General features: G+C 44.5%; 3 protein-coding genes across 3 annotated transcripts; all 3 read right to left on the bottom strand.

Annotated features, from left to right (window-relative positions):
- Positions 1-4,720: 4,720 nt before the first annotated feature.
- On the bottom strand, positions 4,721-18,080 carry LOC147688654 (uncharacterized). The gene is made up of 11 exons (XM_086939958.1): positions 17,972-18,080; positions 16,647-16,756; positions 15,320-15,430; positions 13,996-14,105; positions 12,671-12,779; positions 11,347-11,454; positions 10,020-10,130; positions 8,695-8,803; positions 7,370-7,478; positions 6,046-6,154; positions 4,721-4,829 (listed from the first exon to the last, which is right to left on the bottom strand). Exons 5-9 carry the CDS (start codon positions 12,767-12,769, stop codon positions 7,465-7,467), a joined length of 441 nt encoding a protein of 146 aa, XP_086796084.1. The 5' UTR covers positions 12,770-12,779; positions 13,996-14,105; positions 15,320-15,430; positions 16,647-16,756; positions 17,972-18,080; the 3' UTR covers positions 4,721-4,829; positions 6,046-6,154; positions 7,370-7,464.
- Positions 18,081-19,296: 1,216 nt separating this feature from the next.
- LOC147688655 (uncharacterized) lies at positions 19,297-55,411 on the bottom strand. The gene is made up of 20 exons (XM_086939959.1): positions 55,303-55,411; positions 53,979-54,088; positions 52,655-52,765; positions 51,331-51,440; positions 50,009-50,117; positions 48,684-48,794; positions 47,359-47,467; positions 46,037-46,144; positions 44,714-44,821; positions 43,390-43,498; positions 31,231-31,340; positions 29,904-30,014; positions 28,579-28,687; positions 27,253-27,363; positions 25,928-26,036; positions 24,602-24,712; positions 23,274-23,385; positions 21,949-22,057; positions 20,623-20,733; positions 19,297-19,406 (listed from the first exon to the last, which is right to left on the bottom strand). The coding sequence occupies exons 7-11, from the start codon at positions 47,455-47,457 to the stop codon at positions 31,327-31,329; spliced, it is 438 nt and encodes a 145-aa protein (XP_086796085.1). The 5' UTR covers positions 47,458-47,467; positions 48,684-48,794; positions 50,009-50,117; positions 51,331-51,440; positions 52,655-52,765; positions 53,979-54,088; positions 55,303-55,411; the 3' UTR covers positions 19,297-19,406; positions 20,623-20,733; positions 21,949-22,057; positions 23,274-23,385; positions 24,602-24,712; positions 25,928-26,036; positions 27,253-27,363; positions 28,579-28,687; positions 29,904-30,014; positions 31,231-31,326.
- Positions 55,412-57,945: 2,534 nt separating this feature from the next.
- LOC147688656 (uncharacterized) lies at positions 57,946-146,530 on the bottom strand. The gene is made up of 27 exons (XM_086939960.1): positions 146,446-146,530; positions 107,264-107,372; positions 105,203-105,270; positions 94,114-94,226; positions 92,789-92,897; positions 91,461-91,570; positions 90,133-90,242; positions 83,087-83,196; positions 81,762-81,871; positions 80,445-80,554; positions 79,129-79,237; positions 77,807-77,915; positions 76,481-76,589; positions 75,158-75,266; positions 73,832-73,942; positions 72,508-72,616; positions 71,185-71,293; positions 69,861-69,970; positions 68,535-68,644; positions 67,210-67,318; positions 65,886-65,995; positions 64,564-64,672; positions 63,239-63,349; positions 61,914-62,022; positions 60,591-60,699; positions 59,270-59,378; positions 57,946-58,055 (listed from the first exon to the last, which is right to left on the bottom strand). Exons 22-25 carry the CDS (start codon positions 64,660-64,662, stop codon positions 60,686-60,688), a joined length of 333 nt encoding a protein of 110 aa, XP_086796086.1. The 5' UTR covers positions 64,663-64,672; positions 65,886-65,995; positions 67,210-67,318; positions 68,535-68,644; positions 69,861-69,970; positions 71,185-71,293; positions 72,508-72,616; positions 73,832-73,942; positions 75,158-75,266; positions 76,481-76,589; positions 77,807-77,915; positions 79,129-79,237; positions 80,445-80,554; positions 81,762-81,871; positions 83,087-83,196; positions 90,133-90,242; positions 91,461-91,570; positions 92,789-92,897; positions 94,114-94,226; positions 105,203-105,270; positions 107,264-107,372; positions 146,446-146,530; the 3' UTR covers positions 57,946-58,055; positions 59,270-59,378; positions 60,591-60,685.
- Positions 146,531-288,358: the final 141,828 nt, after the last annotated feature.

Genomic DNA, 288,358 nt, shown 5'->3' on the forward strand with positions numbered 1-288,358 from the left:
AACTTGAATATTACCAAACTAATGCACCACAACAACAATCAGTTTTTGGTAAATGGTTATCAATCAGTACTATGATGTCTGTAACATGGTGAAAATACATAGCTCAAAAAGAATTCAAATCTCAATTTTATTTTCAACCTAGCATACCTTTCCATCCTAAGTCTCCGTTGCTACCACTCTTTATACAACTTTAGCATCTATATTAGGGTACACAGTCAAAATATCGAGTTGTAAATATCGACCTACCATAATATCGAGTCTGAAATATCGAAGGTGCATAATATCGAAGGCAAGAATATCGTAGGACAGAATATCGACCCAAGGTAAGTAATATCGAAATACTTAATATCGATGTAAGTAATATCGAAGTAAGTAATATCGATAGCATATATTTCGATGTTACTAATTTCGATGACACTAATATCGATATTTGTATTATTGTATAGTTTTTTATTATGTATGTGTTATATGTTTAATTTAACTATTTAAAATATTTACTATTATATGTGTATAAATTTTATTTAATAATAAATAATTTTATAAGTAACTTTTATGTTTTTGTACCGGAGCGGGTTGTGGGTTTATAGGGGAATAGGGTGGGAAGTAATTTAATTATGGTAAATTGTTTATTAATTAGTAGGATTTATTAATAAATTATAATTAATTGGTAATTATGTGAAAATAATAGGAAAATAATTTTAATTAATTTATTAATTGATATATATGTTCTGTAGCGGGTTGTGGGTTTATAGGGGAATAGGGTGGGAAGTAATTTAATTATGGTAAGTTAATTAATAATTAGTAGGATTAATGAATTAATTATAATTAATTGCTAATTAATATTGATTAATTGCGAAAAAAATTAATTGATTAATTGATATATATTTTCTGTAGCGGGATGTGGGTTTATAGGGGAATGGGGTGGGGAGTATATTAATAATAATTAATTAATTAATATATGTTTTTATAAATTTATATTTAATTTATTGGAAAATGATTAATATTAATTAGTTAATTAATTATTATTTTGTACATATTTTACATTATTAATTAATTGGTAATTAAATAATATTAATAAGTTACATTAATTAGAGTTATTTATTGATATAATTTTTTATTACTGTTAATTAATTAATTGGGAAAAAATAATATTAATTATTACATTATAATAATTACAGCTTATGTGATAATATATTTACTTTATTTGTCATTGTTTATTATTAATTAATTGCTAATTAAATAATAATAATTAATTTGGGGTAAAGGAGTATTTTTAGTGTTTAGGGTCAGTTTTCAGTTTTTGGGTAAGGGGGTATTTTTTGGTTCAGGGTCAGTTTTCAGTTCTTGGGTAAAGGGGTATTTTTTGGTTTCAGGGTTAGTTTTCAGTTTATGGGTAAAGGGGTATTTTTAGGGTTCAGGGTCAGTTTTCAGTTTATGGGTAAAGGGGTATTTTTTTGGGTTCAGGGTCAGTTTTCAGTTTATGGTTGAGGGGGTCTTTTTTGGTTCAGTGTCAGTTTTCAGTTCGTGGGTAAAGGGGTATTTTTTGGGTTCAGGGTCAGTTTTCAGTTCTTGGGTAAAGGGGTATTTTTTGGGTTCAGGGTCAGTTTTCAGTTCTTGGGTAAAGGGGTATTTTTAGGGTTCAGGGTCAGTTTTCAGTTCTTGGGTAAATGGGTATTTTTAGGGTTCAGGGTCAGTTTTCAGTTTTTGGGTAAGGGGGTATTTTTGGGGTTCAGGGTCAGTTTTCAGTTCTTGGGTAAAGGGGTATTTTTTGGGTTCAGGGTCAGTTTTCAGTTTTTGGATAAAGGGGTATTTTTAGGGTTCAGGGTCAGTTTCAGTTCTTGGGTAAAGGGGTGTTTTTTGAGTTCAGGGTCAGTTTTCCCTACTGTTGTACTCTCTGGAGTAGGAATAGAAATTTTTACCCTTACGCTATGCAACGTTTTATTTAATTAATTGTTAATATATCAAATATTTATTTTATTTTTTATATTACTTACATTTTATTTATGTTATTTTTATGTTTGTAAATGTGTTAGTAAATTAGAATATATTTTATTAATTTATAAATTCGTAAAATAATTATTAATACTTATTGTTCAGTGTATATATATTACATATTTACTGTATATATTTAATTAATGTATTCTTAATATATGTATTATTTATTACTTTTAAATATTATTAGATACTTTTAAATATGTTTCTTTTATTTATTAGTCTTATAGACTTAATTTTACATTTATATATTAAAAAAAACGATATATTTAACATCGATATTTTTAACATCGATATTTTTTTTTCGATATTTTTGTACTTACCATGTTGTAGATAGGATGTCGATATTTTGGCCCTCGATATTGTTGACTCGATATTCTTGTAGGTCGATATTTTTGAAGTCGAAATTCTGTCAGTGATTCCTATATTAGAATGTAGATAAAAATATCTAATTGCTATCCAAGTGACAGCGTACCCTGCTCACTGCAATTCTTTTAGGTTAGAGTACACCAATGACCATTAAGGGATCTGATAAGTTTATGGAGGAAGGTTTATGCTACAGTTAGTGGTAATGAGAAAAACTATGAACCACAGATTCGGACATCTTCATTCTTGCACATCCCTATCAGTTAACCTATAGAGAACCTGAGAATATTGTGATCACCGACACCTTCAAACAAATAATTAAGTCTCAAATAATGCCCTTCTTTTGCTCGTCTCGCCATCTTTGCCTTTCTGCTGGCAGTCCTGGCTACCCTGCTACCCATTTCAATAGCATGATACATTTATCCTATTGCTGGCCCTCATGTCAGATGACATCCTGCTGTAGCTTTATGATGTCAGGGCACCATTTGACAAATCCTCATGGGTGACAATTACACAGAACAAGGAGGCATCAGGAATTCCGCACTAGGTAACGCTCTGAAATGATGACTGCAGGCCAAGTAGGAGGTGTAATGGGAAAGGACTCTTCGACATTGAAGAAATTGGGCTCCCCATTTGAAAGGGGGCTGGAGGTACAAGAACACAGAGTATCCTAAAGAGCAACCCTTCTTGAGTATAAGAGTCCCTCTTTCAGTGTGAAGGGAGGAAGGTTAAAATAGCTTCTCCCCATGTGAGAGAAAGTCAATTGCTCTAATATAGGACACCTCATTCCAGCCTCAAAGACATTAATTTAATCTGATGACCTATTACTAGCACAAGTAATGAAAGTATGATTGTCAGCCTTGTAGACAGTAAACGTCTTTGAAAAGCTATCATGATGCCCTTAGCGCCATCTATATGGCTTCAATCTTGATAAATAATTTTCATGCGGAAGACGCCACTAAAAGGAGCAGCGAGCCGTCACATGCTATGCACTTTTTTTAAGGACCAGCAAAATGATAAATTTAGAGTTTGACTCACCATGTAAATTGTTAAATGAAGCAGAGGGCTGCTGAAGTTTTTTTTTTCTCTCAGCAACTCTGAGAAATGTTCTTCTGCAACACTCCCTCTGCTGGTCATTCAATATAGTCTGCAAATGGAAAAGTCCAAAGTTAGTCTATTAACAGAACTTGAATATTACCAAACTAATGCACCACAACCACAATCAGTTTTTGGTAAATGGTTATCAATCAGTACTATGACGTCTGTAACATGGTGAAAATACATAGCTCAGAAAGAATTCAAATCTCTATTTTATTTTCAACCTAGCATACCTTTCTCTCCTAAGCCTCCGTTGTTACCACTCTTTATACAACTTTAGCATCTATATTAGAATGTAGATAAAAATATCTAATTGCTATCCAAGTGACAGCGTACCCTGCTCACTGCAATTCTTTTAGGTTAGAGTACGCCAATGACCATTAAGGGATCTGATAAGTTTATGGAGGAAGGTTTATGCTACAGTTGGTGGTAATGAGAAAAACTATGAACCACAGATTCGGACATCTTCATTCTTGCAGATACCTATCAGTTAACCTATAGAGAACCTGAGAATATTGTGATCACCGACACCTTCAAACAAATAATTAAGTCTCAAATAATGCCCTTCTTTTGCTCGTCTCGCCATCTTTGCCTTTCTGCTGGCAGTCCTGGCTACCCTGCTACCCATTTCAATAACATGATAAATGTATCCTATTGCTGGCCCTTATGTCAGATGACATCCTGCTGTAGCTTTATGATGTCAGGGCACCATTTGACCAATCGTCATGGGTGACAATTACACAGAACCTGGAGGCATTAGGAATTCCGCACTAGGTAACGCTCTGAAATTATGACTGCAGGCCAAGTAGGAGGTGTAATGGGAAAGGACTCTTCAACATTGAAGAAATTGGGCTCCCCATTTGAAAGGGGGCTGGAGGTATAAGAACACAGAGTATCCTAAAGAGCAACCCTTCTTGAGTATAAGAGTCCCACTTTCAGTGTGAAGGGAGGAAGGTTAAAATAGCTTCTCCCCATGTGAGAGAAAGTCAATTGCTCTAATATAGGACACCTCATTCCAGCCTCAAAGACATTAATTTAATCTGATGACCTATTACTAGCACAAGTAATGAAAGTATGATTGTCAGCCTTGTAGACAGTAAACGTCTTTGAATAGCTATCATGATGCCCTTAGCGCCATCTATATGGCTTCAGTCTTCATTAATAATTTTCATGCGAAGACGCCACTAAAAGGAGCAGAGAGCCGTCACATGCTATGCACTTTTTGTAAGGACCAGCAAAATGATAAATTTAGAGTTTGACTCACCTTGTAAATTGTTAAATGAAGCAGAGGGCTGCTGAAGTTTTTTTTCTCTCTCAGCAACTCTGATAAATTTTCTTCTGCAACACTCCCTCTGCTGGTCATTCAATATAGTCTGCAAATGGAAAAGTCCACTGTTAGTCTATTAACAGAACTTGAATATTACCAAACTAATGCACCACAACAACAATCAGTTTTTGGTAAATGGTTATCAATCAGTACTATGACGTCTGTAACATGGTGAAAATACATAGCTCAGAAAGAATTCAAATCTCTATTTTATTTTCAACCTAGCATACCTTTCCCTCCTAAGCCTCCGTTGCTACCACTCTTTATACAACTTTAGCATCTATATTAGAATGTAGATAAAAATATCTAATTGCTATCCAAGTGACAGCGTACCCTGCTCACTGCAATTCTTTTAGGTTAGAGTACGCCAATGACCATTAAGGGATCTGATATGTTTATGGATGAAGGTTTATGCTACAGTTAGTGGTAATGAGAAAAACTATGAACCACAGATTCGGACATCTTCATTCTTGCACATCCCTATCAGTTAACCTATAGAGAACCTGAGAATATTGTGATCACCGACACCTTCAAACAAATAATTAAGTCTAAAATAATGCCCTTCTTTTGCTCGTCTCGCCATCTTTGCCTTTCTGCTGGCAGTCCTGGCTACCCTGCTACCCATTTCAATAACATGATAAATGTATCCTATTGCTTGCCCTCATGTCAGATGACATCCTGCTGTAGCTTTATGATGTCAGGGCACCATTTGACCAATCGTCATGGGTGACAATTACACAGAACAAGGAGGCATTAGGAATTCCGCACTAGGTAACGCTCTGAAATTATGACTGCAGGCCAAGTAGGAGGTGTAATGGGAAAGGACTCTTCAACATTGAAGAAATTGGGCTCCCCATTTGAAAGGGGGCTGGAGGTACAAGAACACAGAGTATCCTAAAGAGCAACCCTTCTTGAGTATAAGAGTCCCACTTTCAGTGTGAAGGGAGGAAGGTTAAAATAGCTTCTCCCCATGTGAGAGAAAGTCAATTGCTCTAATATAGGGCACCTCATTCCAGCCTCAAAGACATTAATTTAATCTGATGACCTATTACTAGCACAAGTAATGAAAGTATGATTGTCAGCCTTGTAGACAGTAAAAGTCTTTGAATAGCTATCATGATGCCCTTAGCGCCATCTATATGGCTTCAGTCTTGATAAATAATTTTCATGCGGAAGACGCCACTAAAAGGAGCAGAGAGCCGTCACATGCTATGCACTTTTTGTAAGGACCAGCAAAATTATAAATTTAGAGTTTGACTCACCTTGTAAATTGTTAAATGAAGCAGAGGGCTGCTGAAGTTTTTTTTTTCTCTCAGCAACTCTGATAAATTTTCTTCTGCAACACTCCCTCTGCTGGTCATTCAATATAGTCTGCAAATGGAAAAGTCCACTGTTAGTCTATTAACAGAACTTGAATATTACCAAACTAATGCACCACAACAACAATCAGTTTTTGGTAAATGGTTATCAATCAGTACTATGACGTCTGTAACATGGTGAAAATACATAGCTCAGAAAGAATTCAAATCTCTATTTTATTTTCAACCTAGCATACCTTTCCCTCCTAAGCCTCCATTGCTACCACTCTTTATACAACTTTAGCATCTATATTAGAATGTAGATAAAAATATCTAATTGCTATCCAAGTGACAGCGTACCCTGCTCACTGCAATTCTTTTAGGATAGAGAACGCCAATGACCATTAAGGGATCTGATATGATTATGGAGGAAGGTTTATGCTACAGTTAGTGGTAATGAGAAAAACTATGAACCACAGATTCGGACATCTTCATTCTTGCACATCCCTATCAGTTAAACTATAGAGAACCTGAGAATATTGTGATCACCGACACCTTCAAACAAATAATTAAGTCTCAAATAATGCCCTTCTTTTGCTCGTCTCGCCATCTTTGCCTTTCTGCTGGCAGTCCTGGCTACCCTGCTACCCATTTCAATAACATGATAAATGTATCCTATTGCTGGCCCTCATGTCAGATGACATCCTGCTGTAGCTTTATGATGTCAGGGCACCATTTGACCAATCGTCATGGGTGACAATTACACAGAACATGGAGGCATTAGGAATTCCGCACTAGGTAACGCTCTGAAATTATGACTGCAGGCCAAGTAGGAGGTGTAATGGGAAAGGACTCTTCAACATTGAAGAAATTGGGCTCCCCATTTGAAAGGGGGCTGGAGGTATAAGAACACAGAGTATCCTAAAGAGCAACCCTTCTTGAGTATAAGAGTCCCACTTTCAGTGTGAAGGGAGGAAGGTTAAAATAGCTTCTCCCCATGTGAGAGAAAGTCAATTGCTCTAATATAGGACACCTCATTCCAGCCTCAAAGACATTAATTTAATCTGATGACCTATTACTAGCACAAGTAATGAAAGTATGATTGTCAGCCTTGTAGACAGTAAACGTCTTTGAATAGCTATCATGATGCCCTTAGCGCCATCTATATGGCTTCAGTCTTCATAAATAATTTTCATGCGAAGACGCCACTAAAAGGAGCAGAGAGCCGTCACATGCTATGCACTTTTTGTAAGGACCAGCAAAATGATAAATTTAGAGTTTGACTCACCTTGTAAATTGTTAAATGAAGCAGAGGGCTGCTGAAGTTTTTTTTCTCTCTCAGCAACTCTGATAAATTTTCTTCTGCAACACTCCCTCTGCTGGTCATTCAATATAGTCTGCAAATGGAAAAGTCCACTGTTAGTCTATTAACAGAACTTGAATATTACCAAACTAATGCACCACAACAACAATCAGTTTTTGGTAAATGGTTATCAATCAGTACTATGACGTCTGTAACATGGTGAAAATACATAGCTCAGAAAGAATTCAAATCTCTATTTTATTTTCAACCTAGCATACCTTTCCCTCCTAAGCCTCCGTTGCTACCACTCTTTATACAACTTTAGCATCTATATTAGAATGTAGATAAAAATATCTAATTGCTATCCAAGTGACAGCGTACCCTGCTCACTGCAATTCTTTTAGGTTAGAGTACGCCAATGACCATTAAGGGATCTGATATGTTTATGGATGAAGGTTTATGCTACAGTTAGTGGTAATGAGAAAAACTATGAACCACAGATTCGGACATCTTCATTCTTGCACATCCCTATCAGTTAACCTATAGAGAACCTGAGAATATTGTGATCACCGACACCTTCAAACAAATAATTAAGTCTAAAATAATGCCCTTCTTTTGCTCGTCTCGCCATCTTTGCCTTTCTGCTGGCAGTCCTGGCTACCCTGCTACCCATTTCAATAACATGATAAATGTATCCTATTGCTTGCCCTCATGTCAGATGACATCCTGCTGTAGCTTTATGATGTCAGGGCACCATTTGACCAATCGTCATGGGTGACAATTACACAGAACAAGGAGGCATTAGGAATTCCGCACTAGGTAACGCTCTGAAATTATGACTGCAGGCCAAGTAGGAGGTGTAATGGGAAAGGACTCTTCAACATTGAAGAAATTGGGCTCCCCATTTGAAAGGGGGCTGGAGGTACAAGAACACAGAGTATCCTAAAGAGCAACCCTTCTTGAGTATAAGAGTCCCACTTTCAGTGTGAAGGGAGGAAGGTTAAAATAGCTTCTCCCCATGTGAGAGAAAGTCAATTGCTCTAATATAGGGCACCTCATTCCAGCCTCAAAGACATTAATTTAATCTGATGACCTATTACTAGCACAAGTAATGAAAGTATGATTGTCAGCCTTGTAGACAGTAAAAGTCTTTGAATAGCTATCATGATGCCCTTAGCGCCATCTATATGGCTTCAGTCTTGATAAATAATTTTCATGCGGAAGACGCCACTAAAAGGAGCAGAGAGCCGTCACATGCTATGCACTTTTTGTAAGGACCAGCAAAATGATAAATTTAGAGTTTGACTCACCTTGTAAATTGTTAAATGAAGCAGAGGGCTGCTGAAGTTTTTTTTTTCTCTCAGCAACTCTGATAAATTTTCTTCTGCAACACTCCCTCTGCTGGTCATTCAATATAGTCTGCAAATGGAAAAGTCCACTGTTAGTCTATTAACAGAACTTGAATATTACCAAACTAATGCACCACAACAACAATCAGTTTTTGGTAAATGGTTATCAATCAGTACTACGACGTCTGTAACATGGTGAAAATACATAGCTCAGAAAGAATTCAAATCTCTATTTTATTTTCAACCTAGCATACCTTTCCCTCCTAAGCCTCCATTGCTACCACTCTTTATACAACTTTAGCATCTATATTAGAATGTAGATAAAAATATCTAATTGCTATCCAAGTGACAGCGTACCCTGCTCACTGCAATTCTTTTAGGATAGAGAACGCCAATGACCATTAAGGGATCTGATATGATTATGGAGGAAGGTTTATGCTACAGTTAGTGGTAATGAGAAAAACTATGAACCACAGATTCGGACATCTTCATTCTTGCACATCCCTATCAGTTAACCTATAGAGAACCTGAGAATATTGTGATCACCGACACCTTCAAACAAATAATTAAGTCTCAAATAATGCCCTTCTTTTGCTCGTCTCGCCATCTTTGCCTTTCTGCTGGCAGTCCTGGCTACCCTGCAACCCATTTCAATAACATGATAAATGTATCCTATTGCTGGCCCTCATGTCAGATGACATCCTGCTGTAGCTTTATGATGTCAGGGCACCATTTGACCAATCGTCATGGGTGACAATTACACAGAACATGGAGGCATTAGGAATTCCGCACTAGGTAACGCTCTGAAATTATGACTGCAGGCCAAGTAGGAGGTGTAATGGGAAAGGACTCTTCAACATTGAAGAAATTGGGCTCCCCATTTGAAAGGGGGCTGGAGGTACAAGAACACAGAGTATCCTAAAGAGCAACCCTTCTTGAGTAGAAGAGTCCCACTTTCAGTGTGAAGGGAGGAAGGTTAAAATAGCTTCTCCCCATGTGAGAGAAAGTCAATTGCTCTAATATAGGGCACCTCATTCCAGCCTCAAAGACATTAATTTAATCTGATGACCTATTACTAGCACAAGTAATGAAAGTATGATTGTCAGCTTTGTAGACAGTAAACGTCTTTGAATAGCTATCATGATGCCCTTAGCGCCATCTATATGGCTTCAGTCTTGATAAATAATTTTCATGCGGACGACGCCACTAAAAGGAGCAGAGAGCCGTCACATACTATGCACTTTTTTTAAGGACCAGCAAAATGATAAATTTAGAGTTTGACTCACCATGTAAATTGTTAAATGAAGCAGAGGGCTGCCGAAGTTTTTTTTTTCTCTCTCAGCAACTCTGAGAAATGTTCTTCTGCAACACTCCCTCTGCTGGTCATTCAATATAGTCTGCAAATGGAAAAGTCCACTGTTAGTCTATTAACAGAACTTGAATATTACCAAACTAATGCACCACAACCACAATCAGTTTTTGGTAAATGGTTATCAATCAGTACTTTGACGTCTGTAACATGGTAAAAATACATAGCTCAAAAAGAATTCAAATCTCTATTTTATTTTCAACCTAGCATACCTTTCCATCCTAAGCCTCCGTTGCTACCACTCTTTATACAACTTTAGCATCTTTATTAGAATGTAGATAAAAATATCTAATTGCTATCCAAGTGACAGCGTACCCTGCTCACTGCAATTCTTTTAGGTTAGAGTACCCCAATGACCTTTAAGGGATCTGATAAGTTTATGGAGGAAGGTTTATGCTACAGTTAGTGGTAATGAGAAAAACTATGAACCACAGATTCGGACATCTTCATTCTTGCACATCCCTATCAGTTAACCTATAGAGAACCTGAGAATATTGTGATCACCGACACCTTCAAACAAATAATTAAGTCTCAAATAATGCCCTTCTTTTGCTCGTCTCGCCATCTTTGCCTTTCTGCTGGCAGTCCTGGCTACCCTGCTACCCATTTCAATAACATGATAAATGTATCCTATTGCTTGCCCTCATGTCAGATGACATCCTGCTGTAGCTTTATGATGTCAGGGCACCATTTGACCAATCGTCATGGGTGACAATTACACAGAACAAGGAGGCATTAGGAATTCCGCACTAGGTAAAGCTCTGAAATTATGACTGCAGGCCAAGTAGGATGTGTAATGGGAAAGGACTCTTCAACATTGAAGAAATTGGGCTCCCCATTTGAAAGGGGGCTGGAGGTACAAGAACACAGAGTATCCTAAAGAGCAACCCTTCTTGAGTATAAGAGTCCCACTTTCAGTGTGAAGGGAGGAAGGTTAAAATAGCTTCTCCCCATGTGAGAGAAAGTCAATTGCTCTAATATAGGGCACCTCATTCCAGCCTCAAAGACATTAATTTAATCTGATGACCTATTACTAGCACAAGTAATGAAAGTATGATTGTCAGCCTTGTAGACAGTAAACGTCTTTGAATAGCTATCATGATGCCCTTAGCGCCATCTATATGGCTTCAGTCTTGATAAATAATTTTCATGCGGAAGACGCCACTAAAAGGAGCAGAGAGCCGTCACATGCTATGCACTTTTTGTAAGGACCAGCAAAATGATAAATTTAGAGTTTGACTCACCATGTAAATTGTTAAATGAAGCAGAGGGCTGCTGAAGTTTTTTTTTCTCTCAGCAACTCTGATAAATTTTCTTCTGCAACACTCCCTCTGCTGGTCATTCAATATAGTCTGCAAATGGAAAAGTCCACTGTTAGTCTATTAACAGAACTTGAATATTACCAAACTAATGCACCACAACAACAATCAGTTTTTGGTAAATGGTTATCAATCAGTACTATGACGTCTGTAACATGGTGAAAATACATAGCTCAGAAAGAATTCAAATCTCTATTTTATTTTCAACCTAGCATACCTTTCCCTCCTAAGCCTCCGTTGCTACCACTCTTTATACAACTTTAGCATCTATATTAGAATGTAGATAAAAATATCTAATTGCTATCCAAGTGACAGCGTACCCTGCTCACTGCAATTCTTTTAGGATAGAGTACGCCAATGACCATTAAGGGATCTGATATGATTATGGAGGAAGGTTTATGCTGCAGTTAGTGGTAATGAGAAAAACTATGAGCCACAGATTTGGACATCTTCATTCTTGCAGATACCTATCAGTTAACCAATAGAGAACCTGAGAATATTGTGATCACCGACACCTTCAAACAAATAATTAAGTCTCAAATAATGCCCTTCTTTTGCTCGTCTCGCCATCTTTGCCTTTCTGCTGGCAGTCCTGGCTACCCTGCTACCCATTTCAATAACATGATAAATGTATCCTATTGCTGGCCCTTATGTCAGATGACATCCTGCTGTAGCTTTTTCATGTCAGGGCACCATTTGACCAATCGTCATGGGTGACAATTACACAGAACAAGGAGGCATTAGGAATTCCGCACTAGGTAACACTCTGAAATTATGACTGCAGGCCAAGTAGGAGGTGTAATGGGAAAGGACTCTTCAACATTGAAGAAATTGGGCTCCCCATTTGAAAGGGGGCTGGAGGTATAAGAACACAGAGTATCCTAAAGAGCAACCCTTCTTGAGTATAAGAGTCCCACTTTCAGTGTGAAGGGAGGAAGGTTAAAATAGCTTCTCCCCATGTGAGAGAAAGTCAATTGCTCTAATATAGGACACCTCATTCCAGCCTCAAAGACATTCATTTAATCTGATGACCTATTACTAGCACAAGTAATGAAAGTAGGATTGTCAGCCTTGTAGACAGTAAACGTCTTTGAATAGCTATCATGATGCCCTTAGCGCCATCTATATGGCTTCAGTCTTGATAAATAATTTTCATGCGGAAGACGCCACTAAAAGGAGCAGAGAGCCGTCACATGCTATGCACTTTTTGTAAGGACCAGCAAAATGATAAATTTAGAGTTTGACTCACCATGTAAATTGTTAAATGAAGCAGAGGGCTGCTGAAGTTTTTTTTTTCTCTCAGCAACTCTGATAAATTTTCTTCTGCAACACTCCCTCTGCTGGTCATTCAATATAGTCTGCAAATGGAAAAGTCCACTGTTAGTCTATTAACAGAACTTGAATATTACCAAACTAATGCACCACAACAACAATCAGTTTTTGGTAAATGGTTATCAATCAGTACTATGACGTCTGTAACATGGTGAAAATACATAGCTCAGAAAGAATTCAAATCTCTATTTTATTTTCAACCTAGCATACCTTTCCCTCCTAAGCCTCCGTTGCTACCACTCTTTATACAACTTTAGCATCTATATTAGAATGTAGATAAAAATATCTAATTGCTATCCAAGTGACAGCGTACCCTGCTCACTGCAATTCTTTTAGGTTAGAGTACGCCAATGACCTTTAAGGGATCTGATAAGTTTATGGAGGAAGGTTTATGCTACAGTTAGTGGTAATGAGAAAAACTATAAACCACAGATTCGGACATCTTCATTCTTGCACATCCCTATCAGTTAACCTATAGAGAACCTGAGAATATTGTGATCACCGACACCTTCAAACAAATAATTAAGTCTCAAATAATGCCCTTCTTTTGCTCGTCTCGCCATCTTTGCCTTTCTGCTGGCAGTCCTGGCTACCCTGCTACCCATTTCAATAACATGATAAATGTATCCTATTGCTGGCCCTTATGTCAGATGACATCCTGCTGTAGCTTTTTCATGTCAGGGCACCATTTGACCAATCGTCATGGGTGACAATTACACAGAACAAGGAGGCATTAGGAATTCCGCACTAGGTAACACTCTGACATTATGACTGCAGGCCAAGTAGGAGGTGTAATGGGAAAGGACTCTTCAACATTGAAGAAATTGGGCTCCCCATTTGAAAGGGGGCTGGAGGTATAAGAACACAGAGTATCCTAAAGAGCAACCCTTCTTGAGTATAAGAGTCCCACTTTCAGTGTGAAGGGAGGAAGGTTAAAATAGCTTCTCCCCATGTGAGAGAAAGTCAATTGCTCTAATATAGGACACCTCATTCCAGCCTCAAAGACATTCATTTAATCTGATGACCTATTACTAGCACAAGTAATGAAAGTATGATTGTCAGCCTTGTAGACAGTAAACGTCTTTGAATAGCTATCATGATGCCCTTAGCGCCATCTATATGGCTTCAGTCTTGATAAATAATTTTCATGCGGAAGACGCCACTAAAAGGAGCAGAGAGCTGTCACATGCTATGCACTTTTTGTAAGGACCAGCAAAATGATAAATTTAGAGTTTGACTCACCATGTAAATTGTTAAATGAAGCAGAGGGCTGCTGAAGTTTTTTTTTTTCTCTCAGCAACTCTGATAAATTTTCTTCTGCAACACTCCCTCTGCTGGTCATTCAATATAGTCTGCAAATGGAAAAGTCCACTGTTAGTCTATTAACAGAACTTGAATATTACCAAACTAATGCACCACAACAACAATCAGTTTTTGGTAAATGGTTATCAATCAGTACTATGACGTCTTTAACATGGTGAAAATACATAGCTCAGAAAGAATTCAAATCTCCATTTTATTTTCAACCTAGCATACCTTTCCCTCCTAAGCCTCCGTTGCTACCACTCTTTATACAACTTTAGCATCTATATTAGAATGTAGATAAAAATATCTAATTGCTATCCAAGTGACAGCGTACCCTGCTCACTGCAATTCTTTTAGGTTAGAGTACGCCAATGACCTTTAAGGGATCTGATAAGTTTATGGAGGAAGGTTTATGCTACAGTTAGTGGTAATGAGAAAAACTATAAACCACAGCTTCGGACATCTTCATTCTTGCACATCCCTATCAGTTAACCTATAGAGAACCTGAGAATATTGTGATCACCGACACCTTCAAACAAATAATTAAGTCTCAAATAATGCCCTTCTTTTGCTCGTCTCGCCATCTTTGCCTTTCTGCTGGCAGTCCTGGCTACCCTGCTACCCATTTCAATAACATGATAAATGTATCCTATTGCTTGCCCTCATGTCAGATGACATCCTGCTGTAGCTTTATGATGTCAGGGCACCATTTGACCAATCGTCATGGGTGACAATTACACAGAACAAGGAGGCATTAGGAATTCTGCACTAGGTAACGCTCTGAAATTATGACTGCAGGCCAAGTAGGAGGTGTAATGGGAAAGGACTCTTCAACATTGAAGAAATTGGGCTCCCCATTTGAAAGGGGGCTGGAGGTACAAGAACACAGTATCCTAAAGAGCAACCCTTCTTGAGTATAAGAGTCCCACTTTCAGTGTGAAGGGAGGAAGGTTAAAATAGCTTCTCCCTATGTGAGAGAAAGTCAATTGCTCTAATATAGGGCACCTCATTCCAGCCTCAAAGACATTAATTTAATCTGATGACCTATTACTAGCACAAGTAATGAAAGTATGATTGTCAGCCTTGTAGACAGTAAACGTCTTTGAATAGCTATCATGATGCCCTTAGCGCCATCTATATGTCTTCAGTCTTGATAAATAATTTTCATGCGGAAGACGCCACTAAAAGGAGCAGAGAGCCGTCACATGCTATGCACTTTTTGTAAGGACCAGCAAAATGATAAATTTAGAGTTTGACTCACCATGTAAATTGTTAAATGAAGCAGAGGGCTGCTGAAGTTTTTTTTTTTTCTCTCAGCAACTCTGATAAATTTTCTTCTGCAACACTCCCTCTGCTGGTCATTCAATATAGTCTGCAAATGGAAAAGTCCACTGTTAGTCTATTAACAGAACTTGAATATTACCAAACTAATGCACCACAACCACAATCAGTTTTTGGTAAATGGTTATCAATCAGTACTTTGACGTCTGTAACATGGTAAAAATACATAGCTCAAAAAGAATTCAAATCTCTATTTTATTTTCAACCTAGCATACCTTTCCATCCTAAGCCTCCGTTGCTACCACTCTTTATACAACTTTAGCATCTATATTAGAATGTAGATAAAAATATCTAATTGCTATCCAAGTGACAGCGTACCCTGCTCACTGCAATTCTTTTAGGTTAGAGTACGCCAATGACCTTTAAGGGATCTGATAAGTTTATGGAGGAAGGTTTATGCTACAGTTAGTGGTAATGAGAAAAACTATGAACCACAGATTCGGACATCTTCATTCTTGCACATCCCTATCAGTTAACCTATAGAGAACCTGAGAATATTGTGATCACCGACACCTTCAAACAAATAATTAAGTCTCAAATAATGCCCTTCTTTTGCTCGTCTCGCCATCTTTGCCTTTCTGCTGGCAGTCCTGGCTACCCTGCTACCCATTTCAATAACATGATAAATGTATCCTATTGCTGGCCCTCATGTCAGATGACATCCTGCTGTAGCTTTATGATGTCAGGGCACCATTTGACCAATCGTCATGGGTGACAATTACACAGAACATGGAGGCATTAGGAATTCCGCACTAGGTAACGCTCTGAAATTATGACTGCAGGCCAAGTAGGAGGTGTAATGGGAAAGGACTCTTCAACATTGAAGAAATTGGGCTCCCCATTTGAAAGGGGGCTGGAGGTACAAGAACACAGAGTATCCTAAAGAGCAACCCTTCTTGAGTAGAAGAGTCCCACTTTCAGTGTGAAGGGAGGAAGGTTAAAATAGCTTCTCCCCATGTGAGAGAAAGTCAATTGCTCTAATATAGGGCACCTCATTCCAGCCTCAAAGACATTAATTTAATCTGATGACCTATTACTAGCACAAGTAATGAAAGTATGATTGTCAGCTTTGTAGACAGTAAAGGTCTTTGAATAGCTATCATGATGCCCTTAGCGCCATCTATATGGCTTCAGTCTTGATAAATAATTTTCATGCGGACGACGCCACTAAAAGGAGCAGAGAGCCGTCACATACTATGCACTTTTTTTAAGGACCAGCAAAATGATAAATTTAGAGTTTGACTCACCATGTAAATTGTTAAATGAAGCAGAGGGCTGCCGAAGTTTTTTTTTTTCTCTCAGCAACTCTGAGAAATGTTCTTCCGCAACACTCCCTCTGCTGGTCATTCAATATAGTCTGCAAATGGAAAAGTCCAAAGTTAGTCTATTAACAGAACTTGAATATTACCAAACTAATGCACCACAACCACAATCAGTTTTTTGTAAATGGTTATCAATCAGTACTATGACGTCTGTAACATGGTGAAAATACATAGCTCAGAAAGAATTCAAATCTCTATTTTATTTTCAACCTAGCATACCTTTCCCTCCTAAGCCTCCGTTGTTACCACTCTTTATACAACTTTAGCATCTATATTAGAATGTAGATAAAAATATCTAATTGCTATCCAAGTGACAGCGTACCCTGCTCACTGCAATTCTTTTAGGTTAGAGTACGCCAATGACCATTAAGGGATCTGATAAGTTTATGGAGGAAGGTTTATGCTACAGTTGGTGGTAATGAGAAAAACTATGAACCACAGATTCGGACATCTTCATTCTTGCAGATACCTATCAGTTAACCTATAGAGAACCTGAGAATATTGTGATCACCGACACCTTCAAACAAATAGATAAGTCTCAAATAATGCCCTTCTTTTGCTCGTCTCGCCATCTTTGCCTTTCTGCTGGCAGTCCTGGCTACCCTGCTACCCATTTCAATAACATGATAAATGTATCCTATTGCTGGCCCTTATGTCAGATGACATCCTGCTGTAGCTTTTTCATGTCAGGGCACCATTTGACCAATCGTCATGGGTGACAATTACACAGAACAAGGAGGCATTAGGAATTCCACACTAGGTAACGCTCTGAAATTATGACTGCAGGCCAAGTAGGAGGTGTAATGGGAAAGGACTCTTCAACATTGAAGAAATTGGGCTCCCCATTTGAAAGGGGGCTGGAGGTATAAGAACACAGAGTATCCTAAAGAGCAACCCTTCTTGAGTATAAGAGTCCCACTTTCAGTGTGAAGGGAGGAAGGTTAAAATAGCTTCTCCCCATGTGAGAGAAAGTCAATTGCTCTAATATAGGACACCTCATTCCAGCCTCAAAGACATTAATTTAATCTGATGACCTATTACTAACACAAGTAATGAAAGTATGATTGTCAGCCTTGTAGACAGTAAACGTCTTTGAATAGCTATCATGATGCCCTTAGCGCCATCTATATGGCTTCAGTCTTCATAAATAATTTTCATGCGAAGACGCCACTAAAAGGAGCAGAGAGCCGTCACATGCTATGCACTTTTTGTAAGGACCAGCAAAATGATAAATTTAGAGTTTGACTCACCTTGTAAATTGTTAAATAAAGCAGAGGGCTGCTGAAGTTTTTTTTCTCTCTCAGCAACTCTGATAAATTTTCTTCTGCAACACTCCCTCTGCTGGTCATTCAATATAGTCTGCAAATGGAAAAGTCCACTGTTAGTCTATTAACAGAACTTGAATATTACCAAACTAATGCACCACAACAACAATCAGTTTTTGGTAAATGGTTATCAATCAGTACTATGACGTCTGTAACATGGTGAAAATACATAGCTCAGAAAGAATTCAAATCTCTATTTTATTTTCAACCTAGCATACCTTTCCCTCCTAAGCCTCCGTTGCTACCACTCTTTATACAACTTTAGCATCTATATTAGAATGTAGATAAAAATATCTAATTGCTATCCAAGTGACAGCGTACCCTGCTCACTGCAATTCTTTTAGGTTAGAGTACGCCAATGACCATTAAGGGATCTGATAAGTTTATGGAGGAAGGTTTATGCTACAGTTGGTGGTAATGAGAAAAACTATGAACCACAGATTCGGACATCTTCATTCTTGCAGATACCTATCAGTTAACCTATAGAGAACCTGAGAATATTGTGATCACCGACACCTTCAAACAAATAATTAAGTCTCAAATAATGCCCTTCTTTTGCTCGTCTCGCCATCTTTGCCTTTCTGCTGGCAGTCCTGGCTACCCTGCTACCCATTTCAATAACATGATAAATGTATCCTATTGCTGGCCCTTATGTCAGATGACATCCTGCTGTAGCTTTTTCATGTCAGGGCACCATTTGACCAATCGTCATGGGTGACAATTACACAGAACAAGGAGGCATTAGGAATTCCGCACTAGGTAACGCTCTGAAATTATGACTGCAGGCCAAGTAGGAGGTGTAATGGGAAAGGACTCTTCAACATTGAAGAAATTGGGCTCCCCATTTGAAAGGGGGCTGGAGGTATAAGAACACAGAGTATCCTAAAGAGCAACCCTTCTTGAGTAGAAGAGTCCCACTTTCAGTGTGAAGGGAGGAAGGTTAAAATAGCTTCTCCCCATGTGAGAGAAAGTCAATTGCTCTAATATAGGGCACCTCATTCCAGCCTCAAAGACATTAATTTAATCTGATGACCTATTACTAGCACAAGTAATGAAAGTATGATTGTCAGCTTTGTAGACAGTAAACGTCTTTGAATAGCTATCATGATGCCCTTAGCGCCATCTATATGGCTTCAGTCTTGATAAATAATTTTCATGCGGACGACGCCACTAAAAGGAGCAGAGAGCCGTCACATACTATGCACTTTTTTTAAGGACCAGCAAAATGATAAATTTAGAGTTTGACTCACCATGTAAATTGTTAAATGAAGCAGAGGGCTGCCGAAGTTTTTTTTTTTCTCTCAGCAACTCTGAGAAATGTTCTTCCGCAACACTCCCTCTGCTGGTCATTCAATATAGTCTGCAAATGGAAAAGTCCACTGTTAGTCTATTAACAGAACTTGAATATTACCAAACTAATGCACCACAACAACAATCAGTTTTTGGTAAATGGTTATCAATCAGTACTATGACGTCTTTAACATGGTGAAAATACATAGCTCAGAAAGAATTCAAATCTCTATTTTATTTTCAACCTAGCATACCTTTCCCTCCTAAGCCTCCGTTGCTACCACTCTTTATACAACTTTAGCATCTATATTAGAATGTAGATAAAAATATCTAAGCGCTATCCAAGTGACAGCGTACCCTGCTCACTGCAATTCTTTTAGGTTAGAGTACGCCAATGACCATTAAGGGATCTGATATGTTTATGGAGGAAGGTTTATGCCACAGTTAGTGGTAATGAGAAAAACTATGAACCACAGATTCGGACATCTTCATTCTTGCACATCCCTATCAGTTAACCTATAGAGAACCTGAGAATATTGTGATCACCGACACCTTCAAACAAATAATTAAGTCTCAAATAATGCCCTTCTTTTGCTCGTCTCGGCATCTTTGCCTTTCTGCTGGCAGTCCTGGCTACCCTGCTACCCATTTCAATAACATGATAAATGTATCCTATTGCTGGCCCTCATGTCAGATGACATCCTGCTGTAGCTTTATGATGTCAGGGCACCATTTGACCAATCGTCATGGGTGACGATTACACAGAACATGGAGGCATTAGGAATTCCGCACTAGGTAACGCTCTGAAATTATGACTGCAGGCCAAGTAGGAGGTGTAATGGGAAAGGACTCTTCAACATTGAAGAAATTGGGCTCCCCATTTGAAAGGGGGCTGGAGGTACAAGAACACAGAGTATCCTAAAGAGCAACCCTTCTTGAGTAGAAGAGTCCCACTTTCAGTGTGAAGGGAGGAAGGTTAAAATAGCTTCTCCCCATGTGAGAGAAAGTCAATTGCTCTAATATAGGGCACCTCATTCCAGCCTCAAAGACATTAATTTAATCTGATGACCTATTACTAGCACAAGTAATGAAAGTATGATTGTCAGCTTTGTAGACAGTAAACGTCTTTGAATAGCTATCATGATGCCCTTAGCGCCATCTATATGGCTTCAGTCTTGATAAATAATTTTCATGCGGACGACGCCACTAAAAGGAGCAGAGAGCCGTCACATACTATGCACTTTTTTTAAGGACCAGCAAAATGATAAATTTAGAGTTTGACTCACCATGTAAATTGTTAAATGAAGCAGAGGGCTGCCGAAGTTTTTTTTTTTTCTCTCAGCAACTCTGAGAAATGTTCTTCTGCAACACTCCCTCTGCTGGTCATTCAATATAGTCTGCAAATGGAAAAGTCCACTGTTAGTCTATTAACAGAACTTGAATATTACCAAACTAATGCACCACAACCACAATCAGTTTTTGGTAAATGGTTATCAATCAGTACTTTGACGTCTGTAACATGGTAAAAATACATAGCTCAAAAAGAATTCAAATCTCTATTTTATTTTCAACCTAGCATACCTTTCCATCCTAAGCCTCCGTTGCTACCACTCTTTATACAACTTTAGCATCTATATTAGAATGTAGATAAAAATATCTAATTGCTATCCAAGTGACAGCGTACCCTGCTCACTGCAATTCTTTTAGGTTAGAGTACGCCAATGACCTTTAAGGGATCTGATAAGTTTATGGAGGAAGGTTTATGCTACAGTTAGTGGTAATGAGAAAAACTATGAACCACAGATTCGGACATCTTCATTCTTGCACATCCCTATCAGTTAACCTATAGAGAACCTGAGAATATTGCGATCACCGACACCTTCAAACAAATAATTAAGTCTCAAATAATGCCCTTCTTTTGCTCGTCTCGCCATCTTTGCCTTTCTGCTGGCAGTCCTGGCTACCCTGCTACCCATTTCAATAACATGATAAATGTATCCTATTGCTGGCCCTCATGTCAGATGACATCCTGCTGTAGCTTTATGATGTCAGGGCACCATTTGACCAATCGTCATGGGTGACAATTACACAGAACAAGGAGGCATTAGGAATTCCGCACTAGGTAACGCTCTGAAATTATGACTGCAGGCCAAGTAGGAGGTGTAATGGGAAAGGACTCTTCAACATTGAAGAAATTGGGCTCCCCATTTGAAAGGGGGCTGGAGGTATAAGAACACAGAGTATCCTAAAGAGCAACCCTTCTTGAGTATAAGAGTCCCACTTTCAGTGTGAAGGGAGGAAGGTTAAAATAGCTTCTCCCCATGTGAGAGAAAGTCAATTGCTCTAATATAGGACACCTCATTCCAGCCTTAAAGACATTAATTTAATCTGATGACCTATTACTAGCACAAGTAATGAAAGTATGATTGTCAGCCTTGTAGACAGTAAACGTCTTTGAATAGCTATCATGATGCCCTTAGCGCCATCTATATGGCTTCAGTCTTCATAAATAATTTTCATGCGAAGACGCCACTAAAAGGAGCAGAGAGCCGTCACATGCTATGCACTTTTTGTAAGGACCAGCAAAATGATAAATTTAGAGTTTGACTCACCTTGTAAATTGTTAAATGAAGCAGAGGGCTGCTGAAGTTTTTTTTCTCTCTCAGCAACTCGGATAAATTTTCTTCTGCAACACTCCCTCTGCTGGTCATTCAATATAGTCTGCAAATGGAAAAGTCCACTGTTAGTCTATTAACAGAACTTGAATATTACCAAACTAATGCACCACAACAACAATCAGTTTTTGGTAAATGGTTATCAATCAGTACTATGACGTCTGTAACATGGTGAAAATACATAGCTCAGAAAGAATTCAAATCTCTATTTTATTTTCAACCTAGCATACCTTTCCCTCCTAAGCCTCCGTTGCTACCACTCTTTATACAACTTTAGCATCTATATTAGAATGTAGATAAAAATATCTAATTGCTATCCAAGTGACATCGTACCCTGCTCACTGCAATTCTGTTAGGTTAGAGTACGCCAATGACCATTAAGGGATCTGATATGTTTATGGAGGAAGGTTTATGCTACAGTTAGTTGTAATGAGAAAAAGTATGAACCACAGATTCGGACATCTTCATTCTTGCACATCCCTATCAGTTAACCTATAGAGAACCTGAGAATATTGTGATCACCGACACCTTCAAACAAATAATTAAGTCTCAAATAATGCCCTTCTTTTGCTCGTCTCGCCATCTTTGCCTTTCTGCTGGCAGTCCTGGCTACCCTGCTACCCATTTCAATAACATGATAAATGTATCCTATTGCTGGCCCTCATGTCAGATGACATCCTGCTGTAGCTTTATGATGTCAGGGCACCATTTGACCAATCGTCATGGGTGACTATTACACAGAACATGGAGGCATTAGGAATTCCGCACTAGGTAACGCTCTGAAATTATGACTGCAGGCCAAGTAGGAGGTGTAATGGGAAAGGACTCTTCAACATTGAAGAAATTGGGCTCCCCATTTGAAAGGGGGCTGGAGGTACAAGAACACAGAGTATCCTAAAGAGCAACCCTTCTTGAGTAGAAGATTCCCACTTTCAGTGTGAAGGGAGGAAGGTTAAAATAGCTTCTCCCCATGTGAGAGAAAGTCAATTGCTCTAATATAGGGCACCTCATTCCAGCCTCAAAGACATTACTTTAATCTGATGACCTATTACTAGCACAAGTAATGAAAGTATGATTGTCAGCTTTGTAGACAGTAAACGTCTTTGAATAGCTATCATGATGCCCTTAGCGCCATCTATATGGCTTCAGTCTTGATAAATAATTTTCATGCGGACGACGCCACTAAAAGGAGCAGAGAGCCGTCACATACTATGCACTTTTTTTAAGGACCAGCAAAATGATAAATTTAGAGTTTGACTCACCATGTAAATTGTTAAATGAAGCAGAGGGCTGCCGAAGTTTTTTTATTTTTCTCTCAGCAACTCTGAGAAATGTTCTTCCGCAACACTCCCTCTGCTGGTCATTCAATATAGTCTGCAAATGGAAAAGTCCAAAGTTAGTCTATTAACAGAACTTGAATATTACCAAACTAATGCACCACAACCACAATCAGTTTTTGGTAAATGGTTATCAATCAGTACTATGACGTCTGTAACATGGTGAAAATACATAGCTCAGAAAGAATTCAAATCTCTATTTTATTTTCAACCTAGCATACCTTTCCCTCCTAAGCCTCCGTTGCTACCACTCTTTATACAACTTTAGCATCTATATTAGAATGTAGATAAAAATATCTAAGCGCTATCCAAGTGACAGCGTACCCTGCTCACTGCAATTCTTTTAGGTTAGAGTACGCCAATGACCATTGAGGGATCTGATATGTTTATGGAGGAAGGTTTATGCCACAGTTAGTGGTAATGAGAAAAACTATGAACCACAGATTCGGACATCTTCATTCTTGCACATCCCTATCAGTTAACCTATAGAGAACCTGAGAATATTGTGATCACCGACACCTTCAAACAAATAATTAAGTCTCAAATAATGCCCTTCTTTTGCTCGTCTCGCCATCTTTGCCTTTCTGCTGGCAGTCCTGGCTACCCTGCTACCCATTTCAATAACATGATAAATGTATCCTATTGCTGGCCCTCATGTCAGATGACATCCTGCTGTAGCTTTATGATGTCAGGGCACCATTTGACCAATCGTCATGGGTGACAATTACACAGAACAAGGAGGCATTAGGAATTCCGCACTAGGTAACGCTCTGAAATTATGACTGCAGGCCAAGTAGGAGGTGTAATGGGAAAGGACTCTTCAACATTGAAGAAATTGGGCTTCCCATTTGAAAGGGGGCTGGAGGTATAAGAACACAGAGTATCCTAAAGAGCAACCCTTCTTGAGTAGAAGAGTCCCACTTTCAGTGTGAAGGGAGGAAGGTTAAAATAGCTTCTCCCCATGTGAGAGAAAGTCAATTGCTCTAATATAGGGCACCTCATTCCAGCCTCAAAGACATTAATTTAATCTGATGACCTATTACTAGCACAAGTATTGAAAGTATGATTGTCAGCTTTGTAGACAGTAAACGTCTTTGAATAGCTATCATGATGCCCTTAGCGCCATCTATATGGCTTCAGTCTTGATAAATAATTTTCATGCGGACGACGCCACTAAAAGGAGCAGAGAGCCGTCGCATACTATGCACTTTTTTTAAGGACCAGCAAAATGATAAATTTAGAGTTTGACTCACCATGTAAATTGTTAAATGAAGCAGAGGGCTGCCGAAGTTTTTTTTTTTTCTCTCAGCAACTCTGAGAAATGTTCTTCTGCAACACTCCCTCTGCTGGTCATTCAATATAGTCTGCAAATGGAAAAGTCCACTGTTAGTCTATTAACAGAACTTGAATATTACCAAACTAATGCACCACAACCACAATCAGTTTTTGGTTTATGGTTATCAATCAGTACTTTGACGTCTGTAACATGGTAAAAATACATAGCTCAAAAAGAATTCAAATCTCTATTTTATTTTCAACCTAGCATACCTTTCCATCCTAAGCCTCCGTTGCTACCACTCTTTATACAACTTTAGCATCTATATTAGAATGTAGATAAAAATATCTAATTGCTATCCAAGTGACAGCGTACCCTGCTCACTGCAATTCTTTTAGGTTAGAGTACGCCAATGACCTTTAAGGGATCTGATAAGTTTATGGAGGAAGGTTTATGCTACAGTTAGTGGTAATGAGAAAAACTATGAACCACAGATTCGGACATCTTCATTCTTGCACATCCCTATCAGTTAACCTATAGAGAACCTGAGAATATTGCGATCACCGACACCTTCAAACAAATAATTAAGTCTCAAATAATGCCCTTCTTTTGCTCGTCTCGCCATCTTTGCCTTTCTGCTGGCAGTCCTGGCTACCCTGCTACCCATTTCAATAACATGATAAATGTATCCTATTGCTGGCCCTCATGTCAGATGACATCCTGCTGTAGCTTTATGATGTCAGGGCACCATTTGACCAATCGTCATGGGTGACAATTACACAGAACAAGGAGGCATTAGGAATTCCGCACTAGGTAACGCTCTGAAATTATGACTGCAGGCCAAGTAGGAGGTGTAATGGGAAAGGACTCTTCAACATTGAAGAAATTGGGCTCCCCATTTGAAAGGGGGCTGGAGGTATAAGAACACAGAGTATCCTAAAGAGCAACCCTTCTTGAGTATAAGAGTCCCACTTTCAGTGTGAAGGGAGGAAGGTTAAAATAGCTTCTCCCCATGTGAGAGAAAGTCAATTGCTCTAATATAGGACACCTCATTCCAGCCTCAAAGACATTAATTTAATCTGATGACCTATTACTAGCACAAGTAATGAAAGTATGATTGTCAGCCTTGTAGACAGTAAACGTCTTTGAATAGCTATCATGATGCCCTTAGCGCCATCTATATGGCTTCAGTCTTCATAAATAATTTTCATGCGAAGACGCCACTAAAAGGAGCAGAGAGCCGTCACATGCTATGCACTTTTTGTAAGGACCAGCAAAATGATAAATTTAGAGTTTGACTCACCTTGTAAATTGTTAAATGAAGCAGAGGACTGCTGAAGTTTTTTTTCTCTCTCAGCAACTCGGATAAATTTTCTTCTGCAACACTCCCTCTGCTGGTCATTCAATATAGTCTGCAAATGGAAAAGTCCACTGTTAGTCTACTAACAGAACTTGAATATTACCAAACTAATGCACCACAACAACAATCAGTTTTTGGTAAATGGTTATCAATCAGTACTATGACGTCTGTAACATGGTGAAAATACATAGCTCAGAAAGAATTCAAATCTCTATTTTATTTTCAACCTAGCATACCTTTCCCTCCTAAGCCTCCGTTGCTACCACTCTTTATACAACTTTAGCATCTATATTAGAATGTAGATAAAAATATCTAATTGCTATCCAAGTGACAGCGTACCCTGCTCACTGCAATTCTTTTAGGTTAGAGTACGCCAATGACCATTAAGGGATCTGATATGTTTATGGAGGAAGGTTTATGCTACAGTTAGTTGTAATGAGAAAAAGTATGAACCACAGATTCGGACATCTTCATTCTTGCACATCCCTATCAGTTAACCTATAGAGAACCTGAGAATATTGTGATCACCGACACCTTCAAACAAATAATTAAGTCTCAAATAATGCCCTTCTTTTGCTCGTCTCGCCATCTTTGCCTTTCTGCTGGCAGTCCTGGCTACCCTGCTACCCATTTCAATAACATGATAAATGTATCCTATTGCTGGCCCTCATGTCAGATGACATCCTGCTGTAGCTTTATGATGTCAGGGCACCATTTGACCAATCGTCATGGGTGACAATTACACAGAACATGGAGGCATTAGGAATTCCGCACTAGGTAACGCTCTGAAATTATGACTGCAGGCCAAGTAGGAGGTGTAATGGGAAAGGACTCTTCAACATTGAAGAAATTGGGCTCCCCATTTGAAAGGGGGCTGGAGGTACAAGAACACAGAGTATCCTAAAGAGCAACCCTTCTTGAGTAGAAGAGTCCCACTTTCAGTGTGAAGGGAGGAAGGTTAAAATAGCTTCTCCCCATGTGAGAGAAAGTCAATTGCTCTAATATAGGGCACCTCATTCCAGCCTCAAAGACATTAATTTAATCTGATGACCTATTACTAGCACAAGTAATGAAAGTATGATTGTCAGCTTTGTAGACAGTAAACGTCTTTGAATAGCTATCATGATGCCCTTAGCGCCATCTATATGGCTTCAGTCTTGATAAATAATTTTCATGCGGACGACGCCACTAAAAGGAGCAGAGAGCTGTCACATACTATGCACTTTTTTTAAGGACCAGCAAAATGATAAATTTAGAGTTTGACTCACCATGTAAATTGTTAAATGAAGCAGAGGGCTGCCGAAGTTTTTTTTTTTTCTCTCAGCAACTCTGAGAAATGTTCTTCTGCAACACTCCCTCTGCTGGTCATTCAATATAGTCTGCAAATGGAACAGTCCACTGTTAGTCTATTAATAGAACTTGAATATTACCAAACTAATGCACCACAACCACAATCAGTTTTTGGTAAATGGTTATCAATCAGTACTTTGACGTCTGTAACATGATAAAAATACATAGCTCAAAAAGAATTCAAATCTCTATTTTATTTTCAACCTAGCATACCTTTCCATCCTAAGCCTCCGTTGCTACCACTCTTTATACAACTTTAGCATCTATATTAGAATGTAGATAAAAATATCTAATTGCTATCCAAGTGACAGCGTACCCTGCTCACTGCAATTCTTTTAGGTTAGAGTACGCCAATGACCTTTAAGGGATCTGATAAGTTTATGGAGGAAGGTTTATGCTACAGTTAGTGGTAATGAGAAAAACTATGAACCACAGATTCGGACATCTTCATTCTTGCACATCCCTATCAGTTAACCTATAGAGAACCTGAGAATATTGCGATCACCGACACCTTCAAACAAATAATTAAGTCTCAAATAATGCCCTTCTTTTGCTCGTCTCGCCATCTTTGCCTTTCTGCTGGCAGTCCTGGCTACCCTGCTACCCATTTCAATAACATGATAAATGTATCCTATTGCTGGCCCTCATGTCAGATGACATCCTGCTGTAGCTTTATGATGTCAGGGCACCATTTGACCAATCGTCATGGGTGACAATTACACAGAACAAGGAGGCATTAGGAATTCCGCACTAGGTAACGCTCTGAAATTATGACTGCAGGCCAAGTAGGAGGTGTAATGGGAAAGGACTCTTCAACATTGAAGAAATTGGGCTCCCCATTTGAAAGGGGGCTGGAGGTATAAGAACACAGAGTATCCTAAAGAGCAACCCTTCTTGAGTATAAGAGTCCCACTTTCAGTGTGAAGGGAGGAAGGTTAAAATAGCTTCTCCCCATGTGAGAGAAAGTCAATTGCTCTAATATAGGACACCTCATTCCAGCCTCAAAGACATTAATTTAATCTGATGACCTATTACTAGCACAAGTAATGAAAGTATGATTGTCAGCCTTGTAGACAGTAAACGTCTTTGAATAGCTATCATGATGCCCTTAGCGCCATCTATATGGCTTCAGTCTTCATAAATAATTTTCATGCGAAGACGCCACTAAAAGGAGCAGAGAGCCGTCACATGCTATGCACTTTTTGTAAGGACCAGCAAAATGATAAATTTAGAGTTTGACTCACCTTGTAAATTGTTAAATGAAGCAGAGGACTGCTGAAGTTTTTTTTCTCTCTCAGCAACTCGGATAAATTTTCTTCTGCAACACTCCCTCTGCTGGTCATTCAATATAGTCTGCAAATGGAAAAGTCCACTGTTAGTCTATTAACAGAACTTGAATATTACCAAACTAATGCACCACAACAACAATCAGTTTTTGGTAAATGGTTATCAATCAGTACTATGACGTCTGTAACATGGTGAAAATACATAGCTCAGAAAGAATTCAAATCTCTATTTTATTTTCAACCTAGCATACCTTTCCCTCCTAAGCCTCCGTTGCTACCACTCTTTATACAACTTTAGCATCTATATTAGAATGTAGATAAAAATATCTAATTGCTATCCAAGTGACAGCGTACCCTGCTCACTGCAATTCTTTTAGGTTAGAGTACGCCAATGACCATTAAGGGATCTGATATGTTTATGGAGGAAGGTTTATGCTACAGTTAGTTGTAATGAGAAAAAGTATGAACCACAGATTCGGACATCTTCATTCTTGCACATCCCTATCAGTTAACCTATAGAGAACCTGAGAATATTGTGATCACCGACACCTTCAAACAAATAATTAAGTCTCAAATAATGCCCTTCTTTTGCTCGTCTCGCCATCTTTGCCTTTCTGCTGGCAGTCCTGGCTACCCTGCTACCCATTTCAATAACATGATAAATGTATCCTATTGCTGGCCCTCATGTCAGATGACATCCTGCTGTAGCTTTATGATGTCAGGGCACCATTTGACCAATCGTCATGGGTGACAATTACACAGAACATGGAGGCATTAGGAATTCCGCACTAGGTAACGCTCTGAAATTATGACTGCAGGCCAAGTAGGAGGTGTAATGGGAAAGGACTCTTCAACATTGAAGAAATTGGGCTCCCCATTTGAAAGGGGGCTGGAGGTACAAGAACACAGAGTATCCTAAAGAGCAACCCTTCTTGAGTAGAAGAGTCCCACTTTCAGTGTGAAGGGAGGAAGGTTAAAATAGCTTCTCCCCATGTGAGAGAAAGTCAATTGCTCTAATATAGGGCACCTCATTCCAGCCTCAAAGACATTAATTTAATCTGATGACCTATTACTAGCACAAGTAATGAAAGTATGATTGTCAGCTTTGTAGACAGTAAACGTCTTTGAATAGCTATCATGATGCCCTTAGCGCCATCTATATGGCTTCAGTCTTGATAAATAATTTTCATGCGGACGACGCCACTAAAAGGAGCAGAGAGCTGTCACATACTATGCACTTTTTTTAAGGACCAGCAAAATGATAAATTTAGAGTTTGACTCACCATGTAAATTGTTAAATGAAGCAGAGGGCTGCCGAAGTTTTTTTTTTTTCTCTCAGCAACTCTGAGAAATGTTCTTCTGCAACACTCCCTCTGCTGGTCATTCAATATAGTCTGCAAATGGAAAAGTCCACTGTTAGTCTATTAATAGAACTTGAATATTACCAAACTAATGCACCACAACCACAATCAGTTTTTGGTAAATGGTTATCAATCAGTACTTTGACGTCTGTAACATGATAAAAATACATAGCTCAAAAAGAATTCAAATCTCTATTTTATTTTCAACCTAGCATACCTTTCCATCCTAAGCCTCCGTTGCTACCACTCTTTATACAACTTTAGCATCTATATTAGAATGTAGATAAAAATATCTAATTGCTATCCAAGTGACAGCGTACCCTGCTCACTGCAATTCTTTTAGGTTAGAGTACGCCAATGACCTTTAAGGGATCTGATAAGTTTATGGAGGAAGGTTTATGCTACAGTTAGTGGTAATGAGAAAAACTATGAACCACAGATTCGGACATCTTCATTCTTGCACATCCCTATCAGTTAACCTATAGAGAACCTGAGAATATTGCGATCACCGACACCTTCAAACAAATAATTAAGTCTCAAATAATGCCCTTCTTTTGCTCGTCTCGCCATCTTTGCCTTTCTGCTGGCAGTCCTGGCTACCCTGCTACCCATTTCAATAACATGATAAATGTATCCTATTGCTGGCCCTCATGTCAGATGACATCCTGCTGTAGCTTTATGATGTCAGGGCACCATTTGACCAATCGTCATGGGTGACAATTACACAGAACATGGAGGCATTAGGAATTCCGCACTAGGTAACGCTCTGAAATTATGACTGCAGGCCAAGTAGGAGGTGTAATGGGAAAGGACTCTTCAACTTTGAAGAAATTGGGCTCCCCATTTGAAAGGGGGCTGGAGGTACAAGAACACAGAGTATCCTAAAGAGCAACCCTTCTTGAGTAGAAGAGTCCCACTTTCAGTGTGAAGGGAGGAAGGTTAAAATAGCTTCTCCCCATGTGAGAGAAAGTCAATTGCTCTAATATAGGGCACCTCATTCCAGCCTCAAAGACATTAATTTAATCTGATGACCTATTACTAGCACAAGTAATGAAAGTATGATTGTCAGCTTTGTAGACAGTAAACGTCTTTGAATAGCTATCATGATGCCCTTAGCGCCATCTATATGGCTTCAGTCTTGATAAATAATTTTCATGCGGACGACGCCACTAAAAGGAGCAGAGAGCCGTCACATACTATGCACTTTTTTTAAGGACCAGCAAAATGATAAATTTAGAGTTTGACTCACCATGTAAATTGTTAAATGAAGCAGAGGGCTGCCGAAGTTTTTTTTTTTCTCTCAGCAACTCTGAGAAATGTTCTTCCGCAACACTCCCTCTGCTGGTCATTCAATATAGTCTGCAAATGGAAAAGTCCAAAGTTAGTCTATTAACAGAACTTGAATATTACCAAACTAATGCACCACAACAACAATCAGTTTTTGGTAAATGGTTATCAGTCAGTACTATGACGTCTTTAACATGGTGAAAATACATAGCTCAGAAAGAATTCAAATCTCTATTTTATTTTCAACCTAGCATACCTTTCCCTCCTAAGCCTCCGTTGCTACCACTCTTTATACAACTTTAGCATCTATATTAGAATGTAGATAAAAATATCTAAGCGCTATCCAAGTGACAGCGTACCCTGCTCACTGCAATTCTTTTAGGTTAGAGTACGCCAATGACCATTAAGGGATCTGATATGATTATGGAGGAAGGTTTATGCCACAGTTAGTGGTAATGAGAAAAACTATGAACCACAGATTCGGACATCTTCATTCTTGCACATCCCTATCAGTTAACCTATAGAGAACCTGAGAATATTGCGATCACCGACACCTTCAAACAAATAATTAAGTCTCAAATAATGCCCTTCTTTTGCTCGTCTCGCCATCTTTGCCTTTCTGCTGGCAGTCCTGGCTACCCTGCTACCCATTTCAATAACATGATAAATGTATCCTATTGCTGGCCCTCATGTCAGATGACATCCTGCTGTAGCTTTATGATGTCAGGGCACCATTTGACCAATCGTCATGGGTGACAATTACACAGAACAAGGAGGCATTAGGAATTCCGCACTAGGTAACGCTCTGAAATTATGACTGCAGGCCAAGTAGGAGGTGTAATGGGAAAGGACTTGTGAGAAGTTGGCCTGGTATATAATGCTCACTAGTTCTAGTGATCACTTTGTACCATGCCAAGCAACCCCTATGATGATGGTTGTAATTCAACCTTGTAGACCAGTTATCCTAGTGGTAACGTGGACAAAGCAGTCTTAGGCTAAACTCTGAAAGGCATGTGAAGCCAGCTGTTATACCATACACAACCCCCTTGAATACCAAATGAAAGGGACACCACACAGATATATATTGAAAATATATATTGATTTATTAACTATTAAAATCCCCTGGACTCTTTATGAGCACAGAAGCACAAGCGTTAAATCACAAGACAGTTTAAAATACACAAAAGTTGCACAATATGGATGAGCCCTAGGGGCCACCTAAACCATATACTAAATAAGTGGTATAAGGGATACCAGGAGGAAAGTGAAGAGGCCTAGGGCCTGGGGAATCGCTGGAGCTATTCGAGACTGGAAATAACTAAGTCGGGAAAGGCCCACGGGACTCGGGTGCAGTGTTCAAAGTGCACGCACTTCTCAATACAAAGTCTATGGTGCGTAAAAAGCACAAAGTTAGAAAGTTAGGAACCTTCCGAGTGACCTACGGAGCTGAAACTTAAAACACAGGCCCTTGGGATGTGTACCAGTGCAGGAGCACCGGCGGAGCTGAGTTACCTCACCCACAGGAAGCGGGTGCACAGGGTCGAAGATGTGTCGGGTTTCGTCACGCTGGTCGATGGTGCTTGGAGCAGGAGATGCTGCAGGCGGCTCGATGAGAAGAGTTCCGGTGGATCCAAGGGTGGATCTGAAGAGTTGAAGACCTGAAAGCAGAGGGGACAGTGTTCAAAGTCACTAGCCAGTGACTACCGTGGAACCAGATTGGAACCAGGCGATGTCGGGTGCAAACAGGCGTTGTCGGGTAGCTTCTTTCTGCAGCCACGTGGATACCCGGGGTCGAGGACGTCCAGGAGTCGGTCACGAGCTGTCCCACGTAGGCTTCTCGCTGTTGGCGGTGTCGGCGACCTGATCGGAGCAAACAGGCCTTGGCAAATGCAAGCCACGCAGAAGTTGAAAGATGCTGTTCACTCGGACCAGCAAGGTCAGAGCGAGTGCTCCTTTTCACAGGAGCTTGGGTAGGTCTGGAGCAACCAGACCTGCTGTTTAAATCTTCGGGTTCGTCGCCAAGATGGCCGCTGGCCGCGTGGCTAGTGGCCGGGATGGCGCGTCGAGTGGCACAGTGCAAAAGGGCCCCACGCAGATCGTGGAGATGCTGGGGGGCTGATCTTCGGTGCAAGGGCTGCTCGGTGGTGGGGGTTCTCAGTCCCCAAAGCACAACGTCGAGGATGCCTCAGAAGCTGCGCAGTCAGCTTTACGAGTGTCTTCCAAGAGGTCCGGTCCCACGTCACTCGGTGCCTCCACGGGTCCCTTCTTTGCAGGGACTGTGGATCGGGCTCTGAGAGGTCTGGGAATCTGGTTCTTGTCGGGCTCTGGGCTCGGGCTCCGGCGGGAGGCGGCGGCAAAGCAGACGTCGAGTTGCTGGTTGGTACCTGTGTTCACAGGGTGGTCACTCCTTGGCCACAAGGGAGATTCTTCTTCAGTCTTCTGTGCAGCAGAATGTCGAAGTCCAGTCTTCTTCTTAGTTTAAGTTGATTTCGGGATGATCTGCTGTGCAATGGCACTGCTCCCCCTCTTATTCCCAAACTGGGGGTGGATCACCTACTAGGTCCCTCCTCTGGGTGGAACCAGGAAGGGGGGCGGTTACACCCCCTTTCCTTTGTCCAGCTCCGCGCCAGGACTGGGGCTGGAAGGCCCCAGAACCGGTTTGGACTGGCCTATGCACGGGGACACCTTGTGTGCCCCGGGCATGTCTGATTCTTTTCAGCCCTGTCCTACCTAATACACAAAATCCTGTCTGGGGTGGTGCTCGCACCTCCCAAGGCAGGAAACCCTTTGTCCAGGCCACCATCTGCCGAGTTTCGGTCAGCAGCAGGAGGCCAGACTTGTGTCTGTGGTGGCAGCGTCCATTTTGTGAAGCTGAGGCTCTGTTTAACTTTAACCGGGGTTAAGGCTACGCACATGTCGTGTCCCTCTAGAAGGGTGGAATGCTATCCCCGTCGCCAGAATTGGCGAGGGGATAGTATTCCAATTCGTATGACACCTTACTCGACATGTTTTGATAAAGCCAAACCAAAGATAGCATTTAACCGCGAGGATTATAATGCACTTAAGAGTATATGGTATGGCAATATCCCGGAACGGCTTAGGGAGTTGTTCCCGACAGCTGCAGACAGGCTCAGCTCATGCCAGAGCACCATCTCACATATTTCCAAGCACTCTGCCTCCAGGATTGATGAGGCCTTCCATAGGAGTGGCTGATAGGAACATATGTGTCCAGTTTAGGGTTAGGCACAGACATACTGTACCTAAGTAAGAGGTGGTTACACCGACTTACCCCAGCTGAGTGATCAGCCAGTTGTGTCAAATATGGAGGCCAGGCCAGGGGTGGCACAATACGTGCTGCAGCCCCTGGTAGGCCTTGGATACACCTATGCCCTGGGCACCTAGGGTGCACTAGTACAGGGGCTCATAAGGTGAACCAGTTCCAATTCGTAATGCACCTAAAGTGCATTGGCATTAATTTAGAGAGAGAACAGCAGGCTGTGGGTCTGATTAGCAGGCCCACAGCCACATTAAGTCAGAAACCAGTGAAGCAAAAAGCAAAAATTTGGGGTGACCATAGGATAGCAGACCCTACTCTCCTACATAACCCCCCCCCAAACGCAGGGACATTAGACTAACCTTGACCAGTTGTGTCTTCATGTTCTAAGTGGAAGTACCTGGAGAGACCATCTGCGTTGCCATGGTCAGTCCCTGGGCGGTGCTCCACTGTAAAGTCCATCCCCTGTAGGGAAATGGACCACCTGAGTAGTTTGGGGTTTTCACCCTTCATCTGATTAAGCCATAGGAGGGGCTTATGGTCGGTCTGAATCTTGAAGTGAGTGCCAAATAAGTATGGTCTCAACTTCTTCAGGGCCCACACCACAGCAAAGGCCTCCCTCTCTATAGCTGACCAACGTTTCTCTCTGGGGGTCAGCCTTCTGCTAATGAAAGCAATGGGCTGGTCCTGGCCATCTACATTAAGCTGTGAAAGCACTGCTCCCACTCCCAACTCAGAAGCATCTGTTTGGACAATGAACTCTCTTGAGTAGTCAGGACTCTTCAGGATAGGTGCAGAGCACATGGCCTTCTTCAGGTCATCAAATGCCTTTTGACAGATTTCTGTCCACTGAACCTTTTTGGGCATCTTCTTGGATGTCAGATCATTAAGAGGAGTCACAATGGACCCATAGTTCTTAACAAACTTCCTGTAGTACCCAGTCAGGCCCAAGAAAGCTCTGACCTGAGTCTGGGTAGTTGGAGGGGACCAGTCCTTGATGGTCTGGATCTTACTCTCCAGTGGTTGAACTTGGCCTCCACCTACAAGGTGGCCCAGGTATACAACCTTGCTCTGCCCTATCTGGCACTTTGTTGCCTTGATAGTGAGGCCTGCCTTCTGCAGAGCCTCAAGCACTTCCTTCAGGTGGATCAGGTGATCCTCCCAGGTGGAGCTAAAGACAGCAATATCGTCCAGATAAGCTGCACAAAAGTCATCCAACCCAGTGAGGACTTGGTTCACCAACCTTTGGAAGGTGGCAGGTGCATTTTTCAAACCAAAGGGCATCACCACAAACTGATAATGCCCACTAGGGGTAGAAAATGCTGTCTTGGCTTTAGACTCCTCAGCTAACCTGATTTGCCAGTAGCCAGCTGTCAAGTCAAAGGTGCTCAAATATTTGGCAGAAGCCAACTTGTCAATGAGCTCATCTGCCCTTGGAATAGGGTGTGCATCTGTCCTGGTGACAGCATTGAGTCCTCTGTAATCCACACAGAACCTCATCTCTCTCTTGCCATCTTTGGTGTGAGGTTTGGGGACCAGAACCACTGGGCTAGCCCAGGGGCTCTCTGAAGGCTCAATGACACCTAATTCCAGCATCTTTTGCACCTCAGTCTTTATACAGTCCCTGACGTGGTCAGGTTGCCTGTAAATTTTGCTCTTTACAGGAAGACTGTCACCAGTGTCCACCACATGTGTACACCAGTTAGTCTGACTGGGTGTCAATGAGAACATATGCCTGTATGCCTGTAGAACTTGTCTGCAGTCATGTTGCTGATGTTCAGTGAGGCTGCCACCTAAGGCCACACCATCAACTGAGCCATCCTCAGGGTTCTGAGTGAGCAGGTCTGGGAGAGGGTCACTCTCTTCCTCCTGTCCCTCATCTGTAGCCATGAGCAAGCCCATGTCTGCCCTGCTGACATATGCCTTCAATCTGTTCACATGGAGCACCCTGTGGGGGCTCCTGGGAGTTCCTAGGTCCACCAAGTAGGTAACCTCTCCCTCCTTTTCCAGAATTGTATGGGGTCCAGACCATTTGTCTTGGAGTGCTGCTGGGGCCACTGGCTCCAACACCCATACCTTCTGTCCAGGCTGAAATTCAACAAGGACAGCCTTTTGGTCATGCCAAGCTTTTTGTAATTCTTGGCTAGCCTCAAGGTTTTTGGATGCCTTTTCCATGTACTCTGCCATCCTGGAGCGGAGACCAAGTACATAGTCCACTATGTCCTGTTTAGGCTTTTTGAGAGGTAACTCCCATCCTTCCTTCACAAGACACAGGGGTCCTCTTACAGGGTGCCCAAACAACAATTCAAAGGGGCTGAAGCCAACCCCCTTTTGAGGGACCTCTCTGTAAGCGAACAAAAGGCAGGGCAGAAGGATGTCCCATCTTCGCCTGAGCTTTTCAGGTAATCCTTTAATCATGCCCTTTAGGGTCTTGTTAAATCTCTCAACAAGCCCATTGCATTGTGGGTGATAAGGAGTGGTGAACTTGTAGTTTACACCACATTCCTTCCACATAGCTGTCAAATATCCAGACATGAAGTTGGTACCTCTATCTGATATTACCTCCTTAGGAAACCCCACTCTGGAGAAAACTCCAAGTAAGGCCCTGGCCACAACAGGAGCTGTTGTGGTCCTAAGGGGAATTGCCTCTGGGTACCTGGTGGCATGATCCACTACCACCAGTATGAATCTGTGCCCAGATGCTGTAGGGGGATCCATTGGACCAACAATATCAATCCCCACTCTCTCAAAGGGAACCCCCACCACAGGTAGTGGTATCAGGGGGGCCTTTGTTGTTCCACCTGCTTTACCACTGGCTTGGCAGGTTTCACAGGAGCGACAAAACTCCTTGGTGTCTTCAGACATGTGAGGCCAGTGAAAGTGAGGGACAAGCCTGTCCCAAGTCTTGTTCTGGCCTAGGTGTCCTGCTAAAGGAATATCATGGGCCAAGGTGAGTAGGAAGCCCCTAAATTGCAGAGGTATAACCAACCTCCTGGTAGCACCAGGCTTGGGGTCTCTAGCCTCTGAATAAAGGAGTCCATCGTCCCAATATACTTTATGGGCACCTTGAGCATTCCCAGCAGCCTCAGCAGCAGCCTGCTGTCTGAGGGGTTCAAGAGAAGGACAGGTTAACTGAGCCTGCCCCAAGTCTGCCCTAGAAGGTCCCCCTGTCCCCAGAAACTCAACCTGATCAGGTTCAAGTTCTTCAGGGACAGTTCCTTCAGGGGTCTCTAGATCAGTTTCCTGTGAAGCCTGATCCTCACTTGTAGGCAGTTGGGAAGGCACAGCCTTAACCCTCCTGTTCTTCTTCTTGGGAGGTACTTGGTCCATTGTTCCAGGATCCAAGACCTGAGGTTCAGAGAGGCACTTTTTGGCCTGTGACCTGGTCACAGCAAGGACATGTGATGATATCCCTAACATCTCTGCATGAGTCCTGTACTCAACTTCTGACCATAGAGAGTTCTCCAGGTCATTGCCCAACAAACATTCTACTGGGAGATCAGCACTAACCACAACTTTCTTTAGGCCAGTTACCCCTCCCCAGGAAAAGTTAACAAGTGCCACACTATGTGTAGTAGTGACATTGCTGGCATTGGTCACCAGGTAATCATCGCCTGGCATGTATTGTCCAGGGTCCACAAAGTTAGGTGTCACCATAGTGACACTGGCACATGTGTCCCTGTAAGCTTGAGCCACTTTGTTGTTAATCAAAGGTGTCTGTCTGTATTTGCCCAGGTTACTGGGACTTATGTCAGGGGTCAAATCTATGTCCCCTTCACAAACCAGAACAGCCTGTGTAAGGGTTCTGACTAGGTCAGAATCTCCTTCAGTTCCCAAAGTGATTCCCACTAAACCCTTGGCTTGAGGACCAACACTGCTAACTGTACTAGTGGGTGCAGGTGCCTTAGGGGCTGCAGTGTTGGGGGCTCCACCCTTTTTACACTCACTTGTCCAGTGAGAGGTGTTCTTACAAGTTTTACACCAGGGTTTCTTCTGACCTTCTTTCTTCTTCTTCTTGGAAGTTTGGGACCCACCCTCTGTCTCAGTTTGGGGCCCTGTTGAAGACTTCTGGTCTTTAGCTTTCTGCTCCCCACCCTTCTGGTCTGTTTTCTTCTGGTCACCACCCTGGTTCTGGTTCTGGTTCTTTTGCTTAACTCTGGTTCTTACCCATTTATCTGCCCTCTTTCCCAATTCTTGGGGAGAGGTCAAATCTGAGTCAACCAAATGTTGATGCAACTGCTGGTTCTGACAATTATTTAAAATTTGTTCTCTCATCAGCAAATTGTACAATCCTTCATAGTCTGTAACCTTGCTTCCCAGCAACCATCCCTCCAGAGCCTTAGTGGCACACTCAACAAATTCAGACCAGTCCTGAGTCTGTGTCTTCTGGGTATCTCTGAACATTAACCTGTACTGTTCAGTGGTTAAGCCTAACCCATCAATCAGAGCACTCTTCAGGACCAGGTAGTTTCTAGAATCCCCATCACTAACTGTGAGGAGTCTGTCTCGGCCTCTACCTTCAAAGGAGAGCCACAAGATTGCTGCCCACTGCTCCTGAGGGATCTGCTGTACTCTGCAGGCTCTCTCCATTGCAGTGATCCATTTATGGATGTCATCCCCAGCTTTGTAGGGGGGCACAATCTTACTCAGGTTTCTATTATCAAAAGACCTGTCTTTATCCTTGTGGATATTGCTGCCACCAGTGGGTTCTATTACCCCACTCTCTCTAGGCTGTCTTGCTCTAGCAAGTTTCTCCTTAGCCAGGGCAACCTCTAACTCTTGCCTCTGGATCCTAAGCTCAGCCTCTCTCATCTTGGCCTCATGTTCCCTTCTCTGAGGGCTAGTCATCTCCTTTCTGGAGTGACCATGAGAGCCTCTAGAGACATGGGAGGTGTTGGATTCACCTGAGTGATGCCTTCTCCTCCTATGGCCCTGGTTAAGTCCACCTGGGGGTCTGAATGGGTTGTTACCTGATTCATTCCCAAGTTGACTTAAGTTAGCCTGGTTCAGTCTACTGACCAGCACCTGACTATCTCTGTCATCATCTGACTCACTGCTTTCCACCTCCTCCTCCTCTTCTTCTTCTTCCTCTTCATCTACCTGAGGAGCTCCAGTGGTGGAGGCTTCCTCATCTACTAGGATGATAGGGGTAGGGGTGTCTACAGTGTCATCCTCTGAAGGATGGCCTCCTTCAGCATTCCCTGTGGGGTTTGCTTTAGAGGTCTTTAGAGCCTCAGACTGATCCAAGAGCTCTCTTAGGTGGTCTGTAGTAGGGGTAGGCCCTGTCTTCAGACCCCTTAAGACACAAAGCTGTCTTAATTCCTTAAAAGGAAAAATAGCAAACTGGGATGGTGCCCTTGGAGGGTCACTCTCAACAGGAGTAAGTCCACTGGACCCCTCTGTTCCAGACATTGCTCTAGTGTGGGTGGATGTGTTGCAATCTACCTACACTGGTGTTTACCTACTAAACCTATCTAGTAGTTGTAGCTAGGGTGTGCTACTCCCTTTGCTCTACAACAACTAAGTTCAGTAGAACTTAAGTATACTAGTCTTGTTTTATATGTACCTAGCAGGTACCTGTATGATCTTTCAAATGATAATCTCAAAGATTGTAATGGTAAAACAACAGCAAGCTCAGATCCCAATCCGCTGCTCACCAATGTGAGAAGTTGGCCTGGTATATAATGCTCACTAGTTCTAGTGATCACTTTGTACCATGCCAAGCAACCCCTATGATGATGGTTGTAATTCAACCTTGTAGACCAGTTATCCTAGTGGTAACGTGGACAAAGCAGTCTTAGGCTAAACTCTGAAAGGCATGTGAAGCCAGCTGTTATACCATACACAACCCCCTTGAATACCAAATGAAAGGGACACCACACAGATATATATTGAAAATATATATTGATTTATTAACTATTAAAATCCCCTGGACTCTTTATGAGCACAGAAGCACAAGCGTTAAATCACAAGACAGTTTAAAATACACAAAAGTTGCACAATATGGATGAGCCCTAGGGGCCACCTAAACCATATACTAAATAAGTGGTATAAGGGATACCAGGAGGAAAGTGAAGAGGCCTAGGGCCTGGGGAATCGCTGGAGCTATTCGAGACTGGAAATAACTAAGTCGGGAAAGGCCCACGGGACTCGGGTGCAGTGTTCAAAGTGCACGCACTTCTCAATACAAAGTCTATGGTGCGTAAAAAGCACAAAGTTAGAAAGTTAGGAACCTTCCGAGTGACCTACGGAGCTGAAACTTAAAACACAGGCCCTTGGGATGTGTACCAGTGCAGGAGCACCGGCGGAGCTGAGTTACCTCACCCACAGGAAGCGGGTGCACAGGGTCGAAGATGTGTCGGGTTTCGTCACGCTGGTCGATGGTGCTTGGAGCAGGAGATGCTGCAGGCGGCTCGATGAGAAGAGTTCCGGTGGATCCAAGGGTGGATCTGAAGAGTTGAAGACCTGAAAGCAGAGGGGACAGTGTTCAAAGTCACTAGCCAGTGACTACCGTGGAACCAGATTGGAACCAGGCGATGTCGGGTGCAAACAGGCGTTGTCGGGTAGCTTCTTTCTGCAGCCACGTGGATACCCGGGGTCGAGGACGTCCAGGAGTCGGTCACGAGCTGTCCCACGTAGGCTTCTCGCTGTTGGCGGTGTCGGCGACCTGATCGGAGCAAACAGGCCTTGGCAAATGCAAGCCACGCAGAAGTTGAAAGATGCTGTTCACTCGGACCAGCAAGGTCAGAGCGAGTGCTCCTTTTCACAGGAGCTTGGGTAGGTCTGGAGCAACCAGACCTGCTGTTTAAATCTTCGGGTTCGTCGCCAAGATGGCCGCTGGCCGCGTGGCTAGTGGCCGGGATGGCGCGTCGAGTGGCACAGTGCAAAAGGGCCCCACGCAGATCGTGGAGATGCTGGGGGGCTGATCTTCGGTGCAAGGGCTGCTCGGTGGTGGGGGTTCTCAGTCCCCAAAGCACAACGTCGAGGATGCCTCAGAAGCTGCGCAGTCAGCTTTACGAGTGTCTTCCAAGAGGTCCGGTCCCACGTCACTCGGTGCCTCCACGGGTCCCTTCTTTGCAGGGACTGTGGATCGGGCTCTGAGAGGTCTGGGAATCTGGTTCTTGTCGGGCTCTGGGCTCGGGCTCCGGCGGGAGGCGGCGGCAAAGCAGACGTCGAGTTGCTGGTTGGTACCTGTGTTCACAGGGTGGTCACTCCTTGGCCACAAGGGAGATTCTTCTTCAGTCTTCTGTGCAGCAGAATGTCGAAGTCCAGTCTTCTTCTTAGTTTAAGTTGATTTCGGGATGATCTGCTGTGCAATGGCACTGCTCCCCCTCTTATTCCCAAACTGGGGGTGGATCACCTACTAGGTCCCTCCTCTGGGTGGAACCAGGAAGGGGGGCGGTTACACCCCCTTTCCTTTGTCCAGCTCCGCGCCAGGACTGGGGCTGGAAGGCCCCAGAACCGGTTTGGACTGGCCTATGCACGGGGACACCTTGTGTGCCCCGGGCATGTCTGATTCTTTTCAGCCCTGTCCTACCTAATACACAAAATCCTGTCTGGGGTGGTGCTCGCACCTCCCAAGGCAGGAAACCCTTTGTCCAGGCCACCATCTGCCGAGTTTCGGTCAGCAGCAGGAGGCCAGACTTGTGTCTGTGGTGGCAGCGTCCATTTTGTGAAGCTGAGGCTCTGTTTAACTTTAACCGGGGTTAAGGCTACGCACATGTCGTGTCCCTCTAGAAGGGTGGAATGCTATCCCCGTCGCCAGAATTGGCGAGGGGATAGTATTCCAATTCGTATGACACCTTACTCGACATGTTTTGATAAAGCCAAACCAAAGATAGCATTTAACCGCGAGGATTATAATGCACTTAAGAGTATATGGTATGGCAATATCCCGGAACGGCTTAGGGAGTTGTTCCCGACAGCTGCAGACAGGCTCAGCTCATGCCAGAGCACCATCTCACATATTTCCAAGCACTCTGCCTCCAGGATTGATGAGGCCTTCCATAGGAGTGGCTGATAGGAACATATGTGTCCAGTTTAGGGTTAGGCACAGACATACTGTACCTAAGTAAGAGGTGGTTACACCGACTTACCCCAGCTGAGTGATCAGCCAGTTGTGTCAAATATGGAGGCCAGGCCAGGGGTGGCACAATACGTGCTGCAGCCCCTGGTAGGCCTTGGATACACCTATGCCCTGGGCACCTAGGGTGCACTAGTACAGGGGCTCATAAGGTGAACCAGTTCCAATTCGTAATGCACCTAAAGTGCATTGGCATTAATTTAGAGAGAGAACAGCAGGCTGTGGGTCTGATTAGCAGGCCCACAGCCACATTAAGTCAGAAACCAGTGAAGCAAAAAGCAAAAATTTGGGGTGACCATAGGATAGCAGACCCTACTCTCCTACAGGACTCTTCAACATTGAAGAAATTGGGCTCCCCATTTGAAAGGGGGCTGGAGGTATAAGAACACAGAGTATCCTAAAGAGCAACCCTTCTTGAGTATAAGAGTCCCACTTTCAGTGTGAAGGGAGGAAGGTTAAAATAGCTTCTCCCCATGTGAGAGAAAGTCAATTGCTCTAATATAGGACACCTCATTCCAGCCTCAAAGACATTAATTTAATCTGATGACCTATTACTAGCACAAGTAATGAAAGTATGATTGTCAGCCTTGTAGACAGTAAACGTCTTTGAATAGCTATCATGATGCCCTTAGCGCCATCTATATGGCTTCAGTCTTCATAAATAATTTTCATGCGAAGACGCCACTAAAAGGAGCAGAGAGCCGTCACATGCTATGCACTTTTTGTAAGGACCAGCAAAATGATAAATTTAGAGTTTGACTCACCTTGTAAATTGTTAAATGAAGCAGAGGGCTGCTGAAGTTTTTTTTCTCTCTCAGCAACTCTGATAAATTTTCTTCTGCAACACTCCCTCTGCTGGTCATTCAATATAGTCTGCAAATGGAAAAGTCCACTGTTAGTCTATTAACAGAACTTGAATATTACCAGACTAATGCACCACAACAACAATCAGTTTTTGGTAAATGGTTATCAATCAGTACTATGACGTCTGTAACATGGTGAAAATACATAGCTCAGAAAGAATTCAAATCTCTATTTTATTTTCAACCTAGCACACCTTTCCCTCCTAAGCCTCCGTTGCTACCACTCTTTATACAACTTTAGCATCTATATTAGAATGTAGATAAAAATATCTAACTGCTATCCAAGTGGCAGCGTACCCTGCTCACTGCAATTCTTTTAGGTTAGAGTACGCCAATGACCATTAAGGGATCTGATATGTTTATGGAGGAAGGTTTATGCTACAGTTAGTGGTAATGAGAAAAACTATGAACCACAGATTCGGACATCTTCATTCTTGCACATCCCTATCAGTTAACCTATAGAGAACCTGAGAATATTGTGATCACCGACACCTTCAAACAAATAATTAAGTCTCAAATAATGCCCTTCTTTTGCTCGTCTCGCCATCTTTGCCTTTCTGCTGGCAGTCCTGGCTACCCTGCTACCCATTTCAATAACATGATAAATGTATCCTATTGCTGGCCCTCATGTCAGATGACATCCTGCTGTAGCTTTATAATGTCAGGGCACCATTTGACCAATCGTCATGGGTGACAATTACACAGAACATGGAGGCATTAGGAATTCCGCACTAGGTAACGCTCTGAAATTATGACTGCAGGCCAAGTAGGAGGTGTAATGGGAAAGGACTCTTCAACATTGAAGAAATTGGGCTCCCCATTTGAAAGGGGGCTGGAGGTACAAGAACACAGAGTATCCTAAAGAGCAACCCTTCTTGAGTAGAAGAGTCCCACTTTCAGTGTGAAGGGAGGAAGGTTAAAATAGCTTCTCCCCATGTGAGAGAAAGTCAATTGCTCTAATATAGGGCACCTCATTCCAGCCTCAAAGACATTAATTTAATCTGATGACCTATTACTAGCACAAGTAATGAAAGTAGGATTGTCAGCCTTGTAGACAGTAAACGTCTTTGAATAGCTATCATGATGCCCTTAGCGCCATCTATATGGCTTCAGTCTTCATAAATAATTTTCATGCGAAGACGCCACTAAAAGGAGCAGAGAGCCGTCACATGCTATGCACTTTTTGTAAGGACCAGCAAAATGATAAATTTAGAGTTTGACTCACCTTGTAAATTGTTAAATGAAGCAGAGGGCTGCTGAAGTTTTTTTCTCTCTCAGCAACTCTGATAAATTTTCTTCTGCAACACTCCCTCTGCTGGTCATTCAATATAGTCTGCAAATGGAAAAGTCCACTGTTAGTCTATTAACAGAACTTGAATATTACCAAACTAATGCACCACAACAACAATCAGTTTTTGGTAAATGGTTATCAATCAGTACTATGACGTCTGTAACATGGTGAAAATACATAGCTCAGAAAGAATTCAAATCTCTATTTTATTTTCAACCTAGCACACCTTTCCCTCCTAAGCCTCCGTTGCTACCACTCTTTATACAACTTTAGCATCTATATTAGAATGTAGATAAAAATATCTAACTGCTATCCAAGTGGCAGCGTACCCTGCTCACTGCAATTCTTTTAGGTTAGAGTACGCCAATGACCATTAAGGGATCTGATATGTTTATGGAGGAAGGTTTATGCTACAGTTAGTGGTAATGAGAAAAACTATGAACCACAGATTCGGACATCTTCATTCTTGCACATCCCTATCAGTTAACCTATAGAGAACCTGAGAATATTGTGATCACCGACACCTTCAAACAAATAATTAAGTCTCAAATAATGCCCTTCTTTTGCTCGTCTCGCCATCTTTGCCTTTCTGCTGGCAGTCCTGGCTACCCTGCTACCCATTTCAATAACATGATAAATGTATCCTATTGCTGGCCCTCATGTCAGATGACATCCTGCTGTAGCTTTATAATGTCAGGGCACCATTTGACCAATCGTCATGGGTGACAATTACACAGAACATGGAGGCATTAGGAATTCCGCACTAGGTAACGCTCTGAAATTATGACTGCAGGCCAAGTAGGAGGTGTAATGGGAAAGGACTCTTCAACATTGAAGAAATTGGGCTCCCCATTTGAAAGGGGGCTGGAGGTACAAGAACACAGAGTATCCTAAAGAGCAACCCTTCTTGAGTAGAAGAGTCCCACTTTCAGTGTGAAGGGAGGAAGGTTAAAATAGCTTCTCCCCATGTGAGAGAAAGTCAATTGCTCTAATATAGGGCACCTCATTCCAGCCTCAAAGACATTAATTTAATCTGATGACCTATTACTAGCACAAGTAATGAAAGTAGGATTGTCAGCCTTGTAGACAGTAAACGTCTTTGAATAGCTATCATGATGCCCTTAGCGCCATCTATATGGCTTCAGTCTTCATAAATAATTTTCATGCGAAGACGCCACTAAAAGGAGCAGAGAGCCGTCACATGCTATGCACTTTTTGTAAGGACCAGCAAAATGATAAATTTAGAGTTTGACTCACCTTGTAAATTGTTAAATGAAGCAGAGGGCTGCTGAAGTTTTTTTCTCTCTCAGCAACTCTGATAAATTTTCTTCTGCAACACTCCCTCTGCTGGTCATTCAATATAGTCTGCAAATGGAAAAGTCCACTGTTAGTCTATTAACAGAACTTGAATATTACCAAACTAATGCACCACAACAACAATCAGTTTTTGGTAAATGGTTATCAATCAGTACTATGACGTCTGTAACATGGTGAAAATACATAGCTCAGAAAGAATTCAAATCTCTATTTTATTTTCAACCTAGCATACCTTTCCCTCCTAAGCCTCCGTTGCTACCACTCTTTATACAACTTTAGCATCTATATTAGAATGTAGATAAAAATATCTAATTGCTATCCAAGTGACGGCGTACCCTGCTCACTGCAATTCTTTTAGGTTAGAGTACGCCAATGACCATTAAGGGATCTGATATGTTTATGGAGGAAGGTTTATGCTACAGTTAGTGGTAATGAGAAAAACTATGAACCACAGATTCGGACATCTTCATTCTTGCACATCCCTATCAGTTAACCTATAGAGAACCTGAGAATATTGCGATCACCGACACCTTGAAACAAATAATTAAGTCTCAAATAATGCCCTTCTTTTGCTCGTCTAGCCATCTTTGCCTTTCTGCTGGCAGTCCTGGCTACCCTGCTACCCATTTCAATAACATGATAAATGTATCCTATTGCTGGCCCTCATGTCAGATGACATCCTGCTGTAGCTTTATGATGTCAGGGCACCATTTGACCAATCGTCATGGGTGACAATTACACAGAACAAGGAGGCATTAGGAATTCCGCACTAGGGAACGCTCTGAAATTATGACTGCAGGCCAAGTAGGAGGTGTAATGGGAAAGGACTCTTCAACATTGAAGAAATTGGGCTCCCCATTTGAAAGGGGGCTGGAGGTACAAGAACACAGTATCCTAAAGAGCAACCCTTCTTGAGTATAAGAGTCCCACTTTCAGTGTGAAGTGAGGAAGGTTCAAATAGCTTCTCCCTATGTGAGAGAAAGTCAATTGCTCTAATATAGGGCACTTCATTCCAGCCTCAAAGACATTAATTTAATCTGATGACCTATTACTAGCACAAGTAATGAAAGTATGATTGTCAGCCTTGGAGACAGTAAACGTCTTTGAATAGCTATCATGATGCCCTTAGCGCCATCTATATGGCTTCAGTCTTGATAAATAATTTTCATGCGGAAGACGCCACTAAAAGGAGCAGAGAGCCGTCACATGCTATGCACTTTTTGTAAGGACCAGCAAAATGATAAATTTAGAGTTTGACTCACCATGTAAATTGTTAAATGAAGCAGAGGGCTGCTGAAGTTTTTTTTTTCTCTCAGCAACTCTGATAAATTTTCTTCTGCAACACTCCCTCTGCTGGTCATTCAATATAGTCTGCAAATGGAAAAGTCCACTGTTAGTCTATTAACAGAACTTGAATATTACCAAACTAATGCACCACAACAACAATCAGTTTTTGGTAAATGGTTATCAATCAGTACTATGACGTCTGTAACATGGTGAAAATACATAGCTCAGAAAGAATTCAAATCTCTATTTTATTTTCAACCTAGCATACCTTTCCCTCCTAAGCCTCCGTTGCTACCACTCTTTATACAACTTTACCATCTATATTAGAATGTAGATAAAAATATCTAATTGCTATCCAAGTGACAGCGTACCCTGCTCACTGCAATTCTTTTAGGTTAGAGTACGCCAATGACCATTAAGGGATCTGATATGTTTATGGAGGAAGGTTTATGCTACAGTTAGTGGTAATGAGAAAAACTATGAACCACAGATTTGGACATCTTCATTCTTGCACATCCCAATCAGTTAACCTATAGAGAACCTGAGAATATTGTGATCACCGACACCTTCAAACAAATAATTAAGTCTCAAATAATGCCCTTCTTTTGCTCGTCTCGCCATCTTTGCCTTTCTGCTGGCAGTCCTGGCTACCCTGCTACCCATTTCAATACCATGATAAATGTATCCTATTGCTGGCCCTCATGTCAGATGACATCCTGCTGTAGCTTTATAATGTCAGGGCACCATTTGACCAATCGTCATGGGTGACAATTACACAGAACATGGAGGCATTAGGAATTCCGCACTAGGTAACGCTCTGAAATTATGACTGCAGGCCAAGTAGGAGGTGTAATAGGAAAGGACTCTTCAACATTGAAGAAATTGGGCTCCCCATTTGAAAGGGGGCTGGAGGTACAAGAACACAGAGTATCCTAAAGAGCAACCCTTCTTGAGTAGAAGAGTCCCACTTTCAGTGTGAAGGGAGGAAGGTTAAAATAGCTTCTCCCCATGTGAGAGAAAGTCAATTGCTCTAATATAGGGCACCTCATTCCAGCCTCAAAGACATTAATTTAATCTGATGACCTATTACTAGCACAAGTAATAAAAGTATGATTGTCAGCCTTGTAGACAGTAAACGTCTTTGAATAGCTATCATGATGCCCTTAGCGCCATCTATATGGCTTCAGTATTGATAAATAATTTCCATGCGGAACACCCCACTAAAAGGAGCAGAGAGCCGTCACATGCTATGCACTTTTTTTAAGGACCAGCAAAATTATAAATTTAGAGTTTGACTTACCATGTAAATTGTTAAATGAAGCAGAGGGCTGCTGAAGTTTTTTTTTTTTCTCTCAGCAACTCTGAGAAATTTTCTCCTGCAACACTCCCTCTGCTGGTCATTCAATATAGTCTGCAAATGGAAAAGTCTACTGTTAGTCTATTAACAGAACTTGAATATTACCAAACTAATGCACCACAACCACAATCAGTTTTTGGTAAATGGTTATCAATCAGTACTATGACGTCTGTAACATGGTGAAAATACATAGCTCAGAAAGAATTCAAATCTCTATTTTATTTTCAACCTAGCATACCTTTCCCTCCTAAGCCTCCGTTGTTACCACTCTTTATACAACTTTAGCATCTATATTAGAATGTAGATAAAAATATCTAATTGCTATCCAAGTGACAGCGTACCCTGCTCACTGCAATTCTTTTAGGTTAGAGTACGCCAATGACCATTAAGGGATCTGATAAGTTTATGGAGGAAGGTTTATGCTACAGTTGGTGGTAATGAGAAAAACTATGAACCACAGATTCGGACATCTTCATTCTTGCACATCCCTATCAGTTAACCTATAGAGAACCTGAGAATATTGTGATCACCGACACCTTCAAACAAATAATTAAGTCTCAAATAATGTCCTTCTTTTGCTCGTCTCGCCAGGTTTGCCTTTCTGCTGGCAGTCCTGGCTACCCTGCTACCCATTTCAATAACATGATAAATGTATCCTATTGCTGGCCCTTATGTCAGATGACATCCTGCTGTAGCTTTTTCATGTCAGGGCACCATTTGACCAATCGTCATGGGTGACAATTACACAGAACAAGGAGGCATTAGGAATTCCGCACTAGGTAACGCTCTGAAATTATGACTGCAGGCCAAGTAGGAGGTGTAATGGGAAAGGACTCTTCAACATTGAAGAAATTGGGCTCCCCATTTGAAAGGGGGCTGGAGGTACAAGAACACAGTATCCTAAAGAGCAACCTTTCTTGAGTATAAGAGTCCCACTTTCAGTGTGAAGGGAGGAAGGTTAAAATAGCTTCTCCCTATGTGAGAGAAAGTCAATTGCTCTAATATAGGGCACCTGATTCCAGCCTCAAAGTCATTAATTTAATCTGATGAACTATTACTAGCACAAGTAATGAAAGTATGATTGGCAGCCTTGTAGACAGTAAACGTCTTTGAATAGCTATCATGATGCCCTTAGCGCCATCTATATGGCTTCAGTCTTGATAAATAATTTTCATGAGGAAGACGCCACTAAAAGGTGCAGAGAGCCGTCACATGCTATGCACTTTTTGTAAGGACCAGCAAAATGATAAATTTAGAGTTTGACTCACCATGTAAATTGTTAAATGAAGCAGAGGGCTGCTGAAGTTTTTTTTTTCTCTCAGCAACTTTGATAAATTTTCTTCTGCAACACTCCCTCTGCTGGTCATTCAATATAGTCTGCAAATGGAAAAGTCCACTGTTAGTCTATTAACAGAACTTGAATATTACCAAACTAATGCACCACAACACCAATCAGTTTTTGGTAAATGGTTATCAATCAGTACTATGACGTCTTTAACATGGTGAAAATACATAGCTCAGAAAGAATTCAAATCTCTATTTTATTTTCAACCTAGCATACCTTTCCCTCCTAAGCCTCCGTTGCTACCACTCTTTATACAACTTTAGCATCTATATTAGAATGTAGATAAAAATATCTAAGCGCTATCCAAGTGACAGCGTACCCTGCTCACTGCAATTCTTTTAGGTTAGAGTACGCCAATGACCATTAAGGGATCTGATATGTTTATGGAGGAAGGTTTATGCTACAGTTATTGGTAATGAGAAAAACTATGAACCACAGATTCGGACATCTTCATTCTTGCACATCCCTATCAGTTAACCTATAGAGAACCTGAGAATATTGTGATCACCGACACCTTCAAACAAATAATTAAGTCTCAAATAATGCCCTTCTTTTGCTCGTCTCGCCATCTTTGCCTTTCTGCTGGCAGTCCTGGCTACCCTGCTACCCATTTCAATAACATGATAAATGTATCCTATTGCTTGCCCTCATGTCAGATGACATCCTGCTGTAGCTTTATGATGTCAGGGCACCATTTGACCAATCGTCATGGGTGACAATTACACAGAACAAGGAGGCATTAGGAATTCCGCACTAGGTAACGCTCTGAAATTATGACTGCAGGCCAAGTAGGAGGTGTAATGGGAAAGGACTCTTCAACATTGAAGAAATTGGGCTCCCCATTTGAAAGGGGGCTGGAGGTACAAGAACACAGTATCCTAAAGAGCAACCCTTCTTGAGTATAAGAGTCCCACTTTCAGTGTGAAGTGAGGAAGGTTAAAATAGCTTCTCCCTATGTGAGAGAAAGTCAATTGCTCTAATATAGGGCACCTCATTCCAGCCTCAAAGACATTAATTTAATCTGATGACCTATTACTAGCACAAGTAATGAAAGTATGATTGTCAGCCTTGTAGACAGTAAACGTCTTTGAATAGCTATCATGATGCCCTTAGCGCCATCTATATGGCTTCAGTCTTCATAAATAATTTTCATGCGAAGACGCCACTAAAAGGAGCAGGGAGCCGTCACATGCTATGCACTTTTTGTAAGGACCAGCAAAATGATAAATTTAGAGTTTGACTCACCTTGTAAATTGTTAAATGAAGCAGAGGGCTGCTGAAGTTTTTTTTCCTCTCTCAGCAACTCTGATAAATTTTCTTCTGCAACACTCCCTCTGCTGGTCATTCAATATAGTCTGCAAATGGAAAAGTCCACTGTTAGTCTATTAACAGAACTTGAATATTACCAAACTAATGCACCACAACAACAATCAGTTTTTGGTAAATGGTTATCAATCAGTACTATGACGTCTGTAACATGGTGAAAATACATAGCTCAGAAAGAATTCAAATCTCTATTTTATTTTCAACCTAGCATACCTTTCCCTCCTAAGCCTCCGTTGCTACCACTCTTTATACAACTTTACCATCTATATTAGAATGTAGATAAAAATATCTAATTGCTATCCAAGTGACAGCGTACCCTGCTCACTGCAATTCTTTTAGGTTAGAGTACGCCAATGACCATTAAGGGATCTGATATGTTTATGGAGGAAGGTTTATGCTACAGTTAGTGGTAATGAGAAAAACTATGAACCACAGATTTGGACATCTTCATTCTTGCACATCCCAATCAGTTAACCTATAGAGAACCTGAGAATATTGTGATCACCGACACCTTCAAACAAATAATTAAGTCTCAAATAATGCCCTTCTTTTGCTCGTCTCGCCATCTTTGCCTTTCTGCTGGCAGTCCTGGCTACCCTGCTACCCATTTCAATAACATGATAAATGTATCCTATTGCTGGCCCTCATGTCAGATGACATCCTGCTGTAGCTTTATAATGTCAGGGCACCATTTGACCAATCGTCATGGGTGACAATTACACAGAACATGGAGGCATTAGGAATTCCGCACTAGGTAACGCTCTGAAATTATGACTGCAGGCCAAGTAGGAGGTGTAATGGGAAAGGACTCTTCAACATTGAAGAAATTGGGCTCCCCATTTGAAAGGGGGCTGGAGGTACAAGAACACAGTATCCTAAAGAGCAACCCTTCTTGAGTATAAGAGTCCCACTTTCAGTGTGAAGTGAGGAAGGTTCAAATAGCTTCTCCCTATGTGAGAGAAAGTCAATTGCTCTAATATAGGGCACCTCATTCCAGCCTCAAAGACATTAATTTAATCTGATGACCTATTACTAGCACAAGTAATGAAAGTATGATTGTCAGCCTTGTAGACAGTAAACGTCTTTGAATAGCTATCATGATGCCCTTAGCGCCATCTATATGGCTTCAGTCTTGATAAATAATTTTCATGCGGAAGACGCCACTAAAAGGAGCAGAGAGCCGTCACATGCTATGCACTTTTTGTAAGGACCAGCAAAATGATAAATTTAGAGTTTGACTCACCATGTAAATTGTTAAATGAAGCAGAGGGCTGCCGAAGTTTTTTTTTTTTCTCTCAGCAACTCTGATAAATTTTCTTCTGCAACACTCCCTCTGCTGGTCATTCAATATAGTCTGCAAATGGAAAAGTCCACTGTTAGTCTATTAACAGAACTTGAATATTACCAAACTAATGCACCACAACCACAATCAGTTTTTGGTAAATGGTTATCAATCAGTACTATGACGTCTGTAACATGGTGAAAATACATAGCTCAGAAAGAATTCAAATCTCTATTTTATTTTCAACCTAGCATACCTTTCCCTCCTAAGCCTCCGTTGTTACCACTCTTTATACAACTTTAGCATCTATATTAGAATGTAGATAAAAATATCTAATTGCTATCCAAGTGACAGCGTACCCTGCTCACTGCAATTCTTTTAGGTTAGAGTACGCCAATGACCATTAAGGGATCTGATAAGTTTATGGAGGAAGGTTTATGCTACAGTTGGTGGTAATGAGAAAAACTATGAACCACAGATTCGGACATCTTCATTCTTGCACATCCCTATCAGTTAACCTATAGAGAACCTGAGAATATTGTGATCACCGACACCTTCAAACAAATAATTAAGTCTCAAATAATGTCCTTCTTTTGCTCGTCTCGCCATGTTTGCCTTTCTGCTGGCAGTCCTGGCTACCCTGCTACCCATTTCAATAACATGATAAATGTATCCTATTGCTGGCCCTTATGTCAGATGACATCCTGCTGTAGCTTTTTCATGTCAGGGCACCATTTGACCAATCGTCATGGGTGACAATTACACAGAACAAGGAGGCATTAGGAATTCCGCACTAGGTAACGCTCTGAAATTATGACTGCAGGCCAAGTAGGAGGTGTAATGGGAAAGGACTCTTTAACATTGAAGAAATTGGGCTCCCCATTTGAAAGGGGGCTGGAGGTACAAGAACACAGTATCCTAAAGAGCAACCTTTCTTGAGTATAAGAGTCCCACTTTCAGTGTGAAGGGAGGAAGGTTAAAATAGCTTCTCCCTATGTGAGAGAAAGTCAATTGCTCTAATATAGGGCACCTCATTCCAGCCTCAAAGACATTAATTTAATCTGATGAACTATTACTAGCACAAGTAATGAAAGTATGATCGGCAGCCTTGTAGACAGTAAACGTCTTTGAATAGCTATCATGATGCCCTTAGCGCCATCTATATGGCTTCAGTCTTCATAAATAATTTTCATGAGGAAGACGCCACTAAAAGGTGCAGAGAGCCGTCACATGCTATGCACTTTTTGTAAGGACCACAAAATGATAAATTTAGAGTTTGACTCACCATGTAAATTGTTAAATGAAGCAGAGGGCTGCTGAAGTTTTTTTTTTTCTCTCAGCAACTCTGATAAATTTTCTTCTGCAACACTCCCTCTGCTGGTCATTCAATATAGTCTGCAAATGGAAAAGTCCACTGTTAGTCTATTAACAGAACTTGAATATTACCAAACTAATGCACCACAACAACAATCAGTTTTTGGTAAATGGTTATCAATCAGTACTATGACGTCTTTAACATGGTGAAAATACATAGCTCAGAAAGAATTCAAATCTCTATTTTATTTTCAACCTAGCATACCTTTCCCTCCTAAGCCTCCGTTGCTACCACTCTTTATACAACTTTAGCATCTATATTAGAATGTAGATAAAAATATCTAAGCGCTATCCAAGTGACAGCGTACCCTGCTCACTGCAATTCTTTTAGGTTAGAGTACGCCAATGACCATTAAGGGATCTGATATGTTTATGGAGGAAGGTTTATGCTACAGTTATTGGTAATGAGAAAAACTATGAACCACAGATTCGGACATCTTCATTCTTGCACATCCCTATCAGTTAACCTATAGAGAACCTGAGAATATTGTGATCACCGACACCTTCAAACAAATAATTAAGTCTCAAATAATGCCCTTCTTTTGCTCGTCTCGCCATCTTTGCCTTTCTGCTGGCAGTCCTGGCTACCCTGCTACCCATTTCAATAACATGATAAATGTATCCTATTGCTTGCCCTCATGTCAGATGACATCCTGCTGTAGCTTTATGATGTCAGGGCACCATTTGACCAATCGTCATGGGTGACAATTACACAGAACAAGGAGGCATTAGGAATTCCGCACTAGGTAACGCTCTGAAATTATGACTGCAGGCCAAGTAGGAGGTGTAATGGGAAAGGACTCTTCAACATTGAAGAAATTGGGCTCCCCATTTGAAAGGGGGCTGGAGGTACAAGAACACAGTATCCTAAAGAGCAACCCTTCTTGAGTATAAGAGTCCCACTTTCAGTGTGAAGTGAGGAAGGTTAAAATAGCTTCTCCCTATGTGAGAGAAAGTCAATTGCTCTAATATAGGGCACCTCATTCCAGCCTCAAAGACATTAATTTAATCTGATGACCTATTACTAGCACAAGTAATGAAAGTATGATTGTCAGCCTTGTAGACAGTAAACGTCTTTGAATAGCTATCATGATGCCCTTAGCGCCATCTATATGGCTTCAGTCTTGATAAATAATTTTCATGCGGAAGACGCCACTAAAAGGAGCAGAGAGCCGTCACATGCTATGCACTTTTTGTAAGGACCAGCAAAATGATAAATTTAGAGTTTGACTCACCATGTAAATTGTTAAATGAAGCAGAGGGCTGCTGAAGTTTTTTTTTTCTCTCAGCAACTCTGATAAATTTTCTTCTGCAACACTCCCTCTGCTGGTCATTCAATATAGTCTGCAAATGGAAAAGTCCACTGTTAGTCTATTAACAGAACTTGAATATTACCAAACTAATGCACCACAACAACAATCAGTTTTTGGTAAATGGTTATCAATCAGTACTATGACGTCTGTAACATGGTGAAAATACATAGCTCAGAAAGAATTCAAATCTCTATTTTATTTTCAACCTAGCATACCTTTCCCTCCTAAGCCTCCGTTGCTACCACTCTTTATACAACTTTACCATCTATATTAGAATGTAGATAAAAATATCTAATTGCTATCCAAGTGACAGCGTACCCTGCTCACTGCAATTCTTTTAGGTTAGAGTACGCCAATGACCATTAAGGGATCTGATATGTTTATGGAGGAAGGTTTATGCTACAGTTAGTGGTAATGGGAAAAACTATGAACCACAGATTCGAACAACTTCATTCTTGCACATCCCTATCAGTTAACCTATAGAGAACATTAGAATATTGTGATCACCGACACCTTCAAGGAAATAATTAAGTCTCAAATAATGCCCTTCTTTTGCTCGTCTCGCCATCTTTGCCTTTCTGCTGGCAGTCCTGGCTACCCTGCTACCCATTTCAATAACATGATAAATGTATCCTATTGCTGGCCCTCATGTCAGATGAAATCCTGCTGTAGCTTTATGATGTCAGGGCACCATTTGACCAATCGTCATGGGTGACAATTACACAGAACAAGGAGGCATTAGGAATTCCGCACTAGGTAACGCTCTGAAATTATGACTGCAGGCCAAGTAGGAAGTGTAATGGGAAAGGACTCTTCAACATTTAAGACATTGGAACCCCATTTGAAAGGGGGCTGGAGGTACAAGAACACAGAGTATCCTAAAGAGCAACCCTTCTTGAGTATAAGAGTCCCACTTTCAGTGTGAAGGGAGGAAGGTTAAAATAGCTTCTCCCCATGTTAGAGAAAGTCAATTGCTCTAATATAGGGCACCTCATTCCAGCCTCAAAGACATTCATTTAATCTGACCTATTACTAGCACAAGTAATAAAAGTATGATTGTCAGCCTTGTAGACAGTAAACGTCTTTGAATAGCTATCATGATGCCCTTAGCGCCATCTATATGGCTTCAGTCTTGATAAATAATTTTCATTCGGAAGACGCCACTAAAAGGAGCAGAGATCCGTCACATGCTATGCACTTTTTTTAAGGACCAGCAAAATGATAAATTTAGAGTTTGACTCACCATGTAAATTGTTAAATGAAGCAGAGGGCTGCTGAAGTTTTTTTTTTCTCTCAGCAAATCTGATAAATTTTCTTCTGCAACACTCCCTCTTCTGGTCATTCAATATAGTCTGCAAATGGAAAAGTCCACTGTTAGTCTATTAACAGAACTTGAATATTACCAAACTAATGCACCACAACAACAATCAGTTTTTGGTAAATGGTTATCAATCAGTACTATGACGTCTGTAACATGGTGAAAATACATAGCTCAGAAAGAATTCAAATCTCTATTTTATTTTCAACCTAGCATACCTTTCCCTCCTAAGCCTCCGTTGCTACCACTCTTTATACAACTTTACCATCTATATTAGAATGTAGATAAAAATATCTAATTGCTATCCAAGTGACAGCGTACCCTGCTCACTGCAATTCTTTTAGGTTAGAGTACGCCAATGACCATTAAGGGATCTGATATGTTTATGGAGGAAGGTTTATGCTACAGTTAGTGGTAATGAGAAAAACTATGAACCACAGATTTGGACATCTTCATTCTTGCACATCCCAATCAGTTAACCTATAGAGAACCTGAGAATATTGTGATCACCGACACCTTCAAACAAATAATTAAGTCTCAAATAATGCCCTTCTTTTGCTCGTCTCGCCATCTTTGCCTTTCTGCTGGCAGTCCTGGCTACCCTGCTACCCATTTCAATAACATGATAAATGTATCCTATTGCTGGCCCTCATGTCAGATGACATCCTGCTGTAGCTTTATGATGCCAGTGCACCATTTGACCAATCGTCATGGGTGACAATTACACAGAACAAGGAGGCATTAGGAATTCCGCACTAGGTAACGCTCTGAAATTATGACTGCAGGCCAAGTAGGAGGTGTAATGGGAAAGGACTCTTTAACATTGAAGAAATTGGGCTCCCCATTTGAAAGGGGGCTGGAGGTACAAGAACACAGTATCCTAAAGAGCAACCTTTCTTGAGTATAAGAGTCCCACTTTCAGTGTGAAGGGAGGAAGGTTAAAATAGCTTCTCCCTATGTGAGAGAAAGTCAATTGCTCTAATATAGGGCACCTCATTCCAGCCTCAAAGACATTAATTTAATCTGATGAACTATTACTAGCACAAGTAATGAAAGTATGATCGGCAGCCTTGTAGACAGTAAACGTCTTTGAATAGCTATCATGATGCCCTTAGCGCCATCTATATGGCTTCAGTCTTCATAAATAATTTTCATGAGGAAGACGCCACTAAAAGGTGCAGAGAGCCGTCACATGCTATGCACTTTTTGTAAGGACCACAAAATGATAAATTTAGAGTTTGACTCACCATGTAAATTGTTAAATGAAGCAGAGGGCTGCTGAAGTTTTTTTTTTTCTCTCAGCAACTCTGATAAATTTTCTTCTGCAACACTCCCTCTGCTGGTCATTCAATATAGTCTGCAAATGGAAAAGTCCACTGTTAGTCTATTAACAGAACTTGAATATTACCAAACTAATGCACCACAACAACAATCAGTTTTTGGTAAATGGTTATCAATCAGTACTATGACGTCTTTAACATGGTGAAAATACATAGCTCAGAAAGAATTCAAATCTCTATTTTATTTTCAACCTAGCATACCTTTCCCTCCTAAGCCTCCGTTGCTACCACTCTTTATACAACTTTAGCATCTATATTAGAATGTAGATAAAAATATCTAAGCGCTATCCAAGTGACAGCGTACCCTGCTCACTGCAATTCTTTTAGGTTAGAGTACGCCAATGACCATTAAGGGATCTGATATGTTTATGGAGGAAGGTTTATGCTACAGTTATTGGTAATGAGAAAAACTATGAACCACAGATTCGGACATCTTCATTCTTGCACATCCCTATCAGTTAACCTATAGAGAACCTGAGAATATTGTGATCACCGACACCTTCAAACAAATAATTAAGTCTCAAATAATGCCCTTCTTTTGCTCGTCTCGCCATCTTTGCCTTTCTGCTGGCAGTCCTGGCTACCCTGCTACCCATTTCAATAACATGATAAATGTATCCTATTGCTTGCCCTCATGTCAGATGACATCCTGCTGTAGCTTTATGATGTCAGGGCACCATTTGACCAATCGTCATGGGTGACAATTACACAGAACAAGGAGGCATTAGGAATTCCGCACTAGGTAACGCTCTGAAATTATGACTGCAGGCCAAGTAGGAGGTGTAATGGGAAAGGACTCTTCAACATTGAAGAAATTGGGCTCCCCATTTGAAAGGGGGCTGGAGGTACAAGAACACAGTATCCTAAAGAGCAACCCTTCTTGAGTATAAGAGTCCCACTTTCAGTGTGAAGTGAGGAAGGTTAAAATAGCTTCTCCCTATGTGAGAGAAAGTCAATTGCTCTAATATAGGGCACCTCATTCCAGCCTCAAAGACATTAATTTAATCTGATGACCTATTACTAGCACAAGTAATGAAAGTATGATTGTCAGCCTTGTAGACAGTAAACGTCTTTGAATAGCTATCATGATGCCCTTAGCGCCATCTATATGGCTTCAGTCTTGATAAATAATTTTCATGCGGAAGACGCCACTAAAAGGAGCAGAGAGCCGTCACATGCTATGCACTTTTTGTAAGGACCAGCAAAATGATAAATTTAGAGTTTGACTCACCATGTAAATTGTTAAATGAAGCAGAGGGCTGCTGAAGTTTTTTTTTTCTCTCAGCAACTCTGATAAATTTTCTTCTGCAACACTCCCTCTGCTGGTCATTCAATATAGTCTGCAAATGGAAAAGTCCACTGTTAGTCTATTAACAGAACTTGAATATTACCAAACTAATGCACCACAACAACAATCAGTTTTTGGTAAATGGTTATCAATCAGTACTATGACGTCTGTAACATGGTGAAAATACATAGCTCAGAAAGAATTCAAATCTCTATTTTATTTTCAACCTAGCATACCTTTCCCTCCTAAGCCTCCGTTGCTACCACTCTTTATACAACTTTACCATCTATATTAGAATGTAGATAAAAATATCTAATTGCTATCCAAGTGACAGCGTACCCTGCTCACTGCAATTCTTTTAGGTTAGAGTACGCCAATGACCATTAAGGGATCTGATATGTTTATGGAGGAAGGTTTATGCTACAGTTAGTGGTAATGGGAAAAACTATGAACCACAGATTCGAACAACTTCATTCTTGCACATCCCTATCAGTTAACCTATAGAGAACATTAGAATATTGTGATCACCGACACCTTCAAGGAAATAATTAAGTCTCAAATAATGCCCTTCTTTTGCTCGTCTCGCCATCTTTGCCTTTCTGCTGGCAGTCCTGGCTACCCTGCTACCCATTTCAATAACATGATAAATGTATCCTATTGCTGGCCCTCATGTCAGATGAAATCCTGCTGTAGCTTTATGATGTCAGGGCACCATTTGACCAATCGTCATGGGTGACAATTACACAGAACAAGGAGGCATTAGGAATTCCGCACTAGGTAACGCTCTGAAATTATGACTGCAGGCCAAGTAGGAAGTGTAATGGGAAAGGACTCTTCAACATTTAAGACATTGGAACCCCATTTGAAAGGGGGCTGGAGGTACAAGAACACAGAGTATCCTAAAGAGCAACCCTTCTTGAGTATAAGAGTCCCACTTTCAGTGTGAAGGGAGGAAGGTTAAAATAGCTTCTCCCCATGTTAGAGAAAGTCAATTGCTCTAATATAGGGCACCTCATTCCAGCCTCAAAGACATTCATTTAATCTGACCTATTACTAGCACAAGTAATAAAAGTATGATTGTCAGCCTTGTAGACAGTAAACGTCTTTGAATAGCTATCATGATGCCCTTAGCGCCATCTATATGGCTTCAGTCTTGATAAATAATTTTCATTCGGAAGACGCCACTAAAAGGAGCAGAGATCCGTCACATGCTATGCACTTTTTTTAAGGACCAGCAAAATGATAAATTTAGAGTTTGACTCACCATGTAAATTGTTAAATGAAGCAGAGGGCTGCTGAAGTTTTTTTTTTCTCTCAGCAAATCTGATAAATTTTCTTCTGCAACACTCCCTCTTCTGGTCATTCAATATAGTCTGCAAATGGAAAAGTCCACTGTTAGTCTATTAACAGAACTTGAATATTACCAAACTAATGCACCACAACAACAATCAGTTTTTGGTAAATGGTTATCAATCAGTACTATGACGTCTGTAACATGGTGAAAATACATAGCTCAGAAAGAATTCAAATCTCTATTTTATTTTCAACCTAGCATACCTTTCCCTCCTAAGCCTCCGTTGCTACCACTCTTTATACAACTTTACCATCTATATTAGAATGTAGATAAAAATATCTAATTGCTATCCAAGTGACAGCGTACCCTGCTCACTGCAATTCTTTTAGGTTAGAGTACGCCAATGACCATTAAGGGATCTGATATGTTTATGGAGGAAGGTTTATGCTACAGTTAGTGGTAATGAGAAAAACTATGAACCACAGATTTGGACATCTTCATTCTTGCACATCCCAATCAGTTAACCTATAGAGAACCTGAGAATATTGTGATCACCGACACCTTCAAACAAATAATTAAGTCTCAAATAATGCCCTTCTTTTGCTCGTCTCGCCATCTTTGCCTTTCTGCTGGCAGTCCTGGCTACCCTGCTACCCATTTCAATAACATGATAAATGTATCCTATTGCTGGCCCTCATGTCAGATGACATCCTGCTGTAGCTTTATGATGCCAGTGCACCATTTGACCAATCGTCATGGGTGACAATTACACAGAACAAGGAGGCATTAGGAATTCCGCACTAGGGAACGCTCTGAAATTATGACTGCAGGCCAAGTAGGAGGTGTAATGGGAAAGGACTCTTCAACATTGAAGAAATTGGGCTCCCCATTTGAAAGGGGGCTGGAGGTACAAGAACACAGTATCCTAAAGAGCAACCCTTCTTGAGTATAAGAGTCCCACTTTCAGTGTGAAGTGAGGAAGGTTCAAATAGCTTCTCCCTATGTGAGAGAAAGTCAATTGCTCTAATATAGGGCACCTCATTCCAGCCTCAAAGACATTAATTTAATCTGATGACCTATTACTAGCACAAGTAATGAAAGTATGATTGTCAGCCTTGGAGACAGTAAACGTCTTTGAATAGCTATCATGATGCCCTTAGCGCCATCTATATGGCTTCAGTCTTGATAAATAATTTTCATGCGGAAGACGCCACTAAAAGGAGCAGAGAGCCGTCACATGCTATGCACTTTTTGTAAGGACCAGCAAAATGATAAATTTAGAGTTTGACTCACCATGTAAATTGTTAAATGAAGCAGAGGGCTGCTGAAGTTTTTTTTTTCTCTCAGCAACTCTGATAAATTTTCTTCTGCAACACTCCCTCTGCTGGTCATTCAATATAGTCTGCAAATGGAAAAGTCCACTGTTAGTCTATTAACAGAACTTGAATATTACCAAACTAATGCACCACAACAACAATCAGTTTTTGGTAAATGGTTATCAATCAGTACTATGACGTCTGTAACATGGTGAAAATACATAGCTCAGAAAGAATTCAAATCTCTATTTTATTTTCAACCTAGCATACCTTTCCCTCCTAAGCCTCCGTTGCTACCACTCTTTATACAACTTTACCATCTATATTAGAATGTAGATAAAAATATCTAATTGCTATCCAAGTGACAGCGTACCCTGCTCACTGCAATTCTTTTAGGTTAGAGTACGCCAATGACCATTAAGGGATCTGATATGTTTATGGAGGAAGGTTTATGCTACAGTTAGTGGTAATGAGAAAAACTATGAACCACAGATTTGGACATCTTCATTCTTGCACATCCCAATCAGTTAACCTATAGAGAACCTGAGAATATTGTGATCACCGACACCTTCAAACAAATAATTAAGTCTCAAATAATGCCCTTCTTTTGCTCGTCTCGCCATCTTTGCCTTTCTGCTGGCAGTCCTGGCTACCCTGCTACCCATTTCAATACCATGATAAATGTATCCTATTGCTGGCCCTCATGTCAGATGACATCCTGCTGTAGCTTTATAATGTCAGGGCACCATTTGACCAATCGTCATGGGTGACAATTACACAGAACATGGAGGCATTAGGAATTCCGCACTAGGTAACGCTCTGAAATTATGACTGCAGGCCAAGTAGGAGGTGTAATAGGAAAGGACTCTTCAACATTGAAGAAATTGGGCTCCCCATTTGAAAGGGGGCTGGAGGTACAAGAACACAGAGTATCCTAAAGAGCAACCCTTCTTGAGTAGAAGAGTCCCACTTTCAGTGTGAAGGGAGGAAGGTTAAAATAGCTTCTCCCCATGTGAGAGAAAGTCAATTGCTCTAATATAGGGCACCTCATTCCAGCCTCAAAGACATTAATTTAATCTGATGACCTATTACTAGCACAAGTAATAAAAGTATGATTGTCAGCCTTGTAGACAGTAAACGTCTTTGAATAGCTATCATGATGCCCTTAGCGCCATCTATATGGCTTCAGTATTGATAAATAATTTCCATGCGGAACACCCCACTAAAAGGAGCAGAGAGCCGTCACATGCTATGCACTTTTTTTAAGGACCAGCAAAATTATAAATTTAGAGTTTGACTTACCATGTAAATTGTTAAATGAAGCAGAGGGCTGCTGAAGTTTTTTTTTTTTCTCTCAGCAACTCTGAGAAATTTTCTCCTGCAACACTCCCTCTGCTGGTCATTCAATATAGTCTGCAAATGGAAAAGTCTACTGTTAGTCTATTAACAGAACTTGAATATTACCAAACTAATGCACCACAACCACAATCAGTTTTTGGTAAATGGTTATCAATCAGTACTATGACGTCTGTAACATGGTGAAAATACATAGCTCAGAAAGAATTCAAATCTCTATTTTATTTTCAACCTAGCATACCTTTCCCTCCTAAGCCTCCGTTGTTACCACTCTTTATACAACTTTAGCATCTATATTAGAATGTAGATAAAAATATCTAATTGCTATCCAAGTGACAGCGTACCCTGCTCACTGCAATTCTTTTAGGTTAGAGTACGCCAATGACCATTAAGGGATCTGATAAGTTTATGGAGGAAGGTTTATGCTACAGTTGGTGGTAATGAGAAAAACTATGAACCACAGATTCGGACATCTTCATTCTTGCACATCCCTATCAGTTAACCTATAGAGAACCTGAGAATATTGTGATCACCGACACCTTCAAACAAATAATTAAGTCTCAAATAATGTCCTTCTTTTGCTCGTCTCGCCAGGTTTGCCTTTCTGCTGGCAGTCCTGGCTACCCTGCTACCCATTTCAATAACATGATAAATGTATCCTATTGCTGGCCCTTATGTCAGATGACATCCTGCTGTAGCTTTTTCATGTCAGGGCACCATTTGACCAATCGTCATGGGTGACAATTACACAGAACAAGGAGGCATTAGGAATTCCGCACTAGGTAACGCTCTGAAATTATGACTGCAGGCCAAGTAGGAGGTGTAATGGGAAAGGACTCTTCAACATTGAAGAAATTGGGCTCCCCATTTGAAAGGGGGCTGGAGGTACAAGAACACAGTATCCTAAAGAGCAACCTTTCTTGAGTATAAGAGTCCCACTTTCAGTGTGAAGGGAGGAAGGTTAAAATAGCTTCTCCCTATGTGAGAGAAAGTCAATTGCTCTAATATAGGGCACCTGATTCCAGCCTCAAAGTCATTAATTTAATCTGATGAACTATTACTAGCACAAGTAATGAAAGTATGATTGGCAGCCTTGTAGACAGTAAACGTCTTTGAATAGCTATCATGATGCCCTTAGCGCCATCTATATGGCTTCAGTCTTGATAAATAATTTTCATGAGGAAGACGCCACTAAAAGGTGCAGAGAGCCGTCACATGCTATGCACTTTTTGTAAGGACCAGCAAAATGATAAATTTAGAGTTTGACTCACCATGTAAATTGTTAAATGAAGCAGAGGGCTGCTGAAGTTTTTTTTTTCTCTCAGCAACTTTGATAAATTTTCTTCTGCAACACTCCCTCTGCTGGTCATTCAATATAGTCTGCAAATGGAAAAGTCCACTGTTAGTCTATTAACAGAACTTGAATATTACCAAACTAATGCACCACAACACCAATCAGTTTTTGGTAAATGGTTATCAATCAGTACTATGACGTCTTTAACATGGTGAAAATACATAGCTCAGAAAGAATTCAAATCTCTATTTTATTTTCAACCTAGCATACCTTTCCCTCCTAAGCCTCCGTTGCTACCACTCTTTATACAACTTTAGCATCTATATTAGAATGTAGATAAAAATATCTAAGCGCTATCCAAGTGACAGCGTACCCTGCTCACTGCAATTCTTTTAGGTTAGAGTACGCCAATGACCATTAAGGGATCTGATATGTTTATTGAGGAAGGTTTATGCTACAGTTATTGGTAATGAGAAAAACTATGAACCACAGATTCGGACATCTTCATTCTTGCACATCCCTATCAGTTAACCTATAGAGAACCTGAGAATATTGTGATCACCGACACCTTCAAACAAATAATTAAGTCTCAAATAATGCCCTTCTTTTGCTCGTCTCGCCATCTTTGCCTTTCTGCTGGCAGTCCTGGCTACCCTGCTACCCATTTCAATAACATGATAAATGTATCCTATTGCTTGCCCTCATGTCAGATGACATCCTGCTGTAGCTTTATGATGTCAGGGCACCATTTGACCAATCGTCATGGGTGACAATTACACAGAACAAGGAGGCATTAGGAATTCCGCACTAGGTAACGCTCTGAAATTATGACTGCAGGCCAAGTAGGAGGTGTAATGGGAAAGGACTCTTCAACATTGAAGAAATTGGGCTCCCCATTTGAAAGGGGGCTGGAGGTACAAGAACACAGTATCCTAAAGAGCAACCCTTCTTGAGTATAAGAGTCCCACTTTCAGTGTGAAGTGAGGAAGGTTAAAATAGCTTCTCCCTATGTGAGAGAAAGTCAATTGCTCTAATATAGGGCACCTCATTCCAGCCTCAAAGACATTAATTTAATCTGATGACCTATTACTAGCACAAGTAATGAAAGTATGATTGTCAGCCTTGTAGACAGTAAACGTCTTTGAATAGCTATCATGATGCCCTTAGCGCCATCTATATGGCTTCAGTCTTCATAAATAATTTTCATGCGAAGACGCCACTAAAAGGAGCAGGGAGCCGTCACATGCTATGCACTTTTTGTAAGGACCAGCAAAATGATAAATTTAGAGTTTGACTCACCTTGTAAATTGTTAAATGAAGCAGAGGGCTGCTGAAGTTTTTTTTCCTCTCTCAGCAACTCTGATAAATTTTCTTCTGCAACACTCCCTCTGCTGGTCATTCAATATAGTCTGCAAATGGAAAAGTCCACTGTTAGTCTATTAACAGAACTTGAATATTACCAAACTAATGCACCACAACAACAATCAGTTTTTGGTAAATGGTTATCAATCAGTACTATGACGTCTGTAACATGGTGAAAATACATAGCTCAGAAAGAATTCAAATCTCTATTTTATTTTCAACCTAGCATACCTTTCCCTCCTAAGCCTCCGTTGCTACCACTCTTTATACAACTTTACCATCTATATTAGAATGTAGATAAAAATATCTAATTGCTATCCAAGTGACAGCGTACCCTGCTCACTGCAATTCTTTTAGGTTAGAGTACGCCAATGACCATTAAGGGATCTGATATGTTTATGGAGGAAGGTTTATGCTACAGTTAGTGGTAATGAGAAAAACTATGAACCACAGATTTGGACATCTTCATTCTTGCACATCCCAATCAGTTAACCTATAGAGAACCTGAGAATATTGTGATCACCGACACCTTCAAACAAATAATTAAGTCTCAAATAATGCCCTTCTTTTGCTCGTCTCGCCATCTTTGCCTTTCTGCTGGCAGTCCTGGCTACCCTGCTACCCATTTCAATAACATGATAAATGTATCCTATTGCTGGCCCTCATGTCAGATGACATCCTGCTGTAGCTTTATAATGTCAGGGCACCATTTGACCAATCGTCATGGGTGACAATTACACAGAACATGGAGGCATTAGGAATTCCGCACTAGGTAACGCTCTGAAATTATGACTGCAGGCCAAGTAGGAGGTGTAATGGGAAAGGACTCTTCAACATTGAAGAAATTGGGCTCCCCATTTGAAAGGGGGCTGGAGGTACAAGAACACAGTATCCTAAAGAGCAACCCTTCTTGAGTATAAGAGTCCCACTTTCAGTGTGAAGTGAGGAAGGTTCAAATAGCTTCTCCCTATGTGAGAGAAAGTCAATTGCTCTAATATAGGGCACCTCATTCCAGCCTCAAAGACATTAATTTAATCTGATGACCTATTACTAGCACAAGTAATAAAAGTATGATTGTCAGCCTTGTAGACAGTAAACGTCTTTGAATAGCTATCATGATGCCCTTAGCGCCATCTATATGGCTTCAGTCTTGATAAATAATTTTCATGCGGAAGACGCCACTAAAAGGAGCAGAGAGCCGTCACATGCTATGCACTTTTTGTAAGGACCAGCAAAATGATAAATTTAGAGTTTGACTCACCATGTAAATTGTTAAATGAAGCAGAGGGCTGCTGAAGTTTTTTTTTTCTCTCAGCAACTCTGATAAATTTTCTTCTGCAACACTCCCTCTTCTGGTCATTCAATATAGTCTGCAAATGGAAAAGTCCACTGTTAGTCTATTAACAGAACTTGAATATTACCAAACTAATGCACCACAACAACAATCAGTTTTTGGTAAATGGTTATCAATCAGTACTATGACGTCTGTAACATGGTGAAAATACATAGCTCAGAAAGAATTCAAATCTCTATTTTATTTTCAACCTAGCATACCTTTCCCTCCTAAGCCTCCGTTGCTACCACTCTTTATACAACTTTACCATCTATATTAGAATGTAGATAAAAATATCTAATTGCTATCCAAGTGACAGCGTACCCTGCTCACTGCAATTCTTTTAGGTTAGAGTACGCCAATGACCATTAAGGGATCTGATATGTTTATGGAGGAAGGTTTATGCTACAGTTAGTGGTAATGAGAAAAACTATGAACCACAGATTTGGACATCTTCATTCTTGCACATCCCAATCAGTTAACCTATAGAGAACCTGAGAATATTGTGATCACCGACACCTTCAAACAAATAATTAAGTCTCAAATAATGCCCTTCTTTTGCTCGTCTCGCCATCTTTGCCTTTCTGCTGGCAGTCCTGGCTACCCTGCTACCCATTTCAATAACATGATAAATGTATCCTATTGCTGGCCCTCATGTCAGATGACATCCTGCTGTAGCTTTATGATGCCAGTGCACCATTTGACCAATCGTCATGGGTGACAATTACACAGAACAAGGAGGCATTAGGAATTCCGCACTAGGTAACCCTCTTAAATTATGACTGCTGGCCAAGTAGGAGGTGTAATGGGAAAGGACTCTTCAACATTGAAGACATTGGGCTCCCCATTTCAAAGGGGGCTGGAGGAACAAGAACACAGAGTTTCCTAAAGAGCAACCCTTCTTGAGTATAAGAGTCCCACTTTCAGTGTGAAGGGAGGAAGGTTAAAATAGCTTCTCCCCATGTGAGAGAAAGTCAATTGCTCTAATATAGGACACCTAATTCCAGCCTCAAAGACATTAATTTACTCTGATGACCTATTACTAGCACAAGTAGTGAAAGTATGATTGTCAGCCTTATAGACAGTAAATGTCTTTGAATAGCTATCATGATGCCCTTAGCACCATCTATATGACTTCAGTCTTGATAAATAATTTTCATGCGGAAGACGCCACTAAAAGGAGCAAAGAGCCGTCACATGCTATGCACTTTTTTTAAGGACCAGCAAAATGATAAATTTAGAGTTTGACTCACCATGTAAATTGTTAAATGAAGCAGAGGGCTGCTGAAGTTTTTTTTTTTCTCTCAGCAACTCTGAGAAATTTTCTTCTGCAACACTCCCTCTGCTGGTCATTCAATATAGTCTGCAAATGGAAAAGTCCACTGTTAGTCTATTAACAGAACTTGAATATTACCAAACTAATGCACCACAACAACAATCAGTTTTTGGTAAATGGTTATCAATCAGTACTATGACGTCTGTAACATGGTGAAAATACATAGCTCAAAAAGAATTCAAATCTCTATTTTATTTTCAACCAAGCATACCTTTCCATCCTAAGCCTCCGTTGCTACCACTCTTTATACAACTTTAGCATCTATATTAGAATGTAGATAAAAATATCTAATTGCTATCCAAGTGACAGCGTACCCTGCTCATTGCAATTCTGTTAGGTTAGAGTACACCAATGACCATTAAGGGAACTGATAAGTTTATGGAGGAAGGTTTATGCTACAGTTAGTGGTAATGAGAAAAACTATGAACCACAGATTCGGACATCTTCATTCTTGCACATCCCAATCAGTTAACCTATAGAGAACCTGAGAATATTGTGATCACCAACACCTTCAAACAAATAATTAAGTCTCAAATAATGCCCTTCTTTTGCTCGTCTCGCCATCTTTGCCTTTCTGCTGGCAGTCCTGGCTACCCTGCTACCCATTTCAATAACATGATAAATGTATCCTATTGCTGACCCTCATGTCAGATGACATCCTGCTGTAGCTTTATGATGTCAGGGCACCATTTGACCAATCGTCATGGGTGACAATTACACAGAACATGGAGGCATTAGGAATTCCGCACTAGGTAACGCTCTGAAATTATGACTGCAGGCCAAGTAGGAGGTGTAATGGGAAAGGACTCTTCAACATTGAAGAAATTGGGCTCCCCATTTGAAAGGGGGCTGGAGGTACAAGAACACAGAGTATCCTAAAGAGCAACCCTTCTTGAGTAGAAGAGTCCCACTTTCAGTGTGAAGGGAGGAAGGTTAAAATAGCTTCTCCCCATGTGAGAGAAAGTCAATTGCTCTAATATAGGGCACCTCATTCCAGCCTCAAAGACATTAATTTAATCTGATGACCTATTACTAGCACAAGTAATGAAAGTATGATTGTCAGCTTTGTAGACAGTAAACGTCTTTGAATAGCTATCATGATGCCCTTAGCGCCATCTATATGGCTTCAGTCTTGATAAATAATTTTCATGCGGACGACGCCACTAAAAGGAGCAGAGAGCCGTCACATACTATGCACTTTTTTTAAGGACCAGCAAAATGATAAATTTAGAGTTTGACTCACCATGTAAATTGTTAAATGAAGCAGAGGGCTGCCGAAGTTTTTATTTTTCTCTCAGCAACTCTGAGAAATGTTCTTCCGCAACACTCCCTCTGCTGGTCATTCAATATAGTCTGCAAATGGAAAAGTCCACTGTTAGTCTATTAACAGAACTTGAATATTACCAAACTAATGCACCACAACCACAATCAGTTTTTGGTAAATGGTTATCAATCAGTACTATGACGTCTGTAACATGGTGAAAATACATAGCTCAGAAAGAATTCAAATCTCTATTTTATTTTCAACCTAGCATACCTTTCCCTCCTAAGCCTCCGTTGTCACCACTCTTTATACAACTTTAGCATCTATATTAGAATGTAGATAAAAATATCTAATTGCTATTTAAGTGACAGCGTACCCTGCTCACTGCAATTCTTTTAGGTTAGAGTACGCCAATGACCATTAAGGGATCTGATAAGTTTATGGAGGAAGGTTTATGCTACAGTTGGTGGTAATGAGAAAAACTATGAACCACAGATTCGGACATCTTCATTCTTGCACATCCCTATCAGTTAACCTATAGAGAACCTGAGAATATTGTGATCACCGACACCTTCAAACAAATAATTAAGTCTCAAATAATGCCCTTCTTTTGCTCGTCTCGCCATCTTTGCCTTTCTGCTGGCAGTCCTGGCTACCCTGCTACCCATTTCAATAACATGATAAATGTATCCTATTGCTGGCCCTCATGTCAGATGACATCCTGCTGTAGCTTTATGATGTCAGGGCACCATTTGACCAATCGTCATGGGTGACAATTACACAGAACAAGGAGGCATTAGGAAATCCGCACTAGGTAACGCTCTGAAATTATGACTGCAGGCCAAGTAGGAGGTGTAATGGGAAAGGACTCTTCAACATTGAAGAAATTGGGCTCCCCATTTGAAAGGGGGCTGGAGGTACAAGAACACAGTATCCTAAAGAGCAACCCTTCTTGAGTATAAGAGTCCCACTTTCAGTGTGAAGGGAGGAAGGTTAAAATAGCTTCTCCCTATGTGAGAGAAAGTCAATTGCTCTAATATAGGGCACCTCATTCCAGCCTCAAAGACATTAATTTAATCTGATGACCTATTACTAGCACAACTAATGAAAGTATGATTGTCAGCCTTGTAGACAGTAAACGTCTTTGAATAGCTATCATGATGCCCTTAGCGCCATCTATATGGCTTCAGTCTTGATAAATAATTTTCATACGGAAGACGCCACTAAAAGGAGCAGAGAGCCGTCACATGCTATGCACTTTTTGTAAGGACCAGCAAAATGATAAATTTAGAGTTTGACTCACCATGTAAATTGTTAAATGAAGCAGAGGGCTGCTGAAGTTTTTTTTTTCTCTCAGCAACTCTGATAAATTTTCTTCTGCAACACTCCCTCTGCTGGTCATTCAATATAGTCTGCAAATGGAAAAGTCCCCTGTTAGTCTATTAACAAACTTGAATATTACCAAACTAATGCACCACAACAACAATCAGTTGTTGGTAAATGGTGATCAATCAGTACTATGAAGTCTGTAACATGGTGAAAATACATAGCTCAAAAAGAATTCAAATCTCAATTTTATTTTCAACCTAGCATACCTTTCCATCCTAAGCCTGCGTTGCTACCACTCTTTATATAACTTTAGCATCTATATTAGAATGCAGATAAAAATATCTAATTGCTATCCAAGTGGCAGCGTACCCTGCTCACTGCAATTCTGTTAGGTTAGAGTACACCAATGACCATTAAGGGATCTGATATGTTTATGGAGGAAGGTTTATGCTACAGTTAGTGGTAATGAGAAAAACTATGAACCACAGATTCGGACATCTTCATTCTTGCACATCCCTATCAGTTAACCTATAGAGAACCTGAGAATATTGTGATCACCGACACCTTCAAACAAATAATTAAGTCTCAAATAATGCCCTTCTTTTGCTCGTCTCGCCATCTTTGCCTTTCTGCTGGCAGTCCTGGCTACCCTGCTACCCATTTCAATAACATGATAAATGTATCCTATTGCTGGCCCTCATGTCAGATGACATCCTGCTGTAGCTTTATGATGTCAGGGCACCATTTGACCAATCGTCATGGGTGACAATTACACAGAACAAGGAGGCATTAGGAATTCCGCACTAGGTAACGCTCTGAAATTATGACTGCAGGCCAAGTAGGAGGTGTAATGGGAAAGGACTCTTCAACATTTAAGACATTGGAACCCCAATTGAAAAGGGGCTGGAGGTACAAGAACACAGAGTATCCTAAAGAGCAACCCTTCTTGAGTATAAGAGTCCCACTTTCAGTGTGAAGGGAGGAAGGTTAAAATAGCTTCTCCCCATGTGAGAGAAAGTCAATTGCTCTAATATAGGGCACCTCATTCCAGCCTCAAATACATTAATTTAATCTGATGACCTATTACTAGCACAAGTAATGAAAGTATGATTGGCAGCCTTGTAGACAGTAAACGTCTTTGAATAGCTATCATGATGCCCTTAGCGCCATCTATATGGCTTCAGTCTTAATAAATAATTTTCATGAGGAAGACGCCACTAAAAGGAGCAGAGAGCCGTCACATGCTATGCACTTTTTGTAAGGACCAGCAAAATGATAAATTGATAGTTTGACTCACCATGTAAATTGTTAAATGAAGCAGAGGGCTGCTGAAGTTTTTTTTTTCTCTCAGCAACTCTGATAAATTTTCTTCTGCAACACTCCCTCTGCTGGTCATTCAATATAGTCTGCAAATGGAAAAGTCCACTGTTAGTCTATTAACAGAACTTGAATATTACCAAACTAATGCACCACAACAACAATCAGTTTTTGGTAAATGGTTATCAATCAGTACTATGACGTCTGTAACATGGTGAAAATACATAGCTCAGAAAGAATTCAAATCTTTATTTTATTTTCAACCTAGCATACCTTTCCCTCCTAAGCCTCCGTTGTTACCACTCTTTATACAACTTTAGCATCTATATTAGAATGTAGATAAAAATATCTAATTGCTATCCAAGTGACAGCGTACCCTGCTCACTGCAATTCTTTTAGGATAGAGTACGCCAATGACCATTAAGGGATCTGATATGATTATGGAGGAAGGTTTATGCTACAGTTAGTGGTAATGAGAAAAACTATGATCCACAGATTCGGACATCTTCATTCTTGCACATCCCTATCAGTTAACCTATAGAGAACCTGAGAATATTGTGATCACCGACACCTTCAAACAAATAATTAAGTCTCAAATAATGCCCTTCTTTTGCTCGTCTCGCCATCTTTGCCTTTCTGCTGGCAGTCCTGGCTACCCTGCTACCCATTTCAATAACATGATAAATGTATCCTATTGCTGGCCCTCATGTCAGATGACATCCTGCTGTAGCTTTATGATGTCAGGGCACCATTTGACCAATCGTCATGGGTGACAATTACACAGAACAAGGAGGCATTAGGAATTCCGCACTAGGTAACGCTCTGAAATTATGACTGCAGGCCAAGTAGGAGGTGTAATGGGAAAGGACTCTTCAACATTTAAGACATTGGAACCCCATTTGAAAGGGGGCTGGAGGTACAAGAACACAGAGTATCCTAAAGAGCAACCCTTCTTGAGTATAAGAGTCCCACTTTCAGTGTGAAGGGAGGAAGGTTAAAATAGCTTCTCCCCATGTGAGAGAAAGTCAATTGCTCTAATATAGGACACCTAATTCCAGCCTCAAAGACATTAATTTACTCTGATGACCTATTACTAGCACAAGTAGTGAAAGTATGATTGTCAGCCTTATAGACAGTAAATGTCTTTGATTAGCTATCATGATGCCCTTAGCGCCATCTATATGGCTTCAGTCTTGATAAATAATTTTCATGCGGACGACGCCACTAAAAGGAGCAGAGAGCCGTCACATACTATGCACTTTTTTTAAGGACCAGCAAAAAGATAAATTTAGAGTTTGACTCACCATGTAAATTGTTAAATGAAGCAGAGGGCTGCCGAAGTTTTTTTTTTTTCTCTCAGCAACTCTGAGAAATGTTCTTCCGCAACACTCCCTCTGCTGGTCATTCAATATAGTCTGCAAATGGAAAAGTCCACTGTTAGTCTATTAACAGAACTTGAATATTACCAAACTAATGCACCACAACCACAATCAGTTTTTGGTAAATGGTTATCAATCAGTACTATGACGTCTGTAACATGGTGAAAATACATAGCTCAGAAAGAATTCAAATCTCTATTTTATTTTCAACCTAGCATACCTTTCCCTCCTAGGCCTCCGTTGTTACCACTCTTTATACAACTTTAGCATCTATATTAGAATGTAGATAAAAATATCTAATTGCTATCCAAGTGACAGCGTACCCTGCTCACTGCAATTCTTTTAGGTTAGAGTACGCCAATGACCATTAAGGGATCTGATAAGTTTATGGAGGAAGGTTTATGCTACAGTTGGTGGTAATGAGAAAAACTATGAACCACAGATTCGGACATCTTCATTCTTGCACATCCCTATCAGTTAACCTATAGAGAACCTGAGAATATTGTGATCACCGACACCTTCAAACAAATAATTAAGTCTCAAATAATGTCCTTCTTTTGCTCGTCTCGCCATGTTTGCCTTTCTGCTGGCAGTCCTGGCTACCCTGCTACCCATTTCAATAACATGATAAATGTATCCTATTGCTGGCCCTTATGTCAGATGACATCCTGCTGTAGCTTTTTCATGTCAGGGCACCATTTGACCAATCGTCATGGGTGACAATTACACAGAACAAGGAGGCATTAGGAATTCCGCACTAGGTAACGCTCTGAAATTATGACTGCAGGCCAAGTAGGAGGTGTAATGGGAAAGGACTCTTCAACATTGAAGAAATTGGGCTCCCCATTTGAAAGGGGGCTGGAGGTATAAGAACACAGAGTATCCTAAAGAGCAACCCTTCTTGAGTATAAGAGTCCCACTTTCAGTGTGAAGGGAGGAAGGTTAAAATAGCTTCTCCCCATGTGAGAGAAAGTCAATTGCTCTAATATAGGACACCTCATTCCAGCCTCAAAGACATTAATTTAATCTGATGACCTATTACTAGCACAAGTAATGAAAGTAGGATTGTCAGCCTTGTAGACAGTAAACGTCTTTGAATAGCTATCATGATGCCCTTAGCGCCATCTATATGGCTTCAGTCTTCATAAATAATTTTCATGCGAAGACGCCACTAAAAGGAGCAGAGAGCCGTCACATGCTATGCACTTTTTGTAAGGACCAGCAAAATGATAAATTTAGAGTTTGACTCACCTTGTAAATTGTTAAATGAAGCAGAGGGCTGCTGAAGTTTTTTTTCTCTCTCAGCTACTCTGATAAATTTTCTTCTGCAACACTCCCTCTGCTGGTCATTCAATATAGTCTGCAAATGGAAAAGTCCACTGTTAGTCTATTAACAGAACTTGAATATTACCAAACTAATGCACCACAACAACAATCAGTTTTTGGTAAATGGTTATCAATCAGTACTATGACGTCTGTAACATGGTGAAAATACATAGCTCAGAAAGAATTCAAATCTCTATTTTATTTTCAACCTAGCATACCTTTCCCTCCTAAGCCTCCGTTGCTACCACTCTTTATACAACTTTAGCATCTATATTAGAATGTAGATAAAAATATCTAATTGCTATCCAAGTGACGGCGTACCCTGCTCACTGCAATTCTTTTAGGTTAGAGTACGCCAATGACCATTAAGGGATCTGATATGTTTATGGAGGAAGGTTTATGCTACAGTTAGTGGTAATGAGAAAAACTATGAACCACAGATTCGGACATCTTCATTCTTGCACATCCCTATCAGTTAACCTATAGAGAACCTGAGAATATTGTGATCACCGACACCTTCAAACAAATAATTAAGTCTCAAATAATGCCCTTCTTTTGCTCGTCTCGCCATCTTTGCCTTTCTGCTGGCAGTCCTGGCTACCCTGCTACCCATTTCAATAACATGATAAATGTATCCTATTGCTTGCCCTCATGTCAGATGACATCCTGCTGTAGCTTTATGATGTCAGGGCACCATTTGACCAATCGTCATGGGTGACAATTACACAGAACAAGGAGGCATTAGGAATTCCGCACTAGGTAACGCTCTGAAATTATGACTGCAGGCCAAGTAGGAGGTGTAATGGGAAAGGACTCTTCAACATTGAAGAAATTGGGCTCCCCATTTGAAAGGGGGCTGGAGGTACAAGAACACAGTATCCTAAAGAGCAACCCTTCTTGAGTATAAGAGTCCCACTTTCAGTGTGAAGTGAGGAAGGTTAAAATAGCTTCTCCCTATGTGAGAGAAAGTCAATTGCTCTAATATAGGGCACCTCATTCCAGCCTCAAAGACATTAATTTAATCTGATGACCTATTCCTAGAACAAGTAATGAAAGTATGATTGTCAGCCTTGTAGACAGTAAACGTCTTTGAATAGCTATCATGATGCCCTTAGCACCATCTATATGACTTCAGTCTTGATAAATAATTTTCATGCGGAAGACGCCACTAAAAGGAGCAAAGAGCTGTCACATGCTATGCACTTTTTGTAAGGACCAGCAAAATGATAAATTTAGAGTTTGACTCACCATGTAAATTGTTAAATGAAGCAGAGGGCTGCTGAAGTTTATTTTTTCTCTCAGCAACTCTGATAAATTTTCTTCTGCAACACTCCCTCTGCTGGTCATTCAATATAGTCTGCAAATGGAAAAGTCCACTGTTAGTCTATTAACAGAACTTGAATATTACCAAACTAATGCACCACAACCACAATCAGTTTTTGGTAAATGGTTATCAATCAGTACTTTGACGTCTGTAACATGGTAAAAATACATAGCTCAAAAAGAATTCAAATCTCTATTTTATTTTCAACCTAGCATACCTTTCCATCCTAAGCCTCCGTTGCTACCACTCTTTATACAACTTTAGCATCTATATTAGAATGTAGATAAAAATATCTAATTGCTATCCAAGTGACAGCGTACCCTGCTCACTGCAATTCTTTTAGGTTAGAGTACGCCAATGACCTTTAAGGGATCTGATAAGTTTATGGAGGAAGGTTTATGCTACAGTTAGTGGTAATGAGAAAAACTATGAACCACAGATTCGGACATCTTCATTCTTGCACATCCCTATCAGTTAACCTATAGAGAACCTGAGAATATTGTGATCACCGACACCTTCAAACAAATAATGAAGTCTCAAATAATGCCCTTCTTTTGCTCGTCTCGCCATCTTTGCCTTTCTGCTGGCAGTCCTGGCTACCCTGCTACCCATTTCAATAACATGATAAATGTATCCTATTGCTTGCCCTCATGTCAGATGACATCCTGCTGTAGCTTTATGATGTCAGGGCACCATTTGACCAATCGTCATGGGTGACAATTACACAGAACAAGGAGGCATTAGGAATTCCGCACTAGGTAACGCTCTGAAATTATGACTGCAGGCCAAGTAGGAGGTGTAATGGGAAAGGACTCTTCAACATTGAAGAAATTGGGCTCCCCATTTGAAAGGGGGCTGGAGGTACAAGAACACAGAGTATCCTAAAGAGCAACCCTTCTTGAGTATAAGAGTCCCACTTTCAGTGTGAAGGGAGGAAGGTTAAAATAGCTTCTCCCCATGTGAGAGAAAGTCAATTGCTCTAATATAGGGCACCTCATTCCAGCCTCAAAGACATTAATTTAATCTGATGACCTATTACTAGCACAAGTAATGAAAGTATGATTGGCAGCCTTGTAGACAGTAAACGTCTTTGAATAGCTATCATGATGCCCTTAGCGCCATCTATATGGCTTCAGTCTTGATAAATAATTTTCATGCGGAAGACGCCACTAAAAAGGAGCAGAGAGCCGTCACATGCTATGCACTTTTTGTAAGGACCAGCAAAATGATAAATTTAGAGTTTGACTCACCATGTAAATTGTTAAATGAAGCAGAGGGCTGCTGAAGTTTATTTTTTCTCTCAGCAACTCTGATAAATTTTCTTCTGCAACACTCCCTCTGCTGGTCATTCAATATAGTCTGCAAATGGAAAAGTCCACTGTTAGTCTATTAACAGAACTTGAATATTACCAAACTAATGCACCACAACAACAATCAGTTTTTGGTAAATGGTTATCAATCAGTACTATGACGTCTGTAACATGGTGAAAATACATAGCTCAGAAAGAATTCAAATCTCTATTTTATTTTCAACCTAGCATACCTTTCCCTCCTAAGCCTCCGTTGCTACCACTCTTTATACAACTTTAGCATCTATATTAGAATGTAGATAAAAATATCTAATTGCTATCCAAGTGACAGCGTACCCTGCTCACTGCAATTCTTTTAGGTTAGAGTACGCCAATGACCATTAAGGGATCTGATATGTTTATGGAGGAAGGTTTATGCTACAGTTAGTGGTAATGAGAAAACTATGAACCACAGATTCGGACATCTTCATTCTTGCACATCCCTATCAGTTAACCTATAGAGAACCTGAGAATATTGTGATCACCGACACCTTCAAACAAATAATTAAGTCTCAAATAATGCCCTTCTTTTGCTCGTCTCGCCATCTTTGCCTTTCTGCTGGCAGTCCTGGCTACCCTGCTACCCATTTCAATAACATGATAAATGTATCCTATTGCTGGCCCTCATGTCAGATGACATCCTGCTGTAGCTTTATGATGTCAGGGCACCATTTGACCAATCGTCATGGGTGACAATTACACAGAACAAGGAGGCATTAGGAATTCCGCACTAGGTAACGCTCTGAAATTATGACTGCAGGCCAAGTAGGAGGTGTAATGGGAAAGGACTCTTCAACATTGAAGAAATTGGGCTCCCCATTTGAAAGGGGGCTGGAGGTACAAGAACACAGTATCCTAAAGAGCAACCCTTCTTGAGTATAAGAGTCCCACTTTCAGTGTGAAGTGAGGAAGGTTAAAATAGCTTCTCCCTATGTGAGAGAAAGTCAATTGCTCTAATATAGGGCACCTCATTCCAGCCTCAAAGACATTCATTTAATCTGATGACCTATTACTAGCACAACTAATGAAAGTATGATTGTCAGCCTTGTAGACAGTAAACGTCTTTGAATAGCTATCATGATGCCCTTAGCGCCATCTATATGGCTTCAGTCTTGATAAATAATTTTCATGCGGAAGACGCCACTAAATGGAGCAGAGAGCCGTCACATGCTATGCACTTTTTGTAAGGACCAGCAAAATGATAAATTGATAGTTTGACTCACCATGTAAATTGTTAAATGAAGCAGAGGGCTGCTGAAGTTTTTTTTTTCTCTCAGCAACTCTGATAAATGTTCTTCTGCAACACTCCCTCTGCTGGTCATTCAATATAGTCTGCAAATGGAAAAGTCCACTGTTAGTCTATTAACAGAACTTGAATATTACCAAACTAATGCACCACAACAACAATCAGTTTTTAGTAAATGGTTATCAATCAGTACTATGACGTCTGTAACATGGTGAAAATACATAGCTCAAAAAGAATTCAAATCTCAATTTTATTTTCAACCTAGCATACCTTTCCATCCTAAGCCTGCGTTGCTACCACTCTTTATACAACTTTAGCATCTATATTAGAATGCAGATAAAAATATCTAATTGCTATCCAAGTGACAGCGTACCCTGCTCATTGCACTTCTGTTAGGTTAGAGTACACCAATGACCATTAAGGGAACTGATAAGTTTATGGAGGAAGGTTTATGCTACAGTTAGTGGTAATGAGAAAAACTATGAACCACAGATTCGGACATCTCCATTCTTGCACATCCCTATCAGTTAACCTATAGAGAACCTGAGAATATTGTGATCACCAACGCCTTCAAACAAATATTTAAGTGTCAAATATTGCCCTTCTTTTGCTCGTCTCTCCATCTTTGCCTTTCTGCTGGCAGTCCTGGCTACCCATTTCAATAACATGATAAATGTATCCTATTGCTGGCCCTCATGTCAGATGACATCCTGCTGTAGCTTTATGATGTCAGGGCACCATTTGACCAATCGTCATGGGTGACAATTACACAGAACAAGGAGGCATTAGGAATTCCGCACTAGGTAACGCTCTGAAATTATGACTGCAGGCCAAGTAGGAGGTGTAATGGGAAAGGACTCTTCAACATTTAAGACATTGGAACCCCATTTGAAAGGGGGCTGGAGGTACAAGAACACAGAGTATCCTAAAGAGCAACCCTTCTTGAGTATAAGAGTCCCACTTTCAGTGTGAAGGGAGGAAGGTTAAAATAGCTTCTCCCCATGTGAGAGAAAGTCAATTGCTCTAATATAGGGCACCTCATTCCAGCCTCAAAGACATTCATTTAATCTGATGACCTATTACTAGCACAAGTAATGAAAGTATGATGGTCAGCCTTGCAGACAGTAAATGTCTTTGAATAGCTATCATGATGCCCTTAGCGCCCTCTATATGGCTTCAGTCTTGATAAATAATTTTCATGCGGAAGACGCCACTAAAAGGAGCAGAGAGCCGTCACATGCTATGCACTTTTTTTAAGGACCAGCAAAATGATAAATTTAGAGTTTGACTCACCATGTAAATTGTTAAATGAAGCAGAGGGCTGCTGAAGTTTTTTTTTTTCACTCAGCAACTCTGAGAAATTTTCTTCTGCAACACTCCCTCTGCTGGTCATTCAATATAGTCTGCAAATGGAAAAGTCCACTGTTAGTCTATTAACAGAACTTGAATATTACCAAACTAATGCACCACAACAACAATCAGTTTTTGGTACATGGTTATCAATCAGTACTATAACGTCTGTAACATGGTGAAAATACATAGCTCAAAAAGAATTCAAATCTCTATTTTATTTTCAACCTAGCAAACCTTTCCATCCTAAGCCTCCGTTGCCTCCACTCTTTATACAACTTTAGCATCTATATTAGAATGCAGATAAAAATATCTAATTGCTATCCAAGTGACAGCGTACCCTGCTCACTGCAATTCTGTTAGGTTAGAGTACACCAATGACCATTAAGGGATCTGATAAGTTTATGGAGGAAGGTTTATGCTACAGTTAGTGGTAATGGGAAAAACTATGAACCACAGATTCGAACAACTTCATTCTTGCACATCCCTATCAGTTAACCTATAGAGAACATTAGAATATTGTGATCACCGACACCTTCAAGGAAATAATTAAGTCTCAAATAATGCCCTTCTTTTGCTCGTCTCGCCATCTTTGCCTTTCTGCTGGCAGTCCTGGCTACCCATTTCAATAACATGATAAATATATCCTATTGCTGGCCCTTATGTCAGATGACATCCTGCTGTAGCTTTATGATGTCAGGGCACCATTTGACCAATCGTCATGGGTGACAATTACACAGAACAAGGAGGCATTAGGAATTCCGCACTAGGTAACGCTCTGAAATTATGACTGCAGGCCAAGTAGGAGGTGTAATGGGAAAGGACTCTTCAACATTTAAGACATTGGAACCCCATTTGAAAGGGGGCTGGAGGTACAAGAACACAGAGTATCCTAAAGAGCAACCCTTCTTGAGTATAAGAGTCCCACTTTCAGTGTGAAGGGAGGAAGGTTAAAATAGCTTTTCCCCATATGAGAGAAAATCAATTGCTCTAATATAGGGCACCTCATTCCAGCCTCAAAGACATTAATTTAATCTGATGACCTATTACTAGCACAAGTAATGAAAGTGTGATTGTCAGCCTTGTAGACAGTAAACGTCTTTGAATAGCTATCATTATGCCCTTAGCACCATCTATATGGCTTCAGTCTTGATAAATAATTTTCATGTGAAAGACGCCACTAAAAGGAGCAGAGAGCCGTCACATGCTATGCACTTTTTTTAAGGACCAGCAAAATGATAAATTTAGAGTTTGACTCACCATGTAAATTGTTAAATGAAGCAGAGGGCTGCTGAAGTTTTTTTTTTTCTCTCAGCAACTCTGAGAAATTTTCTTCTGCAACACTCCCTCTGCTGGTCATTCAATATAGTCTGCAAATGGAAAAGTCCACTGTTAGTCTATTAACAGAACTTGAATATTACCAAACTAATGGACCACAACAACAATCAGTTTTTGGTACATGGTTATCAATCAGTACTATAACGTCTGTAACATGGTGAAAATACATAGCTCAAAAAGAATTCAAATCTCTATTTTATTTTCAACCTAGCAAACCTTTCCATCCTAAGCCTCCGTTGCCTCCACTCTTTATACAACTTTAGCATCTATATTAGAATGTAGATAAAAATATCTAATTGCTATCCAAGTGACAGCGTACCCTGCTCATTGCAATTCTGTTAGGTTAGAGTACACCAATGACCATTAAAGGGAACTGATAAGTTTATGGAGGAAGGTTTATGCTACAGTTAGTGGTAATGAGAAAAACTATGAACCACAGATTCGGACATCTTCATTCTTGCACATCCCTATCAGTTAACCTATAGAGAACCTGAGAATATTGTGATCACCGACACCTTCAAACAAATAATTAAGTCTCAAATAATGCCCTTCTTTTGCTCGTCTCGCCATCTTTGCCTTTCTGCTGGCAGTCCTGGCTACCCTGCTACCCATTTCAATAACATGATAAATGTATCCTATTGCTGGCCCTCATGTCAGATGACATCCTGCTGTAGCTTTATGATGTCAGGGCACCATTTGACCAATCGTCATGGGTGACAATTACACAGAACAAGGAGGCATTAAGAATTCCGCACTAGGTAACGCTCTGAAATTATGACTGCAGGCCAAGTAGGAGGTGTAATGGGAAAGGACTCTTCAACATTGAAGAAATTGGTCTCCCCATTTGAAAGGGGGCTGGAGGTACAAGAACACAGAGTATCCTAAAGAGCAACCCTTCTTGAGTATGAGTCCCACTTTCAGTGTGAAGGGAGGAAGGTTAAAATAGCTTCTCCCCATGTGAGAGAAAGTCAATTGCTCTAATATAGGGGACCTCATTCCAGCCTCAAAGACATTCATTTAATCTGATGACCTATTACTAGCACAAGTAATGAAAGTATGATTGTCAGCCTTGTAGACAGTAAATGTCTTTGAATAGCTATCATGATGCCCTTAGCGCCATCCATATGGCTTCAGTCTTGATAAATAATTTTCATTCGGAAGACGCCACTAAAAGGAGCAGAGATCCGTCACATGCTATGCACTTTTTTTTAGGACCAGCAAAATGATAAATTTAGAGTTTGACTCACCATGTACATTGTTAAATGAAGCAGAGGGCTGCTGAAGTTTTTTTTTTTCTCTCAGCAACTCTGAGAAATTTTCTTCTGCAACACTCCCTCTGCTGGTCATTCAATATAGTCTGCAAATGGAAAAGTCCACTGTTAGTCTATTAACAGAACTTGAATATTACCAAACTAATGCACCACAACAACAATCAGTTTTTGGTAAATGGTTATCAATCAGTACTATGACGTCTGTAACATGGTGAAAATACATAGCTCAAAAAGAATTCAAATCTCTATTTTATTTTCAACCTAGCATACCTTTCCATCAAAAAGCCTCCGTTGCTACCACTCTTTATACAACTTTAGCATCTATATTAGAACGTAGATAATAATATATCTAATTGCTATCCAAGTGACAGCGTACCCTGCTCATTGCAATTCTGTTAGGTTAGAGTACACCAATGACCATTAAGGGATCTGATCAGTTTATGGAGGAAGGTTTATGCTACAGTTAGTGGTAATGAGAAAAACTATGAACCACAGATTTGGACATCTCTGCATTCTTGCACATCCCTATCAGTTATATAGAGAACCTGAGAATATTGTGATCACCGACACCTTCAAACAAATAATTAAGTGTCAAATGATGCCCTTCTTTTGCTCGTCTCTCCATCTTTGCCTTTCTGCTGGCAGTCCTGGCTACCCATTTCAATAACATGATAAATGTATCCTATTGCTGGCCCTCATGTCAGATGACATCCTGCTGTAGCTTTATGATGTCAGGGCACCATTTGACCAATCGTCATGGGTGACAATTACACAGAACAAGGAGGCATTAGGAATTCCGCACTAGGTAACGCTCTGAAATTATGACTGCAGGCCATGTAGGAGGTGTAATGGGAAAGCACTCTTCAACATTGAAGACATTGGGCTCCCCATTTGAAAGGGGGCTGGAGGTACAAGAACACAGAGTATCCTAAAGAGCAACCCTTCTTAAGCATAAGAGTCCTGTGGTGACGGCTTCAATAAACAGGCGCAGCCGTCACTTATAAGAACAGAAGTATTTATTCAGCTCAAGAATCACACCTGCGACCTCAGCCACAGCCTTTCCGTAGCGCTCTCTCCCTCAGAGTCCCCGGTGCTCGCCTTGGAACGCTGGTCGCGGTGACATTCTAAAGGATGTCACCGCGAGCAGCACCATCACACGCGGAGCAGCCGGGGGGGGGCAAAAGAGGGAGATACCACACATCCCCCTTCCCTGCGGAAATAGAAAAACATTAGATAAAACAATGTGTAGAAACCAGAGGAAGATTAAGACCTAAACATTAGGTAGAATGGCAACAGTTACATCATCACATATTGATCAAAGCGCTTGGGAGGTCTGGTCACTCTCCTGTCAGGCCTGTGGCCTGGATGAGAAACACCTGACGGTCTCCTGACAGTGAAACCGCTAACCTTCCTAGGGCCACACTCCCCCCCCCCCCCCCTTGCACCTTCTGGGACCTCTACAGGAGGGTGGTACTTTACAACTCTCCCTAGGTTCCATATTTTCCCTTCTTGGGGTTTGACTGCATTCTTGAAGAGCTTAGTGATTTTCGTGGGGCTGCTGTACTCTGACCAGCTTGCCTTCCCTGTGGGAGCTTTGATCTTGATATTGTCACCTACTTTGAACTCAACCTCCCGTGTGGCCTTGCGTTGGTCGTAACCTTCCTTCCTCGCCTTCATGGCTTGTTCATGTTTCTTCAAGCTTTCCTTTTCTTTGGTTCGGTCCGACCACCCCTTATGCCATTCCATCCACCCCGGGGCAAGCTTAGTGTTGGGTGTCCTTGCGCGGAGCAATTCGAACGGGGTGACGCCCGTCGTCTGATGCGGCGTGAATCTGTATGCTTCCAGACGCCTCCACAACTCTTCTTTCCAGCTTATTCCACTTGCTTTGGCCAGCTGGATGCTCTCCTTGATGGTTTTGTTAAAGCGTTCGACCATGCCGTTGGTTTCTGGGTGGTATAACGCGCATCGCTTGTGCCTGATGCCTCTTTCTTCCAGGAAGTCTTCCATCTCTTTTGAGCATAGCTGCACTCCGTTGTCGGTGAGGATGTTGCTTGGGAGCCCCTCTCGGATGAATACTTCCTGTAAGAATCCGATGACAGTTTTGGTTGTGACTTCACTGACGAGTTTTATCTCTGGCCACCGGGAATACAGATCTACGAGCACAAGAATGTAAGGCGTTCGCAGCTCTCCGGTCATGGGGCCCACGATGTCCAAAGCCAGCTCGTCCCAAGGTCCTGACGGGGGCGGCCTACATACCATGGGTGGTGACTGTTGCTTCAAAACCTTGTCACTGTTACAGCACAGTATGCACTCTCTGATTCTCCTTTCGGTGACCAGGTCCATGTTCGGCCACCAGTAGCTTTCCCTGAGCCTTTGCTTGGTTTTAGTGATACCTAAGTGCCCTTCGTGAGCTATCTCGACCAGGTTGTCTCTCACCGTTGCTGGTGGTACGAGTCTTGTTCCCCTGAACAGGCATCCGTCAACAATGGTTAACTCGTCCTTAACAGCCTGGAAAGGCCGCAGGTCTTCATCACGTTTGTCCCCGTGCTTCCATCCATCTCTCACTCTTCTGCAAACTTCTTCCATGGTCTTGTCCTCTTCTTGTGCCTTTCTCTACGTTTCTTCACCCAACGCCTTCTGGATGGTGCAGACATTCTCACCCATGAATCCTTCTTCATCTTCATCTGTTCTGTCTCGCATTTCACTTGCTTCTACTTCGCTGACAAGCCTGGACAGGCAGTCAGCTGCAAGGTTTTGTGTTCCCGGGACATACTCGACATTGAATGTGTACTCCTGGAGACTGACCACCCAACGCCTTATCCTGCTGGAGATGGCATCTAAACCCTTCTTGCTGAACACTTCTACCAGCGGTTTGTGGTCGGTTCGGAGGGTGAACTGCGTACCCCACAGGAAGTCTCTGAATTTGCCTACTGCCCAGGACACCGCCAATGCCTCCTTTTCAATGACTGAGTAGTTGTTCTCAGATTTTTGGAGTGACCTTGAGGCGAAGGCCACGGTTTCTTCTCCTTCCACACCTTTCTGGGTAAGGACCGCTCCCAACCACTTTGCACTAGCATCAGTGGTGAGGATGGTTGCCCGGCCGGGCATGTAAGACCTCAAACTAGGGGCTTCCGCAAGAGCTCTCCTTACATCCTCGAACTCGCTCTGGCATTCATGGCTCCATCTGAATTCGCTTTCTTTCTTCAGCAACAGCCTGATGGCATACGTCCTGCCTGCCAAGTTTCTGATGAACTTTCCATAAAACTCCAGCATCCCCATGAATGATTTGATCTCGTCTTTGTTCTTGGGGGGTGGCAGATTCACAATGGTGTCCTGGAGCTCGACCTTGGGACGTATGCCTTCTGCTGTAATCTTGTGTCCCAGGAAATCCAACTCGGCACAGCTAAAGACACATTTGTTCTTCTTCACGGTGAGACCCTGGGACAAAAACCTCCTCAGTACACATCTCAGTCTCTGATCATGCTCAACTTGGTTCTTTGCAAACACCAGCACGTCATCCTGGTAACACAAGACGCCAGGGATGCCTTTCAGGAGGGTGCCCATGATTCTTTGGAAAACGGCTGCCGCCGAGACTAGGCCGAAAGGCATCCTTTTGAACTTGTAAGCACCCATGGGTGTCACAAAAGCGGTGAGTTCTTGAGACTCCTCGTGAAGTTTTATCTGGAAATAGGCCGAGGTGAGATCGAGGGTGGAAAACACCTTGGCACCCTCTAACATGCTCATCATTTGGGTGATGTTCGGCAAGGGGTATCGGTCAACGACGACCTCTTTGTTGAGTGCCCTCAAATCAATGCAGAGCCGGACTGACCCGTCCTTTTTCTTCGCTGCCACAATGGGCGCCAACCATTCGGTCGCCTCCACTGGTTCGATGACTCCAGCCTCGCACAGTTTCTCCAGTTCAGTTCTGACCTCCTCCTGAATGGCTATGGGTAGTCTTCTGACTTTCGCCACAACGGGCTTGGCATCCTTTTTCAATTTGATTTTGTGACAGTAGTTTTTCAAACATCCAAGCCCTTCCCTAAACACTTCCTCAAATTCTCTTGTGATGTCAGCTTCACCTTCCTGTATCTCTTGTATCAAAATCTGGGGATTGCTGTTGGGATTGAGGTACACTCCTAACCCCTTTTGAGCACGCCACCCCAAAATGTTGTCCCCCACAGTGGATACATATACTTTGGAGACAGTAGACCTGTTTCTGTACTCAATTTTACTCAGGAAGTACCCTTTCATGGAGATGGGGCGCCCCGCATACCCTCCTGGTCTCAGGTCTAACCTCCTCAAGATTATCTTGCCTTTGGATACACGTGAGAACTCTTTGGCATTAATGATGGTTATTCGAGAACAAGAGTCAAACAATGCATCTAGATCAACATTCCCAACTTTTATGGTGTCTTTAGGACTATCAACTTGTTCCTCATCAACCTGTGCTGTAACTTCCTTACACAAAAGGTTTCTGGGACCTGGTGCCTTCAACTCTTTAAATTGCACAACAAATTCGTCACTCACCACATTCGTTCTGTCTCTACTCTGTCTACTGGCCCCCTGCCCACTCTTGCAAAATTGCCTGAAGTGGCCCTTCTTGCCACACTTGTTACATGTGAACCTGAGGGCGGGACACTCCTTGTCGTTGGCTAGGTGCCCTTGTTTCCCACACCTATAGCAGGCACCTTTGTATGACCCACCCGGTCTGCTTTCCTTCTGCTCCTTGCTCACTGCCTTCTGACCCTGCAGGTCAACACGAATTGGTCCCTAATTCTCTCCTCGCTCGCTCCCCCAAACTTGCACGTTGCAGCCAACTTCCTCAACTCAGACACAAAATCTTCTATGGATTCCCCATCTTTTTGAGCCCTCTTACCAAAATGGTACCTCTCCATAATTGTGCTAGTCTTGGGTAGGTAGTGCAAATCCAATTTCTTTAGACTAATTTCAAACTCATTCAGCCCTCTTGCCTCCTGTGCCCCTAAATCCGGGAGATGGTCTAGAACTTCCTCTCCTTCTGCGCCCAAGTAATAGGCCAGCAGTGCAACTTTTCTTTCAAGCCCCAGGTTGGGCCCACACACAGTAGCATAATTTAAAAAGACTTTTTTCCATTTTTTCCATAGGATGGTGGGGTCACCTGGGTTGGTTAGGAAGAAGGGTGGAGGGGTTACACTTTGCATGTTAAAACCACAATGGTCTAAGAGAGAGCTTAGGACCTGGCAGCCCGCACCAACCCTCTTGTAAGGCTAACGGGGAGCAAGGTGACCACAACGAGCCTGTGCTAAAGAGGTGTGTAAAGGGATACCAATAAAGGCCACTAACTAGCTACGGCAAAGTATCCCTCAGGGTCGAGGATACAGAACTTACAATTGGTGAATAATCAAGTTACAGCAGTATTCAAGAGTCTACATCCACGTGAGTAGTTGGAAAGGACATAGAATGTGTACTGATAACTTATTCAACCAGTAATATAATGGCACAATTGTTTAAACTTTCTTGCACGGCCCGTGCACCAAGGAGCTGAGACCAACTATAGGCAGAGGCAACGAGAGTCACCACCAGTTCAAACGCGAAGATTTCTCCTACTGCCAGCACAGTTCCAAAAGAGGTGGCAAAGACTCCTTCATTCACAACCACTGCCTAGTGCTGTAACCACCAACCAGTTCTTGATGAAACCTTAAGAAGACTCAGTCCAGTCGCATGTATTGCAACAATAACGTGTGGTGGAAATTCGCCTCGCCTGCCGTGCTGGTTCTAACACTCATTCAGAGGTGATCGGGGAGCTGCCACACATCCCCTCGCCTGCTACGTGGGCTTCCTCTGCAGAAGAGACTTCCCTGAAGGAGAGGTGGGGCACACGGGTCTCTTGCCAGTAAACGTTTCTTGAGCCTCAAAGCTTGCCGATGAATGACCATAAACTAGGCAGCTAATTATGCGCCAGATCCCTTTGCGCGTTGCTTGCGCTGAGCGTGCCCTCTCCAGGTGAAATGCCTACTCCTCGGCTAACTTTCACACATTTCCTGAGGTGGTGAAGTGAGTCACTTGCTTTGATTTCGCCTTCCTTCGCTACCATGCGGCGCTTAATTCAAATGCTAATGAGGCTCGGCTTTCAAGTGTAATGACACACGCTCTTCAGTCTGCAGCTTTAATTTCACGCTACACAGAGCAGTCAGGAAGGTCCTTTGAGCATGCAGGGAAGGCACACACGCGTTACCTTACTTCAGAGGGACGAAGTTAAGAGCTGACCCGTGGTCGCTCCTTCAAATACTCCGCTGGGCTCCGTTCCTGCCGCCTCTCTCCTTTTTCTCGTCCTATCCCTTCTCTGCGCTGCCGTCAGGGTTTCCACAGCAACACGATGCTCTTCATTAACAGCCGGCTGCAGACTCGAGTCAGCTGTTTACACCAGCGTGTTGAGGTCACAGGAGGTCACCCTCGTCGCCAGTGTGGTGACGGCTTCAATAAACAGGCGCAGCCGTCACTTATAAGAACAGAAGTATTTATTCAGCTCAAGAATCACACCTGCGACCTCAGCCACAGCCTTTCCGTAGCGCTCTCTCCCTCAGAGTCCCCGGCGCTCGCCTTGGAACACTGGTCGCGGTGACATTCTAAATGATGTCACCGCGAGCAGCACCATCACACGCGGAGCAGCCGGGGGGGGGGGCAAAAGAGGGAGATACCACAAGTCCCACTTTCAGTGTGAAGGGAGGTAGGTTAAAATAGCTTCTCCCCATGAGAGAGAAAGTCAATTGCTCTAATATAGGGCACCTCATTCCAGCCTCAAAGACATTCATTTAATCTGATGACCTATTACTAGCACAAGTAATGAAAGTATGATTGTCAGCCTTGTAGACAGTAAATGTCTTTGAATAGCTATCATGATGCCCTTAGCGCCATCTATATGGCTTCAGTCTTGATAAATAATTTTCATGCGGAAGACGCCACTAAAAGGAGGAGAGAGCCGTCACATGCTATGCACTTTTTTTTAAAGACCAGCAAAATGATAAATTTAGAGTTTGACTCACCATGTAAATTGTTAAATGAAGCAGAGGGCTGCTGAAGTTTTTTTTTTTCTCTCAGCAACTCTGAGAAATTTTCTCCTGCAACACTCCCTCTGCTGGTCATTCAATATAGTCTGCAAATGGAAAAGTCCACTGTTAGTCTATTAACAGAACTTGAATATTACCAAACTAATGCACCACAACAACAATCAGTTTTTGGTAAATGCTTATCAATCAGTACTATGACGTCTGTAACATGGTGAAAATACATAGCTCAAAAAGAATTCAAATCTCTATTTTATTTTCAACCAAGCATACCTTTCCATCCTAAGCCTCCGTTGCTACCACTCTTTATACAACTTTAGCATCTATATTAGAATGTAGATAAAAATATCTAATTGCTATCCAAGTGACAGCGTACCCTGCTCATTGCAATTCTGTTAGGTTAGAGTACACCAATGACCATTAAGGGAACTGATAAGTTTATGGAGGAAGGTTTATGCTACAGTTAGTGGTAATGAGAAAAACTATGAACCACAGATTTGGACATCTCTGCATTCTTGCACATCCCTATCAGTTAACCTATAGAGAACCTGAGAATATTGTGATCACCGACACCTTCAAACAAATAATTAAGTCTCAAATAATGCCCTTCTTTTGCTCGTCTCGCCATCTTTGCCTTTCTGCTGGAAGTCCTGGCTACCCTGCTACCCATTTCAATAACATGATAAATGTATCCTATTGCTGGCCCTCATGTCAGATGACATCCTGCTGTAGCTTTATGATGTCAGGGAACCATTTGACCAATCGTCATGGGTGACATTTACACAGAACAAGGAGGCATTAAGAATTCCGCACTATGTAACGCTCTGAAATTATGACTGCAGGCCAAGTAGGAGGTGTAATGGGAAAGGACTCTTGAACATTGAAGAAATTGGGCTCCCCATTTGAAAGGGGGCTGGAGGTACAAGAACACAGAGTATCCTAAAGAGCAACCCTTCTTGAGTATAAGAGTCCCACTTTCAGTGTGAAGGGAGGAAGGTTAAAATAGCTTCTCCCCATGTGAGAGAAAGTCAATTGCTCTAATATAGGGCACCTCATTCCAGCCTCAAAGACATTCATTTAATCTGATGACCTATTACTAGCACAAGTAATGAAAGTATGATTGTCAGCCTTGTAGACAGTAAATGTCTTTGAATAGCTATCATGATGCCCTTAGCGCCATCTATATGGCTTCAGTCTTGATAAATAATTTTCATGCGGAAGACGCCACTAAAAGGAGCAGAGAGCCGTCACATGCTATGCACTTTTTTTAAGGACCAGCAAAATGATAAATTTAGAGTTTGACTCACCATGTAAATTGTTAAATGAAGCAGAGGGCTGCTGAAGTTTATTTTTTTCTCTCAGCAACTCTGAGAAATTTTCTTCTGCAACACTCCCTCTGCTGGTCATTCAATATAGTCTGCAAATGGAAAAATCCACTGTTAGTCTATTAACAGAACTTGAATATTACCAAACTAATGCACCACAACAACAATCAGTTTTTGGTAAATGGTTATCAATCAGTACTATGACGTCTGTAACATCGTGAAAATACATAGCTCAAATAGAATTCAAATCTCTATTTTATTTTCAACCAAGCATACCTTTCCATCCTAAGCCTCCGTTGCTACCACTCTTTATACAACTTTAGCATCTATATTAGAACGTAGATAATAATATATCTAATTGCTATCCAAGTGACAGCGTACCCTGCTCATTGCAATTCTGTTAGGTTAGAGTACACCAATGACCATTAAGGGATCTGATAAGTTTATGGAGGAAGGTTTATGCTACAGTTAGTGGTAATGAGAAAAACTATGAACCACAGATTTGGACATCTTCATTCTTGCACATCCCTATCAGTTAACCTATAGAGAACCTGAGAATATTGTGATCACCGGCACCTTCAAACAAATAATTAAGTCTCAAATAATGCCCTTCTTTTGCTCGTCTCGCCATCTTTGACTTTCTGCTGGCAGTCCTGGCTACCCTGCTACCCATTTCAATAACATGATAAATGTATCCTATTGCTGGTCCTCATGTCAGATGACATCCTGCTGTAGCTTTATGATGTCAGGGAACCATTTGACCAATCGTCATGGGTGACAATTACACAGAACAAGGAGGCATTAAGAATTCCACACTAGGTAAGGCTCTGAAATTATGACTGCAGGCCAAGTAGGAGGTGTAATGGGAAAAGACTCTTCAACATTGAAGACATTGGGCTCCCCATTTGAAAGGGGGCTGGAGGTACAAGAACACAGAGTACCCTAAAGAGCAACCCTTCTTGAGTAGAAGAGTCCCACTTTCAGTGTGAAGAGTGGAAGGTTAAAATAGCTTCTCCCCATTTGAGAGAAAGTCAATTGCTCTAATATAGGGCACCTCATTCCAGCCTCAAAGACATTCATTTAATCTGATGACCTATTACTAGCACAAGTAATGAAAGTATGATTGTCAGCCTTGTAGACAGTAAATGTCTTTGAATAGCTATCATGATGCCCTTAGCGCCATCCATATGGCTTCAGTCTTGATAAATAATTTTTATGCGGAAGACGCCACTAAAAGGAGCAGAGAGCCTTCACATGCTATGCACTTTTTTTAAGGACCAACAAAATGATAAATTTAGAGTTTGACTCACCATGTAAATTGTTAAATGAAGCAGAGGGCTGCTGAAGTTTTTTTTTTCTCTCAGCAACTCTGAGAAATTTTCTTCTGCAACACCCCCTCTGCTGGTCATTCAATATAGTCTGCAAATGGAAAAATCCACTGTTAGTCTATTAACAGAACTTGAATATTACCAAACTAATGCACCACAACAACAATCAGTTTTTGGTAAATGGTTATCAATCAGTACTATGACGTCTGTAACATTGTGAAAATACATAGCTCAAAAAGAATTCAAATCTCAATTTTATTTTCAACCTAGCATACCTTTCCATCCTCAGCCTCCGTTGCTACCACTCTTTACACAACTTTAGCATCTATATTAGAATGTAGATAAAAATATCTAATTGCTATCCAAGTGACAGCGTACCCTGCTCACTGCAATTCTGTTAGGTTAGAGTACACCAATGACCATTAAGGGATCTGATAAGTTTATGGAGGAAGGTTTATGCTACAGTTAGTGGTAATGAGAAAAACTATGAACCACAGATTCGGACAACTTCATTCTTGCACATCCCTATCAGTTAACCTATAGAGAACCTGAGAATATTGTGATCACCGACACCTTCAAACAAATAATTAAGTCTCAAATAATGCCCTTCTTTTGCTCGTCTCGCCATCTTTGCCTTTCTGCTGGCAGTCCTGGCTACCCTGCTACCCATTTCAATAACATGATAAATGGATCCTATTGCTGACCCTCATGTCAGATGACACCCTGCTGTAGCTTTATGATGCCGGGGCACCATTTGACCAATCGTCATGGGTGACAATTACACAGAACAAGGAGGCATTAGGAATTCCGCACTAGGTAACATTCTGAAATTATGACTGCAGGCCAAGTAGGAGGTGAAAAGGGAAAGGACTCTTCAACATTGAAGACATTGGGCTCCCCATTTGAAAGGGGGTTGGAGGTACAAGAACACAGAGTATCCTAAAGAGCAACCCTTCTTGAGTATAAGAGTCCCACTTTCAGTGTGAAGGGTGGAAGGTTAAAATAGCTTCTCCCCATGTGAGAGAAAGTCAATTGCTATAATATAGGACACCTCATTCGAGCCTCAAAGACATTAATTTACTCTGATGACCTATTACTAGCACAAGTAATGAAAGTATGATTGTCAGCCTTGTAGACAGTAAATGTCTTTGAATAGCTATCATGATGCCCTTAGCGCCATCCATATGGCTTCAGTCTTGATAAATAATTTTCATGCGGAAGACGCCACTAAAAGGAGCAGAGAGCCGTCACATGCTATGCACTTTTTTTAAGGACCAGCAAAATGATAAATTTAGAGTTTGACTCACCATGTAAATTGCTAAATGAAGCAGAGGGCTGCTGAAGTTTTGTCTTTTTTTCTCTCAGCAACTCTGAGAAATTTTCTTCTGCAACACTCCCTCTGCTGGTCATTCAATATAGTCTGCAAATGGAAAAGTCCACTGTTAGTCTATTAACAGAACTTGAATATTACCAAACTAATGCACCACAACAAGAATCAGTTCTTGGTAAATGGTTATCAATCAGTACTATGACGTCTGTAACATGGTCAAAATACATAGCTCAAAAAGAATTCAAATCTCAATTTTATTTTCAACCTAGCATACCTTTCCATTCTAAGCCTCCGTTGCTACCACTCTTTATACAACTTTAGCATCTATATTAGAATGTAGATAAAAATATCTAATTGCTATCCAAGTGACAGCGTACCCTGCTCATTGCAATTCTGTTAGGTTAGAGTACACCAATGACCATTAAGGGAACTGATAAGTTTATGGAGGAAGGTTTATGCTACAGTTAGTGGTAATGAGAAAAACTATGAACCACAGATTCGGACATCTTCATTCTTGCACATCCCTATCAGTTAACCCATAGAGAACCTGAGAATATTGTGATCACCGATGTGAGAAGTTGGCCTGGTATGTGATGCTCACTAATTCTAGTGATCACCCTGTACCATGCCAAGCAACCCTTATGATGATCGGTTGTAAGTCAACCTTATAGACCAGTTATCCTAGTGGTAACGTGGACAAAGCAGCCTTAGGCTAAACTCTGAAAGGCATGTGAAGCCAGCTGTATTACCATACACAACCCCCTTGAATACCAAATGAAAGGACACCACACAGATATATATTGAAAATATATATATATATTTATTAACTATAAAATCCCCTGGACTCTTTATGAGCACAGAAGCACAAGCGTTAAACAAAACACAGTTTAAAATACACAAAAGTTGAACAATATGGATGAGCCCTAGGGGCCACCTAAACCATATACTAGGAAAGTGGTATAAGAGATACCAATCGATAGGGAAACAGGCCTAGGGCCTTGGAAATCGCTGGAGCTGTTCGGGACTAGCAGTGACTAAGTCAGGAAAGGCCCACGGGACTCGGGTGCAGTGTTTAAAGTGCACGCACTCACCAATGCAAAGTCTATGGTGCGTAAAAGTTAGAAAGTTAGTTAGGAACCTTCCCAGTGACCTAGAAAGATGAAACTTGAGACACAGGCCCTAGAGGTGTGTACCAGTGTGGGAACACCGGCGTTGCTGAGTTACCCCACCCACAGGAAGCAGGTGCATAGGGTCGAAGTCGTGTTGTGTTTCGTCACGCTGGTCGATGGTGCTTGAAACTAAAGATGCTGCAGGCGGCTCGATGTGAAGAGTTCCGGTGGATCCAAGGATGGATCTGAAGTTCTGAAGACCTGAAAGCAGAGGGGACAATGTTCAAAGTCAGTAGCCAGTGACTACCGTGGAACCAGATTGGAACCAGGAGATGTCGGGTGCAAACAGGCGTTGAGGTGTAGCTTCTCTCTGCAGCCACGTGGACACTGGGGGTCGAGGAAGTCCAGGAGTCGGTCACGAGCTGTCCCACGCAGGCTTCTCGCTGTTGGCGTTGTCGGCAACTTGATTGAAGCAAACAGGCCTTGGCTAATGCAACCCACGCAGGAGTCAAAAAAGGCTAATCACTCGGACCAGCAAGGTCAGAGCGGGTGCTCCTTTTTACAGAAGCGAGGGCAAGTCTGGCGCAACCAGACCCGCAGTGTAGTTCTTCGGTTTTGTTGCCAAGATGGCCGCTGACCACGTGGCTAGTGGCCGGGATGGCGCGTCAAGTGGCACAATGCAAAAGGGCCCCACGCAGATCGTGGAGATGCTGGGGGGCTGATCTTCGGTGCAAGGGCTGCACGGTGGTGGTGGTTCTCAGTTCTGAAAGCACAACATCGAGGATGCCTCTGATGCTGCGCAGTCAGCTTTTCGAGTGTCTTCCAAGAGGTCCGGTCCCAGGTCTCTCGGTGCCTCCACGGGTCCCTTCTTTGCAGGGACTGTGGATCGGGCTGTGAGAAGTCTGGGAGTTTGGGTCTTGTCAGGCTCTGGGCTCAGGCTCCGGCGGGAGGCGGCAGCAAAGCAGACGTCGAGTTGCTGGTTGGTGCTTGTGTTCACAGGGTGTCCACTCCTAGGCCACAAGGGAGATGCTCTTCAGTCTTCTGTGCAGCAGAATGTCGAAGTCCAGTCGTCTTCTTAGTTTAAAGTTGATTCAGAATGATCTGAGGTGCTAGGGCACTGCTCCTACTCTTATTCCCAATCTGAGGGGTGGATCACCTGCTAGGTCCCTCCTCTGGGTGGGACCAGAAAGGGTTCGGTTACAGCCCCTTTCCTTTGTCCAGCTCCTCGCCAGGCCTGGGTCTGGAATGTCCCAGGACCGGTTTGGACTGGCTTATGCACGGGGACACCTTGTGTGCCCCGGGCATGTCTCAATCTATTCAGCCCTGTCCTACCCAATACACAAAATCCTGTCTGGGGTGGTGCTCGCACCTCCCCAGGCAGGAAACCCTTTGTCCAGGCCCTCCTCGCTGGAAGGACTCCCAGCAGCAGGAGGTCAGACTTGTGTCTGTGGTGGCAGCGTCCATTTTGTGATGCTGAGGCTCTGGTTAACTTTAACCGGGGTTAAGGCTACACACATGTTGTGTCCCTGTAGAAGGGGGGGAATGCTATCCCCGTCGACAGAACTGTCGAGGGGATAGTATTTCAAATCGTAAGACACCTTACTCGACATGTTTTGATACAGCCAAACCGAAGTTAGCATATAACCGCGAGGATTATAATGCATTTAAGAGTATATGGTATGGCAATATCCCGGAACAGCTAAGGGAGCTGTTCCCGACAGCTGCAGACAGGCTCAGCTCATGCTAGAGCACCATCTCACATGTAACCACGCACTCTGCACCCAGGATTACAGGGGCCTTCCATAGGAATGGCTTACAGATTAACATGTGTCCAGTTAAGGTTAAATATAGGGATACTATATCCAAGTAAGAAGTGATTACACCAACTTACCCCAGCTGAGTGATCAGCCAGTTGTGTCAAATATGGAGGCCAGGCCAGGGGTGGCACAATACATGCTGCAGCCCCTGGTAGGCCTTCGAAACACCTATGCCCTGGGTACCTAGGGTACACTGTTACAGGGGTCAATAAGGTGAACCAGTTCCAAGTCGTAATGCACCTAGGGTGCATTGGCTGTAATTTAGAGAGAGAACAGCAGGCTGTGGGTCTTATTAGCAGGCCCACAGCCACATTAAGTCATAAACCAGTGAAGCAAAAAGCAAAAATTTGGGGTGACCATAGGATAGCAGACCCAACTCTCCTACACAACCCCCCCCCCCCCAAACGTAGGGACATTAGACTAACCTTGACCAGTTGTATCTTCATGTTCTAAGTGGAAGTACCTGGAGAGATCATCTGCGTTGCCATGGTCAGTCCCTGGGCGGTGCTCCACTGTAAAGTCCATCCCCTGTAGGGAAATGGACCACCTGAGTAGTTTGGGGTTTTCACCCTTCATCTGATTAAGCCATAAGAGGGGCTTATGGTCGGTCTGAATCTTGAAGTGAGTGGCACACAAGTATGGTCTCAACTTCTTCAGGGCCCACACCACAGCAAAGGCCTCCCTCTCAATGGCTGACCAACGTTTTTCTCTGGGGGTCAGCCTTCTGCTAATAAAAGCAATGGACACCTCAATTTTGCAGTTAAAAATTGACTCTTATGTCAAAGTGCCTAGCTGTAGTGTTTGCACCCTAGCTCCGCCAGCACCTAGGGAAACCTAGCAAACCTATACATTTTTAAAAACTACACACCCAGGGGAATTCAGGATGGGGTGACTCACTTGCCTCCCACCAGGTTCTGTTACCCAGAATCCCTTGCAAAAACAAATGTATTTTCCTCACATTTCTGTGGTGGAAAATTCTGGAATCTGCATGGATCAACAAATTTCCACCCACCCAGCGTTTTCCCAGGTCTCCCGATAAAAATGGTACCTCACTTGCGTGGGTAGGCCTAGTGGCTGCAAGAGTAAAAGGCCCAAATCGTATGGTGGAGACTTAAATTTTACCTTTAGCAAAACTACCTTGTTTTTGGGGGGGGGGGGGCCTGAGTTTTTGGCCATGGGCTCGGCGGCCATCTTTGGAAACTACCAAACCCAAACAGTTTTGCAAAGTAGACATCCAGGGGAGTCCAGGGAGGTATAGCATGTGGGGATGCCCCAACGTTTTCCTACCCAGAATTCCTTGCAAATCTTAAAATTAGGTAAAAAAACACTTTTCCATATATTTTTTCGGGGGATCTCCGTTCCAACACAAATATCCTACCACCATGCGTTCCCCTTGTTCCCTAGAGTAAAATGATAACTCACTTGTGAGGGTGGGCCAAGCGGAACAGGCCAAAAATGTAGTTTTAAGAAATTGTAGTTTTTGGGGATGTCAAATTAAGCACATAGAATTCTACTGTTTTAGGGTCATCCTAGTCACAGGATATTTGGCCCACCCACACAAGTGAGGTATCATTTTACTCGGGAGAACAAGGGGAACGCTGGGTGGTAGGTAATTTGTGCCGGCACGGAGATCCCACGAACAAATGTATGGAAAAGTGTTTTTTTTAACACAAGTTTAAGGTTCGCATGGAATTCTGGTTAGGAAAACGTTGGGGGACCCACACATGCCATACCTCCCTGGACTCCCCCGGGTGTCTAGTTTTCAGAACTGTTTGGGTTTGGTAGTTTCCAAAGATGGCCGCCGAGCCCTGGGCCAAAAACTCCGGTTCCCCCCCCCAAAAAAGAAAATAGTTTTGCTAAAGGTATTTTTTAAGTCTCCACCGTACAATTTGGCCCTTTTCCTTTTGCAGCCACTATGCCTAGCCACGCAAGTGAGGTACCATTGTTATCGGGAGACCTGGGGGAACGCTGGGTGGGAGGAAATTTGTGTGTGCCCAGTGATGCCACGCTTTCCCACAACGAAATGTGTGAAAAATTGGATTTTTTTTAGATATAGTTGAGGTTTGCAAGGGATTCTGGGTAAAGGGATGTTGAAGGATCCACGCAAGCCATACCTCCTTGGAAGCCCCCGGGTGTCTACTTTTCAAAAATGTGTGGGTTTGGTAGGTTTCCCAAGATCGCCGCCTAGCACGGGGCCAAAATCGCAGGTAAACCCACTTGCAAAAGCTGTTGGTTTTCCCATAGGCAAATTGCCTATGTCAAAACCATCCAACTTTTGCAAGGGGTGTTACCTGGGTTTTTGGCCCCGTCCTAGACAGCCATCTAGGTAAACACTGTAGGTTGCCTATGTGAAAACCAACAGCTTTTGCAAGTAGGGTTACCTGCATTTTTGGCCCCGTGCTAGGCGGCCATCTAGGGAAACCTACCAAACCCACACATTTTTGAAAAGTAGACACCCGGGGGCTTCCAAGGAGGTATGGCTTGCGTGAATCCTCCAACGTCCCTTTACCCAGAATCCCTTGCAAACCTCAACTATATCTAAAGAAAATCAGATTTTCACACATTTCTGTGTGGGAAAGCGTGGCATCACTGGGCACACACAAATTTCCTCCCACCCAGCATTGCCCCAGGTCTCCTGATAAAAATGTTACCTCAATTGCGTGGGTAGGCATAGTGGCTGCAAAAGGAAAAGGGCCAAATCGTACGGTGGAGACTTAAAAAATACCTTTAGCAAAACTATTTTCTTTTTTGGGAGAGGGGTACCTGAGTTTTTGGCCCAGGGCTCGGCGGCCATCTTTGGAAAATACCAAACCCAAACAGTTCTGAAAACTAGACATCCGGGGGAGTCCAGGGAGGTATGGCATGCGTGGGTCCCCCAACGGTTTCCTACCCAGAATTCCATGCAAACCTTAAACTTATGTTAAAAAAACGACCTTTCCATACATTTGTTCGTGGGATCTCCATGCCGGTACAAATTGCCTACCACCCAGCATTCCCCTTGTTCTCCCGAGTAAAATGATACCTCACTTGTGTGGGTGGGCCAAAGGCCTCTGACTAGGATGACCCTAAAACAGTAGAATTCTATGTGGTTAATTTGACAGCCCCAAAAACTACAATTTCTTAAAACTATATTTTTGGCCTGTTCCGCTTTGGCCCACCCACACAAGTGAGGTATCATTTTACTCAGGGGAACAAGGGGAACGCATGGTGGTAGGATATTTGTGTCCGCACAGAGATCCCACTAACAAATGTATGGAAAAGTGTTTTTTTTACTTAATTTAAAGGTTTGCAAGGAATTCTGGGTAGGAAAACATTGGGGCATCCACACATGCTATACCTCCCTGGACTCCCCCGGGTGTCTACTTTGCAAAACTGTTTGGGTTGGTTAGTTTCCAAAGATGGCCGCCGAGCACCGGGCCAAAAACTCAGGTCCCCCCCCAAAAAACAAGGTAGTTTGGCTAAAGTTAAAATTTAAGTCTCCACCATATGATTTGGGTCTTTTCCTCTTGAAGCCACTATGCCTACCCACGCAAGTGAGGTACCATTTCTTTTGGGAGACCTGGGGGATTGCTTTGTGGGTGGAAATTTGTTGATCCATGCAGATTCCAGAACTTTCCAACACAGAAATGTGAGGAAAATGCGTTCTTTTTGTAAATATTTTAGCTTTGCAAGGGATTCTGGGTAACAGAACCTGTTGGGAGGCAGTCGAGTCACTCCATCATGAATTACCCTGGGTGTCTAGTTTTCAAAAATGTATAGGTTTGCTAAGTTTCACTAGGTGCCGGCAGAGCTAGGGTTCAAAAACGAAAGGTAGGCTCTTTGCCAAAAAAGGTCACATTTTCACTGCGAAATTGAGGTGCCACCACGTTGCGTTTTGTGCTGTTTCCTGTCGCATGCACTAGGCAGACCCAGGAAAGTGAGGTACCATTTTTTTTGGGAGACCTGGGGGAACGCTAGGTGGCTGGAAATTTGTTGATCCACGCAGATTCCAGAACTTTCCACCACAGAAATATGAGGAAAATGCATTTTTTTGATGAATTTTTTAGCTTTGCAAGGGATTCTGGGTAACAGAACCTAGTGGTAGGCAGTCTAGTCACCCCATCCTGAATTCCCCTGGGTGTGCAGTTTTCAAAAATGTATAGGATTGCTAGGTTTCCCTAGGTGCTGGCAGAGCTAGGGTTCAAAAACGAAAGTTAGGCTCTTTGCCAAAAAAGGGCACATTTTCACTGCGAAATGGAGGTGCGACCATGTTGCGTTTTGCGCTGTTTCCTGTCAGACCCAGGCAAGTGAGGTACCATTTTTTCAGGGAGACCTGGGGGAACGCTGGGTGGGTGGAAATGTGTGTGAGCCCAGTGATGCCACACTTCCAAACACAAATGTTCCCCTTGAAAGCTCCCGGATGTCTACTTTCCAAAAATGTGTGGGTATGCTAGGTTTCCCTAGATGGCAACCAAGGAAGGAGTGAAAAACCCTTGTGACCCCCCCCTAGCTAAACCAATTAGGTTTGACAAAATTAGTGGTTTACTTGTGCAGCTTGACAATTTGTGCGCAATATTGCAAGGAAAATATGACGGACATTGTGAGTTTTGCAGGATATTATGGATACAACTAATTACTAGATTTTACCAGAGAGACACCACCATGTTGTCCCTTGGGTTTTCAAAAATATCTACAATTGGCAGGTTATTCGTAAGCGGAATGTACTCCTTGGCACAGAGACTAAGAAAAACAAGATCCCTACACAGCCATCTATTCCTCAAACACACACACATACTGGTTGGATTTGGCACGAGGGTGAGTGATGGTTCAGTATATACCAATGTATTAGCAAGTGATTTCACAAAAAATGAAATACACTGTTAATAATGGAAAGGACAAGAAACTGAACCATTGACTCACAGCTCGTGAGTTGTAAAGCCACGACAAGGCACCAACCGCTTTACAGGCCATTCATACACCTTTCATACAAGTGACACATACAAAACATTCACACTGCCAGCCGCGGACCCATCACATTACTACACTTCCACCAGCAGACAACGCCAATCAAGGGCCCATCACTTTCACACGCCCACATTCCTGACACAGCACCTACACAAACTCATGGATTACATGGAGTGGCGCTCAACCAGCACTGTGTGTAGTAACCAGCATTAAGTCACTTCCCACACACCGCCAGCCAAGCACCAGTCCACGCACACCACCAGCGAAGCACCAGACCACATACACCGCCAGTCAAGCACCAGATGACGCACACCACCAGCCAAGTACCAGTCCACACACACACCGCCAGGATAGCACCAGTCCGCAGACACCGCCAGCCAAGCACCAATCCAGGCACAACACCAGCCAAGCACCAATCCAAACACAACGCCAGGCAAGCGCAAGAGCACGCACACCGCCAACCAAACACCAGACCACGCACACCACCAGCCAAGCACCAATCCAAACACACCAACAGGCAAGTGCAAGACCATGCACACCACCAGCCAAACACCAGTCCAGGCACACCACCAGCCAAGCACCAGTCCACGGACACCGCCAGACAAGCACCAGTCCACAGACACCGCCAGCCAAGTGCCAAACCATGCACACCGTCAGACAATGGACACTACACGCAAACCAACATCATACTTTATTTTATTTTTTTTAAATAAAATTGCAAATTGATACAAATCTACTAACACAACAACTACATTTAAAAACACTACACAAATGCCAACTTTGAAACTGAACAATAAGTTTTAAAGAATAAAGACCAACCAGTTCACTTTAACACTCATGGATGCTCCAAAAATTATTTTGCGAGTGGTACAATCTAAAACAAGCAGGTACACAGAGCCCAGGGTTTGAAGGGCAGTCGGGGCAATACATACGAACTTCCTTCCGCAAACCTCTACGCCAACAGACTCTACATCTCCGACTGGGAAAGTCTTTTGAGGTTGTAGGAGGAATTTGATCAGGAAAGTGGCGATCTTTCAATCTGGCAACATCCTCCACCACTCCAAATCTAGGAACACTTGCCTGTTCCACTAAAACAAGGCTGCCTTATACAGACTCCTGAAACTTTACAAAAGTCATCTTTGTCTGGGGACAAGATTTCTGGAACACAACAAAAGCATTAAAGGTTGCCAAGTGGAAAAGATGGATAGCCAACTTCTTGTACCAAATGTAAGCCTTACGAAGAACAGCATACGGTTCCAACCTCTGATCTACTCTGTCAACACCACCCATGTGCTTATTATAGTCAAAAATGCACACAGGTTTGCGCGCTTCTGCAACCTGACCTTAACCTCATAGCTGCTATTACACATTCCTCCCCAGTGCTGCGCTGTCCATTAGAACTAGTGCTGAATGGACGTTCAATGGTCGTGCGCAGCACTGGGGAGGTAGCGCTGCTGACGACCATTGGCCGTCAGCAGCACTTAAGGGGTTAAACAGTCACCGGTTCAGTGCTTTCATCATGTATGGAAGTCGACATGGAGACATCTCTCCTGTCTGAAAACTTTACAGCTAGAAGCTCCTCACAACGCAATACACTGCACTGTCCCCGAGCCAGTTTTTGACAAACCAGTTCTTTTGGGAAACCTTTACGGTTTGAGCGGATTGTGCCACAAGCAACAGTGTCCACTTTGGCCAATTCCCTGAACAACCGCACACCAGTGTAGAAGTTATCTACATATAAATGATGGCCTTTGTTAAAAAATCCTCGACCAAGTTCCCACACAATTTTCTCAGTCACTCCAAAAGTCGACGGACAACCAAGGGGGGTTAATCCTGGATTCCTTACCGGTGTACACCCTGAAATTAGAGACATATCCAGTCCGACTGTCACACAGCATATAAAGCTTAATTCCATAGCGTGCCCTCTTACTAGGAATGTATTGCCGAAATACCAAGCGGCCCTTGAACAACAGCAAAGACTCATCCACTGCAATTTCTTTCCTAGGATAAAAGATCTCAGGAAATCGATCAACGAAATGATCAATGACAGGTCGAATCTTGAAAAGACGGTCCTAATCAGGGTGATCTCGTACCAAAGCAGAACTATTGTCAATAAAATGCATCATCCGAAGCAGAAGCAAATACCTATCACGACTCATGACTGCCGGAAATATAGCTGTTGCCATCAAGGGACTAGTAGTCTAATATGAAGCCATTGATGGTTTCCTAAGCAAGCCCATCAAAAAAAGTTAAACCCAAAAACTTTTTCATCTCATCCAAATTTGTGGGAGTCCACCGGGTAGCTCTAGCGTGGGGCTTAAGGCTGGCACTGTTCACCCACAAAAAAAAATATGCATACAAATGAGTCTGCTCTACAATCTCTGCCAAAAACACATCCATAAACAACTTGAAAAAATCAATTGGCAAAAAGTTTTCAGTGTTCACCCTACATCCTGGAACACCAGTAAATTCAGGCAATGCCGGCTGCACAATGCCTGGTGCAACCCAGAGATCAGAACTTTCAACGTCAAGTCTTGCAGCCGCAGGCTGCCGCCTAGCTGCCTCTTGTCTCACTACACCAACTGGAAGTCTAGCAGCCCCAGGCTGCAGCCCAGATGCCTCTTGCTGCACTATTGGCACAGCAATGTCCTCCGCAACCACAGGCCCTTCATCCACACCAAAAGTATCATCATCATCAGATGAAGCCATGTGTAGAGAAAACTCACTACCTGAATCTTCACCTCCCACCTCTGGCTCAGAATCAGAGTCAGTCTCTGGACCATGTTCAGAGGAAGAAACAAAAAGCATTCCAATAACTTGCTGAGCAGTAATCCGGCGGCTAGCCATTATCCTTACAAATAAAGGAGTCTGCAGAAACAACTCAACAACCCCAACACTGTGCAAAGTGAGTAAAAAAAGTAAGCCTTTATCACAAATATCTATATATTGAAAAAATATACAATTCACTTACAAGAGACAGCTACACTCACCAGCACCTACTCTGCAAAGACACTGCAAATAGGCAACAATATCCCACTAGAAAGAAGAAAAAAAACTTACATCTACAGAAGTACACATCAAGAACAAATGCTAAACATGTTTTACAATCACAAAAAACAGAAACCAAACATACTCTTATTATTACACACTTTGCAAAAAAAATTACATTACAATTGAACAAAAAAAGGTCTCTTACCAAACACATGCAACTACACAAACAGCAGAACAGAACCACCAGTAGCGGAAACCGCACACTGCAACAATCTAAAGAGAAAATAAAACAATACACATTAGAAGAAACAAAAACAACAAACATTACAACAGGCTATGTCACAGGGTATGTCACAAATGGGGTGTCTGTCCCCATGGGGGGCAGAATATAAATCATTATAAACGTGGGCCCCCTTGAAGCAACCCTACTGAGGGCAGAGAGGCCAAATAAAGACACAGCAGAACATACTTTTGAAAACAAACGGGCCCAAGGAAGCGACCCTTGGCCAAGGGGTCGCTTCCTATAAAAAAAAAAAAAAATAATCCCTGGAGTCTAGTGGGCTTTTCTATCCCCCTGGGTCCAGACACGGTATAAAAAACAGCTGATCTGCCCCGAGGGGGGGGCAGAACAGTCAAAAAAAATGTTTGGGCCCTAGGAAGCGCCCCTTACCCAAGGGGTCGCTTCCTTCATAAATTAAATAACATCCCTGGTGTCTAGTGGGCTTTTCTGCCTCCCCCCCCCCTGGTCCAGATTAGGCACAAAAAATGACCAAACTGTCCCCAGGGGGGGCAGAAAAGTCTAAAAAAATTGTGGGCCACTAGGAAGCGACACTTACCCGAGGGGTCGCTTCCTTTATAAATTAAATAACATCCGAGGTGTCTAGTGGGCTTTTCTGCCCCATCTGGGTGCAGATCGGCCAAAAAAACAGCCAATCTGCCCCAGGGGGGGGCAGAAAAGTCTGTAAAGTAATTTGGCCCCCTAAGGAAGAGACTCTTGCCCAAGGGTTCGCTTCCTGCACAAAAAAATACACAAGCAATCCTTGGTGTCTAGTGGGGCATTCCTGGTGCACGATCGGGACGCTGTGCGCGATCGTGCACCAGGAATGCCGTGCATTGGGACATCAGGGGAGAGGAAACACGGTTACCTCCCCCCCCCCGATGCCTAAAGGCACCAAGAAACGGGCCCCCCGCCTCACCGGAGCAACAAAGACTCACCCTTCCCGCTGGACGCGTTGGAAACAAATGGCTTCCAGCGCATCCAGCGCTTTCTGAATACGTCGGCGCACGCTGTGCGCTGTGCTGATGACGGAGCGGTTCAGTCATCAGCACACCCCAACCGATGCAGATGACGGAACCACTCCGTCATCAGCGTCGAAGGGGTTAAGGGATCGGATAAGTTTATGGAGGAAGGTTTATACTACAGTTTATGGTAATGAGAAAAACTATGAACCACAGATTCGGACATCTTCATTCTTGCACATCCCTATCAGTTAACCTATAGAGAGCCTGAAAATATTGTGATCATCGACACCTTCAAACAAATGAATAAGTCTCAAATAATGCACTTGCACTTCTTTTGATCATCACACCATCTTTGCCTTTCATCTGGGAGTCCTGGCTACCCTGCTACCCATTTCAATAACGTGATACATGTATCCTATTGCTAGCCCTCATGTCAGATGCCATCCTGCTGTACCTTTATGTTAGGGGACCATTTGACCAATCGTCATGGTGACAATTACACAGAACAATGAAGCATTAGGAATTCCGCATTAGGTAACGCTCTGCAATTATGACTGCAGGCCAAGTAGGAGGTGTAATGGGAAAGGATTCTGCAACATTGAAGACATTGGGCTCCCCATTTGAAAGGGAGCCCTAGGTACAAGAACACAGAGTATCCTAAAGAGCAATTTTCTTGAGTATAAGAGTCCCACTTTCAGTGTGAAGGGAGGAAGGATAAAATAGCTTCTTTCCATGTGAGAGTAAGTCAATTGCTCTAATATAGGACACCTCATTCCAGCCTCAAAGACATTAATTTACTCTGAGGACCTATTACTAGCACAAATATTTAAAGTAGGATGGTCAGCCTTGTAGACAGTAAACGTCTTTGAAAAGCTATCATGATGCCCTTAACTCCATCCATATCGCTTCAGTCTTGATAAATAATATTCATGCGGAAGACTCCACTAAAAGGAGCAGAGAGCCGTCACATGCTATTAACTTTTTTTAAGGACAAGCAAAATAATAAATTGAGAGTTTGACTCACCATGTAAATTGGTAAATGAAGCAGAGGGCTAATGAAATTTTTTTTTGTCCCAAGCAACTCTGAGAAATGTTCTTCCGCAACACTGCCTCTGCTGGTAATTCAATATATTCTGCAAATGGAAAAGTCCACTGTTAGTCTATTAACAGAACTTGAATATTACCAAACTAATGCAACACAACAACAATCAGTTTTTGGTAAAGGGTTATCAATCGGTACTATGACGTCTGTAACATGGTGAAAATACATAGCTCAAAGAATTCAAATCTCAATTTTATTTTCAACCTAGAATACCTTTCCATCCTAAGCCTCCGTTGCTACCACTCTCTATACAACTTTAGCATCTATATTAGAACGTAGATAAAAATATCTAATTGCTATCCAAGTGACAGCGTACCCTGCTCACTGCAATTCTTTTAGGTTAATGTGATAGAGCGCGCAGGTCACCCGACTAATTTTCTTACCAAATATGCACACTTGGGCCCATAAAAATATTGTACACTTTAATCAGGTAACCTACACACTACTACCAGCAATTCAGTTCCTTTCTGATTATTTCCGTGTACCTGACTTACCAATCCTCGTCACAGGTACCCAAGATCACAATGGATCAAGGAGCTAGCTGTGGAGTAAGTAGACAACACAATACAATATACAGTTTCAATATTGTTTGTACTCTTTATAATAACCACAAACTCAGGAAGTTTTGAAAATCTTTATCTAATCATCATCATCATATGCCATGAGCCTAAGATTGACACAGATCAAACTGTCTATAACTAGAATTAGAAATATCGTATAGCTATGAATGAGGCAAAGAATCATTTAGAAATCGGAAATTAAAGGGAAGAAGAAAATAAGGAACACGCTATTTTAGATCAACAGACTTTCACAACTTCACTAAAGGCGGGTAAGGAAAGGGTACATGCTAATCAAAGTAGACTTTCAAAATTCCCTAACGGTTCAAAGGAATCGCAACTTATGCAATTTGATTTATCCAGAACTGCTTATTCTCTATAGGGAGGGTAAGAATGGAACCTAAACTATATAAGAAAACAATGTGCATTTGACTAAAGGTAGGTAGAAAAGTGAAACATGCTAATAGACAAATATTACATGAAAATCTCATTCATAGAGACAGGGAGGAAAAGGAACGTATGCAATTATGCTTTATTCGAGATGAGAGGAAAGAAAGTTTAGATAAACAAACCCCCACACAGACTTATATTTACCTAGGATAGAATGAAGACCAACCCAGGCCACGGGTCAGTTTGGAAAGACGGGAAAGCACCCTCAAGGACTTAGGTTGCCAGTAGGCGAGCAGGTACAGCTCATGGACAGTCGGGACAGGATAACCCCAGAATTTGGATGAGGACCGGGTTCACCAAAGGGTATGACCAACACCCGCAGCTTCGGTTGCAACGCCTGTGCTACTCCCTCTCTGCAAGGAATCTCCCAGTAACCCCGATTGGATTTTCGAATCTCCCAGCAAAGTGCTTCGCCAGCACTTAAGGTTCCCCAAAACCCCATCGGAGTCTGTGGAAAATACGGACAGAGTGCTCCACAGCTCTCTGAGTTCAGTCACCTATAGAGTGCGTTGGGTCAGTGACAGGTCAGCTATTCAGAAAAGTCGGGAAAATTCTCTAGCTAAACCTAGGCTAGTTATACTGTTTTTCGGGTCAGTGTACCACCCCCCAATGTTGCAAGTGTAAGGATCCCCAAATTCTGATTGGACAAAGGAGGAGGTTAAGTCATCACACCACCTACATTTTAGACTTTCTCAGGCTTAATATTCAGTTTTCGTACCCACCCCTTACATTTTAGTTTCCCATGGCATATGTCTTACAGAGAACAATAGAGTACACAGCAGTTTATTACAAGTGTAGCAATTTCAGACACAGTTCAGCTTCGTCCTGCTGGGTTACAGGTCGGTTCCCAGGAGCATCTTGGGAGAGGCTGCCAGCTGGCTGGGTTCCACTGCTGCATGGCTTTCTTTTCCCCCCCCATCACATGACTGGTACCATACGGACTTCAAAGATGGGTTAGTAAGCACCTCCCAGGCCCAAAGAATATAATACATGAAAAGCAAGCGAAAACAATGTAGAAACACAGAATAAAAGATTACACTGTATACCATGAAATGGCTATACTATATCCATTACTTTATAATAACTATTGCATTAGGGTAAGTGCAGAACAAACGGCTTTGCTAAAGCAGCAATGCAAGCTCAGAGCATGTGAGAACACAAAGCAGCCATTTTAAGTGCATTGCGCATGAGCAATAAATTCCCACCAGAACTGCGAGTGCCTCACCATCACATGGGTATGACCGACGCATGCGCAGGCTAATATCCCACGTAGCAGCGGCTATTTTAATGAACAAGCATATTAGGATTCATATTTACATAAGCAAGCTACTCTGGGACCCCCGTGTAGTGAAAAATTTGCAATATTAGTAACACCCAAACAGGTTGATTACATAGTTAAAGTTATTCGAGGTTCATGAATACAAGCAAGTCGCTAATTGTGCAAAACCTTGCTCCATCAATCCCCTCTTTGATGATATTTACTATCATTACTATTAATGGAACCAGATGCCAACTTTTCACAGTTCACCCAATTCAATTTCTTCAAACTTTTTATTCAGCCTTTTCTCTGCATCTTTATTAGGATGAGAATTTTTCAGCCTTTTATAAATCTGATTATTCAGCTCTTCTTATTCAAGTTCATCAACATTGTGTTTCATTCCTCTCTTATTCACAGCATACTTCTTTTTGTGATTTCGACATTTGCAGCAAATTATTATGATGAGCACAAATAAGCCTATTCCCGCTATTGGCATCAGTATTTTACTCACAAGACTTTTACCTATGTTAGAAAACCGATTACCTACATAGGAGAGACCATCAGTTAGTCTCTTCCAGGCACTATCAACCTCCAGTGGTTTGAGCTCTTTTTCCAAATTAGTTATGTTTCTCACATATTTCTTAATTTTAACACTTTTGTCAGGAATGTAAGTGCAACAATGTTGCGCTTTCAACATTCCACAGACTCCGCCCTCTTTTGCCAATAGAATGTCAAGAGCAAGTCTATTCTGTAAAACCATAGATCTGATCGCAACCATTTCGGTATTGACCAACAGGAAACCTGCAGCAGTGTCAGTTGATAACCGATCTACTACTGTAGACAATTTGCAAATTCTGTGTGTATTCAGAGTCACTCCCACTGCAGGTATCAATGCACTAAGTATATCACCTAATATTTCTCCTACATTTTCTCTTTTACTACGCACTAATCCATTAGTGTTTTCATTGCTTCCAGCGACTTCATTCACATGGTATATTTTTGGGAAGACAATTCCAAAATAACAGCTTCCATGCCAGTGATCCGGCAATTTGAAATAAGCCTCGTTTCCACATATATAATAAATTCCAGGAAACACAGGTTCTGACCCATTTTTGAAACCCCAACCTCCAATTACCTTGCAATTGTGTTCGCATTCACTGGAACCAATGAATATGTTATTATAATAACTAGTCTTTTCTCTATGAAGACAAAGTTTCCCTTTCTTTTCGAAATCCAGTAACAACGCAGGATTAGCTCCACCATTTGAGGTGCTCCCCATGTTTTCAGCTCAATTAGGAGTTTTCTGCCTTTTATCATTTGCTTTTCTTTGGAAACTTTCTCTTCTTTTCTCTGCCATATTTAGAAACATTTTCTCTTGTTCATGTAATGAACATGTTAAGTTATCTCTATGTGCTTCACCTAAATCTATTGTACCTATGGTTAGAAAGTATTCTCCCATATAACGTGTTACATCACTCCTAGTATGTACAGGATTCAGATTTCCACGTATAGGAAGTTCAGAAAATATCATGTCTGAGTTAGAATAATAGTACTGAAACGGTCCTCTGTTATAGAATAAACTAGCTAAAAAACTACAGGAAATTCCATATGTTAGTGGTAAATGATGGTAGGTCACACCCTCAGCTACTGAAGTAGGTAGCTTCATACAGACGTAACAGTCTACGATTTCCATTGCTTCTACGTAGTGTACTAACAAGTTTGCAAATACATTTAAATGAGTTCTGTTCTTTATTCTGTGATAATGTAGTCCTTCCTCATCTGATGCATCTAAGTCCATTCCAGTTTGTCTAAGGAGAAGTGTTTTCCCTTGTTTTTCTATTCTTTTGTGATGTATCTTTCGTTTGCAGCTCTTCTGGGTCTTTTGTCACTGATTTAGTAGGGTACAAATTAGTATCTTTACCCATCATGTAAGGAATAGTTATGGTTAGTCCTATCCGTAATATAAGTACTATTGCTATACTACACAAACATACTTTGCAGCAAGTTTTACAATGATTTCGTCTTGGCCTTCCATTCACAGTGGAATTGGACGATTTGCATTTGACTAAAGGTAGGTAGAAAAGTGGAACATAATAGACAAATACATGAAAATCTCATTTATAGACTAAGGGAGGAGACGGAACGTATGCAATTATGCTTTATTCGAGACTAGAGGAAAGAAAGTTTAGATAAACAAACACCCACACAGACTTATATTTACCTAGGATAGAATGAAGACCAACCCTGGCCACGGGTCAGTTCGGAAAGACGGGAAAGGACCCTCAAGGACTTAGGTTACCAGTAGGCGAGCAGGTACAGCTCATGGACAGTCAGGACAGGATAGCCCCAGAATTTGGATCAGGACCGGGTTCACCAAAGGGTATGACCAATACCCGCAGCTTCGGTTGCAATGCCTGCGCTACTCCCTCTCTGCAAGGAATCTGCCAGTAACCCCGATTGGATTTTCGAATCTCCCAGCAAAGTGCTTCACCAGCACTTAAGGTTCCCCAAAACCCCGACTGGGTCTGTGGAAAATACGGACAGAGTGCTCCGCAGCTCTCTGTATCAGTCACCTACAGAGTGCGTTGGGTCAGTGACAGGTCAGCTATTCGGACAAGTCTGACAAATTCTCTAGCTAAACCTAGGCTAGTTAAACTTTTTTGGGTCAGTGTACCACCCCCCAATGTTACAAGTGTAAGGATCCCCAAATTCTGATTGGACAAAGGAGGAGGTTAAGTCATCACACCACCTAAATTTTAGACTTTCTCAGGCTTAAAATTCAGTTTTCGTACCCACCCCTTACATTCTAGTTTCCCATGGCATGTCTTACAGAGAACAATCGAGTACACAGCAGTTTATTACAAATGTAGCAATTTCAGGTACAGTTCAGCTTTGTCTTGCTGGGTTACAGATCGGTTCCCAGGAGCATCTTGGGCGAGGCTGCCAGCTGGCTGGGTTCCACTGCTGCATGGCTTTCTTTTCCCCCATCACATGACCGGTACCATACGGGCTTCAAAGATGGGGTAGTAAGCACCACCCAGGTCCAAAGAATATGATACATGAAAAGCAAGCGAAAACAATTTAGAAACACAGAATAAAAGATTACACTGTATACCATGAAATGGCTATACTATATCCCTTACTTTATAATAACTATTGCATTAGGGTAAGTGCAGAACAAACGGTTTTGCAAAACCAGCAATGCAAACTCAGAGCATGTGAAAACACAAAGCAGCCATTTTAAGTGCATTTCGCATGAGCAATAAATTCCCACCAGAACGGCGAGTGCGTCATCATCACATGAGTATGACCGACACATGTGCAGACTAATTTCCCATGTAGCAGCGACCATTTTAATGAAAAAGCGTATTAGGATTAATAAATTCATAAGCAAGCTTCTCTGGCACACCACTTGTAGTGTAAAATGCGCAATATTAGTAACAAAAAACAGGTTGATTACATAGTTAAAGTTATTTGAGGTTCATGAATACAAGCAAGTCGCTAATTGTGAGAAACCTTGCTCCATCAATAGTACACCAATGACCATTAAGGGATCTGATAAGTTTATGGAGGAAGGTTTATGCTACAGTTAGTGGTAATGAAAAAAACTATGAACCACAGATTCTGACATCTTCATTCTTGCACATCCCTATAAGTTAACCTATAGAGAGCCTGAGAATATTGTGATCACCGACACCTTCAAATAATTAAGTCTCAAATATTGACCTTCCTTTGCTCCTCTCGCCATCCTTGCCTTTCATCTGGGAGTCCTGGCTACCCTGCTACCCATTTCAATAACATGATACATGTATCCTATTGCTTGCCCTCATGTCAGATGACATCCTGCTTTAGCTTTATGATGTCAGGGCACCATTTGACCAATCATCATGGGTGACAATTCCACAGAACAATGAGGCATTAGGAATTCCGCCATAGGTAACGCTCTGCAATTATGACTGCAGGCCAAGTAGGAGGTGTAATGGGAAAGGACTCTGCAACATTGAAAACATTGGGCTCCCCATTTGAAAGGGTGCTGGAGGTACAAGAACCCCATTTTTAAAAAGCAGTCCATCTTCACAGGCAACTGATTTGCCATCATGTCAAATTACATCCTGCTGTAGCTTTATGATGTAAGGGCACCACTTGACCCATCGCCCTGGATGAGAATTGTACAGGACGAGGAGACATCAGCAATGACCTACTAGGTAACTTTCTGTCATTATGACTGCAGGCAAGTAGGAGATACAATGGGACAAAACTCTGCACCATTGAAAGCATTGCACTCCTATTTAAAGTGGGCTAGCATTAGAAGAACAGTCTTTAAACAGCAGTCCATCTGGACTATAAGACTTCCATACTCAGAATACAGGGAAACAGGTTAAATAGCTTTCATCCATGTGTAAGTTAATTGCTCTAACTTAAGACAACTCATTCCAGCCTGAAAGAAGGTAATTAACTCTGAGGACATACTGCCAGCGCAAGTATCTAAAAAAGGTTTTGTCAGGCACGTAGACAGTCAAAGTTTTTGATAAACTATCATGATTACCATAGCGTCATGTCTTTTGCTACCATCTTGAAAAGTTCTATTTATGTGGAAGACCCCACTAAAAGGTACTGAGAGCCATCAGATGCAATGAACTTCTTTCAATAACAGCAAAATGATTAAATGAGAGTTTGACTTAGCATATAAATTGATAGAGGCATGCCGAAGCTGATGGAGTTTTTTTGTATTTTTTTTTGTCTCTGCAACTCAGAGAAATTCTCCTCTGCAACCCTGCCTCTGATGGCCATTCAGTATAATCCGTAGATTGAAAAGTCCCCTAGTAGAACTTGAATATTTCCAAGCTAATGCAACACTACAAAATAAATGTTTTATCAAGCGTTAATAATTATTTTATGGCTGGGATATTGTGAAAATTCAAAGATCACTAAAAATTCAAACCTCAATTTTAATCTCAACCTGGCATTCTTCTCTCAATCCTAGGCCTCATTTTCTTCCAACCTCGACACAACTCTAGCACCTATATGAGGGCGTATACAGACAGATCTCTTTGGCAGCCAAGTGACAGTGCACCTTTCTCACTGGAATTCTTTTAGATCATGGTACACTAATAGCAATCAGTGATCTGATCATTTAAGGGGTGAAGGTTTATGCTACAGTTATTGGGAATGTTAAAAACTAGGACTAACAGATTCTAACATCTTCGTGTTAGCCCATCCCTATCAGTAAACCTATAGAGAACTCCAGAATGTTAGGATCAACCGCACCTTCAAATAAATGTGTACGTCTCAATAATGGCCTCGTTTCTTTCATATCACCATATTTGTCCTCAGCTGGGCGCCCTGCTGCCCTGCTACCCATTTCAATACCATGATAAACTTTTTATTTTATTTGTCTTAGCAACGCAGAGAAATGTTCTTGTGAAACCCTGCCACTGCCGGAAAAGTCCACTGTTGCATCTACCATTGTTAGGACTTGAATAATTTCAAACTAGTAGAATACAACAAAAAACTGATTTTTATAAGGCATTAACTGATATGTTTGATGGGGTCTGAAATCTTGTGAGAAATCAACAGCTTACTTAAAATTCAAATCTCAATTTGAGTTTTCCACCTAGCACACGCCTCTCAATGCCTTGCCTCATTTACTAGCACTCTCTACCCAACTCTACCCTCTAAGTTAGGAGATGGATATGATAATATTGCCAGGCAAGTGAAATTGTACCCCTCTCACTGTAATTCATAGCAATTAAGTCAGATAATTTGAGAGGAAGGTTTATGCTACACTTATTGGGAGTTACAAAAATGATGAATAACGCATTGGAACATGTTAATTCTCTCAAATTCCTTTGCAGCAAAGAAAAGTTGAGAATATTATGATCAACCACAGCTTCATACGAATATATATGCCTCAAATAGTCCTCATTTCTTTCATCTCACCATATCAAGGTTCAGTTGGGCATCCAGTCTACACTGCTACACATTTCAATACCAAGATAAATTAAATTAAATGAAATTAAATGAAATGAAAAGACCATTTGTCGAGCGCGGTAGTTACCCTCAGGCGTCCTAGCGCTGCAGACAAAACGCATATGGATACACAGTTGAAAGCTATTCTGGTATGTTAAAAAGCCGGGTTTTTAGGTATTTGTGGAAGGAAAGTAGTTTGGGCATTGATCGCAGCTGGAGGGGAAGGGAGTTCCAAAGCCTAGTCGTGTTGTGGGAGAACGAGCAACCCCCACATCTGGCTCTCTTTATCCTGGGCACCACGGCGAGGAACGAAGATGCAGATCTGAGCTGTCTGTTTGGGTGGTAGGCGGTAATCAGAGATTGGTTGATGACAGCGCCTGTTCCCCAGAAGGCTCTATGGACGATGCACAGTGCCATAAATTCGACTCTTTCCCTTATTGAGAGCCAATGGAGGTCCTTCAACCTGGGTTTAACCACGAATTGGCGGGGGATCTGAAGGAGGGTTCTGGCTGCGCAATTTTGAATGATCTGGAGTTTGTTCAGGGTGGCCCGTGGGTCTCCTAAGTAAAGGGCGTTCCCAAAATCCAGACGAGACAGAATGAGACCCCGGACCATTCATCATCTGTCTTGCATGGAAGGGCAGCAAGGGGAGGATTTTACACAGAAGCCTTAGTAGGCCAATGCAGGTAGCTGAAAGTTTAACTGTTTGGCAGTTAAAATTAAGGGACTTATCTAACTAAATGCCCAGTCTTTTGATTGTGTCTTTAGGCATGGGGGCAGGTCCCAGGCAGGTAGGCCTGCGGGTGTTGTTGGCAGGGGGCATACGGAGGGGGCATGTAGATGACTGGGGGACCTAGTAGTAACTCATCGTTCGCCCGCTATTTGGAGGGCAATTCAGGGTAGAGCGCAGAGGGGGTCCTAACAGGACATTGGCCTGTCGACCCTGATTCTTGGTTTTGTGTAGCTTCCTTTCTTTCTTTTATTTCCTCTTCTAGTTGCTTTGCGGCCAGGTGGGCTGCCTTTCGTAATTCTTTCCCTATTTTTGCTTCTTCTCTTTTCTTTCGTTGTTCCGTTTCTTTGCGCCACATGCCGATACTGTCGAGCATAGTGGGCGTAGTCCTATTTTTCTGGAGCGCTATTTCTAATGCTTTTATTTTATGATCATCGAAGGAACCTATCAGTGGCCACTGACTTTCAGGGTTCTTCTTTGTATATTTATGCCATAACTTAGTATAAGCTATAGCGACTAGTCCATGCTTGGTGAGCATGTCCTTATTAGGGGTGCCCTCCAGTGGAGCTGGATGGTTCATCTCTAATAAGCGGTCCGGGCTAAACAGGCTACCAACCAGTGGGGAGAAGATAGGCATGACGGATTACAACGGGGACAAAAGTCTGCGTTACCTATCCTTCACTGCTTGCAAAGAGAGCCTGTTGTTTTCTCCGTTTGCAGACAGTGAATCTCCAGAGGTTTCAACAAAGCGTAATACTAGTATTATCCAAACAAAACAATCTTTTCTCAATTCGTCGTGTTTACACGACCTTACCCGGACCGCATGGACGGTTTCCTGTCTCCTGGATCCAGCGCCCGATCGTCCTCTCTCCTTCGTGATGCCCGTGGCACTCCTGATGGTTCCCAGTCAGGACCGTAGATCACTCAGAGGTCTGTTCGGAACTAGTGAAGGTCGGATGATCGGCTGTCAGATGAGGGTCTATCGGACACGAGCTCTTCCCGATCGTTGCAGTCGTTCACTCGGTCGTCGGGACCTCTCCCACTGGATCCACGTGTCGCTGATGGGCCCCACGCCTTGGGACGCCAATTGTAGGAAAAGTTAGGGCTAGGACCTTTCTCAAGATTTGCCCGGCGCTAACCGCCCTTGTACCATTCAAATTACCAAGCAATGAGGCAGGCGCCGGAGACCAGAAGGCAGGAAACAGAAGTTTATTCCGACGGAGCAGAACACATCAGATCAGACAACAAGGTATCGTCTCGAGGTGCTCTAACAGCCTCTCGGAGGCCTGGCCTCTTATACACTGGTTTATGGCATGTGACCTTTCTTTATTACAAACAGAACATTGTGGAGTAAGGAAAAAGACATCCCCATAATCCTCGTGTCAATCCCACCCCCATATACCTTCACAATATAGGTCCTCAACCTGCTGATAAGAGGAGGGGGTCATCACGCAGCTGAGTGTTTCGCCAAGTCTTAGGATGTGTGTGCCGATCATACCCCGGGGGGGGTGGGGAGGCCCTGGTCAACAGTGTGGCTATTGAAGAGGGACGACTCCATACAATGAGGGGCAGTAAATGGTATCTCCTGGCTTGGGCGATGGCCTCGGACCTGTGTGGACAGTTGGACACGGGGTAGGGGTCATCAAAGGAGTGGTATTCATGCCGCGTGGACAATCGCGCGCGGAGGGAAGGTTTATCGACAGAGGGGCATTCATGGGAGGAGAGGAGATGCTGGTCAGGCGCTGGCATGACTCCCAAGGACAGGGTCGTGCAGAAGGGTCATGCTCATGAGGGGGAGGGAGGGGGAGCCAGGGTACGCGGAGGATGCTTGCTGGGTGAGAGGGGCGCGCTGGCGATTGATGGCGGACAGGGAGACCATGATGCCTGAAATGGCGATCGTGCATGTTGTGCGTGGGTGACAAGCTGGCGCAGATGATGTTCAGTTCGTAAACTAAAATTCCACAGTCCTCCCTTTTAACATGTCTCGCCAACTTGTCAGTTCGGATTTATCCCCATAAGGCCACGTATTTCTACTTCATAGAGGGGACTCATGTGCTCATTTCGGAAGTCCAAAGTCTTTGGGCACATACAGTTAGAAACAAGGCCACACAAAGATGGCAGACATTGGATACCTAAACAACACCCACATAATATCACAACAGGTATCAGCACGAAGGAAAACAACCTCCAACCCCAGTTCTTCAAAGTGTCCCAAAACCAGCTCCCAAGCGACCATCCTTCCTGCTCTTGGTGAACCTCCGAGGAAAGTGTGTGGAGGTGTTCAATGGCTTTGTAGACTGAAGGCGAGTTATCTGGCACGTATGTGCAGCAGCTGGATCCGATGATGCGGCATGCTCCTCCTCGGTCGGCTAGGACCACGTCTAGGACAAGGAGATTTTGAAGGGTCACAAGGCGGACCGCCTGAAGCTCCGCCGTGTTGTTGGCGAGGATGCCAGCCGTGATGTTGATCGTTGTTTCTACTGCCTGGGTCAGGTGTCGGATAGCGCGGCTGTTTGCCATTGGGCCCCACAGAGGGACAAGTCCCTTTGCCGCATCTAGGAACTGTGCTCCGGTGGAGTCGGCTTGTCCAATGTCATCTGCACGCCTCTGCCGGTGATGGTTGGCAGGGGCTACATATGTGGGTGGAAGAACGAAGGCAATGTAACAGGCGCCCTTCCAACCTCTCGGGAGCCAGGTGTAAGCTTTGGTGCCGCACACAAAGTACATATTCGGAGAAGCAACAAAGGAAGGGGGTCAGCTGAGTCCAATGTTCTGGTGATTCGGCAGGGGCTGTGACCCACCAGCTGCGTTCCATGGCCTTCGAGACACACAAGACCCGTGACATTGATAACAGACAGGGCCACAGTCAGAGTAGCGGTAGTTTGTTTTTGCAGATGAGAGAAGGTGGTCCTGGCTGGATTGTGGAGCACCTGTACTTCGACTCGTTCTTTGGCAGGAATGTCTTTAAGGAAGGTGGCGCTCGTGAGCGCAGGACACAGAGCAGCAGAGGTCTTTTCGGTTTTGTTCAGCCAGAACCCAGAGTAGAAGTGCGACACTGTCCGGCTGGAGGTGACGTTGTCCTTGTGGCTCTCTTGCATGAGTATCAACCAGGCGAGGCAAGAGCCGTGAACTGAGAAAGGTGAAGGGATGAAGGGGAAGGAGTGTCCAGTGGCATGCGGGAGCAACCCGCAGATCCAACAGTTCGTAGCATTTGCAGCGAGGTTGTGTTGGTGCAACAGTTGCACGAAGGAATTGTTCCAAAATTCCCTGCGCCTTTCTTGGAGCTGAGGCGACAGAGAGATTAGGTGATGCTCTTTCAGGGGTGTCGGTTGTGCAGTAGGTAGCAGTGCCTCATGGGCCGGTGTGCTTTCCTCCAGAATCCAGAAGGAGGCCATGAGGAGGAGGCAGAAGAGGAGGACAATGAAGAGTACGATTATCTTTGATTTGTGCAAGTTGTCAGTCTTTGGATTTCTATACTGGGTATTTCCTGTTGCTTCCATCATCTTCTTATCTGGCGCTTCCATCATCTTCTTATCTGGCGCTTCCATCACCTTCAAGGGGCTCGGTAGTGGGCAGAACCACAGACTTCGCTTAGCTTCTCTCCCGGTAACCCTTGATTGTGATTAGGTCACCGTTCTGAGATTCAACTTAGTCCGTGGCCTACTTAGCCGAAACTCCCTCCTTTCGTCGCAGGAAATACCCTTCTCTGGATGGCACAGTGGGATCAGAGAATTTTGCAATTTCGAGTGCCTCAGTATCGGGATAACAGTCCAATATCGGTCGATCTTTGCTCAGGAGCTCTTCTTGGGTGCTGACACTTTCTGTCGTGGCCAGGTTCGCAGAGACCTTCCGGCAATGATGCGCGTGCAGCCAGTGCTTCTTCCCCTCCACTCGAAGCGCCGTTCGGGTGGTAATCAGCACTTGCCAGGGGCCCGTCCACCGAGGTTCCAGACTTTTGGTTCGCTGGAAATTTCGCACTAGGACGAAATCTCCCGGTTGGATGTCGTGGCCGGGGCCCCTGGAAGCATCGGGGATGGCCTGCTGCACCTGTTGATGAATGACAGACAACGTTTTAGTTAACTTGCACAAATAATCAGATAGTAGGACGTCTGGGACGTCATGAATGGAGGTCGGTTTGGGAGCAGTCCAGAGATTCATCGGTCGCCCAAACACGACCTCGTAGGGGGTCAAATGGTGCTTGGTGGGAGTGGAGCGCATCGATAACAAGGCCAGTGGGAGGGCATCCGGCCAGTTAAGTCCAGTGGTGGCCACTATTTTTGACAATTTCAGCTTCAGTGTGGCATTATGGCGTTCCACCAGACCGGCGGATTGGGGGTGGAAGACCGCATGGAACCTTTGCTTCACCCCCAACCCCTTTAGGATTAGTTGGATAACCTCAGCTATGAAGTGGGGACCATTGTCGCTCCATAAAATTCGACAAAGGCCATAGCGAGGGAAGAATTCCTTCAGTAGTACTTTGGCAGTAGTCATGGCAGTGTTGTCACGGGTTGGATAGGCCTCTACCCATTTGCTGAAGGCACATACGATGACTAGTACATACTTCAAGCTTTGGCATCTCTCTAGCTGGATGTAGTCCATCTGAAGGACCTCAAAGGGGTGATTGGGGGTCCCAAACCCTCCCCGGGGTACCACAGTTCCTTTCCCGGGGTTGTGTTGCAGACAGATAAGGCACTGCTGAACTAGGCGTCTGGCTGAGTCGGGGATTTTGTCGTTGTGCCAGACGTTGGAAATGAGTTCGATCATGGGTGCAGATCCTATGTGTGCGGGGGAATGTGCCATTGTCAGTATGGGGATCAGATATGAGTCGGGTAGCAGCCACTTGTTTGCATCCTTCGTTCGCCAGCAGCCCTCTTCATCCTTCAAACCCACCCTTGCCCACTTAGTCAGCTCGTGAGGAGTGCTAGCCGACTGTATGTCTCTGATCATTACCCTTGTGTCACTCCATTTTTCTGCTTGTGACCTGGTCACATACATGCGTGTCACCGTCCTATTCTCAGCTGTGGTTCGTGCAGTGATGTCGGCCAATGCATTCCCTTGTCCGACTAAGTCTGTCACTCTTTTGTGTGCCTGACATTTGATCACCGCTAATCGTTTGGGGAGGAGAACTGCTTCAATCAGAGCGGAGACTAGATCTCCGTGGAGGATCGGGATGCCGTGGGACGTCAGGAATCCCCTCTCCCTCCACAGGAGTCCAAAATGGTGGACCACCCCGAAGGCATACTGGCTGTCGGTGTATATGTTCGCGGTAGTCCCTGTGGCTATGATGCAGGCTCGAGTGAGGGCTATCAGTTCTGCTGCCTGGGCAGATCGTTGTGTGATGCGGGCTGTCTCAACTACTGTTCGGGCTGTCGTTACTGCATAGGCAGCTGAAGTGGTGCCATCTGGGAGTTTGATGCATGAGCCGTCTACCCATAGCTCTCCATCGGGGTCAGTAAAAGCAGTGTCTCGGAGGTCAACCCTACTCCTAGTTTGTTCGTCCGTGAGGGTCACACAGTCGTGGATGGGAGGAACGTCGGGGTCATTTTCAGGCAGGGGCAACAATGTGGCAGCATTCAAAGTCGTGCATCTCTTTAGTGTGATGTGGGGTGCAAGTAGCGTCAGTTCGTACCCCGTCAGTCGTGCGCTAGTCAGGTGTTGAGTCTTGGTTTGGTTCAGGAGGGTGTCGACAGCATGGGGTACTAGCACGGTGAGGGAGTTGGAAAGTACTATTCCCTCGCTCTGACGGATAGAGACAGCAGCGGCAGCTACTGCTCGAAGGCAGGCAGGTAAGGCTCTGGCTACAGGATCAAGAGTGGCGGAGAAGTAGGCACAAGGGCGCTGCTTAGGACCAATTGATTGCGTTAGGACAGACAATGCACACCCCTCCCTTTCGTGAGTGAAGAGGGAGAAAGGTTTGGAGTAATCCGGGGTTCCTAGAACGGGTGCTGAACAGAGTGCATTTCGCAATTCCTTAAAGGATGCTTGACACTCAGGGGTCCAAGGGAGCGGGAAGGAGGCATCTTTGGTTAATAGGGCAAGCAGGGGTTTTACAATGAGGCTGAAGTTAGGTAACCACTGTCTGCAAAAAGAGGTTAGGCCAACCAAAGAGCGGACTTGTTTTTGTGTTTTTGGGATGGGGGTGTCTAGGATGGTTTGGATTCGGTCGGGTGTAAGTTTCCTCCCTTCTTTGGACAGGAGATGGCCTAGGTAAGTCACTTGTGGCTGGCAGAACTGTAACTTCTTTTTGGAGACCTTATGGCCATTTTCTGCAAGAAAGTGTAGGAGTTGGACGGTGGCTGTCGTTGCAAGCGGTGTGAGCCAGACAAGGGTGCCCTTGGAATCAGTCGTTTTGATAACACACTACGTGTCGCCCCAGTGTCTACCAGGAATGGAGACTCTGTACCCAGGACCTTAGCGGTGACATAAGGACCTTGCTGGTCAACACAGAGCTCGACTGGATCCCTCCCTTGCCCCTGGCAGTCCTATGCAAAGTCGGGGGCATTTTCACCTTCGGACAGCTGATATTGGTTCTGTCGGGGACGGTCAAATGTGTTCAGTCTCCCTGATCTGTCATTGTTGGTGTCGTTGGTGTGCCCTCGTCCTTGTACTCTATTTTTCGGACCACCTGCCACATCCCTGGAGTCCCTATTTCTATTCACTTCTAGCAGAACCGGACACTGGTATTTCCAATGGCCGAACCCTTTGCAGAAGGCGCATTGGTCATTGCTAATGTCTCTACGTCCAGTGTGGGGTGTTGGGGTGTGATCTTTAGGAGGTAGATCTCTGGGGGTGGTCGATTGGTAGTTCCCCCTTTGGTGTTCCCGTCCTACCGTTATACCTTGTATCTGGGCTATCATTACCCTTTCTTTTAAATCTTTCTTCTTTTTCTCGGACGCCCTATCATTCTCATTCTTTTGGTGCTCGTAATACTGAGCCATCTGAAGGATAGCTGCGGGTTTGGAGGCCCCCCAACTACTCTCACTCGTCTGCAGCTTTTGGGAGACCTCTTGTGTTAGGCCTTTTACGTAATTTTGTACGAATAGATGCTGTCCGGTTGCGGTGGTCATGTCTTGGCCACTGTAGTCAGAGAACACTGTCTCGAATCGGGAGAAGTATTCGGACACATCTTCCTGCGGTTTCTGTCGACAGGCCGTGACTATCGACCAATCTACCTTTCTTTCTGGGATCAGTGTCTTTAATTTCTGGACTAGTTTGTCTGGGAGTTCCAGTATGTCTTTTACTGGTTTCCTTCCAGGCTCTCGTTGTCTATCTAGTTTACCGAGTTGGTCCCAGGTATGTCCAAACAGATCCGTGTGGTCAGCCTTCCGGATTTGCTTCCACACGTCAGCTGGCAGGCATAACCCAAAGAACAAGTCAATGTCCGCTAAAGTCATTATTGTCGAACCCAAGGCTGTGCCTAATTCAGTATAAAATGCTGTCGGGTTCTTTCTTAAATCGGGCAGGGTTTATTTGAAGGTTAGGATATCTTGTCGATCCCATGGTTGGTAAACCCAATTGTACACAACCCTCCCTTTTGCATCTGCATTATTAATATCATCGCTTGTTCCCTGGCCACGTGGCGGGATCCAGTAAGGGGCCGCCTCTCTAATGGGCATCATAGTATTGGCTACTTCTACTGAGGTCGTTTCAGGGACTGTAACCTTGGTTTCTGGTTTTTGTTCCGTGAGGTGGCGGAAGACCTCAAGCATCTGCATGAAGAGCTCCGTCGCCTCACATTCAGTCCCATCTCCAACATCAATCTTCCTATACAGCTTTGTTAGTTTAGCGGGGCCCTTACTTTGATACCTATCTTCATATGCGTTCAGGGTGTGGTAGCTGAATCGCAAAATGAAATGCCGCCTGTGGCTATCGGCATGTGAATTATATATGTTCATTGTGTATTCTTCGCTCTCCCTTCGTTCTACTAAGGTCTTTGCTATTTTGTCGATCCCATCCCGCTCATCTTTGCTCAACCTATTTGGTCTGGCTGGTGGTTGCTTGCTAGCCTCGGGATCGTCTGACGATGTGGTTAATGCGGCTGGTGCGGAGGCCGCGAGGGCCGGTGCACTAGCGCTGAGGTCGTTCTCGTTTGCACTTAGGGCCTGCGGGTGTTGTTGGCAGGGGGCATACGGAGGGGGCATGTAGATGACTGGGGGACCTAGTAGTAACTCATCGTTCGCCCGCTGTTTGGAGGGCAATTCAGGGTAGAGCGCAGAGGGGGTCCTAACAGGATATTGGCCTGTCGACCCTGATTCTTGGTTTTGTGTAGCTTCCTTTCTTTCTTTTATTTCCTCTTCTAGTTGCTTTGCGGCCAGGTGGGCTGCCTTTCGTAATTCTTTCCCTATTTTTGCTTCTTCTCTTTTCTTTCGTTGTTCCGTTTCTTTGCGCCACATGCCGATACTGTCGAGCATAGTGGGCGTAGTCCTATTTTTCTGGAGCGCTATTTCTAATGCTTTTATTTTATGATCATCGAAGGAACCTATCAGTGGCCACTGACTTTCAGGGTTCTTCTTTGTATATTTATGCCATAACTTAGTATAAGCTATAGCGACTAGTCCATGCTTGGTGAACATGTCCTTATTAGGGGTGCCCTCCAGTGGAGCTGGATGGTTCATCTCTAATAAGCGGTCCGGGCTAAACAGGCTACCAACCAGTGGGGAGAAGATAGGCATGACGGATTACAACGGGGACAAAAGTCTGCACTACCTATCTTATCACGGCGGGCAAAGATTAGACAGAATATTTCTATTCTCCGTTGTTTGCCGGCGGTGAATACCTCAAACGAACCAATACCGAACAATCGGTCAATCAAACAATTCAGTGGGGAGAATAAGTGGGCACGAAAAGTTATCGTTACCCACTCTTTCTCTACCTGCAAAGAGAGACCTTGTTCTTCCCTGTTTGTAGACAAAGAATCTCCAGACAATAATCCATGAACGGCAGTTCGGGAAACAGTGGGGGAGGAAGATAGGCACGACGGATTACAACGGGGACAAAAGTCTGCGTTATCTATCCTTCACTGCTTGCAAAGAGAGAGCCTGTTGTTTTCTCCGTTTGCAGACAGTGAATCTCCAGAGGTTTCAACAAAGCGTAATACTAGTATTATCCAAACAAAACAATCTTTTCTCAATTCATCGTGTTTACAAGACCTTACCCGGACCGCATGGACGGTTTCCTGTCTCCTGGATCCAGCGCCCGATCGTCCTCTCTCCTTCGTGATGCCCGTGGCACTCCTGATGGTTCCCAGTCAGGACCGTAGATCACTCGAGAGAGGTCTGTTCGGAACTAGTGAAGGTCGGATGATCGGTTGTCAGACGAGGGTCTATCGGACACGAGCTCTTCCCGATCGTTGCAGTCGTTCACTCTGTCGTCGGGACCTCTCCCACTGGATCCACGTGTCGCTGATGGGCCCCACGCTTTGGGACGCCAATTGTAGGAAAAGGTAGGGCTAGGACCTTTCTCAAGATTTGCCCGGCGCTAACCGCCCTTGTACCATTCAAATTACCAAGCAATGAGGCAGGCGCCGGAGACCAGAAGGCAGGAAACAGAAGTTTATTCCGACGGAGCAGAACACATCAGATCAGACAACAAGGTATCGTCTCGAGGTGCTCTAACAGCCTCTCAGAGGCCTGGCCTCTTATACACTGGTTTATGGCATGTGACCTTTCTTTATTACAAACAGAACATTGTGGAGTAAGGAAAAAGACATCCCCATAATCCTCGTGTCAATCCCATCCCCATATACCTTCACAATAGAGGTCCTCAACCTGCTGATAAGAGGAGGGGGTCATCACGCAGCTGAGTGTTTCGCCAAGTCTTAGGATGTGTGTGCCGATCATACCCCGGGGGGGGTGGGGAGGCCCTGGTCAACAGTGTGGCTATTGAAGAGGGACGACTCCATACAATGAGGGGCAGTAAATGGTATCTCCTGGCTTGGGCGATGGCCTCGGACCTGTGTGGACAGTCGGACACGGGGTAGGGGTCATCAAAGGAGTGGTATTCATGCCGCGTGGACAATCGCGCGCGGAGGGAAGGTTTATCGACAGAGGGGCATTCATGGGAGGAGAGGAGATGCTGGTCAGGCGCTGGCGTGACTCCCAAGGACAGGGTCATGCAGAAGGGTCATGCTCATGAGGGGGAGGGAGGGGGAGCCAGGGTACGCGGAGGATGCTTGCTGGGTGAGAGGGGCGCGCTGGCGATTGATGGCGGACAGGGAGACCATGATGCCTGAAATGGCGATCGTGCATGTTGTGCGTGGGTGACAAGCTGGCGCAGATGATGTTCAGTTCGTAAACTAAAATTCCACAGGGGGTGTTACCTAGGAGCATGAGCTCCGCTTTGTCAACGTTCAATTTGTTATCCACTCGGTAACTGATTTTAAGCAGATCTTCAGGCAATTGGAGGTGGCAAGCGGTGGATTGAGAGCCAGCACTAGTTGAGTATTGTCCGCGTAGGTGATCATTTTTACCCAGAAGGGGTGGACGATCTTGGCTAGAGGGCTCATGTATATGTTAAAAAGTGTAGGGCTTAAGGAAGAGCCCTGTGATACACTGTAGCCAGGAGACTTGCTGGGGAGGTGCAGTCGCCTTCAAAAACCTGGAAGGAGCGGTCGGAGAGGAAGGATTTGAGCCAAGTGATTGCCCTTCCTGAGATTCCCAAACTGCTAAGTCAAAGTAGTAAGATGTTGTGGCTCAGTGTCGAAGGCGACACTTAGGTCAATGAGGATGATAGCTGCAGAGCCTCCTTGGGCTAAAATCCTCATGGCCTCCTCTGTCACTGCGACTAAGGAGGTTTCAGTCCCATGGAGGGGGAAGAAACCCGTCTGGGTGGGGTCCAGTAAGTGGTTGGATTTTAGGAAGTCTGCCAGAACCATGTTGGCATGTTTCTCTAGGATCTTACTTAGCCAAGGTAGCAGGGAGATTGGTCGGTAATTGGTAGGGCTGTTTTAATCCAGATTTGGTTTTTTGAGGAGGGCTCTGACCATGGCTCACTTCCAAGGAAGCGGGACAGTGCCGGCAGATAGGGATGCATTAAGTAGATCAAGGATAGTGGGTAGATGTGGCCAGTGACAGAGTAAGGTACGTGGGGGTGCTGGGTTATTGGGGAGCCAGATTTTACCTGGTGCATGATAGATTCTAGTTTGGTGGGGTCCAAAAAAGGAAAGTGATAGAGTGAGGCCCTGGTTCGGAAGGATTGGTGAGCGGGGTCTGGGGTGGGGGAAAGGAGGTGTAGATTGCTTCTATTTTGTGGAAGAAGAACTCTGCTAAGTTGGTACAGTGAGTTTGTGCATTCAGGGGTTTATGGGGCTTTTCTGGGAGCTTAAGTAGGGTTTTCGCAATGCAGTATATTCCCTTGGGCCTTGAGGCAGCTGCGTCAATCTTCTTTTTGAAACAGTTCGACTGCGAAAGTTTAATTTCGGACATGTGGATTTTAATCGCTGCTCTATATGCGATTTTTCTGGAAGGAGAGTTGTACAGACGCCATTTCCTTTCCAGATTTTTGCAGATACGTTTCCTATCATGTAGTTCCGAGGAGTACCAAGGGGCGGTCCCAGTGCTGAGTTTAGGTTCAGTGCATTTGATGGAGAGTACAGAGTCTAGTGAGTCGGAGATCCAATTGTTATAGTTCTCGTTGGCTAGAGTGGGGTCAGAAATGCTGGGTGGTTTAGATTTTTCAAGACCTGGCAGCCATTCAGCTTGGGGGAGTTTTGACCAGTTTTGATCTTTACGAATTACTGTGGAGGTGGGGGGGTGGGGATCTGGAGTGAGCCAGGAGAGGGGGTTAAGGAAGTGGCAGGTCCATGGAAGGGGAGAGGGATTTCCTACTCGGAGATCTGGACTGTTGCTAAAGACGGGATCAAGGAGATGGCCTTTAGTATGGGTAGGTTTAGGCACTAGTCGTTGAAATTTGAGCGCTGAGAGACTTCATGGGCAGTGTGGTCTGTGGAGTCATCAAAATGGATGTTAAAGTCCCCTAGGAGGGTGAAATTAGATGGGCTGTAGGCTAGGTTCGCTATGGTGGATGGAAGGGTGTTAAAGAATTGCCCCAGGGTTCCAGGTGGGTGTTATAAAAGCATCCCCGATTATGGGCTGGTGGGGGAGAAGTCTATGGTGAATGGAAGACTTTCACAGTCTGGTATGGGGTTGGGGGTGCTGCGACACCCATAATAGTCTTTATAGATGACTGCTAAACCACCTCCCCTTCCCGTTGTGCGGTCTCCACGTAGTATTTGATACCCATGGGGAAGGGCTTGGATGATGTGAGGTTCTGACTCTGCATGGAGCCACGTCTGTCAGAAATAAAACGTCTGGGTTTAACTCTTCTAAAAACATGGAGATTTCTAAGGAATGTTTAGGGAATGACCTTCAATTTAGAAGGTACATGCTTTGCTGTGTTTTTTTGGCTGAAGCAGTGGGGTGGAGTTGAAACCCGCAATGTGAGCAGGTGGTATGTTGGTCTGCTAGGTTCCAGGAAGAGTCGCAAGAAGCGAGAGCGCGAGAGCAGTTACCCTTAACTTGAGTAAAGAGTTGGGGCTGTACCTCAATGTGGGAAGGGAGACGGATAGGAGTCGTGGCCTCTGGCCCCGACCGGCCGCAGACGGGCTTGCCTTTGGCGTGCCCACTGCACGGGTCCGCTGCACGAAGCGTATGGCATCTGGTGTCTATGTGGCGCTTAGCAGTATGGTCAGCCAATCCCCTCTAGCCCAGAAGTGCTTTGATGTGCCGCGCCTCCCACCACGTCATCCTCAAATACATCCTATTGATTGCTAGGGAATTGATTTGCCCTCATGTCAGATGACATCTATCTGTAGCTTTATGATGTCAGAGCACGACTTGATGAATTGTCCTGGGAGAGGAGGACAAACAGGAGGATGAGATATCAGCAGTCAATTACTTGGTTACTATTTGTAGTTATGAGTGGAAGGTAAGTAGAAGGTGTAATGGGAATGTTCACTGAACTAGTCAGAACATTTGGACCTTTTTCAATGTAGGTTGTTGATGCAAAATACCAGAGTATCCTCAACAAAACTATCTGGATTATCAGAGTTTCACATACAGAGTACAGTAGAACAGGTTAAATGAGCTTCTCTCCATGAAGTACCCTAATTACGAACTTAAGACAAAAAAAATCCAGCCTCAAAGGCAGCAATTTCTTCTGATGACAAATTCCTGGCACAACTATCTAAAGCAGGCTTTGTCAGCCTTGAAGGGAGTCAAAGTCTAGGGTGAACTGGCATGAGCATTATAAAGTGATTCATTAAACTATCATATGGAAAGAAATTCTCTTCACACGGAGGACTCCACAATAAAGTATTGAGGACCTACAAGTGCTATGAACCTCTTTTACTGACAAACATGATTGAATGTGAATTTGACTTACCATATAAATTGATGAATAGAATGCAGAATGCTTATAAACTTTTTTTCTCAGCAATGCAGAGAATGTTCTTGTGCAACACTGCCAGTCATTCAAAAGAAAATGCTTTATAGTTCAATTAATAATCTTTACAACAGAGAAACACTCATAATAAAATACTATATAAAAGGAAAATATTGCAAAAGTTACAATATTTAATGGTACATAGTTACATGAAGCCTACAGGATACTGGATTTAATTTTTCCTAATGGGATGCGTCTTCTGTATGAAATGTTTGCAGAGAAACACAGGAAAGCTTCATTAATAAAATGGAGATCCTTTCCATTTAAAACACAGTAATAAATGAACGAAGCACCAGTCCAAAAAAAGAAGGCTGACTATCAGTTCTGCTCACTTTGGAGTTCTGTTTGATAGAAGGATAGTCCCTGCATAGAGAAAAAAACCTAAAATCACGACAGAATTCCGAGCCATGAAATTAAGTGAGCAGTCAATATGCTGCTCATGGCTGCTAGCAAATTGATCCAGAAAGAAGAGTACAACTAACTGCACATTGAGTAGGGGGCAACCCGGTGGATTTGGTTACTGACACTCCCACTGCTTTAGACTTTTTGCTGCTCATGTGACAAACTTAGTGAACCGGATGTTGAGCATTGGGTTCATAGCTGCTAGAATGGCTTGATGGCAAGAGCGAACACAAAGTTTGTTTCATTCACCCTGTAGCAGCATCTTTCGGTCATTGAGTAGGGCAGGGCAGACACACGCCACATGGTCAATCGACTATGGGATGCACCTGTACCATCTGCACATTGTATTCTTGTTTGAGCGGCGCCAGTCTGGTAGGTGGTTCAGAGAAGGCCATTCACCAAGCCAGAGTGCAAAAAATCTTTTCCCCCCATACTACTGCATTAGTGCATGATAGATATAGCAATGAGGTCCCTGGCTTAAACCCAGATATATCTGTCCAGGCAGGTTTGCTTTTTGCCAGTTGTGCCCTATCATAGTGAAAAGACCAGGACCGGATTTATTTTTTTTAATGAAAATTTTGAGCCTACTGGGATGGGTTAATTCTCCAGATTTCTTTTGCATCCAGCATTTGCAGTTCGAGTTCTAGGTGGCGGCAGTGTTTTTGTCCCAGTTGGCTGGTGGATATTTCTTGCCACAGCATAGCCTCTAGGCTTCCTTAACTTGAGATACAGTGTTTATTGCACAGCTTGATAAAAGCAGCACCCCCAACCCCTAGATGGTCTAAAAGGCAGACCTTAAGTCTTATTTGAGCTGGTGAAGAAGCTTTTTTAGTAAACTCCATTCTCGCTTAAAGATTCTTGTTATCTTGTTCACCAGGCAGGAGTCTTTCCACAGCATAATCTCCTGGACATAACATAAATAATTGAAGGTTTTTAGCTTTCATAACTTTTAGTAGAGGAGACAAACCTGGTCTGGATAACTGCCTTGCAAGCTTTGTTGGTGCTACCTCTATTGACAGAGCCTTTACACCAATCACTTCCTTCTGTTTAGAAATAGTACCCCTCCAGTCCATATTAACTCCCAGATATTTGTAAATGTCTGTGTTCTCAATGGTTTTACCTTTGAATTGTCAACCTCCACCCTGCAGCTTTCTTTTTCTGAAAGCAATGGTCTTAGTCTATGATGGATTTAATTCCAGCTCGTTGGAGGTTGTGTAGAAGATCAGGTGGTCAAGGAACCTCTGAAAGCCGACCCTTGTATGTCTAAGCAAGATGAGGTAGTCTACATATAGCAGGTCACGGACACGGGTACCGCCAAGTTTGGGAGGGTGGGAATCATCATCAAGTAACTGTGGTAGATCGGAGATGAAAAGATTAAAAAGAAGGGGTGCCAGCATGTACCCTGGTTTTACACCACAGGACCTTTATATTTTCCAGTTTTATATGGATCCAGGTGTTGGAGTGAAGCTAGATTATGGCCTTCAGGAAAAGAGGGCAGGAGGCATCCCCCATTTCTGCAATTTAAACCATAGAAGATTCCTGGGCTTGCGGTCGAACGCCGCCTTGAGGTGGACAAAGTGGCAGTGCAGTGGCAGTCTTGAAACCGATGCTTTCTCTGTCAATATTGATGAGGCGAGCAGGTTTGTTGTGGTTCCTGATTTTGCCACAAAGTTAGTATGATTGAAAAGTAAAAGGTGATTTTCTGTGGCTCATGACGACAGGTCTTCAAGCAACAGGCTAGCAGAATATCTGGATTCAATGTCCCAAACAGCAATCATCGTGTAATTTTTGGGGTCAGATCTCATGCCCCCTTTGAAGATTGGATGGATGATGGCTTCACGCCAGGACTCTGGAATATGGATGACTGGACTAACAATAGAGATGTTTGGCCCACAACTCGATATCCACCTTGTACAGAGCCTGAGGCAGGCTGTTTGGCCCAGTGGTTCCATCAGACTGGCCATTGGTTATAATTCGTGCCAGTCAAGTCATCAGTACTTCAGGTGTCTGATGCCTGAAACAGAAGCTCTTCTTGCTGAAATGGAGTTTCTCTATTGGATGCGACTTGTGTCTGGGTGGCCTTCTATTAGTTGCTCTGATGTGCCAGAGCTCGTTGTGCCCAAGGGGAGCTGCGTATGGTTTGTGGTGGGCGAAAGGGCGGATGGAATAAGTTTAGCAGCTCTCTTCATTTTGGTCACTTTGAAATGATTTGTTAACAATACCAATTCATTTTCGCAAATGTTAGCGCTGCTTTGCCTTCTTGAGCCTTGAGACCAGAATACCTTTGGATTGGGTGTTTTGCTTGAGTAAACTAATTTTGTCCAAAACCGGTCAGAACCTTTTTGTTTATCTTGGAATATTGCTTGCCTGAATGGTTTCTGGGCTTGCTTGTAGTTGGAGTACAGCTGTACATCCCCCGGGCGCTTCCGAGGATGCCTTATAGCCAAGTTATGTAAGGTTTATAGTTGCTTGGTCTCTGCAAAGATGAATAATTGATTCCAGTTTGTAGTTTTTCGTGTCATGAACAGGAATTTATTGAGTAGTTGACTTGAGACCCCCCCCATGCTACAGTGGGCAAAATATCAACAGGCCTCCTTGCACCTACCAGGCCTCTACACTTTGACAGATTCCTCCATACGGACGATCATGATAATTTTAACCTTTTCAGGTTCTCTGTATTCATTCCACTATTTGTTAAACTTGTTGTGTGTTGAGCAAAGCTGGACAGGGTAAATACTTGGGGGAAATGGTCACTCTCTCCTCGTGCCACAATAGTATAATTTTCTATCAAGGCGAACATTTTGTTGTTGTTACATAAGGTGTAGTGTAAGAACGATGGAGTGTATCCATTTGTTCTTGTCCAGGTTGGGGGATTAGCTAGGGAGAAACGGCCATTCAGCGTTGTATAACCCAAATTGCTAAATTGCAGGACCATGTATTCTCCTAGTTTGCTATTTCGGTTAGCGGTGGACTTTATCTGATCCATAATATATCGTTTATCCCCCGGGTCAAAATCGTTGAGCTCTCCTGGGGCATCTTGAAAGAGGTGTGTGTTGAATTCACCTGTAATTAAACAAGGTATGCTTCCATGTACACTTGTTAAGCTAGTATAAACAAAGGGAGAGCGAGGAAATAGCAGGGTACGTTCTTTTCTCTGAAGTAAATAACCAAACAATAGGGACAAACCCTGCAGGGAAACCAGACTCACAGCATCAGAGTGCCAGGAAGTCAGGCAAAAGCCATTAGGTTATTAAAAAGAACCCTCACCCACAAACCTAGTTGGTGGCATGCTTCATCATCGGGTTCCCAGCTAGGCTGCCGAGTGCAACACAGGTGGGCTTTGACACCGGATTACATCAGAGCGGTGGATTTTGTGAAGGGAGTGAGATTGATGTGCAAGTAAAATTGCCTCTAGGATCCTCCTTCAAAGTAGTTCTGCTTTATCACTGAGGTCCAAGCGCAAGATAAAAAAGGCAAAATGGATATTGTTAAGACTAACTTGATCGGGAATATCCTAGTGGTGGTCTGCATTGTTTCACCCGGTCAATGACACTTAATAGGCTTTCTTCAGGACCAAAGGGGGAAGAGAGGCAAGTGACCGGCCTCGTGAGATATCAGCACATACACTAAAATGTGCTGTGAGTGCGGGGGTAATGCCATACTTTCGGTTCACACAGACACGTTTAAATCTGTAAAACAAAGCAAAATATAAAAACGTTCATAGTAAGTGTGCCATAAGTAGGTGCTAGAACTTTAACTGGTCAGCAGGCTTCTAGACCTCAATAGCTTTGTTTCATCATTCCTATAACTCCATGGCAAAGTATAGTGCACTGTGTGGTCAAAGGACCATTCAAGTGGATTCCTAATAACAAGCTCTAAAGCGAGCAAGTGTAATCATTTGTCACTGCAAATATATATACACAAAGTTTATAGAAGACCTATTAAAAACAAAGTGAATCACATGCACAGGTAAAATGACATTGTGTGCCTTTTAAAGGCAATAAAGCAAGCCACCGCTTCCAGTTCCCAGGATGCTTGTTTCCGGTCCAGGGAGGACCTGGCTTGGCAGTTCAGTCTGGACTGTTCCCATGAGGCACAGGGTCAAGACTGATTTGCTGGGCTGGCATGGTGAGCAAAGGAACAATGGATTTAACTCAGATCTCTTGACAGGGGTGAATGTATGATTTATTCAGCATTCCGTCCATCATTTGTTTGCGTAGCGCCTTTCACCCTCAGTGGGAAGGGTATGACCAGACATGGGTCCCTTGCTCACTGTGCCACTGGATTCAAGCTAGCCTGGCTGATGAAGGGTAATACCCAGAACCCGGTCCCAGAATGCTTGTTTCCGGTCCAGGTGGGACCTGGCTTGGCAGTTCGGTCTGGACTGTTCCCATGAGGCACAGGGTCAAGACTGATTTGCATATGGCTGGGTCTAAACTGGGGTGGCATGGTGAGCAAAAGAACGATGAATTTAACCCAGATCTCGACTGGGGGTGAATGTATGATTTATTCAGCATTCCATCCAATATTTGCTTGTGTAGCACTTGTTATAACTGAGCACAAGAATTTAAGAAAACACACAGAGTGGGGGTTATGAGACAAGATTGCTACATCAGCTGAGATGTAGAAAGTCCATCTGTGTATGCGAATGTATGGGGTCCACTACTAATCTCAGATCTTTGATATATAATCATTTAGTTTTGGTAAAAGGGGAGGGTGGGTTTAGGCTACCCTGTCTTTTAACATGAAATAGCTTTTTAGGATATATGGTTTTTTTGACCCTGCCAAAAGTATTTTTGGTATGCATTTGTATTCTAATTTTGTATAAATACTACAGTTTAAGGCACAATAGTTTAAATAAATATTCTAAGCTTCCTTTGTTTCTTATTGCGGATGGACAAGAGTGAGAGAGGGAAAGTGTGTCCCCTATTACTGCGATCCCTGAGAGGGTCGAGAGGGTTGTGTTCTGGGGTGCCAATTCCCTTGGTTCTCTGTTAAGGTTAAGAGGGCAAGTGAGGTACTGAAGCTTGTAGGACTCAGGCTCATGGACACTGAGCTGGTATGGTGACTTAGTCCCTACGTGCCGATGTTCTATGTCCCAAGCATAGTTCTGTTCCCAAGCAGAATTCCTGCAACACTGTGCCACCAACGTTTTGGTCAAGTTCTTGCTTGCGGGACCCCCCCCCCCCCCGAGTAGTAGTTGTCCACAATACCTTTGTATTGGAGACATCCGTGGTGTTGGGGATCCTCCACAGATTTTAAGAAGCTCCTACTTCTGTTGATTTTTGACGCTTTAATATTAAAAGCTTTTATACCCGGTTTGTGCTAAGCTTTGAATCCGTTAAATTTGCTTATGGCTCAACCTATTGAGATTGCGGGCAACTACCAACCAGCAGTATATGCCCATTTACAACGATATGGAGTCGCTAATGAGGGGGCTTCTGTAATTATTGTAGTTTAAGCAGATGCATCCTTCCGCTTTGAAGTTTCTTATTCTTGGGTCACATGTCCGGCTGTGGACACTAACACTTTTCATGTATTCTTAATACCCACGCACCTGCAGCATAACAACCTTAATCTCTTGTGGAAATTCCTCTTACAGTATGGGAGCACCGGACTTGATTTAAATGGCACCCTTCCCCATGTGGCTGGACCAGTTCGAACGAGTCCTCTCATTAAGGATGGCTGGATATAAACCATATCTAGTTTCATGTAATTTGAATCTGGTACAAATCCATGCTTTGTAGAATTGTTCTTGTCGTCCTATGCAAGCTTAATCCCAGTTGACCGCAGCACCTGTAATAGGTCCTGTAATTGTATCTTTAGTTATGGGTAAACAGTCCACTAATCATGAGGAAATACCATTTTGGATAACCCCCCCGCCCCCCAAAAAAACCACAAAAAATACCTGATCAACTTGAAGCTGTATTTCCTCTTGCGGGGTCACAGGAAAAGCACATCATTTTAGCTATGTGCTTACCCACTGGACTGGTACCCACTATAGCTGACCACAACACCTACAGGACTATTTTTGCCACATTCTAAACTCTTTACTAAGGAACTCCCTCTTTGGAAGTTCTACCTAATGTCCTTAAATACAGAATGAGCATGGCTCAGGTCCTGCTGTTGATTTGGGGATAAAACTTAAGGGTAATTTTCTCATCGTCTCTGAAATTATTCTTTCCAATGTTAGGTGAATCAGAGTCTTTCACTATATAACAACGACTTGCTGCTTTGGCAGTAGCTGACCGCGAGTTGCCAGTTCACCATTGCTAATGTATATACACATTTACGGTGCAATAGTTCATCAGACCTTCAGTTCCACCACTTGGCAAGCCTACCTCAGAAAAGGATGCCAGGCCGCCCAGTGAGTTTGCTAAACAAAACTATGGGAAAATACTTAACAGAATGGTAGACAACATAGAGGTTCTCCACCCCAGAGTCCTTTGAAAGAAATTTTGAGTTTTTATGATAGCACTAAAATAAAGACACCAGACAGGTATCGGGCATCTGATACACAGTCTCCTCTTCCCTTTCAGAAATCTTCTGATCAACAACACGACAGAGAAGGGCGAGCTGACTGCAGAGAAGAAGACTATGTGAAACCAAAAGGAGAGAGACAATGCTCATCTGACGTGAGAATAAAGAAAGACAAGCCTCCTCCATAGAAGAAAGTTGCAGCTCTAACTGCTAAATATGCCACTGACAGTGAAAACCCTCCTCCTGAACAGAAGTTGGGCAGTGACTCTCCAAAACAGTGCGGCAGTAGTCACCTTAGTATGCCAGACACTCTGCCAGTTTCTGGTAGTGAAAGCTACTAACACTTATTATGGTTAAAACCGCAGACAGCCACGTAGTCCCTCAGGACAGACTATATCACTTGGATATTCAAATTAAAAGTGATGTTAAATGCACTATTAAAGTGGTATTTTGGGGCAACTTGACTAAGTCTTATGACATACTTTAGTGGAGGTTGATTGGTCCCCACCTTTTATTCTTGCATCCCCCCAGAGTGAGGATGTTATTCTAAGAATCAAGAAAGGGCTAACGTCCCTAATAAAAAAGGAGAGGTAGGGTCTCTCAAGTGGTGGAGAGTGCCTGGACTGGAGTTATGGATGGGGACAGTCAACAGGACTGCTTTATGTTGCCCTGACACATCCCCTGGAAGAGGTCATTGTAATATCTTTCTATCTCTCATTTTCCCTTCTCCCTCCTTTCTCTCTACTGCCCTTTGCCTTTCTTCTCTTTCTATTCTTTCCCTCTCATGATATCTTCTAGAACCCTTCTATGCTCTGACTATTCTGTCTTTGACTTGGGGCTGTACTGATGTCTTCGCTGTGGGTCCTATTACATTTGAATCCTGTTTGATTCCTGAAACTGAATAAAGAAATAACAAGACTTCAACTTCAGTCTGGCTCACGTTCTGTTCTGGGGTAAAGAGAGAGGAAAGAGTTTCGTCTTCCAACTGCCATCTGCCACCCAGCTGCAATTCCTGTGACACCAGCGATTTTACACCCTATCGATTTTCCAGACTTTGCCACATGTTTCCATAAGAACTCACGCACTCAGGTGTGTTTATTTATTTTTTTTTATTTATACGTCTTCCTTCACAAGTGGAGAAGTGTGGCTCACTGGTTAGAGGAGGCATACCCTGAAGCAGAGGGTCAGCCTGGGACCAGGGTTCAATTCCCGACTCGGCAGGGTCTTGAGTCAATATGTCCATGGACTCGATAATTCTCGCTTCGGTGCCTACTTGAATCATGAGTTCACACTCTGCAGCTCTGGGCAATAGCTTGCTTAATCTCCACGACGGCCCCTCGCGGCAGGATGCCTGGCTTTCACCCTGCTGGATGCACTGTTGGGTTATCTCGCAGGGGAATACCAGGACGGGTTCCCTAAGCAAGCGCCGAGATGCCTCCGGGTAGTCGTGCGCTATATAAGCACGTAATTTACAAGTCTCTACCGTTTTTTCCTGCTTGCTCAAGCCAGAGCATTTTTCAATATCCTGCTCCTGAGTTACTTATGACGCTTCAGTCTTTGTCGTCAGCATCTCATAGGCAACCAAGGCAGCCATACATCTCCAAGACTGGCATCCAGCACAGTGCCTCTCCTTGACAACCAGAGTGGAAGATCGTATAGAGAGTGACCACTACCCCTTCTGTCTGACGCTTTGTGCTTCCCTTCTTAAGTTAATAGCCCTAGCAGAAAATAGCTCCACATATACCATGACTGAACCTGTGGTGCCAAAAACCCGCAGAGCACTCAAATGGCCGGTAGTATTGGGGAATAAAGCCACAGTTATGAAGATCTACGAGACATACTTAGAAATAGTTTCCCCATACACGTACTTACCAGAAAATGAGATCCCAATCATGCGGATGCATGAAATATGGTAGAGGGGCTTGGACAAATACTAACCAAAGCTTCTAAGCCATATAAAAAGGGGACATTACATCCATTGATAAATGCCCATTCATGGTATAATAAAGAGTGTCGTAATGCTAAGAAAGAATTAATAGAGGCAGTAAAAAGCAATGATATTGTAAATCTAAGGGAGAAAAGAAGGTGTTACAAGGAGGTAGTACTCAAAACAAAGAAATGTTGGGACGAGAACATCTGGTCTGAGTATTCCGCTCCTACAAATGAGACTACTCTCGACAGTGATGATTTAATCCCTAACCCAAGTGAGGCATTTCTTTCGTTTAGCATGTCAGAAACCATGGAGGCAATAAAGGCAATAAAACCTGGTAAGGCACCTGGACCAGACAGGATGCCTGGTGACCCATGGAGACATGAAAAAGAGATATGGGCACCGTACATGAATCTTTTGTGTAATGCTATTGCAATGGGTGCTCCTGTCCCTGAATCATGGCGAGGTGCCGAGATCGTGGCTATTTTTAAGAAAGGGGACCGCATAAATCCTGTACACTATAGACCAATTAGTCTAATCGACGTCTTACAAAAGGTTTTTGCAAGACAAATTTTAAGCAAACTGAACTCTTGGATTTTGGAAAATAGTATTTTAACCAAGTACCAGGCAGGTTTTAGGGGAAAAAATCAGCACACTATCAGGTGTTTAGATTCCTTTGTATTATCTGGAAGTATATCAAAATAAAAAAGGCGCATCTGTACATTGCATTTGTTGACCTCAGGGCAGCTTTTGACCTGGTTCCCAGAAATGCATTGTGGAAAACACTAAGGGACCAGGGCGTCCCGTGGGAAATCTTATTGCAGATTATTAGACTTCACAAGGCTAATTTTGCCAGGGTCAGATGGGGTCCAAGTGGAAAATGGACAGATCGTTTTTATATAAATAGGGGTGTAAGGCAAGGGTGCGTGCTTGCCCCCATACTTTTTTCTTTGTATGTGAATGACATCCCAGAATCCCTCTTGGGCTGCAAACACGATTCTCCCAAGTGGGGGGGGGGGCGGGGTGGGGGGGGGTCCTATGTACCTGCACTCTTGTTTGCAGATGATACGATTTTATTATTCAGACACCCAAAGGCCTTCAAAACTTACTTAATACTTTCAGAACTTACTGTGAAATCAAAGGATTGGAGATTAATTCAGCTAAAACCAAATATATGGCAGTCAATCCACACAAAACTTTTAAGAAAACTTCAACTGTTCTTACAGAAAGGATCGAATATGTGCACAATTTTAATTATTTAGGCATTACTTTAGATACTAAATTAGAGTGGAAACCGCAGTTGGACAAGAGCAACACAGCTCTTATCCAGAATTTAGCTCTGATAGCGAGGACACATAAGATCAGTCAATCAAAAGCTGTTTCCCCAGAATTGGAGTTACATAAACATAAGGCACAATCTGCTTCCCTTTATGGGGCAGAATTATGGGTTACGCGGTGAAACACACATTTATGGCACAAGAGAATATTTTCTTTAGGAAATTATTAAGTATTCCAAAGCGTACCCCTTTACTTCCTGTTCTAATGTACCTACACATCCATCGTACTGATGACCACAGGGCTATGCAGCCACTACTGTTTTTGGTCCGCTTGTGGTCAACAGATGAACTTGCCGATTACAGAGAAGGTTTGCAGAGAATCTTATGAATAAAAAACATCACGAGGCTAGCATGGTTGACTCATAACGAGGAGTGGTTTACCAAGTTGGGGCTGAGACACTTTTGGGAGAACCCAGAAAGCTTGACTTAGAGATCTAAAAAAGTGTTAAAGTTTAGCTACTGGGTGTTTATTCAAACCTCCCGGTTACATAACCCCAAACTAGGCACCCTATCCTTGAGGTATCTTTCTATTAAACCGAACAGTAAATTTGAGTCTTTTATGGATGAAATCCTACCAGGTCCGTCCAAATCTCTATCTAAAATTTCGTTTTGGCATTTTCCAAATTAATGCAAATACTGCAAACTGGGTGGGTAACACAGGAAAGTAAAATGATGGTAGCTTTGAACTTTGTAATGTAGGTGCCAAAGAGAACGAAGTACACATACTATTTTTCTGTTCTGCCTACATCTATGCAAGGAGAAAATGGATTAAACCAATTTGCCACCTTTTGGGGTTTAGACGCAGCAGTGAGGCTGAGAGAATACTGCAAATAGATACTACGCAATCCATTGTCTTCAGCATACGCAGATATCTTTTCAGTGTAGACTTGATTAGAAGGAGAAGGGGTTTCAAATTTTAGTCGCTTTTGTGAACAATCTTGTGTAAAGAGAAGAATAGTAGTTCTTATCTATGTAATGCCAATAGTTTTAAATATATTTTAAAAATGAAATATCAGGAAAATGAAATTGCGTTTAAATGAAATGGTAATGTCGTAATTGTGTTAAAATTATGACTTTTAATGTTGTTTCAATGTTCCTAGACTTTCAAATTGTATTGTTTTAATTATTAGGAAAACGTTTATTGAGACTTCGATTAGTACTTTTAACTACGTTGTAGTGAATAACCGCAGGATTGAAAGATCTGTTTTTTATGATTGTTTTACATTGTATGAAATAGTTTATGGTTTTTATAATTGAAATAAAGATTAATGACGATTATGACGACCAGAGCAGCAAGGCTTTGCTTTCAGAGCAACATTCTAACTTGCCCCTCATTGGGACTCTCCTCTATTATGATGCTGGCTACATTCCTAGCATCCTAAGGAATCTAAGTAATCTCCTTTGAGCATTGTGACACACTCGTTGTTTCACTTTTCCTGGAGCCTGGCTGTGCTATTCATTAATCTACTTTATGTGGCATAAAGTAAATTAACACTCGGCTCTACAGACAGGATTTCCTAGTTTTCTTCAGGCATTTTACACTTATTTTTTGCTAAAGCAGCCTTTGCAGCATTTTCTACTTGCAGTTTCGTACCAATATTATATATATTTTTATATTTTAAGTAGTGTGGGAGTTCCCCTCCAACTATTTTATTTTACTTGTACAACCTTAGTACGGAGGTCAACTTTGTTTTTAGGTGATTGTGGGAGCTCCGCTCCAATCACACTTTCATTTCCTCCTGCTTCTTTTTGCAAGAGCGTCTCTACATTTGTATTCATGTCGTCTACCAACAATGCTTTACATCCTGCTCCATTCCTGCCTAAACCAGGCAAGCTAGAGATTCTTTGGAAACAAGGGATCCATATTTTTGAAAACTCTCTTATTGGTATTGATGGTTTAGAATATTCTCCAGCAAGAAAGAATGCTCTTCAATCATCTTGGTGTTGCTGCACAACATGTTTTTGATAACTTACCTACTTTTTCACAACCTGCTGATGATGGCACTTGGAATGTTTATCTTGAAGCTAAGCTAAGACCTAAAAAACAATTCTCTGAAGAACCAAACGTGCTTTTGGAAAGACAGTTTCTCCAAACGCAAACAAGGCAGCGACGAATCAGTCAAGGAATATGTTGCCGCTCTACGTGACCTTGCTTCTACCTTCAATATTTTGGATTCCACAGACATTTGCTGACAAAGCCTGCTTCCCTCTAAAGCGGGCTTTGTCAGCTTTGGAGGGAGTCAATGTCTATGATTAACTATTATGAACAACATAATGTAATGCATTATTCTAATACTGTGATAAAAAATAATTCACACGGAGACCCCCTATAATTTAGCGAGGATCTTAAGATGCTGTAAACTGATTCTACTTATAAATAACGTGATTGAATGGGAGTTGACTTACCATATAAATTGATAAAAAAAGAATGCTTGTGAACTTTATTTTTTAGGCTCCGCAATGCATAGATACTCTTTTGTGCAACACCGGCACTGCTGGTTATTCAGTATATAGTGCAGATGTAAAAGCCCATTGTTAGTATATCTACTAAAATCAGGAATTGGAATGTTTTCAAACAAACGCAATACAATCAAAAACTGTATTTCAATACATTTTTAACATAATTACTATGTTGTCTGAAATATTGCGATTGCCAACCGCTTATTAGAAATTTAAATATCAGTTTGTGTTTTCCACCTATCGTACATCTCATCTCTTAATCCCATGCCTTATTTGCTAGCACTCTTTACTCAACTCGACCACTGCGCCTCCAGCCTGGTCGCCCCCTCTGCCTACCTGCTGCCCGCTGCCTACCTGTATTTACTGCCGATGCCCCAGCCGCCGCAGGGCCGCCCACCAAGCCTCTGCCTACCTGTATTTACTGCCGCTGCCCCAGCCGCCGCAGGGCCGCCCACCAAGCCCGACATCCATTTTCCCGCCGCTGCCAGCCCACGGCCCGCCCCCCCGCCAGCCGATTGGTCAGCCCGCTCCCGCCTCCCCGCAGACCCTCCCTACCGGCTCCCTTCTTAAAGGGGACCCAGACCCTTCCAAGGAAGCGACCACTGCGCCTCCGGCCTGGTCGCCCCCTCTGCCTACCTGCTGCCCCTGACGTCGCCTTCCTCACGGAAACCTGGATGAACGACTCCTCAGCGCCCGACATCGCCATCGCCATCCCAGAGGGCTACAAGATCACCCGAAGAGACCGCGACAACCAGACTGGAGGAGGCATCGCCATCATCTACAGGGACACCATCCGCATCAAGACCAACACCGATGACACCCTGACAACCGCCGAACACCTGCACTTCCAGATCCACACGGACCCCAAAACCACCCTCAGAGGCACCCTGATCTACCGACCCCCGGGACCACGCACACAATTCAGCGAGGACATCGCCGACTTAATCAGCCCGCATGCCCTCCCCTCCGCTGACTACATCCTCCTGGGGGACATCAACTTCCATCTGGAGAACAACAACGACCGCAACACCATCACCCTGCTCGACAACCTCGCCAACCTCGGTCTCAAGCAGCTGGTGTCCACCCCCACCCACCTCGCCGGACACACACTAGACGCCGTCTTCTCATCCAGCGAAGACATCGCCTTCAGCCACGCCACCAGACTCCACTGGACTGACCACAGCTGCGTCCACTTCACCTTCAAAAGAACGACGATCCACCACCACCAGCAACAGGTTGCTCGAAGAAGCTGGAACAAGATCACAGCCGACCAGCTCGCCGCTTCCCTGAGCCAGCACCCTCCCGCCAGCTCAGCGAACCCCAGCCAGGCCGCCGACAACCTCACGAAGTAGATCAGCAACTGCGCAGACGAACTCGCCCCACTGAGGACCCCGCCCAGCAGACCCGGCAGCAAGAAGGCCCCATGGTTCACCGACGAACTCAAGAGCTCCAAGAAAAACTGCAGAGCCCTCGAGAAAGCCTGGAGAAGGGAACCAACACCGGACAACATGACCACCCTCAAGCTTGCCACCCGGAAGCACCACCAACTGATCCGTGCCACCAAGAAAACTGCATTCAAGGACCGGCTGGACAACAACGCACACAACTGCAAGGAACTCTTCAACATCGTGAAAGAGCTCTCCAACCCCAACGCTGGAAACAACGACATCACCCCATCGCAAGACCTCTGCAACTCCCTCGCCTCCTACTTCCACAACAAGATCGCGGACATACACAACAGCTTCAGCACTCAACCGACGCACGCCACGACCGAACCACCGCCCCCCACCACCACCCTCCGCGCCTGGACTCCGATCAGCACCGAAGACACCGTCCGCATGATGAACTCCATCCACTCCGGATCTCCAACCGACCCCTGCCCTCACCACGTCTTCAACAAGGCCGACGCTGTCATCGCACCCCACCTGCGGGACATCATCAACACCTCCTTCGACACCGCCACCTTCCCGGAGAGCTGGAAGCACGCCGATCTCAGCGCCCTACTCAAGAAACCTACAGCGGACCCCACCGAACTCAAGAATTACCGCCCCATCTCGCTCCTTCCGTTTCCAGCCAAAGTCATCGAGAAGACCGTCAACAAACAGCTGGCCGCCTTCCTCGAGACGAATGGATCCCTCGACCCCTCACAGTCTGGCTTCCGAGCCAACCACAGCACCGAGACCGCCCTCATCGCTGCCACCGATGACATCCGAGCCCTGATGGACAACGGAGAAACAGCAGCCCTCATCCTCCTAGACCTCTCCGCGGCATTCGACACTGTCTGCCACCGCACCCTAGTGCAGCGCCTCAGCAACGTTGGAATCCAGGAGAAGGCACTGGAATGGATCATCTCCTTCCTCGACGGAAGAACACAGAGAGTCCGTCTACCACCGTACAAGTCAGAGGCCACCGAAGTCATCTGCGGCGTCCCTCAAGGATCCTCGCTGAGCCCCACCCTCTTCAACGTCTACATGAGCCCCCTCGCGGCCATCGCACGCCAACACAACCTCAACATCTCCTACGCTGACGACACCCAGCTGATCCTCTCCCTGACCAACGACCCCGCCGCCGCCAGAGCCGACCTTCACGAAGGGATGAAAGACGTAGCCGAGTGGATGACAACCAGCCGCCTGAAACTGAACTCAGACAAGACGGAAGTCCTCATCCTGGGCTCCTCGTCCTCCGCCTGGGACGACTCCTGGTGTCCCCCCGCCCTGGGCACCGCACCCAAACCGACAGACTACGCACGCAACCTGGGCTTCATCCTGGACTCCTCCCTCGCCATGACCAGACAAGTCAACGCCGTCTCCGCGTCCTGCTTTAACATCCTGCGCATGCTACGGAAGATCTTCCGGTGGATCCCCACCGAGACCAGGAAGACTGTCACCCAGGCCCTCGTCACCAGCCGACTGGACTACGGCAACGCCCTCTACGCCGGAACCACCGCCAAGCTCCAGAAGAGACTCCAGCGGATCCAGAAAGCCTCAGCCAGACTCATCCTCGACATCCCCTGACGCAGCCACATCTCCGGACATCTGAGAGACCTGCACTGGCTCCCCGTCAACAAGAGAATCATCTTCCGTCTCCTCATCCACGCACACAAAGCCCTACACGACCAAGGCCCGAGCTACCTCAACAACCGCCTCAACTTCTACGCTCCCAAACGCCACCTCCGATCGACCAACCACGCCCTCGCCGCCGTCCCACGCATCCAAAGAGCGACAACAGGAGGAAGGTCCTTCTCCTACCTGGCCGCCAGGACCTGGAACTCCCTCCCGACCGACCTGCGCCTGACCCAAGACCACCTCTCCTTCAGGAAGAAGCTCAAGACCTGGCTGTTCGAGCAGTAGCAGCACCCCTCCCCCCCCCCCCCCCCCCCCCAAGCGCCTTGAGACCCTCCGGGTAAGTAGTGCGCTCTACAAATGTCTTTGATTGATTGATTGAACTCTATCATCTCAATTAGGAGATAGATTATAAGATCTTATTGCCAGCCAAGTGAAAGTGTATGCTTTTCACTGTAATTCTTTTGGCATATGGTACACAAATAGCAATAAATCAGAGGATAAGTTGAGAGAGGAAGGTTATACTGCACTTAGTGGGAATAATCAAGATTATGAATAACACAGTCTAACATCTTCATTTTTACAAATTCCTAGCATTTAAACAAATATTAAGTCAAGAGCATTATGATCAACCACACCTTCATACAAATGTATAATTCTCAAATAATACCCAAATTTGTTTGATCTCACCACCCTAGTCTTCAGTTGGGCATTCCGTCTACACTGCTACTCATTCCAATACCAAGATAAATATTTCCTATTGCTTGTTAGGCAATTGATTGGCCCTCATGTCAGATGACATGCTACTGCTACTATAGAATTATAATGGCACCACTTGGCTAATTGTCCTGAGTGAAGATGACACACAGGAGGATGAGCTACAAGTAATTAAGTACTAGTGTACTATCTGTAATTATGTCAAGACGCGGAGGACAGTTTTGTTCAGTAAATCCTGTATTGCCACTACTGAGCATCATCTTCAAAGGTTATAGAACTTATAATTGTTAAACATTCCCAACAGAATTTACCTCCGAGCAACCAATCCTCCTCCTCCTTTTAATGCTGCTGCTCACTCAAATAAGTTCATACGTGCTGTGTGCTCATTTGTGTTTGAATGCACACGTTTAATGAATTATGTTTCTGTGTGCTATGACTGGAACGAATTATTGTTTTTAGGGTCTGTATTTCGTTCGAACAGAATTTTACAGGTATGTGTTTAATAAAGAGAAGTTAAAAACTGCTGGGTTTTCTGCCTCTTTGGTAAGGCTAATTCCTATCAGATTTTTGGTTTGGTGTGCGTCTTAAGCAGGAATACGCTAGCTTTGTTGCTGAACAAGAGTTCAGACAGGCTTTGTGCTTTTGCCATCTGGGCACAAAGATAGTAACCACGTTTGGCTAATGCCAGGATTTTTGGTGGAAGGTCAAAAATGTAGGGTTTCTGTGAGCATTTAGTCTGTTTTTTCAAATTCATGTAGTTCTTTGAAAAGGTTACTTGCACGCAAGCCATTCAGCAAGGCTCTGGTAGTGAGTTATCAGTGTGCATCGCGTGGGGCTCCGTGCAATGCACGCACATGGTGTTTTCCTTCAAATGTATTATCCTCGTGCTGTTCACGTTCATGTTGTTTCTTAAATGCATTGTTCTCGTGCGGTGTGCGCACTCAGCGGTAGGCCTTCAACGTCTGTTCAGTCACCATTAGGCTTTCTGCTGGCTGGACGCATCGCAACCTGGGTGGAGATATTTATCGTAATAAACTTTACATTGGATATACTACTTCTGCTTTATGGACTTTCTTTCTTCATGTAACATCTGGCGACATTAATAATTTTCACCATTTTCACTTCGTGAAGACGTACCTGCCTCCGGTCTCTCTCAAGTTGTCTCCTTTTTAAAGAGCATTCCGGTAGGATTATCTAAGGTACGTACGTTCAAATGGTTGAAGAGGCGTGATAGGTCCGGCATAAAAACCTATTTAAAAGACTTTTGGTCTTATTCTCCCGATTGGCCGTTGGTTTCTTACAGACTATTGGCCGTCAGAATTTTCTTGTGACTCAAACCGTATTTAATTGGATATTGGCTGGTGGCTTTACAGTTTGGATCTAAGAGTTTAATTAACCAACCCGAGTAAAAGTGGATTTCAAATAGTCATTTCAATTGGATGTTGGTTTATGACTGAATTGGTTCCAAGTAATCGTTCTCTCATCTACGTCAATTTGTGTCTTAGACCATTTTTGAAGCAACTCCAGCGGTATATACGCTCACTCTAACTGTGTGCCCCACACTAATCCTTACCGAGGTAATTCTGCGATTTGAAGGTCACAAGCGCGTTACTACAGCGACGCGCACACTTTCATTTTTATTAATATCAGCCGCTCTAGACTTTACCGAGGTGGTTCTTCAATTCAAGTTTCACAAGCGCGTTGCTACAGCGACGCGCACGCTTTCATGTGACCAGCATTCTTCTACACGTTACTACAGTGACGCACTCGTTTGGATTGACTTTATGGAGATTTCATTGCGCATCTATGCAGCGATGCGCACGCTTTAGTTATTTACTAATTACACTTTATTGTGAATTCTAACAGAAACGTTTATGTCTAAGTAAATATCTCAAATTGTTTTATCTGTTTATTTTAAAGTTTTACAACATACAACACAATACAGGTACAGCAAGTTGTTTTAATGTACATTTTTTTAGCAGTGCATATTGATTTTCATAATGTCTATAACTTGTGTTGATACTGTGTCAGCTTGCCTATATAACTCTTGTTCTACATTTCCAGTGATAATTGTGTCATTAGAATTGAGGTGTTTTATTTACACATTGAACTTCACTTCAATTTGTTGATTATGGCTAACATGCAGTTACAACAAATTACACAGCCACCACCATTTTTAAGTAAACCTGGTAGCCCTGACATAATCTGGAAAGAATGGCTTGCACTTTTTGAAAATCATCTTGTAGCTATTGACGCTGCTGCTTACTCTCCTGAATGTAAGTTCGCAATTTTATTTGGGTGTCTTGGTCAAGCTGCTCAAAGGATTTTTAAGAGTGTTACTCCTATTCCCCCTCCTACTTCTCAGTCCGGGGATCAACGTTGGAATGTCTATCAAGAAGCAGTCGCACGTTTAAAAAAGCAGTTCTCAGAGGACCCAAACATTATGTTGGAACGTCACAATTTTTACACTAGGAAGCAGAGAGAGGAGGAGAAAGTTGAAGAGTATATCTCTGCCCTTAGAGTTTTGGCCACAACATGTGATTTTGGTTCATTGTCTGATAACTATATTAGAGACCAGTTTGTTTTTAATTGTTCTTCTAGAAAGATCAAAGAACGTATTTTGGGATGCAAGAATTCTATGTCAGTCCACGGAGGCTCAGATTATGCTTCTCTTCACTTTACTGACATAAACAGCAGCCAATAAGAAACTTTAAACTGGCATGACCCCGGAAGGACAACCCCCTCCAACAGTATGCACCAATCACTATCAAGTCCACTGTATATCTGTCCATGTTTATCAATACGACCTCCTCTTTCTTTGCTGCTGCAGCAGCGAGTTAAGTGCCCTTCTATATTACTTCTTTTCTTGGGGGTAATGTGTGTCGGGGCGGTGATTGTTGACGGCGCGCGCGCGCGCCTGTGATTTGTTGTTACGGAGCGGACCCTCGCTCGTGATTTGTTTTGTATGGTGTATTTTGTAATTGCGCCTTATTTTACAGGGCTTGACCCGTTGCATTGTTTGTGCCCGTGCGGGTGTTTTCTGTCTTCCGCGCGCGATCCGAGGCATGCTGTGCGCTCGGTAGGGGGCGGTGGAGCAGGAGGAGGCAGACGCGAGACGCTCGCGCTCAGGAGGCAGTCGAGCCCGGCCCCACACGCAACGCGCATGCGCGAAGAGCCGGCTTTCGTTTTCCTCACATTACCGGCTCCTCACGCAGCGCGCGTTTGTAGACTGCATAAGTCCTGGCCTCATCAGAACGCTAAACGGAGCGTATCCGTATTAGAGCTCTGCTCTAGGGGAGCTTGGTGTGCAAAAAGGGGGTCTCCTTCCACCTCGATCTTAGCCTCACAGAGTGGTGATTATTTCCGACTACAGTGTGTGTGTGTGTATTTGAGGCACCCCTGGGCTGCTCCCCCCCTGTTGAAGTTCCTCCACACCTCCCTGCTTTAGCGCTATGGCGTACTACGCCGAGGAGGATACCCAATGGGCAGATTATAATGAATACGATGAGTATGAGCCACAGGAAGAGCAATTGGAGGAAAATTTGGTTGAGGCTCTGGATACCCATGTCCAGGGGTCGGTGAATAAGGCATTGATCAAGGCTCTCAAGCCTTTTACTCACACCCTTCAGAAGTATGGCAAGAGGAAGTTTAAGTCAGCCCGGCAGAGTGATACCTCTCCTCAAGCCTCGGCCCAGGTGTTAGCACAGATGGCCAGGAATGTGATGAAGGATCATGGCTCAATGGTTATGGATACGTCTGGGGATTCGTCCCCCTCCCCACCTGTCACTTCTGATTCTGAGGTGGACTCGGTGATGTCCAGAAAGAGATCGAAGAAGGTGAAACGCACCGCCTATAAGGCTGATGATAGTCAGGCGCCGAAGAATCTTCTGTTTGATCCAAACAACATTGTACACCCTAGATCCACGGAATGGGTGCCGTGCCCGGAGGTGGCGCATTATGTGGGTAATAACCTGCGACAGGGTTTCGACAATAGTGTCAGGGCCACGCTCAGATCTGAATGTCCCAGGCCATCCTTGACAGGGAAGGTGGCTGATACACCGGACTTGGACCCCACAATGGCGGCCTTTATGAGAAAGTTTGCGAAAGATCCGAAAAAAGGATTAGATAGGGCCTGGCGAGGGTGTCAGGACAAAATGTTGGACGTAGCTGGACCCCTCACAAAGATTCTGGACGCAGCTGTCAAGGCAAAGGATAGGAAGGTGCCACTGGATGTGTCAGAGATCCTTGAATGGGCACAACGTGCCATGTGCTTTTTAGGGAACGCAAATGTGGCCTTGTCTACGGAGCGGCGACGCTCCTTTCTTATGAGAATCGACTCCCAGCTGGCGGAAATGGCCCCTACCGAACCTGGTTCCCTCGCCAATGGTATGCTCTTTGGAGACAAATTTGTTAGAGAAATGGGCAAGTACGTTGCCACCTTCTCCGCGCTGGACCGGGCGCAATCAAATATCAAGAAGGTTTTCCACACTGGTGTTTTTGATAGGGCCGGACGCCCACGAGGTCGAGGGTCCGGCCGAGGTTATGCACAGACCTCACGTGGAGCAGATCAGAGAGGCAGAGGCAACAGACGCTCCAACTTCTACCCCTCCCGCGATAGAGGAGGCAGGGGCAAAGGACAGAGAGGATCCTATCGTGGCCAGCAGAATGGTTCTGGAGACAACTCCTACTCAGGTACGACTTTTGTGTCCGTCGGAACATATGGTGGGAGGCAGACTGTCTCTTTTTCTCCACAGGTGGCGCACGCTCACGAGCGACCCTTGGGTGTTGCAGACAGTACAGGGGTTTCACATAGAGTTCTATGCCTCCCCGAGCCAACGGCGGAGACCAAATGCCCTGCATTTTTCCCAGACAGAGCAGAGTTTCATCGACGCAGAGATATGCTCCTTACTCCAGAAGGGCGCGATTGTGGAAGCCATTCCACACGACCTGGGCTTCGTGAGCACTGTCTTCGTGGTCCCCAAAAAGGACCAGGGGTATCGGCTAGTGTTGAACCTCAGGGAATTCAACGGCTGGGTGGTGTATCGACACTTCAAAATGGAAGGTATACACCTGCTACGCGACATCCTCCTAGAGCAAGATTGGATGGTACGCCTGGACTTAAAAGACGCCTACCTGGCGGTGTCCATTTATCCCCCTCACCGGCGTTTTCTACAGTTTCAGTGGCGCGACCAGTGGTTCGAGTTTTCGGCCATGCCCTTTGGGCTGTCGTCCGCCCCATGGTGTTTCACCAAGTTGATGAGACCCGTGGTACAGAACTTGAGGGAACGGGGCGTTCGCCTCATCATTTACCTCGACGACATACTGATTTTAGGTCGGTCGCCGGAGATGGTATCTCTCCATCTGTCCTGGACGATTCAACTTCTTCAGGACTTGGGTTTCCTTCTGAATTTGCAGAAGTCCATCTTGCAACCTTCTCAGGTGATGGAATTCCTGGGTTTCCAGGTCGACTCTGTGGAAGCTCAACTACTCTTGCCCCTCAAGAAGAGGGTGGCTATCAGGAAGGAGTTGAGGAGAGCGCTTGCCTCTCCGACAATCTCCTTGAGGATTTTGGCGCGTCTGGTCGGACTTCTAGCGTCATCGATCCAGGCGATATTTCCGGGCCCTTTACATTACAGGGCCTTGCAGCGTTTGAAGGCATTGCACTTGCGCAAGGGTCTGACTTACGCTCAACACGTTTCCCTTTCGCCAGAGGCTCGTACGGAGATGAACTGGTGGTTAGAGCATATGGATGCGTGGAATGGCAGAGCCATTTTCGCGGCCACCCCGGAAGTGGTGATAGAGTCGGATGCCAGCCGCTGGGGCTGGGGAGCCCGTTGCGGCTCGGTGGAGACGGGGGGCCGATGGTCCAGCGACGAGCTGAGTCTCCACATCAATTGCCTGGAACTTCTGGCGGGTTCCTTTGCGATTCGCACCCTGTCCCCTCAGAAAGTGTCATGCTGCATTCTCCTACGCATGGACAATGTGTCCGCGGTGCGATACATAAATCGCCTGGGAGGGACCAGGTCTCGCCTCCTGGCGGAGATAGCGAAGGATTTCTGGCACTATTGCCTGGCCCATCAAATTTCGGTGACGGCGGAATATATTCCGGGGTCTGCCAACGTAGCGGCGGATTGGAACTCTCGATACTTGAGAGATGCGAGCGATTGGAGACTGCACCCTCGAATCTTCGGGGCATTGAACCACAAATGGGGTCCGTGTGTGGTAGACCTTTTTGCCTCTCGGCTCAACAGGCAACTTCCCCAGTTTTACAGCTGGCGCCCGGATCCCTTGGCGATCAGCTCGGACGCCTTCCTTCAATCGTGGACGACGGGCATTCTGTATGCGTTTCCTCCTTTTATCATGATCCCGAGAGTTCTAGCTCAGGTTCGGAGGCAGAAAGCGGAATTGGTCTTGGTCTCACCGTGCTGGAAAGCACAAGCGTGGTTCCCGGTGGCAATGAGTCTCACCTGTGCAGCGCCGGTGCAAATTTCGACGTTCCCGGATCTTCTCACGGACCCGGTGGGTCTTCCCCACCCGCTGGTCCTTCAGAATCAGTTGTCCCTCATGGCGTGGAGACTTTCCGGCGACGTTGGCAAATGCCGGGAGTTTCAGAGGACACTCTCTTTTTCCTATCTCAGGCATGGGCACCTTCCACCCACAAGCGATATGAGTCAGCTTGGAGACGATGGGTTGGTTGGTGTAACGAACGGCAGGGGGATCCGATGGGATCCGATATTACTGTCATAGCGAATTTTTTATCGGAACTGGCGCGGTCTGGTCTGGCTTATCGCACAGTGAATAACTTCCGATCGGCGATCTCCGCGGGGCACCCGCATGTTGACGGTAAGCCCGTTGGGGAACACCCTTTGGTGTGCAGGGTGGTCAGGGGGGTCCGCTTAGTGAAGCCCCCTCAACCCAGGTATACTGAACTCTGGGACGTGTCAGTGGTCCTACGTTTTTTGACGGCCTGGCCGGCTAATGAGGGTCTGTCTCGCAAACAGCTCTCGGCTAAACTTACACTTCTCCTCTGCCTGGTTTCATGCAGGCGAGTGTCGGATATTCGGGCCTTGGATTTATCAGGTAGAGTATTCACTCCCACGGGAGTTTCTTTTACGATCTCTAGGCGTACAAAAACGCATACCAAATGTATTGCATATCCTGCATTTCCTCATCACAGTAAATTATGTGTGGTCAAATGTTTGAAGGTATATGAGGATTGTACTAGGGAATTTAGAACTGGTTTTGGTCAACTGTTGATTTCATTACAGAAACCTTTCCGCCCAGTCACCAGTGCAACTCTGGCCAGGTGGGTTACCTGGTTGTTGGGCCTGGCGGGTATTGATACCTCTATATTTGGGGCTCATTCTGTGAGAGGGGCTATGGCCTCAAAATCCTTTGGTGCCGGCTCCCGGCTTCAAGATATCATGACTGCGGCAGATTGGTCTTCTGATTCCACCTTTAAAGTGTTTTATCATAAGCCTATTGTGGATGTGGCCTCGGTGGTGGTGGATAAACTTTAAACTAGCATAATCTGAGCCTCCGTGGACTGACATAGAATGAAAAATTGTCTAGCAGACGCGACAAAGAATTTTCAATTCTATTAAGGACACGGAGGCGAGGATTATCCCACCCGGGCTTGCAGGATTGTATTTCATGCAATGTTATATGGTCGATGTATTCTTGTACCCACCCGAATGATTGTTATTGGCTTGTTGTATTTCCAAGTTTGGGAATGGCCATTACGACTTATGTTCTTGTTTCAGGAGATCAGCACAAGCAGACATGAGGTGAACAGTCTATGCTCTGGAAATCTGTGACGTGTGCAGGAGGTGCCTTCCTCGACGATGGATGCGATGGTTGCCACGTTGGCCTCCGGTCTTGTTGGACTGATGATGTGTCGCAAAGAAAGAGGAGGTCGTATTGATAAACATGGACAGATATACAGTGGACTTGATAGTGATTGGTGCATACTGTTGGAGGGGGTTGTCCTTCCGGGGTCATGCCAGTTTAAAGTTTCTTATTGGCTGCTGTTTATGTCAGTAAAGTGAAGAGAAGCATAATCCTCGCCTCCGTGTCCTTAATAGAATTGAAAATTCTTTGTCGCGTCTGCTAGACAATTTTTCATCCTTCATTAAATGAAGTTCTTGATCTAGCCTTGAGTATTGAGCGTTCAACACTCAGCAGCAGGGTAATGTCTGATTCCGTGAAAAGCGGAGTTAATTTAGTTAACGCTAATGACTGTTGTCATGAAAACCCGGTTTGTTCAGTAAGTGTTAAGAACAAGAATGTAAAGTTTACTCAAAAGAAGCAAAATACATTCTGTTATAGGTGTGGATCTAAAACTCATATCGGGAATTTCCAAGGTTGTCCTGCAATTATTAAGCGATGTGTTATTTGTAAAAAAAAGTAGGGCATTCTCAAGGGGTGTGTAGAAATGTTAAAAAACCACCTAATATAAATTGTATTGACGCAGAAGTGGAGTATTGCAATAACTATCAGCAATATAGTGGTTACCCTAGACTGTGATGGTGAAATTGATGATATCAAAGGTCCACTGTGTTCAGCTATAATTGATAATGTTCCTTTACAGGTTATGGCTGATTCGGGATCACCTTTGACAATTTTGAGGGACTCCACTTTTTATGAATTGTGGAAAAGGAAGGTTGATTTATTACAGTCTGATATTAATCCAAAAACCATTGGTGAAAAGGGCATTAACATGATTGGTTATTTTACAAACGTTGTTCAATGTCTAGGTAGAGAAACCACAACAAAGATTAACGTTGGAGAAAAGGGGAAAAATATAGTTTGGTGGAAAGATCTTAGTGTTTCTAGTATTGATTGTGAATCAGATCCTCTGGCTTTAAAAAAAATTATTGATGATTTCAAACCTGTTTTCAGTAACAACGTTGGCAGCGTGAGAGGTTTTGAGCATAAGATCAGGTTAGTTCCAGGCGCGCAACCCGCTCTATCAATAATCTATCAGTGCCAACTTAGCTAACCGACAACTATTGTCGAACCAATAATGCTTGGCCTTTTTTTGCCACCAAAAAAAACCTGTTGGAAAAATAACTTCTGTAGTTATAAACTTGTTCACTTCCAATAGGATCGGGATGATAGTCTCATATAAAGAAGCCAAACTACCAGGAGATTGTAGTATTACTGGCCACCGTATTCTTCTCCTGTTGCTAGTTATAATTAATTATCATCTGGCAGCATTTTTTATAGAGTTTTTCCGGGGAATCGACAGCTCCACCTCCATAATAAGAGTGCATTGATCACGGCCAAGCCAAGGCAGGACCGCAAAATCGACAGCCCTATGCCACATCCTGGTTTCTACAAGGATGTAATCTAAAATAGAGGATTGGCTGACTTTTAAATGTGTGCTTCCCTGGAGAATCAGATTGTGTGCGTCCATTGCATGCTCTTAGTGAATAGTTCAGTGTGAGGGATTTAATCTGGAGAGTCAGTGGGTTCTAGGCCCAAAAAGGAGGATTGTTTGGCTCATCGATTACCAAAAGCAGATCTTCAAATGGGGTTGCTCCGTTGGGATCAATCAGGGGCTTGAATTGGCAATTAAATCGCCACCTATAACCATCACGGCATCTTCCATGATCGTAGAAATAAAAAGGGACAGTGAAACACCATTGACTGTTTTTAATCTTGTTTTGTACTTAAAATTTTAATTTTCACAAATTCCTTTGCAGTTAAGCAAAATTAATGTGGAGATTATGATCAACCACACCTTCATACAAATTTATAAGCCTCAAATTGTGCTCTAATTTCTTTCATCTTGCCATCCTAGTCTTCAGTTGGGTGTCCTGTCTACACTGCTATCCATTTCAATACCAAGATAAATGCATTCTACTGTTTGTTAGGCAACATAGTTGCCCTCATGTCAGATAACATCCAGCTGTAGCTTTAGGATGTCAGCACATCACGGATCAATTGGCCTGGGGGAAGAAGACACAGAGGATGATGGGATATCAGCAGTCATGTACTAGGTTACTATTTGTAGTTATGACTAGAAGGTAAGTAGGGGCATGTCACGAAGCCCCCCTTACCGATGATCATACTGGGATAAAACTGAAATGGCGGCATAGTCGTAGAAACCACAATCCTCTCCTTTTTCATTCACAGACTGAGGATTCCCCAGACTGCTTCCTTCCACAGGTTCAAAAGTCATCCACAGACATGAGAGGCCCCACATGAGAGGAGCAAGTTCCAACAAACCACGCCCCCTGGCCTGGCGTCATTAGCCTTAATCCAATGAGGACGAGTGGTTCGAGGCAAAGAAGGACTGGAAGAGACAGTGGAAGCAGGAAGATGCTGAGTATCAGATTCAGAGGGAGACGTCTAGGATGGAGGAGGATACCGTGTGCAGAGTCCAGGAAGAGAAGCCGGGAAAGGAAAAAGGCACCTCGATTCCAGTCCTGACTGCCGAGCGAGGGACCTCCAGAGCATGCCATTGAAACGGAGCCCGGTAAAGTTTGCACACGCCGGATCTTAATAAAAGTCTGTTTGGAAACCAAGATCTCTTCGGACCATCCTTGATAAAATTTAAAAGCGCCACTGGCCTCACTGTAAGCAAGAGTTTGCCGAAGAGCCCATCTTCATGTTATAGATAGCCGTCATCATCAACCTTGAAATCACTGACGGTGCTCCAATTTTTGGACCCACCCTCCAGCCTGCACTGACAAATTTTTCCGCTGAATTAGCTTCTCCAGAAAGCGACAGAATAACTGTGCCCTGATGAGAATCCTGATATTTAACCCCTGGATTCGAAACGCGTCGGCCAATTAGAAAAGGACAATTTATTTTCCAGCAATCGCTGGCGACAAAAAGAATCCCGAATTCACCTTCGCGCTCCTTTCCTAATTTCCCTTTTTCTATTTTACTCTTCTTTGCTTTAATCAAATCTTTAATCAAATGCCAAAATGTGTTTACCATTTATTGCCATGTATGTTTAATGTCACTGTCTGTTTCACATTGATTTTTGTTCGATTAATGACTACACTCAGTTTGATCACATTTAGTTTTGACATTTTGTTGTGTATAAAAGCCTAACTTTGTCTAAATTCACGGTATGTACAGGTTTTGTCTGCTTATAATATGTTGTGTTTGACAAACAAAGTATAACTAAAAAAGTAATTGGTATAAATAAAAGTACCTTGTTGAAAACGACAAATAGCGTATTCAACGTTCCATAAATTTGGCTGTAATTGAATAGTGGTGAGGCACTCTTGTTTGATTGTGAAACGATCCCTGGCAAGTTCATCAAACAACAACCCTACCACATTCCTGCTGCCAGGAGGACGGCTGTACAAAATGAGATCCAAGCCATGCTAGAAATGGCTCTCATCCGTCCCTCCAAGAGCAATTGGGCCTCTCCTATCGTCTTACTACCAAAACCGGATGGCTCCATCCGCTTCTGTATAGACTTCAGGGCAGTAAACGGCATTTCCCAGTTTGACTCATACCCCCCACCGAGGGTAGATGAATTGATAGAGAGGTTGGGGGATGCCCAGTACATGACCCTGGATTTAACAAAAGGATACTGGCAGGTCCCCCTAAGAGAACAAGACGGAGCAAAAACCGCCTTTGTTACTCCAGATGGGCTCTATGAGTTTATAGTTCTACCATTCGATCTTCATGGAGCACCTGCTTTCTTTCAGCGTTTAATGAAAACCATGATTCATGAACACCAAGGGTTTTCGTCAGCCTGTCTTGACGATATTGTTATCTTTAGTCCTACCTGGGAACAACATTTGACCCACTGTAAGAATGTACTCCTGGCCTTAACCCAAGCAGGCCTACACATTAACGCAAAGAAGTTGAAAGTGGCCTTTCAAAAAGCCAAATACCTAGGCTTTGTCCTAGGGAACAGAATAATAGAACCCCAGACCAAGAAAGTAAGAGCGATCTTGGACACCCCTTTTCCAACCACCAAACGGGAAGTCCGGGCCTGTCTTGGGTTGTTGGACTACTACAGGAGATTAATTTCCCACTACTCAGAAATAGCAGGGCCCCTCACAGACCTCTTAAAAAACCACCTAAACAGCCGACCTCTTACACCCCACCAATGAAGTCAAAAAAGCTTTTCTCCTACTTAAAAAAGCCATCACAAGCAGCCCTGTCCTATCCTCACCCGATTTCTCCAAACCCTTTGTCCTTCATACAGATGTTTCTGACTCTGGGGTGGGGGCGGTTCTCTCTCAGTTTTCTCTACAAGGCATAGAACATTCTATACTAGTCATAAGCAGGAAGCTTTTTCCCCGGGAGAAAAACTATCCCACCACAGAAAAGGAATGCCTCGCCATAAAATGGGCAGTGGAAAAGCTAAGTTATTACCTTGATGGTAATCGCTTTTTTTTATATATCGACCAAGCACCTCTGCAATGGAGGAGTCGGAATTCTGGAAACATACTCAGGTGGTTCCTCTACCTCCAACTCTATAATTTTGAGGTACGGCACCATAAAGGAACAGAGAACAGTAGTGCTGATTTTCTTTCCCGCATACTCCCTCTCCCCAAAAGGGACAGGTCCAGGGGTGGGGTATGTCACGAAGCCCCCCTTACCGATGATCATACTGGGATAAAACAGGAATGGCGGCATAGTCGTAGAAACCACAATCCTCTCTTTTTTCATTCACAGACGAAGGATTACCCAGACTGCTTCATTCCACAGGTTCGAAAGTCATCCACAGACTTGAGCGGCCCCTTTAACTGGGAGCGAGTTCCAACAAACCACGACCCCTGGCCTGGCATCATTATCCCTAATCCAATTGAGGATGAGTAGTTCGAGGCAAAGACGGACTGGGAGAGACAGTGGAAGCAGGAAGATGCGGAGTATTGGATTCAGAGGGATACATCAAGGGAGGAGGATACCGTGTGCAGAGTCCAGGAAGAGAAGCCAGGAAAGGAAGAAGACACCCTGATTCCAGTCCTGACTGCCGAGCAAGGGACCTCCAGAATGACGGAAGAACCAGGAGACTAATGGATCCGTGCAACATCCAGCCACACTCCAGGAGGCGTGTGGCTCTCCCAGGTGTGTGCCCGAATTACAGGGTGGGCTGGGAGGTGGGCGAATATCGGCGGGGAGAAGCCAGGCTAAACCCCATAGCGCTACCACCAACCCGATAACCCCCTGACAGCGTTCCCCAGCGAAAGAGCACCGGGTGTCTCCTCACTCCTTTTCACCTATGGTGATGGTGTGAAAGAAAAGGCAAATTCTCACACCATTTCCTATCGTTCTTTTTTCTTTTATTTTGATGTTTTGAGGAAGAGTCTGAAGAAAGAAGACATTCTTGCAACAGTACCAAGATTTGTGGGAAGTATAAAGGCCCAAGTAGTGGCTAACAAAGACGTTAATTACGATAGACAATCCGGACATGACCAATTGAAAATGTATATAAAATAAAACCCATTGAAATCTCTTGTGGACCCCACTAATTAATCCCGCTTACAGAGATGTAATGGAAGAGTTCACTAATCCAGTCAGAACATTTGGGACTTTTTCAAAGTAGGATGTTAAGTATCCTCAACTAAACTCCATCTGGTCTATCAGAGTTCCACAAACATAGTGCAGTAGAACAGGTTACATGAGCTTCCCTCCATGAAGGAGTACCTTAATCACTAACTTAAGACAATACATTCCAGCTCAAAAGGCAGCAATTTCTTCTGACAGCAAATACCTAGCACAACTATCTGAAGCAGACTTTGTCAGTCTTGGAGGGAGTCAAAGTCTATGATTAACTGGCATGAGCATTATAAAGTAATGCATGATATCATATGTAAATTAATTATCTGCACACAGAGGACCCCACTATAACGTAGTGAGGACCTACAGGTGCTATGAACCTCTTTTACTGACAAAAGACGTGAGTGAATGTGAATTTGAGTTACTATATAACTTGATTAATAAAATGCAGAATGCTTGTGAAATGAAAGATTATATTTGTATAGCGCGTAACAACCCAGAGGCCTCGCATCGCTTTAACCGATTACTGTGGCGAGGTACAGGGTGGGTTAACATGCCTTTGCAAATAGGTGGGTTTTCAAAGCTTTCCTGAATGCCATCCGGTTGTTATTCTCTCTGAGATCCAGGGGGAGAGAATTCCAAATTCTCGCAGCAGTGTGCGAGAATGAACGGCCGCCCCATCCGGCTTTGTTGATTTTAGTTGTGGTGGCTATATGCAATGCACTGGAGCGGAGGGCTCTGGAAGGAGTATAGGGCACCACTAAGGGGAACAAGATGGCAGGACCTGTTCGGTGAAAGGATTTATGCACAATGCGCATGGCCTTAAATTGTACTCTTGCAGCCACTGGGAGCCAGTGTAGTTCTTTTAGGGCCTTCTTGGCTGACTGCCAACGAGGAATGTTAAATAGTAATCGAGCAGCACAGTTTTGAGTGACCTGGAGTCTGTTGGTCACTGCTGCCGGGGCTCCCAGATATAAAGCATTTCCGTAATCCAGGCGGGAGAGTATCGGGGCCTGAACCATAATTCTCCTGGCCTGGAATGGAAGCAAAGGGAGCACCTTCCCGAGCATTCTCATTAGCCCGACACACGTGGATGCCGTTCTGGTGGCCTGGACAGAGAAGTTTAGCACTTTATCGAGCCAAATTCCAAGGCTCTTTATCTGAGGTTTAGGGGGAGGAGGAGAGCCTAGACATGTGGGCCAGATGGAAGCCAGAGTGGTCGGTGCAGGGTTGCCCAGTAGCATAATCTCAGTCTTCTCCCCGTTTAGTCTGAGACAAGAGGATTGCATCCACTTGGCTACTGCCTCTAGACAGGGGCCCAGTGTGTTGGACGACCCCTCAGTGTGGTCCAAAGAGACCACCAATTGGGTGTCGTCCGCGTAGGTTACAATACGCACACCGAAGGGATGGACTAACTCTGCTAGGGGTCTCATGTAGACACTAAAAAGTGTGGGGCTGGGGGCGTGTCCAAGATGGCGACTGAGTAGGACGTGCTTTCAGTCCCTCCGCCGCCGCAATCTCAACGCCTTGTACAGCGCCTTCCCCGAGGCTTTCTGAACGCCCACCAGCCCTTCCGCGACTCCGCCGAGCCCATCTGCGGAGTTTTGCAGTCTCCCGCGGCTCCGGTGGTGACGGAGGAGCCCCGCTGCCGCGGCCTATGGCGTGGCGGAGCCGGGACTTGCGTAGAGCGCCGCCGGAGTGGCTGCGGCCGGCCGCACGGCTGAGACGTCGGCCACCTGAGGAGCTGACCGGAGACCTGCGCACGGTGGTGCAGCCCGGTCCCACGGTGAGCGGAGGTGCAGCGGAGCCTTGGGAGAGGAGGCGGTGAGCGGGGGGAGCCCGGTGCCTAGCGGGCACTTCGAGCACTTGAGGCCGGGGCTCGAGGGCCTACACCCGAGCATTACGCAGTGACCGTCCTGAGAAGCGGCGGCCGGAGGCGGAGGAGGCTGGTCCGCCTTTAAGCGAACGGACCCTACCTGGGGATTCCCCTGGACCGAGCTGTGGCCTGCAGGCACCAATGGACAGTGAGATCGGAGGTGAGCTGTTGAGGGTGTGCCTTGGCTCCTGAGGACCGCCACTCTCCCAGTTGGGCCCAGGCAGTCGGAGGGGCCTTGGGGGATGGTGGAACGACGAGGGAGCTGCTCTGTGGCTGGCGAGTCCTGCAGCCCTAGTGTGGTGCGAGGTTTGGGCTGCGCACACGCCCGACGCGGCCTGGTGGGACCCCCTGGAGTGCCCTCGGACCACTGGCAGTGGGGCACGGTGTGGTGGGGACATTACTTCCGAGAGGTGGAAGGCTGGTGCCTGGGGCCCGGACCGACGGCGGAGCGGAAGAGGGGCTGACCTCTGTAGAAGCACGCTTTGGGACAGCGCACCCTTGATTGTAGAGCCTGTGGAGGAGGTGTGGGGCAAGTCTAGATGGCTCAACGGAATCGCAAAGACAAGCCGGGCAAGGAAGGGCCCGCAAGGGGGACGCAGGCGTCGGGATCCCCTGGCACTAGCTCGTCTCCCCGGCTGCGGGATGATGAAGCACCAGCCACCAAGGCTTTCATGCTAGAGCTTTTCACCGCCATCAAGGAGGACATCTCAGAGCTCCGATCCCAACTCACCTCCGACCTTAGAGAGGTTAGGAGAGATGTGAACAGCATTGGCGAAAGAGTCGCGACATTGGGAGGAACACGACCTGGGCCTAGTGGAGGATGTGCACCAGCTTCAGCAGGATGTGCTAAGGCTGACAGAGCAGAACCTGGATCTTCAGACGCACGCAGAAGACCTAGAAAACCACTCTCGGCGGAATAACATTCGCATTCGCGCGGTGCCGTGGGGCGGAGATGCAGGCGACCTGCGTGGGTATGTGGAAGCGCTCTTTCTACAGGTCCTGGAGGAGGAAGGCCTTCATGAAGTCAGAATGGATAGGGTGCACAGGGTCGGGCTGCCGAGAGGAAGGGGGAGTCCTCCACCAGACATTTTGGTTTGCGTCCACGATTTTCAACTCAAGGAGCGTATCCTTCGGAAGGCGAGAGGTATCCCGGATCTGCAATTTAGAGAACACCGACCCAGCTTTTCCAGGACCTGGCTGCATCGACGCTGCAGAAGAGACGCAATTTCAAACCGGTGACATCATTTCTACGAGAACGTGGGGTGGCGTACTCTTGGGGGCATCCTTTCCGCCTCATCTTTAGGTGGCAGAATAGACTGGTCCAGGTCCGCTCTTTGCAGGCTGCCAAAGAACTTCTGGACATGGATGACGCGGCCTTCCCCCCTGGTGCTGAGCACTCTCCAACGCGTGGACGGCGGCGGTCTTCCTCTTGGCATAGAGTGGGACGTCCGTTGACGCAGAGTAGACCGGACCCTTCGGCCAGCCAACAGGAGAGGAATGGAGCTGTGGCCTCGGTGGCGAGCGCGACGGAGTCGCAAAGTCCAGAGAGTTCCGGTGCGGCGTGATTGTGAGGGGAAGGCTGATAGGCGGCGGGGGGGACCGCCCCCCTCCGCTCAGGTACTGTGGTTCCTATGTACTTTTGGAGAAGACGACCCAATCCAGGGAACGTGCGGGTCACCACCTTGACCCTCACCTGCCGTTCCCCAGGGGTTCCTGTGAACTCCTCTATGGTGACTCGTTATTTTCTTCTTTTTCTGCTATGTTTTCTTTCTTTGTTGTTGAGGGCGGGGAAGGCACTCCGGTTGAGGCTCTCCAGTCCTGGGGGAAAGACGGGGGGGCCGGGAGAAGGGGGTTGAGGGAGGGGGGGCAGGGGATGGGTGGTGGAGGTGTGAATGCGTGTGGCGGTGCATTGTGATTTCAGTACTCTACTCTGGGTGGGTTCGATATTCCCTGGGAGGATGGCCGCAATGTTCTGTGACTGGTGTGGGTGCTAGGAGTTCTGCGGTTGAAGGGGTGGGGGTGTGCTGGGGTGACGGGCGGGACTCTTGGGACGTGGGGGGCCCGCTGGCAGGTCCTGAGAGAGAGCCGGAGGGGATTGGGGTTTCGGATTGTTGGATGAATTGGTACTTAATGCTCTGGAGTTGGGGGGTTGCTGAGACGGGTGGGGTATTCTACATACAATGCCGATTACTGTGGGTACTTGGAATGTGAAGGAGTTAAACTCCCCTCAAAAGAGACAAAAAGTGTGGAAATATATTGTAGACCATAGCTTGGATGTGGTGGGTCTCCAGGAGACACATTTAGCGAGGAAGGACGAGTCACGCCTTAAGCATAGGAATTATCCGCTTATTTACAGGTCCTCTGCCCTTACTAAACGTAGGGGAGTGGCCCTTCTGTTCAGCTCTGCAGTACGGTTTCAACCATTGGGGCTCAGAAGTGATAAGGAGGGTAGGTGGGTCCTGGTTAAGGGCATGCTCCGCGGCAAACTGTGCACCTTTCTGGTATTGTACGCCCCAAATGCGGGACAAAATAGGTTCCTCCAGGACCTGCTGTCTACTGTGGAGGACTTTGTTGAGGGGGCGCTCTTCGTGCTAGGGGACTTCAACCTGGTGTGGGATCGCGATCTTGACTGCTCTCGCTCCCAGAGGGCTGACGCTGGACTCTTCTTGGCTGAGACCCGTAGGAGATTCACCGACCTAGGACTGATCGATGGGTGGCGGGCCTTGCATCCTCTTGTGAAAGACTACACCTATTACTCCCATGTCCACCATACCTATTCCCGTTTAGACTACGGATTCCTGGGCCAGTCCCTTCAGGGTTCAATAAGTGATCTTCCCCCTGTCAGTCTCTGATCACAGCCTGCTGACCCTTTGTATAAACTGGGCCCCGGACTCCTCTGGGACTCGTAAGTGGTATTCCCGGCCTCACTGATCAGAGATGACCCATCCTGTAAGGCTCTGCGGGCGGACTTTTTTGACCTTAACCCTGTAGAGGACACCTCGATCTTTGTTACCTGGGATGCCTTTAAGGCGTCGATCAGGGGTAGCTGCCTAGCCCTCTTAATAAATTACGGCGTGAGGAAAGGGAAGGACTGGAGGCTGAGTTGGGCCGTTTGGAACAGACTCATAAACAAAATCCCACTAGACAAACGCTTCGCGAGTTGACGGCAGTCCGGGGTAAGCTCAGGAACCACTATAGCAACAGAGCGGAATTCACTCTTCTTAAACTACGTCGGCTTTCTTACTCGCAAGGCAACAAGATTGGTAGGCATCTGGCGCGACATTTGAGAGCTAAGCGGGAGAAGGAATACATCGGGGGCATTCGGGACTCCGGAGGGTTTCTGAAGCATCGCGATGAGGACAAGGCAGAACTCTTTGGGGCGTTTTACGCGGCACTATACGCGGGGGACAATCTGGACCCGGGGGCCCAACGTGACTATCTTCATGTGCTCCCGCTACCTCGCGTCTCCCCTGAGTGGAATGGGTTACTCGAGGCTCCTATCACTAGGGAGGAAGTCCTGACTGCAATTAAGAACTTGAAGCCCAACAAGGCACCCGGAGCAGACTGCTACACGGCACTCTTTTACCAGACCTTTGCTGCGGAGGTTAGTGATTCTTTAGTACACCTCTTCAACGCCATGGCGGAGTCAGGTACACCCATGGGCTCCATGGCAGAGGCAGTTATCTAATCCTCCCTAAGCCGGGGAAAGACCCCACCCGATGTGCCTCATATAGACCTATAGCCCTGCTGAATCTCGATGCCAAGCTCTACTCCACTATACTGGCGTCCCGGCTACAGGACCTCATGCCTGCCCTCATCCACCCAGACCAATCTGGTTTCATTAAGGGGCGCCAGACCCACGATAACCCGCGCCGGGTAGTCCACCTCATTGAAAAGGCTAACCGCTTTCGCATTCCTGCGGTCCTAGTGGGGTTGGATGCAGAGAAAGCCTTTGACCGGGTGGACTGGGGATTTTTGTTCCAGTCCCTGGCAGCCTTTGGCTTCTCCCCCGATTCCTCTCCATGATTGGAGCGAACTACAGCTGTCCCCGTTCCAGGGCCTCGGTCAACGGGCATTTGTCTGCCTTCTTCCCCACTCTCGCGGCACGAGGCAGGGGTGCCCACTCTCTTCCCTGCTCTTCACCCTTAGTATTGAACTACTGGCGATCGCGATACGGGAACAACCAGGCATCCAGGGCCTCCCATTCACGCGCGAGCAACACAAAATCGCTCTATTCGCAGACGATGTCCTGCTTTCCCTTTCGGACCCCACGACTTCCATCCCCCAGGTTCAGATCGAGCTGGCACGCTTTGAGGCAGTGGTGGGCTTTAAGGTCAACTACGATAAGTCTGTTATTCTGAATCTCACGCTCCCCCTGGCTGAAGTGGACCGCTTTCGCCCGCTGTCCCCCTTGCAGTGGACCAGGTCTTCCCTTCTATATCTGGGAGTCCACCTTACTCCTACAGTGGGGAAGTTGTACGCTGCCAATTTCCCCCCCCTGCTGGCGTCTATCCGCTCAGATCTGAGGCGCTGGTTGCCACTGTACATCTCGTGGTTGGGAAGGATACACACGATCAAAATGACCCTCCTCCTCAAGCTGCTTTATCTCTTCCAGGCACTTCCTATCGTCGTGGACGCGGATTTCTTTCGTAAGGTTAAGTCGCTTATGCTCCGCTTTATCTGGCAAAGTGGTCGAGCTCTTTTTTCCTTCACCGCTCTACGACGGCCGAGGGGGGGGGGCGGGGGGGGGGTGGTTGGCCTTCCGGATGTCCTTCTCTATTACAAGGCTGCGCAGCTCAGGGTGATGGTGGAATGGTCTCAGCCCATGTCGGAAAAGCATTGGCTGCATATGGACAGGAGTGTGGCGGGGGGGTCGATATGGGATTTGGCTTGGAAGCCCAGGGGAGACAGACCAAAGAATGCGTATATTAGCACCCCCACCAGCACCACCCTAAAGGTGTGGGACTCGATTGCCGGGGATGAGAGATGGACGACGTTTCCCTCTCCCTTCACGCCAATCCATTTCAACCCGGTTTTTCCTCATGCCTTACTTGAGGGTCCCTTTGATGAGTGAAGGAAAGGAGGTTGCTTCGCCCTTACCCACTTGTTTCATGGAGATGCACCTCTCACATTTGCTAATTGCCAACGGGACAATGGGGTCCTGCCTACGGAGCTATATCATCATGCCCAGCTCCTACACTAGGTACTCTCCCCCGCAGTTCGCGATGTAGCTACTACAGCGCTTATCCCTTTCGAGACCTTCATTTCCCGGGCCACTGGTATGCGAGGAGCCATTTCCTTCTTATACCGTCACCTGTTAGCAACAGTGATCGCCCCCAGACCGCGATACATGGGCCTCTGGGAAGAATTATTGGACAGCGAGATATCGGATGTCGAATGGTCGCAACTGTGGAGAGACTTGGCGAAGCACAACCACTCCATTGAACTTCGCGAGGCCCATCTCAAGACGATGATGGACTGGTACCTCACTCCCGCTAAATTACGTTGCGTGTTTCCGGACACATCCGACAGATGTTGGCGAGGTTGTGGCTTGTTGGGTGACTTTCGCCACATCTGGTGGGACTTCCCCGCTATCCGCCTCTACTGGGAGGAGATTCTTTCCCACATTAAAGACATTCTGGGCTACCCCGTGGCCGACTCAATGGCGCACGTGCTACTAGGACTTCGTGATCCCTTGCTGGAACACCAGACTCTGGCGGATAAGAAAATCCTTTGGTTGTGCCTTGGGGCGGCGAAAACCACCCTAGCGGCGGCATGGAAAAAGAAGGAGGCCCCGGCAATTTCATTGTGGCATGCTCGGCTTTGGAGACTGTTAAGCTTGGAACACATGGCTGAGGTCTTTCTAGGCGACTTTAAAAACTTTGCCTTTCGTTGGGGTCCGCTGGTTCGGTTCCTATCTAGGGGACTGCCATCGGCGGTATGCCCACCTACGTTGCGGAGCTTACACATCTTCCAGGTATGAAGGCTGACATCTGAATGAGTGTGAATGCGGAGGGACGCCATCACCGGGTGGGGGAGTGGGGGTGGGTGGGGGACGTTTCATGTTATAAGTTTGTTTGAGACATAATTGCCTTGCCTGTGGTGGGAGGCTCCTGGCTACTAGCCTAAAAAGACTTCCGCTGGCTATAGTTTTTGGCAGCTGAAAGAGACTCTACGGCCCCCTGTGACATTGTCAGATCGCACCGAGCCTGGGCTGCATCTGTGGTGCCTGCATACTCGAAGCGCCCTACTGGACCAGTTGCTCGGACGGCCCGCGGCTTTCAGAGCCTCCCACCTGCTTTGCTTATCCCTCTGCGAGGGACGCTGTGCGAGATTGTCGCAATTTTCTGTGTTCTTTTCTCAATAAAATAACCTTTGACAAAAAAAAAAGTGTGGGGCTTAGGGCAAAGCCCTGGGGAACCCCATAACTGAGTGGTTGCTTGGAGGAGACTACCTCACCCTCGAACACCTGGAAGAAGCGCTCATCCAGGAAGGAGGTCAGCCATGCCAGGGTCGCGCCAGACACGCCCATGCCCTTCAGATGATGTAATAGTGTGGCATGGTTAACCGTGTCGAACGCAGCGCTGAGGTCTAATAATATGATGGCTGCTTTCCCTCCCTGGTCCAGCACAGATCTTGTTTCTTCCGTCACTGCCAGCAGAGCAGTTTCGGTTCCGTGTTGAGGGCGGAATCCCGTCTGAGAGGCACATAGCAGATTGTTGGATTCTAAATAATCTACTAGGATGTTATTAATGTGCCTCTCAAGCAACTTGCTCATCCAGGGGAGTAGGGAGATTGGGCGGAAGTTGGCCAAGTTGTTTTGATCTAAGGTAGGCTTTTTCAAAAGGGCTTTAACCATCGCACATTTCCAATGAGCTGGAACAGAGCTAGAGGTGATGGAGGAGTTGAGGACATCTAGGATGACCGGGCGAATGGCATCAATGACCTTGGTAGGGGCCTGCGGGGGTGCTGGATCATTGGGAGATCCCGAGGTGACTTTAGGGATCATTCTGTCTAATGAGATGGTGTCTAAGAGAGGGAACTCATCAAGCGAACAGGGAACTGAAAGGTCAGAACTTGTGACGGCGGTAGTCTCCGAATCACTTCTACCAGTGGCGAAGGAGGAGTAGATGGCCTGGATCTTCTGGGAGAAGAAGGTGGCTAGGTTATTACAACGGGCTTGCACGCCGTCAGATGACAGATGCTCGGGGGAGGGGGAAATTAGTGACTTGTCAATTTTAAAAATTTCTTTAGGGGAATTTACAGCTAGGTTGATTTTAGATTCATTAAATTGGGCTTGTGCGGATTTCAATTCATTTTTATATAGCTTAATTGCAGCTCTATACTCTGCTTTCTTAGGTTGTGAGTGTTCTTGTCTCCAAGCTCTCTCCAATTTACGACAGGATTGTTTCATAGTTCTCAAGGCGGGGGAGTACCAGGAGGCTACTTTTAGACCTTTTTATCGAATGGGAGAACTTGATCAAGGGAATTAAGAATCCAATTGTCAAAACTGGCAGTGGCTGTGTTGGGGTTTGTCACCTTCTGAGGTAAATGTTCGGCAAGAGACAATTTCCACTTGGAAAAGGGGAGCGAGACCCATTTCCTCCCCCAGTGTTTCTTATGGTTTTGTAGGATGGGGGGTGTGCTTGTGGACCATATAAAGGGTATTAAGTAGTGGTCGGTATAGGTGACTCAACATTTAGGCTGTCCAGATTACTGTAGATGTGATCTTAGTATGTGTCGAGTGAAAACCTTTCTGGAGCAGATCAATGGCTTGGAGATTCAGCCGAAGACTGTTGGCTGCTGAATAAAGTGGATCGTCCAGATGCAGATTCAGGTCGTCCAACAAAGTAAGATTTGCCGAGGTGAGCACTAGGTTGACAGCTACATCCGTCATATTCGTGACAAAGTCGCTATGGGTATCAGGCGGTCGATAGACTAAAATGCCTGAAAAGGTGGTGGTGGGGGTGAATTCGAGAGTGAAGTATAGGCCCTCACAGACTGGCGTGTTGGAGGGAGTGACACGGCATCTATAGTTGTCTCTGTAGATGATGGCCAGCCCTCCCCCTCTGCCTGTCTTGCGATCCAGTCGCTTTAAGAGTGTAGCCCTGGGGGGTGGCCCATACCGTTGCAGGATCAGTTTCCAGCTGGAGCCACGTCTCTGTTAGACAGAGGACGTCAGGGTTGAGCTCCTCTATCAGCATGGCCAGTTCAGCACAATGCTTCGGCAACGATTGACAATTAAGAAGGAACATCCTCCAATTGTGCATGGGGGGGGGTGTTTCCCTGTACTTGGAGTGGACAATCCCCAATTACATGTTTTAAAACGGGCCTTAGTGTTTATAGGGAGGACCGAGTGTAAACATAGAGGGTTAACGGTGGGTCTTAATGCGAGCAGGGAAGAGGCGCTGTATACGAGTTGATTTCCTTCCATAGTGCCGGGCTGGGACTGGGATCTTGGCGCGTCTGGACGCGGACTGGCGCGGACTGACGCAGACTGGCTTCTCTTAGGCTTCTCTTAGGTGCCTGTTCGGCGCATCTACGGCGCTCCCGCTGCACGTGCCGCTGCGCAAGAAACAGGAGTCTTATGTAGATTGGGCTCGAGAAAGACTGGAGCGTCAACCTAATAAGATGGCCGCCGAGTATTGGCACCACCAGGAAGTATGAGCGCTCTGTTCTCCCTCCACAACAAACAGCCTAAATCGCTGCGGTGGACCGGGGAGTCAGCAATATTCTTTTCACTATTTCCACTAGCTTGCACTGGTCCCGAAGAAAGTCCACTGACCTACATAGGCGCACAGGGCTGAAACATGTCGACCTATTTTTAATCTCACATTGAAGTGCGCTTGAATCCTCAATCGTTCTATAGCAGCACATAAGTATTCAAATTGAATCTACCTGAATTCAGACTAATTAAAGTTTCAGTCTAGCTGTTCTGGTATTTTAAAAACTCACCTTGAGCACTTTACACCCACTATTCACGATCACTACTGTTTTTAACCAAGGGTAAAAACCTCCTGGCGGAGGGTGCAAAATATACTGACCCTATGATTATGCACACACGTGTTTATTAAAAGCGGGGAGACAACATATACCGCTACGAGAATCTTAACTACACGTGCATGAGGGTCTTTTACTTGGGAGACACCCCACACCTACCTGCATACCCTGGTAATGCAGGACAAGTGATCCTTCCCTTCTTGATCTAAAAAGCAATATATACCTACATTGTGAATAAACAACAATGTACGTCAATTGATTGTTTTTTACCATTATTGCTATTTATTTTGATTATTCTGGTTTCTATTGCTGGGACCCCTCTTGTCAGTACCATGAAGGAGACTATCACTTGGTGGATTTTGCCTGGATATTGCTGGCCTGCAGCTAATGGCTAACTCATGTCCTGGGTGTGAGAGGTTGGCCTGGCATATGCTGTCCACTATTCTAGTGGGCACCTTGCTCCAGTCCAACGCCCCTTATTGATGGTAGGTTTAATATAGAAAGCTATCCTAGTGGTAGCTGTGGAGAGCAGCATTCAGGCTAAGTCTTGGAGGAATGTAAAGCAGCTTGTTATACCAGTCTATAATCTTGTGAATGACCAAATGAAAGGAGAACCACACCAGTTATATGTATAAAATATATGTATTTATTTTAAACACATCCCTCTAGTCTCTTTTAGAGGCTAGAGGCAAAAGTACATTCAATAAACTTATTTAGCACACAGCAAATCAGCACAATATAAGTTGAGCCCCAGGGGCGGACCAAACCATATATTAGGTAAGTGGTATACGTACTGACATAGATACAAGGCTTAGAGCCTTCAGAACCGCTGCGGCCACCAGGAATCACCCAAGGCAGTGACACAGGGGACCCACCGGGGACGCGCGCAGTGTCTGAACATAGTCGCGAATCACCAACAACTTCTATGGGGAAAGTCACTGTTGGAATTTTATAGAAAGAGGACACTTAAAAGAGGACTTGGTGCAGACCTCTTTAGAACTAGGAGGTTCTAGAGTTAACACCCATGGGAGCACCGGAGTACTCAAGTTACCTCACCCCGTCAAGCCGGGTGCATAGGTGTCTTTTTGTGTCTGGTTTTATCATCTATTTCAATGGAGAGCTGCTGCAAAATGCTGCTGGCATCAAAGTGGAAAGTGTCCGGGTTGGCTACAAGCCTGGATCGGAGATGAAGAACCTGAAAGCAGAGGGGACAGAGTCTGGGTCACTAGCCAGTGACCAGGAAGGCGATGAGTGGATGCCAACCGATGTCGGGTGCTTGTAGGTGAAGAAGGTGAAGCTTGACTCTTCAGCCACAAGGACCAGGCGCCGTCAATGACAACCAGGTGGTGGATTTGCACTGTCCCACAAAGGTTGTTGAGTGCTGCTGTGTCTGATTCCGGATGGGACCCAACAAGCCTTGTTAACAGCAACCCGCACAGAAAGCAAAGATAGACTTCGGTGCAGACCAGCAGGGTCGGAGGGACCCACCCTTTGGAAAGCAGTCAGGGCACATCTGGAGCAAGCAGAAAGGCCCAAAGGAAAGCAGAGTTACCTTCGCTGGGACCCACCAGTCTAGGGACCAGGGATCAGGAAAGGGCCTCAAGCAGAAATGCTAGAAGCGGGCTGACGGAACACTCGTGGAGTGTAGGCCCACAATCTTTGGTGCACCTGGTACTCGGGCCTTGGACTAAGAGTAGACCAATGCACAACTTTGGGAAAACTTGAGAAGTGGATGCACTAGCAAATGTGCATGGTGTCCAGGAGTTCCGGTCCCACCTCTCTCATGAGGGCTGCAGGCCTCAGTTTTGCTGAAGACTTGTGTCGGCCTTAGAGAAGTCTGGAAATCCTCTTTCTGGGCTGCAGGCACTTCAGGATCTGGCGGGAGCATCGAAGATGCAGCCCGGCGATTGCTTCACTGATGCCTGTTTGAACAGGGGAGTCACTTCTTGACCTCAAGGGAGATTCTTCTGTCGTCTAGTTGAAATAGAATTTCAAAGTTTCAGGATATATGTTGCAGAGTTTCGTCCAGGTGTAATCTAAAGTCCTAAGGACTGGGTTCCTATACTTATACTATGTTTAGGGGTTGGACTTACTCTAGGGTCCCACCTATGGGAGGACCCAGGGAGGGGGTTGGTTACACCCCTTTCCCTTTGTTCAGTTTCTTGCCAAAGCAGGGGCTGAGTGTCCCTGCAACCGGTTTGAACTGGGGTATGCACAGGGACACCAAGTGTGCCCCCAGCACCGTATGAAAAGCATTGTATGAATGCACTCACCCCCAATACACTAAAGCCTGTCTGGGAGGCTGTTACACCTCCCTGTGACAGGAAACCTATTTTCGAGGCCTCCCCTGCCTGAGTTTCGTCCAGCAGTAGGTGGTCAGACTCATGTCTGTGGCTGCAGCATCCATTTTGTGATGCTGGGGCTTTTTTAAACTATTACCGGTCAGGTTAGTGCGTCATGTCTTCTCTCTCTAGAAGGATGGAATTCTACCCCCACCGCCAGGACTGGCGGGGGTTAGGATTCCAAAGTGTTTGACACCAAACATGTTTCGATGCAGCCATTCCAAAGTTAGCATTTACTGCGAGGATATAATGCACTTAAGAGTATATGGTCTGGCTGCATTACAGAACAGCCTCAGAGAATGGATTCTGAAAGCTTCAGAGGGGTCCTGTTCATGCATGGGTACCCTCTCACACAAAACCAAGCACTCTGCCTTCAGGATTGATAAGGCCTGCCATAGGAGTGACATAGGTTTATATGTGTCAGTGATTAAAGGTAGAAATAGGTGACCTATAACTTAATAAGGGGTGCATGCACCACCTTACCCAGGCTGCAGTAGCAGACCTGTGGTGCCATTTTGGAAGGCTTCCCGGGGGGCACAGTACATGCTTCAGCCCCTGGTAGGCCTCTGGGGTACCTATGCCCTTAGTATCCAAGGTACCATATACTAGGGACTCACAAGGGCAACTAAGTAACCAATCTGGAGTGTACCTAAATTACTTGCAATCAATTTAGAGAGGAAGCAGCTAGGCTGGGGTCCTGAATGGCAGGGGTCCAGCCAGACTAAAGTCGAGAAACCGTGAAACACCAGCAAAAAGTGGGGCTAACCATAATAAGCAGAAACTACTCTCCTACACTGGGTCCCTAGACAGTCTCCAATGGCGGGTTTGCTGGACTCCTGTCCACAAGATGCCAGGGAGAGAAAGATCTCCCTGCTTCCACAAGATCATAAGGGCTGCTCAGTATACTGCGGGAACAGGTAGGAGTGATTGAAAGTTGGGTCAAGGACCGTCCTGACATATGCTGAAATCATACTGTGCAGAGGAGTATGGTCATACAGATCAGTTTCCCACCTGAAGTGGCAGGATGTGAGGAGGTAGAGGAGTGCTGGGGAAGTTAGCAGATTCTGATGACTCATGCTTGCAACAAGAAACCTGTGCTAGCTCAAACTCTGTAGTGTGTGGTGTCTGAGGGGTGTTGGGGGACATTTGAAGAATCTTTGCAAGCCTAGATTGTGGCCTCTGCCCGAGGTCACCGACTCACTCTCCCCAGACCCACACCACAAGGTAATCGGTTGTTGAAACTATTGCGACTGGACCCGAGCGGTCTCATTGTGCCTGGTGTCCACCCATGGCTGGCTACCTGGAGCAACTGCAGCTCGCACCTCCACCTGAAGGGGACACATTTTTCCACTTTAGAAGCGCACCAGCTTCCAGTGTCAGTCTTTTGCCTATGGACTCATGAAGGTGTCACTGGGTGCCTGAAGGCATAATCTGGAAGGATGAAACCAAGTAGCTGTATCCTTCCGCTTACTGTGGTACCGACTATCTACTCAAAGTGACACCAGCAGGTGCAATGTTTAACATTAGCTGGTGTAGTTTGAGTGGTTGAGGGCCTAGTCAAAACCTTTGATTTCTTGACCATTACAACCGTACTTAGGATGTGATATTGGGAAAGTCGCGTTTTAAGCAAATGTGTTGGCAGGAATGTGGAATACCTCTAAATAGCCTGCATATAGGTGTCTGTTGCTTTTGAGGTTGGAGGAATTGTTTGAATCGTGAACACCTTGGGGAAGCAAGCACATGGGTTTTTGTTGCTTAGGAGGCTGATGAGATAATAGGGCAAGCAAATACCTATGACTGGTACATATATGTTCATACCTTTTTGCTAATGGGATGGATTGACAATTGCATATAGCTAAAAGTATTTATCCAAAGTGTATGTCGTTTTGATTTCAATGTGTGTGTAATACAAAGGCCAGTGTTCTACACATAAGTTGTGGAGTGTTATTGTAGTGTACTCAGTGTGTTACGAGGATGCGTGTACTCAGTGTGTTACTTCCAATGCGACAACGAGCCATTTTTAAACTGTTGTGTATTTCGCACAAAGTACTCCACGATACAGGCCCCATCGTCCTACATGACATGATCAGATTCCATAAACCCTCTAGAAACCTACGATCTGTGACGTCAGGAAGAGCATCCATCACCCGAGCTCGTACTGTCAGGATGGGAGAACGGGCCTTCTCTCACATTACCGCAACAAAGTGGAATGAGTTACCCCCCAAACTCAGAACAACTGACTGCTTCCTCTCATTTAGGAAACAACTAAAAACATTCCTCTTCCCCAGGTCAGATCAATAATTCTCAACTAGTGCTGCCATCAAATCACCTGCAACTTTTCCTCAGCGCCGTGATGTCCTTTCAGGATTAATGTTTGCGCTTTACAAATAAAATAAATACAAATAAATACAAATGGTGTTGTGCCAGTCCTTTACAATTTGACCCAGTGGATAAGCATTACTGCTCTGTGCCAAGCTACCCAAGGGTGAGCATGGGTTATCCGACAAGTGTAGAATACTCATCCCATCTAGGACGGTGGATTCTGTCTGGCTTCAATACGTCTCAGCCAGTCAGAATTCGCTGGGTCTAACACCTTCTCAAATCAATTCTTTTTTGGTTATGGTACCCCAAATAGCAATAAAGTCAGCTGCTAGAGGACGCTATTTGCTCCACTAAGTGGGAATAATAGAAATTATGAATAACCCACTCTAGCATCCTCATTTCCACAAATTTCTAGCATTTAAGCAAAAGAGAAGTTGAGAATATTATCGTGTCCACCCTGCCACCCATTTCAGTACCTAGATAAATGTATCCTATTGCTTGCTGATCATTTGATCGGCCCTCATGTCAACGTCATCCTGCTGTAGCTTAATGATATCAGGGCACCCCTTGACCAATTTTCCTGGGTGAAGAAGGCACCGGAGGATGTGATATTAGCATTTATGCAGTAGGTTACTATCTGGAATTAGGACTGGGAGGCAATTAGAACGTGCAAAAGGAAAGTACTCTGAACCATTCAAAGCATTGGGACCTTTTTCAAAGTGGAATGGAGTTACAAAAACTCAGTGTATCCTCAACAAGAATCCCTCTTGAGTACCATAGTACTATATATAAGGGGGGCAAACATTGTTCTCTGGTCTCAGCAGGGCTATAAAGCAGAAGCCTTTGGCCAAATAAGTGATTGATCTTGTCATGTACGTACCAACGCTGCCAACCTGAAATCAACATACCAGACATACTACAATAAACAGTCTGGATGGCGCAAAAGGGATTTAATTTGTGAAGACGAATGGAAATATTTGAAAAAAGACAATTCAACCATACAGTCGATATACTTTTATCCCTAAAGTACAGAGGGACGCCAAGAAACCACCAGGCCCGTCCCATCATTACAGCGAGAGACGGTCTGTTGGAGAATACCTCCATTTATGTTGATTCTTTCTTACAGGGTTTCGTGAGAGAGTTACCTTCGTATGTGCGGGATACCAGCAATTTTATCAACAAAATCAAAGACACTGAATGGGGCACAGATCTTTTACTGATTGCACTTGATGTCACATCATTATATACCAGTATCCAACATGAAGATGGTATAAATGCTATACAATTTTATTTGTCCCAGAGATCCACACTACATCGTCCACACAATGAAATGTTAATTGCCATGATAGATTTTTGTCTCCGCAACAATATATTCATGTTGAACAACCTCCTTTTTCAACAGATACAAGGAGTAGCGATGGGGGCCAGCTTCTCCCCCAGCTATGCCTGTCTTCACATGGGCTGGTGGGAGGAGCTGGTCCTTAGGGTGGAGCATACTCTGATTATGCAACACAACATCAAAGTTTGACTCTGTTTCATCCAAGACTTATTCATAGTGAGGCAGGGAACCAAAGATCAGGCTGAACAATTTATGATCAACATCAACCAAAACACTCCGAACCTTACAGCCACTATTAGTGACACTAGTGTTAATTTTTTAGATACACAAGTGTTTGTGCAGAACAACAAGTTGGAAACCCGCCTACATCGTAAAGAGATGGCCGGTAATTCCGTTCTGCATGCTTCAAGTGCCCACCCACGGCACTTAGTTAACAGAATCCCCTATGGGAAAATACTGAGGCTGAAATGTATATGTAGTACAGAGAATGACCTGAGAATACCATAGGAACAGTGCAGACAGCGGTTCTTGGAGAGAGGCTATTCGCCCAAAACACTTGAGCAGGCAATCGCTAATACCAAGATTCTTGACCACGTTGACCTACTCAGAGACAAGAAACCCATAACTACCACTGTCAGCACAAACTCAGGTCTAGAAACAGACACTACACCAGAGTTCCACCTAATCTTGGGATATAACAGACAGCACAAAGAGATCAACAAAATAGAGCAAACCAGCTGGCCACTTGTTTTAAATGATCCAGTAATTGGACCCCTGCCACCGCGGAGGGTGTCCATTACCCACAGCAGAGCCCCATCTATGAGTGACTGTCTGGTCTCCACTAGCACTGAAATTATTGAAAATACATCTTGGTTGCAGACACATAAAGGGTTCATAAGATGTAAGACATGCATTTGAGATGTCATCAGTGATGTCATCAGTGATGTCACTGACCATGTCATGAATGATGTAATATGTGACATCATTAGCAGTGGATTGCGGGTGTGCGATATATAGTTAGTGGAACTAACTATATATGCGAATTTCAATGGTTTTGTGCGAGTAAAATAAGGTTTTGTAAATGCTAATCCCGAACTATATATGGTCTATAACCTATGGTTTTTTCAGTGAATTTCAATGGTTGTTTAATAGCAAATATCAAAAGCTGTAAAATGTATTCTTATTTTAATGCAAAAATATATTTTATATGTTTTAAATAAAAAAAATGTATGCATCTGCCAAACCCTGACCTCTTAATAGTGCACTGTGGTGGAAATGATTTGGGCACTATGACTGGGGTTGGTCTTGTCATTTGATGACACTTTTTCCCCAAACTGCCTTGGTATATTCCAATATATGTCAAAGACAGAAATGTAAGTGGTCCAACCAATTTTTTCCACAATTTGAGAAAGCACGGAAACAGGTGAATAAATCTGTTTCTGCTTACATGAGAGACTATGGAATGGGTTTAATATACAACAATAACTTGCGTTCCAACATTCAAGACATCTACAGAAGAGATGGTGTGCACTTCTCCGATGAAGGTAATAGAATATGCGTTCTTTATTTAAAAGTGTGCATTGGAACCTACTTGTAGGTACCTAAATTAGCCACAGAACCCAATAGCTCTTTTCAGAGCTACCCTACCTCTGATCATTCAAAACGTTTATCTTTTTCTAATTTTTTTTTTTCACCAAAGTACGCTCCCCGGTTCGCTTTCTGGTGCGCGTACCGGGCGCTCCCACCGTGAAATTTTCAAAAATGTTATTTTTTTATTTTTGCATATAACAACAATAGCCCCCAAGCTCCAGGGGGCCTCCCCGAGCACTGTGCACAGGTGGTGGGGTCCCTGGCCTTAAAGCTCCTGACTGGAGCATGCCCCGGGCCCCCCTTCATGAGCTTTGCAGGGGGGCCTCCTCAAGTTTTGTTACACCACCTCTTCCTATGCTTTACCCCACTCTTCCTATTCAACCCGGTCGTTCCTCTCACCGCTCATGTGCGCCTCATTCAAATGCTTTTGCCTTGGTTGTGCCTTGAGAGGGTAGCGCAGATTCACTGAATGCTGAGAAAGTGCAAAGCCTCCCAATCACTTGCTGAACGCTTTCACCTGAGTCCTAGGTGCCTCAGCTGCAAGATTAGCGCGTTGACGCCGCATTACACTTCTAAGCACGAACAGATAGCAGAATGACAGATATTGAAATGTAAAATGAAAGGCAAAATTAAAGGGGAACCTTGATACAAAGAGGGAGAGTGACAAAGCTATTTTCACTATAGCAGGCTTAACTTTTCCACTAGATAGCATGGAGATAGAATATTATATTTAATAATTTTATCTCTGGCTAGGAAGCTGCTGCAGATTCCATTCTTGGGCTTTGTGAAATCTTTATTACAAGTGCAATTCACTGATGAAGTCAGATGTTAAATAAATATTTTGAAAAAGGTACTTTTACAAAGTTATCTTTCCCCTTCTTAAAGCCTATCGAAGCCCGTTTGCAATAGCTCCAACTGTCACACAATAGCTAAATAGCCTTCCTGATGAAGTATGAACTTGCTCTCAGAGCAGAGACAAAAGGGCTTGGGTGTGGGGAGGATTTCTGTTCCTCTGGCAGGATGGGCATCTGGGCAGTGCCCAGGAACTTGAATAACCATAAAAAGTCATACCCTATCACAGGTAAATGTTAGCAGACACCTGGGAAGGGCAGATCTTTGTTCCCCCAGTCAGGAAGGTGGCAATCAAAGTGTTTCATCAATTTGGATAAAGGCAGAGATGGGCCCTGTGGATTTGTTTGCAGTGGAGCACAGAACGGCTGCAAAAATTGGATAGGGTTACCCATGGTAACTTTTTCCATATTGGTAAGAGAGGAATCAGGAGTCACCCACAGGCTAGTGCCAGATTTAAATGTGCCCCCTTGTGCTCCCTCTCCAGAATTCTACTGGACCTGTGGAAGAAGGAAGGACCGCACCTACTATTAAGCCCTGTGAAGAGACCCGAGAAGTTCGACCGACTCCTACTTGTACCCAGGACAAAGAAGTGGACTTCAAGGGTCAGCTGGCCGACCACCTGTTAAGCTACAGGTACACAAGCTGCAGAAAGCCTTTTCACTGAAGAGCCTAGATGACTAGTTCCAACTGGACAACCCTAGGGCCCTGATGGGGGGCATCTGTTGGAGTTTGTCTTGACCCCAGAGTGCTTTTCCTGAAGCCTGCAGCTGCAAAGGCTGCTGTTCATAGCTTGATTGCCCCAGTTCTTCAGATTGTAACAGGCAGGTTGAGGCATATTTTTAACAGCATTCTACTAGATTCGAAGTCTGACACAATGTTCAGTTCTTGCTCAGGTCCAGAGTAGGTAACTTATAGCAACCAGAGTGCTTACAATCTTCTTCACTACATTAGTGCTTAATTTGAGATGGTAGTTGCCGGTGGGGTCATAAGCACTCATTTTTGAGGAATTGCACTTATTTCATCTCATAAGATATGGACAGTGAGCAAGAAAAAGAAAAACGCTCAAAGGGGAAAGAAGAGAAAGACAGTAAAACTATCACAAAAGGAGAAAGCAGGAACCTGCACGAGCGAGATAAAGGGGCAGTGAGTATTTAGAGGATGTGAGAGCCAGGAGGTTGATTCAAAACTACAGAGCCATGGTATTTGGTGCCCTGACATTTAGAATATCAGGCCAGTGGTTTCTAAGCAGTTTTGGGAATATGCACTACTACAATTGCACATTTAGCCTGCTTTAACCACTTGGATGCTAATGACAAGGGTAACTCGTCTTGCACTGCCCATTCATTTCAATGGAAATCTCATGAAAGGAGCTGAATTCCCTTAGCGTCCAAGTGGTTAAATACATGTTGTCTCTAGCAACAGACATTGGCCATTCAATTTTAATTAATCCGATAACAGGCCCACAGTTTTTGAACTTCTTAATTACCTGCATTACAAATTAGGGATGCACATAAGTGTTAGGTCATAAAAACAAATCTTCACAATAGTTGTGTTATGGTTTACAGAAGAACATTGGAGCCAAGAGATCCACAATGTCTTTGACAGACATGAGCTGAGTTCTAGTGGCAAGGGTTCCTTTACTGAGCTCACTGGAAAATAAAGAGCTTAATTTCAGCACTTTACTGGTGGATAAGAGTAGTTCAAATTGGAATTGAGCATTATGACGCAGTAGCTCCATAAGACTATAGGGCTATATTGCTAGACTTATGAGCGGAACTACTTCATAGGCCTCCATAAAGGTGATTACATCCTGCCATTACAGAGCTTCCTTTAGTTTGTGTCAGGTCACAAATTACCACCCAGGACACGTTGTTTATATGCAGCATTCCCAACTACTGGTACAGGGAAGTTGTCTTTCCTCACCACCCTTAAGGCTGCAGTATGACCTTATTTATTTTTCCCCATATAGACTACGACTTAGGTCTCAATGTTAGTTTTCCATGTGTTGGCTTTGCAGTAATATAGAAAAGGTACCTTGAGGAATTATTTCACTGTTAATTAATATTTCTCACATGCCATCAATATGTGCATTCAATTAAATAAACATCGGAACCATGGTGTCAATCATTTTTCAGCTTTATATCATATGTTACATACGAAACAGTGAATAATTTGCAACCAAATAGAAAAAGGCAACACAAACCACACTATTACAATCAATATCCTTCCGATAGTGTGTTATACTGTTGGTACTGTATGTATTATATACATATATACATATCGTGCTCCTGAAGCCTCAGTCAGCTCATGCAACAGTCTATAAACATGAATGTTATGGTTATTATTTGTAACCAAACAGTATACAGGCGTGTACTGTTTGGTTACAAATAATAACCATAACATTCATGTTTATAGACTGTTGCATGAGCTGACTGAGGCTTCAGGAGCACGATATGTATATATGTATATAATACATACAGTACCAACAGTATAACACACTATCGGAAGGATATTGATTGTAATAGTGTGGTTTGTGTTGCCTTTTTCTATTTGGTTGCAAATTATTCACTGTTTCGTATGTAACATATGATATAAAGCTGAAAAATGATTGACACCATGGTTCCGATGTTTATTTAATTGAATGCACATATTGATGGCATGTGAGAAATATTAATTAACAGTGAAATAATTCCTCAAGGTACCTTTTCTATATTGCATATTTACCCAGTTCCTTGGGGATTATTGGGTTGCCCTGTCTTTATTTACTGGCTTTGCAGTAATGCACCATGACCGCTAAGTCATCTGCCTAAGGCATTATTTTAATGAAATAATTAAGAATCTAAAGGGAACAGCTTCTGGTAACAGACAGGGCTGATTGGAGATGAATAGTGAGAAAAGCAGAAGTGGAAGCAAGCATGCATGTGTTATGCCATTTGAAAATTGCATCTTTGCAATCCGGTGGACTTTATGGCCCAATGCAATATTGATCCAAGATTGTGTGTTTAGTTTTTGTATGAATAATAATAGGGCAAAGGAAAGATCCAAATACTTCCATTTCTACCATAAAAGAGAGTAGTCAATGCTATGTGAAGTACCATGTGAGTGCACATCCTTCTACAATGCTGCCATTACTGCCTACTCTGAACCTCTTGCCAAATATCGCCCATTGCTAGAAGAAAGGAGAACCGGTTCGTATCGATTGACCTGGTAAAACCACACCATGTGGCCGATAATAAGTAGAAGGTCCAGTGGACTCCAAAGGTGTAGCAGACAACCAAATCTTGCTACCATCCAGGAGGTTCAAACTGAAAGACTCATCACCTTTGAAGAATCTGCAGTGAGAAAAGAAGGACTATGCAACAAAGCAATGGAACTTGTACCGCGAGACCCAAATAACAGTTTGTCAAGGAACTGGTCTACAATAACATAGCATCTGACTATACTAATATGTCAAAGGAACAAAAAGCTCCAGCGATTTCAAATAATCCGGATGCAATACCAACAATTGACAGAACTGCCTCTGGCTATTTCATCAACTTTGATACCTTTTCAGAGGATCCCAGTGAGCCTGAAACAACGCCAGCAAATAAAACTTTCAAGGAATAAGTAACAACTTTTTCCACCAGCTTGCAAATACATATCTGGTTTCACCATGGGTTGAATTTTGGATGGTGTTAGGTGTACTTTTTCTCCTATTACGGCTCATTCTTGTTTTAAGTTTTGGAAAACTGATAGATGGAAAATATAGTAAAATGGACACAGCAAGTAAGATCAACTTGCTCCTTAAATCACACAAATCATCTCATCGTGAGCAAAGAGACCGGTCGTCGGTAAACCTCACAGCCGTTCCTCTACCTAGTGGTATAGCATGGGACAGAACTGACTATGACATTTATGGTCCAGTGGCGCTGTTGAAGATTCCACACCATTTTAAGGTTTCCTTGAATGATTGTCTTTCACCCAGTACATGTTCTGATGATTGGGACTTTGAGACTGTTAATAATATGATGGCAGACTTAGAAATGTCAGCAAAATTTACAAAACATGAATACTTAGAAGGTTCATTAGATTATGAACAAATGTATTGTTTTAACCATTATGGTTACCACTATTTGCACAAATCTACAAACCCTAGAAATATTTTAACTTTTAATCAATGGGAACATTGTCCACCACCACCAAAAGGCAGCTCTAAAACATTTTATGAAAAATGTCCATACTTCTCAGGCTTCAATGTCACAAATCCAAAAACACTTTACTTAAACAAGCATTGGAAATGCAATAGGTCTCGCAGTAGGAAAGTTTGAGCTATAGGTGTTAATTATTTTTTTGTTTTTATTTATGTGTTGTTTTTTCTAAATAGCTAAATTAATAGCTTTCTTCTTTACAAAGCCAATAGTTATAATTTTTCTAAATGTGACACCTCTAGCATTTGTAAAGCAACATGTTTTGTATTAACGGGACTTATATGTGACTTATATGTATTGATATAAAAAAATCAATGGCTTTAAAAAACAATAATTAATACGTAAATAAAATGGATTTTATTTTATATTGCCAATAGCTTAAAGTGTATTAAATATATTTAGTGAAGATGCTGTGGTTGCGCTGAGTGAGGGTGAGGGGTTGAGGGTGAGGGGTTGAGGGTGGGTGAGGGGTTGAGGGTGGGTGAGGGGTTGAGGGTGAGTGAGGGTGAGTGAGGGTGAGTGAGGGTGAGTGAGGGTGAGTGAGGGTGAGTGAGGGTGAGTGAGGGTGAGTGAGGGTGAGTGAGGGTGAGTGAGGGTGAGTGAGGGTGAGTGAGGGTGAGTGAGGGTGAGTGAGGGTGAGTGAGGGTGAGTGAGGGTGAGTGGGGGTGAGAGGGGGTGAGGGTGAGGGTGGGTGAGGGGTTGAGGGTGAGTGAGGGTGAGTGAGGGTGAGTGAGGGTGAGTGAGGGTGAGTGAGGGTGAGTGAGGGTGAGTGAGGGTGAGTGAGGGTGAGTGAGGGTGAGTGAGGGTGAGTGAGGGTGAGTGAGGGTGAGTGAGGGTGAGTGAGGGTGAGTGAGGGTGAGGGGGTGAGGGGTTGAGGGTGAGGGGGTGAGGGGTTGAGGGTGAGTGAGGGTGAGTGAGGGTGAGGGGTTGAGGGTGAGTGAGGGTTAGTGAGGGTGAGGTGTTGAGGGTGAGTGAGGGTGAGTGAGAGTGAGTGAGGGTGAGTGAGAGTGAGGGTGAGTGAGGGTGAGGGGTTGAGGGTGAGTGAGGGTGAGGGGGTGAGGATGAGTGAGGGTGAGGGTGGGTGAGGGTGGGGGGTTGAGGGTGAGTGAGGGTGAGGGGTTGAGGGTGAGGGTGGGTGAGGGTGAGTGAGGGTGAGTGAGGGTGAGTGAGGGTGAGTGAGGGTGGGTGAGGGTGGGTGAGGGTGGGTGAGGGGTTGAGGGTGAGGGGTTGAGGGTGAGGGGTTGAGGGTGAGGGGTTGAGGGTGAGGGGTTGAGGGTGAGGGGTTGAGGGTGAGTGAGGGTGAGGGGTTGAGGGTGAGTGAGGGTGAGGGGGTGAGTGAGGGTGAGGGGTTGAGGGTGGGTGAGGGTGAGTGAGGGTGAGGGGTTGAGGGTGGGTGAGGGTGAGTGAGGATGAGTGAGGGTGAGGATGGGTGAGGGTGAGTGAGGGTGAGGGTGAGTGAGGGTGAGGGTGGGTGAGGGTGAGTGAGGGTGAGTGAGGGTGAGGGGTTGAGGTTGAGGGGTTGAGGGTGAGTGAGGGTGAGGGGTTGAGGGTGAGTGAGGGTGAGGGGTTGAGGGTGAGGGTGAGTGAGGGTGAGTGAGGGTGGGTGAGGGGGTGAGGGGTTGAGGGTGAGGGGGTGAGGGGTTGAGGGTGAGTGAGGGTGAGGGGTTGAGGGTGAGTGAGGGTTAGTGAGGGTGAGGTGTTGAGGGTGAGTGAGGGTGAGGGTGAGGCGTTGAGGGTGAGGGTGGGTGAGGGGTTGAGGGTGAGTGAGGGTGAGGGGTTGAGGGTGAGTGAGGGTGAGGGTGAGTGAGGGTGAGGGTGAGTGAGGGTGAGGCTGAGGGGTTGAGGGTGAGTGAGGGTGAGTGAGAGTGAGGGTGAGGCTGAGGGGTTGAGGGTGAGTGAGGGTGAGTGAGGGGTTGAGGGTGAGGGGTTGAGGGTGAGGGGTTGAGGGTGAGTGAGGGTGAGGGGTTGAGGGTGAGTGAGGGTGGGTGAGGGTTGAGGGTGAGTGAGTGAGGATGAGGGTGAGGGGGTGAGGGTGAGTGAGGGTGAGTGAGGGTGAGGGGTTGAGGGTGAGTGAGGGTGAGAGGTTGAGGGTGAGAGGTTGAGGGTGAGTGAGGGTGAGTGAGGGTGAGGGGTTGAGAGTGAGGGGTTGAGGGTGAGTGAGGGTGAGGGTGAGGGGTTGAGGTTGAGTGAGGGTGAGGGTGAGGGGTTGAGGGTGAGTGAGGGTGAGGGTGAGTGAGGGTGAGGGTGAGTGAGGGTGAGAGAGTGAGGGTGAGTGAGGGTGAGAGAGTGAGGGTGAGGCTGAGGGGTTGAGGGTGAGTGAGGGTGAGTGAGGGTGAGTGAGGGTGAGTGAGGGGTTGAGGTTGAGGGGTTGAGGGTGAGTGAGGGTGAGGGGTTGAGGGTGAGTGAGGGTGAGGGGTTGAGGGTGAGTGAGGGTGAGGGGTTGAGGGTGAGTGAGGGTGAGTGAGGGTGAGGGGTTGAGGGTGAGTGAGGGTAAGGGGTTGAGGGTGAGTGAGGGTGAGGGGTTGAGGGTGAGTGAGGGTGAGGGGTTGAGGGTGAGTGAGGGTGAGTGAGGGTGAGGGGTTGAGGGTGAGTGAGGGTGAGGGGTTGAGGGTGAGTGAGGGTGAGGGGTTGAGGGTGAGTGAGGGTGAGTGAGGTTGAGGGTGAGGGTGAGTGAGGGTGAGTGAGAGTGAGTGAGAGTGAGGGTGAGGCTGAGGGGTTGAGGGTGAGTGAGGGTGAGTGAGAGTGAGGGTGAGGCTGAGGGGTTGAGGGTGAGTGAGGGTGAGTGAGGGGTTGAGGGTGAGGGGTTGAGGGTGAGTGAGGGTGAGTGAGGGTGAGGGTGAGGGGTTGAGGGAGACTAGAGCAAAGAAGCGGGGTGGGGCTACAGGCAGCATAGTTAAGGACTACAGCGCCCGGCAAGCCGTTCGTATCTGTGACGTGGTTACGTCATCCAGACTGTAACTGCATAGTCAATAAGAGACGGCAATGGGAAGTAAACTAACTGAATGTCCGTCACTCGAAAAAAACGGATACGCTACTGTAGTATGGCGGAAGAAGCTGAACATAATGGCCATATTGAAATGTTTACGTGTTTCGCTATTTTAAAAAAGCGATACACTCAGAAATAAGTAAAAAAAGATGATTCTGTACATACAAGATTAGAAAAAGAACAAATACATACTTTGAACGAACAGAGTATTGAGGGACGAAGCAAAACCGTACTGCTTTTAAAAAAATGAAAACAACGAAATCCCAAATTGTTTCACTGTTGTCAAGGCGTTTGAAAATGGAAGTTAGAAGGACCCTGGGTAATTATCCGCAGTATCAAAACTAAAAGTTAAGGCAGCAGAGGCTGTTGCTGGAGACGGGTCTAGATCGAAAGCAAAACAAGACGAAGAGAGCGAGAGTGAGCTGGCCCTGGAAACGCCTCCCCTCCCTGCTGTTTGTTTCAACAGAAAGAGGAGAGGAAGCAGCGCTGCTTGCCAGCACAGCCGCCCATAGGCAACAAGACGGAGGGAAGAGAGGGGAGGGGGGAGGAGAAATGCGACACGGCGGGAAGGGGAGGGGGCGGAGCGGGTAAAATAAACAAGACGGAGGGAAGAGAGGGGAGGGGGGAGGAGAAATGCGACACGGCGGGAAGGGGAGGGGGCGGAGCGGGTAAAATAAACAAGACGGAGGGAAGAGAGGGGAGGGGGAGGAGAAATGCGACACGGCGGGAAGGGGAGGGGGCGGAGCGGGTAAAACAAGACGGACGTGCACACGCTTTTAAGCTCAATGCGCATGCGCATTGAGCTTAAAAGTCACGGGCACTGCAAGGAATCGCCACGATTCCTTGCAGTGTGGATAAAGAGTGGATAAGCCCCCATAGTCTCGCTTGCTCGATGCGCATGCGCATCGACAGGCGAGACCTAAAAATGTCAAGACAGACATGAAAAGTATGTGGACTAATACTAAGCAAATTTATTCTGTGGCCTTTTATGCTCGATTGTCCACATTAGGTTTGGACTTTTGGAAAGACAACATTATGACAAAAACTGTCTGGGGCACAAAAGGCTGGCAGGTGCAAGGTTTAGAAGCTCATTTTAGAGCCTGCATCATCCCAGAACAAATAATGTTTTTAAATGAAACTGTTCAGACAATTTGTCTTGGCCTGGCTAAGATAAAAGACTTAAACAAACTGTCCATACCTAAGCCTACACCTGATAGTAATGGAGCTACAGATGAGGAGGTAGACGTAAATTATATTTTACAACAAAACAGAACTAATCCTAAATAGAAAAAATGGTTAATCTGGCCCACAGACACGAATAAGTGTCAAGATAGATTCCTGAACAAGACACAAGGGTTTACAGTAACTAGGCCAGATCCAAGATATATCCAGAGACAACATCCAGGGATGATAATAACTTACATTGTAGGAAAACTGTGCCTTGAGTGGCTACAAAAATTTGCACTCCCAGATATAAAACACTTAACTTTACTTAAAGATGGCATTGATTTGAGAGAATTCTTACTAGGACCTCACAAACAACGTCATAAAATTTTCATATACGCAGGTATTTACGCTGCTTATAATGAAGCATGGAAAGTCACGCAAATGGAAACTGCAGAACGAATACAAGAAATTGATTGTATTAATTCAGAGAAAGCACTCTCTGTAGTTGACAATGGGTTAACACCTGTCATCCAGAATTTATTCTTTGGACAGCAATGTATCCTCTGCCATAGACATAAAGGAACAGGACTTGCTCATGTTAAACATGGACAGTCTCAATTGCGTTCTATAATGCTGCTAGGCTGGACGTTACAAAACCTTCGTTCAATCTATGTGCCTTGGCGTCTAATCAACACCACGTCATTTGTTTACTGGATTTAACCCTACAGATAAACAAATCTCTTTGGCACAGAGGGGAGCAGACTATATGCTGCTGAGCATAGGAAAACTGGAGAGATTACCATTGACCGGTTCTGAGAAACCAGCCGTTGAATGGATAATACATGGCACCATTACGGTACCAGTGATGATTTTCCAGTTTCAGTATTGCTTAAAACACATACCAGTATGCCTGTATGAAAGGTTGGGTAAAGAATACATAAAGTCGACTTGGGATTTACCATACACACACAAATGTTGGAGTGGGGAAAAGGAAATATTTCTTAGTGGTAAAAATTGCAAAAGCACACTGAGCTGTACACTTCTGTGTCAGGGTATTAATTTACATGGAGCCTGCGAATGTTCTTCGACCAACTTATCCAGCCACCTGCAGGGTTCCCCTGCAGCAGTGATAGATCCAATTTTTAGGCAGCTTTCCAATGGGGGCTACATAATGTTGAATGATCACAGCTGTTGTGGAATGATGCCAGGAACAGCCTATCTCGTTAGTGTGTCAGCAAGGGTCACTTGTATGCAAGTATTGTTTCCTAAAACTAAGACAGATGGTGAGTCGCCGCTACGGCCTTCACTGAACATCTCTTCTATACCAATTGATACTTTAAGCAGAATGATAGCCATTCTTTTACAAAAAACTGTGCCACTGACCTCGTCCAGAGAGACATATGATCCGCAAGTTGCAAGGTCCTCTGCGGAGATTCATGCCTTATTATCAACAAACTGCCCCATACATTTCACAGAAATGTTAGGTCGTATGTTAAACATGTCTGATACCAGTGGTATTGTACATGTATTTAAGACGATTTTTTGGGGACTGTTAGCACCCTTTGAAGCAGTCCTAGGCATTTTTCCTAACTTTGTGCACTCTGTGTTCGGCGGCCTGCCTCTCATCTTGGGACTCGTTGCAGGGGTACTATTTTTGTTCCTTCTGCTCCAATATGGCAAGTCCAGTCACCAGCGATACCCAGATTACAATGGAGAACACTCTTCTGGCAATGCAGTATCGTGAGAGTACAACACAGATTCTTGGCTTGGCTCGTTTGAGAGATCTGAATACCACATGGTTCCTATCATGCAGACCAATCTGGCAAGATTGCATCTTACCTGTTCTACGATGCCTGCTTTGTGGAGAGGAATGAGTGTTGGATATTTGTCTGACACTTCCATCAGCACTGCCAACGGACGTTAACGCTTTGCTTGGTTCAGTAACTGCTCATGCATTGTGTTGTCCTCAGCGGCTACCAATCCTGATGACGGCATTCATTGGAGGTCTCACCAGCAATTCCAGATGAGGGTGAGATACTTGGGCCAACAGGCACACAGGTACCATCTACTGCGAACATTGCTAATGCGACTGACACGGACGGCGATGCTTCTCATCTGTGTACGATTGATCTACCTAATTAAGTGGTTCAACTTTCACCTGCTGTGGTAGACTATTTCCTTGCCAGCTTAGAAGATTTCATGTTTTCTCCTGACACCGAGAATAATTTTTGAAATTAGCACACAACGTTCTATCAACTTTGAATTCGACCTTCGTTTTTCAAAACAAACAAAAAGCTTCTAACTTTGGTACTCTATTTTTCTACGATTTGATTTTTTCCAAAACTACACCTTGGCACAAAGTAATCTGCTTAAAGTATAACTATTCTTAGAGAACAAGAATTCTTCGAGTACTTCCTAGAAACAATATTGACCTTATCATCAAACCAAAAACAGCTTACATATTCTGCTATGGGATGGTCTCGACCTTTCTCTTCTGTATTTAGAGCCATTTAAAACAACGTCTATACCTCACTTTTGTCGACTTATCGTCGGCTTTTGATTGTGTGTCCCATAATAAGTTGTGGGTAATAATGGCTGAACTGGGGGTAGATAAAGCTATTATATGCTTTGAGAGATTTATAATCTGGGGCCACTGCAACAGTACGGTAAAGAAGGTGAATGTAGCAGACACTTTGGGATAGGCCGTGGTGTACGCCAAGGGTGCGTTTTAGCGCCATTTTTATTCTTAGTTTACATAAATGGCCTGGAGCATCGCCTTGTGCAGGAGGGCAGGGATATGCCTATGGTGGGAAGGAGACCTGTCCCTGCACTACTGTATGCGGACGACGCAGTACTGATGGCACGCACCCCGATGGCACTTCAAACTTTGGTTAAATCTTTTGATAGCTTCATGCTTAGCTTGGAATTGAAAATCAACTGCTCCAAGACATTCTCTATGTATTGTGGGACAAGAACACGCAGGCATTTGAAGCCTATTTTTATAAGTTCCAAACCTCTAGAGCAGACCTCCACTTTCCCGTATTTGGGTATCTTGTTTCATGAAAGTGGCTCATGGACTAGTGCTATTAGTGCCAGAACCCTGTGTTTTCTAAAACTGTTATGGCTTTACAGTGTTTCTAAAAAAGTTGGGGAAAAAACCCATAAGGGAAATTTTAACCATTTACAATGCCACCTGTATAGCGGTAGCTACATACGGTTCTGGATTATGGGGTTACTCAAATGTCAGTACGATTCAAACCGTGGAAAATAAGTTTACACAGCATATTTTGTCCATCCCAGAAAGTACTGCAACTTTTATATGTCACGCTGAATTAGGTTTGGTGTATATTACTGACACAATTAAGATCCAGCCGATTCTTCTTTGGCACAGGGTTTGGACAAGCGATGACCGTGTGGTCAACCGGGCTATTTTAAAGGACGTACTAGCACTCGATAATATAAATAACTTTAAATGGCTATGTTATGTTAGAAATTTTCTTGAAGATCTGAGCTGTATTCAATACTTTGAGGATCCATTATCTATGGTACACATTTCAAGACGTGGATTAAAAAACTTGTGTATCGATCATCTCAAGGAACAAAGACGACTTGAGGAGGTGAAAAAAAAGACTGTCCTTGCCCACCAGTCGATTATAACTGGAGAGAAATTACAGCCATACTTCTCTTTATACATGTCCAACCATGAACGTTTCCTTTTAAGCCGGTTCAGACTTAACATTGTTTTCAGGTTACTATCTTTCCATGAGATGAATTGTTGGCTGAAAGACTTGTGTCCTTGCCCATGTGATGATGTGTCCCCGCAATCAGATATTCATATTTTATTCTTTTGTAAATTTTATACTTATTATCGTAGGAAACTTATCATTCCAATACTTAAAGATCTAAATGTATATAGATGTCGCCTAGCGTTTTTAGAGTTTCAAAAAATGGAAACTGTTTTTATGGTAGCGTCACTCTTCGAATTTCTTAAATTGGTTTTTAACTGTCGTAAAACCCTTCGTATGAACGAATTCTTATGCTGTATTTATGTTTTTTTAATATGTCTTTTTTGCTGTGATTTTAAATAATGGTCATTTGATATATTGTAAACTGTATTTTTCATGCTACTTTCATGGTTACTTTCTGTTTTTAACCGAATAAAGTACTTTTGAACCTTGAGCCATTTAATAAATGTACTTTTTATGATTTATTCAATTAGCATTTCCAATATATTACATGCTTACAATGAAATCATTGCTTTTATATGCGTACAGTATTAATGCTCATTTTCATGTGCAACCATTTCAAATGCATTTTAATGTATTTTTTGGTGGGATTGTAAACACATGCTTTAAATAGGTTTTAGTGCTTCATTTTAGTAATGTCGAACATAATAAATTGGAGTGGGTGTTATTTAGCATTTTTGGACCTTTATATAGGTATAAATCACCATATCCTTATATAGGCATAGAAATCCTAACCATATTTAGACATAGCTCATGCAGTCCAAATACGGCATGGCTACTTCCACTAGTTCCGAAAATCCACAACGATTTCTTGGAAAACTGCTTCAGCAATTAGTGACTTCCCTTTGCTTAAATATTGATTTGTCCAAGAACTCATGGAGTTTTCAAAGAACTGAGACTCTTTGATGACATTATGTCCACCTTTATGTCAAACTCGGACCTTCAAGGTATAAATATGCCCACACTTGCCCAAGCAAACAAACTGTGGTTCGGAGCAGTTAGACTATTTACTTGCCCGACGCATCCTGCTACAGCAAGTGCCGAAGGAAGCCGAACCTCCAGCAGACGCACTGAGAGAGACGCTGTCTTTTCTCCTGCAGAAAAATCAAGCTCCAGTGTTTCCAAGCTCCCCTTGCGGGGTGTTGGGAAATTGACTCCAGAGACAGAGAGATACCAGACGTTCATTCTAAACCAAGGTACGGAGCAGATTAGACCCCAAGAGAAATATTGGATAGATTCTTGGCAAAAGAATACTAAACTTTTGCTACACCACACTTACTTCTTTCCTCGTACTAGACTTAGTTAGGTACATTGGGGTAGGCGTATTTTAGAAGCACCATTTGAGTACTTTTAGTCTTTATTTATTTATGTATGTATTTTATGGCTTGGAAACCAAACCATGCTTTTACAGTATTATTTTATAATACTCTTCTTGCTGTACGCATTATACTTCACAGCCAGTATTATGATTGTAGCAGTTCATTTCTTTTGCATAAGAAAGAAGACTGTTCAATAAATACTTTTTATTGAAAACGCCTGTCTCTCTATTTTCTCTGCACCTCTAGTGAAACGAAGCATGCACGAATGACTGAGTAAAATATCTATCTATTGTTCCACAACTCTGAAGAGCAGTTTTATCTTGGGAAAACAAAGTTGTCATGTTTATGCGGTTGTCAGAAACTAATCCCTTCTTGTAAATTCGAGAAAGTTTCTAGTGACCTCTGAGCTAGCTGGCACTCACAATTAAGTCTAATATGTTCGATAGAGACCTAGTAGACATAAGTCCTGCGTCACATCTATAGGATATATTATTCCAATGCGCCGAGCCTATTGGGAATATAGGAACTACACTACACTTGTGGAATGAATGAACATTTTGCCAGGGTTTTTAGAGGGAAGAAACAGCAGGAGGTTAGGAGATTGATCTGGCTTGAAAGATTACGCTGATCACTGAACAAAATTCCTACATTTCTGACCTTAGCAATGGGACCAGGCCAACGTTCTGCCTCTGCTGGCCACCACTGATGGTTCCAGAGTGATGGTCTCTTTCCAAACTCAAGCACCTCGGTTTTATCTGTGTTACGTTTAAAATAATTATGATGCATCCACCCAATGATATGCTTTAATAAGCTTAGCCAGAGGGGTGACAGATGTTGAACAGGGTTGATGAGAGTGCTGAGCCTTGAGGAAATACACAGGGGAGTCAAAAGCATCAGATGTTAGATTACCCAGCAAAGACTGTTCCTTTAACGCAAGGAAAGAGGTGAGCAGGGTTAGGGCCGTCCCTTTAATTCTCACTGAGTCCAGCCTTTGCGTTCGTACGAGATGGTTAACAGTATCAAACACTGCTGAGAGGTCAAGCAGGATGAGGACGGCCCTTTCCCCCACTCCCAAGCCGTTTACCTACTTCCTCGGTGGCCATGACTAAAACTGATTCTGTTGAGGGGTTAGGTCTAAAGCCATGTTGTGTCCAGGAGATTATTGCCTTCTAAATAGCATGCTAACTCATGATTAATTGCCTTTTCCAAGATTTTGGCTCGGAGAGGTAGTCTTGATATGGGCAGTCAGTTTTGACCATGGAGGGATCCAGTGAGGCTTTAAAATGAATACAGAGTAGGCTGTATGTAAGCGATGGGGAACATTTCTAACACGAGAATGTTCAGGAGCAGGGCAAACATGTACTAATCCTGTCCGAAGCAATATGAAATATTGAGGGAGGACATGGATTGGAGAGAGACAGATTTAAGGGTAATAATAAATCATTTACTCTCTTAGGGGTTAGAGAGGAGAAGCTTAGCAACGGACATGTAGTTGGGATTCCAGAGGCACCGTCTTCTATTAGCACCTTGTTGGCAGCGTCTGGAGCATGCCCAGAGATCCTTGTGGACTGCTTGTACTTTAGTCTGGAAAACGTTGGCCACTTTATTGCAAAAGGCTTGAATAGGAGAGAATTAATTATCCCTCTTAATTTTGGACAGAGAAGTGAGTTTTAAAAAGCTCTCTAGTCAAGCTTTTTGCTGCCTTTATTTTAGAGGAGAAGCAATTCATTTTAGCAGTTATGATTGCTTCTTTATATTCTACTAGGACTAGTATACAACTTAGTTTGCCCTGCTCATTGTAGTCTAGCCTCAAGGTGCATTCGAAAATATGCACTTAGAATTTATGTTTTCAAGTTATGCATTGTACCATGGGGCTGAAGTTTGGTTCCTGCAGTGTTTAGTCAATTTCTCTGGGGCCAGGAGATCCATTGATTATCTAATCCAGATATCAACATTATCAGCAGCCTTATGGTTGTCTAGGTCTAGCGAGGGAAGTCAGTTTTATTAATTTTGTGCCACAGTGGGGTCTTATTAATAGGCAATCTGTTGTGTAAGGGCACTATTTTCTCCAGAAGAATGAGTTTGAAAAGATGGCCCTGCAATCGGTCCAGATTAGCAATAGTATTTTTTCCAAAATAATGTTACTAGTGAAAATCCAATCTAATGTGTGACAGGCCTTGTGTGAGAGAAAAATAAATAAATAAATAAATAAATGAGCCCGGATGGGTCAAATTAAGTTCCACTTGATCCTCTATTCCGATGACTGCGCTATTTTTAACCAGACTGCATAAATCACAATTTTCCACAACATGTTGGTAACTTGCCTCTTCTGCTGATCCCTTCTCATCACTGCTAATTCTTTAACCAATAGCATTTCAATATCTTTTCATTTGTCAAATACAGAATCAAATGGATCTTTAGCCAAAGGTTCCAGGTTATTCCAACAGTTAGGCATCAAGATTGAGCATTGCTCTGTTTAAAGCATCAAGTGTATCTGGTAATACTGCGCTTATCGCCATACACAATTGTTCACCTGGACTTCTGCAACTCTATCTCCTTTTGAAATAGAGGTAGATAGACTAGGAGTAGGCAGTTCCAAGGTGGAAGGATTTACTGTATCCAGTTTTTCTTCAACCATATGTGTTAAGCCTGGCATTCTTAGAGTGGTTTCCACTAACTTGTTGCCTTCTGACACCCTGCTTTCCTGACTTCACCGTTTCTGGTTTTTGGATTCTGGGCACTTTACCACTGCTAACTAGTGCTAAAGTGCATTTGTTCTGGACTCTAAGCATGCTAACATTGGCTTATCCCCAATTGGCATATTTGATTTACTAATAAATCCCTAGTAAAGTGCACAACAGGTCCCCAGGGCATAGAAAGCGGGCCTGCAGACAATCTGAGCAAGATGGAGCCAGCGTGAGCCCGTGTTCAGGGCTGCCAAGCCAGCCACCGGACTTCGAGGTGATCGGCTACCTGCCCTGCGCGCCCATCAGTGATGCCAGGATCCCAGGTGCACAGAATCTCGGCAGCTTTGAGGCACCGGAGGATGCAGCGGGACCTGCTAGGAGCTACGGTGCTGCTCAGGGCGCTTTACAAGGCGGTGGAGTGGCGTTTCAGGAAAGAGGATTATCCCACTGACTTGCTGGCTTTGTCTGCGGCTAAACTGGAACCTTTTCCATCACACAACGCGTTTGCGTGTATAACAGACGCGAGAGACATGCACCCTGCGAGTGTTTGGTTAAACGGGCGGAGAAGTGCTGTGCTGAGCTACAGGCAGTGTGTCTTCAAAGCCCGAGCTTTCTGCTTCTGGCGACAACGGTACTGGCAACATTGTTCGGATTTTGGGGGCACTGCAGAGCATTGGAGAGTCTCAGACGTAACGAGTGCAGTAGAGTAAAAAAGATGAGTTACCGTGGAACCAAGAAAGGATTTAAAGCAAAGACACCCATCGCAGGGAAGGATCCCTCTGCAGGAGACGACACCGGCAAGAACAAGCCTAAGCAGGTCAGTGAGAGCAGCGGGGCAAAAAAAAACACTGGTCAGACAGGGGCAGGGGCTCATAGTAAAGACAGCAAAGACGCTGGCCTAACACACCCACTTCCGGCTAAGATCTTTTTAGTGGCTAAAAACCAGGCAGCTATTACTAAAAGGAGCACAGGAAAAACGCAATGCTCTAACATAGCTGATGCCTCTTCTCAGCAGGACAGTGCTAGCGGCGACAGCAGTCAAACCCTTTCTGACAGCTTGGACACCAGTAATGCCCCCCCCAGTCTGCCAGTCAATCAGCTTGGTTCAGCGGAGCCACTTCTTTTACTGCATACTCCAACTGAAGAACATGACCATGCACTTGGCCCCTCTAAGCCCCTCTAAGCCCCCTAACCCTCTTTTAACCCCAATTCCCACTGAGGATGAACATCTGGAATCAGACGAAGGAAACACTGGCAATGCTCTATGTGCACCTTTTGAGAATCTCAATGCCAGGGACCTGCCCATAGAGACGGAAGCAGCCATTCGAAACCTGGAGGTTTCTCCTGGCACCACTGCCCCTTGGACCCCAGAAATTGGGTACGAGGATTTCTACTCTGTCTCGGACAGTACCCCAAGTTCATCAGGGGAGGGTGAGACTGAAGATGAAGACAATACTAGCAGTGCTAGCGAAGAGGAAAATGACAATCCTGGCACGGTTGTCCGCCCTAAAATAATCAAGGGATAAGACCAAGCTGGGAAGCCAGCTTAAATGGGACTATTCGGATTCACAGATGTCCTACCATCTAGAAGAAGATGAACCAACCCAATCACAGTCACACAGCCCAAGAAAGTTATAAACTAAAATTACCGAGACAACGGAGCCATCACTTACAGCCATACTCAACTCAATTAAAGACTTCCAGGAGGAAGTGAGAGGCGAAAACCGGGCAGCTAAGAACGCAGCAAAGAAATTACAGGGCGGTCTCAGACGGCTTAATAAAACTTGTACAGACATCAGCGAGCGAGTGGACATGGTCGAGGCCAGGACGGAACACCTGGAGACTGAAGCAGTGGCAACCAAGCAGGCCACTGAATCCAACTCTGCTTGCCTTACAGATCTTATGGCAAAAATGGAAGAGCAAGAAAACCGGCAGCGCCGGAACAACCTTCGCCTGTTTGGAATTCCGGAAGGAAAGGAGGGCAAAGACCCCAGACAGTTCATAGTCAAGCTACTGCAAGACTCTTTCCCAGAGCACTCTGACTGGGACTGGAACCGCGAAGTGCAGAGAGCTCACCGGTTCCCCTTTTTTCCGAAACGGCAATATAACAATGGCAATGTAACTGAAGGTCAGCCTCGGGTCTTCCTTGTATACTTTGGCAACTTTCTCATGAGACAACTGGTGTGTAACAAGGCTCGCCCCAACTCCAAAAAAGGAGGCTCATGGAATCACCTTTTTCTCCAAACCGGACTTTTGCCATCAGACTGTGGAGCGTAGATGGCATCTGCGGCAGCTGATTTCTCCCTTACAACAACTAGGCGCGGAGGTGTACCTCATGAACCTGGCTAGGCTGAAGGTTATTCTGCATGGTACTACCAAGGTCTTTACATCCGAAAATTAAAGCCAAAGAATAATTGGAAGAAATTAAACTCAAGAAAGGACACAAAGGGACATAATGATTGACTGGTTACTCTGACATTATCTTTTTCTGTTAATTGGGGGGGGGGGGGGAGGGGAGAGAAATCACCGACAGATGTAGTCTTTAGTGTGTATACGTATACCCTTTTGGGTATACTCTCTCTCGCCCTCCCTTTTTCATCTTCTTCTCCTCTTAGAACTTTGACTCGTCTGGTAGGGAAGGGGAAGGGGGGTGAAAGGAATAGGGGGAAGATTGTAACATTAAATAAATTATGCATCTATTCATTTAAGTTGAGCACCTGATTAAAACACGGAAGGCACAAGGGCACGAAGGGCACGAAAGGTAGGTCTAATGGCTGATCACATGAATATGGTCATGTACTCTGATTTCTTTCTGCGACTGGCGTGGCCAGTGGCCGTGGCTCATGACTTACAACCATCATTCAGGCTCGGCCTGATTGCTCACACAAGGGGAGGGTGGTGGGGGGGGTTGGGGGGAGGGTTGGGCAGGGTCACAGGAGGTACACACAGGTACTAAATACACACACGCACCTTCATGATTAGCTCTGTTTCACTTTTACAAATTTGTTCAGGAAACTTAAAAAGGGCAGTGGTATATCCTTTAGATGGCTAGGTTAGATCCATTACGAATTGTCTCAGTCAACGTCTGCGGCTTGAATGACGCATTAAAAAGACAAAAGGTGGCCATGGGCTTGCGAACACTTGGGGGTAACATCATATGCTTACAGGAAACCCATGTAGAACAGTCCCAAAAACATCTACTAAATACATTGGGGTTTAGAGTAGTGGGTGCTACCACACAAGGATCCTAAACAAAGGGAGTAGGAATTTTAACTGACAGAAGACTCGCTATCAGTAATCCACGTACCAAATCAGATTCACTAGGGAGGTGGGCCATTACCCAGATTCAACTCCCTAATAAATTTTCCTTCACCCTTTGTTCATTATACGGGAGCAATGCTGACGATCCTGGGGTCATCAACCAAGTCTCCAGCGAATTAGCACACTGGTCCACCCCGATAGTGCTATGTGGGGACTTTAACATACACCTACCCGGCGATTGGGCTACTAATACTACCTGGAGATACAAGGGAAGGAAACCCCAAGTCTTTCAAACCCTAACTAACCTTATTCAGACTCATGGACTGATAGCTGGGCGAGTAAAAACCCTGTGCAACCCGGGTATACATTCTACTTGGCCCGCATCAAGTTCTGGTTAGACTGGATTATTTTTTTGTATCTGCACCACTGGCAAACAGCTTTACTATAGACATTGCAATCTACTTTATGTCCGACCATAACCCTCTCATTTTCACTATACTGGAGTTTGGGAAACCTAGAGAGGCTTGTAGATGGAGCTTTGAGAAAGCTTTATAGTACGACTCTAGCTATGTCAATCATATGCAAGGATGGATCCAGGAGTTCCTGGAGATAAACTGCTTCCCAAATGATAGTCTGGGACACCTTAAGGGCAGGGATTAGAGGCGAGACCTTCAGGTTCTCCGTCCAGAAAAATAAAGCAGAAAAAAATCAGGTCAAGGACCTCCAAGAAAAATTAAGAAATATAGAAACAAAACTAACTCGAGCAATCCATGCAGGACTAGACTGTCAGCCAGTCCAACAAGAAGCAGTTTTGGCCAAGACGGAAATAGGGGCAGTGTTTATGGAAAAAAATCATGGCTAAGTGGGCAGCGGCAAGGGAAAAGACCTATGAGTGTAGTGACAACATTGGGCATCATTTAGCCTTCAGGACGAGACAACAAACTACCTCCGGTGAAATTCATACAATCAGACTTTCCTCAGGTATAGAGGTTACTGATCCTAGCCTTATTCAGCATGGGTTTCAGGAGTTCTATGCCAAACTATATAAGGAAGAAAGCTGCTTCACAGCCGAGGTATTAGACAGAGATCCTTAGTTATCTCAGTGGGATCGAACTAAGCCAGCTTAGCTTAGGAGATAGCAAGCTTCTGGACCTTACCCCTACATGGGAAGAAATCTTGGATGCTCTTTCTAGTCTCCCTGATGGGAAGGCTTCTGGCCCCGACGGCATCCCTGTTGATTTTTTAAAAATCTTTGCCAATCAAATCAATGTCATATTTACAGAGGTAATTACATCCATTTTCAGCGGAGCCTCTCCCCCAGCCTCCTGGTCCAGTGCTAGAATTTCCATCTTTCCAAAAAAAGGATAAATCTCCACTAGACATGAGTTCTTATAGACCAATAACACTCATCAACTGCAACTCTAAAGTATTCTCTAAGGTATTAGCCTCCAGAATATCCCGAGTAGTTGAACCCCTTGTCTCAGAGTGGCAACACGGCTTCATACCCAAGAAGGGGACCACCGAACAAGTCAGGAAAGTTATTACTCTGTTTGATGCTGCCCAAGTAGCCGGAGACCCGATGTCACTTCTATTACTTGATGCCGAAAAGGCTTTTGATCGGGTCTCATGGCGATTCCTTTGGAGGGTAATGGACAGTATGGAGTTCGGGGGCAGGCGATACAGGCACTCTATTACAATCCAACTGCTAAAGTTACCATAAATGGACAGCTGATGGAGCCCTTTAAAATCTTACGAGGCACCAGACAGGGCTGCCCATGTTCCCCATTACTGTTCGCTCTCTATTTAGATCCCCTGATCATGCAAATAGAGAAAAATCATAACATCTCTCCAGTAACATATTTCCAAAACAGCTGTAAAATCTTGGCTTACGCTGACGATCTTGCCATCACCACTTTAGATCCTGCCAATTCCATACTGGCACTAGAAGGTGAGGGCCACAAGTTTGGGAGACTGTCTGGCTATGCCCTTAATAAGAATAAAACACATATCCTAGTAAATAATAAAATCATCTGGACTGACGTCAGATTGGTGCCAAAGGCCAAATACCTGGGCGTACTGGTCTCACCTAGGCTGGAGGAAATAGTCACAGCTAATTTGGTTCCCCTTGCTGTCCAACGGTGGTCGGCAGGTGTAATGTCATCAAAATGACTTATTTTCCTAAGTTATTGTATTTCGTTCGCTGTATACCCCTTGAGTTCAGCAAAAAAGATCTTCTTAAATTTCAACAAATCTTCACACAATTTATTTGAGTGTATGCTCTGCCCAGACGTGCACTAAAGCATCTAACGTTGCCGAAAGACAGAGGGGGATGGGCTTTTCCCAACATCACCATATACTACTGGGCGGCAGTCCTACAATATAGTTCAGTTCTACTAAGAGAACCCACCTATGGAGCTGGACCGTCTTTACCCTCACCCTATCGGTCCTTACTAGGGGATCAAAACTGGGGCTGCTTAATCCGTGAAACAACTTATGGATACTACAATCGAGTAAAATTTAAGACGCTAATGAACTCCTATAAAGTTTTTCGCCATGTCCGGAGAATCCTGGGAATCGGTAGATTTAACTTCTACTCCCCTATAACCAACAACAACTTACCGGCTATATTTAGCTCATCCTACATGTCTGAATGGTATAGCAGGGATAGTAAAATTAGGGGACCTCATAACAGTTAGGGGGATCGAACCCTTCTCGACTTCAGACCAAATTCAAACTAAAGAGTCAAGATCTATTTAAATACATGGCCATTCATGACTACCTCTCTAGGAAAGTGGGAGGAGTCAGTGGGTTTTCTGAGGTTGAACTTATGAACACTCTCCGTAAGAACACTACTCCTCGCATTGGAGGCATCTATCAAATATTAAATAAGGAAACCCCAGACGACTGAGAATCTATTGCTACTAAGTGGCATACTAAACTTGATTCCCCTCAAAGTGTTTTTTTTACAACTCCTTGCAGTTATCACAACAAATACTAATTTCTGCCAAATTACAGGCACAACATTTTAAAACTATCTTTTTTCTTTATAGGGCTCCTAGCAAAATCATCAAATGGGGATCCGAGAGAGGCACATTATGCCCTTGTTGTTCTGAGTTAGGGGCGGATTTGATACACATATTTGCAACATGCCCAACTATTGACTCCACCCTACTTAGAATACAGAACTTACTTTGTGAAATAACAAACCAACCTATCCTCTTAAACCCTACGACCATTCTTCTGGGAACACAATCTGACTCTCCAAGAATAAAGGAGGAAGGGTTGATTTTTATAGAATGGCAGTTTGGAGGATCTGTGTCTCCTCCGGATGGCTAGATTCTGGGTCTCCCTCCTACGCACAATGGTTGGCTAGATTAGTTGCTATATATCATCTAGACAAATCTGTATATTCCAAGAAATGACGAAGAAAAAGGAGGATTAGGCTTGAGGTATGGGGGCATGCTTCAAGTGGATTGAGCAACAGGGGCAGGGGGACCAAGAAACATAGTAGGGTCACAAGAATCCCACAATACCTTCTATCAATTAGGTACATCTTCTCTGTTACTATATTCTTTATTTGGGCTTCTCTTTGTCTTTAGGTACCTGTGCAACTGGTTTTTAATGGATGTGAAGGGTGGGGGGAGGGTGGGGGGGTCTTGAATTCTCATTCTTTCTTTGACTTTGTCGAGATATTGTTTTTGTGAAAAACTAATAAAAAAAAAATTTTACATTAAAAAAAGGAAACCAGACAATCTGATGATGAAAAATAAAATATGCTTCACAACTGCGCAACTAAAATGTTTGTTTCAAACAAATAGCCACTGTAGGTATGAAGTATCAAAGGAAAAAAAAAAAAAGAAAGTGGGCCTGCAGTACTGATTGTGCCACCCACAAAAATAGCCTTTTAAAAATGGCTCAGGCCTGCCATCGAAGAGCCTATGTGTGCAGTCTTAAACAGCCATTTAGATCTGGCAAGATAACCCACTGGTCAGGCCGAAACCTTCCTTTTTATTACATATCACCCCTAAGGCAGGCCCAAGACAGCATTAAGGGCAGGGTGCAGTTTACTTCAAATAATCCATTGGTACAGATTTTATTGTAGGGAGCTTTGAGGACATGACATGTGACAGTGGATAAGGCATAGCCTACAGAAGCAGCAGTCGCAAGGCCGTTGGATAGGAGGCTGTAGGTGTAAAAGGTGGGGGTGAGTATTGCAAAAGAGGTCCCCTATAAGTCCTCAGACCCAACAGGTTCCACAATTTTACCCTCTGCTCTGTGGATGGGGAGTGCACCCAATAGACCCATCGGCTCACATTAAGTCTCCCGAGCCAGTCAGACCTGCAGAGGTCAGAAGATTGGGCCTGAATTGGGGGCTGATGCTCTAGTGGTACTTCGAGGCAATCTGCCTTTCTGCTCCGTCCCACTTCTGGCCAGCGAGTGCAGAGGACGCTCTAGGTAGCTGGGGGCGTCCGGTGGTACATGGAGGCAGCCGTCAAAGGGATAATAGCCTACTTCAAAATAACAAACGAGGGCTTAAACCTAGAGGCAAGCTTGAGCAGCTGGGCTCCCTTGTACTCTTATTAACACCCAAATGGACAGCAGCAGGCCACAGAAAGTAGGGCAGATACTCTTGGGGAAGAAAGAAGTCCAGCTCCTACCCAAATCTAGGTGACTAGTAGGATAACCTCCATTATTGAACTATCCTCAACTACAATCGACCCCCATTCACCACTGCAGAAGGACAGACTCAGTGCTCTTTCTGGCCTCTTAGAGCACCCAAGCAACTTAGATGGCGCAGGGAGCTAATCTTGGCACAAGTCCATCACATGCTCTTGGGTTACACAGATTAGGTTGGCAAGAAGCTGCCAGTATTTTCAGTTGCGGAGAACCTCAGCCTCCGAAAATTAAAACAAGTGGGGCTACACAAACAGCTAAGTCTTTAAACATAGGCGCTCAACTAAGACTTAAAACCCATCCCCGGTCACAATTAAATGATTATCTACAAATCTTACCAGTCCTTACGTGCTTTGAACTCCCTGGCATGCAGGACAACATGCTTGGGTCTATAAATATCTCCTTAACAGCTACAAATGCCCTTAACGTGGCAATCAGTCAATGAATAATATCCACTTTATTTAGTTAATAAAAACCATAAAAGTACACTACAAACATCTTAATCAACATCTTATACAACAACACAAACCTATACATGGGTCATATTGAGGTAATCTTAGGCCCCATAAAAATTTAGCAAGAAAACAGTCCTCAGCCTGTTGGCTGTTTTGATATAAGCATATACAAAAATTAATTTTAAAAAATTCTCTAAGGCACAGAGGGCAATCAATCTAAAAAACATTTCATCACAAAATTCATAAAGAAAGTACTCTTCAGTAAACAAGACATCCAATTTGAAACAACTCATCGCAGTTATAAAAGAACTACAACATTACATGTCACAGCGGCCCTTCTTTTCCTTTGCCCAACGGCTGCAACTAAACAACTGGCAATATTAAACTCTACTATGTATTGTTCAGCATCTGTAGATAAACTAATGCAGGCCTTACCTGAATATAACCTTTTATCCTTTTAAATAGGCACTATGAAACGTTTACGAATTTCATGAAAGTGTTTGCAAAACATAATAAAGTGCAAGGTATCTTGGGTACAAAAATGATCACATGAACAAGGGCCCAGATCTTTCACCTTTCTCCAACCCGGAGGTTCAACCAATATACAGTGCAAAATATTGAATCTAAATCTGGTGAAAAGAAAGCAGTGATAAGGCTTTGTTACTTCATTTAGATGTGGTTTTATTATTGGGTCTGTTTTCAGCAAAAGATAGGCTCGTTCGATGGGTTTCATTAGCAAGTCAAGTTTCAAAGCTTTGACAGCATGTCATAAAAGCAAAACATACAACCCATCACAAACATTATAGCAAATACAATGGTTAAAAAGTTATTAGATCTAGATTGCTGTCGTTTACAGAATAAAAAAAGTTTAAGAAAACAGTTTGGATCAGCTAAAATAATACATAAAATGAAGATCATTCTTGCATTTTTAGATGTCTTGGAGTACTTTAGCTAGCTTCTAAAGACTGTAAAGTGCGAGTGCGTATGGTCCAAGCCCACCTTAAAAATTTAGCTACAGCAATCGCTATACAAGGTGAACAGTCTGACTCTAGTATCCTCATGGCCTCAATGTACCTCCGGGTGCCCAAGTTGGTACATGTTGGTTTAAGCCACTTGCGACGAGGGCTTATATAAATGGGGCATACAAACAATATATGGGATATGTTCTCAGTCAAATCTTTACCGTTGTGGCATTTATCATCCTGAGTTACTGACCATTTATAGGTGAAAAATTTTACAGGGAGAGTCCCCATTCTAAACTGAAAATATAATTTACGGTCAAACGGACCCTCTATGATATCCCAATAAGCCTCACAAAGTGGGCGAGGTTTAAATTTAAGGAAACGGCCTGTTAGATTAGTATTTACACTAGTACTATGAGATGACATCCCGATCATTTCCCAATACATTTTTTTTCAGAGTTGTTTTTGACGGAAACCTTGAAATGTCAGTCTTCCCATAGGTGGCCAAGTTCCAGCTTTGTTAATAAACCCCTTATCTCTTTAAGCCATGGGATAGAATGAAAAGGATCTGCCCTAATAATATCCTTTAATGCATGGGCATAGTGGGCTAGTTCTGGGGTTGTCCAGATTAGTCTCCAATATAATAGAGGCCGTAACCGTGCTATATCCTCAATATTTTTCCTGCCAAGGTCATATATAAGCGGAACAGTGGGAGTGCTTTGGGGGACCCCAACTAAGCAGCGTAGAAATGTATTCTCCGCCTTTGTTAGTTGGTTCAAATAATTAAATCCCCAAAGTTCTGAACCATACAAAGTGGCACTTATAACTTTCGTATTATAGATCTCTAAGGCAGGTGTGATTGGCTTGGTAAAAAAAAGCTTTATGCTAGGTGGATAAGGCACCCGCAAGCTGGTGAAATTTTCAAACAGCCATGTGTCACGAGGAACGGTCCCCGACACGGACGGACGGGGTGTACCTGCTAACGTTTGTCCATTTCCGCCCCGTCCGCAGGATCCCTTGGACGTTTCCTGGATTTCCTCAGCTCTGCCTTTGCTGACCCAGTCACTGGGCCTGCCTTCCTTGACGATAGGAGGGAGTTCCCCGGCATTCCCGACATTCAACCAATCAGGAATGCGTTCGTCATTTGACCCAAACCAATCAGATGAGCCAGGGGCGTTTAAGGAAGCCCCGTTTCTATCTGCCGGCGCGGAACCTCCAGGTGAGAAGCTGACCCGCAAGGAGAACGCCAAAGAAGAAGAAGACGGAAGTACCTAAGAGCCGCTTCAAGGACTGCCGGAGCAGAGACTCGACAAGCCAGGAGGCCAACGGAACCACGAGCTACCCTGCCACGCTTCAGTGCATCAGTGGGGGAATGGCTAAGATGGTCCACTATGCCGTTGATGTATAATGAAAACAGCAAGGGCCAGAACACACCCCTGCCGAACACCACACTCGGCAGGGAATGAGTCGGTCACCTCGCCCTGTGCCCCCAATCTGATTCTGGCGTAGTTGTTCTCATGCAGGCGGACTAGGAGAGTCTATAGTTCCGGAGACATCCCTGCTTCAGCGAGAACCCTCCAAAGTTTGGAGCGGGGGACTAAATCGAAAGCAGATTTCAGGTCTACAAAGACCGCATAGAGTGTCCCGTTGGTTAAGGCCACATTCCTCCAATAGAGTGCTATAAAGTAAAAGACCTGGTCAATTGAACTAGTGCAGGGACGAAAACCAGCTTGATATGGGGGACAAAATATTGTATTCTTCTATCCATATTTGCAATTTATTTTGCACTAAACGACCTATAGGTTTTTGGGCTGAGTCTAGAAGACTGATGGGTCTATAATTGCTGGGTAGAGATTTGTCACCTTTTTTAAAAACCGGAATTATTTCAGCGCCTTTCCATGAAGATGGAATTGATGCACCCCTAGCCACAGAGTTTGCTAAAATCTCAAAATACTGGCACCAAGACGATCTATCACTTAAAAACACATCTGCTGGGATACCGTCCATGCCTGGAGCTCTTCCCCCAGTCACACAGTCTAACGCTATGCTGACATCTTTGATTGTAAAAAGCTGACTTTGATAAAAAATAGTTGGGGGTAGGTGGCACTCTTCTTCAACTGGGTTATGGGCATATTGTGGAATAAAACATTCTACCCATTGTTGTTTGGCAACATTGTTTTGGGGGGTTCAGCTACACCTCCTCTATCCCACTTGATAATGGCCCAAGATTGTTTTGAGTCCTTCGCTTCGCAGGCTGATTTCAGATCACGCCAATGATCCTCATCCCACTGCTTTTTTGCTGCTTTCTGAACTTGCTTATATGTCTCCCTTGCCTTTCTCACTCCTGAAGGATTCCTAGATCTTATTTCTGTGCTCAGGTTTTGGCGGGCTAATTTACAAGCATTGTTATACCACCCCACCTTGGGTTGCTTTTTGTTTCCCTTGTCTGGTTTTATAGTCTTCTAAAGATCAATTGGAGTTTTGTAAAAAAGTCGGTATGTGCCTCAAGCATTATTTGGGGAAAATCATGCTTGCTAATGTGAGGGTTTAGGTTAGCCACTTCTTTGACGACCATGTTTTTAAGAATCTCCAATATCTCAGGGTTCTCAATGAATCTGCCCCATTTAATGTGGCGCATATCATTAGAGGCAATAATATCTAAAGTAACTTTCCTTTGCCTCGGGGTCAGTTCGCTAGTCCCCTTATGAACTTGAAATACCATACAAAGTGGATTGTGATCGCTTTCCATCCCAGATTTAACAATCATGTCTATCAGACAGTGCCATCCTCTTATATCCACCAGGAAGTAATCTATGCGACTGGAGTACCTGCCAATATCAAATGTATATTCTCCCTGTCGGTCAGGCAAGGTTCGCCCATTTGCTGCTCTCAGCCCTCTCGCTAAGCATAAGGCCTTAAGCTGTATGGCTACAGCTGACCATCTTCTTACGGCAGGTATTTCAAGCTGAGGGACTCCCCATTTACTGTCCTCATCAGCAGCAAGAAACTGGTCCTCTTGGCCAAGAGGTTCAAAGGTTGTATTAAAATCTCCACCTACAATAATAGACCGCTTTATTGGGAGGGCCTCAAGCTGGTGATCAAGAGCAGTGATTACCTCGGATGTTTGTCCCCCTGCCGTCCCCCTTGCATAGATGTTGTAAATAGCCACCCCATGACCATTTGCCCATATAATTTTGACTGACAAAATGTCATTCGATGGGGAACTAATTTGTTGCACCTTGCAACATAAGGATTGGCGGACCCAAATTATCAAACCCCTGTTGGTCGACCTTTAGATTTCTTAGTAGCAGGAGCTTGAAAGCTAAGGAACCCCAGGCGAAAACTGGAACCATCGACAAGGATTCCTGGAAAAGGATGTCATGCTGGTCAATGAACCTACATAATTCTGGGGATGTTATTTTGTTACCAATTCCAGGGAGGTTCCATGAAAGAAAAGCCAGCCCTGCCTCACCTTGTGAGATACAGGATAGATCCTGCGAGATTTTAGTTCCTAGGGTCACGCCCTCAATCACTGGTTGATGTTCTATACTAGTGGTCATATGGCAGTGCATCTTTGGGGAGAACCTATCTATTCCAGGGTAATCACGTTCCCCGGTTGGGTTTAAGCAAGTTACTTGTCCAAGATCCCTGGACTCTAAGGGCAACCCTATAAGGTGGGATCTTTTCATTAGCTCTTTAGCCTCTCTCTCTGTATGCATCATATTTAAAAAAAGGTTTTTAACCAAAGGCAAGTCCTTTTTCCTAAGGTTATCCGGAGATTGGGTGCCCCAGTTTCTTTGTTAAGTTAATCACATACCCTAGCCACAGGGCGCTACTTGCTCTGGCCAGAGAGAAGCAATCTCTGGCAATCTAACGGTTCACCACCAGCTCTGGATTGATCCAGATAGTTATCCAGCTCAGTGAGTGGTGCCAATCCTATGAGGTTGAGAACAAAGACTATACCTAGTTCTTGATGAATAATATAAGAGGGAGTGGATTGCGGGACCAAGAGCAGATTTCTAAGAAACTTGTTTTCCACTATTTGTGGTTCCTCAGCCTCCTTGTAGCCCTAGATTTCCAAACCATACTTCGAGATGGAAATGCATTTAGCTCTGTAAATCTTCAGTACAGCTTCAATTGGCTTAGCCCCAAACCTGCATGCAAAACCAAGGGCTGCTACTGTGATCTTGCATGCCTTTTTGCTCTCTTTTGCGGTACCAATGAGCACCTCTCATCAAACAATACCCCTAAGCATGTGAAAGTTGTCAACCTTGTCATTTTGATCCATTCGCAGAAATACTTTTTTAGCTTTTTCGGTCTAAGGGCCATGGTCATAGTATGGGGTTATGAAAAGTTGACACTTCAATCCAAAGATCTCAAACACAGCAAAGGAATCCAGGAGACTCTGGAGCCCCACCTCTGTGTGCGCTGGTAAAACCGCATCATCTGTGTATTAAAGAGCAGGGATTAACTAATCCCCCGCTCTAGAGATCTTTTCAGACTGTACACAAAGATTATTTATATGTAGAGTAAAAAGAAGGGGAGCTAAAATAGAGCCCTGTCTCACTCCTCTTCCAATGTGAATTTGCTTGGTACGATTACCCCTCTGATCGGATCTCACCATGGCAGAGAGGTCCCTGTGCTGACAGAAAATATACTGTACACTGGTTCATTCCCATTTCAATTAATAAAACCCATAATTTCGATCTGTTAACTCTGTCAAAGGCCTAGGACAGGTCCATAAAGGCCAGATGTAGTGTCCCGGTCTTAGCAGCTGTACATTTACCAACTAACAGCTACAGATTTAGGCACTGGTCCATTGTACTCCTGCCCTTCCTGAATTCATACTGCAGACTTGATAGTACATGACTCTTCTGGCCAGTCTGTTAATTTTTTTAAGGATCACTCTCCCCAATATTTCCACAGCGGAATCAATCAAGGATATGGGCCTGTAACATTGCAGATCTCCTCTCTGCTTCTTCAAAAAAACAGGTATAATAGATTGAGACCAGGACCCTGGGAAACCATGCGGACTTGCCACATTAAAAACAGAAGTTAAGATTTTAGACCAAAGTGCCACGTTGAGCTTATAAAGGTCTCCCATCCGGACCAAGAGCTTTATTACTTGTCATCTGCATTATTGCCACCCCTACTTCATCTTCGTTAAAAATCAGACTGTGTGCACTCTTATTCAAAATGGGGGTTACATGGGGTTCCCACATCTTCCAGATCATATATTAGTTTAAAATAAGTAAACCATTGATCCTCAGGTATGTTACATTCCAGACGGGAGCAAAAAATTTGTATTTACAATCTCCCAGAACCTAGTACTGTTCTGAAGAACGTCCACAAGGTGTAGATCATTCCAGGTTTCTTGCTGGATTTCAGCTTTACTGTTTCCTATCACAAGGTTGTGTCTTTCTTAGAACGGATATTTGGGGTTTATCTTGGGTACTTGCTTAAGGGAATTAACAAGCTTTTAGTGGGCTTCAGTACATTCATGATCAAACCACATCTTTCCTTAATATTCCTCCTCGGGTATGTGAGACCTCTAGCCAGCTGTTTGCAGATCCTTTCAAAGGCTGTAAGGGTTTCTACCCCCATCTTAGTATGATCAAGACAAAGACCAATTTCCGCCCTTGAGATTTCATATAAATAAATGAGTAAAAGGTCTCGGACTACCTTGCTCCATTTCAGCCTGCCGCCCTGGTTTTTTAGTTTTAGACACTTACTAGTGGAGGCCTCCCCAGATTTTCCAACTATTCCGGTACCCCTACCCAATATAAGGTATAAAGGATTACGATCGCTAAAATGTGACCACAGTACTTTTTAGGATACCACCTGGGTTAACAGACCTGGGGTAATGAAGATGTAGTCAATTGTGGAATTCAAGCCTCTCCCTTTAAAAGTGGGGATCCTGGACTCTCCTGGGTTTACACTTGGTTGTAATAAATCAGATTCAGCCAAAAGGTCCTTAAGCAACCCTCCTTGCTTTGTGTGCTCAAAATGCAGGCTAAACAGTTTTCGGGGCCCAAAATATCAGTGACATGACAATCTATGGTGCTTAGATGTATATTAAAATCGCTGAAGAATACCAAATAAAAAGTGGATTGTTTCTCGCTATATGAGTCTAAAAAACATTTTAAGTTATATAAATATTCATTCGTAGTAGTGCTTTCAAATGAGTTATAAAAATTATTGAGTTATTTTGGCGCATAAACAGGCGTTATTTTAATCACTAAAAAGTTACAGGAGCCAGAGTCCGATATGCAAGGAGTTCCTGAGAGGATAAGGGAAATTAAAATTACTAAATCCCCCCCCCGTTTGTGGTTTCGGGTCTGTTTACCCCTACCCACTCACTTTTAACTCTCCTAATCTTGGGGGATGGTATTAGGGCACTGGGTGAATCGGCCAAAAGAGAGGCTGCCCCTGGTTCTTAATCTATTAACAGTCTTACCCTTGCTGGTTCTGGTACTAATCTTCGCAATTCGCTCGAGCCTTCGACCTGGGCACCCTCGGGGATAAAGAAAACAAAGAGGCAAAGCCTCGATACCGCCTGGGCCCTGGTTTAGACCTCCATGAAACAACTTCCCTGCCATGTCAGTCTGGTCAAAATTGATAATATGGCAGTCTCCATCTCCTTTTTCTCTCCTGCCTACCCATCCTACCCATCTAGCCATGATAATATGGGCGGACGCCAAGGCCCCATTTCCTGACAGTTGTTTACACCAACGTGTTGTTTTACGCATGAGCTCTTTAGTAGGTTCAGTACATTTATCTTTGAGCGGGGGTACTCCTGTTAATACTGCTACCAAAGGGGAGGCTTCAGGGGGTAGATGTGACCTACAGCTTTTAGCAATCTGATTTAAAATCCTATTTGTGGGTGTTTTACCCTGTCCAGCATGCAGTTGGATTTCTGAGAGAATGCTTTCTTCCATATACTTGATATTCGTGTCTACCACCCTAGCACCTTGATTATCGCCAGACTTAATGTTATCATAGTTGGCCAAGTCAATGTGTGGGGTGATCCGACCCTCCTGATTCGGTGACTCCCCACCACCCCTTTCTTGCTATAAGCGGTATTTGACTAAATGTGTGCATCTAAAGTGTTTCACACCCCAAGTATTTAAGTCCACCAATTGAGTCTCTATTTGTGCCATTTTCTCCGCCAGCCCGTCTACCATTGTCTGAACGAGTTTGCAGATATTCTCCATCATGGTTGAAAAGAGTGGTTCCAAACGCAGCTGGAAAAGGTGACCCAAAATGTATTTGTCTCACAGCTGGGTGTAATAGATCAGAGTCCAGGAGCCTTCCCTGGTCCTGGCACAACGGAGGTTCAGCCGTGACTGTGCCAGGTTTTGTGCCTCTCTTTATCCCTTTCTTTTTTACTGAGGCCATGATCAGGTGAGGTGGAAGTTGAACAACCCCACCCAGATTTTTCCCCTCCACTGCCAAAGAGCCCTGTATTGGATCCTGCGGGCCCTGCATTAAAAAACCTGCTCCATGGTAGGGACAAGTGCTTCACATGGAGTTACGTCCAATAAAGCAACAGCTGGGAACATGCTCAACCCGACATGCTCAGCCCCCAGACCCAGCTGTTGCATTTCCCTTGTTAGGGCTCCCACGGCTGTAGTTAAATACAAGATAATAGAAAGACAGTTCTGTGGAAATATGGCTTTAGACTTGCCCAAGTCAGAGCCGCAAGGTTGTTTGCGCTTATCCATAAAGGCTTCTGTAGGATGGACTAAAGAGGGGTGGCGCAGGCCACCCTCTGTGGGGTACAGACAGGCCCGCCCGCGGCCAGGGCTTCGCACTGGCATGCCTGCATGCGGCTCGAACTACGAGAGGCCCTGGCCCCTTATGAGCACCTCCGGCTGGGGGCAAAAGGTAGTGTTGGCAGCACTCTACCCCCAAGAAATGCTAGCATTTGAAGTCCCCTCCAACCTGCAACTGTCTCCCACGCTGCGGGAGGCACTGACCCCGGCCCCTTAGGAGTACCTCCGGGCGTGGGCAAAAGGTCAGGTTTGCGGCACTTGGGGCACAAGGAATGCTGGGGTTTGGATTCCCCTCCAAGCTGCAATGGTCTCCCACGCTGCGGGAGGACCTGGTCCCTTATGAGCGCCTCCGAGCGCCGGCAAAAGGTTGCAGGAATGCTGGGGTTTGATGTCCCCTCCATTCTGTCAATCACAAAAGCTGGCAATCCAGATAGAAACAATTCAAGCAATGGCTTTGTCATGGCAAGAAACGTTAACACATTAAGAAGCAAATAAAAGCGTTTAGTCATCCACAGATTGTACATGTCCAAACATCATGGACTAATTAAGATTGCTTCCCTCGGTCCCAACCACTTAAGCTATCGAACTGAAAGTTTCAAACGATAGAGGATGCTTTCTGCACAGCACATGGGCTAACTTGAGAGGCACCCGTACGGGAAGCTTGGCCTCTGAATCTCTCTCAAAAGTCCAAACAACTACAAAAGTGGAGAGCAAAGAATTATTCAAGATCAAATACCATATCATTATTTGCCAACCAACTCAACAGAGGGACCCAACGCTTACAAAGCAGCAACTGGCAGTGTCTGAGTTATTAATATAGATAGCACAACAGGGAGCCACAAGGAGGTGGAGAACACCCCCCTGCAATGAACTCTCTAAAAGCAAACAATGAGAATGGTAGCTCTGACAATCCAGGAGGGGGCTCGCATCAACAACATTCAGAAAGAAGGTCAACCACTAAAACTCTCCGAGCCGACCTCAAGATGGTTTCCAATGTTCAATAAAGTAGACCGGTTTTGGGCCACACCAAATGAAGGCAATACAGCTAATCATATAGTTGTCCAGAAACCCGATATAGTGACTGACAAGGAACAGAATACCCTTCACCTCACACTCACCACCTCGGATACATGCACAATTGCCACCATTGCCTCATGTAACGCAACGTTTTTTCTTGCGTTTTGAGTATCCGCCATTTATTGTAGTTTTATACCTCTACTTGTACTTTGTACGCTTTTGTGATCATGCACACGTCACTTTTTTTCCTCTTGTAACGTATCATTTGCTACCTATTGTATTTTGTTTGCTCTTGATACATGCACAATTGTCACTATTGCCACATGTAACATAATGTTTGCTTTTGTAACATGCTCAGGGTTGGACTTGGCCCTTTCTCCTGAATATTTTCGCTTTTTTCCCCCCATTAGAGGATGTCTCCCTCATGGTAGAGAAATGTCTAGGCCATGTGTGGTGCGAGAGGTCATTGTAAATGTGAAGCAATGGTGTGCGCACCTGTATTTTCCCCCATTATAAGAATGCACCTTGGTGAAAAGTCGCTTTTAAAATGGCTGCCATGGCTGTGTGGTGGCACCTGACTGTGGTGGGTTAGCAGTGTAGTTGTTCGGTTCCCAGCCATCCCAGTTTTTGGAGGGAAAGCCTGGCACCCAGGGTGCTCTACTCCCCCCCCCCCCCCCCCTCCCCTGAGCCAGTTAGAACCAGTTTCCCCAGACGCTTCTAGAAGCTTCTGCCACTGTCTGGTAAATGGGGTGAGGGGCGTAGAAATAAGGGGGCATGTGCCACCATGTACTCAGTCAGAACGTGGACTTGAATGAGAGGGGACCTACTGCCAGGGGGTACCGCCGCATGAGCATGTGTGCTGGCCCCTGAGCCCATCTGTACCCTGCCACTGTCCACAGGGCCAGTGAGAGCCCGCTGGTGGAGTTCAGGCTGCTGTACCAGGAGGAGTGCCACGTTACAGGGGATGATTGTTTCGGGGAGGTGCTGTCCTGTACTGATGGGTACCCACTGACCGCTGACCTGGCCTAGCACTGCCTGCCCTCCTGCCCTAGCGCCTCTTGAGTGCTATACCTGGGCTCTGCCTGCTCCCTAGCACCTGGAAAAGAAGAGCGCTTTCTCTGACTGCCAAGGAGCCCCTTTGACTGTGCCCAGAAGGAGGTGAGGAGCGCCAACTGTCGTCCCTAAAGCCCCTAGTGGGAACTAGTGCCTCGCAAGCGCTATACTCAAGGTGCCAGGGGAAGAGGAGGCCTATAGGAGTGCTATATTGAGAGAACAGGGCCACCCCCTGTGCTGTGCTGCTGAAGCACTGGGTAGCCTAGAAGCGCTACCTGCCCTGTTGTAGAGACTGGCCCCTGTGAATCAGCACTGTACCACCTGGGCGCTTACTGAAAGGACTGTGCAGCTAGCGATGTATCCCTGATGTGCTGTGCTCCTTAACCTGCTCATAAGGCGCTACTTTACCCAGAACAGACTGCGGCTGCAAAAACTGTGCACCCCGTGCGCTATGCCACTTAAGTGCTATTTGGCCAACTAGTTGCTGCTGTGGTCTGGGACCTTGCCGACCTGCTGAGGTGCCACATGCGCGGTGCCTGCTATGCGCTGGGGCCTCTTGCCTTAATTGCCTCATCACCGCTGCAGCCCCTGGGGACCTGAACTGAGGAGCACTGTTGGCCGCCAATCACCGCTGCAGACCCGGTACCTTAGGGAGCGCTGGGTATGCGTGCCGGTTGCTGGAGAGCCCCGTGAAGCCTGGGGGTGCTGTGGCCCCACACGTCACCGCCACAGCTCCCAATGTGACTGGAGGGCCGCCACGGGTGCAGAGAAGGAGCGCCAGGTCTGTTTTCACCACACCGGCCCCCGAAGCCTGGGAGGGCCGCCACGGTAGAGGAAAGACCACAGAAAACCTTGGAGCGTTCTGCACCGTAGACGTCATTGACCGTGTCTGATGGCAAACGCGGCCCCGCCCCCCGGAAGCTGCCACCCGTTTGGCTCCTGTGCCCGGCCCCCTCTAAAGCTGCGCAGCCATTGGTGGAGGCTGCTGCGCCCCCACCAAACTGTGTCCTCATTGGTCCCCTGGCCAAAGGAAGCATCGGGAGGCCCGGGACCGAATCGAGACACCGGCAAGGTGGCTCCAGGACAGCGAGGGCCCCCGACATGCCCCAGACCAAGACTAGGCAGCGAGGGCCTCACGGAGGCCGAAAACAAAGGTAAACCCCCTGGGGGAGGGCTAAGAGACTGCGGAGATAGCGGGGCTGCTGAAGAGCCTCGGAAGATCAGACTGGCAGCCCCGCAACCGGCCCCCACCTCAAGAGACCTGGAATGAGCAGAAAGGGCTCCATTTAACGCTCCCATGGCCCTATTGGCACGGAGGGCCTCAAGTAAGGTTGGAGCAGTTTAGTCGACTTCTGAACTGGGCACAAAACTGCTGATTGAGGCATGGTGCTGAAAGTTAACCCTTGCCAGGGGACGGTTCCTTTTAGCGTGACCCTACTTAGGAAATGCTAAATAGGTTTATGTTGTGCCTGATGCCGCTTAGGATATCCTTGCCTAGGAAATGTTAAGGATACTTTGTTGCTGTTGCCTAGAATGCCTCATGCCGTTAGTGAGCACATGGGGGTAATGTGATTCTTCCTAAAGGGTGTACCAATAATAGGTGCTGCTTGTTCTTAATGCCTGCATCGCAGATGTCATACCTAAGGTTAATGTGGGAGTGCAGCAACGCCCCTGATGCCTACAGCATGAGGTTAAACAGGTTTTATGCCTAAGGAGGTTCATGTCAATGTGTTTATGCTAAATGTGACCCATGCATTTCTGCTACTGAGGATTATGCCCGCAGGTTTACGCCAAGGAGACTTGGTGCCCACTTCATGCTGTGGTGCCTTTCTACTGATATTCAGGCCTAATGTCATACCAGGATGATCCCGGGTGGTTCATGCCGAACCCAAGGTGTTTATGCCATTGTTATGCACACTGTTTTCCTGCCTCATGAGTTTTGCCTAATGCATCTATGCTGATAAGGAGTGTGCCTAATCTTATGCAGGATATGCTCACCTGTTTATGCCTCATGCTAATGTGCTGAGCTCAGTTTGTTGCCAGTAGTTTCTGGCTGTGATACATTTATTGACGGGCTTTCCTTTACCCTGTGTCCTGTTACAATGGTTCCGGCAGCGGCCCGAGTGGCGCTGCCCTGTAAATAGTCCCCGTATAAGTCCTTACCTAGTGCCGGCTGGCGCAGTTTATTGGTAACTGTGATTACGTTCTAATGTGTTCATCTTACAATACACATATTGTTTTTCACCCAAACCGGTGTGGACTCTTTCTGTAATGTGCCTTGTGTGTCGCCTGTGTGTGCTGTACGGATGCTTTACACATGTCCTCTGGAGTTTGGCCCGCCCGCTCTGAATCACGCTACCCCATTTCTAACACTCACTTGTAATGTTCTCCTCATGTATCATTACTTTTCCTATTGTGAAGCGCTCGGAGACCTTCGGGTAAAGTCCGCGCATTTTAAATACGCATAAAATAAAATAAATAAATAAAAAACTCAGGGATCACGTTTCAAGTATCCATACCATGTTTACACACCAGTCAACTCACTCTCCGGTAGTGCACAGCCCCTCTGAGGCTCAGCAACCCTCGATGAAAGCAGGGGACCCTCATGGATCCCCAAGGCACCCAGATTATGTACCGCATAAGGATCAGGGCCTCAGACTTGTCCGAAGCATGCAAACTTAAACGCAGCCAATTCACTGAAAGCTAAGGGCATTGGAACCAGGCCAACTTTGAGCAGTCACCGGTGGGTGACCCACAGTCCACCTTCGAAGAAAGTAGGCATGGCAACGTACGTTCAAACCGAGATCACAGAACAAGAAAACTACACAAGACACTTCTGTTTGGCTCGTTGAACAAGTGGGCAGCCCGGATATAGATGGAGCAGGCTTGTGGAATCAGCCTCCATCAGGGGCAATGGAAGTAGTGCAAGGAACGCACAGAGCAGTTTAGCCACCAGAGCATTGGTGCATCTTGGAATCCCACTCCGAGGAAATATCAGGGGCATTTGTGCCTTGCACCATACCAACGAGTGGTGCTGTGGATGGTGGTGTTTCACAGAGAGCAATCCTCTCTCCTCAATATACATCTAGAGACAATATGGACATTCTTAACAGAACAAATACTTTAATGCTGATACAACACCTTCCATCTCTGGCTTCAAATACTACCCCTGACATCTCGGGTTAAATTCGCCAGCATCGCCACAGAGTAAGGATGGCAATCTACAATCATAACCTGGCAGGATGCCATCTTCTCCACAAGATGGAAAAAACAGCATTCGCGGAATGGGGTATACTTGTAAGGCCAATGGAAGAAGAAACATACCCACACACTCTAAGAGCCCCACTAAAAACTAGCCTAAAGAAGGGCCTGCTAAATGGAACAAAAAGACACGAAGTCCCAAGCAGATATGAGATCCTACAAATCCAGTGCAGATTACATGGGCCGGATTCAGCTCGCCAACTCACCTACACTCACAGCAGCATATCCCTGCAAACACCGACCGTCACCTACTGGCACAGGGTTGCTACAAGCCTGGCTCAAAGAAATACAACCTACCTCTAGCATAAAGAGATGAAAAATGCACGCCAAATTAATAACATCAACATATTAACATGGAATGTGTCAGGCAATAGTACGATCTTACACAGAACACAGTAAGGGCGTGCTTGCCTACTGGATACATGGGCATTTAGCCCAACGCTGCTACCAGGTTATGCAGAATTCCACAAATCCGCAAAAAAGTACATCTATTTGGGAGACCGTCAAGTAGCATTTCAATCTACTTTAGACGTTTAATAAATCTGACTTTCACAGAAATATAGCCACTCCGAGAGGTTTTAAGCACACATTTTAAAAGGCCTAATGGGCACAGCTTGCCATCTCACTATAATAATTATTGACGTTTACTTTAATACACATGGCACGTGCACCTTGGGCCAAATGACACAGCATCTGGAACACTTAACGCAGTACCTAGCCTCAAAAAATCTGCTAATTGAGGGATTTTAATATACATTATTCTGGGAGGATGTTACAGACTGCAGGACCAACATTGAAACAATCAGGTTTAACATCTTTCTGCAAACCTATAACCTTAATTTAGTGGAGGTAATAATTTAAAGGCAATAAATTACCCTTTTTTAAAAAATCAATCGACTATTGACTATGTTTTCCTGTTGGAGGGTCTAAGCAAGTGTTTCGCCATATAGGAAGTGTTACAACGAAATAAGCGCAACCACGCACCCTACAGGTCAGATTAGAAATGTCATCCTGACCCTGCTACCAAAAAAAATCCTTTCAGGAAATACTAATGCTACGAACACTTTAAACTCAGGCAGAGATTAAATAGCTGCTATACTCGAAGGAAATTTTGATACCTGGAAAACAAGCTGGGCGGCAAACTTCGCCAGGGATAATTACATTCTGGTCCAATTTGTCCTCTGTACATTACTACATGGGAAACCCTTGAATGCTACAAGACAAAAAAATACACACGAGGCCCAGTCATGGAAATTAAGAAAAGTGTGCAGCCTTTAAGGCCATTCACAGGCCACAGAGGAAAATGAAGAGCAGACATTGAAAGGAGCAGCTACACTAAGCGACCCGGAACGCAACTATCTGGTGTGGGATAACAGGAGGAAGGTGCAGGAGGTTTAATGGATTAACTTTTTTGATTTGATAGCCGCAAACAAACATCAGCAATTTTGGCAGTAGGTCAACGCCATATGAAAAAAATAGTAGAAGGACTTCCATGCAAGCAAAGGAATGGATTGCCTACGTCAAAGCTCAACTCAAAAAATCTTTATTTCGACCATTCAGGCCATAAAAGAGTCCAGATTAAACATGATAAAAGGAGATATTTATAAAATTCATTGCATAGACACCTTAGAATTCATTGTACACATATTAAACGTTTTTTCAGTAAAAAAAATTCAAAGTACTTAAAACCTTAGCATTGAATATCAATTAGTTGGCGCCGCTTGGTCCACATAGCTAACAAATACTTAAAAAGTGCAAATACGATAGAGCTTGATGTGTCAGTCTTTAGGGTTTTTATGGGCATATAAACAGTTTTTTAAACCTAAGTTTCTACAACGTGGTACCAGCCAATACTTCCTACATTTAGTATAAGCTGGACAGAAGAAGAGCACATGAAGTTCGTCCTCTACTTCACAGCTACATCCTGGGCAGGACTTATTGGTGGAGGCTGACCATTTACTTGTAAAAGCTTTAAGTGGTAAAGTGCCATATCTCCATTGAATAAAAAGTTTCCTCACTAAAATCGGGGAAAACATCCAAAAAATCTTCAAACAAGTAAGAATTTTTAAAAGCTAAGAAAAAAAAATCAGTCAAAGTACCAATATTGCAGGCACAAACAGCAGAGTTCATTTTTTGTCCTTGAAAATCCTGGTAAGGGACTTACGCGATAGCTCGATACAGCCCCTTTCCGGATTGTCCCACATATCAGGCAAGCCTAGACTTAAAAGTTCACACTTTATTAACGCCAGCCAGGGAATTTTACCTGCACTGTTAAGATTTAATGTCTGCTTCAGCTCTTGCCTGCAATGCGGCAGATCTGTGGTTACCCATAGCCTACGCCAAAACCTGAGCGGCTTTAGTGCTAGTTCATCTTCTATAGGTGTAAGTCCAAGTCAAGCCTTAGGGGGAGGAGCGGAGTACTTTGAGGGAGTGTCAACAACAGTCTGAAATTTTGTTTCTAATTTTGCAATTTCTGAGGCGCAAGAGTGTCCCCACAGCTCTCCGCCATAGAAAGCTGCAGCCCTTGCTTGGGTCTTGTAAATCTCCAGGGCTGGGCTCACTGGCTTAAATGTTGATGTATTTGCGACCTTAAAAATACCACCCGCCAGCTGTGACAGTTTCAGTTGAGATTTTACTTGTGGAGGTCCACAATAGAGATTTTCATGTAGTGTTACCCCAAGATATTGGAACGTTGTGACCCTTTCCAACCTCACACCACCCAGAGTCTGATTTGGTCGAGTGGATGCAGGGGAATTAAATATCATAATTTTGTTTTGTCTGCATTTATTTCAAGACCACGACATCGACAAAAGTCCCCGAAGCCATTCAATATCCATTGTACCCCCATTGGGGATTTGGAAAGCAGGACGGCATCATCGGCGAACATAATCGTCGGAACCCTCCTGCCTGCCAACCTTGGCGCGTCATTATTGGGGACGTTGTCCAGATGTGAGATTACACCATTAACGTAGAGGCAAAACGGTCGGTGCCAGAACACAGCCCTGCCTGACACCTCTATCGACTGGGAACCTAGGTGACAATGCCCCATTCCTCCCACATCTGACCTGGGCAAAATTCCCCTCATGTAGTCTCATTAGCACATTCAATATTTGGGATGGAACACCCAAGTTCTGGATAACTCCCACAATTTTCCCCGTGGCGCCAGGTCGAACCGGGCCCGGAGGTCCACAAACACCATGTAGAGGCTGCCACCCTCAATCTTTGCAGTTTTCCAATACAGGAAAAATCAGGCAAAAGATCTGGTCCATGGTGGATGTGTTCCTCCTGAACCCCGCCTGAAAGGACTTAAAACTTCATGTTCCTCCATCCATGCCAACAGGTGGTTTAGGACAAGCCGCGCGAAAAAAAAACTTGGGGGACATCAATGAGGCTAATAGGCCTGTAGTTGGCTGGGAGCAGAGGAGAACCCATCTTATAAATTGGGACTATCTCTGCTCCCACATCAAAGCACTTTATTGTGAATCACAGGACCAGGGCCCCCCAACTAACATGGTTGACAAAAAGGAAGCAGATGTAAGGGACAGAGAGGGGAAATCTTCATCTTCCCCACATGAACCAGCAATCCGTAAAGTACTAAAACAGATCATAAAGGATGGGACCTTGGGACCTGCTGCCGTTCTTTTGCTGTGTCCCCCTCTGCTTGAAGAGCTTTTTTGCTCATTTGTATTGTTTTTGACATTGTGAATTTGTTTATTTGTTTTGTCGCCTGACTCTCGCTCCCCCCTACCCGCTCCCCGCTTCCCGCCACCGCCGCTGACCACGCCCCCTTTTTCTTCTGTACCCTCCCCGCTCCCAGCTGCTCCGCCCTCCCTCGCACTTCGCCATATATGGCGACCGTGCGAACGCGCAACGGTCACGCGCAGCGGGCGCGCCGATTGTGCGCCGAAGGTGCCCCAAAGGTAAGCCCGTCTGCGCCCGTCCGCGCCTGGACCGCGCCCAGCGCCAGGACCCCTGGCCCCCGCCGAAGCAAGACGACCCGCCGGACCTACGACGCCGCAACACTCATCGCACTCAACACCGGCGGGATCCCTGGATGCTACCGAGCCACTCCGAAGCACACCCACGGACCCTTCAGCTGCCACGCCTGCAAGTTCACCTGCATCCTGACCTGCCTCGCACCAGCACCCGCCAAGCCGAACACCAGCAGCCGCTCCGTCCACAGACACGCCATCGAACTCTGGAACCTCCTCGACACCACAGCTCCCGACGTTGCCTTCCTCACGGAAACCTGGATGAACGACTCCTCTGCACCCGCCTTCCTCACGGAAACCTGGATGAACGACTCCTCTGCACCCGACATCGCCATCGCCATCCCAGAGGGATACAAGATCACCCGCAGAGACCGCGTCAAACAGACGGGAGGAGGCATCGCCATCATCCACAGAGACACCATCCACATCACGACCAACACCGATGACACCCTCACAACCGCCGAACACCTGCACTTCCAGATCCGCACCGACCCGAACACCACCCTCAGAGGCACCCTGATCTATCGACCCCCGGGACCACGCACACAATTCAGCGAGGACATCGCTGACTTCGTCAGCCCGCATGCCCTCCCCTCCGCTGACTACATCATCCTGGGGGACCTCAACTTCAACCTGGAGAACAACAACGACCGCAACACCATCACCCTGCTCGACAACCTCGCCAACCTCGGACTCAAGCAGCTGGTGTCCACCCCCACCCACCTCGCCGGACACACACTCGACGCCGTCTTCTCATCCAGCAAACACATCGCCTTCAGCCACGCCACTGGACTCCACTGGACGAACCACAGCTGCGTCCACTTCACCTTCAGAAAAACGACGATCCACCACCACCAGCAACAGGTTGCTCGAAGAAGCTGGAACAAGATCACAGCCGACCAGCTCGCCGCTTCCCTGAGCCAGCACCCTCCCGCCAGCTCAGCGAACCCCAGCCAGGCCGCCGACAACCTCACGAAGTGGATCAGCAGCTGCGCGGACGAACTCGCCCCACTAAGGCCCCCGCCCAGCAGACCCGGTAGCAAGAAAGCCCCATGGTTCACCGAACTCAAGAGCTCCAAGAAGAATTGCCGAGCCCTCGAGAAAGCCTGGAAAAGGGAACCAACACCGGACAACATGACCACCCTCAAGCTTGCCACCCGGAAACACCACCAACTGATCCGCGCCACCAAGAAAACTGCTTTCAAGGACCGGCTGGACAACAACGCACACAACTGCAAGGAACTCTTCAACATCGTGAAAAAGCTCTCCAAGCCCAACGCCGGAAACACCGACATCACCCCATTGCAAGACCTCTGCAACTCCCTCGCCTCCTACTTCCACAACAAGATCGCGGACATACACAACAGCTTCAGCACTCAACCGACGCTCGCCACGACCGAACCACCGCCCCCCACCACCACCATCCGCACCTGGACTCCGATCAGCATCGAAGACACCGTCCGCATGATGAACTCCATCTACTCCGGATCTCCAACCGACCCCTGCCCTCACCACGTCTTCAACAAGGCCGACGCGGTCATCGCACCCCACCTGCGGGACATAATCAACACCTCCTTCGACACCGCTACCTTCCCGGAGAGCTGGAAGCACGCAGAACTCAGCGCCCTGCTAAAGAAACCTACAGCGGACCTCACCGAACTCAAGAATTACCGCCACATCTCGCTCCTCCCGTTCCCAGCCAAAGTCATAGAGAAGACCGTCAACAAACAGCTGGCCGCCTTCCTCGAGACAAATGGATCCCTCGACCCCTCACAGTCTGGCTTCCGAGCCAACCACAGCACCGAGACCGCCCTCATCGCTGCCACCGATGACATCCGAGCCCTGATGGACAACGGAGAAACAGCGGCCCTCATCCTCCTAGACCTCTCCGCGGCATTCGACACTGTCTGCCACCGCACCCTAGTGCAGCGCCTCAGCAACGTCGGAATCCAGGAGAAGGCTCTGGAATGGATCATCTCCTTCCTCGCTGGAAGAACACAGAGAGTCCGCCTACCACCGTACAAGTCAGAGGCCACCGAAGTCATCTGCGGCGTCCCTCAAGGATCGTCTCTGAGCCCCACCCTCTTCAACGTCTACATGAGCCCCCTCGCGGCCATCGCATGCCAACACAACCTCAACATCATCTCCTACGCTGATGACACCCAGCTGATCCTCTCCCTGACCAACGACCCCGCCGCCGGAGCCAACCTTCACGAAGGGATGAAAGACGTAGCCGAGTGGATGACGACCAGCCACCTGAAACTGAACTCAGACAAGACGGAAGTCCTCATCCTGGGTTCCTCGCCCTCCGCCTGGGACGACTCCTGGTGGCCCCCCGCCCTGGGCACCGCACCCAAACCGACAGACCACGCACGCAACCTGGGCTTCATCTTGGACTCCTCCCTCACCATGACCAGACAAGTCAACGCCGTCTCCTCGTCATGCTTCAACAGCCTGCGCATGCTACGGAAGATCTTCCGGTGGATCCCCCACCGAGACCAGGAAGACGGTCACCCAGGCCCTCGTCACCAGCCGACTGGACTACGGCAACGCCCTCTACGCCGGAACCACCGCGAAGCTCCAGAAGAGACTCCAGCCGATCCAGAACACCTCAGCCAGACTCATCCTCGACATCCCACGACACAGACACATCTCCGGACATCTGAGAGACCTGCATTGGCTCCCCGTCAACAAAAGAATCACCTTCCGTCTCCTCACCCACGCACATAAAGCCCTACACGATCAAGGCCCGAGCTACCTCAACAACCGCGTCAACTTCTACACTCCCAAACGCCAACTCCGATCAGCCAGTCACGCCCTCGCCGCTGTCCCCCGCATCCGAAGAACGACAACAGGAGGAAGGTCCTTCTCCTACCTGGCCGCCAAGACCTGGAACTCCCTCCTGACCGAGCTGCGCCTGACCCAAGACCACCTCTCGTTCAGGAAGATGCTCAAGACCTGGCTCTTCGAGCAGTAGCAGCACACCCCCCCCCCCCCCCCCCCAAGCGCCTTGAGACCCTCCGGGTAAGAGGTGCGCTCTATAAATATCTGTGATTGATTGATTGATCGAAACGGCTTCCAGGATCACTATTTAGGAAAGATAAACAGTTCTGGGCCTCGGAATTGGAGCCACTGTATGCAGAATGTTGGCCCCATGAAGACGTCCCGGAGTCATGGAGAGCATCTATCTTCCTTTAAGAAGGGTTCTAACATTGACCCAAGAAGCTATCACCTAATTGCGCGACTGGACATTTAGGGCAAAGCATACTGCTCCAAGAACTAGCACAATGGGCAAGCTTGGCAGGCCTCTTCCCCATCTATCACACAGGGTCCCACGCAGGAAAGGCAACAGTGGATAGTATTGTTATCCTCTCATACCTTGCCCAGCAAGCAGCAAATCATCAGTCCAGCTGTTTTCATGCTTCATCAACTCCTCAGCTGCCTTTGACATAGTTGCCCATAACATCTTATGGCAGAAGCTTGAGAGGTGGAAGATCTGCCCCAAATTGCTACTAGCATTCATGTCCCTATACACCATGACCGGATTACATGTTAAATATACAGGAGACAGAGAAACTACTAGGATCAACATGGACCAAGGACTAAAACAGGGCAGTGTGCTGGCCCCTATGTTATTTAATCTATATACGGTGGACCTGCGTTCAGCTTTAGCTGGAAGAGCTCTGGTCACCCTAAGAATTGGCATTGCAAAAATTCCACTTATGTGGAATGCAGACTACCTGGTGCTGCTTGTGGTCTGCAAAAATCCAAATACCCTGAACATGTAGAACCTCAGGAATGAGCTTCTGGCCAACGGGTGCATAACAAAAAGTTGTGATCTTTGAGAGACACCCAAAGAAAAGGCTGACCAGATGGGGACTGGTATTGCAGGAGATGGACTGGGGTTAACATTACAATTATCTGGGCATCTGGATATGTGAAATTGGCAAACCAACTCTGTACTTACAAAAATGAAAAGTAAGGCAGTTTCCGGGAGGGTTACCACGCTGGCCAAACCTACCTTTTGCTCCGCTGAGGCGTGCGGTCTGTCCTTCATCAAGGAAACACTGGGGAAGGCTTGGGCCCTGTCCCTGACCGGCCTGGACCACTCTAATACAATAAACAAAAACAAGAGCCGGGCAGTTAACGTTTTGTGAAGTAATGCACAACCTAGTATAACCAATTGCTAGGCTGGACAACGATAAGTGTTGAGTCACTTTTTGTATTTTATAAAAGATTATGAGCAGAATTTTTTGAGCATCAAAAGATACACCACAACATTTGCAAAGATTCACAAATACATTGAATACACCAAAAACAACAAATCAAATATACAACACAAACAATTGTGATAAACATTAAGTATGGACAACTGTACAATGCCTCAACTAAATCTATCATTGGGGCACCAATCCTGAATGAAAATTGTACAAGTGGACTAACAGGTGAAATACTAGCCTACTTGTTTCAACCACCACAGAATACACAGAGAAATTGTCGCACGGTGCTGTAAATAGGAGACACACAAAGACTAAACAGCAGTGTAGAAGTGTGTGAAATTTATTCCTATTACGCCCTAGTTATTTGGTATCTTGGTGGTGCTTGACGTCGACGCGTTTCGAACCCAGTGACGATTAACGGGTTCTCCTCAGGACATGGACTGGGGGGTCGTTGTCACTTCTTTCCGGGCGGTTGGGTCACTCCATCAATGTTGGAAACACTCGTAAATGGTGGGGGTGCCGGCGCACCTAAGTTATACTGTGTACAAGTTAGACCACCTTCGTTTTTCGGCTTGTGGGTCTTTGCTACGCGCGTGAGAAAAGCGGCAACCGCCACGCTGCTTAGACAGTTCTGAGAAACAACTCGGAGTTGTTTCTCAGAATCGTTCGGGTGCCGGTCGCAGCGCTCCAGTTCATCTCTAGAGAACTGTCTAAGCAGTGCGGCGGTTGCCGCTTTTCTCACGCGCGTAGCAAAGACCCACAAGCCGGCACCCCCACCATTTACGAGTGTTTCCAACATTGAGGGAGTGACCCAACCCCCCGGAAAGAAGTGACAACGACCCCCCAGTCCATGTCCTGAGGAGAACCCGTTAATCGTCACTGGGTTCGAAACGCGTCGACGTCAAGCACCACCAAGATACCAAATAACTAGGGCGTAATAGGAATAAATTTCACACACTTCTACACTGCTGTTTAGTCTTTGTGTGTCTCCTATTTACAGCACCGTGCGACAATTTCTCTGTGTATTCTGTGGTGGTTGAAACAAGTAGGCTAGTATTTCACCTGTTAGTCCACTTGTACAATTTTCATTCAGGATTGGTGCCCCAATGATAGATTTAGTTGAGGCATTGTACAGTTGTCCATACTTAATGTTTATCACAATTGTTTATGTGTTGTATATTTGATTTGATTTGTTGTTTTTGGTGTATTCAATGTATTTGTGAATCTTTGCAAATGTTGTGGTGTATCTTTTGATGCTCAAAGAATTCTGCTCATAATCTTTTATAAAATACAAAAAGTGACTCAACACTTATCGTTGTCCAGCCTAGCAATTGTTTATACTAGGTTGTGCATTACTTCACAAAACGTTAACTGCCCGGCTCTTGTTTTTGTTTATTGTCTGTCCTTCGTGGCTGTGGGGCGGCCGGGCTTTGCTCCGCCGCAGTCCATGTTCCTGCACTTCCGACTGGCTGGGCTTGGCTCCGCCGGTCAGGAAAACAAGTGAACTGCAGCCCCCAGCAGCCTTGACGCCAGGACGCCTCCTCCCTCATCTTGCAGCGCCAGGAGGCGCATAAAGCTACGCCCACTGCCGAGGACCTGGTGGCAGTTTCAGGGAGGGTTACCCCGCCGGCCGAGCCTACCTTTTGCTCCGCTGAGGCGTGCTGTCTGTCGTTCGTGGCTGTGGGCGGCCGGGCTTTGCTCCGCCGCAGTCCATCTTCCTGCACTTCCGACTGGCCGGGTTTGGCTCCGCCGGTCAGGAAAACAAGTGAACTACAGCCCCCAGCAGCCTTGACACCAGGACGCCTCCCCCCTCATTTTGCAGCGCCAGGAGGCGCATAAAGCTACGCCCACTGACGAGGACCTGGTGGCAGTTTCCAGGAGGGTTACCACGCCGGCCGAGCCTACCTTTTGCTCCGCTGAGGCATGCTGTCTGTCCTTCGTGGCTGTGGGACGGCCGCGCTTTGTCCCGCCGCAGTACATCTTCCTGCACTTCCGACTGGCCGGGCTTGGCTCCGCCGGTCGGGAAAACAAGTGAACTACAGCCCCCAGCAGCCTTGACGCCAGGACGCCTCCCCCCTCATCTTGCAGCGCCAGGAGGCACATAAAGCTACGCCCACTTCCTACATGCGCCGGGCTAAGCCCGGGCAAAGGGCGGGCCCTCTGAGGCCCTCAGAGACCGAAAGAGACTGGGCTGGGCCACCCCCCTTGGCTTTGTTAACACACCAACTAAGGTAACCACCTCTCACGCTTGAGTAACAGGTAGTGGTCAGCGATAGCTCTGATGGAGGCTAAACGTAAGGCTGCGGCCAAAAAGACTCCAATGCATACACGATCAGGAAATTAACATTGCTGCAAACCCCACTACCTACCCTAACCGCAGTTGATAGAATGTTGCAGCAAACAATTGGGGTTGTTGTGAATGCAATTGAAAATAGTGAAAGAAGACCATCCTTGCCACCTAGTATGTGCTTAATTACTCAATCACCACAAGCAGTAAACTCACCTGCAAATACTACTAATGTAACAACACTATCACATGACTCTATTTTATTACAATCTTTTGCAGGTCTGCCAGGGAATGATCTAAACTAGGTTGTTGCACCGCAACCTCTAGAAGCTACTGTGTTTTCTGCTAGGGAGAGTAGATTATCATTAACACCCAATCTGATAACAAGTGACATACCCCAACCCCCAACATTGAATGATGTGCCTTATGATACAGGGGAGATGGATGGTTGCGACATCAGACATTATCCCTATCGCTGATTCAACTAACACTAGTCTGTTAAGTAGTGTGATTGACTATGGGTCTACTCGGCCCAAATGGAAACCCACTCACAGCAGGAAATTGTTGTTAGTCAATAAACTGGGCAAGAGATATAGATGCAAAAGAAAGAAAGTAACCCAAACTTCAATAGACCATGAAAGGGAGGGAGAGGTACTGCAACATAGCTCAAAGGAGAAACTAACCCCAATTAATATAGAGGGACTGACGCAACATCTAGAGAATATGATAAAATCCTACATTACACCAGTGACTGAAATTTTAGAATCCCTAAGTAAAAAAGTGGAGAACTTGGAAAAACTGGGCATAGCCAACTTAGATATTCTAGAACATCTGGGCACGCAAGTCAAGTCAACTATAACTAATGTACAAACTGGGAGACTGAGCAAAAACACGCCAAGCAGTGCAACCATTGTCCCTAGTACACCCACTATGGTAGCGACCCCGGCAGCAACCACAAGTGGAGCGAAAATGTTATCCACCATCGCCCCAAATGTAACAACGGGCCAGAAAGTCGATGTGGGACAAAGGGAGACAGGTGGCCCCAGTCACAACAACACAAACTTACCAGCACCCAGGCGCCACACTAATAATACCATCCCTGCTACGATTAACCTTCCACCGGAATGTAGACCATATGTAGCTATCCTTGCTAATGTCCCTAAACTGAAGCCTACCCAATTTGAAAATCAGGAAACCCTGAAAAACAAAACCTTGCACTGGCTCGTGAAAAACTGTGGATTTCCAACACGAGGGGCAAATCAGATTATTTCCACACAGAGAGTTGGATGGGTGGGACCAAGTAAAAAGGAGATAAATGGGGACTGTATAGTCAAACTACAGGGCTACTGAATGGGCAAGAGACTCGATTTTAAATGCTCCTATGCCATCAAATCATGAATATAACACCACGTTGTTCCCACTTGACTACTTCTATAGGAACCAGTTAGGAAGACAAAGTACAACGCAGACTTTTAAGCACCCGTGAGCTGTACATCTCAACTACTCCAATGTACCCTCTGTACCAGCACCACTGTTTAATGTACATGACAATTTCACAATTCCGATCTGCAACAGATTTCAGGTGTTTAACTCACTAGAGGAGAACGACTGACTGAATGTACCATCTATGATCCCACATTGTGAATCTATTGTATCTGGTGAAATAGCTACAATTGAACAAGGGCTAGGGGGTCATATAGGGGTAGAAGATGTAACTGTGTTAAATACGATTAGCACTGAACAATGTAAAAATATCGATGCAATTATGCCAAATGTAACCACCCTTACAGATATAAACCTGAACGTGAGTCTAGAAACATTGTCACTGATCGAGTATCCTGATGTTACACAAGGCAACCCTGTTGACTTTCTAAAGGTCACTACTTGGAATATAGCGGGAACTGCTGCTAAACTACTCCGTTCTGGGATAATTTCATCATACAGGGTTACGACATAATATGTCTGCAAGAGACATGGCATAGAGAACAAATACAAGGCGAAGGACATACCTCCTACATTGTGACAGCAGTAGCATCTAAGGCAGGTAGAGCAAAGGACGGTTTTTTGACTTTGGTATCCACTAAATTAAAGGAATTCAGTACTGGTGGATATGTGGAGGTGGGTCAGCATGCATCAGTTCTGCGATTGACACATAGCGAATGTAGGGATTTAGTTATTGTGAATTTTTATAATAACATTGTGGGGCCCAACCGGGGTATGATTGTATCGGACGTTGAGCGGGCAATAGAAGAAACACTTGCATTATCAAGCAAAGGCCCTGTAATACTCTGGGCAGGAGATTTCAATACCCGAGCATGTAGTCACGCTCAGACGGGGATCTGTGGACATCGAGAGGAGTACCCCGGTGGTGATAGTATTATCTTTAATCATTTCCCCCACAATAATTACGGAGGTGCACTGAACAATCTGGTAGCTAAATTAGACCTGGAACTACTAGAATGTACAAAGAATAAAAATACCGAGAAGTGCCCAACATTTAGAGGGAGAGATGCCCACTCAAACATTGATCATATCTTGGTGTCCAATGGTTCTGTCTATTCCAATGTTTGGGTAATAGAACAGCCAGTGAGTGATCACAATAGTATATCAATGGAATTAATGGGCTGGGGCCCAAAAACAAATGTGTATGGTAGACCCGTCCAAGGGATTGTGGCTGAGAGACCAAATGGCATGAGGATCAAGTGGATCAAAATAGACCCCAATAAATTAATGGTGGATATTATCCGCAAATGTAATAGAGAGGTAGGCTATTGCTTAGCACCTAATGTGATTGCGTCCACTTTACTTTCTAATTTTTTGCAAATAACTAACACTATTGAGAATTCCCTGGTAGTAAGAAATAGAAAGCCTAAGAGAAATAAAGCTGCATTGTTTGATGAGCACTGTGCCCAGCCACTAAAAAAGCTAAAAACAGCGCTCGATGTTAAGCCGAGAGATAAAGATAAAATTAGAGAAGAGTGACTTAACTATAAGACTGCCTTAGCATCTAGAAAAAAAGTTGCAAAATGAAGCATGGCTGAAATTGGATATGGCTGCAGAAACAAAAGGTCTCAAAAAGCCACAGAGACGGAGCGATGCAACTGGGGAATCACACACCCACTTTGGGTGGATAAGAAAGCCCTCACACACCGACCTAGTCAGTGTCATGCTCCATCATAGGGCCCCACCAAAAGAGGCCGAGTGCCTCTTTGGTGTGCTACGACGCCAGAAGACTGCGGAGCTGGTTGTGTGAAAAGGGCGTGCAGTGAGTTATAAAAGTAAAAGTGCCTAAAGGGTATCTGCAAAAAATATTTTAATGATTGATCCCTAGGACACGGTTAAAAAGGGGTTATGTGTCTGAATTTTTTGCCAAAGGTAATGGATTGGTTAATTCAGAATTAAAGTTAGTCAGTCAACATGTTTCTGCCTTTACAGTGGTTTAAATTTACCTAGGCATTCATCAGGACTAGTTTATACCCCGGTGGTATGGACTCTCTAATCGTCCACCCTAACCTGGGGGCGTGAAAGTGAAAAAATCAAAAATGTGACGAATCGTCGGGGTCCGGTCCTGAGGTTATGCTAGGTGCAAAAGCGGGCTGAGAGCGTTGAGGGAGATGTGCCAGGTACGCTCCAACCCCCCTCCCGAGACCCATGGTGCAGTTAGCGCCATATTCTAAAGTGCAGAAACACTCCTAAACCAAGAGTATTTTTGGAATGAGCAACTTGCTCTTCCCCCTTTTTTAGGCACTTTATCACATTTTTGTCTTCTGGCGTCGTAGCACACCAAAGAGGCACTCGGCCTCTTTTGGTGGGGCCCTATGATGAAGCATGACACTGACTAGGTCGGTGTGTGAGGGCTTTCTTATCCACCCAAAGTGGGTGTGTTATTCCTCACTTGCATCGCTCCGTCTCTGTGGCTTTTTGAGACCTATTTAACTTCTCTTTTTTTGTTTATACGTACTAACCGGGGACTAAGAGTGTTCCTTAATCTCCCTGCCTCACCTATTGTTGTTTTGCAGAAACAAAAGACCACAAATTATTCTGGGAAATTGTAAATGGTCCCTTTTTAAAGAATGATAATATCCCTGAAATCAGTTCGCATGTTAGTTGCCACGCATGGATTGCCCATTTTACTGGGATTTTTAATTCTGATTTTAATCCAGATGGGTCCATTTTAAGTGTTGATACAGTACCCTGCCCTAAATGGCAGAAAATGCAGTTCTTTTTTAACTTTAAATGAAGTTACAGAGGCAATCAAAAATAGTAAGGGTGGCAAAGCACCTGGGCATGACGGGGTGCCCATGGACTTTTATAAACTCAAAATGACTCTATGGGCACCAATATTGACACGTTATTTTAACGCGGCCGTAGAAGATAGTCTACCAATAACATGGGGGCAGTCAATCATTGTGCCGCTTTATAAAAAAAGGCTCCAGGTCTGAAGCACGAAATTATCGTCCCATTTCACTTTTAGACTCGACAGTCAAAATCCTTAGTCGTGTCCTATTAGTGAGATTGAAAGCCTTGGCTGAGGAAAATGAAATCTTATCCCCAGTGCAGTATGAGTTCCTCAAGGGGACGGGAACAATGGAGCAGTGCGTGAACCTGGAACTAATAGTCAGCAAGTACACTAAAGCCAAAGACGGTAATCTATTCTTGTGCTTTGCTGACTTGAGTTCAGCATTCGATCTGGTGGAACAAGCACTGCTCTGGCCTATCTTGCTGGAAATGGGTGCCTCTACTGAAATCATCCATCTCCTTGCCAGTCTGTATGACAACCGGTCCAGCAAAGTCAGATTTGGAACAGATGGAGAGTGCACCCCCTTTTTTAAAATCAAGAGAGGAATCCGACAAGGATTCGTACTTGCCCCACTCCTGTTCTCCCTTTTTATAAATCAAGTAGATCAAATTTTAAGACAAACTACTGCAGATGGACCTATCATTAATGGTAACCCAATCCCAATCCTCTTATATGCGGATGACGCGGTCCTTCTCTCCAGGACCCAAAACGGATTGCAACATCTGATCAATAGGTTCCACATATTTACTGAAAGTAGGAAGCTGAAAATTAATAAAGGAAAGACCGTCACAATGACTTGTGGCAAGAAAGCAAGAAAATGTAGGTCCTTTTTTTTTAGCTGGGGAGAGATTAGAATCCGTTAGGAATTTTTGTTATCTAGGCATCACTTTTTCAGGAGATGGGAGATGGGCCAGTGAACAAGAAAGTGTCTTTTTTAAAATGGCTAGGAACACAAGCTGCGTTTTTAGATTTGCTGCTAAACTAGGGGGTCGTAGAATACATGAAATGTTGTCAATATATAATTCAAGATGTATAACATCAGCCATATACGGGGCCGGGATTTGGGGATATAATGCCCAGAGTGCTTACCTGATTCAGCGCAAGGAAAATGTGTTTTTAAAACGATTAATTTGTGCCCCGGCTACGGCCTCAATCGAGATAGTGCATAGGGAACTTGACATGAATTATGTTAATTATTTAATTGCTTTACGACCCTTGTCCCTAGGGCGCTCAATCTGGGCAAAGGAAGAGACAAAATTTACTCAGGATGTAATTTCTGATTGTTTAAAGCTCGATCGCCGCTCAAATATCCCCTGGTTATGCCACATACAACACTGGTATAAGACACTGTATGGTCACAACATCTTTAAAGATTTAACAACGGGGTCCGTGTTGTCGAAGCGGGAGCTCAAAGTTTCATTCCTTAAACATATAGATGGGATTAGAATGGAAAAATATGTAAAACAAAGTACGTTTAATCTATATCTGGAATATAACACCAATGAAGGCTTCCAAACTTACCTTACTGTTATTAGTACCAGTTCCCACCGTTTTGTACTAACCCGTTTACGGTAGGGAATTGTGCACCACCTTGTGGCATTCCCTACAATTAAGAAACCTGGTACATGTTTTTGTCCCTGTGATGGCAAATCCAAACCGAGTACTTGTCACTTTTTGTTATTTTGTAACTTTTATACTCCTTTTAGGAAATTTTACCTGAAACTCATCTTTTTAAAATATAATATGCGTAGTACAAAAACAGCGATGCAATTGATGTTTAATTTAGAGACCCCAGATGTACGTTTCTATGTGGCCACTTATATTTTAAAATGTATTTTTGCACGGAAATCAATTATTGTATGAACTCAACCAATGATGTATTTCTATGGCAGTTTAGCATTTGACTAAACTGCTTAGCATAGTGAACCCTTTATATATGTAGAAATCGAATACCTCCACCACTTAGATCACTTACAGCACTTTATACTGCGAATCTGCACATGCCCTGTTAGTAGAATGTAGTGAGAAACATTCCTAGAGCATCCGGATTCCTGCTGCTAAATGTATACTGCACTTTAGGAAGGATGGTAAAGTCACTTTGCACTTTATTATGCTAGTTTGCACATCTACTACCAGACGTATGCACTACATAGGCACCTTAAATGCCAGACATGTGCTGCTATTGTATATTGCATCCAGAAAGAACAGTATTTCCGCTTTGCACTTTATCTTGCCATTTTGCACATGTACTAGTAGAAGTATGCTCCAATGCAAGCTGTACATCTGTAAGGATGATATAATTAATTTTGCACTTTAATATGCTAAATTTGCACATACACTAGTAGACAAATGCACTAAAAAGCACTTTAAAGACTGTCCGATATGTGGTGTTAAATGTATACCGTATTCAAGTAATTAAGGCATTTGGCAAACCAAAATTGATACAAATGTATGCTGTATTTATCTTTATTTTTATGTTCGTTGCTATATGGTTGTATTCATACATACCGAATAAAGCATTTTGAAATTGAAAAGTAAGGCAAAAATGTTCACATATGCCTTAAGTAAGTTTCATAACACACATTGCAGCCCATCGTCCAATGCCATACGCAGGGTAGTTCACTCCAAGCTACTTCTTGCACTCAACTATGCCCAGTAGGCATTTCCAGGAATATTGTGTACTGCATTTGAAAAGCTTCTGCGTACAGCTTATATAAAGCTATTTCATCTTCCCTCTCATACATGTTTGTGGGCTTGCCCACCCAACCCTGGAAAATTTTGAAACACTTGCCAAGTTCTACTATCAGGTGATGAGCGCTCCTCCTAACACCATGAATGCCTTAATAAAAACGATACTGACAAGCACCAACCACCCCAGGTCTACAAACTTTGCTGTAGACTAAGAACACCTGCAACTTGAAACAGGGAACTGGGACACAAGGAAGATCAACAATGCCAGCATCAAATCTGCTATATGAAAACAGCTGTATAAAGAGTCCCGGATATTGGACATGGAAGCCTTGACAGTGAAAGCCATGCGCAAGTCCTTAACAGCACCGCAATTGAATCACGCAGCCAAATTTCATCTCCAACAGGCAGTGGGAAAACGGACTCTTAAAAAGATTTTATTGGCAAGATTGGTTCAGCTTCAAATCAGCAAACTGAATCCATCGTGGAAATCTCTTGGTCATCCAGGTGTAGACACTGCAACTGTAGAAGAGAATCCTGACCAAACTACTTGGCTGCCAAGCATTAGTACGCACCTGTCCTATACTACTGAGGGCCATCTTCTTACGGTATGGAACCCGCCCTTCCAAGGAGGCTGCCTCCCTTCTATACTGCCTGCATTATCTTTTTTTCTTTGTTTTTTTATTTGAACATATCCATAGTGCCTTAGGGACTGCTTCAAGACACAGCACTTTTTATGTCACAATGACATTTGTTTCCAACTTTTCAATATTTAATCTTCAACGGTTACATTGGTCTCTAGTGTCTTTTTAGATTAGGCAGTCACGACGTTTTAAAATTCCAATGGAAGTACTGTTCAGTACAGACTTGTAGCATCATGTAGTACAGCTAGGATTTAGATTTTTTTTAATTAACTATCACTGGTAATTATTCAGTTAAGAACCTTTGCTATTGAAAACTGATGCAATGTTTTTTTAAATCACACAAGAACGTTTATACACCTCATAGAAAAGCTGCAAGGTGTGTCACAAAGATCCCCCGAGTGGAAAATCCCAGCATACCATAGGTTGGTTGTGGTCTAAAAAATCATGAATATATTGCAGATGCAAAGGACATTGATTCATCTAGCAACCTCAAAACATATATTGTTTACTAACCATTTAATACAGGGAAAATGGGACAATTAAAAATAAATATGAATAAAATCCACTGGCCTTCCTCATAATATTGACATCATGAGAGTAACCCATATACGTGCAACATTTTATCTTTTCAAGTGCTTCCTAGAAACAGTGACTAAAATGCAAAATGTGGGAAATTCATAATGCTAGCCCGTAATTTATTAAATAATGTGAACTGCCAACAGACTCCCAGCCTCCGGGGGAGAAAGGATCAGAGTTCGAGGCGTATGCAGTACAGTTCTAAAATAAAAAAATCTCAGCATCACCCCGCGGACTTGAATACATCTAAATTATTTTGCATTTATGGTATTGCCAAAGGCCTAATAATTCCAGCTTTTTCTTGAGCAGATCCGAATTATGGACTTGTTCTGCACTTTAAAAGTCTTGAGGTGTCTGTGACTTAATCTAACTCAAACCTTGGATGTGTTTGTCGGCACTGTAGCAACATATACTACCTGTGTGACAGCACCTTAAAACCATGGTCCACATTGGAATCATTCATGAATCCGTTTGCACTTGAAAGTCACGCACTGACAGACTGTGCTTTAAAAACATACTTAAAACTTCAGCATTCTATTGTTGCATAGCAACACGCACACAATGTTGATGCCCTATTTTGGGATTTCAAAATTATGGTCTGCTCTATTTGTATTTTTAAAACTGCATATCTTGTCCGCATTAGAACTCATTTAGGAATGTATTTGCACTTTAAAAGCCATTGTGACTTATCAATACACTTCAATGTTAGGCTTGAACGGTTGCACTGCAAAATGTATACAATGTCTGACTACCCAATGCACTTTAAATTCTTGGTCTGCTGATTTGAACTTTCCAAAAGCTATATCCTGTTTTAGAGTACAATAGAAAATGGGTTAAAAAAAAATATGTACAGCCACTGCGTGGGCGAGACCGGGTCAGGTTGGATTTGTACTTAAAAACAGGATATAGCTTTTAGAAAGTGCAAATCAGCAGACCAAGAATTTAAAGTGCACTGGGCAGTCACAGACATTGTATACATACAGCATTGTCATATGTATCAAGACACCTAAATGCATGGACAAGCATGTTAGTGTTTTATTCTTTTTTTTATTAAAATGTTTATTCAATATATTACACATTGTTACACATGCTTCTGGAGAGGAATTTCCTTTTCCAAGGCTCTTCTCCTTGATTATTGCGCACTGGTTCTCTTTTCATACAATTCCGTTTGATGAAATTTGTAATGGTTTTAAGTAATCATACAGATCCAGATGTATGTTTTTTTTGGGATCCAGATGTATGTTTTTTTACAGCCGTATTTATTTTAAAATCCATGGCCGCCAGAAAAAGTATGGTTTTTTAACTCTTTTCAAGTATTATCCCTATGTGCTGAATTATGTATACATCCCGGTTATGTTTTCTATCTTTATAGCTCTGAACTGGTACTTTTAAGTGATATTAATAATAGAGTGTTTTTAGAGGAATGTAAACTGCACATATTTTGTATGATTTAATGATTGTTTTGTGAAATAATCGAAAAAAACTTTTGAAACTAAACAAAAATGAAGTAATCACAATTAATTTGAATTGTATTTAAAAAGTAGGACATGAAAATTTTACAAAAAAAAAAAAAAGTAGGACATGTACTCTGAAGTTTTACATGTCCTGGTAGTGAAATAGTCATAATTGTGTTTTTCAATACTGCATGGCCTATCCCTCCTATAGGATAACATTGGGAGTGCCTTATAACATTTTGTAAGTGTAGTTTCCAGTTGGAAAAAGATAGGAAAATCAAAAATTGTTGTCTCTGGACTCACAATTTAAAAGCACAACTAACTGCGAAGTGTGTTTTTAGCACCTTAGCTGCTTTGGAACGTCCAGCTCCAGTGCGAAGGTGCAGCTGGAACGTCCAACGGCCGACGGCAGCACTCCCGAGGTAGTGGTGCCGTCGGCCGTTGGTATAGGCGCAGCACTTAAGAGGTTAAGTTGGAGGTTTGAAAATGCCACTTTCAGAAAGTTTACCAACAATCAAAAAGCCAATATTGACATTGCTTACCAACAAAAATAATTTCTTAATCAACTGACCACGGAGCTTGATTGGCGTGATCACTTTTATTTCGGTCATTTTTTAATCTTCGTAATGCGCTGTGAACATACACATGACAAAGAAAGGAACAAATACCTAAATATACATAATGGTAAACCATGTTTTAAGATCCCAATATTATAAAGATTCCTAAAAAATTGACCTGTAGGGAAATAAGTGATTTTTTAGAATAAGACCAACATTAAAAAACAAACAAAAACCACAATGTACCAGTGGCAAGTTCATATAACACAGGAAGCCAGTCTTAGATTGTGTCATTAATAGAGGTCCCTTATCATCAATGTGTCCAAGACCAGGGCATGAAAGCATATTATCTTTTACATGAATGAAACACAAGGACTATACACAGTCACTCAAGTAAAACGTACCCTGTATAACCGCATCAATTTTGAATGTTCTCCATGGTTTAACTGTCGACACGTTTCGAATCCGGACTGGATTGTGGGTTCTCCTCAGGACTGAGAACTAGTGGACACTGGAAAAACAAAAAATAAAAAGTAGATGACCAAATCAACATGGAAAATAGTGGGCCGAAATTAAATATGAACATTCACACCTCAATTATGTGAACTTGCATCAATTTCAGATACCATGAATTCACACCTTTCCAAGAATATGCAACTCTTTATATAGATGTGGACATCACAAGACCAGAAAAATCCATATTTCTACTTAGTGAACCATTCAAATGCTATAATTTCAAGCATTAAAAAAAAAATAATTATGAAAGACAGGAATAACCTGTCTGGACTTGTGCATTTCTAAACACACAAAATGCATGGAGTTGTAGCTGCTTCATTCAGCTACTGTGGAATGGTTATAACGGCACTGAGGTGGCGAAGGAATATTATGTTGGGGTGGTCAAATCCTTTTAGGTTATAGATCCTGTAAAAATGTCCAGGAAAATGAATGAGGTAATGGACTAGCATGACATCAAGCAATGATTTGTGATGGCAAAACAATCAGCGACTTTGGCTTAGCACATGTCCAGGGTTGGATTGGGGCCACAATTCGGCCTAAGCAGCCCAAAAAAATGGGCCACATTCGCAGTTCGCAACCTTTCACAATACACTGCTTGATTAGGATAATGGAGCTAATTGATGTCAAACATATGCGATAATAAAAGTATTTTAAAGCTTTTAGGGACAGTACTTAAATAGGAAATCGATATTCCAATGGATACAAAGTTCTTTAGAAGCGGAGAATTATCAAAAATACTATGAACTCACTTTTAATTGTTTTTTTTATCCATACTCTTGCAAAGATGTTTGATTATTGGTCACTGGGAAACATGATATGGCACAGACCTAAACTGACTATTACACTCACCCTGGGCTCTCATGATATTCATTTTATTTTTTGTTGTGCTTAAGAGCGCCTCCAATGCTCAGAGACTGATGAAAGGTGCATCTGTGTTTTTGTTTTACTTGCTGCTAACATCACATGTACAGTTTTTAGAAAGGAAATGTTATTGTGTAAATGCAAAAACAAACAAAACAAGCACTAGCAAATGCAATATGTTTCACCTATGTGATTATTAATAATTTTTTTCTTGTAAGTTTTAGCTTGGTAAGCAGCTGTAAAATTAATACGGCAAAGTAATATTTGAACGGGGGTATCAGAATGCGAGAAGGTATGGTTGTGACATGTAAAAAGGTGTGCATGCTCACCAATAGATGCAATGAAAATAACAATACCTTACTCTTTGTGGAACACTGGGGAAGAATAACTGATAAGCGCAGGGATGCAGAGTTGGGGTGGGATGTAAGCCCCTTTTAAGTTTTAAATTAAATGCAATAGATTTTACAAGCACCGTGCCAGTGTTTGAATTGGGTGGGAGTGATGAGTTGAGGAGAAAATAAAGAAAAATCGACTTTAGAATTGAAATAATGAAAACGGGCGAGAACAAATGATTCAGTACTTCCTGGTGATTCTGTGCTTTAACAGTTTAAGTACATTCACGTCTACAATGTTCTCAAAAGCAGCAATTATTACAAAGGGGTTCTCAAACCAACCGAAATGTGTTCTTTTAGAAGTGCCCAAGGTCTTGAATAAAAACAGACTTCTGATCTAGTTCCAGAGGGCTCATTCCCGGTGAAAGGTTTTGAGGAAAGTACTCAATGGAACGAGGAGAGTTTTTCAAACCTCTGCATGAGCGGAATAAAAGTGACTCAAAATTTAGTGCAAGTACATTTATATATCACTTACTACCCCTGATGAGGCATTGAAGCACTTTTTTGGCATATAGCATGCTACTCCGAAACCCAAAAAGGATTAGTGGTGAATTAGTATAGGGAGACATGAAGTTAATTTGAGGAGTGGGCATGCAAATTTAAAACTTGAACTGAAAAAGGATAGAGGAGGAATCGAAGAGGGCAGGGTCTTGAAAGTTTTTGGGCACCCATAGCAGTAGGGGGAGACTTGGTGTGAGTAAAGGGAGGTGGAGGAATGAATAGTCAGAGGGAAGGGTTAAGAAAGCCTTGTTTGGGAGATCAAAGTAGTAAAAGAGGTATGAGATTATGCAAGGAGGGGTAGAGGAGAGAATAGTCTAGAAAGGGTTATTTTGGGGATCGTAGTACTAGATTGGGGTTTAAGGTGAGTCAAAGAGTGGAGATAGAGGATCTATTGAGAGGGGTATAGGATGAAATATAGAATAGCACATCGGAGATGCTGAATTAGAAGTAAAGTATTAAACATGCATAAGTACATGGAAAATATACCAGACTACAACTAATCTAGATGTGATCCCTTGCATCTGGTCAGATCATCATCCCATCAAATTCTCCATAAACAACCTCGCCAAACTTAAAATCCCCCAACCGGACCCCGGATACTGCAGGAGCTGGAACACCATCAACAAGTGCCAAATTCTCGAAACCTTGACTAAAACAATCCCTGTCTCTCACTCCTCCATTGAAGAGTGTGAGGGAAACCTATCAGATTGGCTTTTTAAAGCCAGCAATGAACATGCCCCGCTTAAGAAAATACAACGGGCCCGCCGCCATGATGCACATAAGTGGTTCTCCACTGATTTAAAAAATCTAAAACTGGTGCTACGTCAAGCAGAAAGGAAATGGACAAATAACTATTTACTAGAGGACAAAAACATCTACTTAGAAGCTCTCAGAACCTACAAAAAAACAATTTTGACTGCAAAAACTGAATATTTCTCACAAAAAATCCTCACCTCGGCAAATCGATCAAAGGACATATTTTCAATAATCAATGACCTCTCAAACCCTGACAGAGTAACCCAAAAAATCATACCTTCGCAAGCCCTGTGTGACTTCCCTGAACAACTTTTGTTGACAAAATTTAAAACATCAAAGCGAGCATCCCTTTCTGCGCAAAACCCACGTGCCAAGCAAAACCTAAAGACACACAAAGGCTTGAACACTTCCCAAGGATAGATCAAGAAGCATTCACGGACCTCATGATGAAGGTTAAATCTGGCTCCCCGAAAGATTGATGCCCCCCTTGGATCCTAAAGAAAGCCTTTACGGACTACCCAGACCCTCCCATGACCTTACTAAACATCTCACTATCTCAAGGGTATGTTCCCAACACTTTCAAAGAGGCATCTGTCACCCCTCTACTGAAAAAACCAGGAGCAGACCCCGGGACCCTCACCAATTACCGACCCATATCATTGCTCCCCTACATGGCCAAACTACTTGAAGCCCACATAGCCCAAAACTTGTCAGCCTTCATGGAACAGTCAGATTACCTGGACACTCACCAGGCAGAGTTCCGCCCTGCGCACTCCACAGAATCAGTTGTATTATCAGTCTTGGACCACCTGCGAGCAAAAGCGGATGGAGGATCCCCCCCAAGCACTTGTGCTTCTAGATCTCTCTGCCGCACTTGACACGGTCGACCACAGCATCTTGGTCGACCGGGTCATGGACACAGGAATCCAAGGACTAGCTCTCAAATGGATAAGCTCTTTCCTAAACAACCGCTACCAAGCAGTCCGTTTGGGAAACTTCACAACCTCCAAGATCAAAAATACATGTGGCGTCCCCCAAGGCTCCTCCCTCTCCCCCCTCTTATTCAGTCTATATCTTCTCCCATTAATCCATGCACTTAAGGAAAGAAAAATTCAAACCTTTAACTACGCTGACGATTTTCAGTTAATCTTCCCAATCAATAACTCCCCCACTACTGTTCACGAATTCCAGACAACAATGCTGTTCATCCGTGACTGGATGAACAGCAACCACCTGAAATTTAATCCGGATAAAACGGAAGTCATCCTCACAGGTGGCCTAAAACCCCTGGAGCCCCCTTTTCTGGCCTAAAGATCTGGGACAATCCCCCACCCCCTCTACCTCGGCTTAAACCCTGGGGGTAATAATCAACAGCGATCTTACCATGAACAAAACAAATTGGAGCCGTGGTCTCCACTTGCTGCTTCCAGCTAAGAAAAATAAGGAAAATTTGTAGATTCCTTAGCCAGGAAGCGAAGATTCAGGCAGTCCTTGCAATGGTAATATCCCACATCGACTATGCCAACTCCCTTTATTTTGGCATCCCGACCTACCTCATCAACCGCTTTCAAATGATCCAAAATCAGGCAGCCAGGCTGGTCCTCCAAGTAAATAGGCGCCAACATACCACTCCACTGCTAAAGAAGCTACACTGGCTCCCTATAACCCAGAGATGCGCCTTTAAAGTGGGATGTATCATTTTCAAATCCCTGAATAATAAAAGCCCTAAATTAATCGATAATGTGATAAACAGATACACTCCCACACGCAACCTGCGATCTGCCCATCTGCACCTCCTGGTCATAGCCCCCTTCAGGATAAAACGTGGTGGAGGATCAAGATTTGCCACCTTAGGCCCCAAATTGTGGAACTCCTTACCTCTGGAAGCCAGAGAATGCACAGACCTCATGGGTTTCCGCAAAATACTAAAAACTTGGCGATTCAAGCAGGCATACTTTTAACATCTAAGTCTAACACCTTTAGAACAGTGCCAAGAAACCAACCTGGTGTACGTGGGCTAAACAAATAAAGATTAACATAACATAAAAAACAAGGCAATATATGCAGATTTAAGTTTTTGAAATGAACAGGCGTGGGTCAAATATCTGCCGGAAGCCTACTAGAAAAGAGTTATAATGATAGGAGCTACCGGTCTTCCTCAGAATGTGGTCATATAATGTAGTTTTAAACAAAGGTATTCTGTCAGACCTGCATAACGCATGTGTTATTAGTTCTTAATACTGAAGAGTATCTCAACAAAGACCCTTCCCCATAATCAAAAAATGTTTTTACCAGAAAAGAGGCAAGGAGTTGCTGCAAGAAGGGAAAATCAACTTCAATGCCAACATACGATGAGTTATAGATGCAGCAGGTACTGCAACCAGATAAACACTGGTGTCCTGCTTTGCATTGCTGACTCAGGACCTCAGGCTTTCGCCATCAAGTCCAACATGCTGTGTCCCCTTTGATAGAGAACACCTGTTTGGGCCAGAAGTGAATATGATGCTTGAGAAAATAATAAAGGGTAGAATAGCCTAGGCTATGGGTAATGCTGCACCCAAATTGGCATGTGTTTCGACGCCAAAAATCAAGAGGAGGAGCAAATGCTGCTGACACAAAGGAGCATGCAGCTTGTCAACTGCTGCAGTCCTTTCAGGAAGGACAAAATTCCAACCCATATGACAGAGGTCAAATCTGGGACAACAGCCAAGGTAAAGGCTGAGGTGCCCGTTACAGGGGGCCATCTGCATCACAGGAATGACTTGCAGTCCCCCGTATTACACCAGTCAGGGGAAGGCCAATGTTGCATTTTCTCCCATGTGAAGACATAACCTCCAATAAGTGGGTCTTGTCCATCATAGCAAGGGATGCAGCTTGGAATTCCATACACCACCACCCACTCAGGAAAAACCAGATACAAACGAAATCAACTTGGTTTAACAGCCATCTTGCATCCCTAAAAAGAGCTTGTAATTTGTTTTTCTATGAAAGAACCTGGAGGAAATTAGATGACATTACCATAAAGACACAATATAAGAAAGCGATTAGACACCACCACAATGAAATCAAGATAGTCCAAGCTAGATATTTCCAGGGGGAAAAAACATCTAATCACTCTTCCAGAGAACTTTTCAAGGTGGTTAAATCCCTCACATTAATAGAACCAGATGCTTCTCCACAATCCTCTTCTAAGGAGACATGCAATGAACTGGCATCCTTTTTTTAAAATAAGGTTGAATACATCCACAACTCCATGATAGGGAGTAGGGATAAACTAGACCCTCAAGGCACCAAGCCTTTCATTGGGCACACGGCGAGACCTATACTAAAGGAATTTCCAGCGATAAATAAAGATACTACAACTAAGCTCCTACAAGGCATCAAATCAGGGTCCCCTATAGATCCAATACCCCCTCATATTTTGTTACAGGGGGGAGACACTATACGGACAACTGCCACAGAGTTACTCACTCTATCCCTCATGCAAGGGAAAATGCCAAAATCCTGGAAACACGCCATAGTCAGACCTTTGCTAAAAAAAAAACACATTTAGATCCAAAAGATCTGGGTAACTTCCACCCCATCTAACTCCTACCCATCTTAGAAAAAATGGCTGAAAGATCTGTCAAACACATGCTGTCCCATTTCTTAGAGGAGAATGAGGTCCTTCAGCAGACCCAAATGGGTTTTAGACCAGCACACTTCACCCAATCTGCCCTACTACCAGTCACAGAAGACCTGAAGGGAATCCTCGATCAAGGCGGTACTGCTGCCATCCTGCTGCTCGACCTAAGACCTGCTAGACCTTTGATATGGTGTTTCATAAAACACTCATTCATAGGCTATAGAGAGCAGGGATTCAAGACAGCGCGCCTAGGTGGATAGTATCATTCTTGAAGGACAGATCCTTTCAGACCACAGAATGCAGACACTTTTCGGACATTCTAGAGGTTACATGTGGGGTACCATAGGGCTCTCCCCTCAGTCCTACTCTTGTCAACCTATACATGCAACCTCTGGCCGAGACGGTCCAGGAATTTGGGTTGTCAATCTTATCATATGCAGATGACACCCAATTGGTCATTTCTGTGGCAGGGGACCCCAATTCGAAACAACCTAGTGGGTCCTGCATGGAAAGGTTAGCTAGCTGAATGACAAGCTGCAAGCTAAAACGAAATGGGGACAAAAGGGAACTCATGTTTTAGTATTACATATGTTTATTGAGGGTACAACAGGTGGTAATACAAAATTGACACTTAAAAATGGCAAATTCGTCTGGGAGCAGACCCGCTAAGCAGTCTTGAGGAAGACACAAAACCTGATCACATTATGAGCAAGCAGACTTATACACAGCAAGCCGCCTATAACCCAACCAGGGCCGGCCGCGTCCTTAACATAACGTGGATGGAGCGCTTCCCTGAGGTCTTGCTACTCCCCCTCCCGCTGAAAGGCCAGTAGCCCTGACATCTTGCGTTACTGCCGCTGAATGTCCAGCAATCCCTCTTCAAGCGCTGTCATGTGCTTCTACGGCTTATCGGCCACCTGAAGACCCCCATCCTAAGAGTTCAATAACCAACCCATAACAAAACAGAAAGGAAAGGAAGGGAGGACCAATTGTAGACAGTCTCAACTTCTCCCAAGCCCCGATCCCCTGTCCCCCCCCCTCCCATCTTTGCCCCCTCCCCAAACTTTGTCCACCCTCCCTCCCTTGGTTCATGGTCCGCTTGTGCCCCAGCCTAGGGCCTACAAAATCTTCACTGGCAGGTCACTGTGATTGTGGCTCTGTTCCGGTGTCCGTCAGTCTCAACAGCCGGAGGTACTTAGGACAGGTCACCTCCGTGAACTCAGACGCCAGTAAGTACAAGAATGGCTTCCACAATTCTGCATAAAGCGCTCCTTCCCAAGCCTTAGATAATGACTGTTTCTCCATGCCCAGAACCATCCAGAGGCGATGTAGCCATCCCTGATATGTGGGGACATGTTTAATCGCCAGTGCGCCACTATGTTCTGCACCGCTGACCCCAGTGTGATCACTATCAGTCGTCCTCTCCGTGATTTCAGTGGATAGGTCAGTGCGTTAGGCAACCCCAGGAGCACGTAAGCAGGGAAGCGTGGAATGTCTGTTTCAAAGTGTGTGTCTACCTCCCCTAATATCTGGCTCCAGTATTCCTGTAAAAGTGGGCAGTCCCAAAGTACATGCACCAATGGGCCTATCTGACCGTTGCCGCGCCAGCACCGAGGATCTTGTTTGCTATCCATTTCGTACAGTCGTTCGGGGGTGTAATACCAGTAGGACGCGACTTTCGTGAGTATTTGTAAGTCCCATGTGGTAGGCAGAGTGTTGCGCTCTATGGTAGACTCCCTTCCACTCCTTGAGTGTCAGGGTTATCCCCAGCTCCCGCTCCCAGCGCACCCTGCCCGCATTATACGTGTATTTGTGTTTCTGCATGAGCATCTTATAGAGGTCTGAGATCAGTTGTTTGTCGTTGGTGCGGGAGATCAGCCAGTGTTCGAATGTGGTCAGGTGTCTGTCTGCCTCCGACCTCACTGTGGTGTTGAGCGCCCAATGCCCAACCTGGAAGTAACGGAGCCTTTCCGTCTCTGGCAGGTCAAATTCCTGTCAAAATTGCTGGAAGGGAATATCCCCTTCTGAGTCGTAGACGTGATGGAGAGCTCGACAACCGGCAGGCCTCCAGCACGCAAACAACTTCTCGTCCATCCCCGGGTGGAATTCCGGATTCCCTATAATGGGCGTAAGGGGGGGGGGAAGGGTGGGTGGTGAATTCCTGACTAACCCCCACTCGGTCCCAAATCTCCAGGCATACCCGTGTGATGAGGGATGCGTAGAGATTAGGAGGCCTGTGTTCTCGTCTCATAAAGGGGATTTCCTGCAGAGTCCATCCCGCTACAGCCTGGTCCTGAAACAACAAGTGTTTCCCAGATTTCCATCTGACCCATTCCACTAGAAAACAGAGCTGGGATGCTTGAAAATACGTCGCTAAGTCTGGTATCCCGATTCCGCCTTGTTCTGGTGCCAACATGGCGATCTGGCGCTTCAGGCGGGGTTTCCGCCCGTTCCATATGAATTGTGACAAGTCTGACAGCGTCTGTTTTATGCAGCCTCAAGGTGGTGCAAGAAGGATCGTTCGGAAGAGGTATAAGATTTGGGGAAGAATCGTCATCTTGACTGCCGCCACTTTACCCAGCCAGGACAGCGGATAATATTTCCATCGGCCCAGCTCATTTCAGATTTTCTGTCGCAGCTTAGTGTAGTTGATGTCTACCGAGGTCTGAAGGGAGGGTGCCAATTGAATCCCCAAGTATGGGACCGTGTCCGTCGTCCACGGTATGGGGAACAGTGCCTGTAGGTGAGTGCGCGTAGAGGGGTCCAGGGATAGATCGAGGGCCACCGACTTGGTCATATTCACTTTGAAGCCAGAGACACTGCCGAATCTCTCTAGGTCCGTGACGCACGCCGGCAAGGAGCTCCGGGGTCTCGAGAGGGAAATCAACACATTGTCAGCGTATAGGCTGATGGTGTGGACGTCGCCCCCAAATTTGATACCCTGCACCTCCGGGTCGGAGCGCAGGAGGTGTGCAAGAGGCTCCATATATAGGGCGAATAAGAGAGGGAACAATGGACAGCCTTGCCAGGTGCCGCGTTCGATATCAAATCGGGGAGACGTGCACCCATTGACTCGAACTGTTGCTGTCGGGAATTTGTAGCAATTGAACACCCTATTTCGGAATTTAGGCCCCATCCCTGCTTTTAGTAACACCTTCTCCAAGTAGGGCCAATGTACTCTATCAAATGCCTTTTCAGCGTCAATGGCCAGCATCACCCTCAGTCCGCGCAGCTTTTTCTAGGAGGGGATAGGCCCGTTTAGTGTTATCCGAAGTCTGGTGCTCCGGAATAAATCCAGATCGATCAGCCCTCCCATATACGGTCCTAACCGGGAGGCGAGGATCCCTGTATATAGCTTGAGGTCGACGTTCAAGAGGGAGATTGGTCTATATGCTCCGCACTCAACGGGATCCTTACCCGGCTTAGGTATTACTGCAATGAACGCCTCCAGTAGATCCCTATGGATCGCCCCCTCTTCTGCGAAAGAGGTAAAGAGTTGTGCGAGTAGCGGGGCTATTTGGCTACAGAATGTCTTGTAAAAGCTTACCAGAAAACCGTCTGGTCCTGGGGCCTTGCCTAATTTGAGCCGGGAGATGGCGGAGATTACCTCCTCTGGTCGGATGTCTTTTTCCAAGCAGTCTATTTGTTCCTGCGTCAACTCCGGCAGGGGGATACCTGCCAGGAACTCAGTCTCCGCCTCTGAGCAAGTAGGGTCGGCTGTGTACAAGTCTGCGTAGAATGTACTGAAGGCTTCCGCTATGGCTTGGTTTCCGTCTACCGTGACACCATCTCTCCTTCTAATCTCTCGCACCTCTCTGCGCTGCGTGACCTCGCGAAGTTTGTGTGCCAGCAGGCGCCCACACTTGTCCCCGCCTGTATAATAAAGCATGGCGCAGTCATAGTGCTGCATACTCTGCTCTATCTAGGTCGAGTGCTGCAAGCGCTGTCTGACCGCTTTTAACTGCCGCCATATTCTCGGCGCCCCCGTCCTCTGGTGCATCTGTTCTAACTCTCTGGTCTGCTTTGCAAGTTCTTCTCTCTTAACCTGATGTTCTGCATTTTCTGCAGCCGAGAGTGATATGAACTCACCCCTGAGAACTGCTTTCAGCGCGGACCACTGCGTGGAAAGGGTGGTGTCAGTGTTGCTGTTAGTCAGTGATCGCGCTTTGGATTTTGGTGACCACCGCTTTTCTCTGCAGTAGCGAGTCTCGGAGGCACCAAATTCTGCTTGGGCGTTGAGTGTCTGGCATGGAGAGGACGGCCCTAACCGGGGCATGATCGGAAAGTGAGGCAGTTCCTATTTCGGCGCTGATGGCGAGCGATTTTGTGGCAGTAGAAACTAGCAGATAGTCAAGCCGTGCATATGTTTGGAGGGCAGCTGAGAAGTGTGTGTAGTCTCTCTCACCAGGATGCAGCTCGCGCCAAAGGTCTGTTAATCCTAAGTCCCTCATTCTGGGTTTTCCCGCTGTAGTAAGTGCCCCCACCTGTGTAGTGCGTTGACAGGATCTATCTAATGTGTTGTCGAAAACTAAGTTTAGATCCCCGCCCAAAACTATGTGATGGTCAGTAGTGTCGGTGACGTCCGTGAGTGCTCTATAAAGAAAGTGTTCCTGACCGTAATTAGGCCCGTATATCGAACCTATAGTGAGTGTCTTGTCGCCTACTGCGAATCTGTAGACTAGCAGGCGCCCCTTGGTCTCAGCCAACTTCCCCAACCCTTTGCCCCTGAACTTTTGTGCCACTAAGATCGCAACTCCCGCTTTCTTATAGCCCACCCAATAACTGCAAATTGTCATTGTTTCTCATCCAGGGATGAAAAGGAAAAAAGGTAAGTGTAAGGTAGTTTTACTAGTCTGTTCGGGAGTGCCCTCCCGCCAACGGCCATGTGGCCAGAGCAGTCAAACGGGTCATTAGGCGTCATCGGGTCTCTCATCCCGTGGAACCTGTGCCTTTATCCGTGGCCACTGCATCCACTGCGGCGCGCTGACCTGCTGCAATCTCAGTCGCCGGAGGTTTCTTGACTCGTTTCAGTCTTCGCTGTTGGCTCCACTGTGATTTTCTCCCATCTGTCTCTGGCGCGGATCCCTGGGCCTCGGCTCAGTCCTCAGGCTTCTCTATCCTTAACAGCGTGCAGGCCTCCGAGACCGAACGGAGCTGGTATTGCTTATTCTCCAGTCTGAAAATGAGGCGAAAGGGGTGGCCCCAGCTGTATGGAATGTTGTTCTGCTGCAGATAAGTCGTGACTGGTTTGAAGAGCCGGCGCTTGTGTAGAGTGAGCGCTGCCAGGTCCTGGAATAACAGTGGGGATGCGCCTTGGAATGCTATCGAGTGTTTCTGGCGCGCTTTCTGTAGTATCTCCTCTTTGGTACAATAGTCTTGAACGCACACCAAAATGTCCGGGGGGGCACCGTCGCCGCGCGGGGCTGTCCAGCCCTGTGAGCTCTATCCAGCTGTAGAGGAGAGTCCAATGGCCGCCCCAGCACGTGGTTGAAAAGATCTCTAGCGTAGCGAAACGCATCTTGGGTGGCATCGGACGTGGCTACATTGCGAATGCAAATGTTATGGCGTCTAGAGAGATTTTCTAAATCTTCCAGGAGGAGCTGTAGGTTCACCTGCTGGTCGTGTAGCCAGATGATCTCCTGCTGCTGGGCCGCGAGTTCCGTGTCCCTGTCGTCACTTTTGGTTTCTAGGTCTGCCACCCTTTCCCCTATGCCATCCATCTCACGCCGTACCTCCCGGATTTCGCTGGCGAACTCAGTCTTAAAAGTCTGGATATCATCCCGCAGGGAAGCAAAGAGGGACTCCAGAAAGGCCTTTGTGATGAGTTCCGTCCCGCTGTCGGAGGCCTGATCCATCTTCTTCGGTGCCGGGGCTACTGCTTCCTTCTGTGGGGGGGGGGGGGGTCTGTGTTTTAGCGAACAGTTCCTTCACTGTTTTGCGTCGAGGAGGCCTGGCCGTCGACATCCCGCTTCTCCGGCGCTCGTACCACCAGGCGTTTCGGTCTCCGTGTGCTTCCCCGGTATATGAAGTTCTTCACCGTGGCTCCGGACTGGTGCTGGGTCTCCACGGGGCCGGGGTGCTCTTTCATGTCACTCCAGCAAGAGCTCCAGCATCTTGGCTCGTTCCATGCGCAGTCGTCCGCAGGTTCGCGCCCAGTCAGGCTCAGCTTCGGACCGCTCCCCCTGCTCCGCGTAGGCGGGCCTTGCCTTCCCTTAGGATCCCAGCCGCCACCTCTCCTAGCGTCCGTGGGAATACCCCTCACGCCGCAGCACTCATACTTCAGATGCCGGAGTCGCTTCCTGCTGCCGTGCTGGGGTGGCCGCCTCCCGTCGGGAAGAGAGGTAATGTGCCCATGTTGGAACCATCTTTGTGCCCCCACTCGCTGCTGACCACCAAGGCCCCACAATGTCAGCCGGGCCTTCATCAGGGATGTCTCTACCTGGGCGCCCCAGCTACCACCGGGCCGGTATGCCCGCCGAGAGGTCCCTCTGCCCTTGGTCCCCACTCGCTGCTATGGCTCGGGACTCACCACCTCGCCGCTCGCGGCACCCGGGCTTGGATCTCGCCTCCGGCCACCTCTCCTGCTGCCCACCTCTTCTGACCTCTGGGTCCCGCGGCGTCACTGCACAGCTCTGCCGCCTACCGGGCCGACCGATCAGCGCCGCCGTCTGAGCACCTCCGCCGTTGCCGCGGGCCTCGGTTCCGCCCCTTGGCGATCGGTGCAGCCTGAGGCGGGCGACAGCAGCGAATCGCTGAAGCAGGGGGCTCCCCACTCGATCGCGTCCTCTACCGAGGTCAGCCTCGTCTTCTGATCGGAGGAGGGATGGGGTGCCTCGCGCCTTCGGGTCCGTAGGCGACCCGCACCATCTCGTGCTGCGCTTCCGCCAAGAACTCCGGGTCCGCTCTGCTGAGTGGTCGGTTCCGACAGTCCAGAGCCCCACACTGCGGGCACGGAGGCATCGGAACCGGTGCTGAAACAGGGCCGTTGGCAGGAGCAGTGGCGATACACGTCCGCTCACTCCGCTATCTTGGTCACGCCCCCGGAACTCATGTTTTAGGCAATAATCTCACACCACAAGGCACCATTGAATGGCCAAAAGAAATGGGATGTCCACTGGTGCATAAAACTTCCATAAAGAACCTAGGAGTGTGGATAGACCACAACTTCACCATGGAAACTCAAGCCAGGAAACTGGCGGCCACCTGTTTTGGAAGTCTGCAAATGCTCTGTAAAATTCTAGACCTCATCCCAGAGGAGACCAGGAGAACAGTGATATGTATTGGCATTTATATAGCGCACTACTTACCCGTAGGGTCCCAAGGCGCTTCGACCGCTGCGAAACCCTTCCTGGCTTCCCTGAGAGATGGTCCCTTAATGGGTATCTCCAGGGTGAGACCAGGCATCCCCGGCGGTCTGGTGGGGCCGTTAGTGAAGATGAGGCAAGCTAATGCCCAGAGTTGCCGAGTGTGATCGCTGATCAGAGTGGGCACCGAGGCGAGAGAATTATCAAGTCCGCTGACCCTGGTCCAGAAACCTGCCGCGCCGGGAATCGAACCCTGGTCCCGGGCCGTCCTCTGCTCTCGGGTCTGCCGCCTCTAACCAGTGAGCCACACTACTTCACCTTTTCATACAGTCTTTGGTGATCTCACGTCTAGACTACGGAAACTATTTCTTCCTGGAGTCACCCAAGTATGCGTTGAATAGACTGCAGGTGGTCAGGGCCGGACTGAGACCAGCAACCAGCCCTGGCAGGTTGCTTCTCCACCGGCCCTGGTAACGGGGGGAGGGGTTTGTTACCCGCAAAGCAGTGCTACCGCTTTTCTTACAGGGTGCCGATTTTGCAGCGCTGCTACAAAACCAGCACTCTGTAACAAAAGCGGCCCCCTGCGGCCACAAAACCGGCCCCCACCCCTCCAGCCCACCGGGGAAATGCCCGGTGCCCGCAAATGCCAGTCCGGCCCTGCAGGTGGTACAAAATGCAGCAGCCAGGTTACTCAGAAGTATACCTAGGTAAGAGTCAGCGAAAGAGGCTCTGAAAATACTCACTGGCTGCCCATACAGGCCAGGGTCAAGTTCAAAGCACTGTGCTCAGCACACAGGGGTTTGGTGGCAAAGGGCCAACTTTACTCATGGCCCTGATCACACCCTACAAACCGGAAAGAGCCCCAAGATCCTCTTCAGATCGGCTAGCCAAAACTACAAGGATTAGGCAATTCAGATGGGGAGGAATATCTTTCACACGTTTGGTGCCAAAACTTTGGAAGTCCATACCTATAGAACTAAGATTCCTTACAGAGGAGATTGCATTCAGGAAAAAACTGAAGACCTGGCTATTCACAGGTTGAGTCATTGGTATCAGCTCTCTTCTGGTCTGTAGCGCTGGGAAGCCCATGGGCAGCCATTCACTCTACAAAACTCAAACAATATGCCTCTTCACTGGCACAAAATCAGCGCCTGCTGCAAGGAGAGGTGGACAAAATTACTCCAAAAGGGGTAAAACAGAACATGTTCTAACACTTAAGAAGAGAGAAGGAATACATTCCATATGCTTCCTAAAGCCACAAAAAAGGATGTAACACTCCAGCCAATACTCTATTTCAGGCCGCTGCATCATGTCAGAGCACTTCAAAATGACAACTTTGCAAGACCTCATTCCACAGTTTTGCCTCAGAAATGTCATGGAAAGCCTTTACATCCAGGACCCCTCCTTTCAAATCCCTATACACCCTTTGGCCAGCACTATCAGGTCAAAGTACTACCTTTTGGGGGGTCATAACAAGCCCACAAGCATTTACAAAATGTCTAGCAGTGGTTGCAGTGCACCTACCTCACAGCACCATTGATGTCTTTCCATTTCTGGACAACTAACTGAAAAAGAATAGAAGCCTACATCAATGCCTAGCACACACTCCACAAGTAGTGTTGCTTCTCTACAAATTAGGCGTCACAGTAAATGCCAACAAGCACTGGCAAAACCAATAGGTCTCGCCTACACCACAGCTATTAACTTTTCCAATGTGCTTTAGCCATGTTGTCCACCAGCAAAGCTGCTGTTTAGCATAGCAAAATGTTTGTGGAGTGGAGTAGAACAAAGTAAAGTGAAGTAGAGTAGAGTGGCATAGCATGGCGGAAGAATGGAGTGGCAGCGTGTCCCGGTGCGGAGCAGCGTGTCCCGGTGCGGAGCAGCGTGTCCCGGTGCGGAGCAGCGTGTCCCGGCGCGGAGCAGCGTGTCCCGGCGCGGAGCAGCGTGTCCCGGCGCGGAGCAGCGTGTCCCGGCGCGGAGCAGCGTGTCCCGGCGCGGAGCAGCGTGTCCCGGCGCGGAGCAGCGTGTCCCGGCGCGGAGCAGCGTGTCCCGGCGCGGAGCAGCGTGTCCCGGCGCGGAGCAGCGTGTCCCGGCGCGGAGCAGCGTGGTGTACTATGGAGTGGAGTTAGTGTCAGAGCGGAATGATGCACAGTGGAGTAAAGTGTTGTGGAGGGGAGGGGAATAGCATAGAGTGGAGTACGGTGGCAAAGAGTGAAGTAGCGTAGAGAGCAATGATATAGTGCGAGTAGTAGAGAGGGGAGTAGCGTGCCATGGAGTAGAGTGTTGTAAAGTGGACTGGTGTGGAGTTGAGCGGAGGATGCATGGTGAGATAGCTCACTGCCATTACAGACAACACATTTTCACTTGAAATGACTTAGCTTTGCAGAGACAGTTTTACCGAGAAAAGTGTACAGCACTCAAATGATAATATGTGGAAATGGCCTCACCTAGTGTATTAATTTGATTATATTAAAATATTTGTTTCCACCACACTTCAGAATTAAAAAAGCATGGCCTTCGTGTGTGCTTTCCTAGTTCTGATATATTTGCACAGTTCATTTAAATGTTGTTGTATGAACATCCTACCGCCTCTCCTCTCCCACGGATACCCAGGAAGATTGTCACATAAATCCTCTCACTTGGAAGTCAAAGAAAGTAAACAAAGATCCCTAGGAAAACAAAGCCAGACATTTTAACTCAGTCTTTGAATGCGCAGCAAATCTGAAAAGATAAGAACAAGTATTAAAGGCCTGTTTACGAACGTGAGCCCTCGTAGAAGCGCACAGTAAATAGGCTATGTTCCATTGAAGGGACAAACTTAAGCTAGACAACTTAAAATGCATAAAGCCAGTAAATAGAAAGCAAGCAAATATAAGTTATACAACTCAAAGACAATGGTATGCTATGGGTGGAATACATTCCCAGGGTAGCTTTAATGTCCCCAAGATGTCATTAGAAAACTAGACAGCTGTGCAGTTTGGTAGGCATCGACCTAAAAAATCATATCTATAATGAATTTTCGGGACAATTGGTCTCCCAAATAACAGCACATTCGTCTCCGGGATTTCATGGCAGTGCAACTGGGCCTACAAGCATTTTGCACGGTGATTCACAAAAAGGCTATGCTGATTTGTGCAGACAACGTGTCTACTAAATACTACATCCACAAGCGAGGCAGTGAACAGGAATTACACTTGCCCCCAACTTCTAGCCTTAACACATACATTAGGGCGCTGAGTTGCTGTTCAAAAATGTTTCCCCATAGCAGAACATCTATTGGGAGTGGATAATTACTTTGTTGCTTCATCCTATTCAGCTGGTCTGAAAACACATGAATGGGCGATCAAACCCCTAGTACTTAATCAGAACTTTCAGCAATGAGGAACACCCAGTGTCAGTCTCTTCAAGACAGCAGAAAATGCAAAACGCCTAAACTTTGCCTCCAGATGCGCATGGGCAGTGCTCTATAGATCACCCGCTAAAGGATATTTGACTAGGCTTTTCCGGCACTGCCATTTATTCCAGAAGCAGCAAGAAAAACAAGGCAGGCACACATTAGGTATCTTCTAATCATACCCATTTGGGCATGACAGCCAGGTATAGTCCATACTGTGGGTAATGTCACAAGAAGTTGTAGACTACTCACCTAGCATCAGTTGCAACACTTAAACCTCAAGGCACTGAATCTTGCAACCTGGCTTCTGAAATCTTAGTGTTCAAGTACCTTCTACTTAAAACAGAGTGAATGCTCATTCTGAAAGAGGCGTATTAGCCCACTACAGAGGCATGACAGGGCACTAAACAGAAGGGATTTCTACACTGCTGCCTCAACATTAACAGCCTCTACAGGCTACAGTACCAGACATTATCTGCTGTATTAGCATAAATCAGGTCTAGTATGCATCTCGAATAGGGTTCATTTGGTAAATGTAGCAGTCTGCATGCAAGATAGGCAACGCCAATTTTAATTTAAAACTCCAGTTATTCATGCATGGTATGAAAAGGGTTGCCCCACGAAGAACAGCACCTTCCTGGAACCTTAATGTGTTTTTCCCGGGCCCATCAGACTCTTCAGAGCTGTAACATTCTTGCCAACTGCAATTTCTCTTGTAGGAAATAGCCTTCCTCATTATAATCATTTCCTTATGTATAGTTGAAGTGCAAGTCTTAACAGTGAAAGAGACTTTTATTCAAGTGCACAAAGACTGGGTCATTCTTAAAACACACCCACAATTTCTACCTAAATTGTATCCTCGTGCCATGTTAGATAAAGGGTACTAAGTTTCCTTACATAAATTCAGTAAGTTGCAGAAATAACCTTTTACACTTTGAATTTCAAAAAGATCCAATACGTTTTAATGTGACAATTACTAAAGAAAAAACTGTTAGTTGCTTTTGCCAATCCTATTTCCAAGTTAGGCCACACAAGATGGATACTTAAGTACATTCAAGTGAGTTATGCCACAGCTAAGCATGCCGTAAATACGGTTATGACGTGAGAGCACATTCTACTTGTGAATAAGGCTCCACTATGGCCTTCCTATGGCATATCCCTTTTATAGACCTCTAAAGTTTCAAAGTGGTCTACACCTCCCACGTTCACAAAGCATTACTGTGAGGACATTCGTGCGACCCAGGCTGGGCACACTGTCCTTAAACCCTCTGCCAAACATCTCCTGTATATGCGTGCAAGCCACCGCTTTTGGGAAAATGGCACTACTTTTAAATTTGTGCAAAGCATATGATCTTCAGTGGCACATGAGAGAACAGAAAATATTGTAGGTTCACATGGATCATCCCATCCCTCCAGATGCGAGCTCATAGTGAAATATTTCAACTAATCTAGATCTAAAATAGCACTGTCACAGTTCATCAGTATACATACACGGTCCTGTTTCACAACACTCCACATACCTTCTCTCTCTCACCTCGAGGGAAGGGAGGGCAAAGGGGGAGAGGAGACAATCTAAAGGGGAAACGGTGGGTAAGAACCTACGGTGGAGTCTTTGCCCTGGTGTTGAGGATTTTTGGGAGGAATCCTAAGTCGGCTTATAACTGCAAACCTTTGCTTCAAAGAAAAACAACTTACAAAGGGAGAGCTAAACACAAGATGGTAGGAGGGCGCAAGCCGTGAATGAATCCATGGCATCGCAAGCTGCAAACAGATAATCACACATAGGTAACGTTTTCATCACCCGCATATTTGTTATTTAGAACGTGTGGGTGAACAATCTAACATTAGTATGTCAGACCTTTCCCAGATACAAACACACCTGTCATGTGGTGGTTGAGAAAATGCAAAGTGAGATAATCCATTCCCGATACTAATTTTTTTAATAATGTTTGGCGGCAAAAAACAACTTGAGAAGATGCATAGAACTGCAAAGAACAATCTGAAACACATGCACACAAGGAGAACTTGAAGTTGAGAAGCAAAATGACCGCCTTTGTCCATTTGTGAAATGGCTACCTGCAGTGCAAAACACGAAATACTTTCTTGGGTGAATTTTGGAAGGAAGCCCTCCATTGGGAGCATGGAGCTTGTAGTTCAATACCAGTTAAGTCCCGCTCACCCCCAAAAACACACTCAGTCTCTACGAAAAAATGTTGTTCTGCAAAGAGTGCTAGGAGCCACCAGGAAGGAGTTATGTCTTAAGTGCACAGCCTTCATGGACTTACTAAAGCTTTGCCCGGCCCCTGGTCCCCAGTTTGCCTCTGGGGTCTCCTGGAAGCGTTAGACCCTAGTTACGAAATTTGGGGTTGGCATCAGAAGTGGGGAGCGCATCGTAGTAACCTTTCTTCGTAATGCTAAATAATATGTCAAGTCAAACAGGTCTTTATTCGATTTACATCATAAAAGATAATGTACATAAAAATACAGTTCATACAGATTAGTATATAAGATAAATACTTTACAGTTTAAAACCAGGTTAAAAAGGTATTAAATATAAACTATGATGTAAGAAGACCCATGGTGACCTAGAAGTAATACTATGTTGCAGTTAAAAACACATAAAAGCGAATAACATAGAAACTTCATTTTCCAAGATTGCGACTACGGAGTGACCAGGCCCAGCTCAGGAATTTTGCTACACCAATGACGATAAGGGGAGTAGTATCAGTTTTTAAGATCCTAGTAGCTGCAATAGCAGATCTAGTACCCAGTGAGCGGCAGACCGGTGAAAGCCAAATTTTTCTGGGTACCAAATACATGGGGCAGCAGAAGAATATGTGTTCAATGTTCTCTACTGCTGCCACACAGAAAGGACATTTATCACTGCCCCCCAAGGACCAAGAATGCGTTAGCCCCCGCACAGGTAACGAGCCAACTCGTAATTGATGGTACAATTTACGATCTTTCGGCTTGGTTATTAAGTCCCAATAGGCCTCGTATCTGCGGGCATCCTTAATAACCAAAACTTCCAAAGACATGGTAGGGCCAACAACCAAGTAGATCTCCTCTCTCCGATCCAGTGCCAGTAGATATCTTTAAGACCCTTTTTTGATGGGAAGGTAGCACTAGCTGGATCAACCCATAGCACCTCCAAGCTCAGGTTTATCAGGAGCTCTCTAAGATGAGAGAACCAGGGTACCCGATGGGCCCCTTCAAGCCCCCTCACTTCAAGGATAGCCTCGGCAAACAAAGATGATTTGGGTGTAGTCCACAGACGACGCCAAAACGCCAGTGGTCTATACCGTGCCACATCCTCAATGGGTTTAACACCTAAGTCGAGCTGTAGGGGTATGGAAGGTGTTGATTGTGGGAGCCCAGTTGCCATTCTGAGGAACCTATTCTGGGCCACCCTCAGAGAGGATAGATCACTATAACCCCACAGTTCTGCACCATAGATAATTGCAGGGATTATCTTGGAGCCATAAATTTTGACCAGCGGTGCCAGAGGTTTAGTCAGAGATTTTGCATGCTCCTTCAATAGGACTCCCCCCAGTTGGACATATTTCAGGGCCATAAGATCCAGTTGAGGTTTCCAGCTCATATTCTCACTTGGTGTGACACCCAAATATGTAAACACCTCCGTTTGATCCAGTATAGCTCCACTCATCGACACCTTGGCCTTCACAGCCTTGGGGCCTCGCAGAACCATGAATTTGGTCTTGCTGACATTCACCTCTAACTCATGCTCGCTGCAGAAACACTCAAAGCGGGCCAGCGCGGACTGTAAGCCCTGCCTCGTTTTAGAGATGATAAGAGTGTCGTCTGCGAACATGAGGAGGGGAATTTTCCTTCCAGCAAGGGAGGGGGCGTCAGTTGGAAAGTACTTAGTCACCCCATTAATAAACAAAGAGAAAAGGGTGGGGGCCAACACACACCCTTGTCTAACCCCCTTGTCGATTTTAAAGCTATCAGTAGTCTCACCGGGTGCCCCCATCTTACTTTTGCATAGGTGTTTAAATGCAAATTGATGAGCAGGGCCACCTGCTCTTTAGGCATGCCCAGATCCATCAAGACTTCCCAGAGCTTATTCCTAGGCAATAATATTTGAAATTAGGTTTCCAAACGTCTAATACGGGACCCTGTTTTGCTCCTCTGGTATCTACGTGTGTTACAACCAGGGTATTGAGTGGGATGAAAAGGGGGGGGGGGGGGGGGAGGTCTCACGGGAGCGCGGCCAATTTAATTAAAGACGTGGCTTGAAACACCAAAGCTAAAAATCTGCACTTAGCGTGCTGCTTCGGTCCATTCGTCCAGACCTATATCAAGTAGCATTTCACCTGCAACAATCCAGGACTATTGTCTTTGTCAATGATTGTAAATTGCCTTGAATAATTAAGCAACACCTAGGACTTCGTCGTATATCATTTTGAAAAGGTTTCTGCTCTTGTGGGCGAGGTTGTAACTAAGGGCAGAGCAGCCGACCTTCGAGCTGAGAAAACAAATTCAAGCTTGACGTCCTGTGACTCAAAAGATGAATATACCATTATGTAATGTATCTGGCGCTCATGTAAACCGCTCCAAGTTCGCCCCACATAAAACTGAAAAACTGGTTTCTTTGAAGTCACATCAAAAGCCGTGACGGGTGGTACTATCGGAAACTCATCCTTTTTCACCCAGAGGTTAATAAAAATGGGGAGCCCGATGGGGCCCCTCTCGGCACCTGCTTTTTAGAACTGCCGGTGCTCAGCATCGGGAAGACCCGGCCCACTTAAAGCACTGGTTATAACATCACAACCTTTGGGTGAGATTGAACACTACATAAAATGTTGTATTAGTATTTTTACAGGCAAGTTTGCTCGTTTTTTTTTTATCGCAGTATGCAGCCAAAGAGCATGCTACTTAGAACAAGGACCATGCTGCTTAAGTAACTTCTCACACACCGCGAATAAAATCGAGATTATGATGCTTTTCGGGGGGGGGCAGAATGAGAATACAGAATGTGGGAAGGAAGGAACACCTCAGCCGGTAACGGAGAGAGTCATTGAGATACGGAGACAGGCCCTGCATTCCGGGGCTCACCGGATACTCCGAACTTCCAGTCACAAGTGACGATGGTATTCTCCTTCCAAAACGTACCCAGCTCCAGTAAAAAGGAATTGGAAAAATACAAGCATTCCCACTTGTGGAAAACTCCCTTTCGCGTGTCCTAAAACATTGGCTATTACACAAACTACTGTAGCATTTTAAGATACCGACTCAGAGCAAAACATATGTTACAACGAATAGCAATAAAATGTGACTCCTTATGAATGGAGGAAGTGTGAAGCACAGAGTAGCAAAATAAGTTTAAAGCATAAAACTAGTAAGGTTTAATAGGGAGACCAACACTCTCTCGCACACTTACCTCCAGCGGCCGCGCAGACCTGCACAAGCCTCTCTAATGCATTATTAACTGGTAACTATCCAGGTGCTGCGTCCCCCGGAGCCTTTGATTGACTTCAATGAGCGTGCAAGCCTCAGGTGCGACTTCCTGGCCGAAATCAGAAGCCTGCAGCCCTTGGACGTGCTCAGTCCACACATCACTGCCACGTGCACATCACCAACTATACTCTAAGAGATGCGCAGCATGCATTCAGGCCGGTTAGCTCAGGTGGGCCCACTGAAGCGAATCAGGATTTGGTTATGAAAGGAAAATCCAGGCCTGGAGCACCAGCCCTATATAGCCGTGGTCTCATTCAATAACTGTAGTTGGGATGAAGGCCGTTTTATGTAATTTGAGGTCATTATGAATTGAATACAAATAGGACATAGATCCTTTAAATGAGGCATGTGCTGTGTGTGTGTGGTAAGTAGCATCTTATTCTGAGTGCGACAATCGATTGGCAATTAAACCAGTCCTTTGTTTCTTAAGAGTCAACCGTAACGATAAGGCCGTGCGTTTAAATACACGTATGTTTGTTGATGAAAAATGTTGCCATGCTGGCTTTCAAAGTAGCAGACGTTGTGGCTTCTTTGCTAGAGACCCCAAGACCACTTCATAAGCAGTGGAGAAAGAAATTATTATTGGAGGACTTTCTTTAGAGGCAAATGTATGTGGGACTAAAAACAGACCTCGACCTGCCGGTTACAGACTACCACACCACCATCATCATTAATGATGCAACTCGCTGTTTGGCCTCGCGCATCCCTCCCAAATCCAGCCATGCACCTGGATGGGGGGCGGCGCCAGGATAAGGGAGTAGCTCGGGTGAAAGCGCGGCACTTACAGATCTCAGTCATATGACGTCAGCCAGTAGTCCACGGTCTTACTGACAGGGCACGCAGGGCGGCTTCCGACCAGAAGCTACGAACCTTGCAGCGCCTTCTCCACACTTTCTTGTTTAGGACTTGTCTGTAAGACAACTAAAACCTTAGTGGGCTTGAAATATTCTAAATTCAAATCAGTGTAAGGTTTCAATTTAAATGTAAACCACCAGTACTTTAACTGAGGTGGGTGTTGAGTTCCTGAACATATTCAATTAAAAAAGAAGCACTGGTAATGCATCGACTTTGCTCCGACCTCGCGTCTTTCTGCTGCTAAAGTCTGCGAAAGGTCTCCAGGTGGGTTATATATAAGTAGTAATGTCACATTTGGTTGGTCAAAATTGAAAAAAAAACTTTACCAATAGGCGTGCGATCTGAGTATGCACATGACGTTTCGTCACTGTATTATCAGAGTGCATCATTGGACTTGTAGTTAACGTGGATGTGGTACTAGTCCCATTTATTGTATTGGGCTACTGTCTTAAAAACTCAATTGAACCATTCTGACCGGGGGCGCGCGGCTTGGCATTGACGAGAAAAATGAGTCGATGGACCTCCAGTACTTTTTGTTTATTTAATGTGGCCACACACCGATGCTTGGAAATGCGGTGATATTGCGGCTTGTTATAAAAACATGACGTACTTCTTCCTTTTCCGCTTGTCGTCACACAGCAGCTCCGCCGTTTTGTTCTGGCCCTGCATCTCTTACTGTTGTAGTAGTCTGTGGCTCTGCGGCACGGGGGCCTTGGAGTGAATGGTTGAGGAAAAGTTCGCCAATGGAAAGGACAGTACGTATTCATCATTCATTGTAATATCAGAGTGCCTCCTGGGACATGCAGTTCTACGGACTCTGCTTCAATGGCAGATCGATTACTCAGATGAATTTTCATGACGTCTGTAGAATTGCTGCAGAGAGAGATTTTAATGACTTGGTGAATCAAATGACGGAGCACATATTAGAGTTTGGAGACAGCATATTTTTAAAAGTGGGAATGAGTCTGACTGGCTGATGTCCGATGGCAACAGGTGACAAAAAAACTTTCATGCTGTACTGCACTGTGCGGTGTCAGTCAGGGTTTTGCAAATTCTTATTAACACGAATGTATGCAACAGGTAATCAAATAGGTTTCTTAGGTTCTGAGATTATGCATTTCCGTCATCTCAGCTGAAATCAAGGGTTAAATAAACCTCTTTACGAATCGGGCGGATTTCAACGGCCCCTCCCCGAGGGTCAGGTTCAATAACGGACCTCGGACCTAGTTTAACCACATTATTTACGATTCTCCAAGATGGGTTGTCACCTCCAGCTTCATGGGATAAAGCCTCGATAGCTCTGATACTAAAACCAGGTAAATCGGCACCAAACTGTGGGTCATACAGACCAATTTCGATATTGAATGTCGATTACAAAATCTTTGCCTCTGTAATGGCTAATAAATTGGTGTCAGTAGCGGGAGACATTCTACATCACGACCAAAGGGGGTTGTTATGGGCAGGCAACTGTTTGAATTAACGTATGATCTGATAGGGGCCATTGATGTAGCATCCACATGCTTCATTCCTTTGCTTGTGCTCACCCTTGAAGCTACTAAGGCCTTCGACAGGGTGAATTGGTCATACCTGTCGGGGTCTTAGGTAAATTTAACATCGGAGATAGGTTTCGGCGCATGGTAAGTTTGCTTTATCAAAATCCTTCGGCATGCCTCTTGGTGAACGGAGCAGTGTCTGACCCGTTTAATATCACGCGGGGAACGCGTCAGGGATGTACACTCTCCCCTCTCCTTTTTGATTTATATATTGAACCCTTTGCTCAAAACTTAGGGACGACATTAACATCAAGTCGTTCAAATATGGAGAGTGGGAAAAAAAGTAGCCCTGTACACGATGATATTATGATCTATTAATCAGAGTTGGCTTCGGCCCTCCCCGCGGTGATTAAACTCACTCATAAATTTGGAGACTTCTCGGGTTACGAGATTAGCGCTTTGAAAATGGAGATCATGGTCTGGAACTGTGGGGACGGGGGTGTGCAGACCAGTCCTAAAATGCGATACCTGGGGATCACCATCGTACAAGATATCAATAAAATCTTTGAAACAAATTTCTTAATAGTAGCTAGGGACTGTAGGAAACTAATGAGAATATGGTCTTCCTTACCTCTGTCCATGCTGGTGAAGGTTAACCTCGTTAAGATGTCCATTTTACCAAAGGTCACTTTTTTGTTTAACACTATTCCTTTATATTTTGAACCCTCACTTTTATTAAAGCTGCAGAGTGACATTAATTCATTTATTTTGGCTCAACACACACCCAGGATTGCCTTAAAAAAACTGAGGCGGCGTAGGGAAAAGGGAGGTTTAGCAGCCCCTGACCTTCAACTGTATGCATGGGCATTCCAATTTACTCATTCCTGCATGTTTTTGAAGATGCCTACCAGTAGTCGGATAGGCTGCATGTTTAGAGCCATGCTGAGTGGAGCGAGACTCTCCTTGGAAGGTTTTTTGTTTAAATTCGGGGACCCCAAATTCTTTAAGAAAATAAAATTAAAAATCCTACAAGGGATGACTAAAACCTGGTTTAAACTTCGTAGTTCGGTCTCATTGGGATATTTTTCCATTAAAGCACCTCCTTGGGATTCACCAGGGACACCGGCTTGGCTGAAGGATAACCTTGCCTTACCTTTGAGGGAGGCAGGGCTTAAAGAATGGGGCGACCTGTTTTTAGAAGGAGATCTTTTATCATGGAATTCAAATAGGGATAGGACTGGATTAGAGCTTTCAAAGTTTAAATACCTGCAGATGACTAGCTGGGGTCAGGCACAGACAGTAACTAAGAGTAGGTTCCTAGTGGGAGGAGGAAACCAGCTTGAGTTCCAGCTACTAGATAAAAGCCTTTTGGTACCATACAATGTTGCAGGAGATGGACGGCGAATTCCAATTGGCCGATAAACTTTTGGGAAGCTCCTTTTTAGCCCTAGATGTTACTAATCTTTGGTTGGATTCTTTTAAAACACTGTGGAATATTGTAAAACCAGCTTGGCTATGTCGCAACCATCTCTTTACATTGCATAGGGCATACTATTCACTGCAGAGGCTCTCTAAATTCTCACAAGGCTCACCGGTATCCTGAATGAGATGCGGAGAAAGCACGGCTTCGGATCTGCATATGTTTTTTGAGTGTCGAACTTCGTCCCCTTTTTCCTTTTTTGGGATCGGTAAGCCGCTTTTTGTCAATTTCTCTTGATCGGCAAATTATGCTAAATTCAACTCACATAATCTTTGGATTAGTAAATGGAGTCTTAGGACTAGTGAAAAATCTTTTGTTTTATTCTATCTTGCTGGCTAGAAGAGAAATTTGCAGAAAGTGGAAAGACTCTTCACCACCAACTGTACAATAATGGCAAGCATCGCTACTACAAGTCGCTAAGTTAGACCTAGCAAGGCCGGAAAACCAGAATAAGAGAGCCTTCTGGCATCTTTTGAATTAGGGTTAACTACGAAAGTCTCTGGCGGTTTTTTTTTTCCCCCTGTCCGATGATTACGCTGCCTTGGCCCTTGTTTGAGTTTTAACAGGAGGCGTCCTGTGTGTGGGCTAAATATCTGGCTCAGCAGCTTACCCGTTTTTGGTTATTGCTTGTATGTCGAATGGGTTTCTGCGACACAACTACCGGCACGGCCTAGGTTGATCTAGAGCTTTGTCAATCAGATGTCTGAGATGGTGTGTCCCGCCCTGGTAGACGTTAATTGCTTAACCTGGGTAGTAAATGAGGAAAAATAAATAACTGACCTCGGTACACAACGTACACCATCCTCTGTGTGTTGTTTTTCGGTAAAGTGGTTAATCAACGGTGCTGCCTTAACTTTCCTACGTATTTATGTTGGATGATTTATTGGAATAGTGCAAAGCTTTATTGCAATATGTAGGTTTTGTGTGTATTGTTGGCACTACTTTCCTGTCTCCAACAAGTTTTTCAACATGATTGTTTCACTGTTGCTATTCATGGAAGAAATTTATGTCAAGTTCAGCCGATAATAGCAACAGTGAAACAATTACATTTTTGGAGGTTGAAGTATTTGTAAGAGACAGGAGCTTATTGTCAACCTACAGATCGCAATAAAGCTTTGCACTGTTCCCGTGTCCGTCCTCGCAGCCTCCGGGACAACTTGCTATATGGGCAATTTTTAAGAATTGCGCAGAATTGAACATGCAAAGACGACTATTTCCATCATGTGACATTATTGTTTGAGAAACTTAAAGACAAAGGCTATCCATGAAAGCTATTAAAGAATTCAATGAAGAGAGCATGGTTCACTTCTTGGGAATCTCTGTAAATCAAAAAAGAAGAAAAAATCTTCTGATCGCTTAGTTATGGCTATTCACTTTTTGCCCACAAACCACTAACTTCAAAAGAACTGGCATTCATCTCGAATTTGGATGAGTCATTCAAACTACATTGTTTGCACTTAAAAAGGAGCTTGGTGTCAGTATGTAAATAGTTCGAGCACAGATTCCAGCCACTGGTTTATGACCACATTAAATAAACACAAATTGTGTTTTTTGTTTGTTTTTAATGTTGGTCCTATTCTAAAAGTCTGATTAATTCTCTTTATGCCAACTTTTTTTTACTCTGTAATATTGTGGGCCTTAAACACATGGTTTATGTTTATGTTTAATTAGATATCTGTTGTTCCTATATTGGTCATGTGTCTGTTTACAGCATATTACGAAGATGCTAAAATGATGTAAATAAAAAAGTGATCACGCCAATCAAGTTTCGTGATCAGTTGTTTAAGATTTTTTTTTTGCTGGTTGTAGGAGACTAGGATCTGCTTCTTATAGTTACCCCCACATTTTGCTGATATTTCACTGTTTTCAACTTAGTCTGGCTGGGATCCTGCTATCTATTTAGGACCCTAGCCTAGCTGCTTTCTCTTCTAAATTGATTGTATGTATTTTAGGTACACTCCAGATTGGATTCTGGGGTACCCTTATAAGTCCCTAGTATATGGTATACTATGTACCCAGGTCATATGCACCCCATAGGCTTCCCAAGGACTGCAGCATGTGTTGCCACCCCTGGGAGACCCCTCAAACTGACACCACATGTCTGCTACTGCAGCATGTGTAAGGTGGTGCATGCACCCCTTTTTAGATATAGGTTCACTCTATCTACATCATCACTACACATATAAACCTATCAGTCATCCCTATGGCAGGCCTTATCAATTCTGAAGGCAGGGAGCTGGGTTTTATGTGAGAGGGTGCCCATGCATGAGCAGAGCCCCTCTGCAGCCTTCGTAATCTATTCTCCGGGGTTGTTCTGTGATGCAGCCATACCATATACTCTTAAGTGCATTATAACCTCACAGTAAATGCTAACTTTAAAACGGCTGCACAGAAACATGTCGTGTTTGGTGTCAAACATCTTGGAATCATATCTCCACACCAGTAACTTATGTGGGAGGTATGATTCCCCCCTCCTAGAGGGAGAAATATGACTACACCGGTACTCCTGGTACCAGCTTTACAGAACCCTGGCATCACAAGATGGATGCTGCCAGCCACAGACACAAGTCTGCTCTCCTGCTGCTGGATGAAACTCCAGCAGGGGAGGCTGGACAATAGGTTTCCTGTCACTTAGAGATGTAACCACCTCCCAGACAGGCTTTAGTGTATTGGGGCTGGGTGGGTGCACTCTGAGAGTGCTTTGATGTCTGCACTGGGGGCATTTGGTGTCCCTGTGCATAGTCCAGCTCAAACTAGTTTCAGGAGCCATTTGCTCCTTCTCTGGTGTGAAACTGGACAATGGGCATGGGTGTAGCCACCCATCTGTCCTGACCCTCCCATAGGTGGGTCCCCAGAGTTAGTCCCACCACTTCCTTGGGTATAAAGTAGGAACCCTAACTTCAGGACTTTAGGTTTACCTGGACGCAACTCTGCTACAGAAACCAAGTACTTCAACAATATACACTGCGCTAGATGACTGAAGAATCTCCTTGGAGTAAAGAAGTTACTCCCCTGCTAAGCAGACACCAAAGTCGCATCTGACCGGTTTGCAACTCCAAAGCTCCTGAGGACTCTGAAGACTTTTGCAACACAGGAGGTGGGTTTCAAAGTGTCCCTGAGGTCAACTAGTGTGCTCAGCAAACTTGAGACTCGTAACTCTTGTGGCGACAGTGCAACCTGAACCCCTATCAATCAATCAATCAATCAAAGCATTTATATAGCACACTACTCACCCGGAGGGTCTCAAGGCGCTAGGCACTGTGTACATTTGCAGAAGCCTCTACTTTCCGGCGACCCATGAAGCTGTGCTTTGGGCTACTTGTAGTCCAGATGTAGAGCAGTGATTCCATTGATGATTATTGGCCTACACTCCACAAGTGTTCCGTGGGCTGGTATTCTGTGATTCCTCCCGAGATCCCTTTGAGGTCCCTGGTCCGTTGGCCTGTGGGTCCCTGTGAAGGCAACTTTAACTTTCAGTGGGCATTCCTGGTTGCTCTAGATGTGCCCTGACTCCCCATCATTTGGGGGGTCACCATGACCTTGCTGGTCCTCACCGAAGCATCTTTTCTCTGACCGCATGAGTTGCAGTTGCCAAGGCTTGTTAGTGTTTAACCTGGACACTGACCCTCCCCAGCACTTGACATCCTTTGTGGGACAGCTCGCCTGTGGACTTTGGTTGTCCTTGACATCTCCTGGTCCCTGTGGTTGCAAAGTCAAGCTTCACCTCTTCTCACCTGAAGCACCCTACATCGGTGGGCATTCGTCTATCAGGCCCCCGGTCACTGGCATGTGACCCAGACTCTGTCCCCTCTGCTTTCAGGTTCTTCGCAGCTTTGATTCAGGCTTGGATCACACACACTTTTCCTCTTCACGTCAGCAGCCCTTTGCAGCATCATGCCATTGAAAACGACATGATTTGACACCTATGCACCTTGCTTCCCTGGGTTAGGTAACACAAGTACTCAAGTGCTCACATGGGTGCTGGCCTTAGAACCTTCTATGTTTAAAAGGGTTTGCTAAAAGTCCTCTCCTAAGTGTCCTTAAACTTTAAAATTCCAACTGCAACTTTCCCATAGAGTTGTACGGAACTCTCGGCTGTGATCTTACACTGCACACGTCCCCCGTGGGTCCCCTTTGTCACTACCATGCGTGGTTCTTTGGGGTCCCAGTGACTCTACGTGCTTTTGGCACTGTGTCTAGTCAAGTCGTGATTGTTATTCCACTTTCTTAGTATATGGTTCGGTCTCCCCCTGGAGCCCGCTGTGTATTGTGCTATTTACTGTTGTTCTAGTGATTTAATATTGTGTACTTTGTGCTCTAATCTCATAAAGACATTAGTAGAGAGTGTTCAGTAATAAATACATATTTATATAATAACACTTGTGTGGTTCCCTTTTCATTTGGTAATTCAGGAGGTTACAATCTGGTAAAACAAGCTGCTTTACATTTCTTCAAGACTTAGCCTGAATGCTGCTCTCCATAGCTACCACTAGGATAGCTTTCATATGAGGTTGTCTTTAACCTATTCATCAATAAGGATTGTTTGGACTGATACAAGGTGCCCACTATAACTAGTGGTCAGCATATACCAGGCCAACGTCTCACATTGGTGTGCAGCAGTTGGGACCCAAGCTTGCTATTGTTTTACCAGATAATCTCATTGAGTGACTAAGTGAAAACCTCTAAAGGTATTCGGTACATATAAATCAAGTCTAGAATAAAGTAAGTTCTACTGAACCTGGAGCTGGCTAAGTCAAGGGTCTAGCACACCCTTTCTCCAACTCAAGAGAGTTTTTTCCCAATAGGTCAGGTAGGTGCCTACACCACATAACAGCTAGTGGCTCCTTGCTAACTAAGTATGACCATTTCTCATTCCAGGAATTGAGAAATATGTGTGCATCTAGAAAATTGAAGACAGGGAAAAGCCAAAAAGAAAAAAAAATATTTCACTTAGATAAATATTGAAAAGACGACTGCTCCAATCTTCTCCTTCCCTGTCTTTCTATATCTATGATGGACAGAGGATCCCTTAAAAAAGCAAACAATAAACATTTGAAAGATGCCAGACGCACCTTCCCTTCCCTGACAATCTATTAGATCGGTCAGAGGCCCTCCCTTCATTCAGAGAGGCTCAGCAAAAAAATGGTAATTGAAAGACGCAAGACTCAGTCTTTCCTACTTTGTTTGTACAAAAGGCACAGTGACAACATGTGTCTATTCCTAGAAAGGTAAACGCGTAAGTCACATTAATGTCCTAACTTCACTTTCAGTCTCAGGAATTCCACTCCACACATAACCTCCCCTATCTTGAAAAAAATTTATAGCGAGACCAATAGACAGTAACAAACTGATAACCTGGAAGGGACACAGCTGTATCACAAAACACAACCACCTCTCCACTGTAGCCCAGAAAAGACAAGCACCAGGCAGTCAAGTTATAAACTTACCCCGTGCAGTCAGAAGGGCTGCACGCCTGTTTTAGCAGCCTATGTTTCCTCCAGTGCCAGATGCTTCCTGTCTGTTGGTGCTGCCACTCCGAGAGTCACGGCACCAAATGATAGAGGGAGATTTATTACGGGACAAAGGGTCAGGAGGCTGGGCGCAACGGCTCAGAAGCCTGCGATGGGATGATTGTGAGCGTTAGCCAGGGACAAAGGAGCACCTTAATTTGTACCGGTGTGTACAGGAACGCTTGCTCTAAAAATAGAGAAAACAGATATGTGACCCATGGAAACCGAAGCTGAAAGGTTAACAGTTTTATTAAGAAGATGCAACTTCTAGATACTTTAATACAAAGGTATAAAAATCATAATTCTGTATCCAGTGCTCCGCATTCTCAGGTAGTCACATGGATTTAGATTTCAGTACTGAACATTGCATTTACTGAATACAAGCTTCTAAACTGCTAGAGAGAAAGAGTCTAAAACCTTAAAGACACATTTATCCTTTGTGGCAGAAATGCATTAAAAAAACAAAGTACATATCTGGGGATACTCACATCTGCCTATAAGTGAGAAATCCTGCAATTACAAATATATATATATATATACATTAAGTCAATGATCAAGAGCTCTTGGAGACAACTCGCCAACCTGATGCCTACACCAGACCAGGAGTTGCCCAACGATTTTTCTGCGGACCTCCTTTTTATACACTTTAAGGTGGTGAGGGGTCTATGGTAACGTCATCTTGCGCCACCTCGTGCTATTTATTCTTCTTGCGTCATTTATGGTCTGTTCAGTACCCTTCCCATCCATATGTTCGAAAAGCAGCCTTTTCTCGTAAACGTGGCACGTATGCCAGGCTAAAGGTAATGCCTTGTTGACTCGAGGCTTACCGTAAATTAGCTTTAGTTTTAATTTAACGGAAAAAATGCATTATTATACAAAAGGGAGTACATATTATGTGAGGATGTACCATCTGTACATCCTGGTACCATGCCCATCACAGCTGCATGGCACTGCTGAGGGGCTAAGTTCCTCTTTTCTCAAATACAGTTAGAGGATGTGGCCTTCTGTTATGTCAAAAGAATTGGGTGGAAGTTGACCTTTAGCACACAAGCTGGGTGGGGGCTACAAGACTGGAGGAAAAAGCCTAGCAGACAGTGGTGCTGGATGAATTCTTGATCAGACCTGCTTTTTGCTTACTTTAACAGAAAATGGCAGCACTCTGGCCAATTTAACCAAGGCCTATATTTTTGAACAGTAAGGCCTACACACAGGGGTCCATGCCAGCTGATATTTATACAGTAAAATATATCCCTCTCTAAATCCCCCTTTTTGTTCATCTATTGAACACCATCGAACACCATTCAAACCGCATATTTAGTTGGCGCTGGGGGGAGTGGCCATGGTGAGTCATGAAGAAGCGGCTCTTCAGTGTTCAGGGCAGTTCCCAAGGCCTCATGTGGTCCCCCTAATTTGTCACACATTGTCTCATAAGGATGTACTAAGTCTTTCCCCGGGGGAAGTGGTGGGCCACTATGCACCTGGGCCTGGTACTGACTATCAGGAGGAACCTGTGGTGTGCGAGAGTCCGGGATGGTGAGCTCTACTATGTTTAACATAGCTACTCGTTCCTCGTCCTTGTTCCCTGCATATTCCAGTGTATACCCCTGATTCTGCATAATTCATCCCAACCACTTTTGAGCTGAATCTCTTAACACAATGTATCATAATCTGTGCCCCAAAACAAAAAAGCAGCAAGACAAAAAATATTGGCATTATAAATTTTAGTACTGCAGACAGCCATGAAGGCATCCAGTCCAAATTGAACCAATTAGCAAAAAAGTCTGCTTGTGCACCTCCCTCCTTATGCATATTTTTTCCCAGATTGTCCAAGTCCTCGATGGCCTTTGTAAGTGTTCCATTGTCCGCATCATTCGCTAATATGAGAGTACAGCAGGACTTGCCCACCATAGCGCATACACCACCATTCATTGCAGTCAGCTGGTCTAGAACATAGCGGTGTTCCAGAATCATGAGTCTCAAAGGTCGTAGTTCTTCTTTCACGGCGTTGAACCCATCACGGGTGTTGTTGACAAGCTGTATCAGCTCGTACCTGGTCACTTCGAGCCAGCGAGCATTGGCTTTGGTCTGGAACACGGGGATAATGCCCCCGAAGAAAAGTTCAGTATCGTTGAAAAGGCAACATTCTTGTGGAATCTCATGAAAAGGGCCATCAGCAAAATACTTCATGACTACCCTTTTCTGGTGGTGCAGCAGGGTGACATCACCTGTCATCGGGTGGGTATGAATGTTGGAAATGTTCGCTGCTGGGACAACCAGATGCAGTTCATGCATCGTCACGATGGAACAAAGGCATTGCCAGTGGGCGGGCAGCTGTAGATAGATATGTTCTCCGCAGGCCCAATAGATGTCCATGAGGCTGGAGGTGCCGTACTGAAGGTCCAAAGTGTAAAAAATGTTGCTGCAGTTAGTGTTTCGACCCACAGGAACTGTGCTGTTACCTAGGAAGCAAAGGAGAGGAGACTTTAGCTTGTATGCTCTTTTTGGCTTGTATGTTGTACCCTTATTGAAAGTGCATCTTCTAGTTTCCCGTGTCCATATTTCTGCACACTCCCTCCCAATATCCTTATTGATATAGTGTTTGTGCTCTTGTCCTACAATTGGGCTACCTAAGGAGGCTGCCTTACATATTAACTCATGTGGGACATTCCACTTGCTGTTGAAATAAATATTGGCCTGTAGGCGCAGAATTGGTCTCCATTGACAAGGGCATGTGTCATGGGCATGGTTGGCTTGTTAATGTTCGGGTGAGTGGCATTTCGATGGAGGTGTTGGGAAGGTGAAGTACCCTAGTGTCTTAAAGTTGTACTCCCAAACCTTCATTACCTCGACAGGCACTCTCATACATGATAAACTTGCATCCTCCTTCTAAACTCCCCTGGATCAGAAACAACTGTAAATGTGACATACTTGTCGTCCCACTCTGTGGCGTTTAAAAATGCCTCATTTATCTCGGCTGACTGGAGCTGTATCTAACCATGAATGCGGCAAAGAAACAGGTGTAGGAGATATTGGGCGGTGTATGGTGGAACTTCTCTGGGAAAGATCAATTTGTCTGTGCCTACAGCGTGTGGAATGTGAGAACATACAAAGCAGGACTCATTTGTGACCTTTCTTCCAATCTCCCTCATGTCTCTGTACCACAAGTTTTCAAATAGAGCGTTGTGAATCCCATTATCCTCTGCTGGCTTACTATCAGGTATAGTCTGCTGGTCGAAGGTGTAAACAACTGTGTTTTGGAGATTACTGACCCAGTCTGAAATTTGCATAGCCTGTTCTTCCTTAAATTTGGTACGTGATGTGTATCTGACTGGTACTTTATTGCGACCCATTTTATACCTGATACTCCTTTTATTTTGTCGGGAACGTTTAGGGGTACCTAGCACCGGGGCATTCAAGGTGATATCAAGTACTATGTCCCATTCTGTGGGGTTTGCAGGGGGCGCGGAAGGTGTCAAGGTGGGCACGGGGGTGTCATAGCAGCTGCTGGTGCTTATCCCAGTTTGCTTGTTATCAGGAAGTGTCTTGGGCATGGGCTGCCCTATGGTTGTGACAGTTTTAAGGTCGCTGGTAGCTCTTTTTTCTTTCTCTAATCGCACTGCTAACCAGTGGAATATGGCTACTGACGCTACAAACATAACAAAGAAAATAATTGCAATTGTACATATCTTTTTCAGTGAAATCTTGACATGCGAGGCGGGTCTGTTGCTGTGTCTCAGTCCGTAGGCCATCATACGATCTCCATATTGTTTCTCCTTTAAAGTCATTGGAGACATGATGCGCTTCTCTCGGTCAATGTTCAGATCTCCGATGGTGCCGGGTGGATCCTCACGTGGCTCCAATGAACCCATGCCTTGCGTTCAGCTACTCGAACAGCAGTAGGTGAAGAATCAACGACCTGGACCGGTCCCTCGTACCTGTGGTCTCTCCACTTCCGGACTTGTTTCTTTATGAAGATTTGTGTCCCAGGGTGGATAGGTGAAAGTTCAGCAGAAATGGTGCTTTTGTTCTTGTCTTTGATATCTGAACAGAAAAAAACATACTAGCACAAGTTAGGGAACACAAATACTCAAACAATTCAGCTTTCACAATCTCAGAAGATGCTTCATTGTCTATTTTAGTTCTGGTGGAAGGAACAACCACATTCATTGATCTGCCAGTGACAAGCTGGTGGGGTGTGAGGTGATGATCAGAGCTGGGAGTATGTTTAAGTGTAAACAAAGCGATGGGAAGGCAATAGAGCCATTTCTTTCCAATTGTGGCACTTATTTTGCTGATCTTGGCTTTGAGCAGACCGTTGAGGCGCTCACAAATACCATTGCTTTGGGGGTGATAGGCTGATGTCAACTTATGTTTTACTCCTAACATTGTCGCAATTGTGTCAAAAATGACGTTTGAAAAATTACTGCCATTGTCACTGCGAATGGCATCCGGTAATCCCCAGCGACATATGACCTCACGAAGCAGGAAGGTGGCTCCAGCCTTTGCGTTACAATGGACACATGGTCCAGCCTCAATCTACCGTGATAAAGGACACACCACCACAATTAGGTATTGGTAGTTCTGGCATCTGTCAATCATGTCTACATAGTCAATGTGGAGCTCTCTAAAAGGACCCTTGGGCCTTGGTATTGTTGATGCGACTGTTTTCAGAGCTGGATTAGGGGAATATTGTTGAAAAATGAGGCACTGATGAAGAAAGAGTTGTATATGCTCATATGCATTGGAGATAAACCACTCTGTCTGCAAGGTTGTGGACATGATATCACGAGGGACATGTGTAGGAAGGTGTAACTGAGTGAGTGCTATTTGCAAAAGGGCTTGTGGCATGAAAGGATTTCCTGCCATTGTCTGTCTGTGAATGAAATCTGAAGCATCTTGCTACACTCCCCTCTTATTCCACAACTATTTTTCTTCAGGTGGGGTACTCTCTTGTATCTCTCTGAGGTGCAGTTGTACAATGAGATCATACTGCTGTGTGTTATCAATAGTATATGGAAGTGACGGATCAGGTGTATCTGGGAGTGGTGACTCACTATGATCATCAACTGTATCTTGTGTATCTTCTTGCCCTGCTGAGGGTGCATCTAGGGCAAGCAGAATGGGGGCACAGTCATTTTGCTCTGGGGGTGGAGATTGTACAGTTCGGGGCCCTCGTGCTGCTGCTTTTGCAGCCCAATCTGCCATGGTATTTCCTCTGGACACGAAATCTCGGCCATTTGTATGTGCAGCACATTTTACTACAGCAACCTCTGTTGGCAGTGTCAATGAATCTATTAGTTCCTCAAGTAACTGTTTGTGCTCACAGGCGCGCCATCTGTTTTGAGAAATCCACGCCTTTTCCATCTCAGGATGCTTGAATGTGTTGTCGTGGTGACATAAGCAGAATCAGAATATACAGTAGCTCTATCATCAGCCCCATGCTTGAGGGCTGCAATCAGTGCCACTAATTCTGCTGCTTGTGCTGAGTAATGTGACGGCAATGCTATCTGTTTTACAATGCCTAGAGAGTCTGAGGAGTTATTCTGCTGTGCCCTGACTACTGCAGCTCCTGTGTACCTTATCCCTGTCTCTTGATCAATGGTAGAAGAACCATCAACAAAGTAGATTGTACTGTCTGGTAATGGGTCCTCTTTCGCTGTTCCTGACTCGTCTGGACAGTATGTGGCACAATCATGAGTGTCATCATCAGTGGTGGCAACGGGGTGGGCAAAGAACGTGGCTGGTTTCACAGTGTGACATTTAACAACCTTCAAGGATGGCAATGACAGTATGACCTCGTATCCTGACACTCTTTGTGTGGTGAGGGTCGTTTTAGCTTTTTGTATTATTGCAAAGACCGCATGTTCCGTATACAGTGTCAGAGGGGAACCCATAACTATGGGGTTGCTTTTTGCAACAGCAAATGCTGCAGTTGATAAAGCCTGTTCACAGGGATAATGGCCCCTCATCACTGAATCTAACATACCACTGAAATATGTAATTGGTTTTCTGGCCCATGGGGTTCTTTTGGGTGAGGACTGCTGTCATGACCTGTCCATTGCAGTAAGTGAACAGATAGAATTTCTTTGTGTAGTCAAGAGAGCCTAACACTGGTGCATTTGTAATCTCCTCTTTCAATTTTGTAAAGGCTGATGTCATATCAGGTGTCCAGTCAATCTTGTTATGCCTGCCTTTAGCCATTTTGACAGCTTTCAGGAGTGGTACAGTGATAGTAAAATAATCAAAGACCCACTGTCTGACGTAGTTCACTAGTCCTAGGAACTTCTGCATGTCTTTGACTGTCTGGGGTTCTGGAGTGTTCCTTATTACCTCTACTCTTCCTGGTGTAAATCTTCTTCCTGATGCTGAAATCATTTGAACTAGGCACTGCACTTCCTCCTGACAGTATTGCAGTTTTTGTTTGTCTACTTTGTATCCTCTCTGTGCTAGTGTTGTAAGTAGAGCAATTGTATCCTGACGGCATTCTTTCTCTGTGGTGCTACAGAGCAGTATGTCATTGACATACTGTAGCAGAGTGCTATCTCACTGGAAGTTTGACAAATCGTCTTTGACAACTCTGTTGAACACACTGGGGGACTCTCAGTAGCCTTGAGGTAACCTTTTATATGTGAACTGCCTATTTTTTAACGAAAATGCGAATAAAAACTGTCTGTCAGCCAGCAGTGGGACACTGAAAAAGGCATTTTTCAGGTCAATGACAGAAAAGTACTTGGTATTGGGAGGGATGTTAGTAAGGATCACTGAAGAGTCAGGGACAATGGGAAATTCTGGGACCACTATGCTGTTAATTGAGCGAAGATCATGCACTAGCCTCCATTGGTTTGTTTGTTGTTTGCGTACAGGAAAAAGACACGTGTTACAAGGTGAGATACAGGGATATATCACACCTTGATCTAGTAATGCTTGTGTGGTAGGGGCAATTCCTTCTTCTGCTTCTTTAGACAAGGGGTACTGGCGAACTCTGGGGAGAATGGCGCCTTCTTTCAGTGTTACTCTGAATGGTGTAGCTGATCGAATGAGCCCCACATCATTGGGACCTGTGGTCCAAAGGATGCTGGGTACCTGAGCTAAGTCTGAGTCACGTGCAGCATCAATTACTGTGGGTGGAGCTGGTGTTCTTAAGGGGGACTGGATTTCAATACATAGTTTCTGTTTTCAAATGTTCCTCAGGATCACCGAATAGTTCTTTATCTGAAATGTTTCTCACCAGATGTCCTGGCTCAATGAAAATGATGCAGGCCCATGTGTAGGCGAAGTCATCTATGGCTAAAAAAGCTGTATGTTGGTGTTATTTCGAGACAGTGTATTCCTAGGATCATATTTATGTCTGGCACTGGCATAGTCTGTGATTGAGGGCGGAAAATAAATTCTTTGGGAAGCTGGACAGTGCGCCCATTCATCTCTGGTGTGTTGGCAATGACAATGTGTACCGCTGTGGAGAATGCTTGCTCATCCATTGGGCCGGCTCTTATCTGATCCCTCAGGGAAGAATCCACAGTGACAGCCATCATTCTGGTCAATGCTGTACCAGGAATGGAGCAAGTCATTGTGCCATAGTTACTTAAGTGTATTGTCATATTTAACTTGGCCATGAGATCATGTCCCAAGAGATTTACTGGGGACTGTGTTGAGTAAAGCAGACGTTGCTGAATACATTTACCTCCTACTTCCATTGGTACTGGTTTTGTGAAAGGGACCCTTGTTATTGCCCCAGAGAAACCCTGTGTGTCTGCACTTTGATTGGAGATGGGCAGTGCTCCTTCCCTTATACAGGAGAATGTGGCATCTGTGTCAATCTGAAAACGATACGTTTTGTTGTTAATCGTGACATACACAACTGGATCCTCTCTAATATTTGTGAGACACGACAACAAGGGACACACTAGGTTTGCCTGGTGGCTGTCCGAACTTGAATATCCTCCAGCACGGTACTGCTGGATGGTGCTCTGCAAAACTGAATTGGCGGGGGCAGTACTGTGGCTCCCTGAGGTACAAGAACTTGTGTCTGTGGCACCATTTCGTACACAGGCATTTGTTGCTGAAGCAGTTGTGGCTGTGCTTGTTGAACTGGGGGCTTTACTTGGGCCATCACAGGTGTTTGTAATTGTACCTGCTGCAGCATTGGCGGTTGCTGTGCTGGAGAAGGGTAGGTGTACACTACGTTGGTCTGCAGTGGCTGTGGCTGCTGCTGAACGTATTGTATTGGTGCCTGAATTTGCTGTGGATGTCCTCTACCTGCTGACCTATTCTCATCATCTTTCATTTCAGTACAGCAGTCCTTTATAAAGTGACCTGGCCGCTGACAGTAGTAACACAGTCGAGCTCCTGGCTGGGGTGCAGATCTTTGAAAGCCTGATCCTCTACCCCTCCCTCACATCCCAGTATTTGCAGACCTCATCTGCTGGTTATCATTATTCTGATGTTGTTGTCCATTATCATGGAAGGGCTGTGCCTGCATTGGTTGTGTGGCTACCTGCGTGTTACCTCCTAGTGCATTCTGGGCATTTTGTGGAAAGTTAGTGACAGCAGTCATTTGACTTACTGGTGTAGCTACCATAACTGCGTCACGAGCCTCCCTTTTCTTTAGTTTTGTTGCACTAATTTAGCAGCTGCATTTTTAATTGCTAATTGCCTCTTTTTCTCCTGCTCCTGCTCCTTCTTGCAAAAGTGAATGATGTGATGTTGTATTTCTGGCCAAGGTTTGCATCCCATTGCTACTATTCCATCTAACTTGTCCTGTACTGCAGTGGGTAGTCCCTTCTTAACTGTGTGGTAGAAGAACCTACAGTTACCTCCAGTCACGTCCCATTTTTCTCCTAACTCCTGATGCCACTTTTCCTTCATCCTTGAAAAGTACTGTGCGGGGTATCCATTACTTTGCATTGTTTGTGACATTAGGGACCCGATGTCTGGGACATCGGGAAACTTCCGGCGTAGTTCACTCCATAGGGCAGACCTTATTTTATTGAAATGATTACCATCGAATTTTGTGTTAGTGGTGGAAAGTCTGTGGTCAATGCATTTGAACATATCATCTGCATCCTCTCCAATCAGGGAGGTGAGCAGACTTTTTACATCCCCAACAGCCAATGGCACACTTGCAGTGTGTTTTTCAAAGGCTTGTATCCACTTTCCAGCACCCTCTGTGAAGGGTGGGAGTTCTTTCTTCAAATTTTCTTTGTCCATAAGGGACCAAGTGAAATACATGGGGCGGTCCCAGACATTTTTAAACAACAGGGGTAGCTGGCGTGTTACCCCCGTGGGCCTTGTTGTGTCATACCTTCGGGCGTATCTCTTCCAGACCTCTAGGCCTTGGCGCATATAGTTGTAGTCCCAATCGTCATCTCCTGCCCCCTGCAAGATATATTCTTCAGCAACGGCCATTTCCTTTGGTTCAAAAGACCCATCTTGGGGCCAAACATTCATTTGGGGTGCATTAGCTTCTGTCCAGCCTGCCAAGTCATCTGAGAATGGATGACATAGTAGTCAGACCCTTCTCCACGTATAACTATCTCATTTGGTGTCAGATTGTTGTTCAATGACTGTCCTGGCCTGCTAAGGGCCATGTGGTGTTGTGCTCTAGATCTGGTGGTGCGCAGTCGTGCTGTGCCTGATACATAATATTCCTGTGGGATATCATCAGGTCTCCCATGGTTGCCTAACACTGCAAGATTTTCTACTTCTGTTCTTCTCTGCCTTCTCCATTTTTTTCTGCTCTTTAAAGCACATTTGGCAGGCCCAAATTGTCTATGTCTAGCTCTGATGCTACTATCCTGTGTGATGCAACCACTGAGGGTGATGCCTGGCGTGCAGGTGTCTGTGGTGGTGTCATCTGGGGGTTGTAGTTAATGACCGTTGGTGGGGCTTGGGGTACACTGAAGTGGGCTGAACGGAAAGGTGCTGTGTTATTCTATGGTGGGGCTGCACCTTGGGCTTCCTGATGTAAGTATATCCATGGCTCTTGCTGTCTCATAACAGCTGGGACCCCACCACTGTGTGACTCTGCTCTGTTTTCAGTACTTGCTAATTCATTGAGTGTTGGTTGCTGTCTTCTACTAAATTGGCCCAAGTCACCCATCAGTTCAGTCATTCTATCATCTACTCTGCCTATTTGTACAGACAGTCGTCGGAGTGTTGCTGTATTATCAGTGAGGTTTCTTGAACACTGTTCATCTGACATGTCCCCTGCTTCCCTGCTTCTCTACCAGTTCTTTGGTATAAATCCTGCTCTGTCCTCCATCTGCTGATATCTCTTTTAGTGACTACCTCAGAGGGATATTGTTTGTTGTCCCTGTTTTCTTCACTGAATTGTAGCAGGTGATCTTCCTCTCGCCTAGGACCAGTGTTCAGGGGCTGCCACCCACTCTGGTGTGTCTGTGTGTTGTAATGCTGCTGGCTAGGGGACAAGAATGGGCCATAGTGTCTAGTTCTTGTCCCGCAGGTATCCTGATCTCTAGTATAGGGTGTGGGGGCTGGGCGGTTAAGTCTGGGGAGTGGCATGTGGGAGCTGTGCTGTGAACCGCCAGAGGCCCCATCGCTCTCTCAGTCCTCTTCCAGCTGGGGGCCTGCAGAGTTGGATGCAGGAGTCAGTTTTATTGTAAATAGCGCATCAATTTGACCTGGTATTACTGAAGTGGCACCCTTCATCACCGGGCCTTGGGAGCTTAGGGATAGCTGGCCCTGTGTATTCTCGGGCATACTATTTCGTGTCTCATCTTAGACTTCTGGGATAGAGATATCGTCATGGCCTATGGCTGCCCGGTCATTTGATGAGGGTTCTAGGTCAGTTTTGATAACACGGTCTAGATACATACCACCTGAGTCATAAGCTAGTGGAGGTGCCGTGGGTGTAGGTGGTGTGTCATTCTCTTTAAAAACACTCCACATGGCCAGGGTGTCCTTACGTTTTTTGAGCTTACTACCAGAGTATTTACCCTCCAGGTATGTTCTAGCATGATCTAGTATCATCCTATCGAAGGTACCTTCTCTGGGCCATTGGTGTAGCATGTTTTGTGTGCTCTTGTGAAGCTCGATACAATGTTTCATGATACTCTTTTCCTGAGCTGAAAAGTTTTTTATCACATGTTGCAAAGGTGTTGTCATATTCCTCAGCGTTGTGTATAGAAAGGGATAAAGGTGTAACTTCACTAGGTGCTATAGTCAATCTCACCTGCTGTGAGTCTGTTGTGTCAATTCCCAGGGCTGAGATTAGTGTCAAGATGACTGTACCTGTCAATGGTGAAACATGAACAGAGGATGCTGTTAGATCCTCAGAAAGGGCAGTAACATGACCGTCCTCTATGTGTACCGTGGTCTGTAGTGTTTGGTATTGTGAGGGCTGTCTGCTCATATCCTAGAGCTACCTCTGAGGTGAGCAATCTGTGGCAGTGAATGTGACACTAGTATTCTCCTAACAGGCGGTTTTGTAAATATGCCCACAATAATGGATAATGCGCTGTGGAAGGGTGTCTTTGTAGCAGCTCTATGAGACTTGGTGATGGCTGCTGCTGCAGCTGGTCATGTAGCTCCTGTGCATGATGCTCACAAACCAGGGGTAAGTTGGGATTGTGCAGTGCTTGTAATAATAATGCGTGATGATCACAGCCTAGTGGGGCGTGGGTATCCTGTGAATCTCCCTGCCTCTCCGGGCAGTTGGTGCTTGGAGGAGATGGTGTGAATGAATGCTGGTGGGTGAGATCAGGGCTTTTGCTATTTACTACATTTCCCACTGACTGAATTAATTCTGTGGAGGGGAGTTCAGTAGTATCTTATGTTGATGGGAACACCAGTGGTAGTTGCAAAGGTATGTCTTGAGTGTCCCTCACAGAGGGGGAGCCCTGTGAGTACTGTGGTCCCTCAAATGTAAGGTGTGAGCTATGGGTAGGGGATCTATAGGTTCGCGTTGTGCGGTACAGTCTCACTAGATGCAGTGTAGATACTCTTATCTCAGTACCCTGTGTGAGTGGGATTCCCAACAAGTCCCATGCTTTAGATATCAAGGGAATTTGGCGACTGTTAAATTTCGTCAGAGTTTGTGCGCTAGTGTTCTGTACTGCTATTATTTTGTTATCTAATATGTGCAGAACTACCTCAACTGGTTGCTGTCCACTATAGCTCATCTGTATCTTCTAGTAAAAAATAGGTAGTAGCATCAAAATAGTATGTCTGTGACAATTATGGTGCTCACGATACTTAACTTACAGAATCTCTTCAGTTAGTCAGTGGCAGATCAATACACATGGGGATACATAAATGCATTTACTATCTCCCTAGTTATTGAATCTCACTAACGAACCAGTCTTCTGCATTTGGCAGTGGCCTTCAATAATGTTCACAAAATATTTTTCAGCAGTATTACTCCACAATTAATATACATGTGCTTATACTCAACCAACAAATCCTAAAAAAAAAGAACAACCAATGTGTGCCTAGATATTATGGTCTAACTAAGGTCAGCCTGTGTACCAGCCAGTGACTTCCAATTCAATGACCATAAAAAAAATAATAATAATAATCACAAAAAGTTCCTCAGCTATACCTAATAAAAACCTATATATATAAACACTAAGCAGTGACATGTAGTCTTAAAAGTGCCTACTAAATAGCGATCATTTTATTCATGTTTTTCAAAAATATTTTTAGTGTTTGAATTTCGTTAAAAAATTGCGCACTTTGGCCACTAGAGGGCGTTAAAGTGCTTCCTATGTAAATGGTGTACAAAAAGAGAACAAAAAATACTTTTAAATGGTGAAAATACAATACTTTCAACAACGGGGAATCACTTAGTTCACTTAGTTATTTACATAAGCGACATCTGAAAAACCGTTAGCTACGTGGATTTTAGATCTAGCTTCTTCTGCATTGACTATTGAAATGGAGGGTATATCTCTTTACTATACAGAGACTTCACTTAGAATCTTCAGTTAGAATCACTTAGAAAAGCAAAACATACTGGGTATCTATCTCTATTATACAGAGACTTCACTTAGTTAAATATTGAAAAGACGACTGCTCCAATCTTCTCCTTCTCCGTCATTCTGTATCTATGTTGGACAGAGGATCCCTTAAAAAAGCAAAAAAAATATTTCACTTAGATAAATATTGAAAAGACGACTGCTCCAATCTTCTCCTTCCCTGTCTTTCTATATCTATGCTGGACAGAGGATCCCTTAAAAAAAAAAAAAATTCACTTAGATAAATATTGAAAAGACGATTGCTCCAATCTTCTCCTTCCCTGTCTTTCTATATCTATGTTGGACAGAGGATCCCTTGAAAGAAAAAAAAAAAATTCACTTAGATAAATATTGAAAAGACGACTACTCCAACCTTCTCCTTCCCTGTCTTTCTATATCTATGTTGGACAGAGGATCCCTTAAAAAAGAAAAAAAATATTTCACTTAGATAAATATTGAAAAGACGACTGCTCCAATCTTCTCCTTCCCTGTCTTTCTATATCTATGCTGGACATAGGATCTCTTAAAAAAAGCAAACAATAAGCATTTGAAAGACGCCAGACGCACCTTCCCTTCCCTGACTATCTATTAGATCGGTCAGAGGCCCTCCCTTCATTCAGAAAAGCTCAGCAAAAAAATGGTCATTGAAAGATGCAAGACGCAGTCTTTCCTACTTTGTTTTTACAAAAGGCACAGTAACAACACGTGTCTATTCCTAGAAAGATAAACGCGTTAGTCACATTAATGTCCTAACTTCACTTTCAGTCTTCAGAATTCCACTCCGCACATAACCTCCCCTCTCTTGAAAAGAATTTGTAGCGAGACCAATAGACAGTAGCAAGCTGATAACCTGGAAGGGATACAGCTGTATCACAAAACACAACCACCTCTCCACTGTAGCCCAGAAAAGACAAGCACCAAGCACCAGGCAGTCCAGTTATAAACTTACCCAGTGCGTTGTGCTTCTCCTATGGCTTAGTCAGAAGGGCTGCATGCCTGTTTTAGCAGCCTGTATTTCCTCCAGTGCCAGATGCTTCCTGTCTGTTAGTGCTGCCACTCCGAGAGTCACAGCACCAAATGGAAGCAGGAGATTTATTACAGGGCAAAGGGTCAGGGGGCTCAGCGCAACGGCTCAGAAGCCTGCGCTGAGATGTTTGTGAGCGTTAGCTGGGGACATAGGAGCACCTTAATTTGTACAGGTGTGTGCAGGAACGCTTGCTCTAAAAATAGAGAAAACAGATATGTGAGCCATGGAAACCGAAGCTGAAAGGTTAACAGTTTTATTAAGAAGATGCAACATCTAGATACTTTAATACAAAGGTATAAAAATCATAATTCTGTATCCAGTGCTCCGCATTCTCAGGTAGTCACATGGATTTAGATTTCAGTACTGAACATTGCATTTACTGAATACAAGCTTCTAAACTGCTAGAGAGAAAGAGTCTAAAACCTTAAAGACACATTTATCATTTGTGGCAGAAATGCATTAAAAAAACAAAGTACATATTATCTGGGAATCCTCCCATCTGCCAATAAGTGAGAAATCCTGCAATTACAAGTTGTACATTTCAAATATTATAAGGAAAAAGCAATGTTAAAAGAGGACATGGCAAATATAACAATACACTTGGCAAAACACAAGAAAAACAATATAGCTAATATATATACATTAAGTCAATGATCAAGAGCTCTTGGAGACAACTCGCCAACCTGATGCCTACACCAGACCAGGAGTTGCCCAACGATATTTCTGCGGACCTCCTTTTTATACTCTTTAAGGTGGTGAGGGGTCCATGGTTACGTAATCTTGCGCCACCTCGTGCTATTTATTATTCCTGCGTCATTTATGGTCTGTTCTGTACCCTTCCCATCCATATGTTCGAAAAGCAGCCTTTTCTCGTAAACGTGGCACGTATGCCAGGCTAAAGGTCATGCCTTGTTGACTCGAGGCTTACCGTAAATTAACTTTAGTTTTAGTTTAACGGAAAAAGCGCATTATTATACAAAAGGGAGTACATATTATGTGAGGATGTCCTATCTGTACTTCCTGGTACCATGCCCATCACAGCTGCATGGCACTGCTGAGGGGCTAAGTTCCTCTTTTCTCAAACATAGTTAGAGGATGTGGCCTTCTGTTTTGTCGAAAGAATTGGGTGGAAGTTGACCTATAGCTCACAAGCTGTGTGGGGGCTACAAGACTGGAGGAAAAAGCCTCGCAGACAGTGGTGCTGGATGAATTCTTGATCAGACCTGCTTTTTGCTTACTTTAACAGAAAATGTCAGCACTCTGGCCAATTTAACCAGGCCTATATTTTTGAACAGTAAGGCCTACACACAGGGGTCCATGCCAGCTGATATTTATACAGTAAAATATATCCCTCTCTCAAACTGGCCAGGAGGATCAAAATGATTCTAACATGGACAATTGCAATTCTTCCTGTGGATGAAGAAGAAGACCCTGTGGTCCTGTCTTCTCTCCACCAGGAAGAGTTCACAGTTTACCAAGAAGATCCAGATCTCCTTCTCAAGAACCTGACCATTCTGGTACATCTGTAGGGCTCTCTGTCTCTCATAAGACCTCAGCTTCCCACATTAAATAAACCTCTTATGATAGGAAGTGCAGGCTGCTTGAGTTTACAAAAGCTAAGCTAAGAATCAAGAGAGAGCAGTTGGCCCTAGATAGGGAATACCTGGAGCTTCAGAGAGCTTCTAAAAGTTGGGGCTAGAGTCCCATGGTGGCAGCAACAGTGTCCCTAGAAGTAGAGAGCATATTCATGATCATAGGAACCCGAACAAGATTGTCCTTCCCTACCAGAGTGGGGATGACATCCACAAACGGATAACTGCACTGGAGAGGGCCTGTAAAGTACAGAGGGCCCCTCAGGAGCAGTGGGCAGCAATCTTGTGGCTCTCCTTTGTAGACAAAAGTATAGACAAACTCCTCACTGTTAGAGAGGAGGATGCTGATAATTACAAAGTCTTGAAGAGTGCTCCGATTGATGGGTTTGGCTTCACCACCACTGAACAATACAGGATTTAGTTCAGAGATACTCAAAAGGCACAGACTCAAGACTGGGTTGACTTTGTAGATTGTGCTACTAAGGCTCTGGAAGCTGGTTACTTGGCAGTAAAGTGTGTGATTTTAATGGATTGTACAATTTAATTATGAGAGAGAAGATCCTTAATAACTGTAAAAATAAGTTAATGCATCAGTACCTGGGGGACTCTGATCTGACCTCTACCCAAGAATTGGGTCAGAAGGCAGACAAATGGGCCAGAAACAGGGTGAGGCAGAAGGTTCAGAACCAAGGTGGTGACTCCAAGAAACAGGATTCTAAAAACTCTGATAAGGGTGGGTAAAAAGGGTCTAGACCAGAAGTCTTCTCAAGGGCCCCAAAAACATGCTGCTGGTGGATAGTCACAATCCAACAAGGGTAAAGGCAAAAAGAAACTATGGTGTCAAATCTGGAAACAGAAGATCCATTGGACAAGTGACTGTAACAAGTCCAAGGACTCAACTCCAATGACGACTGCCCCTAAGGAAAATGTTCCCCCTACTTCAGTTCCAAGTGGTGGTACTCAGACTAAGGGTGTAGTAGGGTTAAGAAGTCAAAAAAGGAATGTGGTGCTGTTCATCTGGTAGGGGTTATGCAAGTCACTAGAGGATTGGGACCCACTGTGTCACACTAGGATTTACAGGGGGAATCTATTTGTTGGAATTTAATGCCCTCACACACCCTTGCAGGTGTCATGCTTCATCATCTGGGCTGCTCCTCGTTGGGTCAGGGGTGCAGTACCCAACGGGCTCACCTCCAAGAGGGGCACCTTTTCGAAGGTCTTTTTTCCAACAGCCGTTAGGTGAAGTGCGGGTATAGGGCCGGGGAAAGTGTAGACATGATGGTGAGTTGAAAAGGGGGCTGGGAGTACCTGGAAAAAACTTTTATTCTTGGGGTCTCCTGACTCAAATAAAAGCAGTGTATCTGACACTTCTTGGGGTATAATGTCCCCTGTTACTGTTTCAGTTGTTGAGAATTATTAGACGGTCAACATGTTTCTCGCGTGTGTGTCGATTGACTCACGATTCGTCAGGACCATAAGGAAATGAACTATGTACACTAAGTTATATGTGCGTTAATTTTCGCTGATAGGTTCATCAGAGACACAATGAAAACATTTCTATAGTGTAAATGTACCTGTGACAGCTGGAACTGCCTGTTTGAAGGAAACAAAGATGCATATATTACACATAAACAAACCAGCTATCAGGCGATGCCTGTGAAAAATGCGACCGTGACTAACATGTGAACCAACACAATAGAAGGTACTAGTAGCCATGGTGGCTTGGTGTCTAAAGTGAACTAAGGGGGTTAACCAAGCCCCTGTGGAATATACATAAAAGCAGCAGACAATTCATATTGGACTCACCTAATAGTATCAAGAATCCAGGCGTCAACAGTACCCGGCAGTCAACACATCAGGCTAGTCCTCCCACAGATGTAGAGCTATATGTAGAGGGATGATTGCAATCAGATAAAAATATGGCAAAGCATAGTCAACTCCTTCCTTGAGAAATCTAACTTTCTAGTTCAGTGGCATGTCCTTTACTTATTGTTAAATTGAAAATTTAAAAATTCTATGCAATTAAAATCTTTCTTTGCCGAGACCCGTAGTGTGCGTCTGTTATTGGGCCATAATATCATTGTCCCACAAATCCGGACCTCGCTGTTATTACCCCCAGTTGGTCCAGCGCGTTCATGGCGAGCCTGTTAGTCTCTGTGTGGTGAAAAGAGCCGGATTGCCGTTCTCTCCGCCTTTGAAGGGGTTAACTTAATGGCTATATATGTGCAAACTAGGTAGTTGATGAGAGCGTCAACGTTCGGTGAGCCTAAAATGCCCAAGGGCTTGTCAGCAAGTGTAAAAGACATTGTCTATACTCTGCGGGTGAACAGCGTGACATGTTTGGAGGGTGCGCAGGATGCCAGGTTAACCCCGCTCTGCCCCAAAAACCGGCGTT

This window comes from Lissotriton vulgaris, chromosome 10, assembly GCF_964263255.1.
Source record: "Lissotriton vulgaris chromosome 10, aLisVul1.2, whole genome shotgun sequence".
Taxonomy (NCBI): Eukaryota; Metazoa; Chordata; class Amphibia; order Caudata; family Salamandridae; genus Lissotriton; species Lissotriton vulgaris.

Coding starts and splice junctions, on each gene's coding strand:
- LOC147688654 (XM_086939958.1), bottom strand. CDS start 12,769: ATGACCAGCAGAGGGAGTGTTGCAGAAGAAAATTTATCAGAGTTGCTG. Junction 11,455..12,670: donor TTCATTTAACAATTTACATG/GTGAGTCAAACT, acceptor TTCCATTTGCAG/ACTATATTGAATGACCAGCA. Junction 8,804..10,019: donor TTCATTTAACAATTTACATG/GTGAGTCAAACT, acceptor TTCCATTTGCAG/ACTATATTGAATGACCAGCA.
- LOC147688656 (XM_086939960.1), bottom strand. CDS start 64,662: ATGACCAGCAGAGGGAGTGTTGCAGAAGAAAATTTATCAAAGTTGCTG. Junction 63,350..64,563: donor TTCATTTAACAATTTACATG/GTGAGTCAAACT, acceptor TTCCATTTGCAG/ACTATATTGAATGACCAGCA. Junction 62,023..63,238: donor TTCATTTAACAATTTACATG/GTAAGTCAAACT, acceptor TTCCATTTGCAG/ACTATATTGAATGACCAGCA.
- LOC147688655 (XM_086939959.1), bottom strand. CDS start 47,457: ATGACCAGCAGAGGGAGTGTTGCAGAAGAAAATTTATCAGAGTTGCTG. Junction 44,822..46,036: donor TTCATTTAACAATTTACAAG/GTGAGTCAAACT, acceptor TTCCATTTGCAG/ACTATATTGAATGACCAGCA. Junction 43,499..44,713: donor TTCATTTAACAATTTACAAG/GTGAGTCAAACT, acceptor TTCCATTTGCAG/ACTATATTGAATGACCAGCA.